General features: G+C 49.8%; 2 protein-coding genes across 6 annotated transcripts in view; both read right to left on the bottom strand.

Annotated features, from left to right (window-relative positions):
- Positions 1-50,165: 50,165 nt before the first annotated feature.
- On the bottom strand, positions 50,166-183,737 carry GRIK5 (glutamate ionotropic receptor kainate type subunit 5). The gene is made up of 20 exons (XM_060258644.1): positions 183,636-183,737; positions 143,875-144,010; positions 133,288-133,452; positions 126,940-127,037; positions 124,122-124,287; positions 118,386-118,564; positions 117,642-117,695; positions 96,393-96,554; positions 94,719-94,871; positions 93,013-93,117; positions 91,373-91,480; positions 90,105-90,308; positions 85,650-85,763; positions 82,967-83,076; positions 76,462-76,635; positions 72,436-72,601; positions 65,258-65,483; positions 63,238-63,366; positions 54,159-54,280; positions 50,166-51,692 (listed from the first exon to the last, which is right to left on the bottom strand). The coding sequence occupies exons 2-20, from the start codon at positions 143,957-143,959 to the stop codon at positions 51,336-51,338; spliced, it is 2,877 nt and encodes a 958-aa protein (XP_060114627.1). The 5' UTR covers positions 143,960-144,010; positions 183,636-183,737; the 3' UTR covers positions 50,166-51,335.
- Positions 183,738-219,194: 35,457 nt separating this feature from the next.
- The window catches only part of ZNF574 (zinc finger protein 574), a 17,342-nt gene continuing 2,141 nt past the window's right edge, over positions 219,195-234,395 (bottom strand). For 3 of the 5 annotated variants that reach the window (XM_060258640.1, XM_060258638.1, XM_060258642.1), the window contains exon 3: positions 219,195-222,615. In XM_060258640.1, coding sequence (XP_060114623.1) covers positions 219,899-222,592 — 2,694 coding nt within the window. In that variant the 5' untranslated portion in view covers positions 222,593-222,615 and the 3' untranslated portion in view covers positions 219,195-219,898. The remainder of the gene's footprint in view (positions 222,616-234,395) is intronic. The other 2 variants (XM_060258643.1, XM_060258639.1) reach the window with 1 other exon arrangement.

Below are 234,395 nucleotides of genomic sequence, written 5' to 3'. Positions count from 1 at the left end.
CTGGGATTCGATGGAACTTTCCATCACCACCGACGTATATGCACTGACCTGGGTAGCCATCTCATCAGAGATCTCATCAGATCTCAGAAGTGAAGCAGGGTCAGCTACGGTTAGACCTTGGATGGGAAGTCACCCAGGAAGACAAGGGTTGCTATGCAGAGGCAAGGCGATGACAAACCACCTCTGTTTGTCTCAGTCCTGACCTAGATGGACCAGGCGAATCTGTTCTCATCAGATCGCAGAAGCTAAGCAGAGCTGATTAGCCATTGGATGACAGACCCCCAAGGAAGTCCAAGGTTGCTTCGCAGAGGCAGGCAAAAGGCAAACCACCTCTGTTCATCTCTTGCCTCGACCTGGGTGGTCCAGGCTAGTGTGATCTCAAAGTTAAACAAGGTCGGCTGTGGTTAATATTCAGATAGGAGACCGCCAAGGAAGTCCGGGGTTGCTATGCAGAGGCAAGCAACGGCAAAGCACCTCTGAACGTCTCTCGGCTTGACCCGGGCGGCCCAGGCTAGCTTGATTTCATCAGATCCTGGAAACTAAGTAGGCCAGCCCTGGTTGGTACTTAGATGGAGGCAACCAAGAAAAGCCAGGGTTGCTACGCAGAGGCAAGCAATGGCCAATCGGCTCTGTTTGTCTCTTGCCCTGACCTGAATGGCCCAGGCTAGCTTGATTTCATCAGATCCTGGAAACTACGGTAAGTAGGTCAGCACTGGTTAGCACTTGAATGGAGACCACCAAGAAAGGCCAGGGTTGCTACGCAGAGGCAGGCAATGGCGAACCAGCTCTGTCTGTCTCTTGCCCTGACCTGAATGGCCCAGGCTAGCTTGATTTCAACAGATCCTGGAAACTAAGTAGGCCAGCCCTGGTTGGTACTTAGATGGAGACCACCAAGAAAGGCCAGGGTTGCTACGCAGAGGCAGGCAATGGCGAACCAGCTCTGTCTGTCTCTTGCCCTGACCTGAATGGCCCAGGCTAGCTTGATTTCAACAGATCCTGGAAACTAAGTAGGCCAGCCCTGGTTGGTACTTAGATGGAGACCACAAGAAAGGCCAGGGTTGCTACGCAGAGGCAGGCAGTGGCGAACCAGCTCTGTCTGTCTCTTGCCCTGACCTGAATGGCCCAGGCTAGCTTGATTTCAGCAGATCCTGGAAACTAAGTAGGCCAGCCCTGGTTGGTACTTAGATGGAGACCACCAAGAAAGGCGAGGGTTGCTACGCAGAGGCAGGCAATGGTGAACCAGCTCTGTCTGTCTCTTGCCCTGACCTGAATGGCCCAGGCTAGCTGGATTTCAACAGATCCTGGAAACTAAGTAGGTCAGCCCTGGTTAGTACTTAGATGGAGACCACCACGGAAGTCCAAGGTTGCTACGCAGAGGCAGGCCATGGCAAACCACCTCTGAACTCGGCTTGACCTGGATGGTTCAAGTTAGCCTGACCTCATCAGATCTCAGATCAGATCTCAGAAGCTAAGCAGGGCTGTTTCTGATGCATCAATAAGTTGCAAAAAAGCTGCAAAACCCACAAGATTCTTTTTCAGTGCATCCAAAGACTGCGCCTAGAATTCCCAATGGACAAATGGGACCGAAAGTCTCCAGTAAGATTTCAAAATGGCACTGAACTCTTGAGCCTTTTTGAATTTAGTGCCATTTGAGTTTGGTAAACCTACACTGGCCACCCCACCCCATCGCAACAATTCTGCATCCATCTACACCCTAGCCCTGTTTCCTAAGAACAGTCCGGTCTCCGAACCCTTGAACTTCCCACGCCCAAAACTTATCTCAGGGCAATGGACTGATTCTAGAGACACCGGAAATCTGCAGCTCTTGAAAACACAGAGACCCTTAAGCCTGACTTAGGTCAGGCATGGCTGCAAGTAGATTTGCCAATCTCCAGGTGGTACGCATACAGAGGAAACCACCGCAAATGGATTGAGCAACACAAATAGCTGGTGAAAAAAAAGTCTTAAAGACCACTTAAATCCTTTGCGCATCAAATTCTATTATATTCATAGAACACATTGAAAGAGCACATTATGCATCATTCATCATTCATATCATTGCATTTGAAACAAATTCTTATCAAAAAGCTACAGTGCCATGCACTGAAGAAAGAAATACAGCTGCTTTACCGTCTGCTAGTGCTACCTGACAACATCACCCCTCAGAGAAGCAAAGTTGGCAACTGGATTTTGTCCTGGATATTCAGTGTGTGGCGTGATGACTGGCAGGGTACACTGAGTGCCAGAGCACGGGACGGTAACTTTAAGAGCTTTGATAAGAATTCGTGTTTCAAATGCAAGGATATGAATGATGTGTGTAATGCTTGAGAAGCATAACAACATGCTCTTTTGATGTGTTCTATGAATACGGTAGAATTCGATGTGCAAAGAATTTAAGTGGTTTTTAAGACTTGATGTGCAAAGGATTTAAGTGGTCTTTAAGACTTTTCCACCATCTATTTGTGTCGTTCAACCTCCGGGTGGTAGCTGGAGATCTCCTGAGATTACAACTGATCTCCAGGCGGCAGGGATCAGTTCTCCTGGAGAGACGTTGGTCTCTATGGCCTTCTACCCCGCCTGAAGCCCCTCCTCTCCCCAACCCCACCCTCCTTAGACTCCACCCCCCTCAAATCTCCAGGTATTTCCCAACCCAGAGGTGGCAACCCTAGCAGCTAGAGGGTTCTGGTTCAAACAGGGCTTGTGCAACAGCCACTGAGAATCAAAAAAGGGGGGGTGCCGAGCAGGGGTCGTTTTGTAGAAAAATAACATATGCTACCCCTACCAGCCAAAAGGAACCTGACGCAAGAAAGGAGAACCCTGGGCAAGCGAGGCCTGCTTGGGCTGGCTAGAGATCCAGCCAGCCCAAGCAGGTCTCGCTCGCCTGGGGCTCTCTTGGGCCACCTTCCCCCACAGTCAAAAGACCAGCGAGCTACATGCTGCCCAAAATCACATAAGAAGTGGAGGTGTGGGCTTCTCCAGGGGTTAATGAGGGCTGCTGGGGGTGTGGCAAAGCTCCTCGTTGTTGGCTGGCTGCCTGCTCTCCTAATCCAGGGATTGTTATGCAGCTGCACCTACTACTCAATGGACGGTAGGTGGAGAGGAGGAGGCCTGGTGCTGAGACAATAGAGTCTGTCATTAAAGATCTGCCTGCAGCCGAGGAGGGTACCTCGTCCAATATTTTTATAAATCCTCAAAGCTCCTGCTTCAAGGGTGTATCGAAAGCATCTGGATACTTATGTACTCTCTTTCTATCCTGCCAATGTGCCTTACCTCGTTCTCCTCTGCTCTGTTTTATCCTCACAACAACCCTGCGAGGTAGGTGAGGCTGCAACTCGTCCAAGGCCACCTAGCGAGCTTCTGTGGCAGAACGGGGGATTCGAACTCGGGGCTCCCAATCTTACCTAGACGGATAGCTTTAACCACTGCACCACAGTGCCTGTTCTCCTCCGTTTTATCCTCAAAGCAACCCTGTGAGGTAAGTTAGGCTGAGAGAATGCAACTGGTTCAACTTCACCCAGCAAACTACCACGCCAGAGTGGGGATTCGAACCCAGGTCTCGCAGACTCTAGTCCAGGGGTGGCCAAACTCGCTTAATGTAAGAGCCACATAGAATAAACATCAGATGCTTGAGAGTCACAAGAGCTGAATGTCAGATGTTTGAGAGCAGGAAAGGAGGGAGGGGTGGAAACAAAGCAACTTTAAATGCATTTTCCAAGCCACCGGTTGGCTTGGCTTGGAGAAGTGATTTAAAGACGAAGGAAGGAAGGAAGGAAGGAAGGAAGGAAGGAAGGAAGGAAGGAAGGAAGGAAGGAAGGAAGGAAGGAAGGAAGGAAGGAAGGAAGGAAGGAAGGAAGGAAGGAAGGAAAATAGATGAGGAAGAGAGGTGGAAAGAAAGCAACTTTAATTTTAAGTTCATTCTCCAAGCCACCAGTTGGCTTGGCAAAGTTATTTAAAGAGACAAATGCCTTCTCCAAGCCAGCTGACGAGGTGGTGGGGGCTTCGAGAGCCACACAATATGTGTGAAAAGAGCCATATGTGGCTCCTGAGCCACAGTTTGGCCACCACTGTCCTGTTCCAACACTTTAACCGCTGGCTACACCATGCTGGCTGTAATACCACCCACAAATTCCATATCCAGCTGTCCAAAGTGAGGTACAGCAACCCCAGCTTTTAACCCCTTTAGCCTGCTAAGCGAGTATCTACACTGCATGCTCATGCAGGTTTAATAACCAGGGCTTTTTTGTTTTGTTTTTTAAAAGCCCAGCAGGAACTCATTTGCATATTAGGCCACACCCCTGATGCCAAGCCAGCAAAACTGCAATCCAGTGCATTCCTGCTCCAAAAAATCCCTCTTAATAACCATTCTCTCTCTGCCCGTCTGGCCAAACTCTCTTTTGCAAAGTGCTTGGGGTTCTAATATAATTTCCAGCACCTTTTTCCACACAACAAAATGCAGGATTCTTTTTCAGGGAAAAAAAAAACCCCATAATAAAACTGGGTTTCAAACCAACACAAACAGGTAAGGCAGATCCGCCTTTGGAACTTGCGCACCGTTTTCCTGCCGCACTCCGAGAACTCCGAGTGAGCACAAAAAAATCCTTCCCACCCACGCACAAGCCTTATCATAGTGCCCTTGCCTTCTTTGTGCATTCTAATGTATGTAGCCTCACACAGAACATCGCTTTTCTCTTGGTCGGTTACTCCCTTCTCGCCAACTTAATGGGCATTTAACAACATTCGGCGTCAGCCTGACTCCCAGAAAGGCCCTCTTCGGCTTGCCGCTTCAGCCTCCTTCAGTGCTGAATCATTTCCGAAAGGGCCGCTTCGGACATGCATGTTCACCAAGGGACAGCATGCACATGTGAATGAGCTTTGCAAGATGAAACTGCCACAGCTTTGGTGTAGTGGTTAAGTGTGCCAGTGTAGTGGTTAAGATCCAGTTTGGTGTAGTGGTGAAGTGCGTGGACTCTTGTCTGGGAGAATCGAGTTTGATTCCCCACTTCTCCACTTGCAGCTGCTGGAATGGCCTTGGGTCAGCCGTAGCTCTCGCAGAGCTGTCCTTGAAAGGGCAGTTTCTGTCAGAGCTCTCTCAGCCCCATCTACCTCAAAGGGTGTCTGTTGTGGGGGAGGAAGGAGATTGTGAGCCGCTCTGAGACTCTGAGATTCAGAGTATAGGGCAGGATATAAATCCAATATCATTATCTTCTTATTCTTCATGCCTTCTGTCCAGTTGGCACAGAGTCCCTATTCAATGGTACCCTTTCACAAAGCATGGGAGTAATCAAGTGATGAGAAACAAATGCCCATGTGAACGGATCCCTAGAGTCTCAGGAATCAGGCCTTGGGTTCTCACCTGAGGGGGCAATTCCACGGGGGTTATGAAAGGCCCATTCACAAGTGCCGTTCGAAGCGGAATGACGTTCTCCCAAATCCATTGGAGTTAATGGAGTTAGAAGGATACAGCTGGTGTTGCCAGCAATACTCCCTCTAAGCCAGTGGTGGTCAAATTTGGGAGGGAAGGAGGGAGGGAAGGAAGGAAAGTAGATGGAGGGAGGGGTGGAATCAAAGCAACTTTAAATGCATTATCCAAGCCACCAGTAGGCTTGACTTGGAGAAGTGATTTAAAGAGAGAAATGCCTTCTTCAAGCTGGCCAACAAGGTGGCAGCAGCTTTGAGAGCCACACAATATGTGTGAAAGAGCCACATGTGGCTCCCGAGACACAGTTTGGCCACCCCTGCTCTAAGCTGTGGGGTCTTGTGAGGAAAAAAAATTCTACTTCGTGAGCTACTGCAGAAATTAGTTTCCCCTGGGGCTGTTTCTCCTCAGCTAAGACAAAAATGTGTGAGCTGGAGGCTAAAAAACTGCGAGTTAGCACACGCTAACTACAGGGAGATCTCCCCATAAGAACATAAGAGAAGCCATGTTGGATCAGGCCAATGGCCCATCCAGTCCAACACTCTGTGTCACACAGTGGCCAAAAAAACCCAAGTGCCATCAAGAGGTCCACCAGTGGGGCTAGAAGCCCTTCCACTGTGACCCCACCCAAGCACCAGAATACAGAGCATCACTGCCCCAGACAGAGGTCCAACAATATTACAGCTTATCTCCAGATGATAGAGGACAGCTCCCCTGGAGAAAATGGCTGCTCCGGAGGGTGGACTCTATAGCATTATACTCTGCCGAGGTCTCACCCCTCCCCAAACTCCTCCAGGCTCTACCCCCCAAATCTCCAGGTATTTCCCAGCCTTATGCTGACAACCCGAAGTACAGTTTAAGACTGTAATAGAGGGGACCTTACTGCACTCTGCCCAGGCCTGCATAGCCCAGGCTAGTCTGAGCCTACCAGTTCACGAAAGCTAAACAGGGTCAGCCCCAGCTAGTATTTGGATGGCCGACCCCCAAGGAATACCAGGGCTGCGATGCAGAGGCAGGCAATGGTGAGCCACCTCTGAAACATCTCTTGCTTTTTTTTTTAAAGTCTAGTTTGCCACCCAGTGGTGCATAATGTTAAAAGAGCTAGAACTTCTGGCTGCCAGACAATCTCAGGATCTCCTGGCTATACAAGCACACTGCCATACAATGATTAATTAATCAATCACCACACTCCTACAAACAGATTGTCCAACGAGGATTTGGAAGATGTGGGTTCAGATCTCCAGTCTGCTGTGGAATTCTGCCTGGTGACCTTGGGACAGTCACACACTTTCCACCTGACCCTACCTTGCAGGGGTGTTGCAGGAGAGGAAGACAAAGCAGGTCCCCCGATGGGGAGAAAGGCAGGCGTATCAATGAAATCAATAAAACAAAACCTGTCCTATAATGCAACAGCCTACGCAGCAACACCTGAATCTGTTCCAATGCAAAGTTGACAGATCATCCCTCACTCATACATAGTTTCCTTCAGCCTTGCTTTGACTTATGGCTGCCTCATACTGTTCCTTTATTTATGATTCACATTTTTAATTGATGATACACTTCTAAATCTGAAGGAGTCTTCTCTCTCTCTTCTTTTCCACCTTTGTGAGCAACCAGGAAAGCAGTTTGGTGAATCACCACTTCAAGATGTCTGGAGGCTTGTAAGAATTCTGCTGGAGTACGATTTCTTCTTACCTGGCTTTAATCCTCTTTTTTCATTTTTTAAGACAGGCTGTTAATGCCTTCAATTTAGTTGCTAAAAACATGGACTAACGTGCAGGATATAAGTTTAGAATAAATATATGACTTTTGAATCATCCTGTGTCTTTGGAGGGGGGATATCTCTTTTGTTTGTTTTATTTAAAACATTTATGAGCCACCTTTCTTCCTTATGGAGCTCAAGGTTAAATTAAATCAAAAGAGTTTCCAGCTCAACATTAGGAAGAATTTCCTGACCATTAGAGCGGTTCCTCAGTGAAAGAGGCTTCCTCAGGAGGTGGTGGGCTCTCCTTCCTTGGAGGTTTTTCAACAGAGGCTGGATGGCCATCTGACAGCGATGGGGATTCTGTGAATTTAGGGGGAGGTATTTATGAGTTTTCTGCATTGTGCAGGGGATTGGGCTAGATGACCCTGGAGGTCCCTTCCAACTCTATGATTCTAAGGTGGGGCTGCCACTGAAAAGGCCCTGCCTTGTATGCCTACCAGATAAGGCTGCCAGGTCCCCATCCCACCCCGGGCAAGGCTTTTTTTGTAGCAGGAACTCCTTTGCATATCAGGCCACACACCCCTGATGTAGCCAATCCTCCAAGAGCTTACAGGGCTCTTCGTACAGGGCCTATTGTAAGCTCCAGGAGGATTAGCTACATCAGGGGGGTGTGGCCTGATATGCAGAGGAGCTCCTGCGATAATAATAATTTAAAAAAGCCCTGTTCCCGGCCACCAGCAGGGGTTGGGGGGACAGGATGCCAGATCCAGGTTGGGAAACTCCTGGAGATTTGGGGATGGAGCCTGAGAAGGACAGGAACGTCTATGAGGTACAATGCATAACAGGGTTGCCAGCTCTGGGTTGGAAAATACCTGGAGATATGAGGGGTGGAGCCTGGGGAAGGCAGGGCTTGGAGAGGAGGGGGCCCTCAGAAGGGTACAATGCCACAGACCCCACCCTCCAAAGCAGCCAGCTCCAGGTTGGGAAATGCAAGATTTGGGGGTGAACAGGGATCTCAATGCTACAGGGTCCACCTTCCAAAGCTGCTATTTTCTCCAGGGGAGCTGATCTCTGTAGTCTGGAGATGAGCTGCAATTCCAGGGGATCCCCAGAACCCACCTGGAGGCTGGCACCCCCCCACACACACACACCAGACAAGCTTTTTTGATTGGTGCGACTGTCAAGAGGGCCTCTCTCTGTGCTCTTAATTCCTGGACTAGAATATGCAGGAGACAACAGTCCTTCAGATACCCTGGTCCGAAGCCACCTAGGGCTTAGTCTTTGACTCAAGTCCCTCTCTCTGGGTCTCTGACCCCTGGTTCTTCCCCACAATTGCTTAGCTGTGTCATTTGGCACCCCCAAATGCTGACAGAGCAGGAGTGGCCAAACTTGCTTAATGTAGGAGACACATAGATATTTGAGAGCCACAAGATATGAACATCAGATGTTTGAGGGGAAGGAGGGAGGGAGGAGAAGAAGATTGAGGAGGAGGAGGATGACGACGAGAACGATATTAGATTTATATCCTGCCCTATACTCTGAATCTCAGCATCTCAGAGCGGTCACAATCTCCTTTACCTTCCTCCCCCACAACAGACATCCTGTGAGGTAGGTGGGGCTGAGAGAGCTCTTACAGCAGCTGCCCTTTCAAGGACAACTCCTACTAAAGTTATGGCATACCCAAAGCCATTCCAGCAGCTGCAAGTGGAGAATCAAACCCGGTTCTCCCAGATAAGAGTCCGCGCACTTAACCACTACAGGGAGGGAGGGAGAGAGGGATGGAAAGAAAGCAACTTTAACTTTCAATGCCTTCTCCAAGCCGCCGGCTGACTTGGCTTGGAGAAGTGACTTGAAGAGAGAAATGCTTTCCCTAAGCCGGCTGATGGGGTGGTGGGGGCTTCAAGAGCCACACAATATGTGTGAAAGAGCCACATGTGGCTCCCGAGCCACAGTTTGGCCATCCCTGTGATTGAGTGTGGGAGGGAGGCATTGCAAACAACACTTGAGAGTCTAAAACAATCTTTCCTTTTGAAATCAAATCAAAGCACAATGACTCAGGCCACAGTTCCGCCCCCCCCCCCCCAACAATCAATAACACCCAGCGCAAACACCCTCCGTAGGAGAACCAGACAGAAATCACAGCGTTGTCCGTTTAGCAATCGAGCCTTAATTATTTTCGGCATGCGTGTTCTACTTTGCACAGCCTCCTCCTCCACCACGCTCATATTCTCAAAGGCAGGCCAGGATCAGGGCCAGGTAGGCCTCAGCATCATTTGCTCGCCTCCCTCATTCTTCATCCGGTCTCCATGGCAACCGGGCAAGGGGGGCAGGCCATGTGACCCAGAGTCACTGTGGCAACCGACTGGAAGGGGTTTCCACGGCAGCAGCGAGGGACAGAGGATCACTGGGCAAGGAAAGAGGAGATCGGTCCCGCCTCCCAAAGCCGAAGATTTAGCCAAGCCTTAGGGGGGAGGAGGCGAGACTCTCAGGATCTACCAACCCCCTCCCCCCCTCATTTGTGAAACAACTGAAGAGGCACCTAGGGGGATTTTAAATCCATTGTCTTTCTAAAACTCCATTGAGAGATAAGAGGGTGCTCTTATCAATAGAGTGAATTGGCTGAAATTTATTGGGGGTGCCAATAAACACCTTGGGAAAGAGAACCGTTCCTGTCATAAAAACCTAAGAAAAACAGTGCTGGATCAGATGAATGGTCCATCCAGTCCCAGCATCCTGTCTCGCACAGCGGCCAACCAGTTCCTGCCAGCAACAGGGCAGGAAAGCCAAGGCCTTCCCCTGATAAGAACATCAGAAGAGCCCTGCTGGATCAGACCAGTGATCCATTTAGTCCAGCATCCTGCCTCACACAGTGGCCAGCCAATTCCTCTGGAGGGCCCACAATGAGGCACAGAGGCCGAGGCCATCCCCTGAATCTTGTGCGCTTTAATATCAACAAACATGTGTTGAATATTAACAAGCACATATTCATGTTCATCCCTCGATGCCCTAATATGTTGCCAGCTCTGGGTTGTGAAATACATGTAGATTTTGGGAGTGGAGCCTGAAGAAGATGGGGTTTGGAAATATATAAGGATAATTGGGGGTGATCCTACCCCACTCCACCACCCCACAGAACAAAGTTTATGAACTGTTGAACATATTTATGAAAATCTTTAGCTTTTCTTGAGGATCAAGTTCGAAGCATTCCCTCCAACATAAGTCACCTTCTTTCAATTTAAGGGGCTCTCTTCCAACAGAGGAAAGTTGAAGAAAGGCTCCTTATAGACTGGGGAAAGACTATTTGGAGCACAACTGGATCCCCCCCCAACCCCAAACTGTGGCCCCCTCTGTAGGATAACCTAGAAAAAGTGTACTTTAGATCAGGGGTGTCAAACATGTGGCCCAGGGTATGGATCAGGCCCACAGAGGACTCCTATTAAGCCCGCAAGCAACTCTGCTTCCTTCTCCCTCTCTCTTGCTTCCCTCTGCGACACAGCTTGCTGTGCCAGGCTTGCTCAGTCGCAGAGGAGCAACAGAGCAAAGCCTCTATTTTCTCCTCCCTTGGGAAAGAAGGGGGGGAGAGGGAGAGCTTGCTTTGTCAGGCTCTCTCAATCACATAGCAGAGCTACTGGGCCAAGCCTCTCTTCCTTCTATTGATTGAGGTTCCTCCCCCTCCTCATCCCCTGAGGAGGAAGGGAAAAAGCCGGAGCTTCCTTTGCCCATTTCCCTCAATCCCACAGGAAAGATACAAAGAAAGCACATTAAAAATGCACCTCTGCATGCTTTATAAAGTTTATATCTCCACCTGGCATTACATTTTATGACACACAAGGTCTCCTTTATATCGGATCCAGCCCTCGTAACAAATGAGTTCGACACCCCTGTTTTAGATGCTCAGAAAGCTACCATGCGCAAAAGCCACCGTCAGGGTCCTGCTGAAACTCAGCGCTTTGCAATCCCATAAACTGCAGGGAAAGATGGGCTTTTTTGTAGCAGGAACTCCTTTGCATATTAGGCCACACCCCACTGATGTAGCCAGTCCTCTTAGAGCCCACAGTAGGTCCTGTAAGAAGAGCCCTGTAAGCTCTTGGAGGATTGGCGACATCAGGGGGCATGGCCTAATATGCAAATGAGTCCCTGCTTCCCCCAAAAAAGCTCTGTGTTTAAGCATGTGCTCAACCTTGCCATGGGCTTCTGCAGATACTTGGCTATAACCAGACTGCACACCATATACAGAGAGACAGTGTGGTATAGCAGTTAAAGTGTTAGATGAGGATCTGAGAGACCCAGACTTGAATCCCCAGGGGGAATAATCTTTTCAGGCAATTTATTCAATCCTGCATAAAACCGATGTAGGTGGGAAAAGAATATCCTCTTACTTATCAAGAATACATTCTCAGGCCTCGAAGTGCACATTTGAGAGCCAGTCTGGTGTAGCGGTTAAGTGTGCAGACTCTTATCTGAGACAACCGGGTTTGATTCCCCACTCCTCCACTTGCAGGTGCTGGAATGGCCTTGGGTCAGCCATAGCTCTCACAGAGCTGTCCTTGAAAGGGCAGCTTCTGGGAGAGCCCTCTCAGCCCCACCCACCTCACAGAGTGTCTGTGGTGGGGGAGGAAGATAAAGGAGATTGTGAGCCACTTTGAGACTCTGAGATTCAGGGTGGAGGGCGGAATATAAATCCAATTCTTCTTCTTCTTCTTCTTCTTCTTCTTCTTCTTCTTCTTCTTCTTCTTCTTCTTCTACTTCTTCTATATAGCAGAATCACGTCTCATGTTACAAAACAAACCCCCTTCATCTCCAATGGCTCACAGTCTACACACTTAAGAAAATCCATACTGTCTTTCAGAAAAGACATACTCCGAGAGGCAAATGGTCTCAAAAATGATCAAACCAAATAGCCAGTGGCTCCAAAATGGACCCACCAGCCAGACACGATGAGTCTTTCCGGTACAGAGAGAATATTTTTATGAAGATAAAATTGATTTTTGGGTGTCCAAAACAAAACCATTTACAGATTTGCTACTGTGGCTTTCCAGGATCACATCCTCCAAAATCTGAACAATCTCAAACGCCGTTGAAATTTTCTGGGTGAGGCCTTGGCCTAGTCACACACACACACACACAGCCTAACTCAGCTCACAGGGTTGTTGTGAGTATAAGATAGAGGACAGGAGAATGATTTCCACTGCTTTGATGGGAGAAAGGTGAATCGAAGTAGAAGAAGAGAAGTTAGGTTTTTATACTCCACTTTTCTCTACCTTAAAAAGCCTCAGAGCAGCTTACAATCACCCTCCAGTTTGGTGTAGTGGTTAAGTGGGTGCACTCCAGTCTGGTAGAACCGGGTTTGATTCCTCGCTCCTCCGCTTGCAGCTGCTGGAACAGCCTTGGGTCAGCCATAGCTCTGGCAGGAGTTGTCCTTGAAAAGGCAGCTATTAGGAGAGCCCTCTCAGCCCCACCCACCTCACAGGATGTCTGCTGTGGGGGAGGAAGAGAAAGGAGATTGTGAGCAGCTCTGAGATTCAGAGTGGAGGGCAGAATATAAATCCAATATCTTCTTCCTCCCTTCCTCTCCCCACACAGGCACCTGGTGAGGGAGGTGGGGCTGCAAGAACTGGAACTGCTCCAAGGTCACCCAGCTGGCTGCATATGGAGGAGGAGTGAGGAATCCAACTTGGCTCTCCAGCTTAGAGTCCACCACTCTTCGGCACTGTGCCATGCTGGCTCTGCGAAGCAAGTAAATAAATAAATACATTCTCAAGTGTGTTTTACAGCCTCCCGTCTTAGGGTCTCCTGAGTACAATTGCCTCTCTCTTATTTGGCTCCTGAGCCGGTTCCAGAAGAGAGCTGGACATCTGACAGCATTCAGTCTCTTCCTCATGCCAATAACCATTTCTTTCCGACTGAATTTCCAAGATGTGTAGCACCTTGCTCTTCTCCTTGTTCAGGTTCCGGGGTTCCTACCACAAACCCAGTCTGGCAGCCATTTCACCCTCCCATTCCACATTTCTCAAACCTCACTCAGCTTCCCAGCACCCCCCTCTCATTTCTGCCCCCCAATCCTCCCAATTAGTCCCTTAAAGAGACTCTTTGCCAGTAACCATGGCTTTTTTTTTTGTAGCAGAACTCCTTTGCCTATTAGGCCACACACCCCTGACGTAGCCAATCCTCCAAGAGTTTACAGGGCTCTTACAGGGCCTACTGTAAGCTCTTAGAGGATTGGTTACATCAGGAGGGCGTGGCCTAATATGCAAAGGAGCTCCTGCTACAAAAAAAGCCCTGCCAGTTACTTTCCCATCATGGGCTTCTCTTTGGTCCTTATTGCTGGTGCTGAAATGGACAGTTCCCTGAGCAAAGTTGATGGCTGAATCATCCCCTCAGGCAGTTTCTTCGCCCCCCACCAAGGTCTCTTGAAGATTAGTTTCAGAGAGCAGCCCTTTTGGCCTACAAGTAAAACAGTCCGATTTGACACCAGTAGCCAGTTTGGAGTAGTGGTGAAATGCGCGGACTCTTATCTGGGAGAACCGGGTTTGATTCCCAACTGCTCCACTTGCAGCTGCTGGAATGGCCTTGGCTAGCCTGACCTCATCAAATCTCGGAAGCTGAGTCAGCCCTGGCTAGTACTTTAACAGGAGACCTTCAAGGAAGTCCAGGGTCTCTGTGTGCAGCGGCAGGCAACCTCTGTTGGTCTCTTGACTTAATGATGATGTCAGTCAGCTGCAATCTGACGGCAGCTTTACACGACAGATATTCACGTGCCTTTCTCACTGTGCCCTGGATCATGGAGATGCCTCCTTTGGCAGCCCCTGCCTTCTCTCGCTGCACAGGTGAGAGGCATGGGGCCATCACCCAGAAGGTCATGCATGCTCCTTCTCCAAGTGAAGTCACACAGGCATGGAACACCCATTACGGCCTGAACACGTCAAACTCTTCTCTGCTCAATGGAGGCCTTCACACGTTCCACTGTGGGGGCACCGTGCAACAGACCTGCATGCATGAATTATCCCAGATGCAAGAAGAACCCTGCAGGAAAGTCTCTCGCACAGGAAACATGGCTTCCGCTAAAAGCCAGGGGGCTCAAAATCTCAAACTGTTCACCCCCAAATCTCAAAACGTTGGGCAGAGGGGAGAAAGATGGCACCATGTTCAGAAAGAAGTCTCTAGGAGAGACAATGTGGTGTATTGGTTAAGAGTGTTGGACTAGTATCTTCGATACCTAGGTTCGAATCCTCACACGTTCTGCAGGAGAACATAAGAGAAGCCATGTCAGATCAGGCCAATGGCCCTTCCAGTCACACAGTGGCCAAAAAACCAGGTGCCATCAGGAGGTCCATCTGTGGGGCCAGGACACTAGAAGCCCTCCCACTGTTGCCCCTCCCAAACACCAAGAATACAGAGCATCACTGCCCCAGACAAAAAGTTCCAACAATGCACTGTGGATAATAGCCACTGATGGACCTCTGCTCCAGATGTTCATCCAACCCCCTCTTGAAGCTGGCTATGCTTGTAACCACTACCACCTCCTGTGGCAGTGAATTCCACATGTTAATCACCCTTTGGGTGAAGAAGGACTTCCTCTTCCCCTCACACCAGTCCCACTCTCTCAGCCTAATCTACCTCACAGGGTTGTTGTGAGGATAAACCGGAGGCAAGAAGAACCACGTGAGGCTGCTCTGGGTCTCCACTGGAGAGAAAGGAGGGGGAACAAAAGAATTAAATAAATCGTGATAATAAATATTTATAGAAGAAGTTACATACACACACCCCTTCCAGGGGTGGAATTCTAGAAGGAGCTCCTTTGCATATTAGGCCACACCCCTGATGTAGCCAATCCTCCAAGAGTTTACAAAAAAGAGCCTTGTAAGCCCTTGGAGGATTGGCTACATCAGGGGGGGGTGACCTAATATGCAAAGGAGTTCCTGCTGGAATTCTATACCTGCACCCTTCCATCCACCTCACCCCACCCCCTCAGCCTGGTTTATGCTGGGAGCCAGATCTTTCTACACATTACCATTCTGCTGAAACTTCAGCACTGGCTGAGCCAGCAGCTGCAGAATTTGGCATTTTTGGAAGCCATTTGCCTGAGAGGGCAAAGGTGGGGAAGAGATCTTGTACCTCTCCCTCCCCAGGAAAAGAATGGGATATTATTTCCCCATGACAGACTGTAATGTCCTGTGATCACAAAATGAAACAACTGAATGAAGGCCCAAATGGGAGTAAGTACTGGAGAGCCAGTTTGGTGTAGTGGTTAAGTGTGCAGACTCTTATCTGGGAGAACTGGGTTTGATTCCCCACTCCTCCACTTGCACCTGCTGAAATGGCCTTGGGTCAGCCATAGCTCTGGCAGAGGTTGTCCTTGAAAGGGCAGCTGCTGTGAGAGCCCTCTCCAGCCCCACCCACCTCACAGGGTGTCTGTTGTGGGGGAGGAAGGTAAAGGAGATTGTGAGCTGCTCTGAGACTCTTCGGAGTGGAGGGCGGGATATAAATCCAATATCTTCTATATGGGTTACTATCCATGGGGCATAGGGTTGCCAATCCCCAGGTGGGGACAGGGGATCCCCTGGTTGGGAGGCCCTCCCCCGGCTTCAGGGTCATCGGGGGAATATCTGCTGGGCACTCCATTATTCCCTATAAAAACCGATTCCCATAGAGTAGGGGTGTCAAACATGCAGTTTGAGGGCCAAATCAGGCCCTCGGAGGGCTCCTATCAGGCCCCTGAGCAACTGGTTGTCATCTGCTTCCTTCTCCCTCTCTCTTGCTTCCTTCTGCATCACAGCTTGCTTTGCCAGGCTTGCTCAATCACACAGGAGCTACAGAGCAAAGCCTCTGTTTTCTCCATTGGCTGAGGCTCCTCCCTTGGGGAGGAAATGGGGAGGAATAGCATGCTTTGCCAGGCTCTCTCAATCACATAGCAAAACTACTGAGCCAAACCTCTCTTCCGTCTATTGACTGAGGCCCCCCCTACCCAGTTCCCCAAATGGCTCAGCCCAACCCAACATGGCCCGGCCCTTCAAGGTCTCATTTATGTCAGATCCAGGCAGCCCTCATAGCAAATGAGTTCGACACCCCTGCCCTAGGGTACAATGGCGAATTGATCCGTGGGTATCTGGGGCTTGGGGAGTGGCTGTTTTTTGAGGTAGAGGCACCCAGATTTTCTGCATAGCATTTGACGCCTCTCCTCAAAGCACCCTCCAAGTTTCAATAAGGTTAGACCAGGGGATCCAATTCTATGAGCCCCAAAGGCAGTGCCCCTATCCATTATTCCGAATGGAAGGAAGGCATTTAAAAGGCGTGCGGTCCCTTCAAATGCGATGGCCAGAACTCCCTTGGGAGTTCAATGGTGCTTGTCACAACCGTGCTCCTGGCTCCACCCCCAAAGTCTCCTGGCTCCACCCCCAAAGTCTCCTAGCTCCACCCCCAAAGTCCCCACCAGTGTTCCCTCTAAGCTGAGTTGGCATGAGCCAGCACCCAGATCTTTAGCCTCCAGCTCACACATTTTGGTCTTAGCTCAGGCGGGAGGACCCCAGAGCACACTAATATATGCAGCAGCTCACAACGTGAAGGCCAGGAGCTCACAAAGCAGAATCTTTGCTCACAAGACTCTGCAGCTCAGAGGGGACATTGGTCCCCAGATATGTCTTGAATTGGACCTGGGAACCTTAGTGGGGCACTGCCCAACCATGCCACCCCCCCCCCCCCCCCCGTTGCCCTCGCTCCTCTTCATCCAAAGCCTGGCGACGATGTGTCTTCTTCTTGCCGGGCCCGGGCGTCCCTCTCTTTTCACCTTGCTCCGTCCTTCCTTCTCCTGCGGTTACAAAGCGAAATCAAACATCAGGTGACCAGCAGGAATCCTGGCCCCGCCTGGCTGGAAGCGCAGAAAGCCAAACCTCTCCAAGGCAGGCAGCCGCCCTAGCTGTCCCTCCACCCCCCCCCCTCTCCTTCCCACACAAGCTGAGGATCCACCGACCCCCCCCCCCATCACCACACCCCTCCCTCGAGGTCTGCTTTCACCTCTGGGAGAAGAATGGGCTTGCGGGGGTGGAGGAGCTGCGCAGAGCGCAGAAGAGGCTGGAGACAGGAAATGAGCGGGGAAGCCGGGCCCATCAGTCATCTGAAGAGCGCCTGTGGAAGGGGGGGGGCAGATCTGGAGATAGGGACTGCAGCGTTTGGGTTGGGGGGGGGCGTGGAGGCAGAGGGCAGGCCTTGCGCCCAGAGAGACCCTTCCTTGGCACATAACTGGCGCCCCCAAGTCGAAGGGCTGCAGGGAGAAATGGGGTGTGGAACAGAAGTGACCTTCAGAAGAACATCCTTTAGAAGGCCCGCTGCCTAGGAAAGGGGCCATAGCTCAATGGCAGAGCCTCTGCTTGGCCTGCAGAAGGTTCCAGGTTCGATCCCTGGCCTCTCCAGAGAAAAGGACCAGTCAAGAGGTGATGGGAAAGGCCTCCTCTGAGACTCTGGAGAGCCACAAAGTGGGGCTGTAGCTCAATTGTAGAGTGTCTGCTTGGCAGGTCCCAAGTTCAATCCCTGGCATCCTGAGACCCTGGAGAGCCATGACGTGGGGCTGTAGCTCAGTAGTCGAGCATCTGCTTGGCATACAGAATGTCCCGGACTCCCAGGTTCAACCCCCAATATCTCCAGGCAAAAGGTGATGTAAAAGACCTCTGCCTGAGATCCTGGAGTGCCACGAAGTGGGGCTGTAGCTCAATGATAGCTTGGCATGCAGAAGATCCCAGGTTCAATCCCTGGCATCCCCAGTTAAAAGGAACAGGCAAGAGGTGATAGGAAAGACCTCAGCCTGAGACCCTGGAGAGCCACAAAGTGGAGCTGTAGCTCAATGGTAGAGCATCTGCTTGGTATGCAGAAGGTCCCAGGTTCAATCCCCAACATCTCCAATTAAAAGGACCAGGCAAGAGGTGATGTAAAAGACCTCTGCCTGAGATCCTGGAGAGTCATGAAGTGGGGCTGTAGCTCAATGGTAGAGCATCTACTTGGCATTCAGAAGGTCCCAGGTTCAATCCATGGCATCTCCAGTTAAAAGAACCAGGTTGGAGGTGATGGAAAAGACCTCTGCCTGAGATCCTGGAGAGCCACAGAGTGGAGCTGTAGCTCAATTGTAGAGTGTCTGTTTGGCAGGCTGAAGGTCCCAGGTTCAATCCCTGGCATCCCAAGACCCTGGAGAGTCATGAAGTGGGGCTGTAGCTCAGTGGTAGAGCATCTGCTTGGCATACAGAAGGTCCCAGGTTCAATCCCCAACATCTCCAGTTAAAAGGACCAAGCAAGAAGTGATATAAAAGACCTCTGCCTGAGATCCTGGAGAGCCACAATGTGGGGCTGTAGCTCAATGATAGAGTGTCTGCTTGGCATGCAGAAAATCCCAGGTTCAATCCCTGGCATCTCCAGTTAAAAGAACCAGGCTGGAGGTGATGGGAAAGACCTCAGCCTGAGACCCTGGAGAGCCCTGCCAGTCTGAGTACTCTGGGACAAGAATGACTGTGATAGATCAATGGTCTGATTCAGTGTAAAGCAGTTTCATGTGTTCATTTATTATTATTATTATGTGTTCATGGCTCAGAGATGGAGCATCTGTTTGGCATGCAGAAGGTCCCAGGTTCAATCCTCGGCATCTCCATTGGAAAGGCCCAAGTCAGATGTGATGTGGAAGACTCTCAATCATATATGCTGAAGCCCTGCCCATCTGGGTAGACAAGTCTGACTTTGATGGACCAAGGGTCTGATCAGTAGAAGGTGGCTTCATCCACCCATCTGTGGTACAGCCGAAGACAGTTCCAGCCAATCTCCATTTCTACACTGAAAGGGGCAAGTGGGCAAAAGTCAGAGGGACCCCTATGTTGGTTACCCTTTGCACACTTTGCATGCTTTAAGGGCATCTCGTCATCCTTACAACGATTCTAGAAGGCAGACCGGTATTATTAACCTCATATGGCAGACAGGAGGAGGAGAGCTAGTTTGGTGTAGTGGTTTAGTGTGTGGACTCTTATCTGGGAGAACCAGGTTTGATTCCCCACTCCTCCACTTGCAGCTGCCGGAATGGGCTTGGGTCAGCCATAGCTCTCGCAGAGTTGTCCTTGAAAGGGCAGCTTCTGGGAGAGCTCTCTCAGCCTCACCCACCTCACAGGGTGTCTGTTGTGGGGTAAGAAGATATAGGAGATTGTGAGCCGCTCTGAGACTCTGGTTCAGAGAGAAGGGCGGGGTATAAATCTGCAGTTGTCGTCTTCTTCTTCCCTGTCTAGCAGTGGTTGCACAACCCAAAGCCACTGCACGAGTGGTAAGATTCAAACAGGAGGCTCCCCAAGTTATAACTTCCTCCTCTTTTCATTACACCACCTCTCTGGCCTCATAGTGCTTGGCGAAGATTGAGAAAGAAGCCAGATCTTAAAATTCAGAACAGAGGGGTGTAATCCAGGGCTTCTGAATCTAGGGCTACCAATCCCCAGGTGGGGGCAGGGGATCCCTGGTCTGGAGGCCCTCCTCCCATTCCGGGGTCATCAGAAAGCAGCCGGGGGGGGAGGGTAATGTCTGCTGGGCACTCTGTTATGCCCTATGGAGACCGATTCCCATAGGGCATAATGGAAAATTAGTTTGCAGGTATCTGGGGTTCTGACAGGGCTGTTTTTTGAGGTAGAGGCACCAAATTTGCAGCATTGCATCCGAATCCTCTCCCCCAAGCACCAAGTTTCAAAAAGATTGGACTAGGGGGTGCAATTCTATGAGTCCCCCCAAAAGGTGCCCCTATTTTTCATTATTTCCAATCGAGGGAAGAAGACGACTGCAGATTTGTACTGCGCCCTTGTCTCTGAATCAGACACTCAGAGCAGCTTACAATCGCCTATATCTTCTCCCCCCCAACAAAAGACACCTTGTAAGTTGGGTGGGGCTGAGAGGGCTCTCACAGCAGCTGCCCTTTCAAGGACAACCTCTGCCAGAGCTATGGCTGAGCCAAGGCCTTTCCAGCAGCTGCAAGTGGAGGAGTGGGGAATCAAACCTGGTTCTCCCAGATAAGAGTCTGCCCTTTCAAGGACAACCTCTGCCAGAGCTATGGCTGAGCCAAGGCCATGCCAACAGCTGCAAGTGGAGGAGTGGGGAATCAAACCCGGTTCTCCCAGATACGAGTCTGCACACTTAACCGCTACACCAAACTGGCTCTTAAGGCATTTAAAAGGCGCGTGGTCCCTTTAAATGTGATGACCAGAACTCCCTTCGGAGTTCAATGATGCTTGCAACAACCTTGGTTCTGGCTCCACCCCCAATGTCTCCTGGCTCCACCCCCCAAAGTCCCCAGATATTTCTTGAATTGGACTTGGCAACTCTACCTGGATCTACAGATCACAGTTTTGTCCCCCCTGGCCCATAGGTAATGTTTTGTCCCAATTTCCACCCCAGCTTCCTGACCCACCTTTCAATCAGCCAAGCAGGCCTGTAGCTACAGTGGGTCCTGGGAGGGGCCAGGCCCATCCTTTCAACCCCCCCTTCCAAGTCTATGGCCCCTCCATTGGAGGGCCCCCAACCTGTCCCCATTGCTCACTGCCACTCTGAACAAGTAGCATCATTGCTCCTGATCTTTTCGCTTTTTCTCTCCCCTTCCCTGACACACCTTGCAGAGCAAAGGCGGGGAGGGGAGAGTCAAGAGATCTTTGTCTCTCTGAGAGAGGGGTACATAAGAAAGGTGTGGGGGGCGCAGAACTGCTGTGACTGCCCAGGTAAAGGGGGGTTAGCTTGTGGAACTCGAGACAGCTTAGAAGAAGACTGCAGATTTATACCCCGCCCTTCTCTCTGAATCAGAGAGTCAGAGCGACTTACAATCTCCTATATATTCTCCACAACAGACACCCTGTGAGGTGGGTGGGGCTGAGAAGAAGTGGAAGAAGCCCGCAGATTTATACCCCGCCCTTCTCTCTGAATCAGAGACTCAGATCGGCTCATAATCTCCTATATCTTCTCCCCTCACAAAAGACACCCTGTGAGGTGGGTGGGGCTGAAAAGTGGAAGAAGCCTGCAGATTTATACCCCGCCCTTCTCTCTGAATCAGAGACTCAGAGCGGCTCACAATCTCCTATATCTTCTCCCTCCACAACAGACACCCTGTGAGGTGGGTGGGGCTGAGAAGAAGTGGAAGAAGACTGCAGATTTATACCCCACCCTTCTCTCTGAATCAGAGACTCAGAAGGGCTCAGAATCTCCTATATCTTCTCTCCTCACAACAGACACCCTGTGAGGTGGGTGGGGCTGAGAAGAAGCGGAAGAAGCCTGCAGATTTATACCCCGCCCTTCTCTCTGAATCAGAGACTCAGAGCGACTTACAATCTCCTATATCTTCTCCCCCCACAACAGACACCCTGTGAGATGGGTGGGGCTGAGAGGGCTCTGACAAAAGCTGCCCTTTCAAGGACAACTCCTGCGAGTCCTATGGCTGACCCAAGGCCATTCCAGCAGCTGCAAGTGGAGGAGTGGGGAATCAAACCCAGTTCTCCCAGATAAGAGAGCTCTGGCTGACCCAAGGCCATTCTAGCAGCTGCAAGTGGAGGAGTGGGGAATCAAACCCGGTTCTCCCAGATAAGAGAGCTCTGGCTGACCCAAGCCCATTCCAGCAGCTGCAAGTGGAGGAGTGGGGGAATCAAACCCGGTTCTCCCAGATAAGAGCCTGCACGCTTAACCACTACACCAAACTGGCCGAGAGCCCGGGGTTGCCAAACCAGGTGGCCCCCCCAGGCCCTGCCAAACAACAAATCCTACTGTGGGCCCCATCAAACATGAAATCCTGGCTACAGCCCTGCAGTCAAGTCCAGTAAGATTCATAACCGCAGGACGCAGGGTGGAAAAAGACAGTGTCTCTCCCCAGCTGACAAGACAAGAGGCTTTGTGCTTAGCTAATACCCCAAGGGAAAATAATTAAAAATAGCTACTGATCCTAGCTCTTAGCGGCTGGCAGACACGTTAGGCTAGGGAGGTCTGCAACTGATGGTTACTAACCTGAGACGCACCAGGACTCGAACCCACCTGGAGGCTTGTCCAGGCCCCCTTTACCCAATCCTGGCCCCCTTTACCCAAGATTTGCAGAAATGGGGGCTGTTAAATGTAAGGGAGGAAACTTTGCACATGCTCGAGAGGGCCTTTGTTATTGCCATCCTCCGGCTTTGTTTGGCTTCTTCATTCCAGGCGCGGGGCCAGTAGTTAAAAAAGGGACAGACTGGGAATGTGTGAGTCATCCCAAATTAAGCTCTCGTTAAGAGGCTTGGGAAAGAGAGAGTTAAATTCCATCCCCGCCACTCCGAAGCAGGGGATGAGGTTAGGGAAGGCACCGGGACGTTTAAGGACAGAACTGGGGGGGGGGGGGCGGGTTGAGGCAACATCCTCCAAAATAGCCACCGCTTAGGGTTGCCAATCCCCAGGTAGGTGTAAACCAAAAGAGCAACGTGGGTAAATGGAGCAGGAAAAAAGGCACAAGCCTCCACGTTAACCAGCCTCAAAATAATTTCACCAAATAAATGCTTTTTATCCATCAATAATAAATATTCTCATATCTGGCACACAAATATTGATGCATACAAACAAGAACATCTGCTCCCCCCCCCCCCCCACTACACTCCACAGTCTTTTATGGTGCCACCATAGCAATTTCTTCAAGTGTGAAGATCGGGAGGAAGCATCTCAAAGTAAGTATTCTTAAAAGAGTCCCGCGCTCCAGTTGCAAATTTCTTGAATTCTATGCAGCTTGGCAATAATATCCAGCGACGAGGCTGTACTCGTGTCCTTGTTTCACTCCAGCTTCGACCAGCTTTAAATTAATAAACCTACGGGACCATCTCCTTCCATATACGCCCCCCGAGGTCACTTCATTCGGCCTCCCAAGATCTTCTGATAGTTCCCGGCCCATGGGATGCCCGTCTTGCCTCTACTAGGGCCAGGATTTTTCCAATTCTGGCCCCAACCTGGTGGAATCAGCTCCCTATGGAGATCCGGGCCCTACCTGGCTTGCTGGTCTTTCGTAGGGCTTGTAAAACGGAGCTGTTCCGCCAGGTCTTTGGATGAGGCAGCGGGCATCTATCTATCTATTAGATCGGTTGGCCTCCCCCTATGCCCTCACGGCCCGCTGCACGACTGTATTGTGGTGCTGTACTATCTTGCTTTATATCATCTTGCTGAACTAACCTGTTGCACTTTACTGAATGTTGAAGTTGGCTTTATTGTGATTTTATTGTGATTTTAATTCAAACTGTTGTACTCCGCTCTGAGCCCCCCAAAAGGGGGAAGGGGCGGAATAGAAGTAAACTAATAATTGGATTTATATCCCGCCCTCCACTCCGAAGAGTCTCAGAGTGGCTCACAATCTCTTTTACCTTCCTCCCCCACAACAGACACCCTGTTAAGTGGGTGGGGCTGGAGAGGGCTCTCACAGCAGCTGCCCTTTCAAGGACAACCTCTGCCAGAGCTATGGCTGACCCAAGGCCATTCCAGCAGCTGCAAGTGGAGGAGTGGGGAATCAAACCCGGTTCTCCCAGATAAGAGTCCGCACACTTAACCACTACACCAAACTGGTTCTCCAACACCAATACTTCAAATACAGGCAATCATAAGACATTGCATTGAAATAAGATGGAGCATGTCTTATGACTGCCTGTATTCAAAGTATTGGTATTGGATTAATATAAAGCTCATTGAAGCTGGAGTGAAACGAGGGTACAAGTACGGCCTCGTCACTGGATATTATTGCCAAGCTGCATAGAATTCAAGAAATTATGGAGCATGGGACTCTTTTAAGAATACTTACTTTGAGAAGCTTCCTCCCAATCCCCAGGTAGGGGCAGGGGATCCCCCGGTTTGGAGGTCTTCCCCCTGCTTCGAGGTCATCAGAAAGCAGGAGAAGAAAATGTCTGCTGGGCATTCCATTATTCCCTATGGTGATTGATTCCCATAGGGTATAATGGTGAATTGATCTGCGGGTATCTGGGGCTCTGGGGGAGCTGTTTTTTGAGGTAGAGGCACCAAATTTGCAGCATAGTGTCCAGTGCCTCTCCTCAAAACACCCTCAAAGTTTCAAAAAGATTGAACCAGGGGGTCAAATTCTATGAGCCCCCAAAGAAGGTGCTGTTATCATTCATTATTGCCAATGGAGGGAAGGCACCGAAAAGGTGTGCCGTCCCTTTAAATGTGATGGCCAGAACTCCCTTTGGAGTTCATTTATGCTTGTCACAACCTTGCTCCTGCCTCCACCCCCAAAGTCTCCTGGCTCCACCCCCCAAAGTCCCCAGATATTTCTTGAATTGGACTTGGCAACCCTAGATGGCAGCTGCTGCCCAAGCAACAATTTAAAAAAAAAAATCTGTGCAGCCAATCAAATCTCCAGTAACCAATCAGAAACCTTGCTGGGCAAAAGCCCCATTTGGCCCCACCCACATTCTAAAAACACTTGGCGGACAACGGGGAACATGTCAGTGGGCGCATGGCATCCATACAGGGCTGGTGCATGGGAGTAGGGCAAGTAGGTGGCCGTCTAGGGTGCAACCTGGCCTAGGGGTGCCACGAGGTGCCGCCTCTCCTCACACCCGATGCCTTCCTCCGCTGCCGGGGGTGAGTGACTTTGTCTAGGCCTCCTGAGGCGTGCAAATAGAACACTTGGGGTAGGGGGTTTGTCCTGGGGCACAAGAACCCCTAGCACCGGCTCTGCATCTATATGGGGGACCCCTTCTCTGGACATGATTATGCTTTGTTATTATTTTAAAAGCTTTCCGACCTAATTTTGATCAATACATGCAAAAAATACATTCCATTATACTTGAAATTCAGATTCTGGTCTGTTGTGTAGATAAGATGTTAGCTTTGCCATTGTCATATAATCAGTTCATTTCTTTTTCCAGTCCATCCATTCTGGGTGATCTTGAGCTAACCGCTAACTCCCAGCTGAACCGACGTCACAGGGGTGTTGTGAGATATAAAAACGAAGGCTCCTCTACGCCTCCCTCTGCTCATTGGAAGAAGAGGGTAGAAAACAATCTAAATACATATGAGCGTAAGGCAGACCAGTTAACGTGCTTTCACTCATCCTTTTAATCACTCGATAGCTCAAGAGCATGAGAAAGGGGGTCAGTTGAAGAGCACGGGAACGGTCCTTCGGCCACGCCTCCCGCTTAGCCCAGCGGCCCAATTTAATAAAGACTGAGCAAAAATGCGCAACGGATTAACGTGGAAGAACATATTCAAATGGCGCATGGAAAGGAAGAAGGGAATTGGCTGGCCCGTTCATTTACATGGATCAGGATTTTCTAAATACAGGAATCGTCAATCCCCTTTGCTGATCCCGGACTGCCCTGGTTTTCCTGGAGGGAGGGGAAAAAACAGTCAAAGGAATAACATCACTGTTGACAATGATCTCCGGCTGCCGAACTCTGAGATCCATTACCGATAGTCTGACTTTAGGCACAGGGCCGCTCTGTGAGAGGTAACCGACTCCATTAGCGATGCGGACACAAGATGACGTCGTGGCTCGGGATTTATCAGCGGGGTTGCCCGCACACGCTGCCCTTTAACCAAGGTTTAATCAGGCCTCAGATTCAGCAGGAGCTCACAGGAGGGCAGCTCCTGAACCTTTCTGAGGGTTCCCCCTCCCCCCCACCTACCTTGTCGTTTGAATAGTAGGTGCAGCTGCATAACAATCCCTGGATGAGAGCGGGCGGGCAGCCACTAGGGGCTTTGCCCCAGCAGTCCTCATTAACCCCTGGAGAATTCCATGCCACCCTTTCTCCACTTCTTATGTGATTTTGGGTGGGGGGTGGCTTGCTGGCCTTTTGACTGGGGGGGGCAGCCCAGGAGAGCCCCAGGCGAGCGAGGCCTGCTTGGGCTGGCTGGATCTCTAGTCAGCCCAAGCAGGCCTCACTCGCCCAGGGCTCTCCTTTCTTGCATCTTTTGGCTTGAGATGGGTAGCATATGCTAATGAGTTATACTAATAAACTCCGCCACCTATTTTTCTACAAAATGACCCCTGGGTTTAATTGGCTATTTACCAGGTGATGTTAGTTACTTACCTCCATGTAGCTAAGCCAACTCCAGGTTGGGAAATCCTTGGAGATTTTTTTTTTGAGGGGTGGAGCCCAAGGAGCATGGGGTTTGGGGAGGGGAGGAACCCCAGGAGTTCATCACAGCATAGTGTCCACCCTCCAAAGCAGCCATTTTCTCTGGGGGAACTGATTCCTTGCAGTCTGGAGATGAGTTGTAATTCTGGGAGATCTCCAGGCCTCCCCTGGAGGTTGGAAACCCTGTTTGTCATCACCATCTCCCCCCCTTCCCGGATCCGTATGGAGAATCACAGCTTAGAACCCCAACATCTATAGCTGGGGGCCATCGGCAGGGTGGGCCTTTCTCCAGAAAACGGGGAGACACGTATCCAGGGGTTGTTTTGCTGAAAAACAGGTGGCGGAGCTCATTAGCATAACTCATTAGCATATGCTGCCACCCCCACCCCAGCCAAAAGCAACCCGATGCAAGAAAGGAGAGCCCCGGGCGAGCGAGGCCTGCTTGGGCTGGCTAGAGACCCAGCCAGCACAAGCAGGCCTCGCTCACCAGGGGCTCTCCTTGGCGGCCCCCCTCCACAGTCAAAAGGCCAGCAAGCTACCCGCCACCCCAAATCACATAAGAAGTGGAGAAAGGGTGGCGTGGGCTTCTCCAGGGGTTAATGAGGGCTGCTGGGGGCGTGGCAAAGCCCCTGGTGGCTGGCTGGCTGCCCGCTCTCCTCATCCAGGGATTGTTATGCAGTTGCACCTCCTATTCAATGGACAAGGGAGGGGGGGAGGGGCCATCAGAAAGGTTCAAGAGCTGCGCTCTTGTGAGCTCCTGCTGAATCCAAGGCCTGGGTTTTCTTAGAAGCTATTTCTGTCTCCACCTTACAAAGAGAAGCACCCTGGGAGGAGGAGGAGGAGGGAGGGGAAATCTCCACCCATCCTGGTTTCAGTTCGCTGGAAGAGATACCCAGCCCGGCTGTACACTTGCTGGGATTCCCCCCCCCCCCCCCACAAACCGATTCCGGCTCAGTCCTTTTGCCCTTCCCGATCCGGGCGTCGAAGGTCACATCAGGTTTCCACGGCAACCATTGATCGGCAGATGGCTTTTCCGAGGGGGGCAGCCGTCCAGCAGACCGGCTCTGGAGGAAAGATGGGAGTTGGTCTTTCCTAGCTGATCAAGGGGGGGGGGGTGTTCTCCAGTTCTGGGACCCCTGAGTCCTCTCCTCCTTTCGGGCACAGCTGGGGAGGGGGAGCAAATGCCTCCTTCTTTCCTTCAGGGTTGCAGACCCAGGTTTCTACTGCCCCAGATAGGAGGGGGCGGCTGATGGAGGCGGGAAATCCCCCAGATTTGCCAGCTGCCTGGCTGAGAGGCCCTTCCTTGGGTGGCTGGGATGAGCCCCTGACGTCAGGAGGTTAATTCCTCTCTGGCTGCTGGAAGGGGGGGGGCGGGGACCAGCGCAGTGGTCCCTCTCTGGGGAGAGAGTTACATTGAGTTCTGGACAAGAGGGAGAAGCCTTTAGCAAAAGGGAAAGCATGGCCCCTTTTAGTGACTGTGGGGGGGGGGGATCTAGTCGGGGTTGCCAACCTCCAGGCGGGAACTAGGGATGTCCTGGAATTAAAACCCGCTCTCCAGGCGACCGAGATCAGCTCCCCCGGAGGAAAGGACTGCATGGGAGGGTGGACTCTGTGGGAAGTCCCCTGTACGGATCCCCGGTTCAATCTTTTTGAAATTTGGAGGGTATTTTGGAGAGAGGCCCTGGATGCTATGCTGAAAATATGCTGCCTCTGCCTCAAAAATACAGCCTCCCCAGAGCGCCATATACCCTATGGGAATCGATCTTCATAGGGAATATGAATTGCCCAGCAGATATTTTCCTCCGCCTCTCGCTTTCTGATGATCCTGAAGCGGTGTGTGTGTGGGGGGGGGGGGGGGCAGGGCCTCCCTACCGGGGGATCCCCTGCCCCCACCTGGGGATTGGCAACCATAGAACAGGAGAAGTGAAGAAGCTGAAATATGAACATGCAAGCGTGCTCTTGCCCCCACCCCGGTCTCCTTGTTGGCCGGGCGCCCCTCCCTGCATGAAACCAGAACAAATGGACTCTTCGGATGCAGCTGGAAAGAGAAAAGCCGCTTTTAAAGCAACCCCCGCTCCGATAACGTAGAGGTGCCCTTTCTTCCCTTCCTCGCCAACCAGTGGGCCTCCGCCTCATTTTTATCTTGCATTGCCACGCCCTCTACGAGCCTCTTTGGCGCTTCCCAGTCCACTGCCCCCTCTCCCTTTTGCTAAGATCGTCCCGGGTCTTAAATAGCCGCCCCCACCCCGGTAATTACATTAGACTGGAAATTCAATCGCCGTAAATAATACGGCATAGAGAGCCGAAGTTGACCTCAAGGCTGCCCCCTTGTGGTCGTCGCGGAGACGACCTCGTCGCTCCAGGCCTTTGGAGTTTTCAGCTCTTTTAAGAAAGGGGAGAGAGGAAATCTGGAAATGCGTCGCTGCCTTTCGTTTTGCCTCTGTAATCCACTGATGGTTTGGATTAGAACAATCGCCAGGCGGGCAGGGAGAAAGGCTAGGCGAGCTGAATGCAAAGCAAAGCCATAGAATCATAAGAGTCAGAAGGGACCTCCGGGCTCATCTAGTCCAACCCCCTGCACAGTGCAGGAAACTCACCCTAAATTCCCACCCCCTAAATTCACACCCGCCCCCTAAATTCACAGGATCCTCATGGCTGCCAAATGACCATCTAACCTCTATTTAAAAACCTCCAAGGAAGGAGAGCCTCGATCTGTTAACCCCAGGCCTCACCCAGGTATGTCAGAGTCTATCCGAGCAGTTGCTGCCCCTATGGTTGCCAACTCAAGGTTCAGAAATTCCTGAGGATTTGGGGTAGGAGCCTGGAGAGGTACCTCAGCGAGGTATTATGCTAGAGAGCCAGTTTGGTGTAGTGGTTAAGTGTGCGGACTCTTACGTTTTCAAAAGTTTTATTGGTTTCAGAAAGACTGAGAGTAGGGGATAGGGGGAGTAGAAAGCACAACAACATTTTGATCTTGTTGTGCATAAAAATACTTTCAGAAAGTACAAGCTTAATTCTACAATACTTTCTTTACATAAATTGTCCCATATTATTATGTCTAAACTAAACATCATCTACATTTTAAAATTTTATAGCATAAATCTTTTGTTAAAGTTTTCTATTAGTTCTGACAATTCCAGTAAAGGTAATTTTATAATATAAAATACGGGGGGGGGGGGGGGGGACGGGACAAGAGAAATAAGTTCACACCAGAGAATCTTAAGAGTCTTGACTGTCTAACCAGGCATAAAATTTCATCCAGTATTCTTTAGATTTGCTTCTTCTTTAGATTTCCCAGCCAACAGCTGGAATAGAAAGTCCAGCTCTGCTGTTTCCAGAATTTTTCCCACCAAGTCCATTTTCGTGGGAATTTCCTGAGATTTCCATCTCTGCGCCAAGAGAATCCTGGCTGCTGTGTTAAAGCGTGCCAACAAATGTCTCATTTCTTTGGAATAGTCCTCAGGAAATATGTTCAATAAAAATAGTTCTGGTTTGAAATGGATCTGTGTCTTCATAATCTTCTGTGATATTTCATGCACCATTTTCCAATAACCCTTCACCATCTCACATGTCCACCACATGTGGTAAAAAGAACCAACCTGTTTAGTGCATTTCCAACATTTGTTAGACATATTAGTATAAATCTTACACAATTTCTATGTGGTCAAGTACCATCTATAACATCTTATACACATTTTCTTTAAAAGTTGCTGACCTAGTTAATTTAACGTTAAGCTTCCACAGTCTCTCCCATTCTTCTAATGTAATATTATAACCAATTTTTTTTGCCCACTGGACCATACAATCTTTTACAACTTCATCTTGTGTCTTCGTTTGAAGTAGATATGCATATAATTTGGAGATTAGCTTTTCTTGTGGACCCAAAAGAATTTTGTCAAATAAATATTGTTCTGTATTGAAACCTGTCGCCTTGTCTTTGGCATATCTGGATTCAACTTGCATTCTCAACCACCAGTTCATTTTAATATCCATATTTTCCAGCTCCTCTTTGGTTTTCAATTGATTATCTTTCCCCAACAAGTCATCATACCTATAATTCTGATTTGATTTTAGGAGATTTGGATGAGTAAATGCTTCGACTGAAGAAACCCATCTTGGAATTTTTTGATAAATTCTGGTCCTTAGCCATGACCACGTATGGTACAAGGATTTTCGAAACCAGTGATTCTTAAAATAGGAATGGCCTTCAAGTCTTTGATACCATAAATATGCATGCCACCCCATAGTGAGATCGCGTCCTTCTAACAACAATTGTCTCTTGTCATTCAGCAGTATCCAGTCTCTTACCCATAGAAGCTCAGAAGCTTTATCATACAATTGCCAGTCTGGAAGGCCCATACCTGCTCTTGCAGTGTCTTTAATTTAAATCTAGCTTTTTTGGCTTGCCAAACATATTTGGTGACCATCTTGTTCAGTTCTTGAAAAAAATCCACTATTTAAAAATATTGGAATAGTTTGAAAGAGGAATAGTATCCTTGGGAGGATATTCATCTTTGTTAAAGCTATTCTTCCCATTAAAGATAGGTTCAAGTCGTGCCGTTTTTCCAAATCTTTTTTTAATTTCTCTAAGTAGTTTGTCATAATTATCTGTTTTTAAGTTGCTACACTTATTTGAAATAACAACACCTAGATATTTGATTCTTTTTCCATACAAAACCCCTGATTTTTTGCTGGAAAGATTGAATTTGTTCCATCGTCATATTCTTTGTCAAAAATTTTGTTTGATGGTAATTAATCTTTAATCCTGCCCAGTAACCAAATTGTTTAATTTTATTTATAAGACAGTCTATTGAGTCCATCGGTTGTTCTAGTATAAAGACTTAAGTCATCTGCGAAGGCTCTGAGTTTATATTGTTCATCTTTTATCACAGCTCCCTTTATACCTGCATCTTCCCTTATTTGATTATTCAGTACCTCTAGAGATAAGATAAAAAGTCGAGGGGACAATGGACAGCCTTGTCTTGTACCTTTTTGAATGTTAATTACATCTGTTAGTTCACCGTTCACTGTCACCCTCGCATTTTTTGAAGAATATATTGCTTCTACTGCTCTCAAGAAGTTTTCACCACATCCCATGCCTTTCAGTTGCTGTAGCATAAAGTGCCAACGAACATTATCGAAGGTCTTCTCACCATCTAAACAAATTAAAGCCAGTTGTTTCTCTGGATGAGTCTCATCATATTCCAAGATATTACAAACTGTTCTGACATTATCTTTCAAATATCGTCTAGGAAGGAATCCTGCTTGATCACAAGGTATTATAGACTGTAGAACTTTCTTCAAACGTTGTGCCAATATTGCAGCCAAAATTTTATAATCCACATTTAAAAGGGAAATTGGACGATAGTTTTTATTATCTTTCAAATCATTATTTTCTTTTGGAATCAAAGATATAGTAGCTTCTTGCCATGAAACTGGTATTTGGCCTTCCTCTTGAATCTTTTCAATAAGACGCTTAAATGGTAAGAGGAAAGACTCTTCATAAGCTTTGTAGAATTCTGCAGGTAATCCATCTGGACCCGGAGTTTTGCCATTTCTTTGAGATGCCATTGCATCTCCAAGTGTGCAGACTCTTATCTGGAAGAACTGGGTTTGATTCCCCATTCCTCCACTTGTACCTGCTGGAATGGCCTTGGGTCAGCCATAGCTCTTGTAGGAGTTGTCCTTGAAAGGGAGCTTCTGGGAGAGCTCTCTCAGCTCTACCCATCTCACAGGGTGTCTATTGTGGGGGAAGAAGATATAGGCGATTGTAAGCCACTTTGACTCTCTGATTCAGAGAGAAGGGTAGGGTATAAATCTGCAGTCTTATTATTATTATTGCCCTGCACTGCAGCCATGTTCTCCAAGGGGAATCGATTTCTGTCATCTGGAAACCAGTTGTAATTTTGGGAGATCTCCTGGCTCCACCTGGAGGCTGGCAACCCAATCTGAAGACCAGCTGTGATTCCAAGAGAGCTGCAGGCTCCATCAGGAAGTTTGGCAACTCTTAATTGGAATAAATGGATCTAAGACCTTCATCTTTTGAGCGTTCACATTCATTCTCGTTACAACAGTCTTGCAAGGTTGGACAGTATCACAGTGAAGCTCGGGAGGAGGGAAATGACAGGAAGCTGGAGAGAGAGCCCTGTGGTGAGGTCTTTAGAGCAGGGGTGTCAAACTCATTCAGAAGACCCAATTTGGTGTAGTGGTTAAGTTTGCAGACTCTTATTTGGGAGAACCTGGGTTTGATTCCCCACTCCTCACTTACAGCTGCTGGAATGGCCTTGGGTCAGCCATAGCTCTGGCAAAGGTTGTCCTTGAAAGAGCAGATTCTTATCTGGGAGAACCGGCTTTGATTCCCCACTCCTCCACTTGCAGCTGCTGGAAAGGCCTTGGGTCAGCCATAGCTCTGGCAGAGGTTGTCCTTGAAAGGGCAGCTGCTGTGAGAGCCCTCTCAGCCCCACCCACCTCACAGGGTGTCTGTTGTGGGGGGAGAAGATATAGGAGATTGTAAGCTGCTCTGAGTCTCTGATTCAGAGAGAAGGGTAGGGTACAGTCTTCTTCTTCATTATGCGGGCCAGATCTAACATAAATGAGACCTTGTTGGGCCGGATCTAACATAAACAAGACCTTGTGCGCCATTTATTGTAATGCCAGGTAGCAGATATATAAACTTTATAAAGGACACAGACAAACACAATGAAGGATTTTTTAAACTTAAAACATACGTAAAAGATTAGCATCCTTGCAATATTTTGTTTATTTAACAGCCTCTGATAGATGACACCACTTGCTCTGAATTATTGCAGCGAAATCCGGAGACAATGTCTGTGCTGTAGCAATCTTGAGTATGCTGTTCAGGTGTTGTTCAGGTGTGTGTCTGTAAGCTGCAAACCTACTTTTGATTTGACATTCATTGCAAAAATCTCACGGTCAATGCTTTGAGCCTAAGACCCAGGGGAAAACATGAAATGGCTGGGCGTGAGTTTTTGTACGTAAACTGCTTCATATGCTGGTTGGCCAATGGAGAAAATAAAGGCTTTGCTCTGTAGCTCCTGTGCGATTGAGCAAACCTGGCAAAGCAAGCTGAGATGCAGAAGGAAGCAAGAGAGAAGGAGAAGGAAGCAGATAACAGAGAGTCACTTGCAGGCCTGATAGGAGCCCTCAGGAGGCCTGATCCAGCCCTCAGGCCACATGTTTGAAACCCCTACTTTAGAGTGTCAGACTAGAAGGGGGGGGAGGTCAGGATTCAAATCCACCTTCCACTATAGAGCTTGCTGTATCATTTCAGGCCAGTCCCTCTCTCTTAGCCAAGGCATAGGGTTGCCAATCCCCATGAGGGGGCAGGGGATCCCCCAGTTTGGAGGCCCTCCTGCCCACTTCAGGGTCATCAGAAAGTGGGGGGTGGAGAGAAATGTCTGCTGGGCACTCCATTCTTCCCTATGGAGACTGATTCCCATAGGGTATAATGGAGAATTAATCTGCAGTTATCTGGGGCTCTGGGGGGCTGTGTTTTGAGGTAGAGGCACCAAATTTGCAGCACATCATCCAATGCCTCTCCTCAAAACGTCCTCCACATTTCAAAAGGATTGGACCAGGGGGTCCAATTCTATGAGCCCCCAAAGAAGGTGCCCCTATCCATTATTTCCAAAGGAGAGAAGACATTTAAAAGCTGTGCGGTGCATTTAAATGTGATGGTCAGAACTCCCTTTGGAGTTCAATTATGCTGGTCACATCCTTGCTCCTGACCCCACCCCAAAGTCTCCTGGATCCACCCCCCCAAAGTCTCCTGACTCCACCCCCAAAGTCTCCTGGCTCCACCCCCAAAGCCCCCAGATATTTCTTGAATTGGACTTGGCAACCCTACCTAGGCAGGGAATGAATTCATGTCCTGGAGACTTCAGGCAGTAGCCCCGAGCAATGGACATTCTCAAAATGAGAAGTGGGCATTAAACATGGGGGACAAAGTAAATCTTTTGGGTAGATCAGTCCGACACTCGTTCCACTGCACAGTCTTGTCATTTTGCCACCACACTTCCAATATGCAACCGCTCATCGCATGTTAATCCCGTGGATGGCCCAGGCTAGTCCGATCTTGTCATCTCTTGGAAGCTAAGCTGGTCACCCCTGGTTCGTGATTGGATGGGAGACCACCCTAGGAAGTCCAGGGTCACCACGCAGACACAAGCCATGGCAAGCCACCTCTGTATGTCTCCTCCTTGAAACCCCTACAAGGTTACTATCGCTTGACTGCAAGTTTGGTGTGGTGGTGAAGTGTGTGGACTCTTATCTAGGAGAACCGAGTTTGCTTCCTCACTCCTCCACTCGCACCTGCCGGAATGGCCTTGGGTCAGCCATAGCTCTCATGAGAGTTGTCCTTGAAAGGGCAGCTTCTGGGAGAGCTCTCCCAGCCCCAGCCACCTCATTCGGTGTCTGTTGTGCGGGAAGAAGATAAAGGAGATTGTGAGCCGCTCTGAGACTCTGATTCAGAGAGAAGGGCAGGGTATAAATCTGCTGTCGTCGTCGTCGTCGTCTTCTTCTGCAGTTTCCACCATCATTCCCAGGAAAGAAGGACAACTGCAAATGTGGAAATCCAGATAAGTGGATAACAGGAATTTATTACTCTCTTTTTAAAAAAGCATTGCATTTCTTTCCTGTGGGGGACAGCCATGATCCCCCCCCTTTAACTGTTGTGCCCCCACAACGATCCTGCAGGTAGGTTAGCCTGAAATGGAATTTTCTGCCTAAGACAACCCAAGAAGTTTCATGGTGTGTCGGGATTTGAATGCGGTGTTCCCTAGATCAACATTCTCACTGCGACACCTTCCCGACCACTAGGAATTTGTGTGAACTGCTGGCCATTTTCGGGAGTCTTTTTAAAAAATGAAAATGTGGGTTAGGGGTATTTTCTTCACTGAGGCAACTGGAATTCCCCCCCAAAAAAGACAGGTTGTGAATCTTAAAAGCTATCCTGGAAAAATATGAATTAATCCTGAAATTATGGTATCTAAAGGACTTCTGACTCCCATATGCGATGCTGTAAAACAGGGGTGTCAAACTCATTTGCTATGAGGGCCAGATCTGACATAAAAGACACCTCATTGGGTCGGGCCATGTGTATTATAAAATGTAATGCCAGAAAGTAGATACAAACTTTATAAAGGACACACGGGTATTTTCTGTTTTTTGAAATGGTGCTTTCTTTGTATCTCTCTCGTGGGATCAAAGGAATGGGGCAAAGGAAGCTCTGGCTCTTTCCCTCCCTCCCTAGGGGATGAAGATGGGGAGGAGCCTTAGCCAATAGAAGAAAGAGAAGCTTGGCTCAGTAGCTGTGCTGTGCAATTGAGAGAGCCTGACAAAGCAAGCTCTCCCTCCCCCCTTCCTCTCCAAGGGAGGAGCCTCAGGCAATGGAGAAAATAGAGGCTTTGCTCTGTAGCTCCTGTGCGATGGAGCAAGCCTGGCAAAGCAAGCTGTGATGCAGAAGGAAGCAAGAGAGAGGGAGAAGGAAGCAGACTTGCTCAAGGGCCTGATAGGAGCCCTCCGGGGGCCTGATTTGGCCCCTGGGCTGCATGTTTGACACCCCTGCATGTAAACAGTCAAACTTCCTATTTAGGATGACCCTATGAATTTGTGTCCTCCAAAACATCCTGTTAACAGCCTTGTCCAGGTTTTGCAAACTGAAGAAGAAGACTGCAGATTTATACCCGCCCTTATCTCTGAATCAGAGACTCAAAGCAGCTTACAATACAAGCAGAGCCTCTCTTCCTTCTATTGGCTGCGGCTTCCCCTCCTCATCCCCTGGGGAGGGAGGGAAAGAGCCAGAGCTTCCTTTGCCGAGGCCTGTGGCTTCCTGAATTGAATTGACCCATCTCCTGGTGAGTCTTTCTCCTTTCTGGCTGCCTTCAACTTATCCGAGCATAATTGTCTTCTCCAGTGACTCTTGTTTTCTCATGATGTGACCAAAGTATAATAGCCTCAGTTGAGTCATTTTAGCTTCTAGGGAGAGTTCAGACTTGATTGGGTCTGTTGTTGTTCAGTCGCACAGTCGAGTCTGGCTCTTTGTGACCCCATGGACCAAGTCACGCCCTCCTGTCTTCCACCATCCTCTGCAGTCTGCTCAAATGCGTGTTAGTTACATCAGTAACGCTGTCCAGCCATCTCATCTTTTGCCGCCCCCTTTTTCTTTTGCCTTCTATCTGTCCCAGCATCAGGATATTCTCCAGTGAGTGTTCCCTTCTCATTGGGTGGCCAGAGTATTTGAGCTTCAGCTTCAGCATCTGACCTTCCAGGGAACAATCAGGGTTGATTTCCCTTAGGATCGACTGATTTGATCTTCTTGCAGTCCAAGGGACTCTCAAGAGTCTTCTCCAGCACCACAGCTCAAAGGCATCTATTCTTCTACGCTCGGCCTTCCTTATGGTCCAACTCCCCCAGCCATACATTACTACTGGGAATACCATCGCTTTGACTATACGGACTTTTGTTGGCAGGGTGATGTCTCTACTTTGTATTATACAGCCTAGATTAGCCAGAGCTGTCCTCCCTCTAAAACCCACTGATTTATCTTGCAGTGAACCATCTTATTTGTTCAGACCTCCATCCCTGCCTCTCTATGCAAGAGGGGTGGATATCCAAAGCATGACCTTCTCGCTGGGGGCCCCTCTGATTTGGAATGCCCTTCCCCCAACTCTTCCATCGGCGCCGTTATTGCAGTTTTGGTATCCATTTGAACACTCTTACTTGGTCTCTTCCTAATGAGATTTAGTGAGCCCTCCGATCTAATTATGTTTTTACAGCTCAGCCGGTACTTTGCTGATGACCCTTAAGCAATTATTCATGAAAACGATTGTTTGAGTTTCAGATCACTCCTGGCACTGTTGCTTTCCTTGTTAACGCCTTTGTTTCAAAGATGACCCTGGCTGCTCTTTTCATATTAAGGGTGTCTTCTCCCTCCTCCAGACAGCTTGGCTGTGTTCTTCTGCCATCCAGTTGATTGATTCATTTTTACCATTTCTTGTCGTGGTTTATTAATGTTAATCTCAGGAAAGCGCCACAAAAGTCAATTTAACCGAGAACGCAGCGGAAAACTCGTTCAATCAACAAAATTAATAAATTGGAGTGCCAGGATGTTCAGCCTGGGGCTTTCCACCCAGATGTGTCCTTCTTGAGGGGCACTACAAAAACGAGGAAGAAAGGAACGGCAATTAACGTCTGTTTTGGCCCAGCGGTTGGCCATCTTTCTTCTCCAATGCGAGGCACTTTAACCTCTGCTGTGGAAATACGTCCCACAGTTCCGCCATATCTTAATTGAGGCTTGTATGGGTTTTAAAAAAAAAGTTGCTCAGTTTCATCTCTAATGGAAAAGTTTTTAAGGTTTAAGACACAGTGTTAATGTCTCTCTTTTGATTTGGAAAGAGCCCTATGGCACAGAGTGTTAAAGCTGCAGTATTGCAGGGATCGACTTGAGTTCGATCCCTGGCGGAAGCTGGGTTTTCAGGTAGCTGGCTTGAGGTTGACTCAGCCTTCCATCCTTCCGAGGTCGGTAAAATGAGTCCCCAGCTTGCTGGGGGGAAAGTGTAGATGACCGGGGAAGGGAAAGGCAATGGTAAACCACCCTGTAAAAAGTCTGCCGTGAAAACATGAAAGCAATGCCACCCCAGAGTCGGAAACGACTGGTGCTTGCACAAGGGGACCTTTCCTTTCCTTTGGATTTGGACTGTTACGTGACGTGTGTGTTTGTATGTAAGACCGATTCCCCACTAGCCTTACCCCAGTCTCACTCTCCTCTTCTCCGCAGGGCTTCCATCGGATTTCGCGCATGCTGTCCCCAGGCTGCAGCTCCCTTCGCCTCTTCCATGTGGCAAAGAGAAACCGGTTTTTTAGAGGATCTTGCTTGCTGTGCAAAAGAGGTGGAGTGAGCTGCAGCCTCGGGGCAGCTTGTGCGAAATCCGATGGAAGTCCTGCGGAGGAGAGAAGAGTGAGACCGGGTTAAAGCTAGTGGGGAATTGGTCTCAGAGTTGCCAAGTCCCTCCGCCACTGTGGCGGAGGACTCTTCTCGTGCACATTGCACATGTGGCGCGATGGCATCACCCAGAAGTGATATCGTGCCAGACGCACCGCACCAGGCAGGACTTTTTCGGTAGAAAAAGAAGTCATTTGCATATTACGCCACACCCCCTAACATCCCCATTGTTTTGCACAGGGCTTTGTAGAAAAAGCCCAGCAGGAACTAATTGGCATATTAGGCCATACCCCCTGACATCACCATTGTTCCACACTGGGCTTTTCATGTAGAAACAGATCAGCAGGAACTAATTTGCATATTAGGCCACACCTCCAACACCAAGCGAGCCAGAACTGTGATCCTGTGTGGTCCTGCTCAAAAAAAGCTGATGCGCCCTAGGATTTGCGGGGGAAACTCCATGACACCATAGAGTTTTACCATGAATCCTAGAGCATCCCCAGTGCGATGTGCCCAGCACAATGACATCGTTTCTGGGTGACATCACCGCACAGAGCACATTGCTTGATGACGGGGCCCTTTGGGTTCGGGGATCCCCCCAGCAGCCTGCTCTGTGGGGTTTGGGCAGCCCTAGTAATTCTGTACCTGGCAAACATCGTTCATGAGCACTCCAACAACTTCAATTGGGGGATCAGATTTGGGGGGGGGGCATGATCAACATCCACCCCACGCTTCTCAGACCACCTCTGGCTGAATCAGAGAGCGCAGAGGAACTGTTGAGCTCCAATCCTTAGGAGGAAGTCCACGGTTGCTATGCAATGGCAAACCACCTCTGTTTTTTGGAGGCCTGTTATATATGTGAGTGGAAATGTGTCTAATATATGGAATCCTTGCCTGGCTCATTGGAGCCTGAAGGACCAAGCTCGGGGACTCAGGAACAATGGGCGGTAGGATCCAACTCCCTGCTGCCCTGCTCCAATCACGGGCCTCCAGCTGGTTTGAATGATCCAATAACATGCTTGTGCGGGAACCCTGAAGTGTATATAGTTGGCCCCGTTTTCAGTCTTTGAGTGCAGCCCTATATTACGCTGTACCAATAAAAGAGCTGTGTTCACTACAACCTCGTCTTGTCTATGCAAAGAACTTAGTATATCAGGGATGTCGAGCTCATTTGTTATGAGGGCTGGATCTGACGTAAATGAGGCCTTGAGGGGCCGGGCCATGTCGGGTTGGGCCGAGCCATGTTGGGGGACTGGGGGGGGGGAGCCTCAGTCAATTGAAGGAAGAGAGGTTTAGCTCAATAGCTCTGCTGTGCGATTGAGAGAGCCTGGCAAAGCAAGTTATTCCTCCCCACTTCCTCCCCAAGGGAGGAGCCTCAGCCAATGGCAGGGCCCAGTGTCTTGCGAGGTCTTCTGTGTTGTGAATTTTAACATTTCTCCGCAGCTTGCGGCTTGGCTTCCTTGCGCAATCTCAACGCATTGACGATGCAAATGCTTTTCGGAGATCCACGTTTTCCTCTGCATGCAGCATGCTGTGATCTGAACAGCATAGCCCAGCGGTGGCCAAACTGTGGCTTGGGAGCCACATGTGGCTCTTTCACACATATTGTATGGCTCTCGAAGCCCCTACTATCCCAATGGCTGACTTGGAAAAGGCATTTCCCTTTTTATGTCACTTCTCCAGAGACAGAAGTGACAGAGAGCCAGTTTGGTGTAGTGGTTAAGTGTTTAGACTCTTATTTGGGAGAACCGGGTTTGATTCCCCTCTCCTCCACATGCAGCTGCTGGAATGGCCTTGGGTCAGCCATAGTTCTCGCAGGAGTTGTCCTTGAAAGGGCAGCTGCTGTGAGAGCCCTCTCAGCCCCACCCACCTCACAGGGTGTCTGTTGTGGGAGAGGAAGATAAAGGCGATTGTGAGCCGCTCTGAGTCTGTGATTCTGAGAGAAGGGCAAGGTATCTACAGTCTTCTTCTTCTTCTCCAAGACAAGCAGCTTGGTGAATGTATTAACAGTTGCTTTCTTATCACCTCTCCCTCCCCCATCTTCCTTCCTTGCAGCTCTCAAACATCTGACATTCATGTCTTGCAGCTCTCAAACATAACATTTATTCTGTGTGGCTCTTATGTTAAGCTAATTTGGCCACCCCTGGCACAGACCAGGGTTCCCCAACCCCCAGTCCGTGGATCGGTACCAGTCCGTGGCCTGTTAGCAACGGGGCCATGTGTTGAAAGACTATTTCATTATATATTATAATGTAATAATAAGACAATGACATTGGATTTATATCCTGCCCTCCACTCCAAATCTCAGAGCAGCCCACAATCTCCTTTATCTTCTTCCCCCACAACAGACACCCTGTGAGGTGGGTGGGACTGAAAGAGCTCCCCCAGAAGCTGCTCTTTCAAGGACAACTCCGCGAGAGCTATGACTGACCCAAGGCCATTCCAGCAGCTGCAAGTGGAGGAGTGGGGGATCAAACCCGGGTCTCCCAGTTAAGAGTCCGCACACTTAACTAGCACACCAAAATAGAAGTGCACAATTGTATTATCCCGAAACCATTCCCCCCCCCCCAACTCTGGTCTGTGGAAAAATTGCCTTCCACAAAAACCAGTCCCTGGTGCCAAAAAAGATTGGGAATCACTGACATAGACTGATCCATCAAGTTCCAGTACCTGGGGGCAGGGGAGGGGTGTAATTCAGCTTCACAGAATAACACCAGACGCCTTGTGGGTAAGAAATGCACAACGCAAGGGCAGGCTCTGGGCAGATCACTGTCTAAAAATGGAAGGGAAAGAGAGCATCAAAAAGGAATGACCATTCAGGCAGGAAGACACACAGGTTGGAATTTCCAGCTGGAGAGACTGAGCCGGGTTGAATCAAGCAGGCGGGAACACACAAGCCTTCTGGAGATCCGATTCAAGAGACTGCCACCTTGTGGCACAAGCTGGGAACAACAATGCGTTCTCATCTCCAACCAAGAGCCAACTTTGCCTGCTCTGTTTAAGAGGCGCCCCTGAAATTCCAGCATGGAGAACTTCCTGACCTGGATAGCCCAGGCTAGACTGATCTCATCAGGTCTCAAGAACTAAGCAGGGTTGACCCTGGTTTGTACTTGGATCCAGGGTCTCTACCAGGCCTTGGATTCAGCAGGAGCTCACAGGAGCGAACCTTTCTGAGGGTTCCCCCTCTTCCTCCCCGCCGACCTTGTCCATTGAATAGTAGGTGCAGCTGCATAACAATCCCTGGATTAGGAGAGCGGGGAGCCAGCCAGCCACCAGAGGCTTTGCCACGCCCCCAGCAGCCCTCATCAGCCCCTGGAGAAGCCCGCGCCACCCTTTCTCCACTTCTTATGTGATTTTGGGCAGCGGGTGGCTTGCTGGCCTTTTGACTGTGGGGGGGGGGCAGCCAAGGAGAGCCCCAGGTGAGCAAGGCCTGCTTGGGCTGGCTGGGTCTCTAGCCAGCCCAAGCAGGCCTCGCTCAGCCAGGGCTCTCCTTTCTTGCATCGGGTTGCTTTTGGCTGGTGGAGGGCGGGGTATGCTAATAAGTTATGCTAACGAGCTCCGCCACCTATTTTTCTACACAACGGCCCCTAATGACCTGGATGGAACAGGCTAGCCTGGTCTCGAGAACTAAGTAGAGTTGACCCTGGTTAGTACTTGGGTGGGAGACTACCAAGAAAATCCAGAGTGTCTACACAGAAGCGGGCAATAGCAAATGACCTCATCAGATCCGGGAAGCTAAGCAGGATCTGTCCTGGTTCGTAATTGGATGGGAGACCATCCAGGAATTCAGAGGCAGGCAATGAAAACCGTACAGGGTCACCCCAAACTGGCTGCCGTCTGGTGACACTTTCCACTCTCCCCGTTAACTTCCAGGGCTTTTGGATTGCCCACTGTCCCATTCACTGCCGTTTTGCTCGCACAATCATTTTGCAGGACCGGATCAACATGTTTTTTGAGAGGGGGGCAAAATTAAAACATGACGCCCCCTTATGGGCCATTCTATCTTATGGTCCCATAGAATACAATGGACTCCATACCCAATTTGTCACCTCCCCCCTGTCAGCGCCCAGGGCAAGCACCCCCCTCTGCCCCCCCCTAAGATCCAGCCCTGTCATTTCATGTCACCACTGTAGCACTACCATGCCCAGGACCTTTTTTGTAGGAAAAAGCCCAGCAGGGACTCATTTGCATATTAGGCCACACCCCCTGACATCATTGTTTCATGCTGGGGTTTTGTAGAAAAAGCCCAGCAGGGACTCATTTGCATATTAGGCCACACCCCCTGACATCATTGTTTCATGCTGGGGTTTTGTAGAAAAAGCCCAGCAGGGACTCATTTGCATATTAGGCCACACCCCCTGACATCATTGTTTCATGCTGGGGTTTTGTAGAAAAAGCCCCGCAGGGACTCATTTGCATATTAGGCCACACACCCCTGACATCATTGTTTCACGCTGGGGTTTTGTAGAAAAAGCCCAGCAGGGACTCATTTGCATATTAGGCCACACACCCCTGACATCACCATTGTTTCACACATGGGGTTTTGTAGAAAAAACCCAGCAGGAACTCATTTGTATATTAGGCCACACCCCTAACATCACCATTGTTTCACACAGGGGGGTGTAGAAAAAGCCCAGCAGGGACTCATTTGTATATTAGGCCACACCCTTTGACATCACCATTGTTTCGCACGGGGTTTTGTAGAAAAAGCCCAGCAGGGACTCATTTGCATATTAGGCCACACCCCCTGACAGCACCATTGTTTCGCGCTGGGGTTTTGTAGAAAAAGCCCAGCAGGGACTCATTTGCATATTAAGCCATACACCCCTGACATCACCATTGTTTCACACGGGGGGTTGTAGAAAACGCCCAGCAGGGACTCATTTGCATATTAGGCCACACCCCCTGACATCACCATTGTTTCACACGGGGTTTTGTAGAAAAAGTCCAGCAGGGACTCATTTGCATATTAGGCCACACACCCTGATATCACCATTGTTTCACACGGGGTTTGTTAGAAAAAGCCCAGCAGGGACTCATTTGCATATTAGGCCACACCCCATTGACATCACCATTGTTTCTCACAGGAGGTTTTGTAGAAACAGCCCAGCAGGGACTCATTTGCATATTAGGCCACACACCCCTGACATCACCATTGTTTCACACAGGGGGGGTTGTAGAAACAGCCCAGCAGGGACTCATTTGCATATTGGGCCACACCCCTTGACATCACCATTGTTTCTCACAGGGGGTTTTGTAGAAAAAGCCCAGCAGGGGCTCATTTGCATATTAGGCCACACCCCTGGACACCAAGCCAGCCGGAACTGCGTTCCTGCTCAGAAAAAGCCCTGGCCCCACCAACAATCTTGCAAGGTAGGCCAGTGATATTAGCCTTGCAGAGACAGCTTCTCTAAAGACCTCTCGAGAGGTCTTGGAGGGGGTGAGATGTAAACCAAGGACTTGCCGGCGAACAGTTCGAGTCCTGCGAGTGAGACATGGCTTCACCTGTCATCGCGGCCTATGCTGAATCCCTTTGTTCAAAAAATATATATATTTGAACTAATCTCTTCCTGCTAGGAACAAAGGAAGAACAGGGAAAGATACACACCGATTTATGTCATATGCATTTCCTTTGGAGATCAAAGAGTGTATTGAGTTACAATATTTCCTCCTAAGTGGGGTGGAGGGGAAAGTACTATATCTTTGCTCAAAAAGGACAATTTAATTGCAAATCGACGTGGCTTAATGGCCTGGTCAATCAATAATAAGTGTCAATCCATAAAAATGTCCCTCTCTGTAGAAAAGACCCTAAATGAGACCTGACTTGCCGGCTACTAATCAATGGTTTAAACGGAGCCTTTCTTCTTCCTGACGGAAACCGCCTTATACAGGCTGTCCCCGTTTGAAATGCACGCATCAGCGCTTCAAAATCTTAATGTCTTCCTGAAACAGCCTGCTTTTGGGGACTTTCTCGGCACCAGGAAACATTCCACACGATGTTCCACAGCAGGCCTGGAGAGGAAAAGGAGAAGAGGAGGAGTAGGAGAAGGAAGAAGAGGAAGAGGAAGAGGAAGAAGACTGCAGCTTTATACCCCGCCCTTCTCTCTGAATCAGAGACTCAGAGCAGCTTACAATCTCCTATATCTTCTCCCCCAACAGACACACTGTGATGTGGGTGAGGCTGAGAGGGCTCTTACAGCAGCTGCCCTTTCAAGGACAACACCCACTATAGCTATCCCAAGGCCATCCCAGCAGCTGCAAGTGGAGGAGTGGGGGAATCAAACCCGGTTCTCCCAGATAAGAGCCTGCCCTTTCAAGGACAACCTCTGCCAGAGCTATGGCTGACCCAAGGCCTTTCCAGCAGCTGCAAGTGGAGGAGTGGGAAATCAAAACCGGTTCTCCCAAATAAGAGTCTGCCCTTTCAAGGACAACCTCTGCCAGAGCTATGGCTGACCCAAGGCCATTCCAGCAGCTGCAAGTGGAGGAGTGGGGAATCCAACGCGGTTCTCCCAGGTAAGAGTCCACACACTTAACCACTACACCAAACTGGCTTTTGTCCCTTGACATACATACTTTACTTAAGTGTCATCAAGTCCACAACCAAATTCTGGCAACCTTGGTGAGGGGATTTCAGGTCAAGGGAGAAGCAGAGGTGGTTGGCCATCACCTTCCCCTGCGGTCTTCTGAGGTGGTCTCATAAGAACATCAGAGAAGTCATGTTGGATCAGGCCAATGGCCCATCCGGTCCAACATTCTGTGTCACACAGTGGCCAAAAAACCAGGTGCCATCAGGAGGTCCATCAGTGGGGCCAGGACATCCAAGAGAGCCAGTTTGGTATAGTGGTTAAGTGTGCAGACTCTTATCTGGGAGAACCAGGTTTGATTTCCCTCTCCTCCACTTGCAGCTGCTGGAATGGCCTTGGGTCAGCCATAGCTCTGGCAGAGGTTGTCCTTGAAAGGGCAGACTCTTATCTGGGAGAACCGGGTTTGATTCCTCCACTTGCACCTACTAGCATGGCCTTGGGTCAGCCATAGCTCTGGCAGAGGTTGTCCTTGAAAGGGCAGACTCTTATCTGGGAGAACCGGGTTTGATTCCTCCACTTGCACCTACTAGCATGGCCTTGGGTCAGCCATAGCTCTGGCAGAGGTTGTCCTTGAAAGGGCAGCTGCTGTGAGAGTCCTGTCAGCCCCACCCACCTCACAGGGTGTCTGTTATAGGAGAGGAAGATAAAGGAGATTGTGAGCTGCTCTGAGACTCTTGAGTGGAGGGTGGAATATAAATCCAATGTCGTCTTCTTCTACTAACCCTGCTTCGCTTCTGAGTTCTGACGAGACTGGCCTTTCCCATTAAGCCTTCCCTCTCTATGTCCCTTTCCTAGAGGCATAATGGGATGCTATTTACTATGAAGGGTTGCCAACCTGCAGGTGGGGACATCTCTCAGTATTCCAACTAACCTCCAGACAACAGAGACCAGTTCCCTGGGATAAAATGGCTGCTCTGGTGGGTGGTCTCATAAGAGAAGCTATGTTGGATCAGGCCAATGGCCCATCCAGTCCAGCACTCTGTGTCACACAGTGGCAAAAAAAACATGTGCCATCAGGAGATCCATCAGTGGGGCCAGAATTCCAGAAGAACCTCCCACTTTGCCCCCCCAAGCACCAAGAATACAGAGCATCACTGCCCCAGATAGTTCCAACAATAAGCTGTGTCTAATAGCCTCTGCTCCATGTTTATCCAATCCCGTCTTGAAGCTATCTATGCTTGTAGCTGCCGCCACCTCCCGTGGCAGTGAGTTCCATGGGTTAATCATACTTTGGGTGCGATTCTTATGGGAATGACAAGGGCTGAGAAGACCATACCAGACCCTTTTCCTTTACAGCCACCGGGTTATACTGTCTGCACTCTCTGTAGCTACTGTATCACTTTGTTATTCCAGCTGTTGCATTGCTGATGATGGTGTAGCGGTTTGCCCTGCTAGGATCTGGGAGGATCCAGGTTCGAATCACCACTCTGCCATGGAAGCTTGCCGGGTGGTCTTAGGCCAGTCACCGTCTCAGCTTAACCTACCTTGCAGGGCTGTTGTGAGGGTAAAATGGAGGAGTGGAGAACGAAAGACGCTGCTTGGGGGGGAGAAAACGAGGTATAAACTAAGTAAATAAATATGTCTTGTTTTCTTTATTGCACCTTTGTCCCCTATTTTTGTGATCTGCCAGAAAGGCAGACAGAAGGTTAAAAAAAAAAAAAAAAGTGCTGTCCTGAACACCTGGTCCAAAATAAAATAACAGTAGTCTGTTCTGTTATGAGAGAGATGGCACTCTTGTTAGGTTTGTCACGTCACTGACAAGGAGCAATACACCCCAACAAATAGGGGCAGTCAGGGCAGCTGATTCCCTTGGCTTTTTTGGATGGAAATTGTCTCTCATGGGTGATGACAACAGAGAAGGTAACAACAATCCCGGCCAGACTGGGTATTGGAAGGGCGTGCTTCCAGATCGGCTGTGTGCTCACTGCTCCACCCAGACTCATCCTATACGTTTGCAAATCGGCACAAATGGGAAACAAGAAGTCCCTTCGAAGGAAAGAAATTCCGCACAAGCTTTGCTGGCCTTTTCTGCCATTCACGACAGAATAAAATGGATCCGTGTTCACTTGCAGCACTGTTACCTCTTCCTTTCTTTTGACCAGGTGGGATCCAGCCTGCTTTCCCAGGCAATCCTACCCAATTACCCTCATTACTCCATGCCATGTGGTTACTGTGCATGCAGGTTCCACAACCCCCAGCCTAACCTTTTTGGGTAGTCAAAGAGGGGAAGAAAGGATAAAAATGGAAAGAAGACTGGATCTTCATTGCTGTCAGATGGCCATCTAGCCCAGGGGTGTCAAACGTCCATCCTGGGGGCCAGAACCGATTTATACCCGCCCTTCTCTCTGAATCAGAGACTCCAAGGGCTCACAATCTCCTATATCTTCTCCCCCCACAACAGACACCCTGTGAGGTAAGTGGGGCTGAGAGGGCTCTCACAGCAGCTGCCCTTTCAAGGACAACCTCTGCCAGAGCTATGGCTGACCCAAGGCCATTCCAGCAGGTACAAGTGGAGGAGTGGGGAATCAAACCCGGTTCTCCCAGATAAGAGTCTGCCCTTTCAAGGACAACCTCTGCCAGAGCTCTGAGTGACCCAAGGCCATTCCAGCAGCTGCAAGTGGAGGAGTGGGGAATCAAACCCCGTTCTCCCAGAAGAGTCCACGCACTTCACCACTACACCAAACTGGCTCTAAGTGTGTATAGGCGTGATCTCATTGAATGAGATGCCTGTCTCTGTCTTAACCTAGGATCTGCTTTCTGGCCCCTCTTCTCTCTCTCTCTCTGTCTTTGTCCTCTCCCTTTCACACATGGCCTTCCATGGAGACACATATCTCTGCAGGTGTCTCCTATAGAGGCAATGCCCTCATCCTCCCACACTCATGATGCTGGACAAGCTGGCCATTTAGAATCATAGAGTTGGAAGGGACCTCCAGGGTCATCTAGTCCAACCCCCTGCACAATGCAGGAAACTCCCAAATATCTCCCCCTAAGTTCACAGGATCTTCATTGTTGTCAGATGGCCATCTAGCCCAGGGGTGTCAAACATCCATCCCGGGGGCCAGAACCGGCCCGCCGAGGCTCTCAATCCGGCCCGTGGTAGGGTGAAGTCCCCCCTGCCCTGTTAGGGTAGGCTGTGCTACTTGCGGATCATTCCAGGACTGAGATCAGCAGCTTTCTGCCTCTTCCGTCCCCCAGCTGGAACAGGAGGCTGCCTGGGGCGACCAGTAACTCCATGTGACCCGCCAGTCTTCTCTCGTTGCTTCTCCTCTGCTACATAAGCGGGTCAAAGTTTCTCCAGGAGAACTGCTCTTTCTGTCCCCAGTCCAATCTGGAGGCTGGCATCCCAGCTAAGTGTGAGCAAACAAGAATATACACATATATTTCCTTTTTAAAGTTGTCTGGGCCAGGGATAGGTGAAAATCAGGCAGGGGGAAGGGAGCAGATGGCCGGGCGCAAGGCCCCTTGCCACGCCAGAGCAGGTTGGAGTTGGCCTCAGACCCAGCAGCAAACGCCCAGCCTCCGCCTGGGGTTTAGGTGCAGCAGCGACAGCAGCTTTGTAATGTGGCGGGGGGGGGGGGGGTAGAGCCGACGGCCCAGTGCGAGGCCTTTTGCCATGCCAGAGCAGGTTAGGGTGCCTTGGACTCAGCAGCAAGTGCCCAGCCTCCCTGAGGTAGAAGAAGACGAAGAAGATATTGGATTTATATCCCGTCCTCCACTCCAAAAAGTCTCAGAGCGGCTCACAATCTCCTTTACCTTCCTCCCCCACAATAGACACCCTGTGAGGTGGGTGGGGCTGAGAGGCTTTCTCAGAAGCTGCCCTTTCAAGGACAACCTCTGCCAGAGCTATGGCTGACCCAAGGCCTTCCCAGCAGCTGCAAGTGGAGGAGGGGGGAATCAAACCTGGTTCTCCCACATAAGAGTCTGCCCTTTCAGGGACAACTCTTGCAAGAGCTATGGCTTACCCAAGGCCATCGCAGCAGCTGCAAGTGGAAAAGGGGGGAATCAAACCCGGTTCCCCCAGGTAAGAGTCTGCCCTTTCAAGGACAACCTCTGCCAGAGCTATGGCTGACCCAAGGCCATTCCAGCAGCTGCAAGTGGAGGAGGGGGGAATCAAACCTGGTTCTCCCAGATTAGAGTCTGCCCTTTCTAGGACAACCTCTGCCAGAGCTATGGCTGACCCAAGGCCATTCCAGCAGCTGCAAGTGGAGGAGTGGGGAATCAAACCTGGTTCTCCCAGATAAGAGTCTGCACACTTAACCACTACACCAAACTGGTGTTTAGGTTGGTCTTAAAGGTGCTACCGGGCTCCAACTTTATTCTATTGCTTCAGGCCACCACGGCTGCCCACCTGGATCTATCTACTTGAAGCAATGCAAATTTACCTTTTTTGCAGAGAGAGGGAGAGAGAGAGAGAGCCCTCCGCGTTCTTCCACCACCAGAAAAACCAGCCGGGATCCAATCTAACCCTGACCTATTCCCCACTAGCCTGATGCCGCTCTCACACTCCTCTTCTCTGTGGGGCTTCCCTCGGATCTCACACTCTCTGCCCCAGGGCTGCAACTGGCTTCGCCTTTTTCGCGTGGGAAACAGAAACCGGTTTTTAGAGGATCTTGTTTGCTGCGTGAAAGAGGCAGAGCGAGTTGCAGTTCCGGGGCCGATAGTGTGAAATCCGAAGGACGCCCCGCAGCGAAGAGGAGTGTGAGAGCAGCATCAGGCTAGTGGGGAATCAGTCCCAGTGTTTTGAAACCTGCTTTGTTACAACTAGTTCAGAACAGGGGTCGGGTCGACATTTCGACGGCTCCGTGCGCTGATCAATTATAATTTTTTAAAAAATAATTGCAGACATCTTTTCCGTTCTCCTCTTTGCCCGAGGGAGAATTCAGACGCTTAAAACCAAAGCGCTCATAGCCTTTCTTCTTTTGACACGCTCCTGCACGAACAGTACAAAATTCCTGCACAAACCGTGGCACCTTTAAGAACAACTAAGTTTAATGCTGGGTATAAGCTTTTGTGCACACAAAAGCTTATACCCAGAATCAGGGGTGGAATTCTAGCAGGAGTTCCTTTGCATATTAAGCCACACCTCCTGATGTAGCCAGTCCTCCAAGAGCTTACAAGGCTCTTTTTTATAAGCTCTTGGAGGATTGGCTACATCAGGGGTGTGTGGCCTAATATGCAAAGGAGCTCCTGCTAGAATCTCACCCCTGCCCAGAATTAAACTTTGCTGGTGCCACTGGACTCCAACTTTGTTCTGTCACCTCAGACCAACACGGTCACCCACCTGAGTCTATCTACACACATGGTGTGAGCGAACCAAACAGAGAATTCGTGAACGTCAACAAAAGGCTTAGTACCAGGGAGTCTCCCCATCCGCTCCCCCCCGCAAATAAATAATCTTATCTCATCACTCTCATAAAAGAATCAAGTATCCTCATGTTTATTTGTCTTTTGGGGTCGCCACTAAAGTCTCCAGTTTTTGGCTTCTATAGAAATTTCTCCAAAAAAAGGAAAACCAAAAAAATTAAAAGAGTGAAACAAAAATTAAAAAAGACAGACAAAACGTTGTGGGGAGGGGGCCCCATAGACCCATCCTCGCTCCCCACCGTCTTCCGCTTCCAGGGTCCTGGGCGGTCCTCTCCTCGCCGCCGCCCCAAAGAGCAGGGTTTTGCGCTGTTCCGTATTACCTACGTCCGTTTCGTCCGCTTGTCCCCTCTGAATCTCGCTCCTGGCTGCTGCAGGTTTATTGGTTCGAAGCGTGGATACTCCAAGCGGACACCATGGAAGGTGGCTTCCCTCGATCACCGAGAATCCCCCAAGTTCAGCCCGATCCCCAAAGTGTGGTTTAACTAGCTGCGCACCCTTCCGCTCCTCTAGTTATGGGATGGGGCTCCCTCCCTGCGGGTCTCGCAAAAGCGCCCCCGACCTTCACGTCACACGCGTAAAGGGGATGGCGTAAGCCCCCGGCCCTCATCGGCCGGAGGGTCGTTTCCCAGCTTCCCCGAGGCACATGGATAGCGGGCAGTTTCGCATCTCCTACCCCACTGGTGCATTGGTTTGAGCAATTCCCTCCTTGGGGCGAAGGGATGGGGAAGGGGTTCCCAGAGGGGTCGGCTGCACAGTGGAAGCGTGAGGAGGGGTTGGAGGGGGAAAGATGATATGAGGAAAGGTCACCTGTAGCGTTGCTCTCCCAGAAAGACCAAAACCAGTTTACGCGTCTTTCTGCACACCCCAGCAGCAGCTGACTCCGAACTCTGCCTTGCTCTGAGGCCAGGGACAGGCAGCTAAAGATCTATCAGCTCAACGGCAGGATTCAACCGGGGGCAAGGGGGGATTTAGAAAGAGACACGCTTCCTTGCCTTTCAGGGATCGCCGTGGAGCTTTCTCTCTGGATTCGCCCCGGTGCCGCAAGGATGTCCCCTCCGAGGGCGGGGAAGGGGCTCTAATTTGGGGGGGGGATCCCCACAAGCCTGGGTCCCAAAGTCAGGGCATACGCATAGCGTACATGTCTAAATGCAGGCGCCTCCACAAGAGAGCGAAGGCAGGGCCAAAGTGGGGGGGACGGTAAGCAAGTCGGGGGGGGAGCTCACTCCTGCTCGCTGAGTTCGCGGGGGACTCCCCTTCGCGGAGTGCCCTCCTCAGGGGGCGGGGGCCCCCGGGGCGGCGGAGGGGCTCCCCGGAGAGTCTGGATACGCCGGCACTCGTGGCAGATGCGGACATGGGTGCAAGGCCTGGGGGGATCGTCCAGGAGGCGCTGCGGGCCGGGCTCCGATATTAGAGTCCCCGAGTAGAGTTTGCCGTTACTGAGGCGCATCTCCCGGACGGAGCGCAGCGACAGGGCCCCCCGGGTCGTGTAGTGGCGGCGCCGGCGGCGGGAGCGGGTCGGCTTGCGGCAAGAGACAGCGTGGCGCAGCTCCCTCAGCATCTCCTGGCACACTGAGATCTGCAAGGGGAAAGGGGAAGAGGGGTGAAAAAGTGGACGTCTGACTGGGCAGTGTTACCCGGGTGCTAGATCAGCCCCTGGCTCATGAAGACCTGAATGCAGGGGTCATTTTGTAGAAGAACAGGCGGTGGAGCTCATTAGCTTAACTCATTAGCATATACCACCACCCTCCACCAGCCAAAAGCAACCTGACACGAGAAAGAAGAGCCCCAGGTGAGCAAGGTCTGCTTGGGATGGCTTGCTCACCTGAGGTTCTCCTTGGCCACCCTCCCCCCCCCCCCGGCAAGCCACCTGCTGCCCAAAATTACATAAGAAGTGGAGAAAGGGTGGTGCGGGCTTCTCCGGAGTTAATGAGGGCTGCTGGGGGTGTGCCAAAGCCCCTGGTGGCTGGCTGGCTGCCCGCTCTCCTAACCCAGGGATTGTTTGCAGCTGCATCTACTATTCACTGAACAAGGTAGGTGGAGAGGAAGAAGGGGAGCCCTCAGGAAGGTTCAAGAGTTGTGCTCCTGTGAGCTCCTGCTGAATTCAAGGCCTGCCTAAAGGTAAATGAGAAAGGAAGACGGAAGCCGACTTCCTGAAACTGAGACTGGTTCAGTACAGAAAGTAAGGAAAGCCATGCTTATCAGACCTTTCTGGTTTCCTATGGCAGCCATTATCAGCTCTTCCTGCCCCACCATGCTAATGGCTGCCGATCAGCCAGAATTACTTATCCAACTGACAAAACCATGATCCCGAAAGATTCTACAAACCCTAATGATGTTACCAGCCGTGAAAACCTGAAATCTTTGATAAAACCATGATCCCTCAAGTACAGGGTTGCCAGTGGGAAGGTTGTGGGCAGAGAAATGGAAATGATGTTGGGGTAGCTCTAGGAATCGCCAGAAACTCTATGATTCACCATAGAGTTTCCTAACGCTACCCTGCATCACTGTTGCGTTTCCTCCAAAGTGACACAGTAGCACAAAAGACGCTGACGGTGCTTTTTTTTTTCTTTCTCCCACCACCATCTGTGCTCGCAGCAGAGAACAAGAGATGGGGGAAGGGGATCCCCCACACCCACCAGAGGAATAGTTAGCCTACTCAGCAGGGCTTTTTTTGTAGCAGGAATGCCCTTGCATATTAGGCCACACACCCCTGATGTAGCCAATTCCTCTAGAGCTTACAGTAGGCCCTGTAACTTCTTGGAGGACCAACTACATCAGGGGTGTGTCAGCGACTCAGTATGCCTGGACAGTGGTGTTTGTGTGTGCAAGAAGAAGACTGCAGATTTATACCCTTCTCTCTGAATCAGAGACTCAGAGCGGTTTACAATCTCCTATATCTTCTCCCCCCACAACAGATGCCCTATGAGGTATGTGGGGCTGAGAGAGCTCTGACAGAAACTGCCCTTTCAAGGACAACTCCTGCGAGAGCTATGGCTGACCCAAGGCCATTCCAGCAGGTGCAAGTGGAGGAGTGGGGAATCAAACCCGGTTCTCCCAGATAAAAGTCCGCACACTTAACCACTACACCAAACTGGAAACATGCTTAGCATCAGGACCTCAGTCAGCCTCTAAGCGCTGACCCACAGGTAGGCAACTATTTCCACCATGTGTGAAGCAGGGAAGGAGGGAGAAATAGGTAGGCTTCCAAGCTCTTCTCCACCACCACAGAGGTTGCCTGGAGACCTAGAGCGGGGAAAGAGTGCAAGAGTCGAGGGAGCCGCTGGAAGAAGGTACAGGGTCCCTCCCTTAGTTTCATAGCTCTTGTGGAAGCTGTTATGTACTAACCTTGGAGTGAAAGGAAAGAGAGATGCACAATTATTCAAATGGTGGTCAGTGATTTATATGGCACACATGTGTTTCCTTCTCCCGCTGCTGCCAAAAAGTAATTCCCTAACCTTTCCCTATGCTGGTCTTATGGGGACTGTTATTCCCAGCTTTCATTTGTTAAAAAAAATATCTCCTTCTAGCATGGTCATGCTGTAAATTGTATGGATATATATTTTATCTTTCTGTGCAAAGAAAGTTAAGCATTTTAATAAAGACACACGTGTGATATTTGTTCGTGTCTTATGGTGCTCAAACATCTGACATGTATTCTCTGTGGCTCTTAAGTTAAGTGCGTTTGGTCACCCCTGAACTGTACCATACAAATAAATATACAAATTACCGTCTTCAAAGAACGTAAAGAAGGAGTATAGTAGTTCCAAGTCCTTCTTTATGCCTTTTGAAGAAGACAATATTTGTCTGTATGGGACAGTCTTTTTGAACATACGGCATTGTACTGTACATTAATTTGTTTGCAGCTAATAATTTGGATTTTATGTACAGTGTTGGTGCAGTTCTTCTGGATTACTATTCTTGTTACTGTGTAACTCACCTTTGCGTTGCAGTCTGAACACCTCTACGAGCAGACAGCAAAGATTTTATATTCCTACCCCCAGCCCTCGCCCTTCTTTCCTTACCCCGCAGCCCAGCCGCTCACCTCTTCGTGTTCCGCCGAACGGCGCGTGGCCCAAACAAACTCCATGACAGCGACGAAGACCGCAATGATCAGGCCGCAGATCAGAACCACAAAGATTCCACCGATGTTCTCCATGCCCAGCCCTGGGGGAACCGAAAAGGGGAGAGAGAAGTCGATGGGGAGGAAGGAGAAAGAAGTACTTTTCCTCTCTTTCTAACAATACGAGAACTCGCGGACATTCAACGAAATTGCTGAGTAGTCGTGTTAGACCTGATAAAAGGAAATCCTTCTTCACCCAAAGAGCGATTAACACATGGAATTCACTGCCACAGGAGGTGGCGGCAACTACAAGCATAGTCAGCTTCAAAAGGGGACTGGATAAACATATGGAGCAGAGGTCCATCAGTGGCTATTAGCCACAGTGTATTGTTGCAACTCTCTGTCTGCTCTATATTCTTAGTGCCTGGGGGGGGGCACAGTGGGAGGACTTCTAGTGTCCTGACCCCACTGGTGGACCTCCTGATGGCACTTGGGTTTTTTGGCCACTGCGTAACACAGAGTGTTGGACTGGATGGGCCATTGGCCTGATCCAACATGGCCTCTCTTTTGTTCTTACGTTTCCCAGCAGCCCTAATCCTGTCACCCATAGGATGTGCTAAGGCTTCTTGGTCAATGGCTTTGTGTTGCCACCGATGAGCGCAAAAAAGAGCCTTGTAAGCTCTTGGAGGATTGGCTACATCCGGCGGGTGGGGGGGGTGGCCTAATATGCAAAGGAGCTCCTGCTAGAATTCCACCCCTGCTCACCTCCATCCTTAAGGTGGCTTGCTTGTTCACCACATCCTTTACCAGGCCTCATTTTGGGCAGCTCACAGGAGCGGCGCTCTGGAACCTCTAAATTCTATTGTGCTCTTTCTTTTCTCTCCCCCGCCCCCAATACTTGCTTCTGGGCTCCATTGTTCAAACCCCCTGGGAGAATTTTGCTGCATTTTTTTAGCTTTCTACGATAAATACATGTATGTTGATTTATGATTTTTTTTTACACTTTGTTTTTAATGTTCGGCCCTTTCATTGCATATTAAGCTTTCAGGTTTCTTACTCCAGTTTTTGGGTTAAGTTTCTTTCCCTTCTTTGTTTTTCTTTCTCTATTCAGAGGGCTGCCAGTCTACCTCTGACAGAGGAACGCAGACCCAGGTGGCTGTAGCAGTAAAGGGCAGGGGTCATTTTGTAGGAAAAGAGATGCCGGAGCTCATCAGCACAACTCATTTGCGTATGCCACACACCCCTGCCACACACCCCTGTGCTCAATTCTATCAGCTCAGCGTCTACCTTAAAATGCTTCTTGAATGACAGTGGTCATCATAAAACCTTACTCCCATCATACTTTTTATAGTACTTTCTCCTTTGCGGCCACGGCGGCAGGAGGAAGATTTCCATCCATCTGCTTTATCTGTTTCCCATTTTTTCATGGGGGAAACATATTAGAAAGTTTGTCAAATCTTAAAGAGGTTAGCAAAATTCTCCCAGGGGGTTTGAACAATGGAGCCCAGAAACAAGTACTGTCGAGGTGTGTGTGTGAGAGAGAGAGAAAGAAAGAGCACAATAAAATTCGGAGGTTCCGGAGTTCCACTCCTGTGAGCTGCTGCCCAAAATGAGACCTGGATCCAGGCCTGGCGCTGGGGGTTCTGCGAGAGGCTCCAGAAGCTTGGGCAATGTTGGGGAGGAAGCGGGCGCGCTCTGAGCATGCTCACTGCCAAGTCTCCCCTCAACATTGCCCAGGCTTCCCAAGCCCTGGGCGATATCAGGGGAGGCAGCGGGCGTGCTCAGAGCCAGGCTCCGAGCATGCTCAGTGCTTGGACGGTCCGCCGACCCTTCTCAACCTTCCTGCGGCTTGGGAAGACTTGGGCGGGGTTGGGAGGGCGGTTGGGCTGCGCCCGCACAGCGTGGTCCTCGGAGCTCGTGAGGCTCCAAAGAGTGCACTGAGCAGGTGCTGCCCGCTTTCGCGTCCCCCAGATCTGTGCTACAGACCCGGGAAACGCAAAACTGGCCAGGCAGCATCCGTGCTCCATGAAGCCTGCTTTCCATTGAGGAAGGGAGGCTCCAAGGAGCACGCAAGGTGCGTGTGGAGAGAGGGGGTGCCTGGTGGAGCCCTGTAGGCCAAGTGGCACCCTAGGCGGGCACCTACGTGGCCTACTCTTGCCCGCCAGCCATTCCCTGTTTTGCCACGCGGCGCCTATTTTCTCATCCGTCTCTGACCTGATCCGCACTCCGGACTGCATCAGATCCCTAAATCGAACACTACCATGTCATAAATCCGCCCTGGGTCTACGTATTGTCACATGCGTGCTTGCATGGCTGCCTGCGTGCAGAAACGTGTTTCTCTTTGGTCTCCCCGATAAGGCTGCCTCTGTGAACAAAGCAAATGAAGCAGCCAGGGAGAGGAAGTAAAACATCTTGTTATAGGGAGAATCAACCCGATTCCTCCTTCCCTCCCTCAAGGGTGTGTGTGGAGGTGGGGGAGGACACATCTTCTGCCCTACATGAAGCTCTTCCATCACCCTCCCTCTGAGAACAAGAGGGAGGAGGGGGAAACCAGCCGGTTGTCAAATGAGCCAGGCCACAGTTCTTTATTTCAGTGGGACAAGGATTTTCATTCTGTTTGTCTTGGCTGGGAGAGTGTCTCTCCCAACCCACCAAACAATTTTCACACTTTCAAAATCCTATCCTCCTTCACCCACAGCTGATACAAGGACACTTTCTGAAGGGTGCAAAAAATATCCATGTAAATCATCTTCCCGTCTCTGTTCTGCAAGTCTGCAAGTTGTTCGCAATGTTGTTCCTTCCTTCCTTCCCACCTTCCCTCCCTCAAACTCTCCTTCCTTCCTTCCTTCCTTCCTTCCTTCCTTCCTTCCTTCCTTCCTTCCAACCCTCCCTCCCTCCTTCCTTTCCACCTTCCCTCCCTCAAACCTACCTTCCTTCCTTCCCTCAAACCCTCCCTCCCTCCTTCCATCCTTTCCACCTTCCCTCACTCAAAGCTTCCTTCCTTCCTTCCCTCAAACCCTCCCTCCCTCCTTCCATCCTTTCCACCTTCCCTCCCTCAAACCTACCTTCCTTCCTTCCTTCCACTTGTATCCCACCCTCCCAGGCAAAGCAGGCTCAGGATAGGTTACAACAAATAATAAAACAACATCATCAAATTATTCAATGATTAAAACATCAGATCAACAATCACGAAGACCTAATCGCATCCATTACTTCAGCAATAAATGGTGATCGATGGCACCGATCAATCAATCAAACTGCTCCCAAATTCAGCTCCCCATCTGTGCTGAGGGAGACGATACTGAGGGAAAAGTCAAGGTGAGAGACGATGCACGATGAAGCAAGCAAGCAACACAATGCAAAGGACATCAGCAAAACAGGCCAGGCAAGCTAAGCAGAGCTAAGCAGAGGGAGGTCAGTATAGACAGATCTCTGCTGCCCCAACCGTAGGCCTGGGAGAACCTCTCCATTTTACAGGCCCTGTGAAACTCCGTAAGTTCTCACAGGGCCTGGATTTCATTAGGGAGAATGTTCCAGCAGGCTGGCGTAGTGAGCGAGAGCTAACCCCAAAATGGCTTCCACAGGAGGTAGAAACAAACTAGAAATGGCTTCTCCTTTTACGAACTTGGGGAAGAAGAAAAAGAGGAAGGAGGAGGAGGAGAAGAAGAAGAAGAAGAAGAAGATGATGATGATGATGATATTAGATTATATCCTGCCCTCCACTCTGAATCTCAGAGCGGCTCACAATCTCCTTTGCCTTCTTCCCCCACAACAGACACCCTGTGAGGTAGGTGAGGCTGAGAGAGCTCTGACAGAAGCTGCCCTTTCAAGGACAACTCTTGCGAGAGCCATGGCCAACCCAAGGCCATTCCAGCAGCTGCAAGTAGAGGAGTGGGGAATCAAACCCGGTTCTCCCAGGTAAGAGTCCGCGCACTTAATCACTACACCAAACTGAAGAGGGAAAGCCTGAAGGGGGAGTAGAGCCACACACTGACTAAGGCAAGCCAAGATGCTTTTCAGACCTTCTGACCCTCCTTTCATTTAAATGAGGGCAGCCAATCTCAAGCTCTGCCTTACGGTGGCCCCACCCGCTTTCTCCAAAGTTCAGTGGGCACCGTGTTGGGGAAGAGTGCCCTAAGGTGAGAAAGAAAAGCTTTGAGGTAGGAAGGTAACATCTGATGGAATCTCAGGAGCCAGAAGGGGAGTGGCACAAGATACCAGGCAGTGCCAGATTAAACCCCGTGGAGGCCCCTGGGCAGTCAAAATCTCAGGAGGCCCCTTGCAAATTATCTCAGAGTCGGAGCACCCACCCTGCCCCCCACTTCAGCCACCCTCTCCAAAGCCCCCTTGACAAAGCTGCAGGGGAGATGCAGAGAGAGGCAAACTTGGCGATGACGCCAGCAGCAGTCACACCAGGCAAGTCGGGCAAAGAGCGGCTCAGTTGCCGGCTGCGCGTGCAGGCTGGGAGGGCTGCAGACAGGGGGGAAACTGGGAGGAAAAGCTGGCCCGGGGCCCCTAAAGGTGTGGGGGCCCATAGGCCAGCGCCTACTCGACCTCATTGTTAATCCGGCTCTGATATCAGGTAGTCAAGGAAAGGGGAACCGGGGACTGCCAAAACAATCCTCCTTTCCCATGCTTAGCGAAGGCAGGATAAATTGAAAGAACGCATGCATATATAAAATGAATACAGTCCACCTTTTCTGAGCATGGGCTTTTGAGCATCTGCTTGCCCCTTCGTGGGGCTACCAGAAGCGAAATCAATTGTGCAAAAGAACGAGAACGATATAATGCGCATAGGTGATATATATATTTCGAGAGGCCGTCCACGCCACCCTGAATACAAACAATTAATGCCTGTACTGAAGTGCTGTAAGGTCGCATCTACGCCGCAGTCACGGATCAGTTCAACCGTCATGGCTGTTTTAAAGTTTGGCTACGCCCCGTGGCCGGAGAAATCAATCGCTCAACCGGGGCTGCCCGCAATCTCCTCTGTGGCCACAAGAGGCCGCCGTGCTCAACCCGTCTGCAGCCTCCCTTCCTCAAATGCCGCAGCGAAGAGCGGAAACCAAACAAAACAGCCGCACAAAACAATCTTTGGGTTCCAAAACTAGAGCCACAACAGCCCTGTGGACATCCCCGAGATACTAAAGATCAGATGTCGCATGCGTGGCAACTCCGATGCAGAGTTGCCAACTCCAGGTTTGGAAATTCCTGGAGATTTGGGGATGAAGCTGGGGGCGGGGTAAGAGTTTGGGTTGGAGCAGGACCTCAGCAGAATGTAATGCCGTAGAGTCTGCCTGCCAAAGCAGCCATTGTTCTCTAGAGGAACTGATCTCTGTAGTCGTAGGAAAAAGCCAGAGTCCAGCAGCACCTTCAAGACAGCACCATTAGCGGCAGGAGAGGTGCTTTCGTGAGTCACTGCTCACTCAGTGCCAGAATAAACCCTATGGAGGCCCCTAGGCCAGGGGTGGCCAACGGTAGCTCTCCGGATGCCTTTTTTTGCCTACAACTCCCATCAGCCCCAGCCAGCATGGCCAATAGCTGGGGCTGATGGGAGTTGTAGGCAAAAAAAAAAGCATCCGGAGAGCTACCGTTGGCCGCCCCTGCCCTAGGCAGTCAAAATCCCAGGGGGCCCTCTTGAAAGTTATCTCAGAATCACAGCACCTGCCCTGCCACCCACAGCCCCACTGCAGCCCGCAGGCCCCTTCTCAAAAGCCCCTTTGACAAAGCTGCGGGGGAGAGGCAGAGAGGGGCAAACTTGGCAATGACGCCAGCAGCAGCTGCACCAGGCAAGTCAGGCAAAGAGCAGCTCAGTTGCTGGCTGCATGTGCAGGCTGGGAGGGCTGCAAGCAGGGGGGAAACTGGGGGTGGGGAGCTGGCCCGGGTCCCCTAAAAATGGGGGGGCCTACAGGCCAGCGCCTGCTTGGCCTAATTGTTAATCCGGCCCTGTGCTCACTTCTTCAGATACAGCTAGAATGTGAGCCCAACTGTCTTTATATCACAAAGTTGATTTGATTTCCACTCCGTACAGCTAAATGGGGTGACCTCCAAGGAGACAGATCAAGATGGAGAGAAACAGAAAAGAGCAAGGGGGTCCAGTAGCTCTTTTAAAAAGGTGAAGGTAGCCCCCTGTGCAAGCACCAGTCGTTTCCGACTCTGGGGTGACGTCGCATCACGCCGTTTTCACGGCAGACTTTTGTATGGGGTGGTTTGCCATTGCCTTCCTCAGTCATCTACGCTTTCCCCCCAGCAAGCTGGGACCTCATTTTACCAACCTAGGGAGGATGGAAGGCTGAGTCAACCTGGAGCCGGCTACCTGAACCCAGCTTCTGGCAGGATCGAACTCAGGTGGTGAGCAGAGAGTTTGGATTGCAGTACTGAAGCATTACCACTCTGCGCCATGGGACTCTTTAAGGTAGCTTTTTAACAAAATTCATGGCAAGGGAGGAGCTTTTGGGAGTCACTTCTTCCTCCTTCAGATACAACCAGAATGTGAATCCATCTGTCCTTATGTCTTGGAGAATGGAGTGATTTCAGATGCCAAATGTCAACGGGGTATGCAATATATTTTTTAAAATTGGTATTTTTCAGTTAGGGTCTATTGCAGGGTTTCCCAAACTTTTCCCCTTCCTGGCCCGGTTATTTGTATACTGCTCCTTCCTGGCCCAGTAAAATTTGGGGGGTGGAGCCAGGAGACTTCAGGGGTGGAGCTGGGAGACAAGAAATGATATCTCCCCACCTGCTGGGGATACTGCAAAGGCAGACAATCTGCCACACACACCCCATTTAAACACCTTGCCGGGGGTGTCTAAAAGGGAGGGGGGTTTGCCACTACCTTCCCCAGTCATCTACGCTTTCCCCAAAGCAAGCTGGGGACTCATTTTACCAACCTCGGAAGGATGGAAAGCTGAGTCAACCTCGAGCCGGCTACCTGAACCCAGCTTCCACCAGGATCGAACTCAGGTCGTGAGCAGAGAGCTCGGACTGCAGTACCGCAGCTTTACCACTCTGCGCCATGGGGCTGCCTTAGAGTCCAAAAAAATTGGGGGACGGACGGACACAGTTCTGGCTGTCTTGGTGACAGGGGTGTGGCCTAATAGGCAAATGAGTTCCTGCTGGTCTTTTTCGACCAAAAAACAAAGAGGTTGCAGAGAGCATTTTACCAGTCAAATCCAGAAGGCTTTTGCATCTGTTTTAAGAAGAAGTTAAGGATTGATTGGTCCTAGTGCATACACTGAAATATAACAGGAGGCTGATAACCTCGACGTGTACAGGAATATCCTTGCAAAGTGTTTGACAAAATGAGCCTAAACTGGATGTTCATTTGTAATATCGCACGTCCTTCTAATGTGACAAATAGTTTTGTAAGATTTGTGATAAAGGAACTTTGGATAAAAGTTTTTACTAATGTGTTAGCCAGCATATCACAGTGTTTGGTGGTCTGTATTTTCTCCCTTGGAAGTTGGCAACCAGAGCTCTACAGCTTAATTTTAGGCCTGCGCTAAACCCTGGAAATGTTTCCAAGGCCAGATTTCAAATCCGTGGAGTATCTTGGAATTTGCAACATGGACTGTTGCTAACTGGATGTTTTTTGACAGTCTTTTGATACAGGCCTTAGAGAAATATTTTTTATGTACGGACACGGTATTCTGATATGCTATGGAGGGTGTTATTAATACTACATATTTGGCATTTAGTGTTACATGGCTTGATTACACACAGTATTTTGTTTTGCGTTGGCTCTTTTTGGCACTGTGCGCCTTGGTTGTTTACCTGATACAGCTTTCAAAAATGGCAGCTTCTGGCAACTTTTTAAGCCCGGCTGGTATCGCTGAGCACAACAAAGAGGAGAGAGAGACCAACGACAGAGAGACAAGCCGCACGTCTACTGAGAATCATTAGTGGCAGCGCTCATTTTGTAGCAGGAGCTCCTTTGCATATTAGGCCATGCCCCCATGATATAGCCAATCCTCCAAGAGCTTCCAGGGCTCTTCTTCCAGGGCCTACTGTAAGCTCTTAGAATCATAGAGATGGAAGGGACCTCTACGGTCATCTAGTCCAACCCCCTGCTTAATGAAGGAAACTCACAAACACCTCCCCCTAAATTGGCAACCAGAGCTCTACAGCTTAATTTTAGGCCTGCGCTAAACCCTGGAAATGTTTCCAAGGCCAGATTTCAAATCCGTGGAGTATCTTGGAATTTGCAACATGGACTGTTGCTAACTGGATGTTTTTTGACAGTCTTTTGATACAGGCCTTAGAGAAATATTTTTTATGTACGGACACGGTATTCTGATATGCTATGGAGGGTGTTATTAATACTACATATTTGGCATTTAGTGTTACATGGCTTGATTACACACAGTATTTTGTTTTGCGTTGGCTCTTTTTGGCACTGTGCGCCTTGGTTGTTTACCTGATACAGCTTTCAAAAATGGCAGCTTCTGGCAACTTTTTAAGCCCGGCTGGTATCGCTGAGCACAACAAAGAGGAGAGAGAGACCAACGACAGAGAGACAAGCCGCACGTCTACTGAGAATCATTAGTGGCAGCGCTCATTTTGTAGCAGGAGCTCCTTTGCATATTAGGCCATGCCCCCATGATATAGCCAATCCTTCAAGAGCTTCCAGGGCTCTTCTTCCAGGGCCTACTGTAAGCTCTTAGAATCACAGAGATGGAAGGGACCTCTACGGTCATCTAGTCCAACCCCCTGCTTAATGAAGGAAACTCACAAACACCTCCCCCTAAATTCACAGGATCTTCATTGCTGTCAGATGGCCATCTAGCCTCTGTTTAAAAACCTCCAAGGAAGGAGAACCCACCACCTCCCGAGGAAGCCTGTTCCACTGAGGAATCGCTCTAACGGTCAGAAAGCTCTTCCTAATGTTGAGCTGGAGACTCTTTTGATTTAATTTCAACCAATCTTGAAGGATTGGCTGCATCAGGGGTGTGTGGCCTAATATGCAAAGGAGCTCCTGCTACAAAATGAGCTCTGATTACTGGTGATCTCAGGGTGACACCACCCGTCAAAACCCCCTTGCTTAAAGCGCTTGGCCTCTGACCTTTGGCCCGGTGGTCCTCTTCTTTCGGGCACTTGCTTCCCTCCCACCATTTGCGTTTCAGGATCTCCAAGCGGTTATTCTCCTGGAGCTGCAGAATCGCCAGGGTGATCTCGTCCCGGAACGGTGAGCCTACGAAAAGTTAAGAGAACAAAAGGCAAAAGCCTGTAGAAGACGAAGAATCCATCCCGCGTTGGAAAACCAAGAAAACGTGCTTCCAAGGAGACAGAGACGCTGACAAGCAAGAGAAAGCTTTCAGGAGCCCTGCTGCCAAATTAGATCAAACCCTTAACAACAACAGAGCTCCCAGGGTCGGCGCGTGGGAGTAGGCGGGGTAGGCGGTTGCCTAGGGCACTACCCTGCTTGGGGGCACCAGTAGGTGCCCCCTTACTCCCCTACACTCTTCGGAGGCTTCCTTGGAACCCTCCAAAGAGTGTGCTGTTAAAACACCGCTAAAACACCACCACTGCTAAAACACCACACTCTCCAAAGAGCACAGCGTTTTAGTGGCACCCGGCCGCTTTTGGGTTGAAAGCAGCCAAGCGGCGCCCTCGTGGAAAGGCTCCGCTCATCTGCTTTCATCCTGAAAGTGGCAGGGTGCTGCTAAAACGCCTGCACAAAGTGACGTCATCATGGCGCGCATGCGCGCAGAGCGTGTGCACAAATATGACCAGAGTGGGTGGACGCACGGTGCAGGGGTCTGCCGGGGGCGGCAGAACGCTTAGCGCCAGGTCTGAGAGCTCCTCCACAAAACACGAACTCTCTGGAAGTCTACTGCCTGGAAACTTTTCTATTTCCCTTCTTGTCCGAGAGCAAAGGAATTGTGAAAGGAAACTGACATGATTCTCAAGTTCCGGATTGATAAAGCAAGGTGCTCTGAAAGAAAGACTGGGCTCTACCTGTATTTACACCTGAAGCCTCTGTGCAAGACCAGGCACACCTGCAGATGTAGGTATCTGCGGATGGTGGGGGCACACCTCACTATTAGATATATAGATGATATATAAGTACTATTATTCACACTTCCAGGGCTTTTTTTGGAGCAGGAACTCCTTTGCATATTAGGCCACACACCCCTGTTGTAGCCAACCCTCCAAGAGCTTACAGGGCTCTTCATAGAATCATAGAGTTGGAAGGGACCTCCAGGGTCATCTAGTCTAACCCTATGCACAATGCAGGAAACTCACAAACACCTCCCCATAAATTCACAGGATCTTCATTGCTGTCCGTTGGCCATCGAGCCTCTGTTTAAAAACCTCCAAGGAAGGAGAGCCCACCCCCTCCCGAGGAAGCCTGTTCCACTGAGGAACCGCTCTAATGGTCAGGAAGTTCTTCTTAATGTTGAGCCAGAAACTCTTTTGATTCAATTTCAACCCACTGGTTCTGGTCCTACTTTCCGGGGTGCCAAGAAACAATTCCACACTATCCTCTCTATAAGACAGCCCTTCAAATACTTGAAGACGGTAATCATATCACCTCTCAGCTGCCTCCTCTCCAGGCTAAACATGCCCAGCTCCTTTAACCTTTCTTCATAGGAAGCTTCTAGACCCCTCACCATCTTCATTGTCCTTCTCTGGACCCCTTCCAGCTTGTCTATATCAAAATCTGGTGCCCCAAACTGAACACAATACTCCAGGTGAGGTCTTACCAGAGCAGAAGCCTTCTTTCAGGCCCTGCTGTAAGCTCCAGGACGATTGGCTACATCAGGGGTGTGTGGCCTGATGCAAAGAAGTTCTTGCTACAAAAAAGGCCCTGGGCCACACACTCCTGATGTAGCCAGTCCTCCTGGAGCTTACAGTAGGCCCTGTACTAAGAGCCCTGTAAGCTCCAGGAGGATTGGCTACCCAAGGGTGTGTGGCCTAATATGCAAAGGAGTTCGTGCCACAAAAAAATGCCCTGCATACTCCCATGAGCCCTGTGCTTGTCAGACAGCCATTTCTGCTCCACTCCTTTGGCTCTTTCCATCCTCCAGCTCCTGGCCTCCAACACCAGGCCCCGATCCACCCTACGGCCCGCCACTCACCCAGCGGCATGCCGATGCCGTAGCCCTTGGTGTCCAGCAGCCCGCCGATCTGGGTGAGATTGCAGTTCAGCCTCCGGTGATATTCATTCATGGTGCTCTCGAGCAGGAAGGCGTATTTGGAATTCAGCACCCGGGCAATCCCTTCTTCCGTGCTCTTCACAAAGACGCTCGGTTGCTTCGAATGCATGTAATTCCACATCCGCTGATACGTCTGGTACCGGGAATTCTGTCGGGGGAGAGAGGTGCAGAGAATGAGGGGAGACAGGACACGGACGGTGGGACAAACTGGGGAAAAGGTTGTACGTTCACCGCTTACTTTGTCTGTAGGGAGGGAGAGAGGTTTGTTTCTTCAATTTCCTGCTGGCCAAGCGTCATGCGTAGCATCCAGGGCTTTTTTTGTAGCAGGAACTCTTTTTGCATATTAGGCCACACGCCCCTGATGTACCCAATCCTCCAAGAGCTTACAGGGCTCTTAGTACAGGGCTTACTGTAAGCTCCAGGAGGATTGGCTACATCAGGGGCGTGTGGCCTAATATGCAAAGGAGCTCCTGCTTCAAAAAAAAGTCCTGCCAGGCTGCACCTGGAGGTTGGCAATCAGAAAACAGCTCCATTGTTCCAACACGTTTGTGTAACATGCTGCCAAATCACGGCCAGTTTATGGCAACCCGGTGGGATTTTTAAGGTAAGAGACATTCAGCGGTGGTTGGCCATTGCCGGCCTCTGCATAGCAACCCGGGGATTCCTTGGTCGTCTCCCATCCAGGTACTAACCAGGGCTGATTCTGCTTAGCTCCCAAGATGTGATGGGATCAAATTAAGAATGTAAGAACATAAGAGAAGCCATATTGGATCAGGCCAGTGGCCCATCCAGTCCAACACTCTGTGTCACATAAGAACACAAGAGAAGCCATGTTGGATCAGGCCAATGGCCCATCCAGTCCAACACTCTGTGTCACATAAGAACACAAGAGAAGCCATGTTGGATCAGGCCAATGGCCCATCCAGTCCAACACTCTGTGTCACATAAGAACATAAGAGAAGCCATGTTGGATCAGGCCAATGGCCCCTCCAGTCCAACACTCTGAGTCACATAAGAACACAAGAGAAGCCATGTTGGATCAGGCCAATGGCCCATCGAGTCCAACACTCTGTGTCATATAAGAACACAAGAGAAGCCATGTTGGATCAGGCCAATGGCCCATCCAGTCCAACACTCTGTGTCACATAAGAACATAAGAGAAGCCATGTTGGATCAGGCCAGTGGCCCCTCCAGTCCAACACTGTGTGTCACATAAGAACATAAGAGAAGCCATATTGGATCAGGCCAGTGGCCCATCCAGTCCAACACTCTGTGTCACATAAGAACACAAGAGAAGCCATATTGGATCAGGCCAGTGGCCCATCCATTCCAACACTCTGAGTCACATAAGAACACAAGAGAAGCCATATTGGATCAGGCCAGTGGCCCATCCAGTCCAACACTCTGAGTCACATAAGAACACAAGAGAAGCCATGTTGGATCAGGCCAATGGCCCATCCAGTCCAACACTCTGTGTCACATAAGAACACAAGAGAAGCCATGTTGGATCAGGCCAATGGCCCCTCCAGTCCAACACTCTGGCTCACATAAGAACACAAGAGAAGCCATGTTGGATCAGGCCAATGGCCCCTCCAGTCCAACACTCTGAGTCACATAAGAACACAAGAGAAGCCATGTTGGATCAGGCCAATGGCCCATCGAGTCCAACACTCTGTGTCATATAAGAACACAAGAGAAGCCATGTTGGATCAGGCCAATGGCCCATCCAGTCCAACACTCTGTGTCACATAAGAACATAAGAGAAGCCATGTTGGATCAGGCCAGTGGCCCCTCCAGTCCAACACTGTGTGTCACATAAGAACATAAGAGAAGCCATATTGGATCAGGCCAGTGGCCCATCCAGTCCAACACTCTGTGTCACATAAGAACACAAGAGAAGCCATGTTGGATCAGGCTAATGGCCCATCCATTCCAACACTCTGAGTCACATAAGAACACAAGAGAAGCCATGTTGGATCAGGCCAATGGCCCATCGAGTCCAACACTCTGTGTCACATAAGAACACAAGAGAAGCCATGTTGGATCAGGCCAATGGCCCATCCAGTCCAACACTCTGTGTCACATAAGAACACAAGAGAAGCCATGTTGGATCAGGCCAATGGCCCATCCAGTCCAACACTCTGGGTCACATAAGAGAAGCCATGTTGGATCAGGCCAATGGCCCCTCCAGTCCAACACTCTGGCTCACATAAGAACACAAGAGAAGCCATGTTGGATCAGACCAATGGCCCATCCAGTCCAACAATCTGGCTCACATAAGAACACAAGAGAAGCCATGTTGGATCAGACCAATGGCCCATCCAGTCCAACACTCTGGGTCACATAAGAACATAAGAGAAGCCATGTTGGATCAGGCCAATGGCCCATCCAGTCCAACACTCTGGCTCACATAAGAACACAAGAGAAGCCATGTTGGATCAGACCAATGGCCCATCCAGTCCAACACTCTGTGTCACGCAGTGCCCCAAACCCGGAAGCCATCAGGAGGTCCACCAGTGAGGCCAGAACTCCAGAAGCCCTCCCACAGTTGCCCCCCCAAGCACCAGTAATACAGAGCATCACTGCCCCAGACAGAGTGTTCCCTCTAGACCAAGGGTGGCCAAACTTGCTTCACATAAGAGCCATACAGAATAAACATTAGATGTGTGAGAGCCGCAAGGTGTCAGATTTTTGAGAGAAGGGAGGGAGGGAAGGAAGGAAGGAAGATACGGGAAGGGAGGGAGGGAGGAAAATGGATGGGGGAGGAAGGAGGGAGAGGTGAAGGAAAGAAAGCAACTTTAAATGCATTCTTCAAGCTACTGGCTGGCTTGGCTTAGCGAAGACATTTAAAGCGAGAAATGCCTTCTCCAAGCCAGCTCACAGGGCAGTGGGAGCTTCAAGAGCCACACAATATGTGTGAAAGAGCCACAGTTTGGCCACCCCTGCTCTATACTTTGTGGCTAATAGCCCCTGATGGACTTCTGCTCCATCTGGTTCTCCGATCCTCTCTTGAAGCTGTCTAGGCTTGGAGCCGCCACCTCTTCCTGCAACAGCTAATTCTGTGTGTTAATTACTCTGTGGGTGAAGAAGGGCTTCCTTTTATCTCCTCTAAGCCTCATGCATTTCACTGAGATTAATCCAGCCATGCAGGTCAGAGCTGTTGTTACACACCGACTGCCAAAGTTCTGGTCTAGATGAAGAGGACACAGCTGATTTTCCCTCGAACTCGAGCCACAGAGTCCAGGAAGGGGGGGGGGTCCCTTTTATCTTTCCTTCCCTGTGCTTTCTGGGAGAGACTTTCCGTGTGTGCCTCACAGCAGACATCCCCCCGACCCTAATTACGCTTCCCCTGCCAAGTTACAAGATGCTCCTTCCACAGTTTAAAAAGTCATAGCGGGGAGTGCTTAATTAGAGTCAGAGAAAGTGCTTTTCCTCCCATCCTAATTAACCCCTCTCCGCTCAGGACTATTTTCAGCTTCAAGGTGGTCAGGGGCTTTCAAAGTTCATAGCATTCGGGATCAGAGATGGCAGATTAGGGGTCTTCATATTTTCCCAAGGCCTAACTCTCTTCTTTCAGATTACTGTAGCCAGGGAATGCCTTGATCACATTCAGTCTTTGTGGCAGGAACTCCTTTGCATATTAGGCCACACCCCCTTTGAAGTAGCCAATTCTCCTGGAGCTTACAGTAGGCCTTGCATTACAAGCCCTGTAAACTCTTGGAGGATTGGCTACACCAGGGGGCGTGACCTAATATGCAAAGGAGTTCCTGCTACAAAAAAAGCCCTGCCCCCCCCCCTTGCTGACACTGAACTGCGTCCCCCCATCCCATCTAGTTCCTGGAGGCACCAGGATATGGTAGCAGCCCCAAAATTATGCTCCTCCACTTGCGCCTGCTGGAATGGCCTTTGGTTAGCCATAGTTCTCATAGGAGTTCTCCTTGAAAGGGCAGCTTCTGTTAGAGCTCTCTCAGCCCCACCCACCTCACAGAGTGTTTGTTGTGGGGGAGGAAGATGAAGGAGATTGTGAGCCACTCTGAGACTCTGAGATTCAGAGTGGAGGGCGGGATATAAAGCCAATATCTTCTTCTTCTACTACATTCATTTCATATATTTTATTGACATTTACAGCCTTGAGCTTCATGAGGAAGAAAGGCAGCGACGTTAATTATTTTTCATCATTTACTTCATTTCTACTCTGCCTTTCTCCCCAACGGGGACCCAAGGTGGATTACAGCATTCTCCACGCCTCCATTTTATCCTCACAACGGCCCTGTGAGGTAGGTTAGGCTGGCCCGAGGTCACCCAGCAAACTTCCCTGGCCCAAATGGGGATTTGAACCTGGGTCTTCCAGCTACTATTCCAACATTCCCCCGCTGGCTCTCCTTCAAATAGATGTTTTAGGTAAATAAATAAAATGAAAATAAAGAAAGGGTACTTAGCAGGGGAAAGACAGGCACTTGCGATTCTCCCTGGGCAGCCTGAGGAAATGTGTTTTTCTTTTTTTCTTTTACATTTACGAACAAATATTTTTTTTCCACATACCCAGGGAATCCTTCAAGTATGTCAGGACTCCATCTTCCCCCCCCCCCCACGGCCCCTCTTCAGGGATAAGCTATGGGGTGTTTTGAGGTGTTTTATAGCTTAAATTAAAAGCCAAAGATCTGAAACGTCTGAAGGCTGACTTGATCCTGAAAGCAAGATCACAACATGGCTTCTATCTCGCTTCTTAATGGGGTGTGCTTTGATGGGGCCAAGAGCGAAGAAAAGATTTCAGAGGGCCCCGCGGTAGCTTCGCGTCAGGAGCGGCCTTTCTCTCCCACCCACCCCCCCCCTCTGCGTTGGGGGCTGCCACCTTGTTTGTTGATTGATTTCCTGTCATTAACCATCTCCCGGAGAAGAAACAGAGAAGAGACGGGTGGCCGTTACTGTGGAGACGGGTTGCCGGAGCAACCGAAGAGCAGGTTGGAATTGGGGGAAAGGGGAAAAAAAAAACCCACAAGGCCTGAATAGACCGGTCACTGCCACCTTGACTACGGTTGCCATAGAAACCTCCATCCCTGACCTCTCCCCCCCATCACTGCCACTCGGACCCTGTAAGTCAAAGCCCACCCCCCCTCATGCTTCGTGCTAGGGAACATTGGATATTTTCTAAGGAACGTGCTTTTGGGTCTACACTGCACTAAAAAAAGAGGGAAAGCCCTAGAGGGACATGTCCACGGGTGAGGCTCTGGGGAGTCAGACCCCAGGGCGAGACATGGGAATGAACGTGGAGGGTAAGCAGAGAAGCGCATGAAGGTCACCTCGGCCGTCAGTCTTTGTGGAGAGCGTTTCAAAAAGAGGAAATACAAACAGAAAGGGTTAGGGGATCAAGGGCCGCTTTCAGGAGAGCAGTTTTCCACAACGGGTGGCAATAGGCACCAGCAAAAAGACGAGAATCCTGGTTTTTGTTTACTATCACTGTATGAAATGAGAAATTTGGCATTATGGAGGGAAACGCTGAACTCTACACAATGACTTTCTTTCCACCTCCCCCTTCCTCCCCTCCCCCTATCTATCTGGCTGCCTTCCTTCCTTCCTTCCTTCCTTCCTTCCTTCCTTCCTTCCTTCCTTCCTTCCTTCCTTCCTTCTCTCAAACAGCTGAGGTTCATGCCTTACAGTTCTCAAACATCTAACATTCATCTCTTGTGGCTCTTACATTAATTCAAGTCCAGGTTTGCCTAGCTGACCAGCAGAACTAACAGCCCAGTCACAAGCAAGATTGCTCACCCCTCCATTATCTGCCTCGGACTGAGATGCTTGGGAGTTATATTCAGGGCTCTCTTTTTTTGTAGCAGGAACTCGTTTGCATATAAGGCCACACACCCCTGATGTAGCCAATCCTCTTGAAGCTTACAGTAGGCCCTGTACTAAGAGCCCTGTAAGCTCTTGGAGGATTGGCTACATCAGAGGTATGTGGCCTAGTATGCAAAGGAGTTCCTGCTACAAAAACAAGCCCTGGTTCTGTTGCCTCTACATAGAATCACAGAGTTGGGCGGGATCCCCCAGGGTCATCTAGCCCAACCCCCTGCACTGTGCAGGAAATTCACAAATACCTCCCCCCTATTCACATCTGGAGGTTCCATTTTTAGCTAGGATGACTAACGATAACGAGCATCGACATGGTCTTTTAAAAAAAACCCTACTCATTTGTGATTTCAGGCATTCTTACAAGACCGATCACTATTGTGATCTTCTGGCTGCAGGGGAAGGTGAGAGAAATGTGATTCGGTGCCGGCTCATTTGCTGTTTGAAGCGAGATCTGGAAGACGGGCCCACTTCCTGGACTTTCCAATGCAAAACGAAATGTATGAAATCCATAGCTACGGGGAGAACCGCGATGGCTTTTGAAAAGGAGATTAGAGACAGGGATCGGGAACAGGTCCCTCAACGGCTCTTAGCCACAGGGGTGGAATGGAGCCCCCCCGTTCAAAAGAAGTCTATCTCTGAAGACCAGTTGCTTTGTTTTTATGGCCTGCTTGTGAGGTGCTCAAGATAATTTCACAGGCCATTTGCTGGAGAGGGGTTTCTAGTGATTTCTAGTCACCCAGCAGGGTTCTTCTTAGGGGTCAGGACTTACACCCATAACACCAGTGTTCCCTCTAAGCTGAGTTAGTGTGAGCTAGCTCACAGTTTTTTAGCCTCCAGCTCACACATTTTGGCCTTCGCTCAGGAAGGACGACCCCAGAGCACACTAATTGATGCAGCAGCTCACAATGCCAGTAGCTCGCAACTTTAACGCCAGTCGCTCACAAAGTAGAATTTTTGCTCACAAGACTCTGCAGCTTAGAGGGAACATTGGTCGTTACCAGACTTTTTCATTCTCTTAAGAAATTTCTGAGGAACTTTCTTGTGCTGGAGGCAAGGAGAAAAACGTCAGCGGTTTCGGGCTGCCGTTTGGGAGAAAAACAGGATATCGATGAAGCAAACCAACAAATGCGTTTTCAATGACAATATATTGTGGCTGTACCCTCCCCACCCAGCCCACGAGGGCACAACCCACATACAGCCACTGATTTACACCAGAAGGGCCTCAAGATCCTGGCAAGGGGCGTGACGCTCACTTGGAAGAAGGTCATGGTGGAGCCGGCGTGGATCGTGCCGTACTCGATGTTGGTTTGGTCCGCCAGGTCGTCAGCCGATTCGATGGGCACCTCCATCCGCTGCACAGTGAGGAAGGCGGCCAGGTTGGCCGTGTAGGAGGAGATGATGATCAGGGTGAAGGCCCACCTGCGGGAGCAGCAGCAGTGAACAACGACAAGATCCCCCGATTGCACCCCAAGGCAGGGAAAGAAGGTGTTCGTGGGGGGTATTTCAAAAAGACAGTGGCAGGCCCGTAGCCAAAGTTGCAGGCCCGTAGCTACGCCCCTCCACCAAAACCCCCTTCCAACTATATGGTCCCTCCTTTTATTGCCCTGTTCTCGCAGCCCCGCTCTCCCCGCCGCTGCCATTGCTCCCCCTGTCCCCCCTCTCCCCGCTGTTCTCACGGCCCCCACTCTCTCCGCCGCCACTACTCTGTCGGCCCCCGCCCTCCTCTGCGGCACCTTCCTCCTCCCTCCCACCCACCTGGTAAAGCTCCGGTCTCCGGGGCTCTTTCAAGGAGGCCCCCTCCCCACCGATCAGTTGATTGGCAGGGAAAGCAGCGCTGAGGCCAGCAGCTCCTATGTCGGCTTTCCAGTGCTCTCAGCATGTTCAACTGGTCCAGCATAAGAGCTGCCGGCTTTGGCACCACTTTTCCTGCCAATCAGATGATCGGCGGGGGGACCCTCCTTGAAAGAGCCCCGGGAGCTGGCTCTTTACCAGGTGGGTGGGTGTGTGGGAGGAAGGAGGGGAGGCACTGCGGAGAAGGGTGGGGGGACAGAGTGGTGGGGAGATGGGGGCCGTCAAAGCAGCAGTGGCGGAGAGAGTGGGGGCCACCAGAGCGGGGGCCCCTTCACCTAAGATTTTAATCCCTGCCCCCCTGCCCCTAAAATTTTCTGGTTACGGCTCTGGACAGCTGTCGCTAAACTGCTAACTAGAGAACCATCAGGATTCAAATTTGCTGGCAAACTCTGCCCCCTAAAACCCAGTTACAGAACTTGACCATGGTGGGTCCATGGTGGGAACGGCATTCTGCCCATGCAGAGAGGTATCCCTCCCCACCTCTCCTGCTAGTGCAGAGAAAAACATTTCTCGCTAACAATAAAAAAAAAAAAAACCTCACAAAGTTTCAGGTTTAAGGACTGCCCCCAGATCAGCTTTGGAAATGGATTTCAGAGCTCCACACCGACAGATTCCCAGTTCAAATTAAACCATGAAGGAGCTTTGTGGGCTTCCCGGTTTTGCATCCCTCTCTTTCCACCAGCGATACGAAGTTCCAAGAGACAACAAAGTTGGTTTCTGAGTCTCAGGAGGGCAGCGGAGACGTAAATCCATTTTTGGTTTCAGTTACAAGTTCGAACATGGTGGAACAGGCGGTTCCTCCCTGGAACCATTCGAAAGCTAGAATTTATTTGTGCCCCTGCCGGGAAAAGGGCAGCTTCCAGACTGCTAGCCAGACGGAACGCTTGGACCTTTTTCTCTAGCTAGACTCCCACTGCCAAACTGTTTTTCCCGAGTCCCCATCCACCAGATGGACTCTGTCAATAGCGGGTCGCCACCAGCTACTGTGATCTCTTCCCTGGCGGACAGATGTCTTTAAAGACACATAAATTCCGCTTTAAACGCTAGCGTGTCTTCGTGCAACACACTTCGCAGCTTCTGAAAAATATACGCCCAAGAGAGTCAGCAGCAGATGGACATGGATTTATATCAGGGCTGCTAACTGATTAAGGGACATGTTCTCGGTTAACCGCTTGCCTCGTAAGCAATTACTCAATGGCTTAATCGAATAAACAGGCACGTTACCACAACCGATACTTAAGCATCTTTGAGCTACGGGAGGAAGCGTAATAACCTACAATTCGTAAACCAAAACGATAATTCCTTGCTGGACGGAAAAGGGCATCTTTCATAATTCCGTTTTTCATTCTCCACGACAAGAGCGCACGAGAACTAAAACAGCTCAACAAAAGGCCAGCAAACGTGCCCTTGTGTCAATTAAAATACGCCCCCCTTCCCCCTGAGGAGGGAGCCTGAGTTAATTAATTGGCCGGGTATGCGGGAGGGGGCACGTTCGAATCCCTGGCATCTCCATTTAAAACATCTTAAGTAACGAGTATTGGGAAAGGCATTTCTCCGATCGCAAAATCAGAGAGCTGCTGCCAGTCCGAGTAGACAATACAGAGCTACGCAGTGTGCGGACCAGTGGCACAGGGTAGAGCCCCAGCCTTGCGAGCAGAGGATCCCAGGTTCGATCCCCACCCTCTCCAGTTAAAGGACCTCTGGTAGAAGTTGGTGGGAAAGGGCTTTCTCTGCCTGAATCTAACAATCCAGCAGAATTGACAATTCTGAGCTAGCTGGATCACACGGCAGCCTCCCAAGTCATAGCCCTAATTAACAAGGAACCATTCTAAGGATCACCCCCTGCCTAACAAATTTCCAGAGGTGGAAAATTTTCCACATTCCTAGCTGCCAGCAGCAAATGTCCACAAGCTAACTTTTTGGAGGGTCTGGGAAAAAAAATTCAAGATGTCTAGACCAGGGGTCGCCGAACTGTGGCTCGGGAGCCACATTTGGCTCTTTTATACATATTGTGTGGCACTCAAAGACCGGCATGGAGAAGGTATTTGCCTCTTTAAATTGTATATTCAAGCCAAGTCAGCTGGCACCTTGGAGAATGCATTTTAAGTTAAAGTTGCTTTCTTTCCACCTCCCTTCCCCTCCCTCCTCCTATCTATTTGTCTTCCTTCCTTCCCTCACACATCTGAGGTTCATGCCTTACAGTTCTCAAACATCTAACATTCATCTCTTGTAGCTCTTACATTAAGCAAATTGCTCTAAGGTCATCAGGTGGCCAGAACCTTTCCAGCCTCTACACATGAAGCTGCCTTATTCTGAAACAGGCTAATGGAGGGGCTGTGGCTCAGTGGCAGAGCATCTGCTTGGCATGCAGAAGGTCCCAGGTTCAATCCCCAGCATCTCCAGTTAAAAGGACCAGGTAGGAGTTGATGGGAAAGACCTCTGCCTGAGACCCTGGAGAGCCATGCAGTGGGGCTGTAGCTCAGTGGCAGAGCCTCTGCTTGGCATGCAGAAGGTCCCAGGTTCAATCCCCAGCATTTATCAATGCTGAAACAGATCCAGGTTCAATCCCCAGTTAAAAGGACCAGGCTGAAGGTGACATGAAAGAGACCCTGGAAAGCAGCTGCCAGTCTGAGTAGACAATACTGACCCTGATGGAAACAAGGATCTGTTTCAGTATAAAGCACCTTCAGACTGGCAGCAGCTCTCCAGGGTCTCAGGTAGAAGTCTTTCACATAGCCTATTACTTGGTCCTTTTAATTACAGATGGTGGGGATTGAACCTGAGACCTTCTGCTTGGAAGGCAGATGTTCTGCCTCTGAGCCATGGACCCTCCCTTAGAAATGAACATATGAAGCTGCCTTACACTGAATCAGATCGTTGGTCCACCCAGGTCAGTATTGTCTATTGAGAAAGGCAGAAGCTCTCCAGGGTCTCAAGCTGAGGTCTTTCCCATCTCCTCCTGCCTGGTCCTTTTAACTGGAGATGCTGGGGATTGAACCTGGGACCTTCTGCAGGCCAAGCAGATGCTCTACCACTGAGTCACAGCCCCACTTCATGACTCTCCAGGGTCTCAAGCTGAGGTCTTTCCCATCTCCTCCTGCCTGGTCCTTTTAACTGGAGATGCTGGGGATTGAACCTGGGACCTTCTGTATGCCAAGCAGATGCTCTACCATTGAGCTATAGCTCCACTTCCTGGCTCTCCAGGGTCTCAGGTTGAGGTCTTTCCCATCCCCTCCTGCCTTGTCCTTTTCACTGGAGATGCTGGGGATTGAACCTGGGACCTTCTGCATAGCAAGCAGATGCTCTACATGAGCCACAGCCCCTGCCCCGCATTCATCAATGGTGTTTAGCTGGGGGTATCTTCCAAGGCCCGATCCCTCCTCCCCAACCTTTCCCCCAGTTCAGAAGCTCAGCCCAGAATTACTCACCAGACCCCGCTGACACAGCGGGTAGAGAGAGCCCGGGGCATGATCTCTGATCCCTGCTGCATGAAGCCCCCAACGGGGAACCAGAGGCTGTTGCCGAGCGTGTACTGGTTCTCCAGGATGTTGTGACGCTCCCGGAGGCAGGGGTGGGGATTGTACCACTCATAGGGGCTCAGCCTGCAGAAATAAAGGATATGCAACTTCATTCACAGGAAATGTATTTGGGATTCTCAGTGCTAAGCGACAGATTCCCAGAGCTCCTTATGAAATGCCATGGGGGAACGTAACTTCTTAAAAGATTTAGCCCTATATGGGGATAGTTGCAAATAGGGGTGGAATTCTAGCAGGAGCTCCTTTACATATTAAGCCACACAAAAAAGAGCCCTGTAAGCTCTTGGAGGATTGGCTGCATCGGGGTGTGTGGCCTAATATGCAAAGGAGCTCCTGTTAGAATTCCACCCCTGGTTGCCAGTTATTTTCACAAAGCTTAGAGATTGTTTTAGAGGATAAATGTGTGCCGGTCTGTACAGGACAGCTCAATTCAAGTCCATCATCACCTTAAGAGACCAATGAAATGTTCAGGGTATCAGCTTTTGCAACTCAAAGCTATCTTCATCAGATATGAGCTGGAAAAGAGATCTCAACATCCTTATATCCCAGTTGGAAGGTCAGAGGGGTGCTTTGGGTTGCCAGGTGAGGCCAACAATCTGGTGGAGGACTTCCCAGGAGAGGGGAGAGAAGAAGCACAATCAAGCTCCAAAGGGAGTTCTTGCCATCAAATTTAAAGGGACTGTGTTCCATCCACTGGAAAAAATGGAGGATAGGGACATCTTCATTTGGGGCTCATAGAATTGGACCCCATGGTGCAATCTTTTTGAAACTGGGGGGGGGGGGGTTAGGAGATGCAACAGATGCAACAGACACCTCCCCCAGAGCCCCAGATACCCACAGATTGATTCTTCATTGTACCCAGGGCTTTTTTGTAGCAGGAACTCCTTTGCATATTAGGCCACACACACACCCTGATGTAGCCAATTCTCCAAGAGCTTACAGGGCTCTTAGTACAGGGCCTATAGTAAGCTTCAGGAGGATTGGTTACAGCTGTGGGTGTGGCCTAATATGCAAAAGAGTTCCTGCTACAAAAGAAGCCCTGCATCTGACCATATACTCATTGTCCTAGAGGAACCCCTGTAATACTTTGGCCATCTTGTGAGTTTGCTAATGAGGTTTTGAATTAGATTAGCATTTGACTATAGTGCTGGGAGGAGCCAGTGGTCATGGTGCATGTTGGCACCAACGATGTGGAGAAATGCAGTCGTGAGGTCCTGGAGGAAAAATTTAGGCTGCTAGGCAGGAGACTTAAGGCCAGGACCCCCAAGGTAGCCTTCTCAGAAGTGCCACCTGTTCCACATGAAGGGCTGGAGAGACAGGCACAAATTAGAAGTCTCAGTGTGTGGATGAGACGATGGTGTAGGGAGGAAGGGTTTAAGTTTGTTAGGCACTGGGATGCTTTCTGGAACAAGCAGGAGCTGTACAAAAGTGACGGTCTCCTCTTGTCCCCAGATGGAACCAGGCTGCTGGCGCTTAAAATCAAAAAGGTGGCAGAGCAGTTTTTAAACTAAATCTTGGGGGAAAGCGGACAGCAGATGAAATGTCTCTAGTTCGGGAGGACTCATCTCAAAGAGATGAAGGGTTAGCTGTTACTTTTCTACTGGGTAATGGATCAGAGTTGTCCACTGAGATGGTGACAAACAGTATGGACTGTCTGCCGAAGTCTCGAGGCAGCAGGAGGAAGGTTGCGGGCCTAACTTTGCCTGGGAAATTATAGATGTTTGTATACAAATGCTTGAAGCGTTCAAAGTAAAATTGGTGAGTTGGAATGTTTAGTGTTGGGGGAAAACATAGACATTGTGGGAATTTCAGAAACTTGGTGGAATGAGGAGAATCAGTGGGACAGGGTGATTCCTGGATATAAGTTATATCGGAAGGATAGGGAGGGAAGGGTTGGAGGTGGGGTGGCTCTGTATGTCAGAGAGGGCATACGGTCCAGTAAGACTGAGGTCAGAGAATTAGATTCCCTTCTAGAAATGCTTTGGGTCGAAATAGAGGGGAAATTCAACTATGGGAGTTTGTTATCGCCCACCAAATCAAAAGACAGAGGACGATTATAGTATGATGGAAGGATTAAAGATAGTGGTTAAATGTAAAAACTGTGTCGTAATAGGTGATTTTAACTACCCACAGATTGATTGGGTCAGTATGTGTTCAGGTCGAGAGAAAGAGATTGAGTTTCTAGACGCTCTCAATGACTGTGCTATGGAGCAGATGGTCACAGAACCTACCAGGGGTGGGGTGATCCTGGATTTGGTCCTAAGTAATGCCCAAGACTTGGTGAGAGATGTAAAAGTGATTGCACCGCTTGGGAGCAGTGACCATAACGTTATTGATTTTCACTATTTGTATAAATAGGGAGTTGCCCCAAGAGACCAGCACAACCATGTTTAACTTTAAAAGGGGTAAATTCTCTGAGATGTGGAGGCATGTGAAGAGGACCTGAAAGGAAAGGTAAATACAAAACCCTTGGAGAAGCCTGGAAGCTATTTAAAACTATAATCCTAGAAGCTCAGACAAAATATATACCACAAGTTAGGAAAGACACAAACAGGTATAAGAAAAGGCCTGCATGGTTAACAAACAAAGTAATGGAAGCTGTAAAAGGTAAGAAGGATTCCTTTAAACTGTGGAAAGCGAATCCAAGTGAAATTAATAAAAGGGAACACAGGCTGCGGCAAATCAAATGCAAGACTGTGATCAGGCAGGCAAAAAGGGACTATGAGGAGCATATTGCAAAAAACATAAAGACCAACAATAAAAATTTCTTCAAATATATTAGAAGCAGGAAACCAGCCAGGGAGGCAGTGGGGCCGTTGGATGACCAAGGGGTAAAGGGATTACTGAAGGAGGACAGAGAAATGGCTGAGAAGCTGAATGCATTTTTTACCTCCGTCTTCACTGTGGAAGATGAGAAGTGCGTGCCTGCTCCTGAACACTAATTTTGGAAGGAGTGTTGAAAGACCTGAGTCAGATTGAGGTGACAAGAGAGGAGGTCCTACAACTGATTGACGAATTAAAAAATAATAAGTCACCAGGTCCGGATGGCATACATCCAAGAGTTCTGAAAGAACTCAATGTTGAACTTGTGGGTCTCCTAACAAAAATATGTAATCTTTCATTGAAATCTGTCTCCATTCCTGAAGACTGGAAGGTAGCAAATGTCACCCCAATCTTTAAAAAGGGTTCCAGAGGAGATGTGGGAAATTACAGGCCAGTCAGTCTGACTTCAATACCAGGAAAGTTGGTAGAAACCATTATCAAGGACAGAATGAGAAGGCACATTGATGAACACAAGGTATTGAGGAAGACTCAGCATGGGTTCTGTAAGGGAAGATCTTGCCTTACTAACCTGTTACAGTTCTTTGAGGGGGTGAACAAACATGTGGACAAAAGAGACCCAATAAATGTTGTTTACCTTGACTTCCAGAAAGCTTTTGATAAAGTTCCTCATCAAAGGCTCCTTAGTAAGCTCGAGAGTCATGGAGTAAAAGGACAAGTCCTCTTGTGGATTAAAAACTGGCTAATTAATAGGAAGCAGAGATTGAGTATAAATGGGCAGTCTTCACAGTGGAGGACGGTAAGTAGTGGGGTGCCACAGGGCTCAGTACTGGGTCCCATGCTCTTTAACTTGTTCATAAATGATTTGGAGTTGGGAGTGAGCAGTGAAGTGGCCAAGTTTGCAGATGACACTAAATTGTTCAGGGTGGTGAGAACCAGAGAGGATTGTGAGGAACTCCAAAGGGATCTGTTGAGGCTGGGTGAGTGGGCGTCAATGTGGCAGATGAGGTTCAATGTGGCCAAGTGCAAAGTAATGCACACTGGGGCCAAGAATCCCAGCTACAAATACAAGTTGATGGGGTGTGAACTGGCAGGGACTGACCAAGAGAGAGATCTTGGAGTCCTGATAGATAACTCACTGAAAATGTCGAGACAGTGTGCGATTGCAATAAAAAAAGGCCAACGCCATGCTGGGAATTATTAGGAAGGGAATTGAAAACAAATCAGCCAGTATCATAATGCCCCTGTATAAATCGATGGTGCAGTCTCATTTGGAATATTGTGTACAATTCTGATCACCGCACCTCAAAAAGGATATTATAGCATTGGAAAAAGTCCAGAAAAGGGCAACTAGAATGATTAAAGGTTTGGAACACTTCCTATGAAGAAAGGTTAAAACGTTTGGGGCTCTTTAGCTTGGAGAAACGTCGGCTGCAGGATGACACGATAGAGGTTTACAAGATTATGCCTGGGATGGAAAAAAGAGAAAGAAGTACTTTTCTCCCTTTCTCACAATACAAGCACTTGTGGTTATTCAATGAAATTGCTGAGCAATCAGGTTAAAACGGATAAAAGGAAGTACTTCTTCACCCAAAGGGTGATTAACATGTGGAATTCACTGCCACAGGAGGTGGCGGCGGCTACAATCATAGCCAGCTTCAAGAGGGGATTGGATAAAAATATGGAGCAGAGGTCCATCAGTGGCTATTAGCCACAGTATATTATCGGAACTGTCTGGGGCAGTGATGCTCTGTATTCTTGGTGCCTGGGAGGGGGCTAAGTGGAAGGGTTTCTAGACCCACTTGTGAACCTCCTGATGGCACTTGGGTTTTTTTGTTTTTGTTTGGCCACTGTGTGACACAGAGTGTTGGACTGGATGGGCCATTGGCCTGATCCAACATGGCTTCTCTTATGTTCTTATGTGACTCAGAGTGATGGACTGGATGGGCCACTGGCCTGATCCAACATGGCTTCTCTTATGTTCTTATGACTGTTTTAAAATATTTTTATTCTGTTGAATCTTCTTGTGAGCTGCCCTGAACCCACCGACAGGGGAGGGCGGATTGGAAATATAATAACAATAAATAAATACGGCTTTTGGGCTGTCCTGCCAAATCAGGATATGTTAAAACCTTTGCCTACCATTTCACTCATCAAGGAAAAGGAGAAATGTTGTAAGAAATGAAAGTCACTCATTCATCCTAGAATCACAGAGTTGGAAGGGACCTCTGGGGTCATCTAGTCCAATCCCTGCACAATGCAGGAAACTCACAAATACCTCCCCCTAACGGACTCTTATCTGGGAGAACTGGGTTTGATTACCAACTTCTCCACTTGCACCTGCTGGAATGGCCTTGGGTCAGCCATAGCTCTCACAGAGGTTGTCCTTGAAAGGATAACTGCTGTGAGAACCCTCTCAGCCCCACCCACCTCACAGGGTGTTTGTTGTAGGGGAGGAAGATAAAGGAGATTGTGAGCCACTCTGAGATTCGGAGTGGAGGGCAGGATATAAATCCAATATCATCTTCTTCTAAATTCACAGGATCCACATTGTTGTCAGATGGCCATCTAGCCTTTGTTTAAAAACCTCCAAGGAAAGAGAGTCCACCACCTCCCGAGGAAGCCTGTTCCACTGAGGAACCGCTCTAACAGTCAGGAAGTTCTTCCTAATGTTGAGCTGGAAACTCTTTTCATTTAATTTCAGCCCGTTGGTTCTGGTCCAACTTTCATGTTGCATTTCTCTTCTTGATTTTGCACGCGCCACGTATGTGAATGCACCTATCAGTGTGTATCGTTTGGTGTAGTGGTTAAGTGTGCAGACTCTTATCTGGGAGAAGCGGGTTTGATTCCCCACTTCTCCACTTGCAGCTGCTGGAATGGCCTCGGGTCAGCCATAGCTCTCACAGAGCTGTTCCTTGAAAGGACAGCTTCTGTGAGAGCCCTCTCAGCCCCACCCACCTCACAGGTTGTCTGTTGTGGGGGGAGGAAGGTAAAGGAGATTGTGGGCCACTCTGAGACTCTCTCCTTGAAAGGGCAGCTGCTGTGAGAGCCCTCCCAGACCCACCCACCTCACAGGGTGTCTGTTGTGGGGGGAGGAAGGTAAAGGAGATTGTTGGCCACTCTGAGACTCTCTCCTTGAAAGGGCAGCTGCTGTGAGAGCCCTCTCAGCCCCACCCACTTCACAGGGTGTCGGTTGTGGGGGGAGGAAGGTAAAGGAGATTGTGGGCAACTCTGGGACTCTCTCCTTGAAAGGGCAGCTGCTGTGAGAGCTCTCTCAGCCCCTCCCACCTCACAGGGTATTTGTTGTGAGGGAGGAAGATAAAGGAGGTTGTGAGCCGCTCTGAGACTCTGAGATTCGGAGTGGAGGGCGGGATATAATTCTAATATCATCATCTTCTTCTTGCTCTGCCTGAGTGCACGTCATCTGCGATACGGAATTCCTTGTTACCAGATGGGCAGCAATTTTATCACGGGGTCTGTCTGCATGACAAAATATACCCGAAGTAGGGCAGGAAGGACAGATCGGCAGATAGAAATACAAAAACTGGCCTCGCATGCTATGGGGGATGGCTCACAAGACAGCAATTCTAGATTTGGGGAAACGAGGATAACTTACCGGGCAGCTAGGAAAAGGACACAGCTCACGGCAAGATACGCCAAAAGCATGAAGAGCCATACTGCTGGGGAGAAGGGATCCAGAAAGGAGAAATAGCCTGGCTTGCGTCCCTGCAAAAGACAAACACGGTGATAGAAGGGGGAGCTATGCTGAAGGATTTTCTGGGTCACTCTCCCAGCTTAAGGTCTTTTTGCATAAATGGAAATGTCGTCCCCTGCGCAAGCACCAGTCGTTTCCGACACTGGGGTGACATCGTATCATGACGTTTTCACGGCAGACTTTTTACGGGGTGGTTTGCCCTTGCCTTCCCCAGTCATCTACACTTTCCCCCCAGCAAGCTGGGTCCTCATTTGACCGACCTCGGAAGGATGGAAGGCTGAGTCAACCTCGAGCCGGCTACCTGAACCCAGCTTCCGCCAGGGATCAAATTCAGGTCGTGAGCAGAGCTTAGGACTGCAGTACTGCAGCTTTACCACTCTGTGCACGGGGCTCTGCAGCAACGGGACAGGCCCATCAAGTCTGCATTGAAAACGTTGCGAAAGCGACATCACTCCAGAGTCGGAAACGACCGGTGCTTGCACAGGGGACCTTTCCTTTTCCTTCCCGTTGCTGCCGGTGTTGCCGTTATGAAAATGCATGGCGGAAGAGTGCCGTTTTGCAGGCCCTGCGGAACTGTGAAAGCTCTCGCAGGGCTCTAACTTCCTCCAGAAACTCATTCCACCAGCTAGGGGCAGGAATGGAAAAGGCCCTGGCTGTAGTTGATTTAAGCCTAACTTCTCTGATGCTGGGAACTGTCAGCAGGTTTTGAGACCCGGACCGAAGTGCTCGCTGGGGCTTATGCAGGGAAGACCCAATGCAGTTCCACCTCATGGGGTTTTCAGGAGACAAGCAGAGGTAGTTTGCCATTGCCTGCCTCTGCACAGCAGTCCCTGTCTTCCATCCAAGTCCTGGCTCTCATTGACCCTGCTTAACTTCCGAGCTCTTATGCAATCGGGATTGCCTGGGCTTTTGGCAGCAGCGGGAGTGCCGCTAAGTCGCAGCTGACTTATAGGTACTCTGTAAGGTTTTTCAAGGTAAGAGACATTCAGAGGTTTGCTGTTGCCTGCCTCTGCGCAGCGACGCTGGACTTCCTCGCTGGTCTCCCACCAAGTGCTAACCAGGGCTGACCACGCTTAGATTCTGGGAGGTGATGAGATTTGGCTAGCCTGGGCAGGGCAGTGACAAACAGAGGCAGTTTGCCATTGCCTGCCTCTGCACAGCAACCCTGGATTTCCTCAGTGATCTTCCATCCAAGTACTTATCTGAGACCTGACAAGATTGGGCTAGCCTGGGCCACAGGGCAGAGATGGACAGAGGTGGCTTGCCATTCCTGCCTCTGCATAGCAACCCTGAACTTTCTCAGAGGTCTCCTATCCAAATACTAATCAGGGCTGACCCTGCTTAGCTTTTGAGATCTGACAAGACTGGGCTACCCTGGGCCATCCAGGTGAAGGCAGAGACTAACAAAGGTGGCTGGGCGGTCTCCCATCCAAAAACCAGGGCTGATCCTGCTTGGTTTCTGAAATCTGATGAGATCAGGCTAGCCTGGCCCATCTAGGTCAGGGCAGAGGCAGACAGAGGTGGTTTGCCATTGCCTGCCTCTGCATAGCAACCCTGGGCTTCCTGGGTGGTCTCTCATCCAAGGTTTAACCTGGGCCAACCCTGCTTAGCTCCTGAGATCTGACAAGATTGGACTGACCTGGGCCATCTAAGTCAGGGCAGAGACGGACAGAGGTGGTTTGCCATTGCCTGCCTCTGCATAGCAACCCTCAGTGGTCTCCCATCCAAGTTCTAGCCAGGGCCAACCCTGCTTAGCTTCTGCAATGTGACAAGATTGGGCTAGCCTAAGTCGTCAAGGTAGGGACCATCAGATGTGTTTTCCACTGCCTGCCTCTGCGTAGCAACCCTCAGTGGTCTCCCATCCAAGTTCTAACCCTGCTTAGCTTCTGAGACCTGACAAGAAGATCCTGTGGATTTTGGGGGAGGTGTTTGTGAGTTTCCTGCATTGTAGGGGGTTGGACTACATGACCTAGAGGTACCTTCCAACTCTATGGTTCTAAGATTGGGCTAGCCTGAGCCATCCAGGTCAGAGCAGTGCCAATCAGAGGTGCTTTGCCACTGCCTGCCTCTGCGTAGCAACCCTCACTGGTCTCCCATCCAAGACCTAACCAGGGCTAACCCTGCTTAGCTTCTGAGATCTGACAAGATCGGGCTAGCCTGAGCCATCCAGGACAGGGCAGGACCAATCAGAGGGGCTTTGCCACGGCCTGCCTCTGCGTAGCAACCTTCGCTGGTCTCCCATTTGAGTTCTAACCAGGGTCAACCCTGCTTAGCTTCTGAGACCTGACAAAGATGGGTTAGCCTGAGCCACCCAGGTCAGGGTATTCTGGGCTATTAGAGCTGCTTTATTAGCCACTGCTTTGATGCCTAATCCACTGTGTTTGATGTAAAAAAATAAATCAAACTCCACTCAAGCATCAGGGTCAGGGATGAGCTCATCTATTATCTCAGCCGAGCTTCAGGGCTGCGCAGAACGAGACGTTACCGCACTGCTCTGTCCTTAGCCCCGTCCAACGGCCCTTGTCTGACCTCTCAGTCCCGTCTCCTCCCCACGCCCAAACCCCGCCAGACGCGACGCACGTACCATGTGCACTCGGTACAGGATGCTGATCCCCAGGGTCATGAAGGGCTTGGAGAAGTCGATGACCTTCTCCCGCTCCGCCGTGATGGTGAAGGCCGCCACTGCCAGATCGGCTTTCTGCAAAGCAAAGCACAGGGACCCCCCTTCCGCTGTCAGTCAGAGAGTGGTACAGCCCAGCTGGTATTACTCTCTAGAGCTCCCCCTGCTGGTTGGGACTGGGAATGACAAAGCTGCACTTGCTAGCTTCTGAGAGCCAGTTTGGTGGAGTCATGTAGTGGTTAAGTGAGCGTACTCTTATCTGGGAGAACCGGGTTTGATTCCCCACTCCTCCACTTGCCGTTGCTGGAATAGCCTTGGGTCAGCCATAGCTCTTGTAGAAGTTGTCCTTGAAAGGGCAGCTGCCGTAAGAGCTCTCTCAGCCCCACCTACCTCACAAGGTGTCTGTTGTAGGGGGTGGGGGAGGTAAAGGAGATTGTGACTGCTCTGAGATTCAGAGTATAGGCCTGGCGTGACTTGGTCCATGGGGTCACAAAGAGTCGGACTCGACTGTGTGGCTGAACAACAACAACAATGCCATAGAGTCCACCTTCCAAAGCAGCCATTTTCTCCAAGCGAGCTGATCAGAGCTATCTGGAGATCTCCAGCCACCCCCTGGAGGTGTGCAACCGCCTCTGCGGCTGCAGGTGTCCATTAACTTTACACCGACTGCGACTCGTTCCCTCTGCATTGAAAACCTAGCGCAAGTTCGCACATTTGTTTTGCAGGGGTTAGAAATCTCTGTAACGCTTCCACGCTTAACGGATAAATATTATTGTGCGCTCATGCAGGAAAAGAGCAACAGTCATGGTTTTGTTCCTTTTCGTTCCTAGGGGCCTGGTTTTTGTTCCGAGCGCCATGATTTTGTTCCTAGGGGCCTCAACTGCAAAGCGGACAACTTGGCATCAGCGTCTAGTAGGAAAATCCGGAATGACAACAGCTGAGTATTCTCCTTACAGCCCATTATATCTCTTTACAGTTTTCTAGGCTTCACTAGAATAGCTCATGGACATAGAGTAAAATGATGTCTTCTTGGTCTCCTCTTCCCCAAGTGTGGAGGTTTGCACAGAATCTACTGTTCCTAGGCTTGCCAGCTCCTGGCTGGGGAATTCCTGGAGATTTGCAGAAGGGGGAGGAGCCTGGAGAGGTCAGGGTTTGGAGAGGGAGGGACCTCTGTAGAGTATAAGGTCATTGAGTCGGGCCTTCAAAGGAGTCATTTTCTCCAGGGCAACTAATATCTATTGTTTGGAGATCAGTTGTAATTCTAGGAGATCTCCAAGCCCTACTTGGGGACTGGCAACCTTAACTGCTCCCTTATTACTTCTGCAAAAGTTTGGGCTTAATTCATTTTTTAAAGACATAAGTGTTCAGACTGTCATAGAAATCCAGAATCCAATAGGAGGAGGAGGAGGAGGAGAAGAAGGAGACTGCAGATTTATACCCTGCGCTTCTCTCTGAATCAGGGTCTCAGAGCAGCTTACAATCTCCTTTACCTTCCTCCCCCACAACAGACACCCTGTGAGGTGGGTGGGGCTGAGAGAGCTCTCCCAGAAGCTGCCCTTTCAGGGACAACTCCTGCGAAAGCTACAGCTGACCCAAGGCCATTCCAGCAGCTGCAAGTGGAGGAGTGGGGAATCAAACCCGGTTCTCCCAAATAAGAGTCCACACACTTAACCACTACACCAAAGCATCTGGTGTGTCTGTGGTGACTCAGCAGAAAAGGGAAGACACTCACTATATGCTCAGACACCCTCCTCTCTCCCACCAGCCTGAAAGGATGAAGGAAGTTTATCCCAGAGAACACAACATAGGGAATATCCGAGTTCCAGAGAAAGTGTCCCAGAGACACATTCATTTCAAAGTAAAACCAGGTAAGATGTTGGAAAATCAGATCTCTGGTGTATTTTTCCTACGTAAACAATGCCTATGTACCGGGAACAGAGCTGGTGCATCTAAATCCTTCCTCCTTCCTTTCTTTATGATGATGATATTGGATTTATATCCCACCTTATACTCTGAATCTCAGAGTAGTCACAATCTCCTTTACCTTCCTCCCCCACAACAGACATCCCGTGAGGTAGGTGGGGCTGAGAGAACTCTTACAGCAGCTGCCCTTTCAAGGACAACTCCTGCAAGAGCTATGGCTTACCCAAGGCCATTCCAGCAGCTGCAAGTGGAGGAGTGGGGAATCAAACCCAGTTCTCCCAGATAAGAGTCCACACACTTAACCACCACACCAAACTGGCTCTCAAAACATTTCTATCCAGATATTCCTCAACGTTCAAGGCAGCTTATAAGAACAACCAAAAATATTTTCAGGTTAAAACGAACAAAAAAAAACCCAACTCCCTCCCCCTCTTAAAAAATACCTGCCGTTCAAACCTCCTCGAAAGCCCCGACAAGCAGGCAGAGATCCCCAAGGAGTTCGATTACCGTAGCCGCTTCAGGAAGCCCGGATCACAGAGTCGGGGCCACGACAGAAAAGGCCTGGGCTCCAGCCAACGCTGGACGGGCCACTCTAAGTAGTGAGGTAGCCACCAGATGGTTGCCTGGTTACCATAGTTGGAGCGCAGGGACTTATGGGAGGAGCAGCCTCTTCAGATATGTCAGACCCAAGTTGTGAAGGGCTTTGCTGCTTTCTTGACTTCAAGGGAACCCACAAGGAAGTGACAAAAGGAAATACTGCTTTACACAGAGAGTGATTAAAATGTGTGATTCGGTGCCAGAGAATGTAGTGAGGGCCCCAGGAATAAACAGCTTTAAAACAGGATTAGATGGATTCATGGAGGATAAGCCTAACAGTGGCTATTAGCCATGGTGACTGAGGGGAACTTCCACAGTCAGAGGCACTAATCCTCTGAATCCTGTAGCTTCGAAGCCACATCAGAGGAAGGCCTCAAACTCTGTGCCCTGTTGCTGGACCTCCAGGGGAACTGGTTGGCCGCTGTGTGAGACAGGATGCTGAACTGGATGGACCACTGGTCTGATCCACTGTGGGTCTTCTTAGGTTCTTATGAAGGCCTTGGCCTCTCTGCCCTGTTGTCGGCCCTCCAGAGGAACTGTTTGGCCCCTGTGTGAGACAGGATGCTGAACTGGATGGACCACTGGTCTGATCAACTGTGGGTCTTCTTAGGTTCTTATGAAGGCCTTGGCCTCTCTGCCCTGTTGTCGGCCCTCCAGAGGAACTGTTTGGCCCCTGTGTGAGACAGGATGCTGAACTGGATGGACCACTGGTCTGATCAACTGTGGGTCTTCTTAGGTTCTTATGAAGGCCTTGGCCTCTCTGCCCTGTTGTCGGCCCTCCAGAGGAACTGTTTGGCCCCTGTGTGAGACAGGATGCTGGACTAGAGGGACCACTGGTCTGATCCAGCACAGCTCTTCTGATGTTCTTATGAAGGCCTAAGCTTCTATGACCTGTTGTTGGCCCTCCAGAGGAACTGGTTGGCCACCGTGTGAGACACGATGATAGACTAGATGGACCACTAGTCCGATCCAGCAGGGCTGAATCTGATAACATGCATCCCCCAGGGGAAACAAATAATAGTAAAAATAAAATAAAATGTTTATAAAGGTAAGATGCACTCGAGATCTGAGAGCACATCTTCCAGCATCTCATTGGGTTTTATCCTCAGCGTACCCTGAACAGGGTTACGCTTAGATGATGATGATATTGGATTTATATCCCGCCCTCCACTCCGAATTCAGAGTCTCAGAGCAGCTCACAAGCTCCTTTACCTTCCTCCCCCACAACAGACACCCTGTGAAGTGGGTGGGGCTGAGAGAGCTCTTGACAGCAGCTGCCCTTTCAGGGACAACCTCTGCGAGAACTATGGCTGACCCAAGGCCATTCCTCCCTTGGGGAGGGACGGTGGCTCAGTGGTAGAGCATCTGCTTGGGAAGCAGAAGGTCCCAGGTTCAATCCCTGGCATCTCCAAAAAAGGGTCCAGGCAAATAGGTGTGAAAAACCTCAGCTTGAGATCCTGGAGAGCCACTGCTAGTTTGAGAAGACAATACTGACTTTGATGGACCAAGGGTCTGATTCAGTATAAGGCAGCTTCATATGTTCATATGTATTCCAGCAGGTGCAAGCGGAGGAGTGGGGGAATCAAACCCGGTTCTCGCCGATAAGAATCTGCACACTGAACCACTACACCAAACTGGCTCCAAACTTAAGGCAGGGTTGCCAGCTCCAGGTTGGGAAATATTTGGATATTTCAGAGGGTGGAGCCTAAGGGGGGTGGGGTTTGGAAAGAGGATATAATGCCACAGAGTCCACCTCCCAAAGCGGCCATTTTCTCCAGGTGAACTGAACATCACGGCCTGGAAATTAGTTGTACTCCCAGGAGATCTCCAGCTGCCACCTGGAAGTTGGCTACTCTAGGTCAGCGAGAGGCCTTGGAGGAGTTTCCCCAACAGCCATACCCTATTGATGAGCTCTCCCACCATGCCGGTCCACGATCCATTGGGCTCAGGCGCCCCGTACAGCCCGTCCTCCACCAGCTTAATCTGGAAGCGGAATTTCAAGATGTCCGCCAGCTCGTGAAGCATGTCCACACAGAATCCTTCGTACTGCTCCGCGTCAGAGAGCTCCTGGTAGTTGGTGCGGCGCATCATGTAGGGGTTCTCCTGTAAGAGGTGAGGGAAGTCAGCGTGTAAATACAGAGCATAGCATGGTGCTCGCTGAGGGAGAAGGTTCTAGAACAAGGGTCCTCAAGCACTGAAAACTAGAGCCATGAAGAACACGAGCCCTGAAAACCAAAGTCATTAAAACCACAAGCAATGGAAACCAAAGTCATTACTACCACAGGCCCCCAAACCCAAAGCCATTAAAACCACAAGCACACAAATCCAAAGCCATTAAAACAACAGGCACGTGACACCAAAGCCATTAAACTACAAGCACATAAAACCAAAGTCATTAAAATCACAAGCCCTGAAGACCAAAGCCATTAAACCACAAGCACATGAAACCAAAGCCATTAAAACCACAAACACACAAAACCAAAGCCATTAAAATCACGAGCCCTGAAAACCAAAGCCACAAAAACAAAAGTATTAAAAAACAAATTAACAGCATCAAGGCACCATCAATACAACAACAAACCAAAAACACACAACTCCAAAGCCATTAAAACCAAAAGAACATGAAACCAAAGCCATTAAAGCTACAAGCACATGAAACCAAAGCCATTAAAGCTTCAAGCACATGAAACCAAAGCCATTAAAACCACAAGCACTGAATACGAAAGTCATTTAAACCACGGGCACGCAAACCCAAAGCCATCAAAACGACAAGCAATGGAAACCAAAGTCATTACTATCACAAGACCTGAAAACCAAAGCCATTAAAACCACAAACACATAAAGCCAAAGCCATTAAAATCTCAAGCCCTGGAACCAAAGCTGTTAAAATTGCAAGCCCTGGAAACCAAAGGCATTAAAACTACAAGTAATGGAAACCAAAAGTCATTAAAACCACAAGCACAAAACCCTAAAGCCATTAAAACCACAAGCACAAAACCCCAAAGCCATTAGAAATACAAGTATTTAAAAAACAAACTTACACCATCAAAGTGCCATCAATACAACAAAAACTCAAAAAGCCACAGGTGCTAAAATTCTGTCAGGCAAAGACACGTCCCAGCATTCCCTAAACTTACAGAAAGCCTAAAGAGGAGGAGGATACTTACCAAGATAGTGGTGACTATCAGAGTCTTGTTGACGAGGCTCTCTGAGATGTTGATGTCCAACGTCGTGGCATTCATTGCAAGCGTCCTGTTGGAGTACCACACCCCAATCTGTAAAGAGGGGAGAGGAGGGCAGAAAGTCTCAATGTATTTATCCTTATGCGTATGAGGGGATGAAAAGTTCAGGCCCAGGACTGTAGAAGCAAGGCTCACTAGTTTGATCTTTAACCGTAGGAGCGGTCCATATGCCCACCCCTTCACATCTAATGCAAGATATGGGTCTATCGTTTTAAAGAAAAACAGGGCCTTTTTTGTACTAGGAACTCCTTTGCATATTAGGCCACACCTCCCTGATACAGCCAATCCTCCAAGAGCTCACAGGGCTCTTCTTACAGGGCCTACCATAAGCTCTTGGAGGATGTGCTACACCCAGGAGGTGTGGCCTAATAGGCAAAGGCGTTCCTGCTACGAAAAAAAGACCTAAAGACAGATAAAGCAAAATCAGGTGTGGAAAGCTTAAACCCTGCCACTGTCAGCTGCTTCAGGCTTTCAGATCTTTTTTTCAGGGCCTGGTTCACTTCCAATATCGAAGCCAAGCTGGAAGAAAAAGGTTTGAAAGCAAAGGGATACGGTGAAATCAAGGGTGAAGGGGCAGGGTTTCGTTTCCCTTGCCCGAATACTCTGGTTTTGCGAAAAACAGTCCACCCCAGGGTCTCAATTCTATGATGGCGTTGTGCATAAATACAGGTGGCATCACGTCAACACAAACATCCTGTCTAGATTGGCTCTTAGATTTTCCATCACACATTGATGACATCCATTACCAGACTTTGTAATGCACTGCCCTCCATCTGGGAACCTGACATTATTTTTTTTTTCCTGCTATGAAGGCTTTCCTCCAAAATATAATGAACACATGAAGCAGCCGTCTACTGAATCAGACCTTTGGTCTCTCACAGTAAGTACTGTCTACTCGGACCACCAGAGGCTCTCCACGGTCTCAGGCAGAAGTCTTTCACCTGCTCCTTTTAACTGGAGATGCTGGGGATTGAACCTGGGACCTTCTGCTTGCCAAACATGCTCTATCAATGAGCTACAGCCACACTTCATGGCTCTCCAGGGTCTCAGGCTGAGGTCTTTCCCATCCCCTTTTGCCTGGTCCTTTTAACTGGAGATGCCGGGGATTGACCCTGGAACCTTCTGCATGCCAAACAGATGCTCTACCACTGAGCTACAGCCCCACTTTGTGGCTCTCCAGGGTCTCAGGCTGAGGTCTTTCCCATCACCTCCTGCCTTGTCCCTTTAACTGGAGATTATGGGGATTGAACCTGGGACCTTCTGCATGCCAAACAGAGGCTCTACCACTGAACTACAGCCCCACTTCATGGCTCTCCAGGGTTTCAGGCTGAGGTCTTTCCCATCACTTTCTACCTGGTCCTTTTAACTGAAGATGCCGGGGATTGAACCTGGGACCTTCTGCATGCCAAGCAGAGACTCTACCACCCTCTTATAAAGTAAGAGTTGATTATGTAATGTAAAGAACTATATAAATAACATCTTGTTTTATTGCTTAATTTGGGTTTTCCTGTATTAGTATTCTCCAGGGGGTGGTATGCTCAAGATATGCACAGCCTCGTTCTTACCTCCCGATGACCGTGACGTGCCTTTTCAAGGATTCGCAAGGTGTAATTCGTTCTCTGACCCTTGCTGTTGAACTCGACACGCCCTGTCAGCCCGTCATACTCTACCTGGCCAGGGATGGGGAGACAGAGATGGGGGGGGATTGGAGGGAGGGAAAAGATAAGAGAAAGGGAAAGAGAATGAGAGATAGTCGGGTGTGCTAAGTTGAAGGCCACCATCAGCATGGAACGGTCAAGACAAGATCTTCGCACCTGCTAGATTTGCCTCTGTTCTTGCCTGCTTTGTAAACTTGGGGATTTTGTCCACATTTCACTTTTGAGCAGGAGTCGTTTTGTAGAAAAATAGGTGGTGGAGCTTATTAGCATAACTCATTCGCATATGCCAATCCCCCCCCCCACCAGCCAAAAGCAACCCGATGCAAAAAAAGGAGGGCCCCGGGTGAGTGAGGCCTGTTTGAGCTGGCAAGAGATCCAGCCAGCACAAGCAACCCTCGCTCACCTGGGGCTCTCCTGGGCTCCCCCCCCTGTCAAAAGGCCAGCAAGCCACCCACCGCCCAAAATCACATAAGAAGTGGAAAAAGAGTGGTGTGGGCTTCTCCAGGGGTTAATGAGGGCTGCTGGGGGCGTGGCAAAGCCTCTGGTGGCTGCCTGACTGCCCGCTCTCCTAATCCAGGGATTGTTATGCAGCTGCACTTAGTATTCAATGGACAAGTTGGTGGATAGGAAGAGGGGGAACTGGTCAGAAAGGTTCAGTAGCTGTACTCCTGTGAGCTCCTGCTGAATCTGAGACCTGCTTTTGAGTATCCCCCGACAGGCAGCAGACATACGAACAAGGCATTAACGATACAACATGCTCAACGCTAATGGTAGGTATGTAAAAAAAAAGACCATCTCCTCCCCGAGATAAACACAAGCTGGCAGTTGGCTGCAACCCCTCCCTGGGCATTGGCTGAGTACTTGTGATGTCACAGAAGCTGCCAAGTGAAACCAGCCCAGAAAGCCATTCATTGGTCGGGTTGCAGGGATGTCACAGAATGTTCGCAAACATGTGAACTGCTCAAAGGTAGCCTATCAGCATAAAGGACCTAGGTGCAGGAGGGGCTGTGCATTCTCAGTGGAAAGGGTATCGAAAGGCGAGGCCCAGCCATCACAGGCAAGAGGGAGAAAAAGATGCAGGGGATAGATTGACAGAAGTGGAGGTTACAGATATTTGGCCTGATACGGTTTTAGAGGCTCAACAGTCCTGATTGACTCATGTGCTACCTCCACTGAGGAACAGAGACGGAGAGTTCAGAAACTAGCAAATTAACAAGAGTGTTTTCTACAGGGCTACAGCAAGTGTGGTGCAGGGGTTACTGTGTTACGCTAGACCCATGTTCGAATCCCCCACGCTGCCATGGAAGTTCACCAGATGACTTCAGTCATTTTCTCTTGTCCTAACCTACCTTACAGGGTTGTTGTGAGGTTAAAAGGGAGGAGGAGTAAAGAGATGTAGACCACTTTGAGCCCCCGCTGGGGACAAAAGCAGAGTATAAAAAGAAACAAAGTCTCTCTCACGAGGGCCTAGCATAATACGCCTTTCGATCAAATCCAGGCCAACCTCAATGTCATCTTTGTATCAAATCTAACAGGTTGAAGATTCCCGTTTTTATTCGGGGCCATTGTCTGAACGGCCCGGGTGTCCCAGGAAATGGAGCTTCCCTTCTCACCATGCGCAAGTAGTTCATTAGGCTGGTTCCGTGTTGCCAGATGTTCGCCGACGTGCAGGCGAGGGGCTTGACCCCAATCTCTTGGCTGCGGTTCAGCTCCCGGACGGCACTCACCACGACGTGCACCGCGTCAAACATCAGTGCCGCCGACAACTGCAGAGGGCAAATAATTCAGCCAGAGTTAATCGCCAGGCGGTCCCAGGGGCCGGGTAATTGCTTTAATTGAAGCCCTTCACCCCATCACTAGTCCATTTGCATCCCTGCACAGCCATCCATACAGCGCCTAAGTGGAAAGCGACGGGGACTGGACAGACAGGAAAAGCATCCGGGGAGGTCGAATCTCAATTTCTCCAATACATTACCACGCATTGGTTACATCTGCATATCCCTAGGGATCCCCAAAGTCCCACTAGGAAATGTTGCTTGCTATAACCAAGGCTCTTTTTGTACCAGGGACTCCTTTGCATATTAGGCCACACCTCCCTGATGTAGCCAATCCTCCAAGAGCTTACAGTAGGCCCTGTAAGAAGAGCTCTATAATATAGTTCAGTACACAACAAGTCCTGTAAGCTCTTGGAGGATTGGCTACATCAGGGAGGTGTGACCTAATATGCAAAGGAGCTCCTGCTACAAAAAACAAAAGCCCTGGCTATTAACTATTTTGAAATTCCTCAAATACTTTGAAAGTTTGGTTTAAAAAAACACTTTAAAGGTTTCTTTATTTAGCTATCGAAACATTTCAGTCCTACCCTCCCCCACAGTTCAAGGCAGTTTATTATATTTGTAGCTTAAACTTAAAAAGGTTTCAATGAAGGAGAGATTAAAATGTAATCAATTACGCTACAGCCCCTCAGGGAGACAAAGGTGAATTCTCCTGAATTTGGGCAGCCAATCAAACCATTTAACCAAATCCTGTTGCACTGCATACAGAATTTGGCAAGACAGATGCCTGCTGAATTTAGAAGGCTATCCTTGGAGTATCTTGGATAGGAGGAAACGGGTGGAAGGGTGTCGTCTTGGTTAAAATCAAGAGCTTCAAAAAATACGCTGCGGTCCTTTCCTACTCTAGCATTAAAGTCGCCCACTAGAATTATTTCGATGGTTGGAAATTTCCTCTCTAATTCCTCCATGAGTGTGGCCAAGTGTTCCCAATATTGCAAAAGAGTTAGCTTATCTAGAGAGGGTGGTACATATAAATTCACAATAATTAAGGAGAATTTTCCGAGGAGAAGCTTGACAACCTGCACCATAGAGAGGTTTGCCTGTAGAGTGATGCGTTCCAAGGCAAAATGTGAGGAGACAAGTATAGACAATCCTGCTTCAAAACGACCCCTTGTATTACTCCTGAAGGCTGGGAGGGAATAGGGCTTGTACCCTTCTAGCTGGATTGGTGTGGAGTCCAGGTTTCTTGTAGTAGTATAACATCAGACCCCTTAAGATATCTTATAAACTCAGCATCCTGTTCAAGGCAGTTTATTACATTTGTAGCTTAAAAAATGGCAAACCCCGAATCTCACACCCTTTAATGATGAATGCCAATTCAGTCCCTCCTAATAACGCCATAATTATTCTTGTCTAAACGCTTTTGCCCAAAGAGGCCTCCCCAGATATCCGTTCTGATTTTTTTCGCCTTGAGCGAAATTTCGCCAGGAACCTCATTCGGCCGAGACTTACCGCAGGCCCAGGGTAAGGGCTGACTTCGCAGTTCTCCCGCCACGACATGTTGAGGCTGCGGACAAACTCCAGGTAGAACGGATGGCTGGTGTTGAACATAGAGAAGCCCAGGACATTGGAGTGGTCATCCACAATCCCTTCCAGGTGAAGAATTGGGAAATCCTGCCATGGTGGGTGAAGGGGGGGAAGAGGAGAGAAGCAGTATGAGACAGCAAACAACCCCACTCATGCATGCAGAAAGTTAGCCCTTCAGGGCAAATGATCCTAGCATAAGGGAGAGGGACGGTGGCTCAGTGGTAGAGCATCTGCTTGGTAAGCAGAAGGTCCCAGGTATCTCTGGCATCTCCAACTAAAAAGGGTCCAGTCAAATAGGCGAGAAAAAACTCAGCTTGAGACCCTGGAGAGCTGCTGCCAGTCTGAGTAGACAATACTGACTTTGATGGACCCAGGGTCTGATTCAATAGAAGGCAGCTTCATATGTTCATATAGCAGAGTCCTCTCTGTCAAGCCAGATTTCTACTTACAAAAAAGAATTTACTTCCTTTTGCATAAAAGTAAATGTAGTCCCCTGTGCAAGCACCCGTCATTTCCGACTCTAGGGTGACGTCGCATCATGTTTTCACGACAGACTTTTTATGGGGTGGTTTGTCATTGCCTCCCCCAGCAAGCTGAAGACTCATTTTACCAACCTCAGAAGGATGGATGGCTGAGTCAACCTTGAGCCGCCTACCTGAACCCAGCTTCCGCCGGGATCGAACGCAGGTCATGAGCAGAGCTTGGACTGCAGTACTGCAGCTTTGCGACTCTGTGCCATGGAACTCCAAGCTCTTTTTGCATAAGAGCAGGGGTGGGATTCTAGCAGGAGCTGCTTTGCATATTAGGCCACACGCCCCTGATGTCGCCAATCCTCCTTGAGCTTACAAAAAAGAGCCTTGTAAGCTCTTGAAGGATTGGCTACATCAGAGGGGTGTGGCCTAATATGCAAAGGAGCTCCTGCTAGAATTCCATCCCTGCATAAGAGAGTACATAAGAGGGAACCTTGCTTCATTTTCACCTTATCCTCTGGCTTCCTAGGATAGAAGATGCATTTCTCCTCACAAAGGTCGGCCACACTGACAGAGCGACTGGATGGTGGAGGGATTTGAACCTTAGATTCACTAGCCCATAAGGCTGCCCACTCTGGGATGTGAAATTCCTGGAGATGAGGCCTGGGGTCAGCAGAATTTGGGAAGGGATGGAGTCCAGCAGCCCTTCCAACCTGCCACGTTCTCCAGGGAACTGATCTCTGCCATCTGGAAATCAGTTGTAATTCTGGGAGATCTCCAGGCCCTATCTGGAGGGTGGTAACCCTAGCACTCAAAGTTAGTTGGGTTTAGTGGTTAAGTGCATGGACTCTTATCTAGGAGAACCAGGTTTGATCCCCCACTCCTCCACATACACCTGCTGGAATGGCCTTGGGTCAGCCATCGCTTTCACAGTTGTCCTTGAAAGGGCAGCTTCTGTCAGAGCTCTCTCAGCCCCACCCACCTCACAGGGTGTCTGTTGTGGTGGGGGGGAGGTAAAGGAGATTGTGAGCCACTCTGAGATTCAGAGTATAGGGCAGGATATAAATCCAATATCTTCTAACCACTATGTATCTTCACCACTCATGGTATGGTTTTGTCATTGGGAGCTCTTTAGAGTTCAGTTTTATCCATTGTTCACACCTGCAATGCAGAAGGGCCAGATTCCCTTACAGTTTCCATCTGAACAGAACCGTTCGGGTCACAATTGACATGGGGCGAAAACAGGGGTTTTTTGTATCAGGAACTCCTTTGCATATTAGGCTACACCCCCTCGATGTAGCCAATCCTCCAGGAGCTTACAGTAGGCCCCATAAGAAGAGCTCCGTAAGCTCTTGGAGGATTGGCTACGTCAGGGGGGATGTAGCCTAATATGAAAAGGAGCTCCTGCTACAAAAAAAAAGCCCTGGGCAAAATACAGCCTGCCAGAGTGAGATGCGAGTGTAAAATTGACTTCCCCTCCCACTGGACAACTAGAAATTTTCAAATGAGCCCGTATGTCATTCTTGCTTCTGTGTATGTTAATTGGGGTCAATTTGCTTCCAGCTTACAGAGACCCTATAAATTGATGTCCTTCAAAACATCCTATTATTAACAGCCTTGATCCGGTGTTGCAGACTGAGGGCCATGGCTTCCTTGATAGCCGTGGCTCAGTGGTAGAGCATCTGCTTGGCATGCAGAAGATCACAGGTTCAACCCACCGCATCTCCAGTTCAAAGCAGCAGGTGGTGCCTCTCTGCCCGAGACCCTGGAGAGCTGTTGCCAGACCCTGGAGAGCTGTAGACCAGGGGTGTCAAACATGCGGCCTGGGGGCCGAATGAGGCCCTCAGAGGGCTCCTCCCAGGACTCCAAGCAACTGGGAGTCATTTGCTTCCTTGTCCCTCTCTCTCTTGCAGAGCCCCATGGCGCAGAGTGTTAAAGGTGCAGTACTGCAGTCCTAAGCTCTGCTCATGACCTTTCGATCCCCGGCAGAAGCTGGATTTTCAGGTAGCTGGCTCGAGGTTGACTCAGCCTTCCATCCTTCCGAGGTTGGTAAAATAAGTATCCAGCTTGCTGAGGGAAAAGTGTAGATGATTGGGGAAAGCAATGGCAAACCACCCCATTAAAAGTCTGCCATGAAAACGTTGTGAAAGCAACGTCGCCCCAGAGATGGAAACGACTGGCGCTTGCACAGGGGACCTCTCCTTTCCCCTCTCTTACTTCCTTATGCGTAACAGCTTGCTTTCAAGACTTACTCCTCCCCCTCCTGGTCCCCTGGGGAAGGAAGGAAAGAGCCAGAGCTTCCTTTGCCCAGTTCCCTGGATCCCATAGGAGAAATATGAAGAAAGCACCTTTAAAACCAATGTTTTAAAACATGTTTAAGCATGTTTTATTTTAAGTTCTTAAAAAAAAAAACCTTTGTGTTTGTCTGTGCCTTTTACAAAGCGTATACACAGTGTGTGTATATATATATGTGTGTGTATATATATATATATAAATTATTGGCCACTGTGTGATACAGAGTGTTGGACTGGATGGGCCATTGGCCTGATCCAACATGGCTTCTCTTATGTTCTTATGTGTGACACAGAGTGTTGGACTGGATGGGCCATTGGCCTGATCCAACATGGCTTCTCTTATGTTCTTATGTGTGACAAACAGTGTTGGACTGGATGGGCCGTTGGCCTGATCCAACATGGCTTCTCTTATGTTCTTATACCTTTGCTACCTAATCTTAAATAGGTACACACATGGCCCGGCCCAACGAGGTCTCATTTATGTCAAATCCGGCCCTCACGACAAATGAGTTTGACACCCCTAGAATGTTGACGGACCAAGGGTCTAATGCAGTTTAAGGCACCTTCATGTGTTCATGTGAGTCAATCCATCTTCAGGGCTTTTTTTGTAGAAAAAGCCCAGCAGGAACTCACTTGCCTATCAGGCCACACCTCCTGGCATCACCGGAAGTGACATCACCTGTTCAGTGGGTTACTTTCCGCATGCTGGCACAGAACAGTACAGTGCCATCAGCTGCATTTCATGGGTTTGTGTTCTCCCACAGCCCAATGAGACCTTGTTTCGCTCCCCACCCCAAACATGGACGGAGAGAGAGAGCCACATGCGATGGAGCGGACGGCGGCAGGCCCAGCTTCTTCCGGGAGGCGGAGGCCATGGGCAGCTCTGCAGCTCTCACTCTCTTCGCAAGCCCGTTGGAGGCTGGAGGCAGCTGGAGTGCGTGGTCTGGGAGCAAATGGCTAACTAGTGCCTTCTAACTAGGAGAGCCAGTTTGGTGTAGTGGTTAAGTGTGCGGACTCTTATCTGGGAGAACCGGGTTTGATTCCCCACTCCTCCACTTGCACCTGCTAGCATGGCCTTGGGTCAGCCATAGCTCTGGCAGAGGTTGTCCTTGAAAGGGCAGCTGCTGTGAGAGCCCTCTCCAGCCCCACCCGCCTCACAGGGTGTCTGTTGTGGGGGAGGAAGGTAAAGGAGATTGTGAGCCGCTTTGAGACTCTTCGGAGTGGAGGGCGGGATATAAATCCAATATCTTCATCTACCTCACAGGGCGTCTGTTGTGGGGAAGGAAGGTAAAGGAGATTGTGAGCCGCTTTGAGACTCTTCGGAGTGGAGGGTGGGATATAAATCCAATATCTTCATCTACCTCACAGGGCGTCTGTTGTGGGGAAGGAAGGGAAAGGAGATTGTGAGCCGCTTTGAGACTCTTCGGAGTGGAGGGCGGGATATAAATCCAATATCTTCATCTACCTCACAGGGCGTCTGTTGTGGGGAAGGAAGGTAAAGGAGATTGTGAGCCGCTTTGAGACTCTTCGGAGTGGAGGGCGGGATATAAACCCAATATCTTCATCTACCTCACAGGGTGTCTGTTGTGGGGGAGGAAGGTAAAGGAGATTGTGAGCCGCTTTGAGACTCTTCGGAGTGGAGGGCGGGATATAAACCCAATATCTTCATCTACCTCACAGGGTGTCTGTTGTGGGGGAGGAAGGTAAAGGAGATTGTGAGCCGCTTTGAGACTCTTCGGAGTGGAGGGCGGGATATAAACCCAATATCTTCATCTATCTCACAGGGTGTCTGTTGTGGGGGAGGAAGGTAAAGGAGATTGTGAGCCGCTTTGAGACTCTTCAGAGTGGAGGGCGGGATATAAATCCAATATCATCTTCTTCTCTCTGTCAGAGACCTTTTTTTGAGCAGGAGCTCTGGCCAAGCCAGCCAGAACTGCGTTCCTTTGCGTTCCTGCTAAAAAAAAAAAAAAAAAAAAAAGCAAGCTCTGCATCTCATGTTGGGCATTCCTCTGTTCCTGCTGCCTTCAACTTTCCCTGGAACAACTCTTTTCCAGTAAGCCTTGTCTTCTCATCATATGGCCAAAGTACGATAGCCTCAGTTGGTCATTTTAGCTTCTAGGGAGAGTTCAGGCTTGATTTGATCTAGAGCACGTGTATTTGTCTTTTTGGTGGCCCACCATATCCATAACACTCTTCTCCGACACCACATTTCAACATTCTTCCTATAAGCTTTCTTCATTGTCCAGACTTTCACATCCACACGAGAAATGTCGACTGAGGGGTGACATGATAGAGGTTGTCAAGATTATGCAAGGGATAGAGAGGGTGGAGAAATAAGTCCTTTTCTCCCTTTCTCACAGTACAAGAACTCGTGGGTATTCAATGAAATTGCTGAGCAGTCGGGTTAGAACGGGAAAAAGGAAGTCCATCTTCACTCAAAGGGTGATGAACACGTGGAATTCACTGCCACAGGAGATTCACTGCCACAGGAGCCGCCCTGAGACACTTCGGTGAGAAGGGCGGGATATAAGTCCACTAAATAAATAAATAAATAATAAATGTTGACAGCTGCCAGCATGGACAGCTTCAAGAGGGGAATGGATAAACATCTGGAGCAGGGGTCCATCAGTGGCTATTCACCACAGCATATTGATGGAACTCTCTGTCTGGGGCGGTGATGTTCTGTATTCTTGGTGCTTGGGAGGGGCAACAGTGGGAGGGCTTCCAGTGTCCTGGCCCCACTGGTAGACCTCCTGATGGTTTTTTTGGCCACTGTGTGATAGAGAGTGTTGGACCGGATGGGCCATTGGCCTGATCCAACATGGCTTCTCATGTTCTTATCCATCGATATTAATGGAGAATACCATAATATGAATTATCCTGATCTTGATTTCCAGCGACATATCCTTACACTGAAAGATCTTAATAGGGATATTCCCAGGACAGCTCATGCCCAGGTTTCAAGGCTCAGAATAGATCCTCTGAGAGTTCCTGTCTCTTTCAGAGAGGAGGAAATCCCCAAATGCAGCCCCCCCCCCCCACATTAATGTACTGCAGAGATAGAGACGGCACTGTTGGTGACATTTCCCCTTCCTACCTATTCTTTTTATTCTTTTATGATTTTTAAAGACAAGCAGATAATATAAAAGAAAATACAGAAAGGAAAAAATAATTGTGTAACATAAATGAAAAATAGAAAATGTTTTCTCTCCGATACCCCCTTTGTCACATAAAAGATTTCTTTTTTAAAACACCGTCTGTAAAGCACAATAAAAATACTTTTGTTGGGTTACGTTTATATTCAGTCTTTAACATTTAGAATTACCCTGTCTTTCTACTTCTTCATTGCAATACAACATATAAGCGTTTAAACTGCTTCTCATTCTAGATTTGTCTCCTGCTTCTGAACACATAATACATACTCCATTTCTCAACTAATTTTGTATCTGATCTCTTTCTCAAATAAGACGTTAGTTTCACCCCCATGGCGCAGAGTGTTAAAGCTGCAGTACTACAATCCTAAGCTCTGCTCACGACCTGAGTTCGATCCCCAGCGGAAGCTCTGTTTTCAGGTAGCCAGCTCGAGGTTGACTCAGCCTTCCATCCTTCCGAGGTCAATAAAATGAGTACCCAGCTTGCTGGGGGGGGAAGTTTGGATGACTGGGGAAGGCAATGGCAAACCACCCCATAAAAAGTCTGCTGTGAAAACGTTGTGAAAGCAGCGTCACCCCAGAATCGGAAACGACTGGTGCTTGCACAGGGGACCTTTCCTTTTCCTTCACCATTGTTGCAAACCCAGAAAGTTTGTTTTTTTCTGCTCTTCTAATCGAGGGCAAATGTCTGCTTTCCATTTTGCTGCGCAAATAATTCTAGCTACTGTCACCATATATCTGAATATCTCTTACAAAATAAATTGTTAGGCTGTATACCTAATAAGAGCAACCCCATGGCGCAGAGTGGTAAAGCTGCAGTACTACAGTCCGAGCTCTCTGCTCACGACCTGAGTTCGATTCCGGCGAAAGCTGGGTTCAGGTAGCCGGCTCGAGGTTGACTCAGCCTTCCACCCTTCCGAGGTCAGTAAAATGAGTCCCCAGCTTGCTGGGGGGGAGGGGAAGTGTAGATGACTGGGAAAGGCAAGGGCAAACCACCCCGTAAAAAGTCTGCCGTGAAAACATCGTGATGCGACGTCATTCCAGAGTCGGAAACGACTGGTGTTTGCACAGGGGACTTACCTTTACCTTTTTTATATATATACTTAATAAGACAGCTTCCATGGGAAATTTAATCTTTAAAATATTCTGCATTTCTCCATGTGTTTCCGGTATCTTTTTGCTTTTTTATGCGCCCCCCGTATATTAAAAAAAGTTCCATCTGCGTCTTGACATTTCCAACATTTTCCTTTGTAGTTTTTTGTTCACTCCCTCTATATGCTTTGGAGGTATCCTTCTGGCCTATTCTTAAGGCAATAGGAGCCTTTCTTATGGAAAAGGGTAGTAAATCACCGGATGGCATTTCCAGCAGCATAGACAACCTTTCCCTCACGTTAGTTAATATCAAGAAGAGCGGTTACTACACCCCCTGGGTTTCATGTTCCCAGTCACAAACTAGATCCAGAAATCAGCCACAGACTAGATCCAGAAATCAGCCACAGACTAGATCCAGAAATCAGCCACAAACTAGATCCAGAAATCAGCCACGACACTGCAGAATGGTTTGTAGTGCTCCAGAATCCAGCAGCAGGATCACATTTAAAAAAAAAAAACCTATTCCCTATGTTAAAAAAAAGGAAAGGAAAGAAATAAAAATGTCCTGCAAGTAGAAAATTAACTCAGCAGTGAGCGGACTCTGTTAGGGCCCAATTTCTCTGAACAGCTTGCTTTCTGCTTGCATGGATGATTTTTTTTAAAAAAAAAAAAAGACAGGAGAACGCACACGCAGTCACACAGTAAGTCATAAATACACACAGGAGCACTCTCTAGGCAATTGTTTTCCCATGCTCACGTGAATCTGTGCATGATTACTGGCAAACAGTGCTCCCTCTAAGCTGAGTTAGCGGGAGCTAGCTCACTGATTTTTAGCCTCTAGCTCACACGTTTTTCTCTTAGCTCAGGAAGGAGGACCCCAGAGCACAATAATTTATGCAACAGCTCACAACTTTAATGCCAGTAGCTCACAACTTTAATACCTATAGCTCACAAAGTAGAATTTTTGCTCACAAGATTCTGCAGCTTAGAGGGAACATAAACTATTCACTTCTATAATTTCCCTTTCCAGAAAGCATCTCTAAGAATTGCTTTAGACCCATGTGAAGAAACAGATTCTTTTTTTGTTGTTGTTTTAAATTAGCAAAACCTTTAATTCTTTCTTTCTTTCTTTCTGGGCGGAGAACTGGCAGGAAGGGAAGAAGTCAGTTAAAGTGCTTTCCAGATTTACCTCAGCCCACCTCCATACAAATGCCAATAGGTCTTTCAAGCAGGGAACAGAGGCTTGGAGGAATTCAGGCTAGAGAGTCTTCAAAAAGAAATTTCCTGAATGTAAGGAAAAGCTTCCTTGACTGGCCAGAGCAGAAAAGAGGCGATAAAACTCAGGGGGAAACGAAGGAAGCCGCTTTCACGCTGGGTCCATCAGAGGAGACAGAACTCTTAACTGAGGTCTGGAGCATGTGGCCATTGGCCATCCGATGGTCAGAGGGAAGGAAGCCTCTTGTGCCCTGTTGTTGGCCCTCTAGAAGAAGTGGTTGGCTGCTGTGTGAGAGAGGATGTTGGACTAGAGGGACCACTGGTCTGATCCAGCAACAGGGTTCCCAGGTCCAACTCAGGAAATATCTGAGGGCTTTGGAGGTGGAGCCAGGAGACTTTTGGGGGTGGAGCCAGGAGCAAAGTTGTGACAAGCACAATTGAACTCCAGGGCAGCATTCCTTTTAAATGCCTTCCCTTCACTGGAAATAATGGAGAATGTGGGCACCTTCTTTTGGGACTCATAGAATTAGACCCCCTAGTCCAATCTTTTTGGGGTCGAGGAGAGGTGCCAGATGCTATGCTGGAAATGTGGTGCCTCCACCTCAAAAAACAGCCCCCCAGCCCCAGATACCCATGGATCCATGTTCCATTATACTCTACAGCAGTGGTATCAAACTTGCGGCCTAAGGGCCATAACAGGCCCTTGGAGGGCTCTTATCAGGCCCTCGAGCAACTCATTGTCATCTGCTTCCTTCTGCATCACAGCTTGCTTTGCTAAGCTTGTACAATCGCACAGGAGCTACAGAACAAAGTCTCTATTTTATCCATTGGCTGATCAACACAGGAAGCAATTCATGTAAAAAAAGCTTCCAGTGCCCAGACATTTCATGTTTTCCCCTAAGACTTAGGCTCAAAGCATTGACCATGAGAATTCTGTAATGAATGTCATTAAATCAAAAGTAAGCAGCAACTTACAGATACACACCTAAACTGTCAGAACTTGTAACTTTTCCTCTTTCTGCCTTGGCCAAACTGATTCCATGCTGTAACTTAACACTAACACAGAGTCCATAGCCCGAGCAATTAACCCTGCCCTCATAGCTATTCCAAATATTTAGGGCCGCAAGACGGGCGATAGATAGTCTCTGTTCAACATCCACAGGTGCCCTTTTGAAGACAGGCCGTTTGGCCTTCACCACAGGGAAGCATCCTCCCTTCTGATAACGAAGCCTGGGAAGAGAGACACTTGTCTGTGACCCGTGTGAATGATAGCTTTACTGTACTTTACTGATGGCATAAAATGTAACCAACTGCCAGAACTCGGCATTACTGTTATCTCGTTGCTCTAGCACTGTAGTTCTTCAATAAAGATCCTAACTTTGTAACAAGTATTGGAATCGTCTGAAGTTCGTTCCAGTTCTGACATAAACAACACCTGAACAGCATGCTCAAGATTGCTACAGCACAAACACCGTCTCTAGATTTTGATCCAATAATTCAGAGCAAGAGGTGTCAATGATCAGAAACTGTTTAATAAACAAAATATTGCAAGAGTGCAAATGTTTTAAGTATGTTTTATTTTAAGTTTCATTTTTAAAAATCTTTGTGTTTGTCGGGGTGATACCAGATGGACGTTTAAAGCCGCCTGGGGGACAGGAGGCAGGTGGACCAAAAAACCTCATCCACACGCGCACATCTGCCTGCCATCCCCGCCCCAGTCCCGCCCCAGGCTTGCCAGCAGCCAGCTTTTCACTGGGGCACCTCTGAGGCGCCTCCCCAGTCGCCTGGAAAGCCAGGAGGCACCCAAAGAGCACCCAGAGAGCTGTGGACAGGATGCGAGAGCGTTCCAGACGCTTCCTGGGCGCCCATGGCCCATCGGAAAGCTCCAGGGCGCTCCATTTCTGGCCAGCTCTCTTTGGAACAGCTTGAAGCTGACCCAAACCGGCGGTCTGGTATCACCCTCTGTGTCCTTTTTAAAGTCTGTATCTCTACTACCTGCCGTTACATTCTATGACACATATGGCTCAGCCTGACAAGGTCTCATTTATATCGGATCCGGCCCTCATAACAAATAAGTTTAGACACCCCTGCTCTACAGGGACCAGTTTCCATAGGGCATAACAGAATGCGTAGCCGTCATTCACCCACCCGCCCCGGTTTCTGATAACTCTGATGCGGGGAAGGGCCTCCCAACCAGAGGATCCCATGCCCCCAACGGGGGACTGGCAACTGTATTCAGCAAGGCTCTTCTTATGTTCTTATTTCTAAAAGAAAGATACATGTTTGGTTCCCTAGTGAGCCACGCAGGCTACAGCATACCTCCCCCCCCCCCCCCGCGTGCATCAAAGGCTTGTTCAACTTAAGTTGCCTACCTGAAATGACTTCATTAAAACCAACCTGGGGAAAGGCTACAGAAGTTGGAAAGCGCTAGGGAAACTACAGAGGATGGCAACCAAGATGATTAGGCGGTTGGAGTGCCTTCCCTAGGAGGAAAGGCTGAAGAGTTTAGAAAAGAGATGATTAAGGGGGAGGGGGGACGTAATAGAGCATGGGTGGACAAACTTCCTTAAGAGCCACATAGAATAAATGTCAGATGTTTGAGAGCCACAAGACATGAACATCAGATGTCTGAGAGTTGCAACGGAAGGAAGGAAGGAAGGAAGGAAGGAAGGAAGGAAGGAAGGAAGGAAGGAAGGAAGGAAGGAAGGAAGGAAGGAAGGAAGGAAGGGAGGGAGGGAGGGAGGAAGGAAGGAAGGAAGGAAGGAAGGAAGGAAGGAAGGAAGGAAGGAAGGAAGGAAGGAAGGAAGGAAGGAAGGAAGGAAGGAAGGAAGGAAGGAAGGGAGGGAGGGAGGGAGGGAGGGAGGGAGGGAGGAAAGAAGATAGGGAGGGAGAGGTGGAAAGAAAGCAACTTTAACTTTAAATGCCTAGCTAGCTTGGCTTGGAGAAGTGATTTCAAGAGAGAAATGCCTTTTTCAAGTTGCCTGATGGGGTGGTGGGGCTTCAAGAGCCACACAATGTGTGTGAAAGAGCCACAATGTTGCTCCCAAGCCACAGTTTGGCCGCCCCTGTGATAGAGGTATATAAAATTATGCCGGGTGTGGAAAGAGTTTCTCAAGGCCATCTAATGAAGCCGATGGACAGTATGTTCAGGATGGGATAAAGGAAATACCGCTTTACAAAGAAAGCGATTAAAACGTGGGATTGGGTGGCAGGGCATGTAGCGATGGCCACAGGAATAAACAGCTTCAAAAGGAGATTAGATAGATTCAAAGAGGATAAGTTTATCAATGACTATTAGCCATGGTGGCTAAGGGGAAACTCCACATTCAGAAACATATGAAGCTGCCTTATACTGAATCAGACCCTCGGTCCATCAAATTCAGTATTGTCTACTCAGACTGGCAGCGGCTCTCCAGGGTTTTAAGCTGAGGTTTTTCATGCCTCTTTGCCTGGACCCTTTTTAGTTGGAGATGCCGGGGATTGAACCTGGGACCTTCTGCTTACCAAGCAGATGCTCTACCACTGAGCTACCGTTCCTCCCCACTAAGCATATGAATCCCATAGCCAGGAGGCAACATCAGGGAAGGTCTCAGCCTCTCTGCCCTGGCGGTGGCCATCCAGAGGGACTGGATGAAACGCCCAAGAGACATTAATCAGGTTGTGGTTATTAAACAGATCAGTCTGGGAAAGCTGTACAAACCCCAGTGACGTCCCTCATCTTGGCTACTGTGCATCCTTTTGAACAGGCATGTTATTCACTGACCGAAGTTTTACAGTGTCCTCCCGGAAGAGCTCAGGAGTGTCTACAGATTTTGCTGTGTGATCCTTCCCAAGTCCCCACCCCCACCCCAGGCAGAGAGTGATTTATACAGGGCCACCCAGCAAGCTTCGTGGTGGAGCTGGGGTTTTTAGCCAGCCTTCACTCGTCTAAGAACAGCCATCGATCATCTACGCCACACTGGCTCTTGAGAGCCCTGATGCTGAACGTTGAGACCAAAAGCTCTCCCACAAAGCTACCGCTCTTTAGACCGCCTGGAGTTGTTTTCTTCTCTAGACCAGTGGTCCCCAACCTTTTTGGCACCAGGGACCGGTTCTGTGGAAGACAGTCTTCCCACGGACAGAGGGGGGGGGGGCGATGGTTTTGGGATGATACAATTGTGCAGTTTTTTTGGGGGGGGGGTGATGGTTAAGTGTGCGGGCTCTTATCTGGGAGAACTGGGTTTGATTTCCCACTCCTCCACTTGCAGCTGCCGGAATGGCCTTGGGACAGCCACAGCTCTCGCAGAGTTGTCCTTGAAAGGGCAGCTTCTGGGAGAGCTCTCTCAGCCGCACTCACCTCACAGAGTGTCTGTTGTGGGGGAGGAAGATGAAGGAAATTTGTGAGTCACTCTGAGATTTTGAGTGGAGGGCAGGATATAAATCCAACGTCGTCATCTTATAATTATTATTATTACTACATTGTAATATATAATGAAATAATTATACAACTCAGCCCGGTTGTTAACAGGCCATGGACCGGTACCGGTCCACAGACCAGGGGTTGGGGACCCCTGCTCTAGACTAGGGGTGTCAAACATGCAGTTTGGGGGCCAAATCAGGCCCCCGGAGGGCTCCTCTTAAGCCTCCGAGCAACTGGCTGTCATCAACAACTAGGAACAGCAAAAAAAAAAATACAGTCAAGAAGTATAATGGAAGATTTGGGGAAATATTTTAAGCCTTATTCCTTGGGGGAGGGGAAAAACCCTTTCATTCTGAAATGCACGAAGGTGAATGTTCAACACAGTTCTAATTATAAGCGTGGACTGATTACAATTTTTAACAGCTGAAAACATTTTCTTTCTCTTTTCCTTTGGGATGAAGAGGAACAAACCATTGCTATCCTTGACTAAAATCTGGGTCAGACACCGGAGGCAAGATAAAACCCTAGGGAAAGGCGGAACTATGGGTTGGCAGGGAACATAAGAATGTTAGAAGAGCCTTGCTGTATCAGGCCAGTGGTCCACCAAGTCCAGCATCCTGTCTCACACAGTGGCCAACCAGTTCCTCTGGAGGTCCAACCACAGGGCAGAGAGGCTGAGGCCTTCATAAAAACCTCAAAAGAGCCCTCTTGGATCAGACTACTGGTCCATCTAGCCCAGCATCCTGTCTCACACAGTGGCCAACCAATTCCTCTGGAGGGCCAACCACAGGGCAGAGAGGCTGAGGCCTTCGTAAAAACCTAAAACGAGCCCTCCTGGATCAGAATTTCGTCTGATGTTGCCTCCTGGATCTGGGATTCAGAGGTTTAGTGCCCCTGAACGTGGAAGTTCCCCACACTCACCATGGCTAGTAGCCACTTATAGACCTATATAGGGGTCATTTTGTAAAAAAAATAGGTGGCGGAACTGATTAGCATAAATCATTAGCATATGCTCCCCTCCCCCAAGCCAAAAGCAACCCAATGAAAGAAAGGAGAGCCCCGGGCAAGTGAGGTCTGCTTTGGCTGGCGAGAAACTCAGCCAGCCCAAGCAGGCCTTGCTCACCTGGGGCTCTCTTAGGCCACCCCTCCCCGCCCATCAAAAGGCCAACAAGCCATCCGCTGCCCAAAATCACATCAGAAATGGTGGTGCAGGCTTCTCCGGGGGTTAATGAGGGCTGCTGGGGGTGTGGCAAAGCCCCTGGTGGCTGGCAGGCTGCCCGCTTTCCTAATCCAGGGATTGTTAAGCAGTTGCACCTACTATTCAATGGACGAGGTAGGTAGGTGGGGAGGAAGAGAGGAGCCGGCAGAAAGGTTCAGGAGCTGTGCTCTTGTGAGTTCCTGCTGAATCCGAGGCCTGGACCTATGCTTCATAGACAGCGGCCCCTCTCTGGCCCGAACAACACTACTAATCTCCAACATTGATGGACTATTGGGGTATATCATGACGGCGCTGTCTTTTGTGGAGACCTCTGGCTCCAGATTCACAGCGGTGCTTGAACAGCGGAAGCACAACGCTTCTTCGGAGGCTTTCCCCCAGCCGAAACCTGGAATGGCTGTGCTGTCTGCAGGGTAGCAATCAGCCCCAGCAGTTGCTCGCACTGAGTGCGGCAGAGTCCGGTTGGAAACATCTGGCAAGCCGGCTGCCTCCGGCTGCGATCCCATCAAAGCCTGCCTCGGAAGGGTCAGCCAGGGTCAGTCAGTGGGTGGGAGAACCGGAGTTCTCTGAGGCAGTGGCTCGCAGTCGCCACTGGGTGGGGCAATTCTGTCGGATTCGCAAAAAAAGGCTGTCCATCCCGCTTTGTGGTGGGCCTTCCAGAGAGCCAGTTTGGTGTGGCGGTTAAGTGTGCAGACTCTTATCTGGGAGAACCGGGTTTGATTCCCCACTCCTCCACTTACAGCTGCTGGAATGGCCTTGGGTCAGCCATAGCTCTGGCAGGAGTTGTCCTTGAAAGGAGTTATCCTTGTCTCTCAGCCCCACCCACCTCTCAGGGTGTCTGTTGTGGGGGGAGAAGATATAGGAGATTGTAAGCCGCTCTGAGTCTCTGATTCAGAGAGGAGGCGGGATATAAATCTGCAGTCGTCTTCTTCTTCTTCCCTGAGCTGGGATCTCACAGTTCCCAGGATCGGCTTGTGATTCCACAGTCTTGTTCTAAACGCAGGGGTGACCAAACTTGCTTAACATAAGAGCCACACAGAATAAATATCAGATGTTTGAGAGCCGGAAAAAATTACCATTAGATGTTTGAGAGCCATAAGGTAGGTAGGAAGGAAGGAAAATAGATGGGGGAGGGAGAGGTGGAAAGAAAGCAACTTTAAATGCTGGTGGCTGGCTTGATGAAGCGATTTAAAGAAAGAAGTGCCTTTTCCAAGCTGGCTGGCAGGGTGGTGAGGGATTCGAGAGCCACACAATACGTGTGAAAGAGCACACGCGGCTCCTGAGCCACAGTTTGGCCACCCCTTTTCTAGAGGGCATGCATGCAGGGACACAGAACGAAATCTACCGATCCGAAGAGTTTTGTTTCAGGTGGGCAGCTGTGTTGGTCTATGGTGGAAGAGTTAGGTTTTGGGTTGCCAGCTTCCAAGAGGACACACAAACAAGGAGAGATTCATGGTGTAAAGCTGGAGTGTCAAACACGCAGCCCGGGGGCCAAATCAGGCCCCGGATGGCTCCTATCCAGCTGCCGAGCAACTGGCTGTTATTTGCTTCCTTCTCCCTCTCTCTTGCTTCCTTCAGCTTGCTTTGCGAGGCTTCCTAAATAGCACAGGAGCTACAGAGCAAAACCTCTTATTTTCTCCGTTGGCTGAGGCTCCTCCCTTGGGGAGGAAGCGGGGAAGGTAGAGTTTGTTTTTCCAGGCCAGTCGCACACTCTCTCAGCCTAACCTACCTCACAGGGTCAGTGTGTGGATAAAATGGAGGGGAGTCGGGGTATGAATTACTCAAATCAAGTAAATAAAATTTGCTACGGGCTACCAAAAAACCAGCCAGACGTGAATCTACAGTGACCCTGCAGCCTTGGTGTGTTTACTCTTGTTGTGTTTACTGTTATTATATCATGTTTGCTGTTATTGTTCTGTTTATTATTATTGTGTTGCTATTATTGCTCAATGAATTGTTTCTCATATTTTGAAATCCGACTTGAATCTCAGTAAGAAAGGTGGGAGATAAATGAAGATGACGATAATAGTTATCAATAAATAAGAACAAACAATAATAATGAAGAAGAGGATGATGAAGCCAAAGAAAATAAGATCATAAGAAGACCTCTCCTCAATCAGACCAGTGGTCCATGTAGCCCAGCATCCTGTCTCACACAGCGGCCAACCAGTTCCTCTGAAGGGCCAACAACAGAGCAGAGAGGCTGAGGCCTTCCCCTCACAAGAACATCAGAAGAGGCCTGATGGATCAGAGCAGTGGTCCATCCAGTCCAGCATCCTGTCTCACACAGTGGCCAACCAGTTCTTCTGGAGGGCCAACAACAGGGCAGAGAGGCTGAGGCCTTCATAAGAACATCAGAAGAGCCTTGCTGGATCAGACCAGTGGTCCATCTAGTTCAACATCCTGTCTTACACAGTGGCCAGCCAATTCCTTTGGTGGGCTAACAACAGGGTTTAGAGGCCAAAGCCTTCATTAGAACATCAGAAGAGCCCAATTGGATCACACCAGTGGTCCATCTAGTCCAGCATCCTGCCTCAGACTGGCCAGACAGTTCCTCTGGAGGACCAACAACAGGGCAGAGAGGCTGAGGCCTTCGTAAGTACATCAGAAGGGCCCTGCTGGATCAGACCAGTGGTCCATCTAGTCCAGTCTCCTGTCTCACATAGTGGCCAACCAGTTCCTCTGGACAGCCAACAATAGGGCTGAGAGGCCAAGGCCTTCCCTTGATAACCACATAAGAGTCCTGCTGGATCAGACTAGTGAGGGTCCATCTAGTCCAGCATCCTGTCTCGCACAGTCGCCAACTAATTCCTTTGGTGGGCTAACAAAAGGGCTTAGAGGCCAAGGCCTTCATTAAAACATCAGAAGAGCCCTGCTGGATCAGACCAGTGGTCCATCTGGTCCAGCATCCTGCCTCACACAGTGGCCAGCCAGTTCCTCTGGAGGGCCACCAACAGGGCATAGAGGCCGAGGCCTTCATAAGAACATCAGAAGAGCCCTGTTGGATCAGAGCAGTGGTCCATCTGGTCCAGCATCCTGTCTCACACTGTTCCTGTGGGAGTCCAGCAAAAGGACACAGAGGCTGCGGCCTTCCTCTGATGTTGCCTCCTGGCCCTGGGATTCGGACAATGAGTGCCTCTGAGTGTGGAGATTCCCCTCAGCCACCATGGCTAGTAGCCCTTGACCGATTTCTGCTCCATGAATCTATTTAGTCCCCTCTTAAAGTTGCAGTTTCCTGTGGCCATCACTACGTCCTCTGGGAGCAAATTCCGCATTTTAATCATTTTCTGTGTAATGAAGTATTTCCTTTTAATGCCATCTGACTCTTCAGCCTTTCCTCCTAGGGAAGGTGCTGCAACCCTCTAACCCAGGGTTGTCAAACATGCAGTTCGGGGGCCGAATCAGGCCCCCGGAGGGCTGCTATCAGTATCAGGCTCCCGAGCAATTGGCTTCCTTCTCCCTGTCATCTTCTTCCTTCTCCCTCTCTCTGGCTTCCTTCTGCATAACATCTTGCTTTTGCCAGGCTCTCTCAATCGCTCAGGAGAGCTATGAGCCAAACCTTTCTTCCTTCTATTGATTGAGGCTTCCCCCTCCCCTAGTCCCTGGGGAAGGAAGGAAAGAGCCAGAGCTTCCTTTGCCCAGTTCCCTGGATCCCATGGGAGAAATACAAAGAAAGCACCTTTAAGACCAATGAGTTGCTAATGTTTTAAGCATGTTTTAAGTTTTTTAAAAATAGATATATTTATGTTTGTCTGTGTTCTTTATAAAATGTGTATCTCTGCTACCTAATCTTGAAGAGCCCCGTGGCGCAGAGTGTTAAAGCTGCAGTACTGCAGTCCTAAGCTCTGCTCACGACTTGAGTTCGATCCCAGTGGAAGCTGGGTTCAGGTAGCCGGCTCGAGGTTGACTCAGCCTTCCATCCTTCCGAGGTCGGTAAAATGAGTCACCAGCTTGCTGGGGGGGAAGTGTAGATGACTGGGGAAGGCAATGGCAAACCACCCAGTAAAAAGTCTGCCGTGAAAACATTGTGAAAGCAAAGTCACCCCAGAGTCGGAAACGACTGCTGCTTGCACAGGGGACCTTTCCTTTCCTACCTAATCTTAAATAAGTACACACATGGCCCATTCAGATATGGTTCACCCAACCCGACATGGCCCGGCCCCTCGAGGTCTCCTTTATGTCAGTTCCGGCCCTCTTAACAAATGAGTCTGACACCCCTGCTCTAACCACCTCGGTTGCTTCCCTCTGTGCTTTTTCCAACTCTGCCACGTTCAGGTGAAGATCAAAACGATGCGGTGGTCGTGCTGGAACTGCTGCTTGCTCATCGTTTCTGTTCAGCTTCCAACGCCCTCTCCTTCAAAGGAGGGGGGAAAAAACCCTGACCCTTTGAAAAGGCTGCCCCGAACCTCCCGTCGCTGAGAGATGAGCAAGAACATCAGAAGAGCGACAGGCCCTCCGGCTGGGTTTCTATGGCAGGGTCACCTTTCATCACGGCAGAAACCGGCGCTGAGCCCGAATCCAACCTCTCTTTTTAGCCGACGATCAGGAATCCGTCTCCAAAATGAGAGCCTGACCCTGCACAGAAGGAAGTGCCTAGGACTTCCAAACACGGGCTGCTCCCCAAGACAGCTCACCCTGACTTTGATTCCCCCCCTTTTCTCCCCGCACAACACAGTACATGACATGGCAAGTTTCAGGAACTCAATGAAATTGCTGAGCAGCCGGGTTAGAACAGAGCATGGGGTAGAGACGGTAGAAAAAGAAGGGCTTTTTTCCCTTTCTCACTATACGAGATCTCATGGGCACTCCATGAAACTGCCGAACAGTCAGGTTAGAACTGATAAAAGGAAGTCCTTCTTCACCCAAAGGGTGATTAACACATGGAATTCACTGCCACAGGAGGTGGCAGCAGCTGCAAGCATGGACAGCTTCAAGAGGGAATCGGATAAGCATATGGAGCAGAAGTCCATCAGTGGCTATTAGCCACAGCGTATTGTTGGAACTCTCTGTCTGGGGCAGTGATGCTCTGTATTCTTGGTGCAGGGGGGGGGGAACACAACAGTGGGAGGGCTTCTAGTGTCCTGGCCCCACTGATGGGCCTCCTGATGGCACCGGGGTTTTTTTTGGCCACTGTGTGACACAGAGTGTTGGACTGGATGGGCCACTGGCCTGATCCAACATGGCTTCTCTTATGCTCTCATGAGAAGGGGGAACTGGAATTGTAAGTTGCAGGGGCGAATCTACACTTGGTGTGCAGTTTTGTTGTGGGCTTCCCTGTATCATACGTTAGACAAATGTGCATTGAAGAAGAAGAATAGCAGATTTATACCCCACCCTTCCCTCTGAATTAGAGACTCAGAGCAGGTTGCAATCTCCTTTATCTCCTTCCCCCACAACAGACACACTGTGAGGTGGGCGGGGCTGAGAGAGCTCTCACAGCAGCTGCCCTTTCAAGGACAACTCTTGCAAGAGCTATGGTTAACTCAAGGCCCACCCAGCAGCTGCAACCTGGTTCTCCCATATAAGAGTCCACGCACTTAACCACTACACCAAACTAGCTCTCTTGTCTCCCCACCCCACACACGACACTTGCCTAGCGAGCAGAATATCTAAAATCCATGCGCAGAGTGTCCTCTTTCGCAACACTGTGCGAGAGAAGAAACTTGCAAGGATCTGGGATTCAGGATTCTGCACCCGAGGAGTCAGGCTAACCTGGAAGTGAAACAGGGGCAAGAAACAGGAGCAAGAAACGTCCTGACCGTTAGAGCACCTCCTCAGTGGAACAGGCTTCCCCGGGAGGTGGTGGGCTCTCCTTCCTTGGAGGTTTTCAAACAGAGGCTAGATGGCCACCTGACAGCAATGAAGATCCTGTGAGTTTAGGGGGAAGTGTTTGTCAGTACCCTGCATGTGCAGGGGGTTGGACTAGATGACCCTGCAGGTCCCTTCCAACTCTATGACTCTTTGTTCTTCTTGTGCCCTGATCACATTGATCTGACCTCCTTCCTTCCTTTAGCTGAGCAGGAGAGATGGCTTTGAATGGGAAAGGAAAGGTCCCCTGTACAAGCACCAGTCGTTTCCGACTCTGGGGGGGTGACGTTGCTTTCACAACAATGCTGACTCTGCGAACGTAGGCAGATCACGAGAAGGAAGGCAGGAAGGGCTGCATCAGCGCTTAGTTCTTGAGGCCCTTTCTGACAATCCCAGGGTAATCCTGATTGACACTTTGGGGTCAGGCAGCAATTTTTCTGCAGGCCAGTTGGACAAGGGATCCTGGAGGTTTTTGCCATCTTCTGGGCATGGAGCCTACAGGGGCCACTGGGGATGTATATGTGGGGGAAGTTATTTGTCAATGTCCTGCATTGAGAAGGGGGTTGGACTAGATGACCCTGGAGGTCCCTTCCAACTCTATGATTCTATAGCTTGATAGTCGGCATATGGATAAGCCATGCAATACACATGAACACATTCTTCATCTTCATCATCATCATCATCATCTTTTAGGCCTCCCTCCCCTGAAAAACAGGGCTTAGGACAGCATACAGCAATGGTAAAATTACACGGATTGCGGGGGGAGGTATTTGTGAAGTTCCTGCCTTGGGCATGGGATTGGACTAGATGACCCTTGGAGGTCCCTTCCAAATCTATGATTCTATGAACTTTCCAAATGAATGCAAGAAGCAGCCTTATCCCAGGTGAGATCAGCAGTTCCTTTAGGCCGGTGTTGATCAATCTGATTGGCAGTGACTTCTCAGGATTTCTGGGAAGGGTTTTCTTATGCATGGGATAGAGAAGGTAAAGAAAGAAGGACTTTTCTCCCTTTCTCACAATACAAGAACTTGTGGACACTCAATGAAATTGCTGAGCAGGTGGGTCAGAACGGATAAAAGGAAGTCCTTCCCCCAAAGGGTGATTAACACGTGGAATTCACTGCCACAGGAGGTGGCGACTACAAGCATAGACAGCTTCAAGAGGGGAATGGATAAACATACGGAGCAGAGGTCCATCAGTGGCTATTAGCCACAGCGTATTGTCGGAATTCTGTCTGGGGCAGTGATGCTCTGTATTCTTGGTGCTTGGCGGGGGCACAGTGGGAGGGCTTCTGGTGCCCTGGCCCCACTGGTGGACCTCCTGATGGCGCCTGGGTTTTTTAGGCACTGTGCGACACAGAGTGTTGGACTGGATGGGCCATTGGCCTGATCCAACATGGCTTCTCTTATGTTCTTAGTCCTATTAAGTGAAAACAACAAGGCACTGGAATCAAGACCTTCGGCAAACGTCCTGCGCTCTTCGGCTGAGCGGAAAAATAAGACATGCAGATATACACTACGGAACTAACCATTGTGGTCAAGATGTACTTGTAGAAGGCAGACGTCATCCCCAGCTCTGAGGCCTACAAAAGGAAAAATCAGAAGGAGAATCAGTTTCCCTGTAGGATGCGCTGGCCCCATAGGCCCCTTTACCAGCAACTAAAAAAAAAAGGTAAAGGTAGTCCCCTGTGCAAGCACCAGTTGTTTTCGACTCTGGGGTGACATTGCTTTCACAACGTTTTCACGGCAGACTTTTTACAGGGTGGTTTGCCATTGGCTTCCCCAGTCTTCTTTGCTTTCCCCCCAGCAAGCTGGGGACTCATTTTACCGACCTCGGAAGGATGGAAGGCTGAGTCAACCTGGAGCCGGCTACATGAATCCAGCTTCCGCCGGGATCGAACTCAGGTCATGAGCAAAGGGCTCCGGACTGCAGTACTGCAGCTTTACCCCTCTGTGCTCTTTCATTACCAGCAATGGGGCTCTTTCATTACCAGCAACTGCAACCCCCCAAACTTTCTTGCCGGAACAACGAAGGAACCTGGCAACCCTTGTCCCAATCCACGTACTGAAAACCACAAAGCAGTCCAAAGCTGTTCAGAGCAGTTACTGGACCCCTCCGCTCACGACACCCAAGCTGAGGCAGAGGACGCCCAAGCTGAGGCAGAGGACGCCCATGCTGAGGCAGAGGATGCCCAAGCTGAGGCAGAGGACGTCCAAGCTGAGGCAGATCACGCCACGAGTCGCCTCGGTGCAGGCCCGTGCCCGTTCCTCACCTTCTTCAGGATGAGATAGGAGATGGAAGCATTGGCGTCGATAATGATGGTGGAGATCTTGTCGTCTCGAATCTCCTTGAGCAGCGGCGTTGGGTCGTTGGTTTCGTCCAGCATCCGGATCGAGAGCGTCTCCTTGGAGATGAGAAACTGACGCACCAGCTCCTCCAACCGCAGCAGGCCTGAGGGCAGGGGGGGGAGGGACAGGCGGTTAGGCCAGCAACTCGTCCAAAAGACACAAACACTGTGATGCGCGGGCTAACAATATTTAATAAAGCCACTGAAAGACCTTTTGTGAATTATCTTTTTGTACTTCCTATTAGAACAGAGGTCCGTTCTCACATTTCAATATAACAAGAAAAGCCTTACGAGCCCCCGATGGCAGTGGACTCTAAGAGGCTTTTGCATTCAGCAGAGGCCCAGGGTTGGCCTGCTTAAAATCATACACTTAAGCAGCTTTGAGCTAATTTGCTGTCCAGAGAATGGCTGGCTCAAAATTAAAATTAAAAATAAAATAAGTATAGAGAGTAGAAGAGCAATTGCCCATCTACAAGCAGGACCAGATGGACATGTTTTTGAGAAGGGGGGGGATTAAAAAATGACATCCCCTTGTGGGCCACTCTATCTTATGCTCTCACAGAACAGGGGTCCCCAACTCCAAGGGCCGTAGACCGGTACCGGTCCATGGCCTGTTAGCAACCGGGCTGTGGAGTGAAGGTGAGACCTTCACCTACTCCTCATTTAGGAGAGACCTTCACCTACTCCTCATGGGAGAGCCAGTTTGGTGTAGTGGTGAAGTGTGCGGACTCTTATCTGGGAGAACCGGGTTTGATTCCCCACTCCTCCACTTGCACCTGCTAGCATGGCCTTGGGCCAGCCATAGCTCCAGCGGAGGTTGTCCTTGAAAGGGCAGCTGCTGTGAGAGCCCTCTCCAGCCCCACCCACCTCACAGGGTGTCTGTTGTGGGGGAGGAAGGGAAAGGAGATTGTGAGCCGCTCTGAGACTCTTCGGAGTGGAGGGCGGGATATAAATCCAATATCTTCTTCTTCTTCTTAAAGACCCCCATGGGGGGGCGGGAACAGGGTGTGGATGTGGGGGCAGCCTGGGGCAGCAAAAGCCCCAGCACCCCCACCCCACCGGTCCGTGGAAAAACTGTCTTCCACAAAACTGGTCCCTGGTGCCAAAAAGGTTGGGGGCCACTGCCATAGACTACAATGGACTCCATACCCTATTCGGCGCACACACCCCTCCATCAGCGCCCGGGGCAAACACTCCCCTCTGCCCCCACCCCCCCAAGATCCGGCCCTGTCTATAAGAACAGCTTGCTTCTAATAAAAATATTGTAGAGAGCTACAGAGGCCAGCAAACTCCAGACGGCTTGTGCATCTGGTTAAAAGAATATGTTCGGACTGGCTTAAGCTCCAAATATAAATATATGCACTTAAGTGTCATTGAGTGGATGAGAGAATTGGACCTAGAACAGGGGTGGCCAACGGTAGCTCTCCAGATGCTTTTTGTCTACAACTCCCATCAGCCCAGCCAGCATGGCCAATGGCTGGGGCTGATGGGAGTTGTAGGCAAACATCTGGAGAGCTACCGTTGGCCACCCCTGGCCTAGAAGATGTTGCAGAAGAGCATTATATTGAGTTGTTACAAGAGGCTGGTAACCCTAGAAGAATTTTTAGGAAAAATTACTCCTGAGGAAGCCCCTTGACAAAATGAGCCTACATCCGGGTGCCCATTTTCTTGCTATATTGAAATATGAGAATGGACCTCTGTTATAATACGAAGTATAAACAAGATAATTTGCCAAGGTTTTTAAATGGTTTTATTAAATATTGTTAGCCTGCACATCACAGTGTTCGTTTCTTTCATTGCCTGTCTTATTGACTGCGATCCCTTTTTGTTGATTACTGAGCGGCTTGTCCAAGGCACAGCCCAGCCTATGCTTTCATTCCTGTGTCCCCAACTTCGCGCTGCGGTATTTGAATCGGAATATGGAAACCCTGCCAGCCAGAATAAGCCAGACCGTCCCAAACTAGGAAGCTAAGCAGGGCAAGCCCTGCTCAGTATTTGGATGGGAGACCACAAAGGAAATCCACAGTTGTTATGCAGAAGTAGGCGGGGGGGAGGGGTTGTAGCAGGAACTCCTTTGCATATTAGGCCACACACCCCTGATGCAGCCAAACCTCCGAGAGCTTACAGGGCTTTTAGCACAGGGCCTACTGTAAGCTCCAGGAGGACTGGCTACACAAGGAGGGTGTGGCCTAATATGCAAAGGAGTTCCTCCTACACAAAAAAAAGTCCTGGAGGGAGGCAATGGCAAACCACCTCTGAACAGCTCTTGCCTTGAAACCCCCCATAAGGGATTGCCATGAGAGGACCACAACTTGACAGCACTTTATAATTAGAAGGGTTGGAATTCTAGCAGGAGCTCCTTTGCATATTAGGCCACACACCCCCGATGTAGCCAATCCTCCAAGAGTTTACAAGGCTCTTTTTTGTAAGCTCTTGGAGGACTGGGTTGTGTGGCCTAATATGCAAAGGAGCTGCTGCTAGAATTCCATCCTCGATTACGGAAATGCTTGGAATGACCTAACATCTTTATCTATTCTTTTGTCCTCCTAGATTCCATGATCCCCCAGGATCACCTTTTTGGGGTGGTCAACAGGGACCGCCCCCTTTGTCACCAGCAGAAAAACTGGTTGAATCCGACCTGTGATAAACAGTGCCTCTACATGGTGTATTTCTTTGATTGATTGATTTAGAATATGTTCACGTCACCTCTCCAGGAACCCGCCTGTTGTATTTAGATATATACTGCGGATAAACACGTGCGCACACATAGCTGCCTTATCAGTCCACCTTTTTTTTCTGTTCTAACTGTCGGCAGCTCCCCGGGGTCTCTGGCAGAGACATACCGGCTACATATCGCACAGAGACATACCGGCTACGTGAGTTCCTCAAGAACCACCGGCCCCAGCTTGTAGGTTAAATAAATTTTTCCTCCATGGATAAATTTCACTGGAGATGCCAGGGATCAAACCTGGGAACTTCTGCATGCAAAACAGGTGCTCTACTGCCCAGTTCTTTGCCCTGGTGAGACAGGCCATACACTGTCATCCCTATAAGAAGAGCTCAGCTGGATCAGGCCAGTGAGAGTCCACCTAGTCCGGCATCCTGCCTCACAGTGGCCAACCAGTTCCTCTGAATGGTCAACAGCAGGGCATAGAGGCCAAAGCTTTCCCCGGATGTCGCCTCCTGGCTCTGGGATTCAGAGGCTGCCTGCCTCTGAATGTGGAGGTTCCCCTCCATCACTACGGTCAGTAGCCCACTGATAGATCTATCCTCCACAAATCTATCTAGTTCCTGTTTAAAACTGTTTATTCCCAGAACCACCACTTTAGCATTTCCCCCCCCTCCCCCGCTACCTGGACTCTTCCTAGAACTCTGAAAATAGAGACTTTGAATATTTATACCGCTAAGTACATCAATCCAGTAGGGCCTTTCTCATATGTGTAATTGTGTGCTTTAGAGCCCTTGGGGGCTTCTTGAGATTAATTATTGAGAATATTAAATGTGGAATATCACATATGACTGTATACACTGAATGCTAAAATTGATTGCGTACTGCAAAGTGCAGGGCTGTAAAACATGTGGCCCAGGGGCCAAATCAGGCCCCCAGAGGGCTCCTATCAGACCCCCCCCAGCAACTGGCTGTCATCTGCTTCCTTCTCTCTCTCTTGCTTCCTTCTGCGTAACAGCTTGCTTTTTAAGGCTTGCTCAATAGCACAGGAGCTACAGAGCAAAACCTCTATTTTCTCCATTGGCTGAGGCTTCTCCCTTGGGGGAGGGAGGGGGGAAGGGAAAGCTTGCTTTGCCAGGCTCTCTCAGTCACACGCAGAACTACTGAGCCAAGCCTCTCTTCCTTCTGTTGGCTGAGGCTCCTTCCCCTCCTGGTCCCCTGGGGAAGGAAGAAAAGAGCCAGAGTTTCCTTTGCCCAATTCCCTGGATCCCATGGGAGAAATACAAAGATAGCAACTTTAAGACCAACAAGCACTAATGTTTTAATCATGTTTTAAGTTTTAAAAAAATCTCTGTCTGTGTCCTTTATAAAATCTTTATCTCTGCTAGCTGGCATTACATTTTATGACACACATGGCCTGGCCCAACAAGGTCTCATTTATGTCAGATCTGGCCCTCATTAGAGAACCAGTTTGGTGTAGTGGTTAAGTGTGCGGACTCTTATCTGGGAGAACCAGGTTTGATTCCCCACTCCTCCACCTGCAGCTGCTGGGATGGCCTTGGGTCAGCCATAGCTCTCTCAGGAGTTGTCCTTGAAAAGACAGCTGCTGTGAGAACCCTCTCAGCCCCACCCACCTCACAGGGTGTCTGTTGTGGGGGGAGAAGATATAGGAGATTGTAAGCCGCTCTGAGTCTCTGTTTCAGAGAGAAGGGCAGGGTATAAATCTGCAGTCTTCTTCATTACAAATGAGTTTGACACCCCTAACATAGTGTCATTGATAGCATTAAATTTATTCAGTGAAAACTATGGTCTAAAATTTATAATATATGCACCATTAAAGAGTGTTTGCCCAGTGTTCATTTTACTCCTTTATCAGAGTATTTCACCATGGTCCCTTTTGTTTATTTGCTGCCATTGAGAAAACAGAATAACATTTGGAACAAGAGTGAAATAGAACCAACTTCTATGCTAAGATGTAGTCAAGACTTCCCTGGCATGGCCCCAGTGTTCTGTTTAAGCCACCGAGTTTTTCCTAAAGGTTGCCTAGAGGGGGAAAGAGCCTCCAAGAATATGCAAGAGTGTTCCCACAATAACCGCGCACCCCTAAGTAGAGCACTGAAGATGCTCAGAATTTATTCCTTTTATTTAGCTTCATTAGGGCTGCCAAGTTCCCAGGCCAGGCGGGACTTCCAATACGGACCAGCGGGTTGGGATCCTCCTCCGATGTTGCAATGACGTCACTCACAGTGCCGTCATCGCACCAGTGACATTGTGCAGCAGCCACTCTAGGAGCTTCTGGGAAAACTCTATTGTATCCCCCAGATGCTCTAGCCATTTGGGAGGGGAAAACTCTATGGTACCATAGAGAAAAACTCTATGGAACCCCTCCTCCAGCTTCAGGGTCATCAGAAACTGGGGGGGGGGGAGGTCTGCTGGGCACTCCATTACTCCCTATGGAGACCAATTATCATAGGGCAGGGATGGCCAATGGTAGCTCTCCAGATGTTTTTGCCTACCATTCCCATCAGCCCCAGCCATTGGCCATGCTGGCTGGGGCTGATGGGAGTTGTAGGCAAATAACATCTGGAGAGCTACCATTGGCCACCCCTGCCATAGGGTATAATGGAGAATTGATCCATGGGGCTGCTTTTTGAGATAGAGGCACCAAAATTTCAGCATAGCATCCAGTTCCTCTCCCCAACATACCCGCCAAGATTCAAAAGGATTGGACCAGGGGGTCCAAGTCTATGAGCCCTCAAAGAAGATGCCCCTATCCTTCATTGTTTCCTATGGAAGGAAGGAATTGAAAAGATGTGCCATCCCTTTAAATGTGATGGCCAGAACTCCCTTTGGAGTTCAATGATGCTTGTCACACCCTTGCTCCTGGTGCCACCCCCAAAGTCTCCTGGCTCCACCCCCAAAGCCCCCAGATATTTCTTGAACTGGACTTGGCAACCCTATCCCCGCCCCCGAGCCCCACCCCCTCTGCTTACACTCAGCTTTGGCGCAGATGAGACTGGCCGAGGGATAGTTGAAGGACTTGAGGATGCGGGACACCGCAAGGCTGACGTCCTCGTTGCTGGGGTAGAGGCTGACGGAGGCAAAACGAAGGTACTGCAGCTTCGGGGTCTCCTCGGGACCCACTTTAATATGGGGGATCTAGAGGAGGAGGGGGGGAAAAGACGCAATCAGTTGGGGAGCTGAGAATCCCTCTTCCTATCTCATGGCTGACTGGTCTGGGCGGACTGAACTCCGATTTTGCAGGGCAGGAAAATCCAAGCTCTTTAATGCCACAAAATCATGCAAGCATGACATAATTTTGCATAATTGCCCTGTAATTAAACAAGTTCAGTGGATTGCAGATTTCCACCATCCCCTTCTTTTTGGTCACAAATGGAGAGACCCACACAAACACACAAAGAAGCCTTAGACTGATGGTCTGATTCAGTATATCAAGGTCAGTATTGGCTACTTGGGCAGCGGCTCTCCAGGGTCTCAGGGCGAGGTCTTTCTCATCATCTACTACCTGACCCTTTTAACTGGAGATGCCAGAGATTGAACCTGGGACCTTCTGCATGCCAAGCAGATGCTCTACCACTGAACTACAGAGCCCTACTTCATGGCTGTCCAGAGTCTCAAGGCTGAGATCTTTCCTAATTACGTCCTGCCTGGTCCTTTTTAAATTGGAGCTGCTGGGGATTGAACCTGGGACCCTCTGCATGCCAAGTGGATGCTCTACCGCTGAGCTACAGCCCATTTCATGGCTCTCCAAGATCTCAGGCTGAGGTCTTTTACATCACCTTCTGTCTGGTCCTTTTTAAATTGGAGCTGCTGGGGACTGAACCTGGGATCTTCTGCCTGCCAAGCAGATGCTCTACCACTGAGCTACAGCCCCATTTCATGGCTCTCCAGGGTCTCAGGCTGAGGTCTTTCCCATCTCCTCCTGCCTGGTCCTTTTAACTGGAGATGCCAGGGATTGAACCTGGAACCTTCTGCATGCCAAGCAGAGGCTCTTCCCACTTAGCCACAGTGAGAAGAACGGGAGCAATAAGTAGAGGTGTAAGACAGAGGGATGGGATGTGTGCATGGAGAAGAGCCTGGGATTGGCAGCAAGCAAAAAAGGCCTTTTTCTCTTGACTGAGAGTTCTTTTCAAGCCCTGGGTGGTTTCTAACCTTTAAGCAGAAACTGCCTAAGTATTTTTGAACTTCCTGAAGCTCAGCCTGGGGTTTTGGAGTTGCAGATTCTGTCACATTTGCTGGAAGAAAGTGGCTCCGTGCAGCCATTTGACTTCCCCAGGGGAAGATCGGGTGTGTTTTTTTGATCTGTGTGGTTCCGCTTGCCCCGTCTCAAAGGGAATATTGCTGAGGAAGACAAGGGGCAGAAAAAGGGAAGAAGAACCATCAAGGCAGCAGAACGCTGTTCCCACAAGGAAAAGTTATGGAGCTTGAGCCTCTTCAGTTTAGCGGGAAAAGACAACTTTATAAGCAAAACAGGATGATAGAGGTTTATAAAATTACGCAGGATGTGAATAAAGGGGAGAAAATGAGAGAAGGAGAGAACGGTTTTGCTCCATCTCGCCAAGCACTAGAGCAGGGGTGGCCGAACCTGCTAAACTTAAGAGCCACATAGAATAACGGATGTTTGAGAGCCACAAGATATGATTGTCAGACATGAAGGAAGGAAGGAAGGAAGGAAGGAAGGAAGGAAGGAAGGAAGGAAGGAAGGAAGGAAGGAAGGAAGGAAGGAAGGAAGGAAGGAAGGAAGGAAGGAAGGAAGGAAGGAAGGAAGGAAGGAGCTCAGAGCTACTGAGCCAAGTCTCTCTTCCTTCTATTGGCTGAGGCTCCTCCCCCTCCTGGTTCCTTAGAGAAGGAAGGAAGGAAGGAAGGAAGGAAGGAAGGAAGGAAGGAAGGAAGGAAGGAAGGAAGGAAGGAAGGAAGGAAGGAAGGAAGGAAGGAAGGAAGGAAGGAAAATAGATGTGGGGGAGGGAGAGAGAGGTGGAAAGAAAGCAAATTTAACTTTAAGTGTATTTTTCAAGCCGCTGGCTGGCTTTGCTTGGAGAAGTGATTTAAAGAGGCAATGCCTTTCCCAAGCTGGCTAATGGGGCAGTGGGGCTTTGAGAGCCACACAATATGTGTGAAAGAGCCACATGTAGTTCTGGAGTCGCAGTTTGGCCACCCCTGCACTAGAAGGTGAGGGTGCTCAACACCCTGGGTAGGTAGTATACGCCAGAGAAGACAAAAAAGATGGAACTTCTCCATCCAGCGCATAATTAACTTGTGGAACTCACTGCCACAGGACACAGCGATAGCTGCTAGCTTCAAAGGGTGTTAGATAAATTCACAGTGGATAGGTTCATCAATGACCATGAATCGTGGTGGCTAGATGGAGCCTCTGTGTTCAGAGGCAGTGTTCTCCTGGATGCCAACTGCAGGGAGATGACCCAAGGAGAAGGCTTCAGCCACCTGGGCCTCCCTGTCCTCTTTAACTAGCCCCAGAGGAAAATATGATGCTGGTTGTAGTTCTAATCCACTAGGACACTTTTTACAGCCTTAGCGAAGCGTGTGCCTAGAAGGAAAGGGGTAGAGAATTCCTTTCTCTGGCAGCTACTGAAAGTGTTGGAGTTCCTTTTGTCTACTGGGTAATAAATGATTTACAATAACTATTCACTGCTCGAGATCTATGCATCACAGAGCTTTCATTGGACTAAAAGGGAAGGGGAAGAAAGCGTGGAGTAAAAAAAGCTGCTAGAAACGAGACAGCACGCAGACCCACGAGACATACCCGCCCACGGATCAGGAAGGTGCGCTCACCTCTTTCTCCCCGCAGATGTGGCTGACGATAGAAGCAGAGGCCGGGCTGGAAGCTGGGCCCAGAACTGAAACGACCCCCTTGGGCAGGATTTGACACACTGCGCAAAGATGAGAAGGGAGTCAGAAAAGGCCTTACCCCCAGCATATCTGTTCTCACACCCAAGCCCCAGTTGCTCTAGGAAGGTCTTGGACTTTGGCACACATTCCCCACATGACGCATCCTTTTGCTTTTTCTAAGTCATCCCATGGTAACCGAACAAACTTCCTTATGTATTGATTCTCAAAGCTAGGTCAGATCCTAAGCAACCTGTCTCTGAGCCTAGTGCAAGACTGTAGAACAGGGGTGTCAAACATGTGGCCCAGGGGCCAAATCAGGCCCCCAGAGGTCTCCTATCAGGCCAAGCAACTGGCTGTCATCTGCTTCCTTCTCCCTCTCTCTTGCTTCCTTCTGCATCACAGCTTGCTTTGCCAGGCTCTCTCAGTCGCACAACAGAGCTACTGAGCCAAGTCTCTCTTCCTTCTATTGGCTGAGGCTCCTCCCCCTCCTGGTTCCTTAGGGAAGGAAGAAAAGAGCCAGAACTTCCATTGCCCAGTTCCCTGGATCCCATGGGAGAAATACAAAGAAAGCACCTTTAAGACTAATGTGCTAATGTTTTAAAAATGTTTTGAGGGTTTTTTTTAAAAAAAATTGTGTTTGTCTGTGTCCTTTATAAAGTTTGTATCCCTACTGTTGTTGTTCAGTCGCACAGTCGAGTCCGACTCTTTGCAACCCCGTGGACAAAGTCACGCCAGGCCCAGACATCCTCCGAAGTCTGCTCAAATTCGTGTTTGTTACATCAGTAACGCTGTCCAGCCATCTCATCTTTTGCCATCCCCTTCATCTTTTGCCTTCTGTCTTTCCCAGCATCAGGGTCTTCTCCAGGGAGTGCTCCCTTCTCATTGGGTGGCCAAAGTATTTGAGCTTCAGCTTCAGCTTCTGACCTTCCAGGGAACGGTCTGGGTTGATTTCCCTTAGGACTGACTGATCTGATCTTCTTGCAGTCCAAGGGACTCTCAAGATTCTTCTCCAGCACCACAACTCAAAAGCATCTATTCTTCTGCGCTCGGCCTTCCCTTCCTTATGGTCCAGCTCTCACAGCCATACATTACTACTGTGAATACCTAATCTCTACTAAATGGGTACACCCATAGCCCGGCCCGGCCCAACATGGCTCAGTTCAACAAGGTCTCATTTATGTCAGAGTAGGCCCTCAGAACAAATGAATTCGACACCCCTACTGTGGAACTTGGGGGCTCTCCCAACAAAACTGAAAGGCAGTGGACTGAGGACAGTCAAAAACTCTCTGCACAATGCAGTAATGACATGTGGAACTCACCGCCACAAGATGCGGGAATGGGATGGTCATAGGGCTTTAAAAAGAGGATTAGACTGATCCAGGGAGAACAGGCCCATCTGCAGCTATTTGCCACGCCCTCCCTGTTCAGACGCAGTTTATCTGAGTACCATCAGGGGAGCAGAAAACACCAGGGTCTTGCTTCACACGAGCTTCTGGGATGGACCTTTAACCTACCCTCTTGGCCTTACTTCATTTCTTCTCTTCCCCACCTGTCCCTGCTATCACCCCTCCGACTTATCTTGCTGTTCCCCCACCAACACCCCCCTGGCAATCCCCAGGCAGACCCACACCAAGGACAACCCGCCCACCCTTCCACAGGACGGTCCCAATTTAATCACGCACTCCACTGCCTTTCTTGCCTGGACCTGGATGGCCCAGGCTAGCCCAATCTCAACCCAGCTCAGAAACTAAGCAAGGTGAGCCTTGGCTAGGACTTGGATGGGAGACCAGCAAGGAAGCCCAGGGCTGCTGCGCAGAGACAGGCCACGGCAAGCCACCTCTGAATGTCTCTTGCCTCAAAAACCCCACAGCAGGAGGGGCCAAACTGTGGCTTGGGAGCCAAGTGTGGCTCTGTCGCACATATTGTGTGGCTCCCGAAGCCCCCACCCCAACCCATAGGCTGGCTTGGAGAAGGCATTTGTCTCTTTAAATCACTCCTCTAAGCCAAGCCAGTTGGCAGCTTGAAGAATGCATTTAAAGTTAAAGTTGCTTTCTTTCCACCTCTCTCTCCCTCATCTATTTTCCTTCTTTCCTTCCTTCCCTCCCTAACTCCTTCTTTCCTTCCCCCTTTCCTTTCTTCACTCCTTCTTTCCTTCCTCCTTTCCTTTCTTCACTCCTTCTTTCCTTCTTCCTTCACTCCTTTTTTCCTTCCTTCCCTCTTTCCTTCCTTCTCTCACTCCTTTTTTCCTTCCTTCTCTCCCTAACTTCTTCTTTCCTTCCACCCTTCCTTTCTTCACTCCTTCTTTCCTTCCTTCCCTCCCTCATTCCTTCTTTCCTTCCCTCCCTCCTTCCTTCCCTCTTTCCTTCCTGCTCTCAAACATCTGACGTTTATCTTACGTGGCTCTTAACATTAAGTCAGTTTGGCCCCCCCTGCCCTACAGGGTCTCCATCAGCCAGCTGTGACTTGGCAGTGCATTCCTCCACCACCACCACCAGCTGCCTTTCCTCCTAGCAGATGACCTACTAAAATAACATTAGCGCTCTCTTCCAAGATTTCACACACGCCTGTCAGGAGTAAGCACAGCAAAGGCGCCAAGAGGATTGAGCTGTATGAATCATAGAAGCCCCGGACTGAAAGCTCACCTGCACCACAAATCCACTACCTGGCTTTCCTCTCTCTCCCTCCCTCTCTCTCTCTCTCTCTGCTGCTGCTGTAAGATCCTCCCAAGAGTGAACTGTGAGCAGGGCCAGACTATGAGGTTTTGGCAGCCCAGTCATGAGCCATATTGGAAGGCCCTTTTACACCTAAGGGGTCCTTCCGCTCATCCCAATCCAGCCCCAGTTAAGACCCGGAGATCCCCTAAGGGTGCCAGCCAGGCCCATAGCCATGGGGAGGCCCGGGGTGGGGGGCACGGGTGAACTTGCTGAGTGCGTCAGAAAGCCGGTGCACGAACCGCTGGCCTCGGAGTGGCTTTTCTCGCCGGTCACGTGATCAGCGGGGGGCCGTCTCGAAATACCCCCCGAAGCCCGCTTTTCACTGTTTTGCCACGTTGGTGAGTTGGGAGGGGGGAAGGTGCCGCGCGGAGGGGGAACGGGGCCACCAGAGCAACGGAGAGATCGGGGTCAGAGCGGGGGCCACCAGAGGGGGGGCCCTCCATCCAAAATTTTTCCCCATGGGCCCCCCATCTGTAATTTTCTGGCTACGGGCCTGATGCCAGTCTCCAGGTGGGGCCTGGGGATTCCCTGGAATTACACCTCATCTCCAGAGTACAGAGCTCAGTTCTGCAGGAGAAAATGGATGCTTCGAAGGGTGGATTCTATGCCGTTTGAGGTCCCTGTCCTCCCCAGGCTCCGTCCGCAAATCTCCAGGAGTTTCCCAGCCTGAATCGGGCAACCCTACCCCTTCATCCTTCTCTAGTGCCCAGGGAAGACCCTGGAATTACAACTCATCTCCAGACTAAAGGGATCAGTGCACCTAGAGAAAATGGATGCTTTGGAGGGTGGGCTCTGTGGAATTGTACTCACCAAGATCCCTGTCTGCTTCAGGCTCCGGCCCCAAATCTCCATGCGTTCTCAACCCAGAGCTGGCAACCCTGCCCCCTCATCCCCAGCCAGTGGGTGGGGGGAGGGGGACGATGACATGGCAACTGCCACAGGAGGTGGCGGCGGCTGCAAGCATAGCCAGCTTCAAGAGGGGACTGGATGAACATCTGGAGCAGAGGTCCATCAGTGGTTACTAGCCACAGTGTACAGATGGAACTCTCTGTCTGGGGCAGTGATGCTCTGTATCCTTGGTGCTTGGGGGGGGCAACAATGGGAGGGCTTCTAGTGTCCTGGCCCCACTATGGACCTCCTGATGGCACCTGGTGTTTTGGCCACTGTATAACACAGAGTGTTGGACTGCATGGGCCATTGGCCTGATCCAACATGGCTTCTCTTATGTTCTTTTGTGACACAGAGTGTTGGACTAGAGGGGCCATTGGCCTGATCCAACAGGGCTTCTCTTATGTTCTTATGTGACACAGAGTGTTGGACTAGAGGGGCCATTGGCATGATCCAACATGGCTTTTCTTATGTTCTTATGTTCTTAACCCTATCCAATGAAGTCAGCCGACACTACTAAGGGATCACTCAGCTCAGCTCCAGGTAAAATCAGCAAGACAGGCCTCGGGTAGGGCTGCCAATCCCCAGGTGGGGACTGGGGATCCCCCGGTTTGGAGGTCTGCCCCCTGCTTCAAGGTCATAAGAAAGTGGGAAGGGGACAGAGAAATGTCTGCTGGGAACTCCATTATTCCCTATGGAGACTGATTCCCATAGGGCAGCGTTTCCCAAAGGCAGGGTCGTGACCTGGCACTGGGCCACAGAGCCCTCAACGCCGGTCCGCGGGGCCTCCAGTCCCTTAGCCGCCCCTCCCCCTGCCTTCCCCCGCATCGCGCCTCCCTCCCCCAGGTCGCGGGCCTCTGCATCTCCTTCCCCCACCCTTCCCCACCGCAGGCAGGTCAGTTTCATGCTGCGCAAAGCCCTTTCCCACCCCTCCAACCAATCACCAAATCGGTGGGAAATCGGTGCTGAGCTCACTCCGCCCTGGGCCAAGCCGGCCGCAGGTTGAACAGACCATGGATAAAAAGGGCGCATGGCTCCTCCCTCCTCGGCACTTCCTTCCCATCCAGGAAGTGCCGGGGAGGGAGGAGCCACACGCCCTTTTCGGCCATAGTCTGTTTGAGCTGCTGCCGGCTTCGCCTGGTGTGGAATGAGCTCCACGCCGATTTCCTAGCGATCAGCTGTCAGGTGGGGTGGGGGGCTTTACGCAAGATGAAACTGACCTGCCTGCAGTGGGGAAGGGAGGGAGAAGGAGGCGCAGAGGCGCGCGACATCGGGGGTGGGAAAGGTACGATGCGGGGGAAGGCAGGGGAGCGGCCAGGGGACTGGAGGCCCCGCGGCCCAGCGTTGAGGGCTCCGTGACCGGATTTCCCACCAAAAGTGAGCAGTTTTAAAGGTGAGTTGCTCCCGTTTCTTTCTCTTTCTTCCTTTTGTCCCTCCTTTCTTTCACTCTTTCCCTCCCTTTTCCTTACTTCCTATTTCCTTTCTTTCTTTTTTCTATACTTGTTTCCAACTCTCCTGCCCTTCCTTTTCTTTCTTTCTTTCTTTCTTTCTTTCTTTCTTTCTTTCTTTCTTTCTTTCTTTCTTTCTTTCTTTCTTTCTTTCTTCAGTCTTTTCCCATCTTTCTTCCTTCCTCTCTCTTTCTGTCAGTCAGTCTTTTCCCCTGTCCTGGGGGGCGGGGGGGAGCTTTAAACACCCTGCCATTTCATGCTTTCCCAGGCTGAGAGCATTTTATATTTTTAGTTTTCTGCTGTGTGGTCCTTCTGCTTTTTCTGAATGTTTTATTTTTAAAATTGTATTGCAAAATCCCACTATTCTCCTACCTTTCCTAAACAAAACATTGCAAGAGTTTTGGGCTTGTTTGTACATCATTTCCTGTCTCCTGGCTCCTCCCCCAAAGTCTCCTGGCTCCACCCCCAAATTTTAGTGGGACATAAAGGAGAAGTGTAAAAATAACCGGGCCACGGGGGGGGGGGGCGCGGAGTTTGGAAAACCGTGCCATAGGGTATAATGGAGAATTGATCTGTGGGCATCCGGGGCTCTGGGGGACCAGAGCACCACATTTTCAGCATAGAATCTGGTGACTCTCCTCAAAATACCACCCACCCACCCAAGTTTCAAAAAGATTTGGCTGAGGGATTCAATTCTATGAGCCCTAAAAGAACGTGCCCCTATCCTTCATTATTCCAAATGGAGGAAAAGCATTTAAAAAGGTGTGTGGTCCCTTTAAATGTGATGGCCAGAACTCCCTTTGAAGTTCAGTCATGCTTGTCACACCCTTGCTCCTGGCTCCACCCCCAAAGTCCCCTGATATTTCTTGAATTGAACTTGGCAACCCTAGCCTTGGATCACCCATTGCGTCCCAAGGGAGGAGACAGATCACAGATGTTGCGGAAGAAGCAACTCAAGCCGAGCGACTCCTGCATCCGTGGTGGAACCGCAGGAATTTCACTCCGGCTTTCCTGGTAAGTTAAAACAACCAGTCTGCCTTTTGTTTGTGAATTCTGCTAATCTGCTTTACAGGGCTGCAAGGACCAATTAAAATGAAAATGGCTCATCGCTGGCACGGGCAACTTCGCCTCTTGGGGCCCAAAGCCGTACTCCTCCTGCCTTCTGCTTGCATAGATCATGATTGCACACTGGCTTTCACCCTTTCCGAGACAAGTCAGAGCCACAAGCAAACCCAACTTACTGGTGTCAGTGGTTTCGTACTGGCTGTCCCGCTGTAGTTCGAAGATCTCGACCTCCACGCGGGCTTTGGCGGGCACCTCGATGATGCTGTTGATGTGCTCCCGTGCCAAGGCTAATGCCAGTCGCTCCCCCCGGCCGCACACCGTCTGGTCATCCAAGATTGCGGCTAGGCACAGAAACGGAACGGGGAAGGTATAATATAGTGGGTTCAACACAAAGAAGAAGAAGAATTGCAGATTTATACCCCGCCCTTCTCCCTGAATCAGAGGCTCAGAGCGGCCTACAATCTCCTATATCTTCTCCCCCCACAACAGACACCCTGCGAGGTGGATGGGGCTAGGAGGGCTCTCACAGCAGCTGCCCTTTCCAGGACAACCTCTGCCAGAGCTATGGCTGACCCAAGGCCATTCCAGCAGCTGCAAGTGGAGGAGTGCGGAATCAAACCCGGTTCTCCCAGATAAGAGTCTGCCCTTTCCAGGACAACCTCTGCCAGAGCTATGGCTGACCCAAGGCCATTCCAGAAGCTGCAAGTGGAGGAGAGGGGAATCCAACCCGGTTCTCCCAGATAAGAGTCTGCCCTTTCAAGGACAACCTCTGCCAGAGCTATGACTGACCCAAGGCCATTCCAGCAGCTGCAAGTGGAGGAGGGGGGAATCAAACCCGGTTCTCCCAGATAAGAGTCTGCCCTTTCAAGGCCAACCTCTGCCAGAGCTATGGCTGACCCAAGGCCATTCCAGCAGCTGCAAGTGGAGGAGTGGGGAATCAAACCCGGTTCTCCCAGATAAGAGTCCACGCGCTTAACCTCTACACCAAACTGACTCTTTAGGACCGATTTAGTTATTATTTATTGGCAATCCTAATCAGAATTTGCAAAGAGTGACCTCTCATATATTCTTATCTTATTAATATTATTTTTGTTTTGTTCTTTTATAATGGTTTTATATATATTGTAAGCCACCTTGAGTTCTGCAAAGGAGAAAGGCGACTAATAAATGTTTAAAGGGCTGTTCTCTTCCGGCCCCTCAAGAAAAAGGACAGCCAATGTGATGTAGAGGTTAAAATGTAGAACCAGTATCTGGGAGACCCAGGTTCAAATCTTGACTCTGCCACAAAAGCTTGCTGGGTGACCTTGAGCCAGTCACCCACACTTGATCTGACCTACCACGCCAGGCTGTTGTGAGGATAAAACGGAGGAGCGGAGAACAATGTAAACCGCTTTGGTTCCTCATTGGGGTAAAAGGCGGGATATAAATAAATACATAGATACGGTTTTACTCTAATCTTTCAGCTGTCCCCTTCACAATTCTTGCAACTCTCCCCCACCCCCAATCCCTTCCATTTGACCCCACCCCACATTTCTCCTCAACCACAACTAACCAGGGCTTCTTTTTATAGCAGGAACTCCTTTGGATATTAGGCCACACACCTCTGATGTAGCCAATCCTCCTGGAGCTTACAGTAGGCCCTGTACTAAGAGCCCTGTACGCTCTTGGAGGATTGGCTACATCAGGGGGCATGGCCTAATATGCAAAGGAGTTCCTGCTACAAAAAAAGCCCTGACTACAACTCATGGCTGCTGTTGGAACATACTATGGCACCCATCAAATTGAAAAACGCAAAGCTACCCAAATCCTTTCTAGGAAGTGCACTGTGCCAGGAAACGCTCCTCTATTCCGAAGCATTCCTGTCCTGCGGAATCAAAATCACAAGCTCCGTAGGGAGTTTTGACAGCGGGTTATGCGTTTTGCCAGAACTCCTGCAATGACGGAGGACAGGTCTATCAACAGCTATTAGACCTGATCGCTAAAAGAAGTCTCCTGGCAAACAGGAAGCGGAGACGCTGGAGACGCCATCCATGTGTCTTTCCCTGAAAAAAACCCCCAGAGGTATCTTGCAAGGAGACTCAAGCGCACACCTCTGAAAGCTCGCTTAAAAAGAAGAGAGTTTAAAACTGGCACCCATTTACCTCTCCTCATAGGACCTGAAGCCACAATTGACAGTTGGAAGTCCATGAGGTTCTTTATAACCGTCACTTTGGCGACCATCTTCCTGTCCTAGAATTGCTTACCTCAGTGCTTTTTTTTGGTAGCGGAACTCCTTTGCATATTAGGTCACACCCCCTGAGGTAGCCAATCTTCCAATAGCTTACAGGGCTCTTAGTACAGGGCCTACTGTAAGTTCCAGGAGGACTGGCTACATCAGGGGTGTGTGGCATAATATGCGAAGGAGTTCCTGCTACAAAAAAAAAAAAAAGCCCTGGCTTACCTTCAGGTGGGGCCTGGAGGTCTCCCAGAATAACAACCCATCTACAGATCAGTTTCCCTGGAGAAAATGGCTGCTTTGGAAGGCAGGCTCTGAGACATTCTACTGCCCTGAGGAACCTCCCCTCCCCAAACACCACCTTTCCCAAGCTCCACCCCCAAGTCTCCAGGAATTTCCCAACACAGAGTTGATAACCCTACTCAGGACATTTTTTTTGTAGCAGGAACTCCTTTGCATATTAGGCCACACACCCCTGATGTAGCCAATCCTCCTGGAGCTTACAGTAGGCCCTGTAAGAAGAGCCCTGTAAGCTCTTGGAGGATTGGCTACATCAGGAGGGTGTGGCCTAATATGCAAAGGAGTTCCTGCTACAAAAAAGCCCTGACATTACTTCTTCCCCTCCCTGCTCCCCACACATACACGGCTCAGGCTGCCTCTTAGGTGGCAGATTGAAGAGTAAGGCTCTCTCACCCTTATACAACTGATCTCTGAAATGCCGCTGGTGATAAGAGGCATTTAATGTCTTGAGGGTGCGTAGGCCGTGAGCTTCGAGCACATGTTTCATACAGCAGGGGTCAGCAGCCTTGATTCAAGAGCCAAATGGTGTCAAAATTCCGAGGGGAAGATCAGCAGAGGCCCAGCACAAGACAAGCTCGGTTGTTCAACTTAAAACATGCCATATAAGGTTGCGTGTGCCCTTGAGTTCAGCGGCTTCTGACTTGTAGAATCATAGAGTGGGAAGGGGCCGTCCGGGTCATCTAGTCCAACCCCCTGCTCAGTGCAGGATCAGCCAAGTGCAGGGGTGTCGAACTCATTTGCCATGAGGGCCGGATCTGACAGAAATGAGATCTTGTTGGGCTGGGGCATGTCGAGTTTTTGTAGCAGGAACTCCTTTGCATATCAGGTCACGCCCTCCCAATGTAGCCAATCCTCCAGGAGCTTACAGGGCTCTTAGTACTTAGTACAGCGCTACTGTAAGCTCCAGGAGGATTGGCTACTTCAAGGGGGTGCGGCTTAATATGCAAAGGAGTTCCTGCTACAAAAAAGCCCTGCTTCTAGGGATTTGATTTGATCTAGAACCAACTGATTTGTCTATCTGGCAGTCCCCGGATCCATAAAATTCTCCTCCAACACCACCTCGCAAGTGAATCAATTTTCTTCACATTCAACAGCCAGTTTCCTTATCACTACCCTTCCAGGAAGCCCCACCAAACAATGGGCACATCCACAAACCAATTGCCCTTTCATCACACCCCCTCCAGCTTAGAAATAGCAGCTCTCCAGCAGCCCTGGCCCCACTCAGTGCACAGCAGCCAAGAAGGTCAGAGCGCCTGCTCCGGCTGCAACGCCTCTGAGGATGTTCTCCACAGCTGAGAACGAAACGTCTGGAAGGAAAACTTTCTCCAGTAGAACACGGCACTTGATCCCGAAAGATTCTACAAACCCTAATTTTCTTCCTGTCTGCTTCCTTCAGTGTCCAACTTTCACACCCCTACATAGCAACAGCAAATGCTGAGGCATGAATTAACTTCATCTTGGTCACCAGGAGCGCATCCTTACCCTTAAGAATTTTTTCCAGCTCCTTCATGGCTGCTTTCCCTGGAGCACATCCTTACCCTTAAGAATTTTTTCTAGCTCCTTCATGGCTGCTTTCCCTGGAGCACATCCTTACCCTTAAGAATTTTTTCCAGCTCCTTCATGGCTGCTTTCCCTGTTTCACTTTATTCCCGATTTCTTGGTTGCAATCTCCCTTTTGGCAACTTTCTGCCAGGGTTTTTTTTTTGTAGCAGGAACTCCTTTGCATATTAGGCCACACCCCCTGATGTAGCCAATCCTCTAAGAGCTTACAGGGCTCTTATTACAGGGCCTACCGTAAGCTCTTGGAGGATCCTATGAATTTAGGGGGAGTATTTGTGAGTTCCCTGCATTGCGCAGGGGGTTGGACTAGATGACCCTGGAGGTCCCTTCCAACTCTATGATTTTATGATTGGCTACTTCAGGGGTGCATGGCCTAATACGCAAAGGAGTTCCTGCTACAAAAAAAGCCCTGGTTTCTGCCATTCAAACACTGGTTTCTTGCGAGTTATTAAGCAGCACACACAATGTTTCACAATGAGATATTAAACCACAGGAGTGCCCCTCGTGATTGTTTTAGTGCACTGGCATAAATCCAGGCATTATTCACACTTGGATTACTGGCTACCGTTCGCCTGTATCGTTTTCTTTTCTATAAAACCATCTCTAAGCAGCCCTTTAGCCCCATGGAAATCTTTGCCTGCCGTTTCCCTTCACATACTGATTCTTCTGACTTTCCACCCGCTCCTCTAATATTCCAACTTAGAACGATTTCTCCACCTAGATGGCCATGTGACAGCGATGCTGACTGTGAACTTGGACAGATCATGAGAGGGAGAGCAGGAAGGGTTGCATCTGTGCTTCTAGTGGCCTTTTCTTACACGTCCAGGGAAATGCTAATCACCACTTTGGGGTCAAGAAGCAATTTTTCTCAGTCCAGTTTGGCCAGGGATCCTGGAGCTTTTTCGCCATCTTCTGGGCATGGAGCAGGGGGTCACTGAAGGTGTGGGGAGGGAGGTATTTGTTAATTTTCTGCACTGTGCAGGGGGGAGGGGGAGTTGGACTAGATGCCCCCGGAGATCCCTTTCAGTTCTATGGTTCGATGACCTGGATAGCCCAGGCTAGCCCGATCTCATCAGATTTTGGATGCTAAGCAGGTTCTATGAAGTCCTATGAAGAAAAGTTGAAGGAGCTGGGCATGTTTAGCCTAAAGAGGAGGCGGCTGAGAGGTGATAGGATCACCATCTTCAAGTAATTGAAGGGCCGTTCTATAGCGGATGGTGCGGAATCGTTTTCTGTGGCCCCAGAAGGTAGGACCAGAACCAATGGGTTGAAATTAAATCAAAAGAGTTTCCGGCTCAACATTAGGAAGAACTTCCTGTCCGTTAGAGCGATTCCTCAGTGGAATAGGTTTCCTCAGGAGGTGGTGGGCTCACCTTCCTTGCAGGTTTTTAAACAGAGGCTAGATGGCCATTTGACAGCAACGAAGATCCTGTGAATTTAGGGGGAGGTCTTTGTGAGTTTCCTGCATTGTGCTGGGGGTAGGACTCGATGACCCTGGAGGTCCCTTCCATGATTCAGGGTCAGGCCCAGCTAGTATTTGGAAGGACGACCTCCAGGGAATACCAGGGTCATGATGCGGAGGCAAGGAATGGCCAACCACCTCTGAATATCTCCTGTCTTAAAAACCCTACAGGGCTGCCATCAGTCATCTGTGACTTGGCAGCAAAGAACACATATCAGAAAAACCTCCACGAGATTTCATTTGGGGCTCTAGAGCCACAGGTTGTAATCTTGTGTCCTAGATCGAGCAATACCTGCCGCCTGCCAAGCTGCAGAGGTTGCCAACTTAGCAGAAAACGGCAGCCCGACATGCTCCTATGCTTTTCTTCCTGTTTTTAACGTCACCGCGATCAGCAGCAGGGATCAGCCAGGGAAGCGTTTCAGGGCACAGCGATAAGCCTGATCGCTTGCTGAAGCCTTCCGCCGTTCAAAAAAACCCAACAACAACAATACCGGTCAAACCCGGCTGTCAGTCAAACCCCTCTCTGGAAACGGCAGAGGATGCTACGGTGCAGCAGCAGGGGGAAGGGGGAGATCATCAGACACGTCTCCCTTTCAGGAGGCAAGACGCCCAGGCTGGCCCTGCCTGTGGCGGCCACGGTGCTTGCTCCTGTGATCTTGGCACCTCTCGCGGGCGCTGGATAAGACAGCCAAAAGCAGTCTTCTCAGAAGCAGAGGACAGCTCTAACAATTCCCACTGCAGCTTTGGAAGACATAAAGGTGCAGCGGCATAACGTTAGTCAGAAGGTAGCCCATCCTGGTCAATTCTGATCACCAGGGCGCTTTTTTAGGTAGCAGGAACTCCTTTGCATATTAGGCTACACCCCCTTGGTATAGCCAATCCTCCAAAAGCTTACAGGGCTCTTATTACAGGGCCTACTGTGAGCTCCAGGAGGATTGGCTACACCATTGGGGTGTGGCCTAATATGCAAAGGAGTTCCTGCTACAAAAAAAGCCCTGCTGATCATACTTTGGAGTGGGGAGGATTCGCTTGCAGGGATTCAGTCCCTTTTTGACAGTCAGGGCTGCTGAGAATCACTTAGAGCCCCCCCTATGCAAGGATTCTAGCTGAGCCCTTCTTTGTGTAGCCATACCGAGCACCAGGGCTTTTTTTGTAGCAGGAACTCCTTTGCATATTAGGCCACACACCCCTGATGTAACCAATCCTCCAAGAGCTCACAGTAGGCATTGTAAGAAGAGCCCTGCAAGCTCTGGGAGGACTGGCTACATCAGGGGTATGTGGCCAAATATGCAAAGGAGTTCCTGCTACAAAAAAAGCCCCGCCAAGCGCATACATGATGAGAGGGGAAGCCAGGCTCAGGCTGCCAGGCCCTCCTGTATTTCCCAGTGGGGGCAATGCCTCACCCAGGCTGCCATGCGGCATTGTTTCCTGCACAGATAAAATATTTACTCCACTTGTCTCAGTGAAGGAGTTCACTTTATCTTTCCTCTGCTCTTACAGGGTCCTCTTTCTTGAACTGAGATTCAGAGTATTATGAGTGGGAGAAAATTATACTTCTAAAACCACATGTCTTAAGGGTTGATAGCATATATCAGTGGTGGCCAAACTGCAGCTCGGGAGCCGCATGTGGCCCTTTCACACGTACTGGGTGGCTTTTGAAGCCTCCACCGCCCCATCAGCCAGCTTGGAAAAGACATTTCTTCAAAAGGGAATAATTCCAAATAATGCTTTGTATCAGTCTATGATTTATTTTTAATAGAACTTTCATGGGGGTTTTTTTCAAAACGCCATATAGGAATCTGAAGTACTGTTATTTGCTCAGTTTTGCTTTGCTTTGTTTTGATTTATTTATTAGAAATGGGTTGTTAAAAGTTTAAAAATGTAAAGGAAAAAAGAAAAAGAAAAGGCATTTCTTTAAATCACTTTGCCAAGTCAAGCCAGCCAGCAGCTTGAAAAAGGCATTTAAGGTTATAGTTGCTTTCTTTCCCCCCTCCCTCCGCCATCTTCCCTTTCTTTCTTTCTTTCTTTCCCCCCTCTCCCTCCTTCCCCCATCTTCCTTCCTTCCCTCCCTCCCTCCCTTTCTTTCTTTCTTCCTTCCTTCCTTCCTTCCTTTCTCTCTTTCTTTCTTTCTCTCTCTGTCTTTCTTTTCCTTCCTTCCTTCCTTCCTTCCTTCCTTCCTTCCTTCCTTCCTTTCTCTCTCTCTCTTTCTTTCCCTTCTTTCCTTCCTTCCTTCCTTTCTCTCTCTCTTTCTTTCCCTTCCTTCCTTCCTTCCTTCCTTCCTCCCTCTCTTTCTCTCTCTCTGTCTTTCTTTTCCTTCCTTCCTTCCTTCCTTTCTCTCTCTTTCCCTCCCTTCCTTCCTTCCTTCCTTCCTTCCTTCCTTCCTTCCTTCCTTCCTTCCTTCCTTCCTTCCTTCCTTCCTTCCTTCCTTCCTTCCTTCCTTCCCTCCAACATCTGATATTTGTGTCTTGCAGCTCTCAAACATCTGACGTTTATCCTATACGGCTCTTACGTTAAGCAAGTTTGGCCACCCCTGGCATATGGTTTTGGGAAATATAAATACCTCCATTTGGAATTCATTTATATAGCTTGCTAAGCATGGTCTGGGTTCAGCCCCACATGCTCCCCCACCCTTGCCCTGGGAAGCTGAGGTCTATGCCCTGATCCCCACTCCCACATCAGAAGCACAGCACACAGGGTGCATGACTAGAACTCACTTGCTGCTGCTATTCGACAGCAGCACCTTGCTGAGTTTCGGGGACCTTGCTGAGATCTGGTCCTCCAGGAAACTTCTACCCCTAATCCCCTCACTATCCGCAGCAACCCCTCTTTCTAACCTTCTAAGCAGGGATTTCAGGATGCCCCACAAAAAGCAATCTCTGCTCCCCACGCTCTGTGGTTCTCCCCACCTGCCCATATGCCGACTTAGCCGCAGCCGTCTGGATGGGAGGATAACTAATAGAGCTGCCAAGCTAGCTGGCCCCAGCTTCTCAGAGGCCATTCATCACTTCCAGGGTCACCCTGATCCCAAACTTCGTGGCTCCTTCCTACCACCTACAGCTCTGCCACCTTGACCGAGCAGCCCCACGGCAAAGTCTCCCTGACATAAGAACATCAGAAGTGCCCTGTCGAATCAGACCAAGAGTCCATCTAACTCAGCACAGTGGCCAACCAGTTCCTCCGGAGAACCAACGATGGGTGTGGAGGCCTGCCTCTTAAAAGAACATCAGAAGAGCCCTGCTGGATCAGGCCAGGGGTCCATCTCGTCCAGCATCCTGTCTTACATAGCAGTTAACCAGTTCCTCTGAGCAGCCAACCACAAGGCATAAAGGCCTAGGCCTTCCCCTGATGTTGCCTCCTGGCTCTGGGATTCAGAGGATTCGTGCCTCTGAGCGTGGAGGTTCCCCTCAGTCATTGGATATGGAGCAGCGGTCACTGACTGTGTGTATGTGTGTGGTGGTATTTCTGAGTTTCCTGCATTGTGTAGGGCAGGGGAGGCCAACGGTAGCTCTCCAGATGTTTTTTTGCCTACATCTCCCATCAGCCCCAGCCATTGGCCGTGCTGGCTGGGGCTGATGGGAGTTGTAGGCAAAAAAACATCTGGAGAGCTACCATTGGCCACCCCTGGTGTAGGGGATTGGACTACATGACCATGGAGATCAATGTTCCCTCTAAGCTGAGTAAGTGTCAGCTGGCTCACAGTTCTTAGCTCACACATTTTTGCCTTATCTCACAAAAAATGGCCTCAGAGCAAACTAACTGATGCAGGAGCTCACAACTTTAATCCCAGTAGCTCACAAAGTAGAATTTCAGCTCACAAGACTCCGCAGCTTAGAGGAAACGTTGGTGGAGATCCCTCCCAACTTCTATGACTCTATGATTATGGCTAGTAGTAGCCACTGATGGACTGATTCCCCATGGCTGAGAACAGATGGGCATTTAAAGCCGCCCAGGGGGTGGGAGGCAGGCGGGCCAAAATAGCGCGTCCACATGTGCACATCTGCCTCCTGTCCTCGTCCCGTCCCCGGCTTGCTGGGAGCCAGCTTGAAAAGGCACCCCTTTGAAAGTGGTGCCTTTTTGCTGGGGCACCTCCGAGGTGCCTCCGCAGCCATCTGAAAAGCCGGGAAGCACCCGGAGAGGGCCCAGGGAGCTGCGGATGGGATGCATGAGTGTTCCAGACGCTCCCTGGGAGCCCATAGCCCACCCCTTTCCTGAGCACCGTCTGGAAGCTCCAGGGCACTTTATTTCCAGCCGTTTCTTGTCTGCAGAATGGTTGGAGCGTTGGTCTCCATTCTGAATTAATTGTTGTTTGAAGCTGGTAGAAGCCCCGTGTGAAACATTGAGCGCATCCCTGTTGCGTACTTTTGCCTTGCTGCTTCCATCTTTTCCGCTGGCTAGAAGAGGATTTGGAGCGTTGGACTCCATTCCACTCTACGGCTTATTATACCACATCCTGGATTTTTGAAACTGAAAGAATGAACTATCAGCTATGAGTATTTGAACTGGATATGGGAGTGGTTCCTACTTGCACCTTGTTGATGTTCTTCATATACGTGTTTTGACGATAAGTAATTTTTCATTATATAAATCATTTAAATTATGGAGGTTTCTTTTGACGTGGATGCCTTTGGCTGTGTACCTGTGCTTCGTTTCACGTTACTCTCTTCGGGTTGCAACAATCCCCAGCGGCGGCAGGGGATCCTCTGGTTTGGAGGCCCTCTCCCCACTTCAAAGTCATCAGAAAGGGGAGAGGGAGGGAAATGTCTGCTGGGCACTCCATTATTTCTTAGGGAGGCCAATTCCCATAGGGTATAATGGAAAATTGATCCGTGGGCATCTGAGGCTCCAGAGGGTCTGTTTTTTAAGGTAGAGGCACCAAATTTTCAGCATAGCACACAGTACTTCTCCTCAAAACACTCGCCAAGTTTCAAAAGGATTGGGCCAGGGGGTCCAATTCTATGAGCCCCCAAAGATGGTGCCCCTATCCTTCATTATTTCCAATGGAGACAACAGTGTTTAAAAAGGTGTGCAGTCCCTTTAAATGGGAATGGCCAGAACTCCCTTTGGAGTTCAGTTCTGCTTGTCACCACCTTGTTCCTGGCTCCGCCCCCAAAGTCCCCAGATACTTCTTGAACTGGACTTGGCAACCCTAGCTCCAACCCCCGCCCCCCGCCCCCAAATCATCTTGGCCGCCCTCCTCTGCATTTTATCCAATGGGGTTCTTCTTACCCATGCGCAGTGAAGACAGCACTTCGGCACTCTTGTGGGCATAGCCGAGAATCAGCAGCAGCAGCAGTGCGGGCAAAGCCGGCATCTTCTACCCCTCCTCATGGAGAAAGTTCGGCCGTGGCCTCTGCGCTGCCACCTGCAGGCAGGAGACAGAAACGACCCATGTGAGATTTCTTATCTTTTTATTGAATTCACAGTGGATCATCGTGTCAGTCTGAATGGCCACACACCCCTGATGCAGCCACTCCTCCTGGAGCTTACAGTAGGCCCGGTAAGAAAAGCCCTGTAAGCTCTTGAAGGATTGGCTACATCAGGGGGGTATGGCCTAATATGCAAAGGAGTTCCTGCTACAAAAAAAAAAACTCTGAGTCCAGTGGTGCCTTTTAACACAGAGTTTAATTCTGGGATAAGCTTTCATGTGCATGCACACTTCTTCAAATAAAGAAGAATCTGAAAAAAACACGAACGCACACAATGAGGTATTTGAAGAAGTGTGCATGTGCGCGGAAGTTTATACCCAGAATTAAACTTTGTTTGTCTTAAAGGTGCCTCTAGATTCAAACTTGTTACTTATATTCCATCTTTCTCATATAGATTCAAGGCAAGATGACACATATCAAGTCAGTACAATCAGGGCTTTCATTGTGGCAGGAACGCCTTTGCATATTAGGCCACACCCCTCTTACGTAGCCAATCCTCCAGGAGCTTACAGGGCTCTTAGTACAGGGCCTACTGTAAGCTCCAGGAGGATTGGCTACATCAGGGGTGTGTGGCCTAATATACAAAGGAGTTCCTGCCATAAAACATGCCCTGTCAATCAACAAAATGGAACATTCAATAACCAATGCATTAGGATTAGGACTGCACCGCTTGGGAGCAGTGACCATAACGTTATTGATTTTGCCATTTGTATAAATAGGGAGTTGCCCCAAAAGACCAGCACAACCACTTTTAACTTTAAAAGGAGAGCACTCACTGGAGAAGACCCTGACGCTGAAAAAGACAGAAGGCAAAAGGAAGAAGGGGATGGCCAAAGAGGAGATGGATGGACAACTACTTTTAACTTTAAAAGGGGTAAATTCTCAGGGATGAGGAGGCATGTGAAGAGGAAATTAAAAGGAAAGGTAAATACAAAACCTTTGGGTAAGCTTGGAGACTATTTAAAACTACAATCCTAGAAGCTCAGATAAAATATATACCACAAGTTAGGAAAGACACAAACAGATATAAGAAAAGGTCTGCATGGTTAATAAACAAAGTAATGGAAGCTGTAAAAGGTAAGAAGGATTCCTTTAAGCTGTGGAAAGCTAGTCCAAGTGAGATTAATAAATGGGAACACAGACTGTGGCAAATCAAATACAAGACTGTGATCAGGCAGGCAAAAAGGGACTATGAGGAGCATATAGAAAAAAAACATAAAGACCAACAATAAAAATTTCTTCAAATATATTAGAAGCAGGAAACCAGTCAGGGAGGCAGAGGGGCCCTTGGATGGCCAAGGGGTAAAAGGATTACTGAAGGAGGATAGGGAAATGGCTGAGACGCTGGATGCATTTTTTGCCTCCGTCTTCACTGTGGAAGATGAGAAGTGTTTGCCCACTCCAGAACCGCTAATTTTGAAAGGGGTGTTGAAAGACGTGAGTCAGATTGAGGTAACAAGAGAGGAGATCCTACAACTGATTGACGAATTAAAAACTAATAAGGCACCAGGTCCAGATGGCATACATCCAAGAGTTCTGAAAGAACTCAAAGGTGAACTTGTGGATCTTCTGACAAAAATATGTCATCTTTCATTGAAATCTGCCTCTGTTCCTGAGGACTGGAAGGTAGCAAATGTCACCCCCATCTTTAAAGAGTTCCAGAGGAGATCCGGGAAATTACAGGCCAGTCAGTCTGACTTCAATACTGAAAAAGTTGGTAGAAACCATTATCAAGGACAGAATGAGTAGGCACAATGATTAATACAAGTTACTGAGGAAGACTCAGCATGGGTTCTGTAAGGGAAGATCTTTCCTCACTAACCTGTTACAGTTCTTTGAGAGGGTGAACAAACATGTGGACAAAGGGGACCCAATAGATGTTGTTTACCTTAACTTCCAGAAAGCTTTTGATAAAGTTCCTCATCACAGGCTCCTTAGTAAACTCAAGAGTCATGGAGTAAAAGGACAAGTCCTCTTGTGGATCAAAAACTGGCTAATTAATAGGAAACAGAGAGTGAGTATAAATGGGCAATCTTTGCAGTGGAAGACAGTAAGCAGTGGGGTGCCGCAGGGCTCAGTACTGAGTCCCATGCTCTTTAACTTGTTCATTAATGATTTGGAGTTGGGAGTAAGCAGTGAAGTGGCTAAGTTTGCAGATGATACTAAATTGGTCAGGGTGGTGAGAACCAGAGAGAATTGTGAGGCACTCCAAAGGGAACTGTTGAGGCTGGGTGAGTGGGCGTCAACATGGCAGATGTTCAGTGTGGCCAAGTGCAAAGTAATGCACATTGGGGCCAAGAATCCCAGCTACAAATACAAGTTGATGGGGTGTGAACTGGCAGAGATTGACCAAGAGAGAGATCTTGGGGTCGTGGTAGATAACTCACTGAAAATGTCAAGAGAGTGTGTGATGGCAATAAAAAAAAGTCCAATGCCATGCTGGGAATTATTAGGAAGAGAATTGAAAACAAATCAGCCAGTATCATAATGCCCCTGTATAAATCGATCGTGCGGTCTCATTTGGAATACTGTGTACAATTCTGATCACCACACCTCAAAAAGGATATTATAGCATTGGAAAAAGTCCAGAAAAGGGCAACTAGAATGATTAAAGGGTTGGAACACTTTCCCTATGAAGAAAGGTTGAAACGCTTGGGGCTCTTTAGCTTGGAGAAACGTTGACTGCAGGGTGACATGATAGAGGTTTACAAGATTATGCATGGGATGGAGAAAGTAGAGAAAGAAGTCCTTTTCTCCCTTTCTCACAATACAAGAACTCGTGGGCATTCAATGAAATTGCTGAGCAGTCAGGTTAAAACGGATAGAAGGAAGTCCTTCTTCACCCAAAGGGTGATTAACATGTGGAATTCACTGCCACAGGAGGTAGTGGCAGCTTCAAACATAGCCAGCTTCAAGAGGGGATTGGCGCAGAGGCCCATCAGTGGCTATTAGCCATAGCATATTATTGGAACTGTCTGGGGCAGTGATGCTCTGTATTCTTGGTGCTTGGGGGGGGGGGGGAGGGCAAAGTGGAGGGGCTTCCAGTCCCATTTGTGAACCTCCTGATGGAACTTGGGGTTTTTTTGGCTATTGTGTGACACAGAGTGTTGGACTGGATGGGCCTGATCCAACATGGCTCCTCTTACGTTCTTATGAGAAATCTGGAACCACCAGAAAGCACAGCATGAGTATTCACAAGGACACGTTAAGCAGTATAGAAATTGTATAACAGGATCCCACTTACGACGCACTATAGAGAGCACTATAGATCAGAAGGACCAAACATTTGTCCAAGTTAAGTTTGTGAGATCAATTCTGTACACTGCAACCCTATTACGTGCGCAGAAAAACCCTCTTTAAATAGTTCCGCTTTGCATAGTTCACAGGAAGCCAGGAGAGTGCACGCAAGAACCTAAGAAGAGCCCTGCTGGGTCAGACCAGTGGTCCCTCTAGTCCAGCATCCTATCTCACATAAAGGCCAACCAGTTCCTCTAGAGGGCCAACAACAGGGCAGAGGCTGAGGCCTTCCTCTGAGAAGAGCATCAGAAGAGCCCTGCTGGATCAGATCAGTGGTCCCTCTAGTCCAGCATCCTGTCCCACATAGAAGCCAACCAGTTCCTCTGGAGGGCCAACAACAGGGTAGAGGCTGAGGCCTTCCCCTGAGAAGAGCATCAGAAGAGCCCTGCTGGATCAGACCAGTGGTCTGTCTAGTCCAGCATCCTGTCTCACATAGAGGCCAACCAGTTCCTCTAGAGGGCCAACAACAGGGCAGAGAGGCTGAGACCTTCCCCTGAGAAGAGCATCAGAAGAGCCCTGCTGTGTCATACCAGTGGTCCCTCTAGTCCAGCATCCTGTCTCACACAGAGGCCAACCAGTTCCTCTAGAGGGCCAACAACAGGGCAGAGAGGCTGCGACCTTCCCCTGAGAAGAGCATCAGAAGAGCCCTGCTGGGTCATACCAGTGGTCCCTCTAGTCCAGCATCCTGTCTCACATAGAGGCCAACCAGTTCCTCTAGAGGGCCAACAACAGGGCAGAGAGGCTGAGGCCTTCCCCTGAGAAGAGCATCAGAAGAGCCCTGCTGGATCAGACCAGTGGTCTGTCTAGTCCAGCATCCTGTCTCACAGAGTGGCCGACAGCTGCATTTTTCAGTTAAAATCCAAAACAAAGGAGCAGAACTCAATTCTGCTCCCCCAATCCTGCCTTAAACCATGCCTGCCAAGTCAACCCTCCTTGAAAACCCTGGCAAACAGACAGGCCTTGCAGTGCTTCCTGAAGATCTCCAAGGAGGGGACCCCTCACACCTCTTTGGGAACCCAGGGGTGGAATTCTAGCAGGAGCTCCTTTGCATATTAGACCACACACACCCTCGATGTAGCCAATCCTCCAAGAGCTTACAAGGTTCTTTTTTGTAAGCTCCAGGAGGATTGGCTACATCAGGGGTGTGTGGCCTAATATGCAAAGGAGCTCCTGCTAAAATTCCACCCCTGGTGGGAGCCCAATCAACAGAGCTGGAGCCACGACAGAAAAGGCTCTGGCTCTAAGGTTCCAAAGTCTGGGTTGAGAAATTCCTGGAGATTTAGGGTTGTCGCCTGAAAAGGGCAGGGTTTATAGAGAGAAGTGACGTCAGTGGGGTATAATGCCATGGACTCCATCCTCCCTAGCAGCTGCTTTCTCCATATGAACTGATCTTTGAAGCTCAGTAGCAATTCTGGCAGATCTGGAGGCCCCACCTGGAGAACGGCAACACTACCAGACAGTGGTCAGTGCCAGGTGGGCCACCCTGAGCGGTGGAATAGCCAACAGATGGCTGCCCGACTACTACAAATTGGCGCAGAGGGACACATGATAGGAGGCAATCCTTCAAATATGTTTCCAGCGTACAGCACAGACGCTACGGGGTTCAGTGCAGCTTCTCCATGCCGGATGCGATAACAACAACGCCCCTTACAACTGAGCACCTGTCCCTGAACAGTACAGTTAAGGAGGAGGAGAAATATTTTTCTCCCTCTTTTCTGATAGGGGAGGGACGGTGGCTCAGTGGTAGAGCATCTGCTTGGTGAGCGGAAGGTCCCAGGTTCAATCCTGGGCATCTCCAACTAAAAAGGGTCCAGGCAAATAAGCATGAAAAACCTCAGCTTGAGACCCTGGAGAGCCGCTGCCAGTCTGAGTAGACAATACTTACTTTGATGGACCCAGGGTCTGATTCAGTAGAAGGCAGCTTCATATGAAGAAGGAGAAGGAGGAGACGAAGACGACATTGGTTTTATATCCTGCCCTCCACTCTGAATCTCAAAGCAGCTCACAACCTCCTTTGTCTTCCTCCCCCTTTATCCTTCCACCCCGTGCGGTGAGTGCGACTGAGAGGGCTCTCACAGCAGCTGCCCTTTCAAGGACAACTCCTGCGAGAGCTGTGGCTGACCAAAGGCTATTCCAACAGCTGCTAATGGAGGAGTGGGGAATCAAACCCAGTTCGTCCAGAGAAGAGTCCGCAAACTTAACCACCGCACCAAACTGAGGAGAAGGAGGAGGAGGCTTTATACCCTGCCCTTCACTTGGAGTCTCAGAGTGGCTTACAACCTCCTTCCCTTCCTCTCCCCACAACAGACACCCTGCGAGATAGGTGGCCCGACAGCGCTCGGAGAGAACACCTCGGAGAGGACTGTGACTTATCCAAGGTCACACCAGCAGCTGCAAATGGAGAAGTGGGGAATCAAACCTGATGCTCCAGATGAGTGCCTGCCACTCTTAACCATTACACCCAACAGTTCGCTGGGGCCTGATGCTCCAATCTTGTTTTGCAAGATTCCACCAGGTAGAGTGGACAGAACTTTGCCCAGCAGTGGCCTCAGGTTGATCTTCCAGGTCTCTGTAAGTCAGCTGCCTACTGCACCATCTTGAGGATGTCCTGTACTCTGTCCATGGTCCTGATTTGTTCTACCCAGAGTCCCAATGAGAAAGGCAAACTATAAATAGGAAAAGGAAAGGAAAGGTCCCCTGTGCAAGCACCAGTCGTTTCCAACTCTGGGGTGACATTGCTTTCACAACGTTTTCATGGCAGACCTTTTACGGGGTGGTTTGCCATTGCCTTCCCCAGTCATTTACATTCCCCCCCCCCCCCCAGCAAGCTGGGTACTCGTTTTATCGACCTCGGAAGGATGGAAGGCTGAGTCAACCTCGAGGTGGCTACCTGAAAACCCAGCTTCCACCGGGGATCGAACTCAGGTCGTGAGCAGAGCTGAGGACTGTAGTACTGCAGCTTTAACACCCTGCGCCACGGGGCTCGTCAAAACTATAAATAACGTAAATTTTAAAAACCTCACAAATCTGTATCAGCAGCCAGACGAGGTTCTGTGATGTGACCACCATCCCCCACTGTGACACCCTCCTTGTGTTTCAGGAAAGCGGGCAATGCCCAGGGAGTGCCAGGTCCTTGCTACAACAGGGGAGCTCCCAGCAATCCCCCCAGCAACCTGCCAGCACCTTCAAAGGGTATCTGTGGCAAAGGGGGTACAAGGCCGGCCCTGACATTAGGCAAATTAGGTAATTGCCTATGGCGTCAGCCTTCTGGGGGTACCTAATTGGCTGCCCCCACCCATGTGACATGGTGAGGTTATCATTGGACGGGGGCTCCAGAACTTAGCCTTGTCTAGGGTGCCAGACGGTCTAGGGTCAGCCCTGAGGGGGCATCATGCTGGCGCACATCTTCATTTCTTGGGAGGGGGGACCACAAGTGACACTGTGCTGACACTGTGCTGAATCCTAGAGTGACACACACACTCTAGGATTCACCCAAAACCTTTTTGTTTAACCAGAGACTTGGGGGCTAATCCTAGAGCATCCTGACATCATGGCGTTACTTTGGAATCTTTTTTGCCGGAAATGACATCCTGCACTGGAATACCTGTCTCTACCCCCCAAAAGACGACAACGACTGCGGATATACCCCCCGCTCTTCACTCCAAATCAAAGACTCAGAGCGGCTTAAAATCTCCCCCCACAACAGACACCCTGTGAGGTGGGTGGGGCTGAGAGGGCTCTCACAGCAGCTGCTCTCTCAAGGACAGCTCTGCCTGCGAGAGCTATGGCTAAACCAAGGCCATTCCAGCAGCTGCAAGTGGAGGAGTGGAGAATCAAACCTGTTTCTCCCAGATAAGAGTCTGCGTAATTAACCACTGCACCAAACTGGCTCTCCTGTGCCCATTCATTCCTTGCGTCACACGGCACATTTGGAAGTAAGCGTGGCTCTTTTGGTGGGGTGGTAATCCTGAATGTGGTACTTCCCGAGCCACAGAGAGTACCTCAGGCCTGCACCCTCAAATGCAACAAGGTGGCAGACGCCAACCTTGCTACCCTCTTCCTCCACTGATCCTTTTCTTTCTGTACCCCTGTCTTCTGGCAAGATTTCTTTTGCATCACAGCAAAAGAGAAGGAAGGGGACAACAGCAAACACTCAGCAGCAGAACGACAGTTCTCTTTCCCACAAAACACTCCAGGGAGGTCGCACCTGATGCCGCACGAATCCTGAAACCGGTCTGGGATTAGGCACCTGCCCCAAGTCTGCCCCTGAGGTACTCACAGGGCTTTTCTTTGTAGCAGGAACTCCTTTGCATATTAGGCCACACCTCCCTGATGTAGCCAATCCTTTCAGAGCTTACAGGGCTGTTAGTATAAGGTCTACTGTCAGCTCCAAGAGGATTGGCTACATCAGGGGGGCGTGGCCTAATATACAAAGGAGTTCCTGCTACCAAAAAAAAGCCCTGGGTACTCAGTCCTTATCTCCCACTCCCCCACTTTAATGCCCCCCACAGAAAGCCCCCTCTGCATACTCCCCCTTTTTATCTCCCCCCTCCCATGTACAGTCTCCCTGCTTCCCCAAACAGCATTCCCAGCTCTGGGCTGTGAAATTCCGGGAAATTTTTTTGGGGGGTGGAGCCTATGAAGGGCAGGGTTTGGGGAGGGGAGAGATGTCAGTGGGTGACAGCACCATGTGATCTTATCTTCCAGTGCATCCATTTTCTCCAGGGGGAACAGCTCTCTGTCACCAGAAGATAGGGTTGCCAAGTCCAATTTAAGAAATATCTGGATACTTTGGGGGTGCAGCCAGGAGACACTGGGGGTGCAGCCAGGAGACACTGGGGGTGGAGCCAGGAGCAAGGTTGTGGCGAGCATAATTGAACTCCAAAGGGAGTTCTAATTATCGTATTTAAAGGGACCACACATTTTTAAATGCCTTCTCTCCACTGGAAATAATGAAGGATAAGGGCACCTTCTTTAGGGGCTCATAGAATTGGACCCCGTGGTCCAATCCTTTTGAAACTTGGAGGGTGTTTTGAGGAGAGGTACTGGATGCTATGCTGCAAATTTGGTGCCTCTACCTCATGAAACAGTCCCCCCCTGAGCCCCCGATATCCGTGGATTGATTCTCCATTATACCTATGGGAATTGGTCTCCCTAGGGAATAATGGGTTACCCAGCAAACATTTCCTTCCTCCCCTACCCCAGCTTTCTGATGACCCTGAAGTGGAGGGATGGCCTCCAAACTGGGGGATTCCCTGCCCCCACCTGGGGACTGGCAACCCTACTGGAACACTAGCTGCAGTTCTTTGGTCACCCCCCTGGAACCTGGCAATCCCATCCCCAAACTCAATAGGGCTCGGCTCGCCCTACTGACCTTCCCCCTACGCCGTATTTCACCCGGAACCTCCCGCCTTTCCCCTCCATCCATAGCCACTCCTCCTCTGCCACCTTCAAACGGAAGACCTTGCTGATTTGCTCTCTGCGGCACAGCACCCCCTGGTGGGGGCGACGCCCAAGCCCTGGGCATCCTTCCAACGGCTGGCGCTGCAGAGGGATCGACAATCCTTCCCCCCCCCCCCTTTACAATTTGATGCCTGTCTTCCGTTGGACTGAGTCAGCAAGATTTCCCTCCCCGTCCTTATGCCGCGTTCACCTTGAGCATTAATATTTATCTTCGCTCAGCCTCCGCTCCACAGGCGACGGGCGCGGCCCGAGGTCTACCAAAGGGGAAACCGTGTCGTACTCTCCTGCCCCTTGTCAAGGGGCACGAGGGGTGTCATCAACATATGGGGGGCAGGCAGAAACGCATTAACACTGGCCAAGGTGTTATCCATCAAAACGCGTTGCAAAGGGCTGGAGAAAAGATTCCTGTAGGTAGAAACCTGGCGGCTGAACCCAGCATGGGCTAATTTCTAAAAAGAGAGGCCTGGTTGTGTTCAGAGACGGAATGCTTCTGAATCATAGTTTGCCGGAAGGAAAACAGGAAAGCAGTGTATAGCCTTAACGTTCAGTTTCTAGGCTTCCTGGGGGCTTCACAGTGCCCCTCCTGGAAAGCGGGGTTCTTCTTTTGCTCTTACAGGGTGCGCAAGGGATCAGTCTCCGGCACACTGGAACCAAGCGTAGCTTTGCTCCTCACAGCGGCATGGCAACAGGCGGGGAAAGCAGAATTTCTTGTGGAATTCTCCCTTCTAGGCAACCCTCAAGAGTGCTGGATTAGATCGGTGGGTTAACAAAGGCGGCTGTAGATGCTTTTTGTGCCTGGAGCTGAAGGTCAGAAACGATGCCGCCACTCCAGACCAGAGATTTCTGTGACAGAGGCAGGGGCTCTGTTATTATTCATATATTTATTTTGTTGTCAAGTCACAGCCTACGGTGACCCTGTAGGGCAAGAGTGTAAAACTCATTTGTTATGAGGGCCGAATCTGACATAAATGAGACCTTGTTGGGCCGGGCCATGTCGTGCTGGGCCATGCGTGTACCTATTTAAGATTAGGTAGCAGAGATATAAATTTTTTAAAGGACACAAACACAATTAAATATTTTTTAAAAAAAACTTAAAACATGCTTAAAATGTTAGCACTTGGTCTTCAAGGTGCTTTCTTTGTATTTCTCCCATGGGATCCAGGGAACTGGCCAAAGGAAGCTCTGGCTCTTTCCTTCCTTCCCCAGGGGACGGGGGAGGGGAGCCTCAGCCAATAGAAGGGAACATAAGAGAAGCCATGTTGGATCAGGCCAACGGCCCATCAAGTCCAACACTCTGTGTCACACAGTGGCAAAAAATGTTATATACACACATACACTGTGGCTAATAGCCACTGATGGACCTGTGCTCCATATTTTTATCTAAACCCCTCTTGAAGGTGGCTATACTTGTGGCCGCCACCACCTCCTGTGGCAGTGAATTCCACATGTTAATCACCCTTTGGGTGAAGAAGGACTTCCTTTTATCCGGTTTAACCTGTCTGCTCAGCAATTTCATCGAATGCTCACGAGTTCTTGTATTGTGAGAAAGGGAGAAAAGTACTTCTTTCTCTACTTTCTCCATTCCATGCATTATCTTGTAAACCTCTATCATGTCACCCCGCAAGTCGAGTGGCTTGGCTCAGTAGCTCTGGCTCAGTAGCTCTGCTGTGTGATTGAGAGAGCCTGGGAAAACATGCTCTGCCTTCCCCACTTCCTCCCCAAGCAAGCTGTTACGCAGAAGGAAGCAAGAGAGAGGGAGAAGGAAGCAGATGACAGCAAGTTGCTTGGGGGTCTGATAGGAGTTGCCCAGGGGCCTGATTCGGCCCCCGATCTGCATGTTTGACACCCCTGCTGCGGGGTATTCAAGGTAAGAGACAAACAGAGGTGGTTGGCCATTGCTTACCTCTGTGTAGCAACCCTGGACTTCCTCGGTGGTCTCCCATCCAAGTTCTAACCAAACTAACCCGGCTTAGCTTCCAAGAGAGCTGACAAGGTCAAGCTATCCTGGGCCATCCAGGTCAGGGCATGCAAATGCACCTTTGTAAGACCTGTTTCCCAAAGCAAAGTGCTTTACTTTGCATCTTGGTATGGCTGGCCCTGAATGGGAAGTTCAGATTTCGGGTATCGGCCTTACAATAGCCCTGTATTTATTCATTTATATCTTGCCTTCCTCCCCAGTGGAGACCCAAAGCAGCTCACATGTTTATGTTTATCATTCTCGCTATCATTATCTCATTATCATTAACACATGTTTATCATTCTCATCTTTTTATCTTCACAACAACCCTGTGAGGTAGGCTAGGCAGAATGTGTGCAGGGGGTTAGACTAGATAACCCTGGCGATCCCTTCCAACTCTATGGTTTTATGATTCTCTGACTGGCCCAAGGTCACCCTGTAAGCTTCCATGGCAGAGTGAGGATTCGAACGAGGGACTACAACCACTACATCGCACTCTTTATGCTTCTAGGTAAGCACCAATTAGATTATTTGGATCATACTCCAGTTGACTAGAGCTTCATTTTAAAAGAATGCTTCCCTCCTCAGCCCCCCAACGAACTTTTTAGCTCAAGTCTTCTCGACTGCATTATTTTTTATTTCCTACATGCGCACATCTGGCTGGAGAGAAGAGTATTTCTGAACATACACAAAGGGCATCTTCTTGACAATAGATTCAGGTGGGTAGCTGTGTTGGTTTGAAGCAATGGAAGTCCAAAGAGCTGTGCATGCATGTGAAGGCTTATACCCAGAATTAAACTGCGTTGGTCTTAAAAGTGCCACTGGACTCAAACTTCTATTTTCTCAACGTGAGAAGAAAGGAGGAGGAGGAGGAGGAGGAGGAAGAGGAAGAACATAAGAACATAAGAGAAGCCATGTTAGATCAGGCCAATGGCCCATCCAGTCCAACACTCTGTGTCACATAAGAACATAAGAGAAGCCATGTTGGATCAGGCCAATGGCCCATCCAGTCCAACACTCTGTGTCACATAAGAACATAAGAGAAGCCATGTTAGATCAGGCCAATGGCCCATCCAGTCCAACATTCTGTGTCACACAGCGGCCAAATATATATATATACACACACACACACACACACACACACACACACTGTGGCTAATAGCCACTGATGGACCTCTGCTCCATATTTTTATCTAACCCCCTCTTGAAGGTGGCCATGCTTGTGGCCTCCTGTGGCAGTGAAGATAAAGAAGAGGAGGAGAAAGAAGAAGAGGAGAAGGTGACTGGATTTATTCTCTGCCCTTCACTACCCGAAGGTGTCTCAGAGCAGCTTACAATCTCGTTTCCCTTCCCCTCCCCACTGCAGACACCCTGTGGGCAATTTCCCTCTAAGTTGCGGAGTCTTTTGAGCAAAAATTCTACTTTGTGAGCTACTGCATAGATTATTGTGCTCTAGGGTCATCCTTTCTGAGCTAAGTCAAGAATGTGTGAGCTGGAGGCTAAAAATCTGTGAGCTAGCTCATGCTAACTCAGCTTAGAGGGAACCCTGCCTGTGGGGTAGGTGGGGCTGAGAGTGCTCTGACAGAAACTGCTCTTGAGAGGAACAGCTCCGTGAGAACTTGTGACTGACTCAAGGTCACAATGGAAATCAAGTGTAGGACAACGAACTCAAGTTTGAATCCCCACTCCGCCATCAAAGCTTGCCGAATGTGGCAATCAGACCCTCTCCATCTAACCTACCTCACAAGGTTGTTGTGAGGATAAAACCGAGAGGAGGACAATGAAAGGCACTAGGGAGAAAAGTGGGACATCAATAAAGCAAAATAAAGATAAAATAAATTAACTGGGGTGGCAAAGCACAACTCCCAGAGGATACCCGAAGAATGCACAGCCTTGGCACAGCGAGAACTCAGCAGTGGAGCGCCATCCCAGTACCCCTATGGGAGAAGCACACAGACTGGGCGAGGTTAACGAGGAAATCTGCTCTCCAGTACCACGCGGCAACCGTTGCCGGGCGACAGGAAGCTGCTAACAAGGATGCCCGCCGTTGCTAGGCAAAGCCATCTGCAGCTCTTCAACCCTGCCTAACCTGGCTGCCCCTTCCTCCCCTTCCAAACAGAGGAGATTTCTAAAGATGGCAAACAGGAAATGCAGGTTGGAGCCCAGAGAGCACTATTACTACTAGACACAAACTGGAATCTCCCTTTCCAAGCCCACGGAAATAAAATTCTGCTCTTCAGGTCAAACCAGGCAAAAGGCTGAGGATGCTGTATATGAAGCCCCCAGATCATCCATCTTTCCTTTTAAACATGTGATGTTAAAAAAAACCCTAAGTCAAGCTTGGAGTGTATTTTGTGGAAGAGGACGAGAAGGTTTAAACCTTCCCCACGCCCCACTGCCACCTTCCTGACCTGAAATGACCCCACCGGAATGCTATTTACCTCCTTTTGGGGAAAAACACCGGATGCATATCAGAATCTGCATGTTTGTTTGGAGGGTGCGACAAATGGCAAATGATGTCTATAGGAAATTCTACAAGATTGGAGCAAAAAGTGGTTTTCCAGAGGTGGGTAGGAGGGGATTCCAGGCAGAACAGCAGCACACTGGTTTCATGCACAGATCCGTACGAATTCTTGAACGGCATCAACAGAAAACAGAAGTTTTTGCTTGCGTCAGACCCAAGCTCCACTGCTAGAACCACATCAATTTCCCAACGGAGGCCATTACCAGCTCTGTCTTTTGTAGTGATATCATGGAGAAAAGTAACTCTGAGCATGCATAGAGTATTTTCTCCTCTGCAGAATAAATGCAGCAAGATTAGATTCAAAGATAAGGTTGCTGGCGCTCAAATGGTACCTGGAGTTCTCCCACTATTGCAACTTATCTCCAGGCAGCAGGGGTGGAATTCTATCAGGAGCTCCTTTGCATATTAGGCCACACCTCCCTGATGTAGCCAATCCTCCAAGAGCTTACAAGGCTCTTTTTTGTAAGCTCTTGGAGGATTTGCTACATCAGGGGTGTGTGGTCTAATATGCAAAGGAGCTCCTGCTAGAATTCCACCCCTTCCAGTTCCCCTGGAGAAAAGAGCTGCTTTGGAGGGTGGATTCTATGGCATTGAACCCCACTGAGGTTTCTCTCCTCCCCAAAGCCTGCCCCCAAAATCTCCAGGTATTTACCAACGTAGAGCTGGCAACCATGGTGGGGGAAGCATGTAGGCTCAAGACAGTCTCTTTTTCCAAAGTATTTAAAGCTCTTCCTTACTTCCCTTGACAACAGCCTAGGGATACAGTAATCTATAGAGCAGAGATGGTGAAACTGCAACTCGGAAGCCACACGTGGCTTTTACCACACATATTGTGTGGCTCCTGAAGTCCCCACCGCCCTGTCAGCTGGCTTGGAGAGGACATTGGTCTCTTTAAATCACTTCTCCAAACCAAACCAACTCCATACAGAATGCATGTAAAGCTAAAGTTGCTTTCTTTCCACCTCTCCTTCCCTCCTCTCTCTCCATTTATTTTCCTCCCTCCCTTAAACATCTGATGTTTATTTAGGTGGCTCATACATTAAGCAAGTTTGGCCACCCCTGCTATAGACCATCTAATTAGAGTTGCCATCTCTGGGTTGGAAAATACCAAGAGATTTAGGGGTAGAGCCTTGGATTTAGGGAGGGAAGGGACCTCAATGCGGTAGAATGCCACAGAGTCCACCTTCCAATGTGGCAATTTTCTCCAGGTGAGCTGATCTCTGCCACCTGGAGATCAGCTGTAAACCCAGGAGATCTTGAGCCACCAATAACAAGTTGGCAACCCCAGTTGCCAGCCTGCCTGGAGAAAAAAAAGTATTGTCTATTTAACCTAAGTTTAAAGGTAAAGGTAGTCCCCTGTGCAAGCACCAGTCGTTTCCGACTCTGGGGTGACGTTGCTTTCACAATGTTTTCACGGCAGACTTTTTACGGGGTGGTTTGCCATTGCCTTCCCCAGTCATCTACGCTTTCCCCCCAGCAAGCTGGGGACTCATTTGACCGACCTCGGAAGGATGGAAGGCTGAGTCAACCTCAAGCCAGCAATTTGAACCAGCTTCCGCTGGGATCGAACTCAGGTTGTGAGCAGAGGGCTCCGACTGCAGCACTGCAGCTTTACCACTCTGCACCACAGGGCTCTTTACCACTCTGTGTCAAATTTAAATATGTGGAAATGGGCAGGTGACACTTTTCATGGAATGCGGTTAAATAATATCCCACTTAGATTCTACTAAAAGGGCCAAGCCATCATTCTCTAGACTTGTTGGACACCCTATTTATAGTTCATGTTAGTACTTCCATTGTGCTACCTGCCCTCCGTCCCAGATACCATCTACTCCCTTTCAAGTTACAAGGGCCCCGGCATTGCATCGGGAGCAATTCTCCCCGACAGATTGAATTCCTGGATTCTGTTCTCAGGAATTGCTTAACAGAATATTTAATGCCAAATGCCTCCTCATTGAATTTCATGAGCGCCCGTTCGCATTCTCGGCACATTTGAAGAAATATTTGCATCCAAGTTCAAACTGCAACAGACACATTCCCCTCTCCCTCTCGACTCCGGGGGATGAGGAGACGCAAGCCGAGGCAGGGAAAAAAGGGTTTTTACAAAGAAGAGCCGACGGGTTCTCCTCCGGGCTGCTGTGAGGCACCCTTCATGCAAAATCCCTTCACGGCCATTGCATTTCTGCCCATGATGCTACTCTTCCCGTAGCCCTCCTGATCTCCCTCAGGGAAGCACTCGAGGCAGTACCAGTTTCTCCGACTTGGGTCTGGCCATCCAGACCACTGGCCTGGCAGCCATTTTAGTCTCCACCAGTCAGCTCAAGCCTGGCTTCTCCTGCGTGTGTCACGACCACGTTTCTGAGAGGCGCCTGGTGGTTTCCCAGTGGTATTTTGCTGACCCCCTGGGGTTTCTAAGAAGCTTATCGGGGAGTTCCCCGAGGAGGAGATCAGTAATGGCAGGAAAGCTTCCCTGCGAGAATGACTGATTTACCAGGATCGTATTGAGGAGAGAATCTGCAGATTTCTCAGGCGTGCTTTTCATTCTTGAGGGGGAAAGGAGGGAACTAATCCTAAAATCACCCGGAATCATCTTTGCTCAAGGGCGAGCACACGGGGGGGGGGGGGTCCTAGACAAGGAAAACACTGTTTTCTATGAGGTTTTAACATTTGGAAGCTGTTGGTCTAGCCCAATATTCTGTTTAAACTAAGGGGGCCACAAGTGCCCTTCGCCTGGTTTTACCCCCTCACTCTGCCATCCGGTACGCCTACAGAAATTTAGCCCTCTCGCCTTGGAAAAAGCATCAACCGCTCAATTTCTATGCCTCAGGCCGAGGTTAAAGAAACAGCAGCAAGGCTAATAAACAAAGAACGACAATCCTAAATTTCCCAAGCAGGGTTGCCAGGGTGGCAACTCAAGAGATTGTTTTTCCCTTTGACGTGAGCAGCGAAGCGTGGGACCCGCGGCCCTTTCGTGGCTAAGCAGGCAGAAGGGGGGAAGAAACCACGAGGCTTTGTCTGAGGGGGGAAATGGCAGCTGGGTTAGAAGGGCGGTTCTGTCAGCACAAGGACTAGTCAGACATGTCTTGCGTGGGCCCTCTCTGTTCTCAGTGCCCCCACGCCCACTCAGGGAGGCACAGACTAAACTGCCCTCACCTCAGCTGCCATCTCCCTCAGTTAAGGACATGGTGTACCCTTCCCTTCCCACCACTCAAGTGCCGCCTCAGGTCTTCACCCACAGCAGTGGCGTTGAAGGGGGAGGGGGGAAATGCCAGTCTTCAGATGCCAGTTTGGCAAACCTGATTTAGAGGTCTACACAGTGCTGTTATTAAAGGCCTCAGGGTTGCCAACTGCCCAGAGGAGGGGGTGGGAAACAAAGCTAGAATGCCACAGCTGCCCGGCTTGCTTTTCCGCCTCTAATGGGGGCGGCTTGGTCTGCCGAAATCGGGAGTGAAAATTTTCACAGTGTGAAGAAAAAACATTATCACCTGCAAACGTCTGCGTACCACATTGTTGTTAAAGGGCATGGCCCTAGGGGCCTTAGAAAAATTGGCAGGCAGGTTCAGTAGGGGAAAGAAAATAAGGTAAAAAGCAACCGAGGTAAAGGTTGCGGCAGGTCAGCTCTGACAGAAATTATTGCCTTGCCCAAAGTCACAGATTTGGCAGAGTGGTGTAGTATTTAACTCAGGAGACCCAGGTTCAAATCCCTACCCTACTAGGAAACTTGTGAGGTAATTTTGAGCCAAGCACACACTCTCTCGGCCTAACCTCACAAGGCTGTTGTGAGAAAACAGGGATAGGAGAACTACTGTAAACCAAGAGCCCCACACCTTTTTGAGGCTGTAGGCACCTTTGGGTGGTAGGCCAACCAAAAACACGCATAGAGGAAGCCCAAGTCCAGGGGACAAGAGCAGTGTTCCATCTAAGCTGAGTTAGTGTGAGCTAGCTCATGGTTTTTTAGCCTCCAGCTCACACATTTTTGTCTTAGCTCAGGAAAAATGGTCCCAGAGCAAACTAATTTATGCAGTAGCTCACAACTTTAATGCTAGTAGCTCATAAATCAGAATTTTCCCTCACATGCTTAAAGGGAACATTAGACAAGAGGACTAATTTTTTAAAAGATACACTGTAAAAGAGTGAGATAATAAAACCAGCATTGTGTTTATTACAATCTGTACAGCCAATCAGATCTCGAATGGTCAATCAGAAGTCCTGCTGGGCAGGAACCTGATTTGCCACCCATTTCTAAAAAAATACTTGACGGATGCCACAAGAAATGTTGGTGGGTGGTGCTATGGAGCTCACGGGCACCATGTTGGGGAACCTCGGATGTAGAATTTGGTGGGGGATTGGGATCAAAAAGCAAAAAGCAATTTACGGTGCGGTGGGCTCAACTGTTTATATTCTTGACCCTGGGAGTTTTCGCCTGGGATGGAAACTGAGAAGACAAGACTTAAAGGGGATTTAAAATTGCAGCACTTCAAATCCATTTTGAGGCGGCGCTTGAGTGGTCGGAAGGGAAGGGTACACCATGTCCTTAACTGAGGGATACGGCAGCTGAGGTGAGGGCAGTTTGGTCTGTGCCTCCCTGAGTGGGCGTGGGGGCCCTGAGAACAGAGGGGGCCCACGCAAGACATGTCTGACTAGTCCTTGTGCTGACAGAACTGCCCTTCTAACCCAGCTGCCATTTTCCCCTCAGACAAAGCCTCGTGGTTTCTTCCAACAACCCTACAGTTTAAAGTGCTGTGAAAACCTTCCACCAAGTCTCCCCAAGAGAGGCCTAGGCTGAGGCTGTGAGAAGGAAGGCAGGCCAGATTTTCCAGGGTCAAGGCAGGTCTGGATTCTCACATCTTTCGAAGTTGCGTAAAAGGGAACGGGGTTGAGTGAGCTTATCAACCTTTTTTTTAAAAAAAAAAAATTCTGGCAGTGCTCCTATGCTTTTTGCTCACAAAAAATTTAATTGGATACTGAGAGAAGCCCGATTCTTGGTGGCTAAGCAAGTATTAAAAGTTACAAGAGCCCTCACGGGGGGAAACATGGCAACCTCTGCTCCAGAAATAGAGCCCTCTCCGCATACAATTTTGCTGGCATCTTTCATTCACTCTTAATGTACAGTCACATTCAGGAGGGAACTGGAGTGTACAGCTACAATCCAAATATGAGTGCCCCCTCCCACCTCGTTTCTTCTGTAGGAAAAAGAGGGGGGGAGCAGAGAAGCCAAGAAAAGCTGGTCCACTTTGCAACTTCCTGCGTCCGCTTATTAAACTTTTATGTGGTACACTTAATGCTCAAAACGCTTTACAATATTTAATTTATCCTCATTCAAACCCTATGCCCATTATTATTTCCACTTAGGCTGGTAACAAGAGGCTGAGGGACTCAATGGGAACCGAGTTCAGCTTTCTGAGGACACCCTCTGTCTCGTCAGCTCAGTTTATACATTCAGCAGGTTCAAGGGACAAAACTGTGTCCTCCCCACCCCAGACTTTACTAGACCAAACTGCAGAGCGAGCTCTGTATTTGAATCCTCCCTTGTTAAAAAAGCCCAACAAATATAACTCCCCGCATGCAGAAAGCTACAGTCAAGTAGAAGAGCTCATTCCCCCTGAAAAGCTAGTTTTCCATTTGTGGGGCGTCTTGTTTTTTACGGTGGAACCATTCAAACCCCACCATGCATGTGGGGAAAAGCTTATTCACACATATGTTGATGCCACATCATCACCTAACTGTGTTGAATGTATAATCCCAGTCTTCAGGAAGGACGCAACTGAAAGGGCAAGGGAAAAAATTATTAGGAGGGCTTTATTGGGAAGCAAAACTAAAGATCCTGTTAAGGAAGGCAATAAAACAGGATACAGGATGAAAAAGCCCCCACAGGGAACTGTTTTTAATGCAAGTAGGTGGGAATGAATTAGGGACTCTTCACATGTTTATTTGCTATTTATAAAGCACAGCAGAAATCTTTCCTTTATTTTGTTGTTTGCTTCCAACCCACCCCCAAAAACCCCTTCCAATCAATCAGAAAATGAGTCCTTCAGGAATACGCCTGTCTTTTTGGTAGAATCGTAGCTTTCGAGCTTCCTACCTTCGAGGAACGTTTGACCAGATGGAGTTGTCTGTGAGAAACAAGAGGAGGATTCTGGGATACCTCCTCACGGTGCATCAGTTTACCCAACACAATAGCCAATTCTTGGAGAAATGTCGACTGAGGGGTGGCATGATACTTTTCTCCCTTTCTCACAATGCAAGAACTCATGAAATTGCTGAGCAGTCAGGTTAGAACGGATAAAAGGAAGTACTTCTTCACCCAAAGGGCGGTTAACATGTGGAATTCACTGCCACAGGAGGTGGTGGCAGCTACAAGCATAGACAGCTTCAAGAGGAGATTGGATAAACATATGGAGCAGAAGTCCATCAGTGGCTATTAGCCACAGCATATTGTTGGAACTCTCTGTCTGGGACAGTGATGCTCTGTATTCTTGGTGCTTGGGAGGGGCAACAGTGGGAGGGCTTCTAGTGTCCTAGCCCCACTGATGGACCTCCTGGTGACACCTGGGTTTTGGCCACTGTGTGACCCAGAGTGTTAGACTGGATGGGCCATTAGCCTAATCTAGCAAGGCTTCTCTTAATTCTGTACAGCCGCATTATTGCCCTCATGCCGCATATCACTGGGGATGTGGGGGGGATATCATAATGACACCCAGGCACGAGGCAACCTGTGTTACCTGCTATAGACAGTGAACTCAACACAGGGTTGTCATTTTCAGCAGACACCCCAATGGTGGGTAGGGGTATTGAGCACTCAGGCACCCACTGGGGCCAGAACCGAGCATAGGGTTGCCAACTTTGGGATGGGGAATTCCTGCAGGTTTGGGGGTGGAGCCTGAAGAGAATGGGGGTATAATGCTATGGAGTCCACCTTCCAAAGCAGCCATTTTCCCCAGGGGAATTAGAGTTGCCAGATCCAGATTAGGAAACACATGGAGAATTGGGGATGGAGACCAGGGCGGACAGGGACATCAACAGGGTACAAGTTTTAGCTTTAGCTTGGAGAAATGTCGACTGAGGGGTGACATGATAGAGGTTGACATGATTATGCATGGGATACAGATGGCAGAGAAAGAAGTCCTTTTCTCCCTTTCTCACAATACATTGGGCACTCAATGAAACTGCTGAGCAGCTGAGTTAGAATGGATAAATAAAGGAAGTACTTCTTCACCCAAAGGGTGATTAACACGTGGAATTCACTGCCGCAGGAGGTGGCGGCGGCTACAGGCATAGCCAGCTTCAAGAGGGGATTGGATAAATATCCGGAGCAGAGGTCCATCAGTGGCTATTAGCCACAGCATACTGTTGGAACTCTGTCTGGGGCAGTGATGCCCTTTATTCTTGGTGCTTGGGGGGGGGGGGGGGGGGGGACAACAGTGGGAAGGCTTCTAGTGTCCTGGTCCCACTGATGGCACCTGGGTTTTTTTGCCACTGTGTGATACAGTGTTGAACTGGATGGGCCACTGGCATGAGCCAACATGGCTTCTCTTATGTTCTTAATGCCACAGAGCCCACCATCCAAAGCATCCGTTTTCTCCAGGGGAAATAAGCTCTGTAATCTGGAGATGAGTTATTCTGGGAGATCTCCAGGCCCCACTGGGAAGCTGATAACCCTAGCTGACCACACTGTGCATAGAAGTGGGGAAAGAGAACTGCTAGAGCAGAGGTGGCCAAATTGTGGCTCGGGAGCCATGTGTGGCTCTTTCAGACATATTGTGTGGCTCTTGAAGCCCTCACTGCCCAATTGGCTGACCTGGAAAATGCATTTAAATCACTTTCCCAAGCCAACCCAGCCAGTGGCTTGGTAAAAAAGTTAAAGGCAGTCCCTTGCGCAAGCACCAGTCGTTTTCAACTCTGGGGTGACATTGCTTTCACAACGTTTTCACGGCAGACTTTTTACAGGGTGGTTTGCTGTTGCCTCCCCCAGTCATCTACACTTCCCCCACAGCAAGCTGGGTCCTCGTTTGACTGACCTCGGAAGGATGGAAGGCTGAGTCAACCTCGAGCCGGCTACCTGACCCAGTTTCCGCTGGGCTCGAACTCAGGTGGTGAGCAGAGGACTCCGACTGCAGTACTGCAGCTTTACCACTCTGCACCATGGGGCTCTGGAGAATACATTTAAAGTTAAAGTTACTTTCTTTCTACCTCTCCTCCTCCTCCCATCTATTTGCTTGCCTGCCTGCCTGCCTTTCTGTCGCACAGCTCTCAAACATCTGACATTCATGTCTTGTTGCTCTCAAACATCTGATGTTTACTCTTTGTGGCTCTTAAGCAAGTTTGGCCACCCCTGGACTAGAGAAAGGGGCAAGGAAAGGTATTTCCTTCTGGAAGGGAGCACCTGGACAGAACGCCTGCTCCTCGGATCTTCCCGCGTTTCTGCAAATGCCACCGTGGCGGAGGGGCCACTGTTCTCTCTTTCAAAGAGAGATGGATGAACAGCAAAGGATGTCTCACAGCTACCTTACAGAGGAGGTCGGGATGGGAAAGGATCGGCTCTGCAGGAACCCAAGCGCTGCCACTCAAAGCCCAAATACGCTCATGCATCAGCAAAGGCAACGCCAAAAGAAGATTCATCAGGACAGGATTCATTCCGGCCCAGCGTAAAGCTATCCCACTCAGTGTACTCACAGAGTGGTCTCTTCTCTATGTACAGACACAAACATACTTGAAGCTGCCTTACTCTATCAGGCCCTTAGTCCAGGGGTGGCCAAACTTGCTCAGTCTAAGAGCCACAAAGAATAAATGTCAGATGTTTGAGAGCCACAAGACATTAATGCCTGGTGTTTGAGAGTTTGCAAGACAGGAAGGAAGGAAGGAAGGAAGGAAGGAAGGAAGGAAGGAAGGAAGGAAGGAAGGAAGGAAGGAAGGAAGGAAGGAAGGAAGGAAGGAAGGAAGGAAGGAAGGAAGGAAGGAAGGAAGGAAGGAAGGAAGGAAGGAAAATAAATAGAGGAGGGAAGATGTGGAAAGAAAGCAACTTTAACTTTAAATGTATTCTCCAAGTTGCCAGCTGGCTTGGCTAGAAGTGATTTAAAGACACAAATGCCTTCTCCAAGCTGGCCAGTGGGGTGATGGGGGCTTTCAAGAGCCACACAACATATGAACATATGAAGCTGCCTTACGGTGAATCAGACCCTGAGTCCATCACATCAGTACTGTCTACTCAGACTGGCAGTGGCTCTCCAGGGTCTCTAGCTGAGGTTTTTCACGCCTATTTGCCAGGACCCTTTTTAGTTGGAGATGCCGGGGATTGAACCTGGGACCTTCTGTTTACCAAGCAGATGTTCTACCACGGAGCCATCATTCCTCCCCACAATATGTGTGAAAGAGCCACATGTTGCTCCGAAGCCACAGTTTGGCCACCCCTGCCTTAGTCCATCACCGTCATTGCTATCTACTCAGACGGCTCTCCAGGGTCTTACACAGGGGTCTTCGTAACACCTACTGCTGAATGCTTTCACTAGAGATGCTGGGTGTTGAACCTGGGGCCTTCTGCATGCTGAGCAGATGTTCTGCCACGGAGCCACGGCCCCTTCCCACGGGGGACTGAGAAAGAACACAAGTATCGAGGACATTGTCACAACTGAGTCTTGAACCGGGGGACTCCCGAGGAGCTCACGGTGCAGCCCTCACAACCAGGGGTGGCATTCTAGCAGGAGCTCCTTTGCATGTTAGGCCACACAATCCTGACGTAGCCAATCCTCCAAGAGTTTACAAAAAAGAGCCTTGTAAGCTCTTGGAAGATTGGTTACAGCAGGGGTGTGTGGCCTAATATGCAAAGGAGCTCCTGCTAGACTGCAACCCCTGCTCACAGCCATGGCATCACGCAAGTTCTATACATCGTATGCTTAAGGAAAAGCAATAATAAAATGTGGCGCAGTGTTAAAGTTGCAGTACTGCAGTCCTAAGCTCTGCTTACGACCTGAGTTCGATCCCCGGCGGAAGCTGGGTTCAGGTAGCTGGCTCAAGGTTGACTTGGCCTTCCATCCTTCAGAGGTCGGTAAAATGAGTACCCAGCTTGCTGGGGGGGGGGGGCGGGGTGTAGATGACTGGGGAAGGCAATGGCAAACCACCCCGTAAAAAGTCTTCCGTGAAAATGTTGTGAAAGCAACGTCACCCCAGAGTCGGAAACGACTGGTGCTTGCACAGGGGACCTTTCCTTTTCCAGGAGGGGAAAGCCAGGTTCCGTCACATTGTCGCACGCTCCTTTTTTTACTGCTAACTGTTTGGGGGCTGGTCTCGCCATACAACTAGGGCCTGTATTAGGGCAGTCACCTGATTAAAGAAATCCCGGCTAATTGTATGCATTGGGGGTTGATTAATTGATTAAATCTGCAGGCATCTTTGCAAGGGAACAAAACAACAGTTCCGGAGACAAAAGCGTACGTCTTTTGTTTTTAGACGAAGCACAGATGTGGCACAGCAGGCAGCGAGGAAGAAAAGGCACTCTACCCCGAGCGGGCGAGAGAGACGAGGAGGAGGGATGCCTCTTCGAAGATGGCGCCACAGCACCTGCGGTTTCTGTGGGCATCTGCATTTAAAATCAAGTAATTCACTGGGTTTTTTTTAAAAAAAAGATCTGTTCTTTGTCAAATCAGGGCATTTTTTAAGCTGCTCAAAGTCCTGGATTCGAGCAAACCTAACTGATTACTCTACTAAATTTAGTGGGCAGTAACAGTGTGGTGTTACAGCAGGAGTGGTGGAGTGGTTAAGAATGCCGGAATGGTATCCAGGAGACCTGGGTTCGAGTCCTCCATTGGGCCACGGAAGTTTGAGTGGGTGACCTCGGGCTGTCTCAGAAGAAACAACCCTCTTTGCGAGTTAACCTGTCTTCGGAGGATATACTTCGGGTTCACTCTTCCACACAAGGATTAAATAAATAAATAGATCCAAGCGGGCAGCCGTGTTGGTCTGAAGTAGTAGAACAAAGCAGGAGTCAAGTTGTACCTTTAAGACCAACTTAGTTTTATTCAGAACGCAAGCTTTCGTGTGCTCTAAGCACACTTCATCAGACAAGGAATCCGGTATAGTGAGCAGAGCCATTTTGCATTCTGAGCAAATGCAAAATGGTACCATTTTGCATTCTGAGCCACTGCCTACCAGCTAAGTGTGGCTCTGCTCACTGTACCAGATTCCTCGTCTGATGAAGTGCGCTTAGAGCACACGAAAGCTTACCTTCTGAATAAAACTGTCGGTCTTAAAGATGCAACTTGACTCCTATTTTGTTCTAAATAAATAAATGTCTATGAATCCACTTCAGTTCCTCTCTACTGAACAATGAACGTAAGAACCTAAGAGAAGCCATGTTAGATCAGGTCAGTGGCGCATCCAGTCCAACACTTTGTGTCACACAGTGGCCAAAAAAAACCCAGATGCCATCAGGAGGTTCATCAGTGGGGCCAGGACACTAAAAGCCGTCCCACTGTGCTCCCCCAAGCACCAAAAATAGAGAGCATTACTGCCCCAGACAGAGAATTCCAACAATACGCTGTGGTTAATAGCCACCAATGGACCTCTGCTCTATATGCTTATCTGATCCCCTCTTGAAGTTGTCTATGCTTGCAGCTGCCACTACCTCCTGTGGCAGTGAATTCCGTGTGTTAATCACCCTTTGGAAGCAGGAAGGAGGAGGGGAAGAAGAAGGAGGAGGAGGAGAAGAAGGTGGTGGTGGTAGTGGTGGATTTATACCCCAGCCTTCACTCCGAATCTCAGAGTCTCAGAGCGAATCACAATCTCCTTTCCCTTCCTGCTCCACAACAGACAACCTGTGAGGAAGGAAGAGTTGAGAGGACAGCTCTGCGAGAGCTATGGCTGACCCAAGACCATTCTAGCAGCTGCAAGTGGAGGAGCGAGAAATCTCACCTGGTTCTCCAGGATAAGAGTCTGTGTACTTAACCACCACCAAGTTTGATTCCCCACTCCTCCAAATGCAGCCGGCTGGGTGACCTTGGGTCTGCCGCAGTTCCCTCAGTGTCATTCTCTAAAGAGCAGTTCTTTCGAAGCTCTTTCAGCCCCACTTACCTCACAGAGCGTCCAGTGTGGAGAGAGGAAGGGAAGGAGACCGTAAGATACTCTGAGACTTCGAGTGACGGGCAGGCCACAAATCCTTCTTCTACTTCTTCTTTGCCTGAGGCGGCTGCGTACTGAAATAGCCATGAAGGAGAAGAGCCCCCTAAACTGGACTCATTTCCTTCCCCGACTCTTCGAAGGCGAGCTGCATTACGGCAGCGCTTAGAAGGAAGCCCTTGATTAGCTGCAGGCAAAGCCCTAGTAAGAGTTTAATAGGATCAAAGGCCTCCTGCACTTCTCACAGCAATCCCAGAGAGGAAAAGGGCCCAAGAGATAATCAGCTTATGGAGAGGTTGGCAGGAATTGGGACCACCCCCCCCCCAACCCAAGACGAGCTCATTCCCTACGCCAGCGGAGGCCTTTGACCCACAGCCTCGTCTTTAAAACCCTAAGCCTGCTAAGGGGACATCTCATTTACTAACAGAGCAGCGTCAGCAGATAGATTCAGCAGAGCTACAGCCTTTCCAACCCACCGGACCTGGAGCCGCTGGGGAGAATCAACCCTTGGCAAGCCAAACTACAGGCAGCCCCGTGGCTCAGAGTGGTAAAGCTGCAGCACTGTAGTCCGAGCTTCTTTGCTCATGACCTGAGTTCGATCCCAGAGGAAGCTGGGTTCAGGTAGCCAGCTCAAGGTTGACTCAGCCTTCCATCCTTCCGAGGTCGGTAAAATGAGTACCCAGCTTGCTGAGGGGAAAGTGTAGATGACTGGGGAAGGCAATGGCAAACCACCCCGTAAAAAGTCTGCCATGAAAACGTTGTGATGCGACATCACTCCAGAGTCGGAAACGACTGGTGCTTGCGTTGGTCTTAAAGGTGCTACTCGACTGCTACATTAAACATGTAGTTTGGCTGTTTATCTCATTACATATACCTAAACCCATTTTCACTATATCTTAATGTATTCTTTCTTTTCCTAATGCCAAACTAGAATGATGCTTATAATGTATGGAATGATGTTTATAATGTATGTTATATGTTCAAAAGGAAATTAGGCGGACAAGAACATTACCAGGAAGCACATGTACTAGGAAATACATGTCCTTGCCAGACTTTTAGCAAGAGAAATTAAAAGGCAGCTTTTATTACCTTTTATTGGTTTCCCACACAAATGCTATCCAGACCAAATGGTCGTTCAGTTTGTTTAGTACGCTATTTTGCCATTGGATTCTAACTTTGTATTACTTTACATTCTTAACCACTACCCTCCAACTATACTGCTCACTGTACCCCATTCCATTGTCTGATGAAGTAGGCATGCATACAAAAGCTTACATTTGGAATAAAATTTTGTTGGTCTTAAAGGTGCTACTTGACTCCTACTTTGTTCTACATCAAAGACCCTTATGCCATATCCGCCCAGCTTTAAGATCCCCGGCAGAGGTCCTTCACGCACTGCCTACTCCCTGGTCCTTTCAACTGGCGATGCCAGGAATCAAACCTGGGACCTTCTGCATGCCAAGCAGATGCTCTACCACTAAACTACAGCCCCACTTCATGGCTCTCCAGGGTCTCAGGCCGAGGTCTTTCCCATCACCTCCTGCTTGGTCCTTTTAACTGGAGCTGCTGGGGATTGAACCTGGGACCTTCTGCATGCCAAGCAGATGCTCTACCACTGAAATACAGCCCCACTTCATGGCTCTCCTGGGTCTCGGGCTGAGGTCTTTCCCCATCATCTCCTACCTGGTCCTTTTAACTGGAGATGCCAGGGATTGAACCTGGAACCATCTGCACACCAAGCGGATGCTCTATCATGGACCAATGCTCTGCTCCCAAAGCGAATACTCTGTCGCTAAGCTGTACTCCTTCTCCCCAGAAGGAGAGATCGAAACCACAGTTCTCAAGATTTGCTTTGACGTCATGGACGAGCATGAAGGATCTTGCCTGGCCTACGTTGTGAATCTTCCACCGTGATGCGATGTTGCAACTGTTTGTGTTTGGTGGACAGCGGGTTACAAGCAATGTTCCCTCTAAGCTGCAGAGTCTTGTGAGCAGAAATTCTGCTTTGTGAGCTGCTGGCCTTAAAGTTGTGAGCGGCTGCATAAATTAGTGTGCTCTGGGGTCATCCTTCCTGAGCTAAGACAAAAATGTATGAGCTGGAAGCTACAAATCTGTGAGCTTGCTCACACTAACTCAGCTTAGAGGGAACACTGGTTACAAGTCCATGCCAAGCCCAAAGAAATTAGGGGCGGATGTCACAGTGGGTCAAAAGTCATCAGTTGAAGACCAACAGGACTTCTGCTACAGAAGAGTGGGGACAGAGTGGTGTTCCAGTCTGCATTTAGAGCAGGGGTGTCAAACTCATTTGCTATGGGGGCCAGATCTGACATAAAAGAGACCTTGTTGGGCCAGGCCATGTCAGGTTGGGCCGAGCCATGTCGGGCCAGGCCATGTGTGTACCTATTTAAGATTAGGTAGCAGAGAACGAAACTTTGTAAAGAACACAAGCACAAATATATATTTTTTAAAAAACTTAAAACATGCTTAAAGCGTTAGCACTCACTGGTCTTAAAGGTGCTTTCTTTGTATTTCTCCCAAGGGATCCAGGGAACTGCATAAAGGAAGCTCTGGCTCTTTCCTTCCTTCCCCAGGGACTCGGGCGGGGAGGAGCCTCAGTCAATAGAAAGAAGAGAAGCTTGGCTCTGTAGCTCTGCTGTGTGATTGAGAGAGCCCGGCAAAGCAAACTATTCCTCCACAAGGGAGAAGCCTCAGCCAATGGAGAAAACAGAGGTTTTGCTCTGTAGCTCTTGTGCAGTTGAGGAGGCCTTGCAAAGCAAGCTGTGATGCAGAAGGAAGCAAGGGAGAGGGGGAAGAAGAAGATGACAGCCGGTTGCTTGGGAGCCTGATAGAAGCCCTCTGGGGGCCTGGTTCTGCTCCCGGGCCCTAAAGAGTTGCCATAATTCAGCTGGGACTTGATAGCACTTTTCACCACCAGTTACAAAAACGTATCTGAGGTCTGCACCTCAAAGTCCTGCTCTTTCTGACCTATCTTCTAAACCTGGTAAATGGGACCAGATCCCTTTTCAGGAACTAGCGTGCACTTCTGCCTTTCTCTTTTTGATCCTCACAACTAACCCGAGAAAGAGCCTCCTCGGTTGTGGCACCTAAATTCTGGAATTCCCTCTCTAGGGAGATGGGTTCATCTTCTTCTATCTTTCACCAGGGATTGAAGACCTCTATTTTGTTGAGTGCTCCCTCATTAACTCATTGGCCTTCTTCCCTGTTGGTGTGTTTACAGGTTTCATTCTTTAAAATGTTTTTAAATATATTTTATCTGTGCTTTCAACATTGTTTACATTGTTCCCCACCCTGGGGACCCCAAAGCAGCTGGGAAAGGAAGGATGCAATTGTTTTAAACAAAATAGAAAAGACATAATCAATACAATCACTCTGTGAGCAGTGTTCCCTGTAAGCTGAGTTAGTGTGTTGCTTGCTCATCGTTTTTTAGCCTCTGGCTCACACATTTTGGTCTTAGCTCAGGAAACACAGCCCCAGAGCAAACTAATGTACACACTAGCTCACAATTTTAATGCTGGTAGGTCACGAAGTAGAATTTTAGCTCACAAGACTCCACAGCTTAGAAGAAATATTGCCCAGGATCCAACTGCAACTCCTCAACTGCAACTTACAATGCCTTATTTTGAGACTTTCATTGCCCAACTCATTCATCGACTAGATCAGGGGTCTCAAACGTGCAGCCTGAGGGCCAGATCAGACCCTCGGAGAGCTACTATCAGTCCTGCGAGAAACGGGCATCTGCTTCCTTCTCTCCCTCTTGCTTCCTTCCACATCACAGCTTGCTTTGTCAGGCTTGCTCAATCGCACAGGAGCTACAGAGCAAAGCCTCTGTTTTCTCCATTGGCTGACCAGCATGTGAAGCAGCTTATGTACAAAAGCTCACAATACCCAGCCATTTCATGTTTTCCACTGGGTCCCAGGCTCAAAGCATTAACCATGAGATTTCTGTAGTGAATGTCAATAAATCAAAAGCAGCTTTGCAACTTACAGACACACACCTGAACAGCTTACTCAGGATTGCTACAGCACAGACGTTGTCTTCAGATTTTGATGCAATAACACAGAGCAAGTGGTGTCAGTTATCAGAAACTGTTAAATAAACAAAATATTGCAAGAGTGCTAATCTTTTAAGCATGTTTCTTTGTGTCTTTTAAAAAGGTTATCACTTTGCTACCTGCATTACATTTTATGACACACATGGCCCGACCCAACAAGGTCTCATTTATGTCAGATCCAGCCCTCATAACGAATGAGTTCGACACTCCTGTATTACCTTCCACCTTCTAAAGAGCTCTGACTTAATGAAATATTTGGCTTTACAGTGGCTTTGTAAAACACAATAATTTCATTCCACGCAACAGAATAAACCACACGGCAAATCCACATTCACAAGGCAAGCCCACAAACCGTCTCCATCAATCAAGAAACCATGCTAGGCTCAATTTTAAAAAAAGAGAAAATATCATGGTTTGGGGCAGGGGTGGAATTCTAGCAGGAGCTCCTTTGCATACTAGGCCACACTCCCCTGATGTAGCCAATCCTCTAAGAGCTTACAGGGCTCTTATTACAGGGCCTACTGTAAGCTCCAGGAGGATTGGCTACATCAGGGGGTGTGGCCTAATACGCAGGGGTGGGATTCTAGGAGAGCTCCTTTGCATATTAGGCCACACTCCCCTGATGTAGCCAATCCTCTAAGAGCTTACAAAAAAGAGCCTTGTAAGCTCTTGGAGGATTGGCTACATCAGGGGTGTGTGGCCTAATATGCACAGGAGCTCCTGCTAGAATTCCACCCCTGGTTTTGGGGTATTTCTAAGCGCTATCCTCTGAGTTGGTTGGGACCATGGTCATATTGCAGGAAGGAAGCATGCGGATCGTGCCTGGAAGCATCTTTTTTGTTTTAAGGAACTACTTCTCAGGGTTCAAAAACTGCTGCCTGGAAGATAAAAAAACACCCTGACTTGGATGGCTCAGGCTAGCCCGATCTCATCAGATTTTGGAAGCTAACCAGGGTCAACCTTGGTTAGTACTTGGATGGGGAACCAGCAAAGAAGGCCAAGGTCACTACACAGAGGCAGGCAATGACAAACCACCTTTGCCTGAACATCTCTTGCCTTGAAAACCCGACAGGGTTGCCATAAGTTGGCAGCGACAATGGCGCTTTCCCACCACCAGTGCTGAATTGCGACTGATCATGAAGCTCAAGACCATGCACCCCCCTGGAATGAATCAAGACGTAGGTTTCCTGACTCGTTACTAATGCTGATTTCTCTGTACCTACTCTCTCCCTGGCTATCACACCTGATCCAATCACGCTTGCTATTCGCATTCACCTGTTATCGTCCATTCGGCATCTGAAATCACTCCGCTCTCCAAAATATAAGAAATGGACTCACATTCTAGCTACATCTGGAGAAGCCAGCAGTGACTCAGGAGAGCTCATCCCCTGCCACAAATGCTGTCAGTATTTAAGGTACTGCTGGACTCTTGCGCTTTTCTAATGCTCAGGGGTGGAATTCTAGCAGGAGCTCCTTTGCATATTAAGCCACACGTCCCCTGATGTAGCCAATCCTCCAAGAACTTACAAGGCTCATTTTTGTAAGCTCTCAGAGGATTGGCTACATCAGGGATGTGTGGCCTAATATGCAAAGGAGCTCCTGCTAGAATTCCACCCCTGCTACTGCTACAAAGAGACTAACACAGCAACCCATCTTGATCCTTGATCCTCCACCACCCATTTATGCTCTGACCTGGGCAGTCCGGAGTAGCCTGATCTTAGATGCTTAAGCAGGGTTGACCCTGGTTAATACGTGGATGGGAGACCACCAAGGAATACCACGGTTATGACATGGAAGCAGGCAATGGCAAACTGCCTCTGAATGTCTCATTTGTTACAAGGGTCGGATCTGACATAAATGAGACTTTGTCAGGCTGGGCCAAGTGTGTCATAAAATGTAATGCCAGGTAGCAGAGACATAAACTTTATAAAGGACAAAGATTTTTAAAAAGCTTAAAATGAAATGTGCTTAAAACATGAGCACTCGTTGGTATTAAAGGTGTTTTCTCTGTATTTCTCCCGTGGGAGCCAGAGAACTGGATAAAGGACGCTCTGGCCCTTTCCTTCCGTCCCCAGGAGACCAGGAGCCTCAGCCAATAGAAGAGAAGCTTGGCTCAGTAGCTCTGCTGTGTGACTGAGAGAGCCTGACTAAGTAAGCTATCCCTCCTCCCCAAGGGAGGAGCCCTCAGCCAATGGAGAAAACAGAGGCTTTGCTCTGAAGCTCCTGTGTGACTGAGCAAGCCTGGCAAAGCAAACTGTGATGCAGAAGGAAGCAAGAGAGAAGGAGAAGGAAGCAGATGATAGCCGGTTGCTCGGGGGTCTGATAGGCTTGGCTCTGTAGCTCTGCTGTGTGATTGAGAGAGCCCGGCAAAGCAAACTATTCCTCCACAAGGGAGAAGCCTCAGCCAACGGAGAAAACAGAGGTTTTGCTCTGTAGCTCTTGTGCAGTTGAGGAGGCCTTGCAAAGCAAGCTGTGATGCAGAAGGAAGCAAGGGAGAGGCGGAAGAAGCAGATGACAGCCGATTGCTTGGGGGCCTGATAGAAGCCCTCTGGGGGCCTGGTTTGCTCCCGGGCCGCATGTTTGACACCCCTGCCCTGAAGGGGTTGCCATAATTCAGCTGGGACTTGACAGCACTTTTCACCACCAGTTAAAAAAAACATACCTGGGGTCTGCCACCTACAAAAGTCCTGCACTTCAAATTCCTGCTGAAAAAAGTGATCTGATATTTGTCTGTTGCAGATACATGAAGATATCCAAAAGCCCCCCAAACTCACTCTAATCTCTCGCCATGCACCTCCTAGCCTGCTACATCCTTTCCTCCCTCCCCCGGGAAAACGCGGTCTTCACGGAAACATTAGGACAGGATCCCGTTCTAGCCTCTGCTTCCAAAGCAGCAGGACATCCAGCTTCAACCACGCAGGAAGAAGCACTCAACCCTATGGCAACACCATCCAGATTTCCGCATGAATTCATTGCAACGACCCCAGGAAGCAAGTAAACACATAGTTTGCAGTTGAGCACAACTTCCTTATACTGAATTAGGCCCCTGGTCTTTCAAGGTCAGTATTGTCTGCTCAGACGGGCAGCAACTCTCCAGGATCTCAGGCAGAGTTCTTTCCCATCACCTACAGCCTGGTATTTTTAACTGGAGATGCCGAGGACCTACTGCATACCTGGGACCTACTGCATACCAAGCAGAGGTTCTACCACTGAGCTACAGTCCCACTTCATGGCTCTCCTGGGTCTCAGGCAGAGGTCTTTCCCATCACCTACTGCCTGGTCCTTTTAACTGGAGTTGCCAGGGATTTGGGACCTACTGCATACCAAGCAGAGGCTCTACACCACTGAGCTACAGCCCCACTTTGTGGCTGTCTAGGATATCAGGCTGAGGTCTTTCCCATCACCTCCTGCCTGGTTCTCTTAACTGGGGATGCCAGGGATTGAACCGGGAACCTTTTGCATGCCAAGCAGAGGCTCTACCACTGAGCTACAGCCCCACTTCAAGGCTCTCCCGGGGTCTCAGGCTAGGTCTTCCACATCATTTCCTGCCTGGTCCTTTTAACTGGCAATGCCAGGGATTGAACCTGGGACCTACTGCATGCCAAGCAGAGGCTCTTCACCACTGAGCTACAGCCCCACCTTGTGGCTGTCCAGGATCTCAGGCTGAGGTCTTTCCCATCACCTCCTGCCTGGTTCTTTTAACTGGAGATGCCAGGGAGTGAACCAGGGATCACCTGCATGCCAAGCAGAGGCTCTACCACTGAGCTTCAGCCCCACTTCATGGCTCTCCAGGGTCTCAGGCTGGGTCTTCCACATTTCCTGCCTGGTCCTTTTAACTAGAGATGCCGGGGACTGAACCTGGGACCTACTGCATGCCAAGCAGAGGTTCTACCACTGAGCCATGGCCTCTCCCAAGAAAGTATACACGGGATCACAGATTCAGCCAGAATTAATGTGGCACTTTCAGACATTTTTGAATGGTTGTCTATTTTACAGTACATCCTCCTGGACTGAATCAAGACCTTGGTTTCCTGTCTCATTACTAATATTGATTTCTCCATACCTACTACCTTTCTGGTATAGTACTTAAGACTACTGGACTATAATCCAGGGAGAGTTGCTAACCTCCAGATGGTTGATGGAGATCTCTTGGGATTCCGACTGATCTCCAGGTGACAGAGATCAGTTCCCCTGGAAGAAATGACTGCTTTGGAAGGTGGACTCTAGGGCATTATGGCCCACTGAAGTCCCTCCCCTCCTCAGGCTCCACCCCCAAATCTCCAGGTGTTTTTTGCCCCCATACTGTTGTGAAATTTACCAGGGTGATTTCAGGCACAGCTGTATTCCCTCAGCCTAGCGTACCCTTATAGCTTTGTTATGAGGAGAAAATGGAGACCCACAGAACACCACACTCCTTGGAGGATGGGCAGCACTTAAAAATTCTTAAATATTGTAGTACCTTACTTTTTTCCTTAAGACAAACTCTGTTTAAATGATTCCATTTTTAGGAAACCACATTTACTTCAGAGCCACCACCTGACATAAACAGAGTATCCCTTGGGCAGCTGTGAGAATGGATGGACCCAGGGGTGGAATTCTAACAGGAGCTCCTTTGCATATTAGGCCACACACCCCTGATGCAGCCAGTCCTCCAAGAACTTACAAGGCTCTTTTTTGTAAGCTCTTGGAGGACTGGCTAAATCAGGGGGGTGTGGCCTAATATGCAAAGGAGCTCCTGCTAGAATTCCACCGCTGGATGGACCAAGCCAAAACGAGCCCCCCGCCCTGATTTTGAATGGCCGGATGATCAACCTAGAGCCAAATTAATGATGCTATTTCTCCAATCCACCACAATGCACAGTGATACTTCCTTGGTTCACCCAAATCTCAGGTATCTGCAAAAGCCAGGAATCACAAAAAGACTTCCTTTGCCTATCTTTTACAAATCAGTGGCAGGAAAACGGCACCTGGCTTTGGCAGGTCACCCCTGGGAAGCCCAGGCGACCCCAGGAGGCGACACAGTGGGCCATTTGCCGGGGCTGCGAGGCTAGCAACAGTGCCGTACCCTACCTTTGCGTAGAGAAATCACAACAGCCAGAGAGGCAATCACCAAACAGAAAGTCACTTGGCATCAGGCAGCTTGAGGGGCCCCACAAATGGTGCCTGGAGCTGGCGGCGGGATAAGGAGCGGCCTGCCCCAAAAGGACTCATCAAGTCCAGGGGCCACAGAGAAGCAGGCCCCGCAAACACAGGATGCCATGTTATTCTTTGTGGGTACAATTTACCATTCATGTATTGAGCCATCAATCACCTGCAAAGTAATACAAGCAGCCTATCCACCCACCCACCACAAAATCAGAACTCTGCAGAAAGGCCTCTGCCCCAAAGAGCTTACAATCTACATTTTGACAGAGGGAAGGTGAGGGATGCAGAACATGTGTTAACTGGGAGCAATCTACATATAGCAATTCTGGGGAAGAGTTTCAGGCTCTCCTGGGAGGGAGGCCCTGTCCCTGTCAGCCTAACCACAGACATCTGGATGAAATGGAAGAACAAAGACCTTCCCCTAAGCCCACTGGTTCTGCTCTGCCCGTCCCACCACCCCTCCAAACCTAACGGCTCTCCAGCTGTTTCTTGAGGCCTGCCAATCCATCCTGTTGTTAAAGTCCCGGGGGCGGAACACAAACCCCAAAGATTTCTCAGGCCTTGCCAGGCCACTGTACATGACACAGAGGGCTTCTCAGGAGTAGCACCGGACTGGCCTTGATCCTAGGAATTCAAGACTCTCAAGCAGTCACAGACAAGCCTCACCCAGCCTGTACCAAAAACAGCTACAAGCCCGGAAACCATAATTCTGCCGACAAGCATCTGGAGAGACGCACAAGGGCTCCAAGCTCTCTCTAGGCCTCGAGGGTCTCGCTTATCCCCCCAGTAAATGTCAGCGTCTCCTTTGCAGGGAATTCTAACCCTTCAAAAAAATGACAGTTCCCTCCACCTCTGGATTATGGCCAAGAGTTTGCAGTACAAAAACACACCCCCCCCCGGCCCCTGGTTCCCACCCAAACAGTGATCCTTCCACTCCGCTCTTCGATCCACCTGCGTCCAAATGCCAAGGTGGTCCCCCCAATCACCAAACCCATCTCCTTCCACTCTTCGCTCCCCACTCCGTCCCCGCCCCAGGAAAGATCTGACACCCAGGGCCCAGCTCCCTCCGCCGCCGTGGCTTGTCCCTGCGATTTGGTTCCTGACTCAGAGCTGTTTCCGTCTCTGCCACGACGCTTGGCGCAGCTGTGGGGGGGGGGGGTGTGCAGAAGAGACGCTAACCGAGGCTGGCAAGGCCACGGCCCCTCTCTCTTCTCTTCCCACCCGCCGCCCCAACAACCACCCGGCTGAGATGAACCTCGGCAGCCAAGCCTGAGATGAGGCACACAAGGGCAGACGGGGGGGGGGGAGAAGGGGGTGTCAATGGAGCAGAACTGGGGAGGGAAATGAAACATCAGAACATAAGAAGAGCCATGTTGGATCAGGCCAATGGCCCATCCAGTCCAACGCTCTTGTGTCACACAGTGGCCCAAAAAAACCAGGTGCCACAGAAGGGGGGCGGGGGGGGGCTGAGAATGTGGAGGAAAGAAAAAGAAGAAAGGGACAAGGAGGGATGAGAAAGTCTGAGGCTTTTGGGGAGGAGGAAGGAGATGGGGGACACTCATGTGGGGTTTGGGGAAACTTTGCAGCGTGACGCCCGAAGTAGAAAATCCAAATGGTGCCTGCCATTTTTGCCAAAAACCAAACAATACAGCAAAATAATAATCAAAATCACCCTCTCCCCTTTCATAGTAGAGGAGTACCTGCTTTCAGAACGGGTCCATTTCACACTGCCAGCCTTTCTAACAGGGAAAGAAAGGGATGCCGGATGCTGGGTTCCAGGGAAGGAGAAAGAGTTCAGAGGTGTGGGGTTAACAGAGGTCATCTCGCCAGATGAAATGGATGAAAGGAGGCAGCCAGGGGCATGCAGGGATGGGGGGGGGGGGTGGAAGACATCCCACCAAGCGGAAACCAGGGCTTCTATCTTGGAGGACCAAGAGAGGGGTGGGGGAAGGACTGGGATTCAGGGCTTTTTTTGTAGCAGGAACTCCTTTGCATATTAGGCCACGCACCCCTGATGTAGCCAATCCTTCAAGGGCTTACTGGTCTCTTAGTACAGGGCCTACTGTAAGCTCCGGGAGGATTGGCTACATCAGGGGTGTGTGGCCTAATATGCAAAGGAGTTCCTGCTACAAAAAAAGCCCTGGGAAGGGACAACTTCCCAACAAAGAATCCTTACCCCCCCCCCCAAAGTGGGTTTGGCTAAGAGCAAAGCAGCGGGGCACTTGGATAAAGGAAGAGGAAGGGGGTTATTATATGGGCACCTCCAGGGGTCATTTTGTAGAAGAAGAGGTGCCAGATCTCATTAGCACAATTCATTTGCATCTGCCACACACCCTTGACATCACCAGAAGGCGTACTAAATTCTAGCAGCTCAGCATCTACCTTCAAATGCTTCTTGAATTATAACTGTCCTAATAAAACCTTACTCCCATCCAACGTTCCCTCTAAGCTGCAGAGTCTTGTGAGCAAAAATTCTACTTTGTGAGCTCCTGGCATTCAAGTTGTGAGCTCCTGCATCAATTAGGGTGCTCTGGGGTCATCCTTCCTGAGCTAAGACAAAACTGTGTGAGCTGGAGGCTAAAAATCTGTGAGCTAGAGCACACTAACTCAGCTTAGAAGGAACATTACCCCCATCATTCTTAATACTCCCTCCTATACGGCCCCAGTGACATAATGAATTTTTCCATCTTTCTGTTTGATATGTTTTGGTTATTTTCCCTTTTCTGCATGTGTGGGGAAAATATGAGAAAGTTTGTCAAATCTTAAGAGTTCAGCAAAATTCTCACAGGGGGTTTGAACAATGGAGCCCAGAAGCAAGTATCTGGCGGGGGGGGGGGCGTAAAAAAGAAAGAGCACAATAAAATGTAGAGTTTCTACAAGAATCCCACCTGCAGGGTATGGGAGGTCAGGAAGGCATGGCGCACCTGTTAGAGTGCTTGCCCCACTGATGTGGGGAGAGAAATGGCGGGGGGGGGCTCCATGTTGAAGATTTGGGGAGGAAGGGGGCAGTCACAGGGCAGCCCAGCACGGAAGCTGGGAAAAGCCGTTTCCTCACAGAGTTTCCCATTTTTCTATGCAGTTAAGAGCAGTACAGGAGACTCATCTTTTACATCCAGTCTGCCGAGACACATATATTGATTAGGAAAGGATGGAGATGAATGTGGTACATGTTGGATTCTGGGAGGGAGAGAAGGTTTGGGAGAGCATTGGGGGGAGATTCGTGGAGATGGGGGGAGGCACAAATCAGAGTCACAGGAGAGGCGGTAAGGGGAAGACCCAGGAGGATTACAAAGAAGAGATCTTGGGAGGATTCAGGAAAAGGAAGGGACAAGAAAATGTCAAGGGAAGGGTGGGGGAAGGTATGTCTGGAGGAAGGGAACAGAGAAAGGGCCTTTGGGGCAAATAAGATGACGAGAGAGAGAGAGAGAGAGACTTGTGTTAAGCCCACACCTAAAGACCAGTTTGAGAAAGTGCCAATCCCGAAACAGCCACACGCTGGCCTGCTTCACAGGGTCGTTGTTAATGGAGTGTTCTGAACGCCTGGAAGCAATATGCAAGTTAGAGCCGATTTTGTGGAGGAGGAAAGGAATCGCCTCAACAGAGAAAGGGAGTTGCTGGCGGATAATGGTTTAGAGAAAGACCCTCAAGGTAGATTTCAGATGAATGGGAGAGAGGGAGGGAGGGGTGTTCCAGGGGGAAAGAAAGGGACTACCATAGATCAGGTTTATCAATAGCTACTCACTTGGCTGCCAGAGGGGAGAAAGCACAATATAGAGGTGACCAGGAGGTTAGTTATATTTTTAAAAAACAAACCTTAAATATTTTTATTTCCCCCCGAAAACTGATTCTGGACCATCGACAGGCCATAAAATAACTAGCACTGATCGATATAAGGAAAGAAACTAGTCGAAGATTTGCGGTTACTAACTTCTCAAGTCTTATTCGGGGAAGCGGCCGATCAGGGGATGTGGGAGGAAGCAACCCAGGAGGCCAGGCCTCCCTTGGGAGGATGACATGGCCAAAAGTGGGGTTGAGGGGATGGGGGAGGGGATAATGGAGACCCCCCCCCCAATTAAGCTGAGCGCCATGCAAAGATCCTGCAAACTCATCCGCTTCAGGGTTTCAGCAACCATCAGCCCAAAATTCTGTTCCTAAAACTGGGTGGCGGGGTCCTCCTCAAAGGGCCAAAAAGGCCTCTGGGGGAGATATGTCGGCCTCTCCCACCCACCCTTGGATCTGCCCCCTTGGCTCTTGCGATTCTCCTTGTTTCATGCTCCAGAAACAAGGACCATGACACCTGGCCAGGCCAGGTTGGAGAAGGAAGGAAAGGGTAATCTCCATGTACAAGGCCTTAAGAGCTTTTTGGCCTAAATGGGGGGAGGGGGGCAGAGAGGTAAAGCAAGCGAAAGGGGAAAAGGGCGAGGGGGAGGGCTTAGGATGCTGTAAAGGGGGGGGTCCCTTCTAAAGTGACCAGGGACACACAGCGGAATAATTTTATTATGAATGGGAACGCGGGGGCAAAGATTAAGAGAGGAGGCGAAAATTGATGGATGGGCAGCGAGGGAGAAGGCAAGGAGAGAAATGGGGAGAGACCTCCAAGCCAAAACTGCATCTAACTATGTGGCCTTTCCCTCCCCCCCACCTTCCATGCCAACCCCCCCCTCAAAAAAAAGCCCAATCCAGCTCATCTACCAGGCACCAAGTTGGGTTTCTCCCTTCCTGCCCGCCCACAACCTCCCGTCACCCCGACCACAACATTTCCCAGACAACTGCCCCCCCTCTCCAAGTCCCCAAAATTGAGCGACCCCCTTTCTGGTCCTAGATTCCCATATATTTTTTTCCCTCCCCATCTTATACGGCTGGACAGCAGATACAGCACAGGGACACAACATACACAGACAGCTCCCCCCCCCCCCGCACCCAAGCTTTGCAAATTTAACCTCCCCCCCCCCAACAAAAACAGCACCTAAAATTGGAAAGTATTCCAGACTTACGGAATCCGTGAACTGCGCCCCCCGGCCGGCTTCTTCTCTTCGACCCCCCCCCCCCTCTTTTTCTCTGGGGGGAGCCCGGAATTCTTTGCGCTCTTCTTTGGGGAGAGCGAGAGACAGACGGCGACCCGGCCTCTCTCTCTCTTCTCTGCCCCCCCCCCCAACTCCGCACCTTCTTTCTCTGAAAAATAAAATTTGGATTTCCCTCCCCCCTCCCTCCCAAAAAAAAGAAAGAAAAGAAAATGTCCCCGGGATGGAGAAGAGGCGCAAAACTCTCGGATCACCTCTCCATCTGGATCCTCTCCCCCCCAAAAATAAGACTCACAAGGGGGGGGGGGGGATTGGTGGTTTTTTTTCCAAAAAAGAGCAATGGGGGTCCTTTGTTCCAAGGGGGCCTGGCCCCCCCAGGCCCCTTCCAGTTCAAGTACAGGTTGCGGGAGGGTGGTGGGTTGCTATTCAGTCCAAAGCCCACCGGCCCCCTCCGCTCCCGGGGGGGGAGAACTGTCCATAGAAGAGGAAACTCCCCATGGCCGTCGCTCCAGGATGCTGTAGCCCCCCCCCCCTTTATGGGGGGGCCGCGACCCCCCCCCCCAGTCAACGGAGCCTCCTCTGCCGCTCGCTTCCCTCCTAGCCTGGGTGGAGGTGGAGGAAGAGGGGGGGGGGGGAAGAAACTGGGATTGCAAATGTTGATCTCCCGTCTGCAAATCGGGTGGGAGGGCGACGCAGACGCAGCCCCCCCCCTTCTTTTCTCAACGCCCCCCCCCCTTTTTTTTTTCTTTCCCTCCCTCTCTACGGTTCCCTCGGTCGCTCGATCGCACAAGCCCAAATCCACGTTCCCACGTCTGGATCTTCGGAGGGGGGGGGGTGATCCGGTGGGCCCCCCCCCTGCCCTCTCCAAAACCGGGCGCGGGGGAAGACGAGAGGCGGCGATCTGTGCCAAAGCCGCAGAAGCCGAATCTCTCTCTTTCCCCCCCCCCCCAGCCGCCGGTTCTTCTTCTTCTTCCTGCCCCCCCCCTTTTTTTCCCAACTGCACCCCCAGGATGAGTGGGCTGGTGGTGGGAGAGAGCCGGAGGGGTCCCCTGGGGCGGGGGGGGGGTTGCCGAGGCCGGGAGGGGCGTTGGCCGGCGGCAGCGCTGGCCTTTTCCCCCCTCTCCTCTGGCTGCCGGGGGGGGGGGGGAGGCGGAGAGGTGGGGGGAGGACGGCTTGGGGGGGGGGGAGCGCGGCGGCGTCGGAGGCAGAGGGAGGGGAAGGGAGGAACAGGAGCGCATTGGCATGCGCTGCAGCGCTTCGCCGGCGCGCACGGAATGTTGATGAGGCTCCTTCGCCGCGAAAGCGGAGTCACTCCGGTTGCCTCGCGAAGACCGACCCCCCCCCCCCATCCCGGAGCCGGGGAAGGGAGGGGCGCTGAATGCTAAGTTTCAGTTTATTAGATTTATAGTCCGCCCTCCCCGCCGGAGCAGGCTCAGGGCGGCTCACAACAACCAGCGTTCCCTCTAAGCTGCAGAGCCTTGTGAGCAAAAATTCTACTTCGTGCGCTACTGGCATTCCAGTTGTGAGCCGCTGCATCAATGAGTGTGCTTCTGGGGTTGTTGCTTTTTTTTTTTTCTGAGCTGAGACAAAAATGTGTGCGCTAGAAGCGACAAAGCGCTGAGCTAGCTCATGCTAGTTCAGTTTAGAGGGAGCACCGCTCACAACCAGGAAAATCAGAACAATACGTTGCATGGGAAATTAATCTAACAATGAAAACGGTTAAATACAATCCGGGGCTGGTAAGGCCTCCTTCCGGCCCAGGGCTTGACTTTGGCGCCAAACACTATTTTTTCCGCCCCCTGGAGGGGAAGGAAGGAGTGCCACTGAGTATGTGCGGAGTGCCCCTCTCGCTTTCTCTTAATGGGCTCTTTCTCGCGTGGGAGGGAGGGGAAGGAAGGAGGGCCTCCGAGGATGTGTACAGCGCCCCTCTGGGAACTAATCGAATTGGCCAGAGGTGACCAAACGGGCTCTTTCACATATATTCCGTGGCTCTCAACCCCCCCCCCCCCCCTACCAAATCAGCCGGCTTGGAAGAAGGCATTTCTCCCTTAAATCACTTCTTCAAACCGAGCCAGCTGGCAGCTTGGAGAATGCATTATAGTTAAAGTTGCTTTCATGCCACCTCTCCCTCCCTCATGCCTGTTTACAGAGACAGCTGCCCCCCTCCCCAGCTTTGCAGATTTGCAGCTACTGGAATGGCCTGAGGTCAGCTATAGCTCACACAGAGGTTGTCCTTGAAATGGCAGCTTCTGTGAGAGCTCTCTCAGCCCCACTCACCTCACAGGGTGTCTGTTGTGGGGGAAGAAGATAGGCGATTGTGAGCCGCTCTGAGACTGATTCAGAGAGGAGGGCAAGGTATAAATCTACAGTCTTCTTCTTTTCCCTCCCTCCCTCCCTCCCCTTCCTTCCTTCCTCCCTTCCTTCCTTCCTTCCTTCCTTCCTTCCTTCCTTCCTTCCTTCCTTCCTTCCTTCCTTCCTTCCATCTTATGGCTCTCAAAACATCTGACATTCATGTCTTGTGGCTCTCAAACATTTGATGTTTATTCTATGTGGCTCCTACATTAAGCAAGTTTGGCCATCCCTGGAATAGGCTCTTGCATGGGAAGGCATGACTGAATGCCAGTGAGCATGTTCGAAGTGCTTTTCTGGGAACTAAACTAACACGCTCTTGAGTGGAAGGGGGATGACTGAGCATGGGCAAAGTGCTTCTCTCTGAACCGGGGGGGGGGGGGCAAATTGTAGCTTGGGAACCACTTGCAGCTCTTTCACACATATTGTGTAGCTCTCGAACCCCCCGCTGCCCCATTGGCCAGCTTGGAGAAGGCATTTGTCTCTTTAAATCACTTCTCCAAGCCAAGCCAGCCAGCAGCTTGGAGAATGCATTTAAAGTTGTTTTCTTTCCACCTCTCTCCCCCTCGTCTCCCCTCTGTTTCCCTCCCTCCCTCTCAGCTTTCAAACATCTGACATTTATTCTATGTGGCTCTCATGTTAATCAAGTTTGGCCGCCCTTGCTCTGAACTAACCTAACAGGCTCTTGGGATGTGTGAGCTAGAAGCTGGTCCCATGGAGCATGTCCAGAGTGCTTCTAATTGCATGGAAGGAGAATGAATGAGCACGACCTAGTGTGGGCAGAGTGCCTTTCTCTGAACTAATCTTATACGCTCATGCATGGAAGGGAAACATGGTTACTACTGAGCATGTGCAAAGTGTCTCTCCGTGTACCAATTTAATATGCTCTCAGTGGCTGGACGACTGCCCTTTTGCCTTTCCAAACTAACACATTACGTTCCCTGTGCCATCTCCCCTAAGTCACATTTTAGCCTGCAAGCTCCTTGCGGGCACAGACCTGTCCTTTGGTTGGAGAAATGGGGTCAAGGGCCCGCTTACATAGATGAGGCCTGAAGGCTAATCTTCCCAATGAGAAATTGTGTGCACATAGGGGTGTAGGGTTGCCATGTCTGAGCTGGAAAATACCCGGAGACTTTGGGGGTGGATCTGGGAGAGGGCGGGGTTTAGGGAGGGGAGTGGTCTCAGCATGGTACTAAGGCCACAAACTCCACCCTTCCAAGCAGCCATTTTCCCCAGGAGAGCTGATCTCTGCCAGCTGGAGATCAGTTGTCAAAGCAGGAGATCTCCAGACCCCACCTGGAGGCTGGCAGCCCTGCAGGGGTGGCTCAGGAAGGTCAGGACAACTTCCCACATGGCCTGGCTGTCTCTCAGTCCTGCCTCACCCCTCACTTTTCAGAACTGTGCAGATGTCGGGGCTCCTCTGAGCATGGCCATGAGACAGATTTTCAGTAAAAAAGCAGAGTCCCAGAACTCGTGCAGCCACAAAGATACAGGCCTCTGCACACATGGGACATTAGGGCTGCCAACTCCAGGACAGGAAATTCCTCCAATTTGGGTAGTAGAACTTGGAGAGGTAAGGTTTTGGGAGGTACTTCCGCAGGATACAAATGCGATAGAGGTCACCCTCCACTGGAGCTATTTCCTCTGGGCGAATTGATAACCTGTTGTCTGGAAATCAGTTGTAATTCTGTGAGATCTCCAGGCCCCACCTGGAGGCTGGCAACCCTAGAAGAAAAAGACTGCAGATTTATACCCCACCCTTCTCTCTGAATCAGAGACTCAGAGCAGCTTACAATCTCCTATATCTTCTCCCCCCACAACAGACACCCTGTGAAGTGGGTGGGGCTGAGAGGGCTCTCCCAGCAGCTGCCCTTTCAAGGACAACCTCTGCCAGAACTATGGCTAACCCAAGGCCATTCCAGCAGCTGCAGATGGAGGAGTGGTAGGTGGGGCTGAGAGAGCTCTTCCAGCAGCTGCCCTTTCAGGGACAGAGTCTCAGAGTGGCCTACAATCTCCTTTATCTTCGTCCCCCACAACAGACACCCTGTGAGGTGGATGGGGCTGAGGGGGCTCTCCCAGCAGCTGCCCTTTCAAGGACAGAGCCTCAGAGTGGCCTACAATCTCCTATATCTTCTCCCCCCACAACAGACACCCTGTGAAGTGGGTGGGGCTGAGACAGCTCTGCAAGAGCTGCGCCTGACCCAAGGCCATTCCAGCAGCTGCAAGTGGAGGTGTGGGGAATCAAACCCGGTTCGCCCAGATAAGAGTCCGCACACTTAATCACTACACCAAACTGGCTCTTAAGGTTTAGTGCGTAGCTTCATAATCTTGCTCAAAGTGGTTAACACCAAAGCATTATTCCCTCACTACCAAGTAATCCCGGAGTGCCCACAGACATCTGTGATTCTTAGCCAACCCCCCTCCCCCAAGCACCCATTGCTTATCCTTACAACGGTCTTGCAAGGTTGACTCACTATTGCTCTAACCTTGCCTATGAAGCTGGAGAGAACTAGCGCACTGGCTAGCTAGTGAGTTAGTGGCCAACAGGAAATTCGAACTAGGCACTTCTCCGTTATTCATTCAATTTACACCTGCCCTTAGAAAACCACCAGCTTGTTTACAGAAAGTTCTCAGCAGTCTCCCTCCAGGCACTGATTCAAGGGAACCAGCATGTTATCTAGAATTCTACCATTTCCTCGAATCTTTTCGCTTGGGGAGTTTGAGGTTTTTAAAATTCTATTTCACAAAACACGGCCTTGTGAAAAGACAGACTGATGCAGGGGAAGGAAAAGCACTGCTTTTTAACGTTTTCCCCTTGCGCCATTTAGGGTTGCCAGCCTCCAGCTGGGGCCTGGAGATCTCCTGACAGAGATCAGCTCCCCTGGAGAAAATGGCCGCTTGGAAGGATGGGCTTTGTGGCATTAGTACCATGCTGAGGCCCCTCCCCTCCCCAAACCCCGCCCTCTCCTGGATTCATTCTCAAAGGCTCCAGGTATTTTCCAACACAGACCTGGCAATCCTAGCTTTCCTGTTAAAATTCTCCTGGCTGCTTGAACTCCCCCATCTGGAAAAATTATGCATAGCTGTAAGTTTTCCTCAGCAGAGTTAAATGCAGCTGTGGGGGGTGGGGCAGTTTTCAGTAGAAGAAGAAAGGGTTAAGACACGGGGCCTCCCCACACACACACACACACACACACACACGGGTGTCCTTCAAATTTATAACTGCGGCAGCTACATTTTAATATAAAAACAAAATGTCTCGGAACGGCGCATCATGTACAGTCTGCTGTTTTCCATCAGCAGCACCCTCGGTGCCGGCAGCCTGCAGGACAGAACACTCCCGGCCTGCACACTCAAAAGTCCAGTCCTGGTTCAGGTGTTTGATTCTCTTACGCTTTCTCCAAGCAGTTCAATGTGATGAGCTGGCCTCACAACGACCCTGCAGGGTAGGTGAGAGAGAGAGAGAGAGTGGTTTGTCCTCAGGACACCTCATAGGCAAACAAACATGTGAACTGCCGTTTATGGCATGCAAACTGGCCTCCTGCATCGCGACCCCAAAGCTATAAAACATCCGGTCCTGCGAGTTCATCCAAGCTTGAGCGTTTTTTCCCCCAGAATCAGCGGGTTGAAATTGATTGGCCGTGGGGAGGGTCACGTCGGTCCAAGTCCGAGTTAATTGGCTTTATTTCCTAATTTGCAACTCCGTGTTTTCTCCGGCGGAGAAGAGATTGCAAACAATCGTGCCAGGGTCACCGTACCTTTATCCAAAAATAAAACCCCACCAAGTTTGTGGGGTTTAAAAAAAAAAAAATGGGGGTGGGTTGAGGCGAGAAAGGTTTATGAAATGATGAATGGGGCAGAGAGAGCAGATAGCGGGGAAATTCTCTTATGATATTGGAACTCAAGGTCAGCCAATGAATTTGATTGTCAGGAAGTCCAGGGCCAAGAAAATAGTTCTTGCGCACGGCGCATAAGTAATGCATGGAGTTTGCTGCCTCCCATCAACACAGCAAGCTGCTTTATATAAGCCCTGGGGGGTCTTTCAAGGTCATGGTGGTCTTCCCTGACTGGCAGGCAAAGGTCTTTCCCATCGGCGTTGTTTTGTAGAAAAATAGGTGGTGGAGCTCATTAGCATATCCCCCCCCAGCCAAAAACAACCCGATGCAAGAAAGGAGAGCCCCGGGTGAGCGAGGCCTGCTTGGGCTGGCTAGAGATCCAGCCAGCCCAAGCAGGCCTCGCTCACCTGGGGCTCTCCTGGGCCGCCCCACCCCCAGTCAAAAGGCCAGCAAGCCATCCACCACCCAAATTCACATAAGAAGTGGAGAAAGGGGTGCTGCTTCTGTAAAAGCTCAGTTAAGCTGGGTGACTGGCCCAAAGTCACCCACTGAACTTTATGGTGACACAGGGATTTGAACCCAGGACCCTGTCCAACCTTCCAGCCATTGTGCTACACTGGCTGCTGAGGTAGAGGGCCACAGTGGTTTTAGAACTTCTCTCTTGCCCAGCACAAATAATAGAAATATACCTAACCATTTCTATTGTGCTCCAAGGCATTACCATGCTGTGTGTTGTGTGGTTTATCTGCACCAATAATGTCACCTAGTCACATGGGCACCCCCAGTTTGGCACCCCCAGAAGGCCAGCGCCCTTGAGAAATTCCTGGAGATTTTGGGGAGGAGCCTAAGAAAGGTAGAATTTGGGGAAGGTAGGGATTTCAGTGAGGTTTAATCAGCGTTGCCATCCTCCAGGTGGTTGCTGGAGATCTCCCACTATTGCAGTATCCAGGCCACAAGGGATCAGTTCCCCTGGGGAAAATGGCGGCTTTGGAAGGGGAACGCTGTAGCTTTAGCCCATGGAAGTCCCTGCCCTCCTCAACCCCCACCTTCCTCAGGCTCCTCCCCTCAAAATCCCCAAGTATTTCCCAACCTGGAGTCGGCAAGCCTAGATTTAATACCATGGAGCCCTCCCTCCCGTAACAGCCATTTTCCTCAAGGGAAATTATCTCCATCGTCTGGAGATCAGCTAGGATTCCGGGAGATTCCCAGGCCCCACCTGGAAGTTGGCAATGCACCCAAACGCCCCGAGGAAGTGCTGGACAAAAACGACGACGAAAGATGTGCGCGTGTGAAGTGCCATCAAGTCGCAGTTGATGTATGGTTGACCCCAGCAAGGGGCTTTCAAGGCATAGGAGATGCAGAGGTGGTTTGCCCTTTCCGTCCTCTGCAGTAGGGTTGCCAAGTCCAATTCAAGAAATATCTGGGGACTTTGGGGGTGGAGCCAGGAGACTTTGGGGGTGGAGCCAGGAGCAAAGTTGTGACAAGCATAACTGAACTCCAAAGGGAGTTCTGGCCATCACATTTAAAGGGACAACACTCCTTTTAAATGCCTTCTCTCCATTAGAAATAATGAAGGATAGGGGCACCTTCTCTTGGGGCTCATAGAACTGGGCCCCTCAGTCCAATCCTTTTGAAACTTGGAGGGCCTTTTGAGGAGAGGTGTTGGATGCTATGCTGCAAATTTGGTGCCTCTACCTCAAAAAACAGCTCCCCCACCGGATCCTCACGGATCTATTCTCCATTATTCCCTATGGGAATCGGTCTTCATAGCAAATAATGAAGTGCCCAGCAGACATTTCCCTATCCCCCCTTCCTGCTTTCTGATGACCCTGAAGTTGGGGGAGGGCCTCCAAACCGGGGGATCCCCTGCCCCCACCTGGGGATCGGCAACCCTACGCTGCAGGGTTATCGTTAATGCTCTCCCTTCCAAGTACCGACCCAGCTTACCTTCCATGATCTGAGGAGATCGGGCTACATACCACGCCGCCTTTCCTCCCCTGTGATGGAAGACAGATGGAATTAAAATCACTCGTTCAAATCACTTTGTTTCTATTCTTGCAATGGCCTTGGGAGATGAGTATTATTTCCCCATTCTGAAAGAGGGGCCAGTTCCCTGCAGTTAAGGAGGGCTCGTTCTTCTTGCCGTTGTCGAAATCCAACTGCTTTCCAATCAAAAATAATTCACAAAGTCGTTTCCGGGATTTTGGAAAACCAAGGCTGCCTCCTAGCAAGCCCGAGCTTGAATTGGAATTTGGACTTCCCACGTTTTAGCTCCCTCTCTTACCTGCCATGATACCGGTTCAACAGGGACTAATTGCAGAAGAGAGGTGCCGGGGCTCAGACACCACCACCACCCCCCGAAAAAAAACAATCTTGCTTTGTTAGTGTATGAGAGCCATGGTTTGCGCATCTTTTTAAAATTAGTATCCCCATTGTAAGGAACAAATCATGGTTCATGCATGAACCCCATTTGCCTGCTTCGAATTTTCCCTATGCCTCCCAGTGGGGAAGACAACCTCCTATACCAGGAGTGGCCAAACTGTGGCTCAGGAGCCACACATGGCTCTTTCACATGCATTGTTGTCCTTTGGCTTGGAGAAGACATTTCTCTCTTTCAATCACTTCTCCAAGCCAGCTGGCATCTTAGATAATGCATTTAAAGATAAAGTTGCTTTCTTACCACCTCTTCCTCCTCATCTCCCTTCTTCCCTGCTCTCAAATAGCTGATGTTCATGTCCTGCGGCTCTCAAACATCTTCCATTTATTCTATGTGGCTCTTACCTTAAGCATGTTTGGCCACCCCCGTCCTAGAGGGCCATTTTCGCCAGGAGGGTGCAAAATAACTTGTGAATCCAGCTGTCCGTTCAGCGCAAATTCTAGATAACCAACCAGCTGCAAACCATAGCCTGAAATCCCATATCGGTGCCATTTGAGTCAAATGACTGGTCCGTGTTCAGACCAACGTTCCCTCTAAGCTGCAGGGTCCTGTGAGCAAAAATTCTACTTTGTGAGCTACTGGCATGAAAGCTGTGAGCTGCTGCATCAATTAGTGGGCTCTGGGGTCATCCTTCCTGAGCTAAGACAAAAAAATGTGTGAGCTGGAGGCTAGAAATCTGTGAGCTAGCTCACACTAATTCGACTTAGAGGGAACACTGGTTCAGACCCCACAATTAACAAAGCTTGGATTAAGCCTCATATTATCGTGATTTACAAAGGCACCTAAGGGGGCATGGAAACAGGAAACTGCTAATCAGCAATCATGGAAAAAACACTCTGAACATGCTTAGAGGAATGTTCTGCAGAATCCAATGCATACCTGCTCAGTCATGACTCCTACTGTGTATAGCGGTGGCTTACCGCTTGTTAAGCGTTATGAAGGACTGCAGCCTTAATTATATACTTAGAGGCAGTCTGATTCTTTAAAGGAAAGAGACTGCAGGGATAGGGCTGACGCTACGGTTAAAGAGGGCGAGGCGACGCTACAAGACGAATAGCATCTGCAGGAAATTTCCCCTCCCCTAGTTTTACTACGGATTCTCTCTGTTGTGAATTGCTGTATTCTCAGCCAATCTGAACAGGGCAGGATACAGATTTAAAAGAATAAGCCAAAGTTCCCCAACATGGCGCGCACCAACACCTTTGCTGCCACTTGTCAAGTGTTTTTAGCAGGGCTTTTTTTGTAGCAGGAACTCCTTTGCATATTAGGCTGCACCCCCCCCCCCGATATCACCAATCCTCCAAGAGCATACAGAGCTCTAAGTACAGGGCCTACTGTAAGCTCCAGGAGGATTGGCTAAATGAGGGGTGTGTGGCCTAATATGCAAAGGAGCTCCTGCTACAAAAAAGCCTTGGTTTTTAGAATGTGGGCAGGGCTTTTTCCCAGCAAGACTTCTGACTGGCTACTGGAGATATGATCAGCTGTGTGGATTGTTTAAAACATTGCTTGAGCAGCAGCTGCCACCCACGGCACAAGAATCTTCCCTTCAATGTGATTGAAGGGAAGCTGCGGCAGCCATTTTGTGTCTGGGTCTGCCATCTGTGGCGGCCATTTTGTGGCTGCGCCCACAACACCAGCTCAGAATTCCAAAGGTGCCCACAGGCTTTGAAGTGGCTGTTTTTGGGTAGAAACAGCCCAGCATGAACTCATTTGCATATTAAGCCACACCCCCTGATGCCAAACCAACCAGAACTGCATTCTTGTGCATTCCTGCTTTAAAAATAAGACCTAGAATAAGCAGTACACATTTGCACAGCACGGGGAAACTACACATACGAATCCTGACACTTCTGGCCCTTTAATGCCCATTTTTACTTCATTTCTACCCAATTTTTCTCTCCAATGGGGACCCAAAATGGTTTACCTTGTTCTCCTCTCTTCTATTTTATCCTCACCTCAGTGCTGTGCGATAGTTTAAACCGAGCATCCGTGACTTGCCCAAGGTCATCCCGTGAGCCTTTGGCAGAGAGGGGGGATTTGAACCCAGATCCTCATCTGACACCCTAACCACTGCACCCCACATTGGCTTTCACATTCTGAACTGGGATTTCAGACTCCAGTTTGGAACTCCGTAGCAGAAGTTGAAACATATATGAAGCTGCCTTATACTGAATCAGACCCTTGGTCCATCAAGGGCAGTATACACTGGCAACAGCTCTCCAGGGTCTTAGGCAGAGGTCTTTCACATCACCTCCTGCCTGGTCTTTTTAATTGAGGATGCCAGGGACTGAACCTGGGACCTTCTGCATGCTGAGCAGATGTTCTACCACTGAGCTACAGCCCCATTTTGTGGCTCTCCAGGGTCTCAGGCTGAGGTCTTTCCCTTTGCCTGCTCCTTTTAACTGGAGATGCTGGGAATCGAACATGGGACCCTCTGCATGCCAAGACGATGCTCTACCACTGAGCTACAGCTCCACTTCCTGGCTCTCCAGGGTCTCAGGCTGAGATCTTTCCCATCACCTCCTGCCTGGTCCTTTTAACTGAAGATGCCAAGGATCAAACCTGGGACCTTTTGCCTGCCAAGAAGATGCTCTCCCATTGAGCTACATCCCCACTTCATGACCCTCCAGGGTATCAGGCTGAGATGTTTCCCATCACCTCCTGCCTGGTCCTTTTAATTGGAGATGTCATGGATCAAACCTGGGACCTTCTGCACGCCAAGCAAATGCTCTACCACTGAGCTACAGGTTGGAGTGAGGAAGGCAGGTTGGGGGAAACAGGCCAAAGAAGAAGGGGAAAGGGAGATGAGAAGGGGCTCGAGTGAGAAGACAACAACACAGAGAAGGAAGGAGAGGAAAACCAAGCTCTGTCTTTCTCTGCCTCCCCTGAAATTCTTTGAAAGCTCAGCCAGCTAAGGATTAGCCGCAATCGATGCAGTTCCAGGATGGGTAGGAGGGAGAGAGAGAAATCGAGTGACAGATGGACAGGTCTTGGTCTGTGCTGGAACACTGGACACTAGAGTCGTGTTCTGAAGAGGGGAGGGAGGCCTGCGTTTCAATCCAGCCCAAGAAATTGTAGGTGCAGAAGGCGGAAAATCTAGACTCTCTCATTTCCGATTTTGACACAATCTGACAGTACAGTTCTCCCGCCCCAAATCCCTTAATACCAAAGGCCGCCTCTGGCAGGCTTATTCGCACATTCTGCCACAGCAGGTAGGGTTTTTTCGCCACCCAGGGATCATTTTGTGGCAGGAACTCCTTTGCATATTAGGCCACACATCCTCTGATGTAGCCAATCCTCCAAGAGCTTACAGGGCTCTTCTTCCAGGGCCTAATGTAAGCTCCAGGAGGATTGGCTACATCAGGGGTGTGTGGCCTAATATGCAAAGGACCTCCTTCTACAAAAAAAGCCCTGGTCCCACTCTTTTTGCACACTTAGTAGAGAGCAACCCAGTCCAGCACTTTGATACATGTATGAGTGAAAGACTGGTAAAGGGGGCATGGCTCAGTGGTGGAGCCTCTGCTTGGAATGCAGAAGGTCCCAGGTTCATCCAGAAGGTCCCCGGCATCTCCAGGTGAACAGACCAGGCTAGGGTTGCCAGTGGGGGAAGCGTCTCACGCGCATGACAGCATTACCCAGAAGAGACATCTTCCCATCGGGCACATCACATGAGGGATGCCCTAGTAATCGGGTAAAAAACCCCTCTATGGTGCCATAGAGTTTTTTACCCACTTGCTAGAGCATCCCATGTGTGATCATGTGCCCAATGCGATGATGTAATTTCTGGGTAACGTCATCACGGTGGACTCCGTCAGAGCTTTTCGGGGTGGGGATCCCCCTGCTGGCCAGTCCTGGTCCTGCAGATTGGAGGCTCCCAAACCGGGGGAAACTCTGCCTACAGCGAGAGGTTGGGAACCCTACCACCTGCAGAGGATGGTGGCTCAGGGTTGCCAGATCCAGGCTGGGAGACTCCTGGAGATTTGGGGATGGAGCCTGGGGAGGAGAGGGACCTCAGAGGGGTACAATGCCAGAGAGTCCACCCTCCAAAGCAGCCATTTTCTCCAGGGGAACTGATCTCTGTAGTCTGGAGATGAGCTGTAATTCCAGATGATCCCCAAGTCCTACCTGGAGGCTGGCATCCCAGGACCAGAGAGTAGGTGATATGAACACTTAGTAGCCTTCTACTGCACCAGACCGTTGGTTCATCAAGGACAGTATTGGCTGCACAGGCTGGCAGAGGCTTTTCGGGGACTCAAGTGGAGGTCTTTCCCATCACCTCCTGCCTGATCTTTTTAACTGGGGGTGCCAGGGATTGAACCTGGGACCATCTGCCTGCCAAGCAGAGGCTCTACCACTGAGCTACAGCCTCACTTAATGGCTCTCCAGGGTTTCAGGCTGAGGTCTTTCCCATCACCTCCTGCCTGGTCCTTTTAACTGGAGCTGCTGGGGATTGAACCTGGGACCTTCAGCATGCCAAACAGAGGCTCTTCCGCTGAGCTACAGCCTCACTTCATGGCTCTCCAGGGTCTCGGGCTGAGGTCTTTCCCATCACCTCCTGCCTGGTCCTTTTAACTAGAGCTGCTGGGGATTGAACCTGGGACCTTCTGCCTGCCAAGCAGAGGTTCTACCACTGAGCTACAGCCTCACTTCATGGCTCTCCAGGGTTTCAGGCTGAGGTCTTTCCGATCACCTTCTGCATGGTCCTTTTAAATGGAGCTGCTGGGGATTGAACCTGGGACCTTCAGCATGCCAGGCAGAGGCTCTTCCACTGAGCTACAGCTCCACTTCATGGCTCTCCAGGGTCTCAGGCTGAGGTCTTTCCCATCACCTCCTGTCTGGTCCTTTTTAACTGGAGATGCCAGGGACTGAACCTGGGACCTTCTGCATTTATTTTTATTTATTTATTTAGAATTTATATCCCGCCCTTCCCACAAGTGGCTCAGTGCGGCTTCCAACAATTGATCCGACATAAAAATTAAACAATATTTAAACATGTAAACAATTAAACATTTAAAACAGATAAAACCTTAAAAATTAATAAATATTCAAAATATATATAAGAAGAAATCTGGCAAGCTACATTGAGTTCTCATCTTAGCTAGGTGTAAGCTAGCCAGAAGAGGGTCGTCTTACAGGCCCTGCGGAACTGAACAAGGTCCAAGCAGAGGCTCTTCCTCTCCAATACATGTGAGGTTTCTGCCTGAGACCCTGGAGAGCTGCTCCCAGTCAACAGACAAAGCTGATCCTAATGGACCAAGGACCCGATTCGCTTGAAGGAAGGTTCATGGACCCTTTTACCCACCAGCATCTGAGATGCACACCTAGAAAAGGTTATTTCAGAGGGACCTTCCATTAGAATGGCTCAGCCAGATGAGAGCCCATGTCCCACCACCCATATCTTTGATCATTTCAGCCCAGAATTTCTCGGCGGAAGTGGAAGAGGAGACTCTGGTTTCATCGCCGAGGATTCGCAGAAGTAACCATGCATATACATGCAGGGACGAGGGAGACAGCCATGGATGATAAAAGGTTTAGGATGCAGAGCATGGCAAAAGCAAATAGAGAACCAGGTACGTTTAGCCTCAAAAAATATATATATTAGGACAGGACAGGATGCAACTCATCAGATATTTAAGAGCGTCCCATTTACAAAATTCGTTCCTTAGGGCTGCAGACATTTCCCCCATTTAAATAGCTCTCTTCTGTTCTCGCAGAATCTGCTGTGTATATTAGTGGGTACGCAGCGAGGAATTGGGGCTACGGAAGAACAGCCTAGAAAACAGTCGCTCGCTTTGCTACCTGGGTGTTTTTTTCGGCATTTTAATCGTTTTCATACCTGCACATCTTCGGATAACATTCATTTTGAAGAACCTTTTTCACCCAACCCTATCCAGTTCCCCATCTTCCCCTCCCTCTCCTTTCCTTCAACACAGATCTTGCCATTTCTGATCTTCCATAATGGTTCCCTCTAATTAAAAATTACGGCATAAGATACCGTGCATACTTCTGTCTCCAGGCCTGGTCACCTGTGGGGATCAGACACTATCCCCAGCCAACCAGGCAGCAGAGTCTTGGGGTGATTTTTGCCCAAGCCATGTGTCATATATTTATTTTTATTCGATTTATTTTATTCACATTTTTTATTATCCATCTTTCTCATAAGAACATGGAAGAAGCCATGGTGGATCGGGCCAGTGGCCCATCCTGTCCAATGATCTGTGCCACATAGTGGCCAAAAAACCCCAGGTGCCATCAGGAGGTCCACCAGCAGGGACAGAACTCTCACTGTTGCCAACAATACAGAGCATCACTGCTCCAGACATAAGAAATAAGAGAAGCCAATGGCCCATCCAGTCCAACACTCCATGTCACACAGTGGCCAAAGCTCAGGTGCCATCAGGAGGTCCACCAACAGGGCCAGAAGCCCTCCCACTGTTGCCCCCCGAGCACCAAGAAGACAGAGCATCACTGCCGCAGACAATGAACATAAGAGAAGCCATGTTGTATCAGGCCAATGGCCCCTCCAGTCCAACACTCTGTGTCACACAGTGGCCAAAACATCAGGAGGTCCACCAGCAGGGCCAGAATGCCAGAAGCCCTCCCGCTATTGCCCCTCAAGCACCAAGAAGACAGAGCTTCACTGCCCCAGCCATAAGAACATAAGAGAAGCCATGTTGGATCAGGCCAATGGCCCCTCCAGCTCAACACTCTGTGTCACACAGTGGCCAAAACCCAGGTGCCATCTGGAGGTCCACCAGCGGATTTCATTAGCTGGGACTCCAGGAGGATTACACAGAGTGAGTCAATATTATCAACAGGATGGAATATTCCAAAATAATGCAATGGGATTAGGCAGGAACTCCTTTGCATATTAGGCCAAACCCCCTTGATGTAACCAATCCTCCTGGAGCTTACAGTAGACCATGTACTAAGAGCCCTGTAAACTCTTGGAGGATTGGCTACATTAAGGGGGTGTGGCCTAATATGCAAAGGAGTCCCTGCTACAAAAAAAGCCCTGGGATTAGGGTTGCAGAACTGAAAATCGTTCTAAAAGAACAAAAACAAAACTGGGAGGTGTGTGATGTACAGACTAATGCACACAAGAGCCGGTTTTGCAAGAACAAGCACCAGAGGTCCTGCAGCATTGGAAGCACATAATGCTATAAGAACATCAGAGGAGCCCTGCTGGATCAGACCAGTGGTCCATCTAGTCCAGCATACTGTTTCACATAGTGGCCAGCCAGTTCCTCTGGAGGGCCAACAACAGGGCAGAGAGGCCGAGGCCTTCAGAAGGACATCACAAGAGCTCTGCTGGATCAGACCAATGGTCCAGCATCCTGTCTCACACAGTGGCCAACCAGTTCCTCTGAAGAGCCAACAACAGGGCAGAGAGGCCAAGGCCTTCATAAGAACATCAGAAGAGCTGTGCTGGATCAGACCAGTGGTCCATCTAGTCCAGCATCCTATCTCACACAGTGGCCAATTAGCTCTTCTAGAGGTCCAACAACAGGAGACTGAGGCCGAGGCCTTATCCTGATAACATCAGAAGATGCTTGCTGGATTAGACCAGTGGTCCATCTGGTCCAGCATCCTGTCTCACACAGTGGCCAATCACTTCCTCTGGAGGTCTGGCAACAGGGCATAGTGGCCGAGGCCTTCATAAGAGCATCAGAAGAGCTCTGCTGGATCAGACCAGAGGTCCATCCAGTCCAGCATCCTGCCTCACACACCAGCCGACCAGTTCCTCTGAAGGGCCGACAACAGGGCAGAACGGTCAAGCTCTTCCCTGATGCTGCCTCCTGGATCTGAAATGCAGAGGATTAGCGCCTCTGAATGTGGAGGTTCCCCTCAGTCACCATGGCTACTTGCCACTGACAGACTGATCCTCCATGACTTTATCTAATCCCCTTTGAAAGCTGTAGATTCCCGTGGCCCTTGTTGCATCCTCCGGCAGCAGAGTCTACATTTTAATCACTCTCTGTGTAAAGTCATGTTTCCTTTTGTCCATCCTGAACCTACCACCCATCAATTTCATTGGATGCTTTCGAGTTCCGGTGTTTTGGAAGAGGGATGCGACAAGAGAGCCGTGTCGACATTCAGAACAGCACGGATTGCCTCTGTGCCCACGTGCCCATCACTTTAGCTCCTCTGAGATTCTGAAAGAAGAGGAGGAGGAGGAGGAGGAAGAAGCAGGTCGTGCAAACTGCCTGCCCTCTCCCTTGATATGCAAAAGCTTGAATACAATATGCAAAAAAAGCCTCGAGCCCAATCAGAGGCTGCCCGCTGTATCTCTGTGTGAGTCAACCACCTCTTGCCTTGAAAACCCTACGGGGTCACCATCCTCATACGTCAGCTGTGACTTCACAGTACACACACACACACACCACACACACGCACCCAAGTTCTTGTTCACACAAACTACTACCCAAGAGCGTATCCCTTTCCTGTTTGTGTGCTTCTCATTCTTGTTACCCAGATGTAGAACTCTGCACTTAACCTTGTTGAATCGCATCTTGTTCGCATCCACCCACTTTTCCACTGCGTTCCAGTCTCGTTGCTGTATGTCAGGGGTGGCCAAACTGGTTCAGGAGCCACCTTTGGCTCTTTCACACGTATCGCGTGGCTCTTGAAGCCCCCACCATCCCAAAAAAACACCTGGCTTTTTTTGGCCGCTGTGTGACACAGTGTTGGACTGGATGGGCCATTGGCCTGAGTCAACATGGCTTCTCTTATGTTCTTATGTGACACAGAGTGTTGGACTGGATGGGCCATTGGCCTGATCCAACAGGGCTTCTCTTATGTTCTTCTGTGATACAGAGTGTTGGACTGGATGGGCCATTGTCCTGATTCAACATTACTTCTCTTATGTTCTTATGAGGTGGCTTGGAGAAGGCGTTTCTCCCTTTAAATCACTTCTCCAAGCCAAGCCAGTCAGTGGCTTGGAGAATGCATTCAAAGTTAAAGTTGCTTTCTTTCCACTGCTCCCTCCCTCCTCCCTCACCCATCCATATGCCTTTCTTCCCTTCTTTGTGTCTTGCAGCTCTAAACGTCTGATGTTCATGTCTTGTGGGTGTTAAATATCCGACGTTTATTCTATGTGGCTCTTACGTTAAGCAAGATTTGGCCACCTCTGCTCTATGTCTTCTGGGTCAAGGGATTCTTAAATAAAGGAGGGGGAGGGTTTCCACCTAACTAGCTGTACAGCACCAGTAGCTACGGGGTCTCAGTGGCAGAAAACTCAGAGATCCCTGCTGGCTAGGGTTGCCAAGTCGAACTCAAGAAATATCTGGTGACTTTGGGGGTGGAGCCAGGAGACATCTTATTTATTTATTTATTTATGATTTGTATCCCGCCCTTCCCACAAGTGGCTCAGGGCGGCTCCCAATAGTTAGTCAGACACGAAATTAAACAATTATTTGAATAAATAAACAATTAAAACATTTAAAACAGAAAAAAACCTTAAGACCAATAAACCAATAAACATTCCAAGGCTATGTAAACAGGAGTCTGGCAGGCTACATTCAGTTTCTCATCTCAGCTAGGTATAAGCTAGCCGGAAGAGGGTCGTCTTACAGGCCCTGCGGAACTGAACAAGGTCCCGGGGGTGGAGCCAGGAGTAAGGGTGTGGCAAGCACAAGTGAACTCCAAAGGGAGTTCTGGGCATCACATTTAAAGGGACCACACTCCTTTTAAATGCCTTTCCTCCATTTGGAATGAAGGATAGGGGCACCTTCTTTGGGGGCTTATAGAATTGGACCCCCTAGTCCAATCTTTTTGAAACTTGGGGGGGTATTTTGAGGAGAGTCACCAGATGCCATGCTGAAAGTGTGGTGCCTCTACCTCAAAAAACAGCCCTCCCAGAGCTTCAAATACCCATGGATCAATTTCCCATTGTACTCTATGGGAATCGGTCTCCATAGGGAATAATGGAGTGCGCAGCAGACATCCCCTCCTGATAATCTTGAAGGGGGGAGGGCCTCCAGACTGGGGGATCCCCTGTCTCCACCTGGGGATTGTCAGCCTTACTGCTGGCTTCAGTCGCATGGTGACTTCCAATCTGCGTCCTGGATCAGACCAGATTTTGCTCTGAATCGCCTTCCCTGACAAGCCACAACAGAGAATCAGAGAAGAGCATTTCCCCAACACTCCCTGAGTGAAATCTTTTCACCGGAGCTGCCGGGGTTTGAACTGGGGACTTTCCAAATGCCACATAGGTGTTCTCTGCTGCCCAAGTCTCAGCTCCCTCCCTGTATCTGCTAGAAGCATTACCCTAATTAAATAATGGCTCCCGGGAACCTGAAAGCACCCACTCACACGGAAAGCCGTCTGAGTCACCGCTCTTCCACTTCACTTCCACCGGGACACACGAATATTTCTGCCGTGCTGATGCATCCGCTGCAGCTGGAGCGGTCGCTCGCTCCTGCGGTGAACAGGTGGCACTGCCCTCTCTGAGGAGGCTGCCCACTGTGTCTCTGTGTGAGTCAGCGTTTCAGGCTTGCCCCCGTTCTGATCAAAAGGGGCACCAACACCAGTGATTCTTGGGAAAACCCACAGTGAGCAGGTCCATTTGAATTTCAGTATTTTTGGGTGCTATCAACTCAGAACTGACTTAGGCTGACTCCGTGGGGCTTTAAAGACAGGAGTTGCCCCCCCCCCCAATAGTGTCCAGATCACGTGATGTGATGGTATCGCTTTACTCTGCTCTGGTAAAAGAAGAAGACTGCAGATTTATACCACGCCCTTCTCTCTTAATCAGAAACTCAGAGCGGCTTACAATCTCCTATATCTTCTCCCCCCACAACAGACACCCTGTGAGGTGGGTGGGACTGAGAGGGCTCTCACAGCAGCTGCCATTTCAAGGACAACCTCTGCCAGAGCTATGGCTGACCCAAGGCCATGCCAGCAGGTGCAAGTGGAGGAGTGGGGAATCAAACTCAGTTCTCCCAGATAAGAGTACACGTACTTAACCACTACACCAAACTGGTAAGACCTCACCTAGAGTATTGTGTTCAGTTTTGGGCACCACATTTTAAGAAGAATATAGACAAGCTGGAACGGGTCCAGAGGAGGGTGACGAAGATGGTGAGGGGTCTGGAGACCAAGTCCTATGAGGAAAGTTTGAAGAAGCTGGGGATGTTTAGCCTGGAGAGGAGGCAGCTAAGAGGTGATATAATCACCATCTTCAAGTACTTGAAGGGCTGTCCTATAGAGAATGGTGCAAAGTTGATTTCTGTGGCCCCAGAAGGTAGGACCAGAACCAATTGGTTAAAATTAAATCAAAAGAGTTTCCGGCTCAACATTAGGAAGAACTTCCTAACAGTTAGAGCGATTCCTCAGTGGAACAGGCTTCTTTGGGAGGTGGTGGGCTCTCCTTCCTTGGAGGTTTTTAAACAGAGGCTAGCTGGCCATCTGACAGCAATGACGATCCTGTGAATTTAGGGAGAGGTGTTTGTGAGTTTCTTGCATTGTGACCCTGGAGGTACCTTCCAACTCCATGATTCTATAATAGTTGGTAACTTCCAATTGTGCCCCTTGTCTGGCAAGACCTGGAGCTCGCTTGCCTTCTAATGTTTGCTTTCAGTCTCATTAAATTTCCTTTGATCCCGCTCAAGAAGTCACGTGACTGAACCGGGCCAAGACCTTACATCGGATCTGGGAAGCTAGGCAGGGTCGGCCCTGTTGAGTATTGGGATGGGAGAACACCAGGGCTTCTTTTGAGCAGGAACGCCCAAGAACGCAGTTCCGGCTGGCTTGGCATCAAAGGGTGTGGCCTAGTATGTAAATGAGCCCCTGATGGGCCCTGTTTGAAACCATGGTGACATCAGGGGTGTGGCCTAATAGGCAAATGAATTCCTGCTGGGCTTTTTCTACCAAAAAAAGCCCTGGAGAACACCAAGGAAGTCTGAGGCTGGTCTGCAGAGGAAGGCAATAGCAAACCACCCCTGCTTGTCTCTTGCTGTGACTCGGATAACTCAGGTGAGCCCAGATCTCAGGAGTTAAGCAAGGTTGGCCCTGGTTCGTATTTAGATGGGAGACTTTTCAATGAAGTTCGGGGTTGCTCTGCATAGGCAGGCAATGGCAAACCAACTTTTGAATGTCTCTTGCCTCAAAAACCCTACAGCAGGGGTGTCGAACTCAGGAGGGCCAGATTTGACATAAATGAGACCATGTCGAGCTGGGCCATGTGTGTACCTATTTAAGATTAGGTCGCAGAGATATAAACCTTATAAAGGACATAGACAAACACAATTTAAAGATTTTTTAAAAAAAACCCTTTGAAATAAAACACAATTAATGCATTAGCACTTGTTGGTCTTAATGGTGCTTTCTTTGTATTGTGTGATCCAGGGAACCGGTCAAAGGAAGCTCTGGCTCTTTCCTTCCTTCCCCAGAGGATAAGGAAGGGGGAAGAGCCTCAGCCAACAGAAGGTACAGAGGTTTGGCTCAGTAGCTTTGTTGTGTGATTGAGAACCTGCCAAAGCAAGCTCTCCCTCCCCCTCTTCTCCCCAAGGGAGGAGCCTCAGCCAATGAAGAAAACAGAGGTTTTGCTTTGTAGCTCCCGAGCAAGCCTTGCTAAGCAAGCTGTGACGCAGAAGGAAGCAAGAGAGAAGGAGAAGGAAGCAGATGACAGCCAGTTGGTCAGGGGCCTGTTACAAGCCCTCCGAGGGCCTGATTCGGCCCCCAGGCTGGCATGTTTGACACCCCTGCCCTACGGGGTTGCCAGAAGTCAGCCATGACTCGACCGTACTTTCTAGAGCTAGGTTATGCGGGGGTGTTCTGATGGAAAGCGTTCCTTTCACATTTCCTCAATTTCATGCTTCCCCCCCGCCCCAATTTCATGCTTCCCCCCCAAATACCCTAGTCTGTTTTCTTCTTTCTCTCCCTCTTTCTTTTCAGTAGTACCCTGAAGTGCCTGGCATCATTTTGAATACCCAGCCCTATCCTCAGTCCAGCTTAAAGATAGCTCCCCACTGGAACATTGCTCAATATGGTTTTCTGCAAAAAAGGCAGATGATTCTCTTGATGCGAAAGACGTTCCGAAGAGCCCCGAGCTTCCCTTTGCCTCCATCGCAGAAAACATTTCCAAGAATTTCAGCGGCTTGCGGGAGAGAGCCTGATTTCCCCGCCCACCTGTTATCCGAACCACGCTTAATCAAAGAATACGAGAGAAGGCAAACCACTCTGGACAAAAAAAATCAACACAAGACCAATATCGTGAACCCACAATTCCTTGCAATTGCAAGACCCCCACTGTGCACAGGGATCTCTTTTCAATATTTCCACTCACGCAGCAGCAGAACCCCCTATAGAGCTGCCCCCTCAATGAGGAAGGGACCTCCCCCCTCACAAACACTCATGAGCTCCTGCCGTACATCAGAGCGTTGGCTCCCGGCTGTAATTTGAAAGCAAAACCACATTTCACAATTTTAGAAGAAGAAGAATAGCAGATTTATACCCCGCCCTTCTCTCTGAGTCAGAGACTCAGAGCGGCTTACAATCTCCTTTATCTTCTCCCCCCACAACAGACACCCTGTGAGGTAGGTGGGGCTGAGAGAGCTCTCCCAGCAGCTGCCCTTTCAGGGACAGAGTCTCAGAGTGGCCTACAATCTCCTTTATCTTCGTCCCCCACAACAGACGCCCTGTGAGGTGGGTGGGGCTGAGGGGGCTCTCCCAGCAGCTGCCCTTTCAAGGACAGAGTCTCAGAGTAGCCTACAATCTCCTATATCTTCTCCCGCCACAACAGACACCCTGTGAGGTGGGTGGAGCTGAGAGGGCTCTCACAGCAGCTGCCCTTTCAAGGACAACTCTGCAAGAGCTATGGCTGACCCAAGGCCATTCCGGCAGTTGCAAGTGGAGGAGTGGGGAATCAAACCCGGTTCTCCCAGAAAAGAGATAAGCACTTGTTTAACAAAGGGGGGGGGGTAAAGGTAGTCCCCTGTGCAAGCACCAGTCGTTTCCGACTCTGGGGTGACGTTGCTTTCACAACATTTTCACGGCAGACTTTTTAGGGGGTGGTTTGCCCTCGCCTTCCCCAGTCATCTATACTTTCTCCCCAGCAAGTTGGTACTCCTTTTACTGACTTCAGAAGGAAGGAAGTCTGAGTCAACCTCGAGCCGGCTACCTGAACCCAGCTTCCGCCGGGATCCAACGTGAGCAGAGCTTCGGACTGCAGTACGGCAGCTTTACCACTCTGTGCCACGGGGCGCTTACATAAGCGGTTGTAGGGCTGCTTAAAGGGTCTCGTTTCACAATCAATGTCACATTTGCACATCTCAGGGGGAGGGATGCTATCACACTGCAAATGTGTGTGAACATGTCAAAGAACTTGAACAACTGGAAAGGTGTGTGCACTGGTCAAAGAACGCAAATGTGTCAGAAGTGGAAATGTTAAGGAAGCGACACAGACCGGCTCAGTAGCCACAGCGCAGACAGCCAGAAAAAGGGCCAGAGCAAGATCCTTCCTCGAGCTGTCAAGAATGTTTAAGGGGGGTGGGGGAAGCTCAGAGGAAGTGCCACTGCTCACAGCCTAGGGAGGAGAGGCAGGCACATGTGCGCACCACGGAGCAAATGTCGTTTAATTTGGTGTCCATTTAAGCAGCCGAACCCATCGACCTGGTGTCCCCCCAGCACCAAGGGCAGCTCTTCAACTAAAGGGATTTGTCTTTGTTAAGGGAAGCATTGCCATAGAATCATAGAGTTGGAAGAGATCTCCAGGGTCATCTAGTCCAACCCCCTGCACAATGTAGGAAACTCACAAACACCTCCCCCTAAATTCACAGGATCCTCATTGCTGTCAGATGGCCATCTAGCCTCTGTTTAAAAACCTCCAAGGAAGCAGAGCTCACCACCTCCCAAGGAGGAAGCCTGTTCCACTGAGGAACCGCTCTAATGGTCAGGAATTTCTTCCTAATGTTGAGCTGGAAACTCTTTTGATTTAATTTCAACCTGTTGGTTCTGGTCTGACCTTCTGGGGCCACAGAAAACAATTCCACGCCCTCCTCTAGATGACAGACCTTCACGTCCTTGAAGATGGTGATTACATCACCTCTCAGCCGCCTTCTCTCCAGGCTAAACATGCCCAGCTCCTTCAACCTTTCTTCATAGGACTTGGTCTCCGGACTCCTCACCATCTTCGCCGCCCTCCTCTGGACCTGTTCCAGCTTGTCTATATCCTTCTTAAGTTGTGGTGTCCAAAACTGAACACAATACTCCAGGTGAGGTCTTACCAGAGCAGAGTAAAGCAATACCATGACTTCATGTGATCTGGACACTATACTTCAGTTAATACAGCTCTTGCCTTTAGAAACTGGATTTATACCTCCATTCCAAATTTCAGAGTCTTAGAGCAGCTCACAATCTCCTTTACCTCCCTCCCCCAGAACAGACACCCCCTGTGGCAGGTGGGGCTGAGAGAGCTCTGACAGAAACTGCCCTTTGAAGGACAGCTCTGCGAGAGCCATGGCTGACCCGAGCCCAGTCCAGAACCTGCAAGTGGAGGAGTGGGGAATCAAACCCGGTTCTCCTGGATAAGAGTTGACCACTACACCAAACTGGCCTTCCAAGATGCAGGGACTCCTCGCCTGGGCGGAGATGGGCAGGTGGGAAAGAGTGGTGGGAGAGAGAAGAGACTACCTGCTTCACATGGCGTGGGCAGCCCACGCGAAGAGGAGTCACAGCTTGGCCAGGTTTGCTTCCGCAGTCAAATTGGAGGAGGAAGAACCAAGCAGAAGTCCGGGCAGCACAAGAAGCAGGGTTACAAAATGAGGTTTGCCCTCAGCAAGGAAAACCCTCCAAGAGGGGCCAGGGGACCTGGAGCAGACGCCTTCTCTGCCTCCTCCCGAGTAGCCTGAAAACATTTAGTTCAGAGAGCCGGTTTGGTGTAGGGGTTAAGTGTGCGGATTCTTATCTGGGGAAAATGGGTTCGATTCAGGGCCGTAGCCAGGATTGTAAAAGTCGGGGGGGGGGGTTAAAAAACCAGGGAGCCCCTTTCCCATCCACTGTGGGGCTTGCCGCTTCTCAGAAGCTTTCTGCGGCTGGGGCAAAATCTGGAGGCTCTGAATGTGGCTAAGTCATGGCAGCCAGCCCTAAAATTCTGGAGTCAAGGAGGCACTGCACCTTGCGTGCAAGAAGCGGGGGTTCCTTCCACCTCCTTCTCCCCCACCCCTGCACTTGGTAGCCAGCAGCTCTATCCATCCCCAACTCCTCAGCAACTTCCTCCTACTTCCTGCTTGCTTTTGCTGCTGCAGTGCCCTGTGCCATATTCAGCTCTCCTGGCTCTGGCTACCGCCGCTGATGCTTCAACAGTCAGCCATGGGAAAAAGAAAAAAAAGGGGGGGGAGTAGACTGCACCCTGGAGAGGAAGTCAGGAGGCAATGCCCCCACAGGCCCCCCTGTGGCTACAGGCCTGGTTTGATTCCCCCACTCCTCCACTTGCAGCTGCTGGAATGGCCTTGGGTCAGCCATAGCTCTGGCAGAGGTTGTCCTTGAAAGGGCAGACTCTTATCTGGGAGAACCGGGTTTGATTCCCCACTCCTCCACTTGCAGCTGCTGGAATGGCCTTGGGTCAGCCATAGCTCTGGCAGACGTTGTCCTTGAAAGGGCAGACTCTTATCTGGGAGAACTGGGTTTGATTCCCCACTCCTCCACTTGCAGCTGCTGGAATGGCCTTGGGTCAGCCATAGCTCTGGCAGAGGTTGTCCTTGAAATGGCAGACTCTTATCTGGGAGAACCGGGTTGGATTCCCCACTCCTCCACTTGCAGCTGCTGGAATGGCCTTGGGTCAGCCATAGTTCTGGCAGAGGTTGCCCTTGAAATGGCAGACTCTTATCTGGGAGAACCGGGTTTGATTCCCCCCTCCTCCACTTGCAGCTGCTGGAATGGCCTTGGGTCAGCCATAGCTTTCGCAGGAGTTGTCTTTGAAAGGGCAGCTGCTATGAGAGCCCTCTCAGTCCCACCCACCTCACAGGGTGTCTGTTGTGGGGGAGGAGGATAAAGGAGATTGTGAGCCGCTCTGAGCCTCTGATTCAGAGTGAAGGGTGGGGTAATAAATCCAATATCATCATATTCCAAGGAGGAAACATTTCCTGTTGTGGCTATGTAGACATTCTGTACCTGCTAGCAGGGTGACTGGGGGCCAGAGGATAAATGGGACTCAGACCTGCCTTTGCTGCCTTATTTCCTAACCAAAATTGTTTCGTGAAATCCCTCCCAGGGAGGAGAAAGAAACCACATCACAAAACCTAGAAAAACCCGAGTTCGAGAGCCAGTGTGGTGCAGTGGTCAGAGGGCTGGACTAAGATCTGGGGGTCCCAGGTTCGGGTTCCTGCTTTGCTCATTGGGTGACCCTGGACCAGTCACACTCTCAGCTATCCCTACCTCACAGGCTTGTGAAGAGGATAAAATGGAGAAGGACATAACCACTTTGGGTCCCCTTGGGAGAAAGATGGGGTATAAAATGAAGTCAATAAAGAAGAATAGTTCTCTCACAAAAGCATGCAGATGAAGGAAACCTAAGGCCAGAGGAGGCCAAACTGTGGCTCGGGAACCACATGTGGCTCCTTCACACATCTTGTGTGGCTCTTGAAGCCCCCCTCACCTTGTCAGCCGGCCTGGAGAAGGCATTTGTCTCTTCAAATCACTTCTCTAAGCCAAGCCAGCTGGCACCTTGAAGAATGGATTTAAACTTAAAGTTGCTTTCTTTCCACCTCCCTCCCTCCCTCCCCTCAAACATCTGATGTTTATGTCTTGTGGCTCTCAAGCTTCTGAATGTTTGTTCTGTGTGGCTCTTATGTTAAGCAAGTTTGGCCACTCCTGTCTAAGGCCAACCTGAGTGCAAATTCTGGATCCAAACTGCACAAGAGCTACCAAAGCAGGCAAAGAAGCTTATTCCTCTTTCTTTCTTTCTTTTGCATTGAGTGTGTGTGTGCCCATGCCTGAAAGTCATGGTGACCCCTACTGTGGCATGGAGGACATTCAGAGAAGTGGCTTGACAGCCCGCCTCTGCCTCCCAGCCCTGGTATTCTCCGGAGGTTTCCCATCCAAGTACTTGCCAGCTTCAGTCCTGCTTAGCTTCCAAGCTCTGACGAGATCAGGCTTGCTGGGCTACCCAGGGCAGGGCCTTATTCCCATTTCCCGTTGCCGCTTCAGACGGGGCATGCGGCGAAGCCGGTATCCTAAGGACTGTCGTACCAGCTCGCTGTTTCCCCGTTGATTAACTTAACTTGATTCGCACCTTTATCCTCTTCCTCGAGGAGCATCCGGGCTGTGCGGCTATCAGTGGCCGTCGCAGACGCTCCCGCCAACAGAGCCTCTGTGTTTGGAGATAGCATCTGGCAATTTAAGGGCCTGCTCTGAAAGCAAACACCGGGGGATAGACCTTTCCGTTGTGCTTGGCCTACAATCTCTCCCGGGGGCACGCAGGCAGCTGCTATTCGCAGTCTGGCGGCATGGCAGTTTGGGGGAACTGCTCCACCTAGGGGACGCGAGGAAGCTGCTGTGACATCCAAAAGTTCTGGTGCAGGTGGGTTAAGATTTGTACCGACTGGAAACACCCCCAAACGAGGGGAAAATTCCTCCCAAACGGCCTTTAACAGCACAATGCCCTGCTTGGAAAGGGGAAAACCTTCCAAGTCTCAAATCGTAACAAGAGAATAGTCTCAGTTACAAGCAGGCGCATGAACAAGGTAAATTTATGGTCTTTTTAGAAGAAGAAATTGGATTTACATCCCACCCTATACTCTGAATCTCAGAGCAGTCACCTTCTCCTTTACCTCCCCCACTCCACAACAGAGGTAGGTGGGGCTGAGAGAACTCTGACAGAAGCTGCCCTTTCAAGGACGACAACTGCGAGAGCTGTGGCTGAACCAAGGCCATTCCAGCAGGTGCAAGTGGAGGAGGGGGGGAATCACGCACTTAACCACTACACCAAACTGGCTCTCCAAATGGGATCCTGGCAAGGCAAGGCAAGGACTTGCTTGAGGGGTTTTGCATTCATACCGCACCTCCTTTAAGCTGGAGATGCTACCTGTGCAGGGCCAACCCTAAATTCCCTGGTACTCTAGGCAAGGCTTTCTGGCGCCCCCCTCCACTGCACTGATAATGTCACTGAGTCACATGGGAATGCCCAATTTGTCGCCCCCTGATGGCGAACGCCCTAGGCAATTGCCTAGCTTGCCTAGTGCCAGGGCCAGCCCCGTACCTGTGCATGTCCAATTCGCACAGGGAGCGGCCCAGCTGAAACAGGAGGCCATGCGAGCAAGTTCTTCTGTCCTTCCAGCATCGCATTTTAGCAACACCGACGAGGGCTTCACCTTTTAATCACGAGATTTGCTCGGCAGCTTTGCTTTAGTCCGACTTGCAACGAGTCTCAGGCTGCGCAAGGTCTCCCCCCCCACCCCATCCTGTTACTTCAGATCCTTTCTGCTGTAAATGCGACAAAAACAGAATACGAGGCTTTGTGCACGGGAAGCACCGCGTTCCTTCACTCGGCTACGGCTTCCTAGCAGGGGGCCCCCATTGTACTTTGTCATGCCGAGACTTAACTGCGGAGGCTGCTGAGGCCATCTTGACTGCTCCGGCGTTAGCGCAATAAAAAGCGGCGAAGAAACCGCCGCAGATCGTTCTTCCTTCAAACGAGGCATGGCAGGCGTTTCCAGGGATAACTAGATCTAATGAGACAAAGGCACCGTGAAGGGGCCACGGCTCAGCGGGAAAACATCTGCTTGGCATGCAGGAGGTCCCAGGTTCAATCCCCGGCACCTCCAGTTAAAAGGACTAGGTAGCAGGTGATGCAAAAAACCTCTGCCTGAAACCCCGGAGAGCCACTGCCAGTTTAAGGAAACAGTACTGGTCTTGATGGACCAGGGAACTGATTCAGTATAAATCAGCATCAAGTGTTCGTTTGTTCATTCCCTTGCAAGGAATATGCTCACTTGAGTCACGCACGGTAAGAAAGTGTCGATGGATTGCATGAGTTTTGAATATTTAAATGTCAGCCTAGGATCTGGGAGACCCGCGTTCGAATCTTTGCTCTTGGCAGAGGTTTGCTGGGCCACCTTGGGTGAGCTGCGCTCTCAGAGCCGAATCAACTTCACAGGGTCGTTGTGAGAATAAAATGGAGGATAAGGTAAAGGTGCAAGCACCAGTCGTTTCTGACTCTGGAGTGACATCACGTCACGATGTTTTCTTTGCAGACGTTTTACGGGGTGGTTTGCCCTTGCCTTCCCCAGTCATCTACGCTTTCCCCCCAGCAAGCTGGGGACTCATTTTACCAACCTTGGAAGGATGGAAGGCTGAGTCAACCTCGAGCCGGCTACCTGAACCCAGTTTCTGCAGGGATCGAACTCAGGGCCGTGGCTTACCACGGAGAGCCAGTGTGGTGTAGTGGTTAAGTGCGCGGACTCTTATCTCGGAGAACCGGGTTTGATTCTCCACTTGCACCTGCTGGAATGGCCTTGGGTCAGCCATAGCTCTTGTAGAAGTTGTCCTTAAAAGGGCAGCTGCTGTGAGAGCCCTCTCCAGCCCCACCTACCTCACAGGGTGTCTGTTGTGGGGGAGGGAGGTAAAGGAGACTGTGAGCCGCTCTGAGACTCTTCGGAGTGGAGGGCGGGATATAAATCCAATATCTTCTTCTTTTTCACTCTGCACCACAGGGCTCTTAAAACAGGATAGAAAGATGCAAATGGTTTCCCGCTGGGGGCAAAGGCAGAGTATAAATAAAGGAATAAAAGTAGTCTGGGCAGGGAGGTTAGACAGCGCTCGCATCTGTGGAAGCGGACAGCCCTCTCTCGTTTAACCAAATCACGAGGCGGGAGATTCATAATAAATGTCTCCCCTCAGATGGAGGGGAAAGTAAGGGGTAACTGGATCAGGGCTGTTGTGGCATGGGGTGGGGTGGGAGTATAGACTTCTTCCAGCCTGTTTTCCCAATTCAAATAGGCTTTCCTCCTCCCAAAACTGTACTTGCCCTATAGAGCAGGGGTATCAAACATGAGGCCCGGGGACCAAATCAAGCCCCCGGAGAGCTTCTATCAGGCCCATGAACAACTGGCTGTCATTTGCTTCTTTCTCCCTCTCTTTCTTCCTCCTACATCACAGCTTGCTTTGCCAGGCTAGCTCAATCACACAGGAGCAACAGAGCAAAGCTCCTCCCTTGGGGCAGAAGTGGGGGAAGGAGATCTAGCTTTGCCAGGCTCTCTCAATTGCACAGCAGAGCTACTGAGCCAAGTCTCCCTGGCCTTCTGTTGGCTGAGGCTCAGCAAGCCAGCGAGGTGGATTAGGCTGAATGTGTGTTTGTCTGTGTCCTTTATTGTATCTCCCTGACCTGGCATTACATTTTAGGACACACATGGCCCAGCCCGACAAGTTCTCATAGCAAATCCGCAGTCTTCTTCTTTGTATTTTATATTTCCTTTTGTCGTTTGATAAATTAAACCATTAAAAAAAAGGAATACCCTTTCTAAGATCCTGCCCTCATAGCAAATGAGTTTGACTCCCCTGCTCTAGAGGGACACTTCCTGGTGCTATTGACTTCAGAAAGAACAAATGGTGTGTGCAGGGGGTTGCCGTTTAAATCAGGAAACCGTCTTCCCCTGCCAGATGTTACTTTAAAAAAAAACCCACCAGGAAATCTTGTTAATGGATCTCCTGTGTAGTTTGATCCTGTACGCAACAGAGAGGAAGTGACAAGAGAGGAGGTCCTACAACTGATGGACGAATTCAAAACCAATAAGTCACCAGGTCCGGATGGCATACATCCAAGAGTTCTGAAAGAACTCAAAAGGTGAACTTGTGGATCTCCTGACAAAAATATGTCATCTTTCATTGACATCTGCCTCCGTTCCTGAGGACTGGAAGGTAGCAAATGTCACCCCCATCTTTAAAAAGGGTTCCAGAGGAGATCCGGGTAACTACAGGCCAGTCAGTCTGACTTCAATACCGAGGAAGTTGGTAGAAACCATTATCAAGGACAGAATGAGTAGGCACATTGATGAACACGAGTTATTGAGGAAGACTCAGCATGGGTTCTGTAAGGGAAAATCTTGCCTCGCTAACCTGTTACATTTTTTTGAGGGGGTGAACAAATATGTGGACAAAGGAGACCCGATAGATATTGTTTACCTTGACTTCCAGAAAGCTTTTGATAAAGTTCATCATCAAAGGCTCCTTAGTAAGCTCGAGAGTCATGGAATAAAAGGACAGGTCCTCTTGTGGATCAAAAACTGGCTGAGTAATAGGAAGCAGAGAGTGAGTATAAATGGGCAGTCTTCGCAGTGGAGGACGGTAAGCAGTGGGGTGCCGCAGGGCTCAGTACTGAGTCCCATGCTCTTTAACTTGTTTATCATAATGCCCCTGTATAAATCGATGGTGCGGTCTCATTTGGAATACTGTGTGCAATTCTGGTCACCGCACCTCAAAAAGGATATTATAGCATTGGAAAAAGTGCAGAAAAGGGCAACTAGAACGATTACAGGCTTGGAACACTTTCCCTATGAAGAAAGGTTAAAATGCTTGGGGCTCTTTAGCTTGGAGAAACGTCGACTGCGGGGTGACATGATAGAGGTTTACAAGATTATGCATGGGATGGAGAAGGTAGAGAAAGAAGTACTTTTATCTCTTTCTTACAAAACAAGAACTCGTGGGCATTCAATGAAATTGCTGAGCAGCCGGGTTATTGGCCACTGTGTGATACAGAGGGTTGGACTGGATGGGCCATAGGCCTGATCCAACATGGCTTCTCTTATGTTCTTACCCTTTCTAGATAATAGGAACAAAGCAAGGCTCCTAAGTTACTAGTTGTTGGAAACAAAATAGGAGTCGATTGCACCTTTAAGACCAACTTAGTTTTATTCAGAACGTAAGCTTTGGACCAACACGGCTGCCTATTTGGATCTATCTAGCTGTTGGAAAGTGATCTCTGTGTGCGTTTGTGTAAAGTGCTGTTAGTTTGCTGCTGACTTCTGGCAATCCCAGCAAGGGGCTTTCAAGCAAGTGAGAAGCAGAGGTGGTTTGCCGCTGCCTTCCTCCGCCATTTTCCTTGGAGGTCTCCCATCCAAGTATTAATCGGGGCTGACCCTGATTAGCTTCCAAGAGCTGACAAGTTTGGGCTATGCCATGCCGCCTCCACTCCCCAAGAATATCTAGGAGAGCCAGTTTGGTGTAGTGGTTAAGTGTGCAGACTCTTATCTGGGAGAACCGGGTTTGATTCCCCACTCCTCCACTTGCACCTGCTGGAATGGTCTTGGGTCAGCCATAGCTCTGGCAGAGGTTGTCCTTGAAAGGGCAGCTGCTGTGAGAGCCCTCTCCAGCCCCACCCACCTCACAGGGTGTCTGTTGTGCGGGGAGAAAGGTAAAGGAGATTGTGATCCGCTCTGAGACTCTTCGGAGTGGAGGGCGGGATATAAATCCAATATCTTCTTCTATACCCCTGCGAAATCAACAGCGTACCAGAAAAGCAGAGATACGTTTGGATTAGACCTACTATGTCAGGGGCTATGCAAATGATGGAACTAGCAATGGAACAGACTGAGCTAATGCCACAATTGCCCTTTGCTTATAAAGAATGTCTATGGGCCTGCCTGTAAAAGGGGAAAAGGATGGTTATGTGTTCCATGTATCTTTGAGAGCCAATTTGGTGTAGTGCAGGGGTGGCCAACGGTAGCTCTCCACATGTTTTGGGCCTACAACTCCCATCAGCCCCAGCCATTAGCCATGCTGGCTGGGGCTGATGGAAGTTATAGCAAAAAACATCTGGAGAGCTACCGTTGGCCACCTCTGGTGTAGTGGTTAAGTGCGTGGACTCTTATCAGGGAGAACCGGGTTCAATTCCCCACTCCTCCACTTGCAGCTGCTGGAATGGCCTTGGGTTAGCCAGAGCTCTCGTGGGAGTTGTCCTTGAAAGGGCAGCTGCTGTGAGAGCCCTCTCCACCCCACCCACCTCACAGGGTGTCTGTTGTGGGGGAAGGAAATTGTAAGCCACTCTGAGACTCTGATTCAGATAGAAGGGCAGTGTATAAATCAGTGGTCTTCTTCTTTGTATTTTATATTTTCTTGTGTTATTTGATAAATAAAAACATTTTAAAAAGGAATACCCTTTCTAGGAATATCAGCAGTGGGTATTAAAAATAATCAACTTTAAAAATAAATCAAGGGCGCCTGAAGAATTGAAGAATTGCAGATTTATACCCCGCCCTTCTCTCTGAATGAGAGTCTCAGAGCAGCTTACAATCTGCTATATCTTCTCCCCCCACAACAGACACCCTGTGAGGCAGGTGAGGTTGAGAGAGCTCTCCCAGACACTGCCCTTTCAAGGACAGAGCTATGGCTGACCCAAGGCCATTCCAGCAGCTGCAAGCGGAGGAGTGAGGAATCAAACCCGGTTCTCCCAGATAAGAGTCTGCCCTTTCAAGGCCAACCTCTGCCAGAGCTATGGCTGACCCAAGGCCATTCCAGCAGCTGCAAGTGGAGGAGTGGGGAATCAAACCCGGTTCTCCCAGATAAGAGTCTGCCCTTTCAAGGACAACCTCTGCCAGAGCTATGGCTGACCCAAGGCCATTCCAGCAGCTGCAAGCGGAGGAGTGGGGAATCAAACCTGGTTCTCCCAGATAAGAGTCTGCCCTTTCAAGGACAACCTCTGCCAGAGCTACGGCTGACCCAAGGCCATTCCAGCAGCTGCAAGTGGAGGAGTGGGGAATCAAACCCGGTTCTCCCAGATAAGAGTCTGCCCTTTCAAGGACAACCTCTGCCAGAGCTACGGCTGACCCAAGGCCATTCCAGCAGCTGCAAGCGGAGGAGTGGGGAATCAAACCTGGTTCTCCCAGATAAGAGTCTGCCCTTTCAAGGACAACCTCTGCCAGAGCTACGGCTGACCCAAGGCCATTCCAGCAGCTGCAAGTGGAGGAGTGGGGGAATCAAACCCGGTTCTCCCAGATAAGAGTCTGCCCTTTCAAGGACAACCTCTGGCAGAGCTATGGCTGACCCAAGGCCATTCCAGCAGCTGCAAACGGAGGAGTGGGGAATCAAACCCGGTTCTCCCAGATAAGAGTCTGCCCTTTCAAGGACAACCTCTGCCAGAGCTACGGCTGACCCAAGGCCATTCCAGCAGCTGCAAGCGGAGGAGTGGGGAATCAAACCTGGTTCTCCCAGATAAGAGTCTGCCCTTTCAAGGACAACCTCTGCCAGAGCTACGGCTGACCCAAGGCCATTCCAGCAGCTGCAAGTGGAGGAGTGGGGGAATCAAACCCGGTTCTCCCAGATAAGAGTCTGCCCTTTCAAGGACAACCTCTGGCAGAGCTATGGCTGACCCAAGGCCATTCCAGCAGCTGCAAACGGAGGAGTGGGGAATCAAACCCGGTTCTCCCAGATAAGAGTCTGCCCTTTCAAGGACAACCTCTGCCAGAGCTACGGCTGACCCAAGGCCATTCCAGCAGCTGCAAGTGGAGGAGGGGGGAATCAAACCCGGTTCTCCCAGATAAGAGCCTGCCCTTTCAAGGACAACCTCTGCCAGAGCTACGGCTGACCCAAGGCCATTCCAGCAGCTGCAAGTGGAGGAGGGGGGAATCAAACCCGGTTCTCCCAGATAAGAGCCTGCCCTTTCAAGGACAACCTCTGCCAGAGCTACGGCTGACCCAAGGCCATTCCAGCAGCTGCAAGTGGAGGAGTGGTATAAGTATTGAGGGTATAAGTTGGGGGTTTTTACCCTGACCTGACCGGCCCAGGCCAGCTCGTTCTTGACAAATCTCGGAAGCTGAGCAAAGTTGCCCAGGGTTGGTTTTTGGATGGGAGACCAGTAAGGAAGCCCAGGGTGGTGATGAGGACGCAGGCAATGGCAAACCTGCTCTCTTGCCCCATGAGGGGTCACTGTAAGTCATCCGGGACTTGACGACACTTTCTACAGCGCACTTGATTTTTTTTTTTTTAAGTTGCATGGATTCTTTTAATGAATCTGGCCCTTACCGGGTGGAACAAGCTCCCATTAGAGATTAGGGCCCTGCAGTTCCGCAGGGCCTGTAGAACAGAGCTGTTCCGCCAGGCATTCCACCGAGGTGGTGGACATTTTGTTTTGTGGCCTCCCCGCTGCGGGGACTCGGAGGATATAACTCTGCTGATCCATTTAGCTTATACCAGCTTGGGGATGTATGGAAGGAGTGGAGGCCACTGACACCACCAACTGCAGAACTGGGAGTTTGTTTTTAAAATTGCTGTATTGCTTTTCAATTGTATATTGTTTCATTACATGCATTTGATTTTAATCTTATATTACTGACTGCCGTTACCCACCCGGAGCCCGTTTGGAAAAAGGGCGGGCTATAAAATTGAAAATAATAAATAAAAACTTGATTCGTCTGCTCTTTTGATGCCATTCCACAGTCATAATGTCCATCAAAAAAGCAACAATGAAAAAACAGGGACGGGGAGATATCAATAGAAACGGGAAACGTAACGATCGAAATTCCGTCGAGAGCATACTTTATGCACAGTTGGAGAACATATTTTTGTCACCTTTGAGTGTTGCATAAGTCTTTACATATTCCTTGGAAGCGCCTGGAAGTGTAATGGAACTTGGTGGTTTGGTTTTTGTTATTCTGTATTTATTGGCAACCGTGTGTGTGTATTTTGAATTTTTCTCCTAAATAATACAAGCGTTTTGTGTATTATTTATGTGTTGGAGATATTTAGCACATTGTTTTTTATGTACTGGGAGATATTTAGTACATTGTTTTCATTATACCAGGGAGATATTTGGTGTTTTCTGGTTGTGATGCTATCCCAGCAAAGTTTTGTTTCAGCATATTAAAATGGCAGAAAGCTGGGTCCGCTAAAACCCCCCTCCTTGCACGTGCAACCAGGCTCCGGTCTTTTCTCTCACGATCTCGTCCCCCCACCAAAGCCGAAAGAACCACACTTCAGAAGTCACGAGCACTCCGATTTCTGTTTTAATTTTAATATGAAAGAACAACCAAAGGAAAAAAAAAAGCCCTCCACAGCCGTAGGAAGGAATCCAGTTAGCGAGAAACCAAATAAAGGATGCTGTTACGGGCCATGGGAGGATGCCTGAGGGATGGGGGACCAATGGGCAAACAGGGAGAGATTCCCGCAAGGGAGAAATTCAGTCAAGAGGTATTTACAATCCAGACTGTACTGTGGCGGGGGAGCTGGCTCCCTGGAGCTCTCTATTAGACAAACAAACGAAAATATAATAGGGATCAGCCCCAGAGAAGGCTGCTACGGGGAGTTCATGGGATTACCCAAGTCATAAAATAAAAGCCATATTTCTTACAGCTGAACAGGGAGAGACCTGCTCAATGGCAGGGAGTGAAGGAGTAGCGACCACCGTGTTATGGAGGGCCCGAGCCCTTGAAGGAGGGCTGGAAGGGAGAGAAAGGCACCCAGTCCATCTCTGTGGAAGGAAGGACAATGCAGCCCACATTCCAGAAACAGCCAGGATGCTGACAGGATGGGGGAGGGTGCAGGTAAAAGCTGGGGAAGGACCGGTTAGAGGGGATAAGTCGTTGTAGCTACACTGGAGCCCCATAAGGGAGAGCCAGAGAACAGCAGCTCCCAGTCCACAGAGGTTGATCGGCTGCCCCTCCTTACTCCCCCCCCCCCAGCCCAACTCAAACCCCACCAATCTGGACATTCTCCACCTGGATGTTCTCAAAGTGAACGCCTCCCTCGGATGGATAGATTTCGATGGTCTCCACCACTGGGATGGTCTCCATAATGGTAACAGTGTTTCCGTAGACCTGCTCGTTAGTTGACGTCGACGATGTTGCTGCGGCGGCGGCAGCAGCCGCGGCGGCGGCAGCCACAGCCTCTGCCATGGCCTCTTGCTCGTGCTGCAGGCGCTGCTGCTGGTGCATTTTGCGGTGCTTCCAGAGGTTGGAGAAAGAGCGGTAGGCCTTGCCGCAAGCGTCGCAGTGGTACGGGCGCTCCCCGGTGTGTATGCGCTTGTGCTCAGCCAACCGCACGGCGATGGTGAACGCCTTCCCGCAATCGTTGCATTTGAAGGGCTTCTCCCCCGTGTGCAGGCGTCGGTGATCTTTGAGGTGTGTAGACTGCCGGAAGGCTTTCCCGCAATCCGGGCAAGGATACGGGCGCTCGCCGGTATGGATACGGCGGTGAACCTGAAGGGACGTCTCCGTGCTGAACATTTTGAAGCAGTCGCCACACTCGAACGTCTTGGGGCAGGTCGGGCGACGAGGCCGGGGTGGAGGCGGTTCGTGCATGAGGGGTTCCTCTTCCGCTCCTTCTGGAGTTTGGATGTCCCCGTGCAGGCGCTCGTGGGCTCTCAGCTGCGCGGTGGAGCCGACCTTCTTCCCACAGACAGAGCACTCGAAGTGGCGGCTCATCTTACCGCACTTGTGCTCCTTCAGCTGCTCGGCGGTGACGAAGGCAGCCCCACAGCCGGACGTGCAGCGATGGGGCTGCTGGCCCGTGTGGCTCAGCTGGTGGACCTCCAGCAGGCGGCGAAGCAAGAAGGAACGCCCGCAGGTCTGGCACTTGTAGGGGTATTCCCCGGTGTGGTGGTAACGGTGCATGAGCAAACGGTAGGGCCGGTGGAAGACGCTGCCGCACTCCTGGCATTTGTAGGGGTAATGGCGACTGTGCACCAGGAGATGCTGCTGCAACGTGGAGGACTGCGTGAAGCATTTGTTGCAGATGTCGCAGCGGTACGGCCGCTCGCCGGTGTGGGTCAGGCGGTGGCGCTGCAAGTTGGCCGGGGAGTTGAAGCTCTTGCCGCACTCCTTGCAGTGGTACGGCCTCTCCCCCGTGTGGGTCAGGAGATGGTTCCGCATGTGGGACTTCTTTTTGAACATCTTGCCGCAGGTCAGACACTTGTGGCGGCGCTCCATCTTGTGGGCGAAGCGCTGGTGGCGCGACAGCTGCGCCGGCTTGGGGAAGGTGCTGGTGCACAGCTGGCACTGGAACTCCTCCTTTTTTTGCTCCACGGTGATGCCGTCGACCAGGGTGGCAGCGGCGTTGTCCACTGAGCAGATGATGGCCAGAGGGACCACCTCTTGCTGCTCCTCGATGGGTTGGGGGACCTCAGGTGTCTCCTCCTCCAAAGGCTGGTCCTCCAGGGGGGATTCAGGCAACTCGTGGGACTGTGTCGAATTGGTGCTGTGGGAGCGTCGATGGTAAAGGAACTTGGTCATGTTGATGAAAGTCTGCCCGCAAGTGCAGCGGTAGAGAGGGTTGGACGAGTGCGTGCGCCGGTGGGACAACAGCACGGCCTCGGTTCCGAAACCCAGGCCGCAGTCCACGCACAGGAAGCGCGATTCCCCGCTGTGTTCTTCCCGGTGCTTCTCGAGCGCCCCCGGAGATGGCAGCACCTTGCTGCATAGCGGACATTTGAAGGCACCCTGCCGATGGCTCCTCATGTGTAGCTGGAGCTTGTGAGCAGAGGGGAAGACTTGCTCGCACTCGGTGCACCCGTGCTCCTTGGCCGGCGGCTTGGCTTTACGGGGCGGCTGCTCAGCTTTACAGGGCGGCTGTTCCACGGGGTTGTTTTTCAGCTCGTAGCTGTGGTCAGTGGCCGTGATGCTAGTTGGGGCCGATGGGGGCACAGCCCCGTTGTGTACCCCCACCAAGCTCAAAGGCGGTGGCGGCGGCAATTCCTTCATCTCCACAGGGCAGATGGCAGGCTGCTCCCTGACGCGCGACACGAGGGACGGCGCGATGACTTGGTGGGTGGCCTGATGCTCCAAGAAGTCTGTGGTCGACTGGAACAGCTGGAAACACTCGCTACACTCGTACAGCAGCAGCTGCACAGTGCCACTGGAATCCACCCCATCTTCGGGCTTACGGTACGAGTGCTCCAGGTTTACCAGGGCCCGGTTCTGAGGCGGAGGAGGGGGAGGAGCTGGGGGCTCAGGAGGCTTGCGGTGAGTCTGCCGGTGGGCGAGCCACACGTCTTGGCTGGTGAACAGGGCTTTGCATTCGATGCACTCGTAGTGGATCTGGCTGGAACTGATCGGTTTCACCACAGGCTCCGGCTCCTGGGTGACCATCTTAAGGTGCATCTCTTGGTGTTCCAACAACTGCCCCGGAGACAAGAGGATCTGCCCACACTCCAAGCACTGGTACTGGCTTTCCTGCACGGTCACAGTCTGATAGAGCCCCGCCTCAGCCCCGGCCACCAGCCCGGCCTCCGCCAACCCCACCACTTCGTACTGTTGCTCTTGGGGGCACATGTGGCTCTGCTGATGGACCAGGGCTTCCTCCAAGGAGCTGAACTGCTGGCTGCATTCTGAGCAGACATAGCGGTGCTCCACGTACACCAGCGTCTCCTCCCCTTGCTCTGCCATCGTGGAGAGCAGCTCCAGGCCTGCTGGGGAAGATGATAGGAGAGAAAGGGTTAATAAGCCAGATGGGCTAGATCAGGGGTGTCAAACTCATTCGTTATGAGGGCAGGATCTGACATAAATGAGACCTTGTAGGGCCGGGCCGTGTCAGGCCAGGCCGTGTGTTTACCTTATTTAAGATTAGGTAGCAGAGAGATATACTTTATAAAGAACACAAACACAATTAAATACTTTTTTTAAAAAAACCAACAAAACCTAAAACATGCTTAAATTGTCAGTAGTACTCGTTGGTCTTAAAGGAGGGCCAGTTTGGTGTAGTGGTTAAGTGTGCGGACTCTTATCTGGGAGAACCGGGTTTGATTCCCCACTCCTCCACTTGCACCTGCTGGAATGGCCTTGGGGCAGCCATAGCTCTGGCAGAGGTTGTCCTTGAAAGGGCAGACTCTTATCTGGGAGAACCGGGTTTGATTCCCACTCCTCCACTTGCACCTGCTAGCATGGCCTTGGGGCAGCCATAGCTCTGGCAGAGGTTGTCCTTGAAAGGGCAGACTCTTATCTGGGAGAACCGGGTTTGATTCCCCACTCCTCCACCTGCAGCTGCTGGAATGGCCTTGGGTCAGCCATAGCTCTTGTAGAAGTTGTCCTTGAAAGGGCAGACTCTTATCTGGGAGAACCGGGTTTGATTCCCCACTCCTCCACTTGCACCTGCTAGCATGGCCTTGGGTCAGCCATAGCTCTCGCAGAGGTTGTCCTTGAAAGGGCAGCTGCTGGGAGAGCCCTCTCAGCCCCACCCACTTCACAGGGTGTCTGTTGTGGGGGGAGAAGATATAGGAGATTGTAAGCTGCTCAGAGTCTCTGATTCAGAGAGAAGGGCGGGGTATAAATCTGCAGTTCTTCTTCTTTCTTTGTATTTCCACCATGGGATCCAGGGAACTGGGCAAAGGAAGCTCTGGCTCTTTCCTTCCTTCCCCAGGAAGAGAGGCTTGGCTCAGTAGCTCTCCTGTGCAACTGAGTAAGCCTGGCAAAGCAAGCTGTTATGCAGAAGAAAGCAAGAGAGGGGGAGAAAGAAGCAGATGACAGCCAGTTGCTCGAGGGCCTGATAGGAGCCCTCTGGGGGCCTGATTCAGCCCTCGGGCTACATGTTTGACACCCCTGGGCTAAATGGAGGCAACAAGCTTTTGATCAATAAAACCAGCTTCTGATTTAAAAGGGCAGCCCTTAACCCCCAAATTAATCTCCTCTATATTCCTGCCCAGGGAATTAAGCTCCCAGGGGGGATGTTCTTCTGACAGTTCCATCAATCAAAGAACCTCCTTTGGTAGGTGCATGAGAGAGAAAATTGAAGAAAAGCAGAAGAAACCCACGAATGCACCATAATTCTGCAGGGAAGAAGATATTCCAGCAATTACACTGGCTACTAATCAACTCCTGATCCCAATACAAGGTGTTTTTGACTTCAATAAACCTTAGCTTGGGATGGGGTTTTATATGAAGGGGAGGGCTGGTGGCTCAGTGGTACAGCATCTGCTTGGGAAGCAGAAGGTCCCACGTTCAATCCCCGGCATCTCCAAAAAAGGGTCCAGGCAAATAGGTGTGAAAAACCTCAGCTTGAGACCCTGTAGAGCTGCTGCCAGTCTGAGTAGACAATACTGACTTTGATGGACTGAGGGTCTGATTCAGTATAAGGCAGCTTCACATGTTCATATTTACGACCATCTTCCCCTATCCATTTCTGCCCAAGAACTAAGATCTCAGGGAGAGACCCTCCTGATCGTAACAGAAGTCAATGAACTTCATTTGGTGGACTCACGAGAGATGGCCTTTTTGGTGGCAGCCCCACGATTATGGAGCAGCCTCCCCAGGGAGGTGTGGCTGGCCCCCTCACTTTCCATCTGTAAGAGCCAGCTAAAGGTGGCCTTATTTAGGACTGCATTTGTTTAAGTTTATTAGCAGTTCTGAATTCCGATTTTTAAATCTTGGTTCATCTGTTTTTAATGTATTTCATTTGATGTGTTTTATGCATAAACTGCCTCGAGTCCCATAAGGAAGAAGGATGGGTAATAAATAAAATAAATAAAGTAGCAGGCCTTTATGTCTGTGGAAAAGGAGTCCTTCCACAGAGATGCCTTCTTAGAGGATTTCTTTGTTCCCTTTCACTCAAGGAAATGCCTCTTCTGAGAGACTGGACGCAGTGACACTCACATACGTGGACTAAAAGAAAATTTCAGCATTAAGCTTATGCAATGGATTCCGCTTTTAAAAGCTGCACAATTCAGTTGCTCAGAGAGGCAGCCCCAATTAGCCTATGCTCAAGGTGGAAGCAAAAGAGACACAAGTTGTTTTGCGGATTCCCCCGCATCAGGAATAGGGGTGTGCATTCGGATCTACCCAAAACTAAAATACACCTGAAAATATCCTACTGGTATTTTTCAGGCATATTTTGACATCTCAAATGCAGCCAGGTTTTCTCAGGAAAAAAAAAAATCCAGAGAAAATCCCAGGAATTACCGGGAGATCCGAAAACAGCAAGAGGTGGGAGCAATCAGTTGTTTCCGGGTTTCTGCAGTCCCTTTAAACCAGGGGTGGCCAAACTTGCTTAAGGTAAGAGCCACGTAGAACAGATGTCAGAAGTTTGAGAGCCACAAGACATTAATGCCAGGTGTTTGAGACTCTGCAAGACAGGAAGGAAGGAAAATGGGGGAGAGGCGAAAAGAAAGCAACTTTAACTTTAAATGTATTCTCCAAGCTGCCAGCTGGCTTAGCTAGGAGAAGCGATTCAAAGACACAAATGCCTTCTCCAAAGTGGCCAACAGGGTGGGGAGAGGTGAGGACTTCGAGAGCCACACAATATGCGGGAAAGAGCCATATGTGGCTCCTGAGCCACAGTTTGGTCACCCCCTGCTTTAAACTTTAAAGAGGCTGCAGAAGACAGCCCCTGCTGGCTTGGTTTGGGGCTGGCTGGCTTCTCCTGCAGGCGGGTTTAAACCAGGCTGCAAGAGAAGTCAGCCCAGAATCAGCTGTGCCCGCAGGGAGCAGACCGTTCCCCACAGGCAGAGCTTCTGGGGTGCAATTCCCCTCCCCCCAGTTTTTTTTTCTTTTTGGGTCTATTGAACCCCACCCTTCAGACTGCACCCCCCCAAAATTGGGATTTTCGAAAAATCCTGGATCCAGATACCAATATTGGAATCCAAGATTTCTCCGGAAACTGGATTTTTTTTTTCCAGATCAATATATCCAAACCGAAAAATGGGGCGGGTGGGGGGAATTGCACACCCCTAATCAGGAAGAAACAGGGTAAGAGCTGCACGAGAAAGGTTCACACATTCACACCACCAAACGCTCACTTGAGTTGACTTTAAGACTCTCACACTCCCTCACTCACTCTAACCTCCATTTTATTCTCACAACAACCCTACAAGGTAGGAAGAGAAGAAGCCTATGTACATTTTCCTGAGCTTCCAGAAGGAAGGGCAGAATAAAAATGGCATAGATTGTTTTATGCAGCAGTTAAGAACAGAAGAGAAACCATGTTGGATCAGGCCAATGGCCCATCCAGTCCAACACTCTGTGTCTCACAGTGGCCAAAAACCCCAGGTGCCACCAGGAGGTCCATCAGTGGGGTCAGAACTCCCGAAGCCCTCCCACTGTGCCACCGCCCCCAAGCATCAAGAATACAGAGCATCACTGCCCCAGACAGAGAAATACGCTGTGGCAGTCACTGATGGACCTCTGCTCCAGATGTTTATCCAGTTCCATGACACAGCAGCCAAAAAAACCCCACATCCAGGTGCCATCAGGAAGTTCATCAGTGGGGCCAGGACACTAGAAGCCCTCACAAAGTTAACTCTTTCTCAGTGTGATACTTCGATGTGAGGTTTGGGACGGGGGCGTGGCCAAAGAGGTTTTCTTTTAGTCCCTTTTAATGCTTTCTCTTAGTCACTCTAATTGCCAGCTTTTTAACGTGGAACAGCTGCATGCCGACTTTAAGTTCTGACCCTTGCAAAACAAATTGGCTGTGTAATCTGTCCTTTGGGCCCTCGGCTGCCACGTTCGTTCTCCATCCCACACAACAGTAACACACGGCTCAAAGCTAACGCTCAGAGAAACAGGAAGCTTTTCATCCCCCCGGCTCTTGAAAACTTCCTGCCTGCTGAGACGGCTTTCACCTTGTTATACAGTGTTTATTAAGTAGATTCAGTCATAATATGATATACAGACTCAAAAAATTTCTTTTCACTTTCTTATGAAACCAGTGCATTTAGCCAGTAACACCACGGATGGAAAGAACTGCTGGATTCAAAACAGCTCATTGGTCTTTTAAGGAAGTGATTTTTTGGGAGGGGGGAGGGCGAGGAGGTTGGCCTGTGCTGCTCATTCCACAAACAGAACAAATTTTTAAGTTGCATCACGCAGAACAAACACGCGTTCTAAGAATTAAAAATATTAAGCCACATTTACTCCAGGGGGAGGGGTGGGGGAGAGGAAAGATCCACTGTATTTGAACACAAGACTTGCCGTAGCGTGTGGAGGAGGATGCGCCATCTGCTTAAAAGAGCCACATCCAGTTGCATAGGTGCCAGATAAGAAGGGTCTTTCCCCCCCTCCAGCAATATAAAGCGTCTACCTCCTCAAACTGGGGTTTAAGTGCCATTTTGCTTCCTGTATAGGAAGGAACGGGGGGGGGGGGGGGCGCTCTCTTGGGGTTTTTGAATCCACTGGGCTTGCTTTTCTTGTCCAGCCAGGCTGGATGATTTGCTAGAGCAGGGGTGGCCAACGGTAGCTCTCCAGATGTTTTTTTTTTACCTACAACTCCCATCAGCCCCAGCCAGCATGGCCAATGGCTGGGGCTGATGGGAGTTGTCAGCAAAAAAAAAAACATCTGGAGAGCTACCGTTGGCCACCCCTGCGCTAGAGCTTTGAACCGTCAATTCCCTTCCCCCCACCCTCCATTGCTTCCCTGTCTCTCTTGGGCCATGGTCTTTGGGGACCAAAGACTGCTATTGCAAGGGGGATTTTTTTGAGGAGGGGGGAGGGTTTGGGGAGGGGCGCTTTCGCCTTGAACAGCGTTAGAAATGCAGGTTCCTCCTGTCCTCGACCGCTTTTACGCTGGGTTCGTTTCACCTATACAAGTCACATACGAATGAGCAAAATTTGGCTGGCTTGCCGCAAGAATAAGGAAAACGCTAACAATTCAGTCAAGAAATGGCTAAACACCTTTGCCAACCTGTTCGCTGTAACTGCCGGGTTCCAGGTGCACAGGTGCCAGATAAGAAGGGTCTTCCCCCCCTCCAGCAATATAAAGCGTCTACCTCCTCAAACCGGGGTTTAAATGCCATATTTGTAGTTCTACAACACTATTTTATGCCTTTTGATGTACGATTTTAAGGTCATTCAGTTTTAATTTTGTATGATTTTACTGTTTTAAACGCTGGCTTAGGCTGTGAATAAACTATGTTATGTATGTCGTCTATATAGGAGAGCCAGTTTGGTGTAGTGGTTAAGTGTGCAGACTCTTATCTGGGAGAACCGGGTTTGATTCCCCACTCCTCCACTTGCACCTGCTAGCATGGCCTTGGGTCAGCCGTAGCTCTGGCAGAGGTTGTCCTTGAAAGGGCAGTTGCTGGGAGAGCCCTCTCCAGCCCCACCCACCTCACAGGGTGTCTGTTGTGGGGGGAGGGGAGGTAAAAGAGATTGTGAGCCGCTCTGAGACTCTTCGGAGTGGAGGGCGGGATATAAATCCAATATCTTCTTCTTCTTCTTCTACGAGAAACCGTCGTTCACTCTTCTATGTTAATCTGGAGTCAACCAGTTCTAACCAATGTTCATTCTAAGGTTCAGAGTCTTGTGAGCAAAAATTCTACTTTGTGAGCTCCTGGCATTCAAGTTGTGAGCTCCTGCATCAATTAGTGTGCTCTGGGGGTCATCCTTCCTGAGCTAAGACAAAAATGTGTGAGTTGGAGGCTAAAAATCTGTGAGCCAGCTCACGCTAACTCAGTTTAAGAAAAGAAGATACTGGATTTCTATCCCGCCCTCCACTCCGAAGAGTCTCAGAGCGGCTCACAATCTCCTTTATCTCCCTCCCCCACAACAGACACCCTGTGAGGTGGGTGGGGCTGCAGAGGGCTCTCACAGCAGCTGCCCTTTCAAGGACAACCTCTGCCAGAGCTATGGCTGACCCAAGGCCATTCCAGCAGGTGCAAGTGGAGGAGTGGGGAATCAAACCCGGTTCTCCCAGATAAGAGTCCGCACACTTAACCATTACACCAAACTGGCTCTCCAAACTGGCTTAGAGGGAACACTGGTTCTAACGCTGGATAAATGTTTTGAAAGCAGAAGAGGATTAAGTTGGAGTCTGGCATCCAATGAATCAGCACAATGACCACGAGCAGAAGTTCCGTCACACCAATCACAAAATGGCTCCAGCTGAGATTTAAAGGAGCCCAGGGAGGGCATTTGGAGATACGGCAAATGGCACAGCGGGAGAGCTAATTTCCCCCAGTCCTGCTTTGTTGCCTTAGTTTGTATCTGGTTCCCTTGTGGCTGCTTTTTAAGGACTCAATGACACACTAGCATTTACAATTGAATACATACAGTGCCATGTCATGTGGCTTGGTCCTAAGAGTGACAAAATAAAGTCGTATAATATATAATAATATATGCTGAGCAGTCAGGTTAGAACAGATAAAAGGGTGATTAACACGTGGAATTCACTACCACAGGAGGTGGTGGCAGCTACAAGCATAGACAGCTTCAAGAGGGGACTGGATAAGCATATGGAGCAGAGATCCATCAGTGGCTATTAGCCACAGCATATTGTTGGAACTCTCTGTCTAGGACAGTGATGCTCTGCATTCTTGGTGCTTGGGGAGGGGGAGGCAGGGCATAGTGCAAAAGCTTCTGGTGTCCTGGCCCCACTGATGGACCTCCTGATGACACCTGGGTTTTTTGGCCACTGTGTGACACAGTGTGTTGGACTGGATGGGCCATTGGCCTGATCCAACATGGCTTCTCTTATGTTCTTAGGGTTGCCAAATGCCGAGAGCCAGTGTGGTACAGTGGTTAAGAACGACGGACTCTTATCTAGGAAAACTGGGTTATTAGCCAGTTATCTAGGAAAACTGGGTTATCAGTGGCTATTAGCCACAGTGTATGTGTGTATATAACATTTTTTGCCACTGTGTGACACAGAGTGTTGGACTTGATGGGCCGTTGGCCTGATCCAACATGGCTTCTCTTATGTTCTTATGGGTTTGATTCCCCACTCCTCCACTTGCACCTGCTGGAATGGCCTTGGGTTGGCCATAGCTCTCGCAGGAGTTGTCCTTGAAAGGGCAACTGCTGTGAGAGCCCTCTCAGCTCCACCCACCTCACAGGGTGTCTGTTGTGGGGGGAGAAGATACGGGAGATTGTGAGCCGCTCTGAGTCTCTGGTTCAGAGAGAAGAGTGGGATATAAATCTGCAGTCGTCATATAATATATAATAATATATGCTGAGCAGTTAGGTTAGATAAAAGGAAGTACTTCTTCACCCAAAGGGTGATTAAAACATGGAATTCACTGCCACAGGAGGTGGTGGCAGCTGTAAGCATAGAGAGCTTCAAGAGGGGATTGGATAAGCATATGGAGCAGAGGTCCATCAGTGGCTATTAGCCACAGCGTATTGTTGGAACTCTCTGTCTGGGGCAGTGATGCTCTGTATTCTTGGTGCTTGGGGGGGGGGGGGGGGGACAACAGTGGGAGGACTTCTAGTGTCCTGGCCCCACTGATGTACCTCCTGATGGCGCCTGTTTTTTTTGGCCACTGTGTGACACAGAGTGGTGGACTGGATGGGCCATTGTCCTGATCTGACATGGCTTCTCTTATGTTCTTATGCAGACTGAGTTTTCTCTCAGTTGCAATGCACTGGTTAACCTCACTATTTACAGAGGAATTAAGGGTTTAAAAATCAAAACAGATACTGCAACTATCCAGGTTTTCTGTGCTTCAAATTTAGTATTTGAAATTATTCATGGAATTCGAAGCGAAATATCGAATAAAAACAAGTGATGCCTACGTCTGGGAAATACTGTGGATTCAAGTGCTACATGAATCTTGATCCTAAATAATTTTTCTGGGAAAACTCACAAAGCTTCCACTAACCACGTATGTGTTTCTCCTCCACTTCAATCTTCTACAGTTTCTCTTTTGAGAGTGCCAATATTAGATACTTGGGCCTGCAAAAAGCTTTTAAGAAGTTCACCCTGTGAATAGACATTGGTCACCAATGGAAAGACGAACAGGTATCATTGAGGATTAGTAAAGAGACAGAGGTCAGGGATAAAAGGACACCATGGGACCGGGGAGGGCAATTGCTACCTGACTGAACACCAATGGGATGTAGTGGTTAATCTTTAAGGATAGAACTGGGGAACTTGGATTCAAATCCCCACCTAGCTAAGAAGCTAACTGGGGAACCTGAATTCAATAACTTTTCTCAACCTGACCTACCGCATTCAATTGGCGAGGATACAATGGAGGTCTGTGTATCACTCTGAGCTCTTTGGAAGAGCAAGGATAGAAATATGTGGTAAAAAAAAAAGAATTGTGGCAGTTTATTCACAGAAAATTAGCACGCAGCAGCGTCTACAGAGGGGTGGCCAAACTTGCTTAATGTTAAGAGCCACACAGAATAAATGTCAGATGTATGAGAGCCACAAGACATGAATGTCAGATGTTGGAGCTGGAGGGAAGGAAGGAGAAGAAGAAAAGGGGATTGGATTTATACCCTGCCCTTCACTAGCCAAAGGAGTCTCAGAGTGGCTTACAATCTCCTTTCCCTTCCCCTCCCCATAACAGACACCTGTGAGGTAGGTGGGACTGAGAGAGCTCTCCCAGAACTGCTCTTGAGCAGAACAGCCTTGAGAGAACTTGTGAATGACTCAAGGTCACATCAGCAGGTGCATGTGGTGGAGTGGGGAATCAAAACCGCTACACCAAACTAGCTCTGACCCTTAAAAAAATGTGGGGGGGAAGGACGATGGGAGAGAGAGAGGTGGAAAGAAAGCAATTTTAAATGCATTCTTCCAGGTCTAGTATGATACTCTAGAGCAGGGGTGGTCTAGAGCAGGGGTGGGGAACCTGTTTTCTGCCAAGGGCCATATAAATATTTATAACATCATTCGCGGGCCATAAAAATCATAAACTTAAAAAACAGTGCTCCACCAAGGGAGAATGATTCAGGCCAGAAAAATTAATGCAAATAATTGTTTTTCTATTTGAAGTCATGTGGGGAGAACCTAATTTGGCGCACACACACACACACGGCCCGCCGCCCTAAGCAAATACATAGGTCCAGGGCTTTTTTTTGTAGAAAAAGCCCAGCAGGAACTCAGTAGCATATTACAGGGGTGGCCAACGGTAGCTCTCCAGATGTTTTTTGCCTACAACTCCCACCAGCCCCAGCCATTGGCCATGCTGGCTGGGGCTGATGGGAGTTGCAGGCAAAAGCCATCTGGAGAGCTACTGTTGGCCACCCCTGGCATATTAGACCACATCCCCTAATATTAGCATATTATGTCACACCATCTGGGATAATCAAGCGCAAACTGAACCGTGACAGTAACTTTTCCAGGCCCTGCAACAATTCTGGCCGGCCAGCCAGGCCCCAGGGAGGCAGCTGCACAGTACATCATATGAACATACGAAGCTGCCTTATACTGAATCAGACCCTTGGTCCATCAAAGTCAGTATCGTCTTCTCAGACTGGCAGCGGCTCTCCAGGGTCTCAAGCTGAGGATTTTCACACCTATTTGCCTGGACCCTTTTTTGGAGATGCCAGGGATTGAACCTGGGACCTTCTGCTTACCAAGCAGATGCTCTACCACTGAGCCACCGTCCCTCCCCAAAGGCCCTGTGACCCCTGCCTGGCCCTGGGGAGGCCGCTACATGGCTTGGTTTGGTCCAGCAATCCCCGAGGGCCACACCAAGTGACCTCGAGGGCCAAATATGGCCCTCGGGACAGAGGTTCCCCACCGCTGGTCTAGAGTATCAAACTAGATCTGGAAGACCCAGGTTTGAATCCATACTTTGCTATGGAAGCTCGTAGGGTGACCTTGGGCCAGTCACTGCCTCTTGGCTTGACCTATCTCACAGGGGTACTGTTGCAAGGATAATGAAAATGAAGAGGGGGAGCAATCTTGTAAGCCACTTTAAGTCCCCCCTCCCCCAAGATGACAGAAAAAGCAAGTATAAATATCTAAATGGATATAAGTAAATGACTGGGAGCCAGAGACAGGCAAGCTTGCAAACAACATTAAAGTTCGGCATTCTGAATAATTTGAAGCAGACTGTGAAAGGTCCCCGCAAAGCTCTTGTCAAACCGATTATACTGGCAGCAAAATAGCAAACAAGATTCAATATATGTAGACAATGATGATGATGATGATGATATTGGATTTCTATCCCGCCCTCCACTTCGAAGGGTCTCAGAGCGGCTCACAATCTCCTCTACCTTCCTCCCCCACGACAGACACCCTGTGAGGTGGGTGGAAAGCCATGACTATTTCTGGCACAGTGCCCAATAGTTGCTGCTAGAAAATGTCTCAAACCTTGAAAAGCATCTGAGGTCCAGGTTGCAGAGAAAATCATAAAACTCATCATCTGAAGTTTACTTCCTTGCAGCTGAGGTTGAGTGTCAGGGCAAGAGATAGCATTAGATAAAACAATATTTTCTGTGTACTTCAAGAATTTAAATCCCTTTAAACTGAACTTCTTATAGAAGGGAGTACTCTAGTCTGAAGTCCAATATATGTAGACAATGGGGCAAAATGTCCAGAAACCCCCCAGGTTTCACCTTGGGCTCCCCCCTGCACTAGGGGCGTTCTCCTGCAGGCCCCCCCCCACCCCTTACCTCCTCCTGCCCAAAAAAACCCCCAGTTTGTGATATGGTGGTGGCACGGATGTTTGTTGTCAGCCGATCATGTCTCCATATATTCCCCAGAGAGCACTGCATTCAGGGGCAAAAAACTTACTGTCCGCCCCCGGACCAAAAGAAGCCAGGTTATGTGTGACAAGATCTAGGGCTTTTTCGGTGGCAGCACCAGAGCTTTGGAATACCCTTCCGGAAGCCATAAGGGCCCTGCGGAATCTGTCTGCGTTCCGCAGGGCCTGTGAGACCGAATTGTTCAAGCAGGCCTTCGATGCTTGACGGAAAGACGGCTGCCACCAGACATCACATAGAATGTTGGTGATCACTGTTCGGAAATTCAATGCCGCCTATATTGTATGGATGCAGCACTATAGAATGGTTTTAAAAATTGTAATATGTTTTTAAAAATTGAAATATGTAAATTATGGTTTTATATGTTTTATTGGTTTAACTGTATTGACATGATGTTGTGAGCCGCCCTGAGTCCGCTTGCGGAGAGGGCGGGATATAAGTTGAACGTAATAAATAAATAAAATAAATAAATAGATCAGAGAGAACAAACAAAAAAAAATTATCCTGGGCAAACACAAACCACTTCCAAAAGTTTACATAGCCCCAATTTAAATGCCCAGAACTTTAGCAGAAATGTGGGCTAAAAGTAACTGGGGTTGGAGGGGGGGGGGGGTTCTCTGACATGTGAGCTCTGACCTGGCTAGCCAGATCACATCAGACCTCAGAAGCTCAGTCCTGCTTAGTATTTGGATGGGAGACTGCCAAGGAATACCAGGCTTGTGACGTGAAGGCAGACAACTGCAAACCACCTCTGACCAATCCGTGCCTTGAAAACCCTATGGGGTCACTTTAAATCTGCCGAGACTTGATGGCAAAAAAGATGCAACAT

Source organism: Heteronotia binoei, chromosome 17 (assembly GCF_032191835.1).
Source record: "Heteronotia binoei isolate CCM8104 ecotype False Entrance Well chromosome 17, APGP_CSIRO_Hbin_v1, whole genome shotgun sequence".
NCBI classification, from domain to species: domain Eukaryota; kingdom Metazoa; phylum Chordata; class Lepidosauria; order Squamata; family Gekkonidae; genus Heteronotia; species Heteronotia binoei.
The sequence above is the reverse complement of the archived record's forward strand: the minus strand, read 5'-3'. Positions and strand labels throughout refer to the sequence as shown.

Excerpts from the sequence above, each read along its gene's own strand:
- GRIK5 (XM_060258644.1), bottom strand. The coding sequence starts at position 143,959 with ATGCCGGCTTTGCCCGCACTGCTGCTGCTGCTGATTCTCGGCTATGCC. Across the intron at positions 133,453-143,874 it reads GCTGTCTTCACTGCGCATGG|CCGCAATCTTGGATGACCAG; the intron begins GTAAGAAGAACC and ends TTCTGTGCCTAG. Across the intron at positions 63,367-65,257 it reads CGGCATCGGCATGCCGCTGG|GCTCACCGTTCCGGGACGAG; the intron begins GTGAGTGGCGGG and ends AACTTTTCGTAG.